Raw genomic sequence first — 288,358 nt, 5'->3', positions numbered from 1 at the left:
AGAATTCTGTCCACTAATTTCACACGTACATGTTTATACACTCGTCCAATCAGACTTTGTTTAGACGGCAACGGAGTAACGCGAGTGAAGACTGTGTTGATTTTTTTTCATGTATCACCAAAATAACCTCTGTTTTTTTTGACGTGATAACGTCTTATAATTCGATTTAACAGGCTGCACGCACGAAAAAATGTGTCGTTACCTTGCTCATTAGTGTTACCTTGCTCTTTAGTGTTACCTTGCTCATTAGTGTTACCTTGCTCTTTAGTGTTACCTTGCCCATATGTAGTTACCTTGCTCTTTAGTGTTACCTTGCTCTTTAGTGTTACCTTGCTCTTTAGTGCTACCTTGCTCATTAGTGTTACCTTGCTCTTTAGTGTTACCTTGCTCAATAGTGTTACCTTGCTCTTTAGTGTTACCTTGCTCATTAGTGTTACCTTGCTCTTTAGTGTTACCTTGCTCATTAGTGTTACCTTGCTCATTAGTGTTACCTTGCTCATTTGTCGTTACCTTGCTCATTGCATTGCATGAACTGCAAGCGAAAGCGCGGAACGAACGACAAAGCAAACAAGGCAAACGAACGGCAACGTTCGACATCTTGCTCTCTCCTACTTAAGTGAGCGTATATATGTATGTATATGCGCCTATGTACATATATAAATTCACGTATTTGTATTTGCATATGCCTTCTTATTGATTATTATTAATTTGATTCACTTGAAGAATTTAAAATAAAACCAAGTTTGTTAATAATACCTGTTGTTTTAGTGTTATAATTATTAATTTTTCATGCCGCTCCGTGACTGGGGTCTCGAGATATAGAACAAAACGTGGACCCGGGTAACCTTTGGTTGTGTATGTACAATATGGGTATCAAATGAAAGCTGTTGATAAGTGCTTTAATACGGGGTAATTTTCATACCTATTGATGACTAGGGTCTGGAAATATATGCCAAAACGTGGACCCGCCGTGTCTTTGCACCGAATTAAACCAAACTTACACACATTGTTAAAGAGGTATTGAAGATGGTTTCCGTATAGTTTGGATACCTATTGGTAGATAGGGTCTCGAGATATAGGTCAAAACGTGGACCCGGGTAACCTTCGGATGTGTATGTACAATATGGGTATCAAATGGAAGCTGTTGGTGAATGCTTTAGTTCAGAGTATTTCCATCCGCTCCGTGACTAGGGTCTCGAGATAGAGACCAAAACGTGGACCCTAGAATGTGTTTGTACAATATGGATATCAAATGAAAGCTGTTGATAAGTGCTTTAATACGGGGTAATTTTCATACCTATTGATGACTAGGGTCTCGAAATATATGCCAAAACGTGGACCCGCCGTGTCTTTGAACCGAATTAAACCAAACTTACACACATTGATAAGTAGGTATTGAAGATGATTTCCGTATAGTTTGAATACCTATTGGTAGATAGGGTCTCGAGATATAGGTCAAAACGTGGACCCGGGTAACCTTCGGACGTGTATGTACAATATGGGTATCAAATGAAAGCAGTTGGTGAATGCTTTATGATATGTTATGTTATGTTATGTTATGTTATGTTATGTTATGTTATGTTATGTTATGTTATGTTATGTTATGTTATGTTATGTTATGTTATGATATGTTATGTTATGTTATGTTATGTTATGTTATGTTATGTTATGTTATGTTATGTTATGTTATGTTATGTTATGTTATGTTATGTTATGTTATGTTATGTTATGTTATGTTATGTTATGTTATGTTATGTTATGTTATGTTATGTTATGTTATGTTATGTTATGTTATGTTATGTTATGTTATGTTATGTTATGTTATGTTATGTTATGTTATGTTATGTTATGTTATGTTATGTTATGTTATGTTATGTTATGTTATGTTATGTTATGTTATGTTATGTTATGTTATGTTATGTTATGTTATGTTATGTTATGTTATGTTATGTTATGTTATGTTATGTTATGTTATGTTATGTTATATTATGTTATGTTAATGTTATCTATCAAACAAATAAAATTAAAATTTTCTTTTGAAAAATGCAACCATTCAATCAGTGTTTTCTTATGACGTTATCACGTTAAACTATCGTCAGTAAACCGACTTTACAGACAACCTCTTTTTTTTGATAAGCAAACCACCGTCATGAGCCGTGTGACGTTATCCAATCAGCTGATTCCTTCAATAGCGCTGAGAGCCGGTTAATGGTCTGATCTAGGGCAAACCTCTATAAATACTTTCACCACGAGTTGAAACAATTGTGCACACTGAACTTCGTCTTTCCATTGCATTAGTGGACGGCTCGATTTTCTGCCTCTCCATGGGCACTGAATCGAAGAGACTTATCATAAAAGCCACTCAAATAGTTTTATAATTTGCAATGTCTTTGTCGGGTGCCGTAGCTGATTGGCTAGTACTTGGATTCGAACACAATTTTGCGTATGAAACACCAAAATGAGCGAAAAAAGTTTTTTCTGATAGCGGCCGTCTCTCGGCAGGCAGGTGTATTTGAGCCATGAGAAAGTTTCTTATTAAAAAAAACCATCCAGCGTTCGTAGGTGTCATAAAACTGTAGATGGCTCTATTTGGGGGAAAAACGTGAAGACGCTCTCAACAAAGTAAAGGAGGAGTTCGATCAAGTACACAACAAAGGGTACAATTCATTACTCCATTCATCGACACTTACACCCAGGATACTCTCTCAAAGATATGGTGTAGTATAGTTCTCCGAATGCTTCTAGGGCCTTCTCATCTCGACATCGTGAGCGTGGCAGCCAAATGTGAAACGGACGAATATGATGAGAGAATTGTGGAGTGCGAGTTTTGAATCATATTTTCTTTTGAGTTTCGCATAAAGAAAATACGCTGCCTGTAGTTCCATGCTGCGATCGGTCTAACGCGAGCTGTGTAGGATCGCTACTGGGAGTTGAAAAAGAAAGAAAATGCCGATAGGAAAATGCCTGAAAATTCAATAAAAAAGTTCGGGAACTTGCAGAAGATTTCATGACCAGTGCTTCTACTTGAAAGATCACAGACTCCAAGAATACGCAACATGCAATACTTGGAGAAATACCCCTGAAAGAAGAATCGAAAGAAACAGGGTGACTCGCTGTCGTGTGACTTCTTTAACCTGATATTGACATCATCGGCCTTAACAACCGCGCGGTTAGTTCTGCCTTTTCCAGACTGAATAAAGGAGCTAAGCGAATAGGTCTAGTAGTGAACGAGGACAAAACGAAGTACCTCTTGTATCCAAACAAACAGTCGACGTACCTGCAGATCGATACCCACGTCACTATTGCCAGTTATGATTTCGAGGTTGTAAAAGACTTCGTTTATTTAGGAACCAGCATTAACACCGATAACAATGTCAGCCTTCGAATACAACGGAGAATCTGTCTTGCCAACGAGTGAATAGTAAAGTCCTCTCTCCACGAATAAAACTAACACTATGTTATATAAGGTTCTCATCATGCCCGTCCTAACGTATGGCGCAGAAGCTTGGACGCTGATAATATACGATGAAGCGTCCTTTGCAGTGTTTGAGAGAAAGATTCTGTGGAAGTTGTTTGCACTTTCCAAAGTTGGCGATAGCGACTGTCACAGGCGTCGGAACAATGAGCTTTACGACTACATAGACATAGTGCAGCGAAGAAGATCCAGCGGTTTTGTTGGTTGGGTCATGTCGTGCAAATGGATGCAAACGCTCCGGCTCTGAAAGTATTAGATGAGGTACCAGTTCGTGGTAGCAGAGGAAGATTGACTACCTCCTTTGCGTTGGAAAGATCAGACGCAGAAGAACTTGATTTCATTTAATGTAGCCAACCGAAGTGAAAAAACGACCGAAAATCGCTTAAGTGGTTATCGTGCCAATCAAGAAGGTTCTAAATGACGTATTTTTAAAGAATTTAGTGAATTTTCTTGAGTTAGCGCCGATATACAACCCAATGTGTAGAAATTTGGCACAACGAATCAAATTCGATCGCTTTGACTAAGACTTACCTCAAACTTATCTAGATTTGCCACAATGTTTGCCAATAAAATTTAGCAGTTATTACTTCTCCTAAATGTTAGGTGATTTTTATGCCTAACAAACATTATCAACTCTTATGCCCACCATTGGCAATGAGAGGCCGATGAAATCATGCCAGTTTAACACTACATTAAAAAGTAATCGCGCCAGGTAATAGGGGCAATTAAGAGAACAAAGTGTATTTGTGTATGCGTGTGTGCGTATATACGTATTCCCGACCATCTTCAGTTGTGTGGGGAATTTAGAGCGAACATTGCTGAACTATCTGCTGTGAATGGGAAAACTCAACATTCAGCGCTCTAATTTCAGCTCAGCGCCAACGCTAATACCAACGACAAATTGTCGCTGTTAGCGATTATTTGCAGTTTTATTTGAAGGGCGAGCAAAAAACCAAAAATAGCAAAAAACGCAAAATGCAGTATGCTGAGGGAGCGTGTTTTTGTTGCTAACCTATTTCAAACATATTTACCGCTTGTGCTCGTACAAAAGTTGATCGCATTGTGCCCAAAAATACTCCGCCTTATGTGCGAGGTGAGCAATTGAGTGCCAATGCTGCTGTCGCGCCCAAAGGCATTGCCACGTATGCAACACACTGTTGCATCTGTAATACATAGCATACTTAAAATGTGTTGCCTCGAAAGTGCTGCAGGTGTAAAGGGGCGAGAAGTGAGTGAATTTGCACTACTACATATTTGTGTGTGTGTGTGTGAAGTGCAGTAAAAGTGAAATATGCACCCGAAAATTACATGTGCCACACACATTTTTTGCTTGGCTTCCAACTATGTTTGCCTGAGTTGACAAAAATGTTAATGCTGTAAGCGCAAACAAATGCCGGCACACACACGCACACATGCATGTAAATGCTGAAAAAATGAAATAAAATATTGCTCGCTTGCCACTATTGCTCGTAAAGTGACTAGCTGGCAACACTGGTAAGAGATGATAAAGCAAATAGCGCCAGTGTGTCATACAACGTGCCACAATGTGTTTTCTTTCATTCGTACATGCATTTGTACCTATGTATATAGTATGTACATGTATGCATGTATGAGTGTGTGCCCTCGCTTGAGCATTTTTGCGCACTTAGTCACGTTTCTAATCATTTTTATTTGAAAATTGTGGCTCGTTAAAAAAATATTTGCAAAGTGTAAAATTTTGTTTGCATCTCGTTTTGCCACTACACACTCATTCACCACTCTAGCCACTCTCACCATACACCACACCGCCCCCAGCTCGTTTGAACGCTCTTTTGCGGTACCTTTTGGAGGGGAAGGCAAAACATGTGAGTATCAAAATACACGAGTACTTTTTTTCCCTCTCCCACACTAATTTTGTTGCTATTTTTTGCGCAGGAAAATGTGTCGTTTCAGCAGCACTTCACCTATACACTCATACACATAAAATCTCTAAATTGCTCTCCGCCTTACTCTATCTCATTTACCTGCAGCACGTTTAGTTTTGTTTACATTTTGTTATAGAAATTTTCTTCTTCACAATCCGAAATGTGTGTAGCGGCAAGAAAAATGTGCAAGGTAAAGTAAATCAACCACTTTTGAGTTCTAGTCTTCACACACATCATTTATTTGAAGTATCTCTAGTATAAATATTGAGCTTTCACATTTATTTTCAAATTAGGCAGGTGGATTTTGGCAGCTTAAGGGCGATTTATTTGTAGTTAGTTGAAGAAAATATTTTTCTTATTAAATTGAAATAGCAAAAAAAAGTGTAGTTAACAAATGCATACCCGTGTTTGATGGCAGGCAGTACAGCCTTTAATGCAGCCTATCAAATAATATGAGTACAGTACTAAATTTAAAGCTGCTTAATGCAAATGCATGGTGTAAAGATTTTTAGAGGTGTACTTCTTAGCAGACCGTTATTTGGCTCTAAGCGAATTTGACAGATATGCCGACAAAATTTAGCTTTAGCTTAGTGAATCACAAAACGAATGACGTAGAATCCAAAGTTCCCCTCAAAAATTTTCTTTTCAGCATACCCAACGAGCAATCCTGATTGGCTGACGTAACCGGAGTCATGATAGCGGCTTTTTTTTTACGAAAAAACTGAGATTGTGTTAGGGATATACGAAAAACTATTAACATAATATTTCCTCATGTTGCTTCTTTGCTGTCTGAACAACGAGTGATTGTACGAGTGTGTGGATGCGTGTGAAGTGAGAGGGCAGAATTATGTTGTCGAGTGCCTGGAGACGTGGTAGCCGAAGTTACTTGCTCAATTTCGTTTTTTAACGTGGCCGATAACACACCGTTAAACAGGACTCAGCGAATTTAGATGGATCAAGTGATTGGCTGACGTAACCGGGCCCATGACAGGGGTTTATTTACAAATTGATTGTGTTAGTCATATACGAAAAACACCAACATCCTGCATACAGCAGCTACATTTTATATCCTGCTTAAAATCTGATGGAGAAGAAATATTAGTTATGGAGAAATAAATTTGTGGCAAGTGGTAAGAGATAGCTTATTAACCCACATACCAATTCGTTCACGAACCATTCATATTTATAGGCCGAGCTAATGAATCGATAGGCAGGCTAGATAAATGAAACGGCTAACTATTATTTATTTAAAAATTGGCTTTATGGCTTATGGACCACAAAATATGTATGTTTGGCGAACGTCCTGCTCTTTGTGGATAGAGCTTGCTATAGGTAATCCTACGTATGGTGAAAAAAATGTGCAGAAGGTGTGGCCAATATCAGACCGTTAGCCGGCTCTCACCAAATTTGAAATAATCAGCTGATTGGCTGACCTAACCGGAGTAATAACAACGCTATATTTACGAAAAAACTGAGAGTACGAGACACTGAGATACGAAATAAATCAACACAGTTCACGCTCATGTTGCTTCGTTGCCATCTGAACAACGACTGATTGAACTGGTGTGGTGAATACATGTGAAATGATCGTGCAGAATTCGGCAGACGAGTCCCCTTGACGTGGCAGACGAAGTTACTCTCTGAATTTCCAAAGCCGATGGCCAAACTTGATAATCTATCATCCTTGGTTCACATCTCAATAGTTCGAAGAGAGAAATGTGGTCATAAAACAAAGTTCAAATTGAAATTTTACTCTCTTTTCATCTCCTTAAATAGAGAGCGAAATCTTTGGGGCACCTCATGGGATACCGTATAACCAAAAATCTAAATGTTTTCCCACATCCAAGTTCTTTAGAAATATCGAATTTAGAGTGCTTCAAAGAACACCAAACAGAGGGAGCGGTGTCTATGCCGAGTAAAGTTGTCGCGGATTGGTTGAAACAAATAAAAAGTTTTAACCTTTTTCAGCTAATGAGCCAATCGTAAGATTTATAAATCATATTAAGGAATTTTGTGCTTCAATTTAAAGGCCACTATAATCTGAAAAAGAAGTTTTCTGATAATTTTGTGTTAGAATATTCTAAATTTCATGTAAAAAATAAAAATAAATCTGATACATTTTTTTTTCAACACTGCGCCCAAGATGAAATGTCGGAACTGGTTTCCAAAAAAATGTATGCCTTTTAAGGATTCAGTCGAGTGGTGGGAGCCACCGTAGTTTAGTGAATAGGTGTGGGATTATCATTCGAAAGGGAACGGATTGAAAATCCCGGATACGAAACACAAATGACAGAAAAAATGTTTTCTAAGAGCGGCCGCTCCTCGGCAGGCAATGGCAAATCTCCAAGTGTATCTTTGCCATGAAAACGCTCTTCATAAAAAATACATAACCCACTACCCAACCCAAATCTTATTTATTTATTATTTATTATATGGTAGGAGAGCTTCTCAAACAATATTCATGGAATTGTTTTGAGGTAAGTTGTTGCACAAAAATAAATATCTGAATCCCGGGACTAATTTCGGGATCCCAAAATTGTAATAATTAAATCCCGAAATCCCAGGCTCGTAAAAATCTATAGTTTTGGTATTCCTTATTTATAAAAGTATACCCAAAGGAGCTTTTAGTATTCACTTGTGAGTGTGAATGCCTAAAAAAATTAAACTCAAAAACTATTGCCTTTATAAAACGACGTCAAAAAAAAAAAAAGAAATAAGAAGCTATTATCCCTTCTTTAAACGAACTGGATTTTTCTTTTTCTAGTTTTTCACACAAAATTGCTGAAAAAACGCAAAAAAATGCAGCCGACATATAAGGCAACATTGTCAAGAGAAAAATAGCGCCTAACAACTTCAGGTGCTGTTGTTTGCCTCATTCACACTCTGCACACCATTGACTTCCACATGGAAGGGCTGTAAGTTATTTTAGTGCAAAACATAACCTAGAATTGCCAGATATTAGGGTCAAGTATTTATTTTCTTTATTTTTATAGCTGATGATCGAATAGAACTACACTCAAATTATGACCGCAGGAAATTTGCAATTTTTTCAGTACCAATCAAATGTGTACAAAAATCTTGAGGTTTTTATTTGTTAGTGTACGACTGCTCAAAATGTCAAGTAAAATTTCCTTCACCCACTTTTCTGGCAAATGCCATTCGCGTGACTGTCTGTCAACTTTCTCACTCTGATAGCTGGTTGTGCGAACATTTGCATTTCTTCGTATGGGGCATTCTTTAGAAAGCAGAAAAATTAGAAAAGTTTTTAACGGGTTCTACACGCAAAAAGGGAGGGTTTTACATATCTAAAAAAACAGAAGGTGCTGAAAATTTTAAGAATTTCGTGATTTTTGGTTTGAAGACTCAATTAAAAAAACTCATGCTGTGCTATTAGAGCTCGGGACTTCTGTTTCTATTCAAGTTTGAATGAGTTTTCACACAAAAAAATATTTTTAATGAGAATTCAAGAAAAAAAAATTTTGTTATTTTAAATAACTGAAATTTTTACATTGATTTTTCAACTCTTGCCCTCAGCTCGTAATGAGTTTTGCGTAGAAGCATAAAAGTTCTCGTCCGAGTTGCCTTTAAAAACTAATTTTTAAGTAAAGGAAAAGATTTTATTACTAAGGGAAAAACATTCCATTCCATTCCAAAAACATCCATTCGAAAACCTGATGGTTCGTACACCATTTCCAAATCGAAAACATTTAATGCTGTACTCGAAACCCATTTTCCGGGTAGTAGAACTCTCTCTGAAGTAGAGAGTTGCATGAATAATAACCGTAGCAACGGTGGAACCTCTAGGTACAGCTGGTATATTGCTGGTCGGATAGTGACAAAAGAATCGATAAGGTTTTCCTTGTCTTCCTTTGAGAACTTTAAGTCCCCTGGACCTGACGGAATATATCCAGCAATGCTTAAAACAGGAGGAGACAGGCTGATTGAGGCCCTGAAAAGCATCTTCACAGCCTGTCTTGCATTTGGTTGTATGCCATCCCAATGGCGACGCGTAAGAGTAGTATTTATTCCGAAACCAGGAAAAGATGACTATTCCCTAGCAAAAAGTTTTAGACCAATCAGTTTGACATCGTTCATTTTGAAAAGTCTGGAACGAGTGGTGGAGAAACATATGCGAGTGGGGGTATTGCCGAGAAGTCCGCGTAGTAGAAATCAACACGCTTACCAGAGTGGAAAATCATGTGAATCAGCCTTCTACGATCTTGTCAGCAAGATTGAAGCCGAGCTGGAAGCTGACGAATACACAATGGGCGTGTTCGTGGACATTGAGGAGCTTTTGATAATGCCACTCTCGGCTCGATATGTTCTTCTGCCGAACGACTCGGAGTTAACCAAACCACTGTAAAATGGATATATTCGATGCTCTCTGAGAGGCTGTTAACCGCTGGTGGGAGCGGTGACGAACAAATTACAGTCAGGGCCAGGCAAGGATGTCCCCAAAGGGGTGTTCTTTCTCCGCTGCTGTGGTGCTTCGTCGTAGACTCTCTACTGGTGGAGATGCAGGAACTCGGTTTTCATGTCCAAGCCTTTGCGGACGATGTCTGTGCGCTAACATCGGATAAATCCCTAAGGAGGCTTTGCACGAAAGTGCAGAGGATTCTTGACAAAATCGTTGACTGGTGCATGAGATAAGGTCTTTCCGTTAATCCGAAGATCTGAAACATGTAACCACTGTTTTTGGCACCTAAAGACGGCCTGATACTCACAGTTTCATTTGGAAGGAAATTTGATGCCACAGCAATGGAGCAATCCAGGATGCATGCAGGGAGGTTTGACGGATATTTTCTTTACCGATGGGTCCAAGAATGAAATAGGGCCTGGAGCCGGATGGTACTTAAACGATAGTAACAGGTATCACTATGCTATGAGAGAAGCCGCAATTGTTTTCCAAACAGAAGTTTTTGCCATCCTGAAAGTAGCCGATTGGATAGTCGAGAGGAGATGGAGCGGGAAACATATTGGAGTTTTCAGTGACAGTCAGGCTGCACTGAAGGTCCTGGAGAACGTGAAGCAAACCTCAAAGATTTTTCAAGAATGTAAGAAGAAGCTTAATTCTGTCGCAAGACAAAACAAGCTTGTACTTTCATATATGGGTTCCAGGATACTCCAGTGTTCAAGGAAACGAAATTGCCGATGAATTGGCCAACCGTGGATCAGCGGTGCTCCCACAGGGGCCAGAGCCAATAATCGGAATCAGTTCCGCAGGAATCATGAAGTGGATCAGCGATTATGTAGGCAATCTACTATACATAAAGAGCGATGGTCCGGTCTAGAACGCTGCAGAACTGCAAAGTGTTTTGTGACAACTCCGAACAGAAAACTGTCAAACTTTCTACTAAAACTTAGAAGGAAAGATATTCGGTTGATGGTCGGCATCATTACAGGACACAACCCATGGGGCCAGCATATGACCACCATTGGAATCATCGAGGACCCGGTATGCCTGTCATGCTTGGAGGAGGCGGATAGCACTGAGCACTTTCTCTGTGAGTGTCCTGCCTTTGCTAGAGCGCGACTACGAGTATTGGGTTCCGATGTCATGAGAATGAGTAATATTCGTTCTCTAAAACTGGAGGATATTTACAGATTTGCTAAAAAATTTGGAAAGTTCTCACATGACTAACTATCTCTATCTCTACCTCTGTCTCCATTCTTTCCTATCTCTTTCTCTGATACTTTTCTCCTTCCCTCCTTGACTATCTACCCTTTTTCCCGAGTGTTTTAGGAGCCACCAAATCTCCTGGTGCTCCTTGGCTTGACCTTTTCAAATTTGAAAAATGTGAAGGGAAAAACATAATTTATCCAAGCCGAATCAAAAATGTGGCCGCCAGAGAGAATTTTGGTTTGCAAAAGAATTACCCAAATACATACGAATTTCCTGAAGCTGTTGTTTTTCTCAGTTGCCAACATTTTTACTGTTATTTGACTTAAAGTTGGACACGAATCTGTGTATTTTTGTTTGTTTTTTGCTTTTGCTCTCGACTTTTTTTCTCTGCCTTAGTAATTCAACTTTTTTGTATTTTCACATTGGAGTGCTTATGCTGGCATTGCTATTGCTTTGTTGTTATTGCTGTTTTTGTTGCATGTGCTTATACGCGTTGTCGCAGTTCACTTATGCTTCGCAAGGCATTGCGAACAAAACATCAAAAATATGCATAGTTAGAAAAAAAGTATGCAAAACTCACTAGGCACAACTCGACAAACAGCTCAACAACAGCAATCCAAGCACTTAGAGTGCAACAACAAAGGCAAAAACAACATGAAGACAAAGAAAATTGCAGACATACAAAATTGCCGCGGGCCACTTTGCTGCTGCTGCTGCTGGAGCTGGTGCTGGTGCCGCTGCCGTCACTTTTGTACTTGGCTTGGTTTTTCGTTCTCATTTGTGTTTTTGTTGTTGTTGTTCTAAGCGTGCAACTGCATGTGCAGTTATTGTGGTTGCAGTGAGTTTTTGATCCATTTATTGTTGTTGCTTGCACTAAGCCCGCTGCAATATTTTTGCTGCAGTTCTCAGGCTACTCATTCCTTTTTCACTTTCAATTGCGTACAACAAAAGCAATAAAAAAGCACATTGCAACAAAAAATTAGCTCTAAAGAGATACATAAGAATGGGTGAAAAAAACTTTCAAGGAGTTTGCGGCATATTCGCTCTTATGTATACGGCATTGTCTTGCTGTTAACATGCTTTTGTATGCTGTTGTTGTTGTTTTGTATGCAACTTTTCTCTTTTTTATTTCGCCGTCTTTGTGTTCATTTGCGTACGCATTTAGAGCCACAACTACAAGCGAATTTTCTGTTCTTACATTTCATGAGATCTTCAAGTGTTTAACAAGCCACTTTAGCGCAAGAAAATAGCGGGCCTACAACAACAACAAAAGGAAAAAAAACAAAAAGGAAAGCAAACAAAAAAAAAAAACACAATGAACATTAGAAACTGGGAAGCTTGAGTGGAACACAGTCGAAAATGCGGGGCTGCTTGAGCAGATCTATTGTTGGGGCGACTTTAAGGAAATCTTAAGAAACATTTTTGGTTTGGTATTTTATTGTTGTTTTTATATTTGACGCATTTGCAGTATTGTAGATCAGAAGTTTATGAATAACTGGAAAACAAAAATGATCTACGACGTCTGGTTACCTTTAATTAAGGAGGACGAGTCTGAAAAAAAAAATTTCTCTATACAAATAAAAAATAAATGCAATGAAATGTGCAACAAATTACTGCTCATAGTTTATTATGGGTTATCGTGAGACATTTACTCAAACATTCGTTGCAAGGTTACTCATACGCCTCAGCGACTAGTCTACTGGAATTCACCACCAAGCGTACATAAACGGATTTTATTGAAATAAGTATTGAAAACTGCTCATTTAAAAAGCTTGTTTGGAGTAAATGTGTAAACATACCATAGAACAAAAACAACAACACAAGAGAAGAAAAGGTTAACAAAAAATTTAACCTGGGCGTATGGGCTTATAGGAAAAGACCAGATTTGTGGTGATGCTCAACAAGCAGATCGCCTCTAAGTCAACACACGGAAACTTTGATATTTTTATTTATTTATTTATTTTATTTTTATTAATCTACAGGACAAAGTGCCGTGCAAACTAGACAAAAAATGTAAAGAAAAACCAGCCAAATTTTATAGCTAAAATATAAAAAATAGCAATCGATATAAATAAAACATTAAGCAAGTAAATCAAAATTTTTTACAAAATTAGATTTGGAATTGCTGCAGCAAATGGGTTGCCATATTTACTCAATTTATCAATAACTTCTTCAATTATTATGTTTTTGTTGTCTTTTCCACCCAAAAAATTCTAAACAATGTTTTTTTAATATCTAGAAAAAAATTTAAATAAAAAAATCAAAATAAAAAAAAAAAATTTATATTATAAAAAAAAATTGTTATAAATAATTTTTTTTTTAATCTGTTGTAGTTGTGTTACACATTAATACATTAGATGCCAGTCGCATTTGGTGCTGCTTGGCGTTCAAAAAAATTTTTTTTTAATTAAAAAAAATATTAAAAAATTAAAAAAAAAAAATTTAAAAAAAAAAAAATTAAATAAAAAAATTTTAAAAATTGTTATAAAACAATGTTTTTTTTTAATCTGTTGTAATGGTGTTACACGTTAATACATTAGATGCCAGTCATATTTGGTGCTGCTTGACGTTAAAAAAAAAAATTTTTAATTAAAAAAATTATTTAAAAACATATAAAAAAAATTCCAAAAAAAATTTAAGTTAAACAGCGTGATTTCTCATCTGTTTGTGGTACACCTACTCATATTTCGTGCTGTGTGGCATTGTTTTTGTTTTAACATATACTTACTTATAATACCGTAATCAAAAATTGTTATTTTTTTATCCTTTAACTATTTAATTTGCATGTGAAGCTCTGAATTTTATATAGTAATGTTGCGAGCTCAGTTTTTCATTTTTTCATTTTCCTATAAATTTAATATTACTTTATTTTTTATTTTTCCTTTAACTCCTATTCGAGCATAGGGCATTAATATTATTTCCTTAATAATACTAAATATTTAAAACAGAGGAAACCTTCAAGCAGCTTCGCTAGGAAGATGGTGATGAAGTACTTTTACTTCAACCTCTAGGCAGCTAACGCAAAAGGAGCTCGACTGGTTTACACGCAGCTTGAATGAGAGTTCATTGGAGTTATTTCTGCAGTAGAGATCACAGATACAAGGTGGCAAAATTAGTCACCCATTTAGGTTTTTGATTCACTTTTTTACTAAATAAAACATTTACTTTGAGTAATGAGTAAGTCTTTGCTTTTCGGTTTGTACACTTCAGCTGCCTAGTTCACACAATTGCCAAATATGATTAACGAACGACAATCTGAAAATATTTAATATCACATAGGCACTTGACCGCATTATCAAGCATTGTATCTATAAGCTCTAAGATTTCTACCCGGAAAGTACGAGTATTATCAGGTGGCAGCCAGTAGAGAGAAGTTGTAGATCCTAGGTACATCCATTAACAAATTTGAAAACTCCTTACAACTTAGAATCAACTCACTGTTGAGTTCCCCCACTTGTGTTAGTCATTCACTTGAATTGTGGCTTGAAGACTCGTCTTTTCGCACCGCAAACATGCGAACGCTTTGACTTTTCATTTTATTTTTATTGCATTTCACGTAACAAAATATGTCACTGACTGAACTCAGAAAGATAGTTAAGAATATTTCACAACAAATGACAAATATAAGAATTAATTGTCACGCAACCGCCCATTCAGTTTGTCTAATTCTTCTACTTTCTTAACTTTGCTTTGATCCATCAAAATATTTAATTTGTTGGGCTCCCTCTGGCCTTTTCGCTTCTCTTCTGTGCCTTGCCAATTTTTGATGACACAATAAATATTACGAATAATTTAGTCAAACAACTAAGCAAAGTCAGCGCAGTTGTCATCAACTACAAATGACATTTCTGCTTCGCAAGTCTATGAGTCCCTTGGGGGCAGTGCAACCGCACGAATTCCAAGTCAAATCCAGGTAAAATTGTTCACCTACTCGCACACACACACATACACACATTCTCGTATGTGGCATGAACACATGTGTACTTACATAACTGTATTTGGTTTTGCGTGTGGTTGCATGCAAAGCAATTTGCTAGTCAAAAATAATAACAAATCGTTAGAGGTAGTCAACGAGAGAATAGAAAGAAGAAAAAAACAAAAAACGTAAAAGGCAAAAGGCAAAAAATTAAAAAAGTAAACTAAATTTGTTATTTCTAAACGTAATGACTTTTTGTCATGCCATAGTTCATGTCCATAATTTTGCTATTGACATGAACGATGTTGACGATGTCGATGACTATAATAAATGGTTGTAAATTGTAAATTGCTTTCTATTTTTTCTCCAAAAATGCTAAATTATAGAGAATTTAGATTTAGCATGAATGACTATTATTAATGTGAGTTCGTGAAGAAGATCAATGAACTTTTGCTAATGTGGCATGCAAAGAAATGTTGTATGTGAAAATATGAAGGATTACGAATTTAAAGCAAATAATATATTTGCAATTATGTAGAACCAAGAAAAAGATGTAAAATTGAAAGAAAAATAAAATAAAAATATTTAGAAAAAATGAAGAAAAAATAAAATAAAGAAATAAAAAAAAAAAATATTTTTTTGCGCAACTAAGTTCTCGTTGTGTTTTTTATGAAGATACAACTTTATTCTGAAAAAATAGTTACAAGTGAATTATTGAAAGTATTGCCCCTCATTGGCTACTACTTTTTCCCATCTTTCTCGTAGATCTCGTATACCGCCGCGGTAAAACTGTTCATCTTTTGAGGCTATCCACGGATCAAGTTATTTTTTCATGTCTTCATATGAATGGAACTGCTGGTCAGCTAGACCATTTGACATCGATCGGAACGGGTGATAATCGGACGTCGCAATATCTGGAGATTATGGCAGGTGGGGTAGGATTTCCCATTTCAGTGTTTCCTGGTGGGTTTTAACGGGTTTGGCAACGTGAGACCGAGCGTTTTCATGCTGTATAATCACTTTTTCATGCCTCTCCACGTATTGCGGCCGCTTTTCGCGCAGTGCTAGGCTCCATCGCATCAATTGGAGTCGATACCGATCCCCAGTGATTGTTTCGCTTGGTTTTAACAGTACATAATAAATAACACCAACTTGGTCCCACCAAATACATAGCATAACCTTCGCAGCGTGAATATTCGGGCGAGGCGACGACGTAGAAGCATAACCGGGCAGTCCCAATGACTTTCTTTTCTTTGGATTGCTGTAATAAACCCATTTTTCATCACAAGTCACGATGCGATAAAGAAAACCCTTCCGTTTGTGCCGCTGGAGCAGTTGTTCACAGGCGAAAAAACGCCGTTCAACATCCTTTGGTGTTAACTCATAAGCAACCCAAGTCTCCTGTTTCTGCATCATTCCCAAAGCATGCAATTGCTAGGAAATGGATTGGAGGGAAACTCCTAATACTGAAGCAAGCTCTTCTTGCGTTTGACACGGATCCTCATTGAGCAATGCCTCCAATTCAGCGTCTTGAAGCTTTTTGGCCTTCCTTCACGTGGACGGAAGTCAACATTAAAATCACCGTCTTTGAAGCAATGGAACCAATCTCGTCACGTTGTTTTACTTAAAGCAGCATCTCCATAAACTTTTTGTAGCTCTCGATGCGCTTCAGCCGCCGTTTTTTTCGAATTAAAGAGGAAAGTCAACACTTCCCGCAAATGACGATTAATCGGCACAAAATCAGAAATTTTCACAAAACCAAAAGTGTGTGATACCAAATCAAAATCACTAATGTGTCGAAGCCGTTTATTTACCATATGTCTAAGCTTGGTTTGGGACGTTTAGGTTATGTTAGAATCGACTAGCACACACTACTGGCGGCATCTATTGACACACAGCGGGAACTTAGTTGCGCACCTAATATTGTCACACGAATCTATTCTTTTATTACAGTATTTAAAAAAAAACCGCTAAATAAATAATAACTGAATATCTACAATTATAAGCAGTTCGAAAAATCGGAATTTATCATGAAGTGGACACTGAAATATCGCACTTTCAGTGATCTGCACAAAAAAAAAAGTTATGTGAAACTGTTTAAGCTTGTCTATTTTATTACTTAACTGATTAGTATTTTGTTGAGTATCCATAGTTTTTCGAAATTGCTTCACAACTGCGAGGTATGTAGACTTTCTATTTTTTGTATCTCTCCAAACGAACAGAGTTCTAGACTTCATGCAGTCCTTGTCATAGTTCATTCGCATTTTTAAATCTTTTTGCTCAACCTTAAACTTATTATCGTTTCACAAATTTTCAATGGGGTTAAGGTCGAGGCGTTGGTTAAGCTAATACAGAACAGCAATTTTTTCGTTGGAAAGCCAATTTTTCATCACTTTTACTGTAGGCTTCATAACCGCTCCTAGCTCCCTAGTCGTTATCATGCGTGAACAACCAGTTAAGTGGCACGAATTCGAAGGAATATGGCTCGGGCGCATTTTTGAAAACATGAAGACAGGCAAATTTTCCCAAATTGCGATTTATTCTCTCTTATGGTCCCATTCCATTCCAAGAATATGTTCGCAAAACATTCAAGTTAACCCCACCTTGAATAACAGTCTTTGCTCCTTACCGAGAATGGAACTCTGGGCTTTTTTTCATGATGAAAAAAGAAAAACTCTGGTTCCTTTTCTTCCCAGCGGAACCAATCATATTAATTATAGTTTCGTCCGCAAAAGGAACACTTTTCCAGAATTTTACGTTTTTGCTTCTAAATGAATTTGCGAAAGCCAAATGTGCCTTGATATTTTTTTGCGACAGTTATGGTTTTTTCTGCTGACACGCCCATAGAATTTAATTTTCATATAGGCTTCTTTACACAACTCTGCTTGACATATTCCAGCGTTATCGCTAGAGAGGACTTAAAAGAGTCACACTTTCTTTCCTTAACGATGGCCTTATCCTGCTGAATTCTAGTCTTTTGCACGCCTTGACTTGTTGAAAACTATTTTCAAGGAAGGAGTCAGAACAGGACAACTTTTAAATAAATTCGCCGAAAGATCAACAAGTTCAGTTACTGTGGGCAAAAAGTAAGGTGAATTTATTTGTCAAACTTCGCGGGATTAAAATTTCGCTCTAGTTATTTTTTTCATGAGTTGGCAGCAGTGTTAATAACATCTGGGCCAACTTTCATGTGAATGTCATTATCAGTAAAATATTTACGCTTGTGTTTACCAAACGAACAAGAGTGCATTTTTCGATTTTTACAATGTCTGATTTGATTGAGCAGAGAAGTGCCATCAAATTTTGTTTGCGGAATGAAATTTTGGCTGCGGAAGCGTTTAGCATGTTGCAGAAGGCATTTGGTGATTCGACCATATCGCAGAAAAATGTTTATAAGTGGTACAAAGACTTCAAAGAGGGTCGAGAATGTGTTGATGATTTAGAGCGCGACGACCATCGACGTCAACAGATGACCAACACGTCAATAAAGTGAAGGAGTTAGTGCTCAAAAATCGTCGGTTGACTGTTAAAGACCTTACTGATATGATCGGAATATCATTTTGAAAGACCATTTGGGCCTACGAAAAGTCAAATCTCGTTTGGTACCGAAAACTCTCAATTTCTTGGAAAAAAGTCGTCGCGTTGATGTATGTGAAACAATGCTTTCAGACTATCAGGAGAAGCTCAAATGCATCATTACGAGAGATGAGGCTTGGATTTATGCTTACGACCCTGAAACAACCGGCCAATAAAGCGAATATCGTGCTAAATGCGACAAATATCATCGAACAACCACCGTATTCACCGGATTTAGCCCCCTGTGACTTTTCCCGTAACTTAGATTACCACTCCGCGGATGCCGCTTTGAGTCGATAGAGGCCATTAAGGAGAATTCGCTGAAGGAGCTGAAGAAGATCTCTTCAAACGCGTTTAAGAGGTGCCTTGATGAGAGACTAATCGTTGGCATACGTGTATTGCTTCAAATGGAGCCTATTTTGAAGGCTATAAAAAATTTTGATGATTAACTATTATTCTCCCTTTTGATGAACGGTACTCTTTTGACAGAATGCATTTTCTTTTGCCTACTCCTTTGCACAAATTAACTCTCATTCTAAAACTATTTGCATATATTTATTTTATACTCTGCCACTTTTCTGCAAATCTTAGTAATAATCGCAAATGAAAAACCCAACCGCCAATTAAAAGTAAAACCTGCAGATTATTCAATACTTTGTAAATATATCAAAAAGCTCACTAAGTAGAAGCAAATTGACGAGAGTAAACAGAAGGCACAAAATTGCCACAAAAATGTGCCTACAAAAACTGAAAAAGTGTTACATAAAAAAATTTGCAAGATAAAATCTAAACAAATATTTAAATCCTGAGCAAACGAAAGAGTCAAATAAAAAATCCTGCTGAGTAACACCGTAGCTTATCAGCAAAGTGCAGACTGACATGTCAGCGGCTCAGACACCGATCCGAAGGCACTAAGCTAAAGCCTTCAGCTTCGCAAGTAGGTATGTATGTGTGTATGTATGTATGTATGTATGGATGTATGTACGTATTTATTGCATTAAATGACAATCTGCAGCAGTTCTCATATAATATGTACCTATTTACACAGACATACATATGTACATACATCGAAGGGTATATTTGTATGCTAACATTTTGGAAATGCAGTGACAGCTTTAGCTCATCACTTTGTTAGTTTGTCAGTTCATCAGTGTTGTGGTGACTGGCAGCGCCTGCATAGCCAGTTAGTTTGTTGGCTAGTTAGTTAGTGAGTTAGTGAGCGTGTAGTAGATGCCATACGTAGTCAGAATGAAGCGCATTAACAGCAAACGAGCTGAACGCTTAAGTACTCAAAAGTACCTAAGCGCTGGCTTTTCGAGCGTCAAAAATAAGAGAGCCGCTGTGGTACACAAATACAAGCATCCCTGTTGGCCTATTCTAAACTGACTATAAAACCACTTTTATGTAAGCTGCACGGAGTGCTCCGCTGGACGGTTAGCTTTGGACTCTGAAGTTTAGATTTAATGATCTCAGCGAGTGAAGTGAGGAGCGACCGCATTGCCTTGGATTGTGGCACAGCGCTAAGACTTCACGGCAAAAGAAGTAGTTTAGAAGTTTGTAGCGAACCGACTACACGCTTAGCATCTTAGGAACAGAGTGAACGCTCTGAGAAGACTCAATACAAATATTTCCACTAAATGCCCTAAGATGGAAAATGCACGTGTGCTAATATCTCATTTGCAGAGAAGACTTTTGGATCCATCCAATGAAGTCGCAGTTGTTAAGTATTTGGTTAGCCAATAGCAGGTCACCGCCATATTCAAAATAGCGAATTATTTAATTGGAAAGAAAAAGAGTCGAAGAAAAAGAGCCGGGCATACTGGACAAGTGCCTGCTGTAAGGGAAGGGCTTGAATCATTCAAGTGCACCTGGTTATCCAGAAATGATTCATGAAAACAAGTTTGAGAAAAGTTTAGTTGCAGAGTATTAAATGTTTAATCTTTTTGTGGGTACCCAAGCAGCAAAGGCTTCAAGCTAATGATATGATTAATCAGGGCAAACTGCGGACATGCGTAGTTGAACAGTGGATACTACCAGGCATATTAAAAAGAGCTTATAGCGAGATGTCGTGAAAGTCATTGATATGATATAATAGAGACATCAGCAAAATAGATACGCGCTTCCAAAGAAATCAGGCCGAGCGAGGTTGGACAAGTAACGAGTACAGCATTCGGCTACCATGAGCGACATTGATAGGGGGCAATACATTATTTGTATATAAAATGAATTGTAATGTTAAACGAAAAAAGAAACTCCAAAAGTGTACCCTGCATTGGTATACAGAAGTTTCGAAAACACCCGAGGGCATAAGAGCTGTGATTTATGGACTAAGTCTGCCACTTTTTCCAAACGGTATGCCATATGTTCATGTGCAGAGTTCAACTTAGATAGGAGCCACTGAAATGAGCGATTTGCCATTCTGAGCGACAGTCAGGCTGCACATAACGCCTTATCATCTTTTGAGGTTAAGTCTTTACTAGCCCTTGAGTGAATGAACAACTAAATTTATGTGAAGTGCACAATCACATCAGGCTTATAGTGGTCCCAGGATGCATTGAAATAAAAAAAGAATAAACAAAATAAATAAATAAACAATTGGCGTCTGCACTTGTTAGGTGTTTGGCCGAACTCCTCCTCCTTTTTGTGGCGTGAGTCTTAATATTATTCCACAAATGGATTGATCTACAGTTTTAAGCCGACTCCGAACGGCAAATGGTTTTTTTTCATAACAAAAATGCACTCGGAGTCTTGCCATTGCCTGTCAAGGGACGACCACTATTAGAAAAAACGTTTTCTATAGTTGGGCTGTTTCATGCACGGAGATTTGAATCTATTTACGGCAATACTTGGAAATAAACCGGCAGATTGGCTATCACCGGCTCGGGATATGGTTCACCGACTCTGGTCGTTTTTGTGACAAATACCCAGACACTCTAATACACCTCCAAGCTCCATACTATGCTTATTTGAGCGAACTAAGTTCGGATGAGGTGTTGTGATGGGTGGAGTGCACAAAAGATCTTTACGTTGTAATGGAAACCTTTCATTCTTATAATTCTAATTCTAAATGTATGTAGAAGCAGAATAATAGAAAATATAGTATTAACGGCCTTTCGCACGATTAATTTGCCCCAATTTTAGAGCAGATTATGTCAGAGAGGATAAATTATAACCTTTATGCTACGATAGACTGCTTTGGCTTGCTGGGGCGTTTGATTTGAAGAGTAGTAATGAAGTTAGCTCATCTTTAAACTTAGTTCTTTCATTCCATTCATCTTTTTTCTAGGCTTCAAATATACTGATACGCCATTGATTGCCATGGTAGCCATATACAGACCACAAGCGTTATGCTCTGTGATTACAATTACCAGTAGTCTCAGGTTCTTCCTACTAAGTTTTAGGAGAAAGGTCAAATGATGATAGTGACATTAGTTATGAACTAGTTCAATATCGAACTAGTTTACATTTACCTGTGACGTATTATTGTGTACGTATTAGTGGGTTATAATTTCGGATGTAAGTTGTAGTAGGGAACTAGTTACAAACTAGTTGCATATCGCCTTAGTTTCCACTTACCGTGCAGGACACAGTTTAGAATATGTTAAGCGGCAAAAATTGAGTTGTAGTAATGAACTAGTTACGAACTAGTTGCGAACTGGTAGCGTGTCGGTCTAGTTTTTCATGCTTGACAGGGTGTTTGTTTAGAGTGTGATATTATTGAGTGATGAAATTCAGACTACATTAACCCTGCAGTCCATAGTTTTGCATGTTCTATAGGGTATTTGTTTGAGTGGCATAGTGAGACTAGTTACGAACTAGTTACATTTCATACTATTTACATTACCCACCGAAGTCATTGGATTTGCATATTTTGGTATTTGTTTAGATACAATGATACAATTGAGTGGTGATAGTGCGACTAGTTACGAACTAGTTACATTTCATACTATTTACATTACCCCCCAAGTCATTGGATTTGCATATTTTGGTGTTTGTTTAGAGTGTGAGTGGTGATAGTGAGACTAGTTACAAACTAGTTTCACATCGTCCCAAACTACACTTTCCCTGCAGGGCGTATGCAGATAGTTGTGATTGTGTTAGTGGGTGATAGTTTAGGATTTTGTTGCCATTTTGTTAGTTTGCATTTTCGGCAGTTTTTACCCGCACTGCGGTTATTACATGCACTCTTATTGCTGTTGTTGTTGTTTTAGACTTGCTGGCATTGTTATTATTTTACTGTTGCTGTTCATGTTAGACCACTGGTGACGAGTGAAAAATGCATGTTTTGTAATACCAGCACATACATAAGTATATGCAGACATACATAAGGATATGCAGACATACATATGCATGTATGTATTGTATGTTAGTTAAGTAAACCGAGTTGCTGGTTGAGTTTATAAATTCAGCTGTCACTATGTTTTGGCAAAGGCAACAAATATTAGGATATACAGGCATTTTTAAAAATGCCAGCTAAGCAAGCAAACACATATAGGTGTGCATGTGTATGTGTAAGTGCAATACATGAACAACACTCTATATACTTTCGTCCACAGTACCAACACAAATTTGTAATTTTTGACTTTATCCCATATTTTCGTTCGCCTACCTCTCATAGCCAAAAGCCAACAATTCCACTAAGCTTGGCAAGTACTAGCAAATAGTTAGTGTCAAAGTGACTCAAGTGTCAACATGTCACTCACAATGAAAATTAATAATCATAAATATGTGAACATGTGTGGTTGGCCATACAGAACACAAACAAAAACAAGTCGCAGTAGTGGTAGTAGTAGTAAGACAAACTGTTATGAAAAATACCCACCAGATTAAAGTTGAGCGTTTTGGTAAAAAGTGTTTTTGAGTGAAAGAGATAAGAGATAAGTAAGTAAAGAGTTGGGCTTAGCAAAAGCCGTTTGCAAAGCTTAGGTTACTTGTTGCAAAAAAGGAAACAAAAGCAATATGAGCTTAGAAATTAATTTGAGGGGATTGTTGCATAACTGGCCGAAGTAGAAGAGAGGAGATAGGCAAGTAAAAGATGATGCACAAATACGAAGACCGTTGAGGACATAAAAATATGGGCAGATAAAAAGCATGCATTTGAGGTGTCAAAGGGTCCATCTCAGCGGGAATTTTATTTTGTCATAACATGAAATTCTGAAAGAGACAAGCCATATGGTGAGACCGATGAGATGATCAGTATCGCACGGGTCTTCTTCACATTGTGGGCTATGTTTCGAGATGGATCTAACGTGGCGAACAAACCGAAACATCTATAGATCTTTATTACACTGGCACTGCTCACTTAAATACCTGCAAAACAGCTAATAAATAAAGTAAAATTGCGGAAACTTTGGCGCAACAACTAAGTCAGCAACGTCCGGAGTCTATATAGTCCTGCCTGAGTAGAGTTTGCACGTTTGTCTTTCTAGACTTCTCAACTTTTTCGCTTCTAGTCGACGCTATTACACTTCCTGAGTACTAGGCTTCATTACTCTGCTTTCGCGCTTGTCGTCGTTATTGCTTTTGTTCGTATGCATTACCTACTGATATTATTATGCTTAAAGGCGTTCGAGTAAAAATTTGCAAAAATTCTCTTAGGAAGCAGAAAATCATGTCCAGAGAAATTAATGTATCGACCAGATCCATGTCAAGACTAGTTAGAGATGATCTCCACATAAAAAGCCTTCCGTCGCTCAACTAGTCATCGTTTGACAACGCGCATGAAGACAATTAATGTTCGAGATCTTCAGCCACACTGCCATCACAGTAACCACAGTAAATGCTCAAGTCTGTGCAGATATGCCTTAAAACCCCCAGGCCGCTTTATAAGATCAGATTTGTGCGGGGTTGAACAAGTCGAAGACCATTGCACTACACCTGGATAGATTACAGAGGAACAGAGAGGCAGGATAAGTGCAGTAGTGATGGTAAGAAGGAAAAATTGGTTTGAGGTCATTCTTTCGCGAATCTTAAACGATCCGAAAGAGGAAGAGTATAAACTTTATCCATACTCAATACACGATGTACTAATGTGCCGAAACCTGATTCTAGAAAACGCCGAACAGCTACAGAGAGAGAGTGCTCAGCAGTCTCGTCATTCTCACGACAGGATAGGCATATTGATTGTGTCGTCAATGTTTCCTATGGTAGCAACATGATGACCGGTGGCGTTGTGCTTTGTGATTACATTCCATAGTACTGGGCTGCCATATTCGACGGACCCATGTGTTTTTTTTTAATCAAGGAAAAACACAATTTTTTTGATGTTGACGATAATAATCATTTGATCTGGTTCAAGTAGATTTGTTGGCATCACTTTTTCAATATGATATGTCTCAAATGGCCGCCTTGAGCCTGTACGGCGTATTGTAGCCGTTTTGCAGCATTTTCCATAGTTTTAGCTGACATTTCGTTTCGCTATTTCCTCACGGATGTTGTTCTTGAGCTCTTCTATGGTCTTTGGCTTATTAATATAAACCTTTCATTTTAAATATCCCCACAAGAAGAAGTCAGGTGGCGTTAAATCGGGCGAACGCGGTGGCCAGTCAAAATCGCCATTTTTCGACATCAAACGTCGAGGAAACAATTTCTTCAAAAAATCGATTGTGGTGCGAGCTGTGTGTGGTGGAGCGCCGTTTTGTTGAAACCAGAACTGCCTCATACGCTTTCGACGAATAATTGGCATCACAATTTTCTTATTTTCTTCTTCGTCTTCTTTTCACAATTGACTTCGTTTGTTGAATGTAAATTTCAACAATTTGGGAGCGCTCGCGTGGCGTGTACTGTTCCATGGTAAAAATCTGCTTGGACTGACGCTTCCAACGCGGTATGTCATTAAGCGATCTGACGTCTCTGTCAAAAGATACAGGTGCTTCTTACTGAGTTTTAGGAGAAAGGTCGATACTTTTTGGTTTGGTTCTTTTACAAAGCACTTGGCTACTCTGCAAGAGCCCAACGCGAAGTCTTCTATGGATAGATCTGACGTGTTGATGAAGACTTCAATCCAAAGTTGAAATGATGCAAAATTGACAGCTAGAGAGGGTTTGGGGCCTAGTGGCGCGGTTGCAGATAGTTCAGTAGCCAGTTTATCAGCCAACTCCTTCTCTGTAAAACTACAAAATCAGGTACCCAAGCTTTGTTGTGTTTTGAGTTAAGAATAACATAGCCATCTGTCCTGGAGCGTAGGAGTACTTACTGTCTTCGTCTAAGTACCATCCAGATCCGCTACCCTCACTGGCTTTGGATCCATCGGGGTAAAAAGTGTGCTGAAATTCCATTAATAGGATTTCTGGACTTAATCATTGATCTCTGTCTGGGATCAAAATATCGTACTTCCTACGGACAGCAACGTAAAGTCCGCTGGCAACGAGAACAGTCTGCACTGCTCCGACAACTGATGGAATATCCGACAGAGGCCAGTGTTACGAAAAGTCTGGCAGCACGGTCAGGATAGATCCCACTGTGGCTCAAAAGCAACACTGAAATACGTGTCGATCGGTGATTGGTCGATGAAAAAAGAAGAACACGAGAGAAACATAAAAAATCGAAAGCCGTGTAGGAAAAAAGGCAGTACGCGAACAGACAGCAGGGCAGACAGAGCAACCAAATTTTTTAATTCATTTTGTAGAGCTTATTTAAATAAAGTTATTGAATTGTAAATAAAGTTATTGAATTGCAAAAAAATTTTGCTAACAGCCAGTGTTTGCTTCGTTTCTCCGAACTTCGTTCAGCTTGAGCCTGAACGCCACCTTCATCGCTTAGAAATTGCGACGTGTGAAAATCTGCTTCGTCATATGACCTACGAGGCTAAACACGAAAATTTGCCGTTGCTGCTGCTATAAGAAAAACTGTTTGCTATCACTTTAGTTTTGCTTGTCTAGTCGGCATAACTTACTTTGTAAATCTATTCCATACATTTCTAGCGCTGCATTTGCTCCATGGCTGCTTTTTATCAACTTCTTATATGCCTCACATGCGTAGCCTTAATCACAGCAATAACTCTCACATGCCATTTTAACTGACAACACCAACTCGTACACTTTTTCACATCCTTTATGTAGAACAAGGGAATATTTACTCATAACTTCAACTAACTGCCAGCTGTCGACACTTTAGTTAGATTTCCAAGAGTGCCACACAAATTTAACGGTTGAGCTTAATTTTTCCAAGGCTATCAACAAATCCATACCTACCAATCCTTTGTGCGTGTGTGTATGTAGTGTTTATGTATGTGTGAGAAGAGCGCATAAGTCGACGATGGTTGACTTTCAACTAAAGCTGTTGCATAATTCCAGGCGTTAGTTGCTGAGGTGTGAGTTTGACAAAAATTGCTGTATGTATGTATTGTGCACTCACAACTGCCTTTTTGTATGTATGTATGTATGTGTGTATGTGTTTGTAATCTAATGCTATTTGGCATACTGGCTGCTGTCATTGCTCTAACTGTAAAACTATTTTATTTTTGGGCATAAACTGCAATGTTGCATATTTGCGGGCGCATAAGCTAACATTTACCTACACACACACACACACACGCACGCAAACATACCTACATGAAATGCCGTTAAATATTGTTTGCGCTTCGCAAAGTGTTAAATGTCAATGAACGCCTTTACGTTTCCCTCACGTCTCACTTGAAATTGACTTGGCTCCTTATTTCTGGCTTCACAGTTAGACCAGCCGTTAGTTGTTGTTCAGTTTGTTGTTATTGCTACTGCATTTGTTATTTCCTGTCAGGCTAATTTCCTTTGGGGCGTCAAGCAGCTACTCACGCCAATGAATGAATATAGTCAGCTCTGAACTAAAGGTAGACACCGGAACAACAACAACAACAACAACAACACCAAAAATGTAGACAGCCATTCCCCAGCCTCACTCACTTCGGTGCCAACGCGGCAGACAAGTTGTCGTTGATTGAGGTTTGAATTCATAGTAGTGTGCGTACATATTCACATGTGCGCGTGTGTGTGTGTGTGAGTGCTATATATGAGCGCTAGCTGTATGCATTCGTATGCTATGGGGGCATTGTGTAATATGCAAAATATGCAATCATTGCATATTTCATAGTATATTGACTGCAGTCTGTCAATGGTTCGCTTAAATGTGTGAGATGTGTGCGCTCAAGGGGTACGCTTCGTTGGATTTGTTGCTTTGCTTTCGTGCTCTTTATATGCACAAGGATTTGTCTCAAGGGTCGTAGCTTCTATCACTGTATCATTAGTTCATTGGGAGCGAAGTAATAGAGCAGAGATTATAAAAATGCATAGAAAAAGAAAACAGAATACTTGGGGCGGTGCATACGCATCGATGTGAAAGAGGTATTATAGAGTAAAAGAGGGGAAACAGTTAAAAAAGTCTAAGATTTATCGCAAACCAATTGACAGATGCATACTGCATGGAAAACTGTGCATGTCTCAACAATGCTCAGATGCTGTAAACACATGACTAAGACAACTCCCAGCTGACCGTTGTTGGAACTCCATGAAGAAAGCTTTCCTCGATTAAGCCGAAAAATCTATAGGACACCTCGGAAATGAACGGAAAGAGTGGGTCTCAGACGAAAAATGGTAAAAGAAAGTTGAACGGAAAATTGCTAAAACGGCATTTAACAACGCCAGAACACAATCAATCATAAGGCAATTGCAAGCGAAGTACAACAAATTATTGGTAGGGGAATAAGTTCATAGCGTTTTTATTAGGTGCGCAACTAAGTTCTCGCTGTTTTTTTGATGAAAATACAACTTTATTCTGAAAAAATAGTTACAAGTGAATCATTGAAAGTATTGCCCATCACTACTGCCTACTACTTTTTTCCATCTTTCTGGTAGATCTCGTATACCGTCACGGTAAAACTGTTCATCCATCCATGGATCAAGTCATTTTTTGATGAATGGATTTTTTTCATATGAAAGGAACTGCTGGTCAGCTAGATCATGTGCCATCGATCGGAACAGGTGATAATCGGGCGGCGCAATATCTGGAGAATATGGTGGGTGGGGTAGGATTTCCCATTTCAGTGTTTCCTGGTGGGTTTTAACGGGTTTGGCAACGTGAGGCCGAGCGCTATCATGCTGTAGAATCACTTTTTCATGTTTCTCCGCGTATTGCGGCCACTTCTCGCGCAGTGCTCAGCTCAATCGCATCAATTGAAGTCGATACCGATCCCCAGTGATGGTTTCTCTTGGTTTTAACAGTTCATAATAAATAACACCACTTGGTCCCACCAAATACATAGCATAACCTTCGCAGCGTGAATATTCGGCCAAGGCGACGACGTAGAACCATGACCGGGCAGTCCCCACGACTTTCTTTTCTTTGGATTGTTGTAATGAATCCATTTCTTATCACCTGTCACGATGCGATGAACAAAACCCTTCCTTTTTTGCCGCTGGAGCAGTTGTTCACAGGCGAAACGTCGAAAAAATGACGTTCAACATCCCTTGGTGATAATTCATAAGGAACCCAAGTCCCCTGTTTCTGCATCATTCCCAAAGCATGCAATCGCTTGGAAATGGATTGACGGGTAACTCCTAATACTGAAGCAAGCTCTTTTTCCGATTGACACGGATCCTAATTGAACAATGCCTCCAATTCAGCGTCTTCGAAGGTTGTTGGCCTTCCTTCACGCGGACGGTCATCAACATTAAAATCATCGTCTTTGAAGCGACAGAACCAATCTCGGCACGTTGTTTCACTTAAAGCAGCATCTCTGTAAACTTTTTGAAGCTCTCGATGCGCTTCAGCCGCCGTTTTTTTTTTTTCGAATGAAAGAGGAAAATCAACACTTCCCACAAAATCAGACATTTTCACAAAACCAAAAGGATACGTATACCAAAACAAAATTTCTATTGAACTTGGTTGCGCACCTAATATATTTTCTTTTATTTTACAATGATTTGTTTGCTGTTCGCCAAAGGGTATTCATTCGACAGAACTCTTTCCGCTCTACAAAATTATGTTAATTGTCTTTTTGAGTTTTTTAATTTTTTTATTAGTTTTGAGGCTTAGAAATGGAATACCCAGAAGGCAAAAATCAACATTTTCGACACCTGCTCTTCTTTGCTTTTCATTGAGGTTAAAAAGCTGCCGAAGCAGCCCGGGACCTTTGCGACGTGTATGGAGAAGGTGTCATAGGCGAGTCTACAGCACGGAAATGGTTTGACAAGTTCAATAATAGCTACTTTGACGTCAATGACACGTCTCTCAGCGGAAGGCCTTCTGAGTCGGATGAAGCACGACTCAAATCACTTTTGAAGGAGAACCGGCGTCAAATCAGACGCGAGTTAGCGGAAAGAATGAATTACAATCATAAAACGATTCTCAATCATCTCCATTCAATGGGATTTACCGAAAAGTGCCTGGGTGCCTCACGAGCTCAATGGAAAATCAAAGAAAGTCACCTTCAAATTGCTTCACAGGGTCTCGCCCGCTATCGAACAACAGCGCTTTTTGTATCGAATCGTCACGGGAGATGAGAAATGGTGCCCATAGGTACATCAATATGAAGCAAAGAAAGGAGTGGGCGGCTCCAGGATGTACACCAAAGCTGAGAGTCAGGCCGGAATGCGATAGTCAACAGGGAGCCCAGCTACACCGCGTGAATGGGCTTATTCGACACGGTCAAACCATATTCCTTCACGATAATCCCAGCCCCATATTCCACAAGTCGTCAAAGCCTCAGTCCAAGAGCTCGAATGAGAGGTCTTTCAGCATTCCCTTATTCTCCGGACCTTGCTCCAGCCGATTACCGTCTTTCCCGCTCCCTGCCAAACCATATGATGGGCGTTACCTTCGACAACAAAGAGGTCCTTTAAAACTGGCTCAACAACTTCTTTCACACCAGATCAGGCAATTTTTGGCGGAACGAACTTATTCCCCAACCTAATAGATCGTGTGATGAAACATAGCGCAAGGCGCGACAAGCGAAACTGAGCGAAGACTAGCGCCAAAGCACCACAAACAGTAGCCAAAACAAACCGCACAAGTGATCTCCAACCGGCAAAACGTCTGACAAGCAGCAGAAAGGTTTCTTCCAAGCCAATAAAAGAAGATTACGATAAGCTGGTAATCTCTACAGACACTCAAGCCCACAGTTCTGGACTGAGTTCTATGATACATAAAAATGCTGGAGACCCAACGAGGGGAGTCCGAATCAATATCTGACTGCAGTGTTCACCTTGAAAATCCAAATGTCAATACAGATTGCCCAAGTAATTCTGAAATCTACAATGCAATAAATTGCCTGAAAAATAATATATCATCTGGGGCCAATAACATCGCTCCTGAACTATTACGCGCTGACCCCATAACAAGCTTAGCCAATCATCGCAAAAGTTTTGAAAACAGAGGCACTTCCAGATGAGCTCGCAGAAGGCATAATTGTCAAATTTCCCAAAAAAGGCCACTTGTCCGAGCGAAAAAATGGCGAGGCATCACATCTATGAAATTATATCACATATCCTGAACAGGTGTTCAGCCGCAGTGATATTGCCTAATATGAGGAAAGAGCAAGCCGGGTTCCGACCACACAAATTATGTGTGAATTACGTCAATAGCTGACGCATCATCGTCAAGCAATCAGTAGAGTGGAGATATCCGCTTTACATGGTATTTATCGACTTTGAAAAGGCCTTCGACACCTTAGACCACGACGTCATTTGGAAAGTGTTGGCGTGCAAACGAATGCCAAAGAAGATTAAATCGTTTGCCGCAATGTGAAAGAAGGCTGCATTTTATCACCATTGCTTTTCACTACGGAATGTTGCTTAAAGCAACTAAGCAAAGGAGAGGCATTCCATGGGGCCTAACTGAAGGGCTCCAGGATTGAGACTACACTGACTACTCCTGCCTTTTAAGCGCACAGCTGCAGACATGAAAGCAAAAATCGAATTGGAGGTGAATTTTGCAACGAAAGTAGGATTGCGGATAAACGTTGACAAAACGAAAACTTTCCGAATTAGCACCAAATGTAACGAGCACTTTTTTATCTACAATAAGTTGTTGGAAAATGTAGTCCGTTTATGTCACTTAGGCGCCATCCTTGACAAATGTGACGACTTTTCAGCAGATGTCGAGCCCGAGGTATCCTTTTTCCATTCATATTCCTTTAAGAGAGGGAGAGAGAGAGTTGATGGTGCAGTACTCTACGAGAAACTTCACATCAAGCCGAAAGTTGGGCTACCGAACTCTTCTAGTGTTTTCTAAGTGGATGTAGCCGCAATTAAGGAAGCAGTGGATTAGTTGCTTACTTTTGTATTTACTGTAAGGGAGAGAGAGGTAAATATCTACTCCGACAGTCAAGTGGTAGTTAGAGTTCTGTCCCCTTTGTTTGTGTAATCGAAATTAGTTGGGGAATGCCTGATGCTTCTCTTGACAGCAGCCGCATACTTCGATATTTGACTTATTTGGGTTCCTGGTCACAGTGGTATAACGGAAAACTCCTAGGCTGTTGCGCTGGCAAGAAGGGGTACCCTCGAGATTGTGTCACTGCCAAATGAGAAGATTGGGGTACCCTTGAACATCTGTGGCCTGGTCTTAGAATTATGGGTCTCACGACAACTACTAGCGCTAGGTGAGGGCGCAAACATGCAAAGTCGCGAGATCTTTCTGCCCAACGGTAGATCGGAGGCGATAGAGGAAACTTCTGACGCTAACAAAGCCGCGGCTTCGGCCTATAAATGGGGTGGACGCTTCTTCCGTGACTAATTTATCTGCGATTTAGTTATTTAGTTCCCAGTAATTGTTATGTGTGCTGGAATCCATGGGATATGATCCTGGTCATTCCTGCCAGCACTAAGTTTGTTGTTATCTGGAAAGAGTTGAGAGCCTTGGTTGTTGCCCAGCTAACAGTAAGGAAAGCAATGCTTGTGCTGTTATAGTTGCGATCATGGTTAAAATGAGCACATCTTCCTATATCGTAGACTTCGGCTTGAACAAATTTTTATTCTAACCTAGGGCTTCGTGCCTACTTGGAAAACTTTCCCTCGCACGACCCTCAAACTCTAGTTCGTGTAAAGAAGATCTATCCGAAGTTGAAATAAATGCAGTGTTAACTACTTAAAAAGCCCCCTTGTTCCTTTAGAGATTGCTTCCAGAGGCCAACCTTCTTTAATCTGATTGCACTTTAAGCAGCGATGGAAATAACGTGAAAGTCGATGGGAAGTAAGTGCAAAACGACATTCAGGGCAGCACTGGGACACGTTCTACATGCTTCGGTGATGCGAACGCAAACTGTCCTTTGCACCCTCTCCAGTTTAGTGAGATAGTACTTCCGAAAAGCTTCCCACCAAACAGGCGTCCTACAGGTATGTTAAATTTGGCAGACTTACTATGTTGTACATCCAAAGAACGACCCGTGGCTTGAGTTTTAACCCAGAAACTCTCTAAACTATGACGTATTAGGCTTATTCGGTGCTCAAACTCACATTCGTTACATGAGAAGTCTTCGACCTTCGGAAAAGTGCAATCCGAAACTTAGATCAAAATTTGTGTAGTCTTCTGTTATCGACACAAATGTCGGCTATGTAGCTAGAAATCCACGCAGTGATATTTAAAGAGTTCATACATTTGGGCGGGGCTGTTATTGTTTTGTTGTTGTAGCAAAGGTCTATCATTCTGGATAGTTAGAAATCAAATTTCTTCTATAAGCTTGGACCTGACTGCCGTGGCAATTGGACGGAGTGGTCGCCATCACTGGTGGAATTTAAAGAGGTATTAAGACAATCAGAATTATCAACTCGGGGAAATAACGACAACATTGACACTCGTATGAATGCATGCGAAACTTTAAGGAAGAAAAAGTTGAGCACGAAACTGGTATAAATATTAAAAGTGAAGCAAAAATACGGCAAAGCGCATAAAAGCTTCGAATGCCAATAGTGCGGCAGGATTGTGAGTCAACAGAAATGACACCATTTCTGAAGTTGTGTCAATATGTATTGGAAATATAATATATGTACATATGTATGCCAGTCTTCGATGACTTTGTTGTTTTAGCTATTTGCTATCGTATATATATACATATATGTTTGTATGTACGTACACATATTTCCTGTTTGAACTTTTCAAATCAAAAATCATCGTTTGCCATGCAAACTGGGAGGGAAAAAAGTTAAAAAAAAAATGGATTGCATATTTGTAGTGCAACTTTGATTTGCCATGTCGTTGTGCTGTTTATTTGTGTGTGTATGTGTATGTTTTAGTTTATAAATAAATATGCTTGCAGATATAGTATATATGTATGTATGTGTGTTTGTGTGCACATCAACTTAATATTGTTTGCTCAGATACAGCGCGCGAAAAAACTATAGTACCATGACTTTTTCTAGTTTTCTAGTTTTCTATCTTTCATTTGTTTTTGTTTTTTTAACCTTCATGCATCAAAAAAAAAAAAAATTTCCTCATTCTACATAGAATTTCATACCAATAAAAGTTTCAAACTTTATAGGAATTTCAAAATTTATAGGAATTAAACAAATTTTAGTAAAAATTTTGAATATTTTATGAAAAAAATAAAAAATTGAGTACGCAGTCTTATAGTCCATTAAATTCTAGTATAATAAAGTGCAAGTTTGCAGTGGCTTAAAATATTAGCAGATTTTTAATAATTTTTTTCTCTGCCGATGTTGTGCATTTTCTCCATATGAAAAAAATTACTTGCGCTCGTTTAAGTAGCAAACGGGCATTACCGCCAGCGAAAAAAATTGTCAAAAATTAACGCGATTTTTGAGCGACTTCTACTTTGCACTTTTTTAGACTAGAATTCAATGGGCTATAAAACTGCGTACCCAGTTTTTTTTTTTAATTATGGTTCTTATTTTATTTTATTATTTTTTTTATTGAAAAGCTAGCATTTTTACGGAAATTCGGCGAATTTTTATAAATTTTGTACAATATTTGAAGCCTTGGTTTGTATGAAATTTGTTGAAGAATGAAACACAGTTTTACAAAAAATTTATGAGAATCATATGAAACAGAATAAAAGTAGTCAAACCCCGTTAAAATATCGTGGAGCTACACTTTTTCGCTGGCTGGATGTAAAGGAATGCATGCATGCGTGTGTGTATGTATGCATATGTGCTGATATGATGAAGGAAGTAGTTGAAATAAAACACAGATGCATATACATACACATACATACAAACACACATGTATACATACAACCCTGCAAGTAAGGAAAAATGCGAAAAATAAAATTGTAAACATATTGCAAAACATTTGGCCTCTGCTGTGACGCTTTGTAAACTTTAGTGTTGGCAAATGGCTTACACAAATACATATGCACCCATAGGTAAACACTAGTACATATCTAAAACATAAGCATACACAAGTTCATACAGATATGCACTTGTGTATGGTTGGGTATTTCCGCATTTGCAATCAGTGCCCCGCATACTGGCATGCGCTGGAAATACCAATGCATTTGGAGAAACCAAGGGAATGCCATGGATTATTTATTTTTGTTTATTAAGTTTCTTGTTCGCTCTTCAATTAAAGTTTTTTCGGATTTCTTTGTAATTTACATTTTGTGCTGATATTTCCGCTTTTAAATAAATGCGTATTTATAAGTTTCTTTTTCCTTGGGTGCATTGACGTTTCCACCTCATTGAAGTCATACTGTAATGGTTGTTTAAGATATCTCTTGTGAAAAATTCCTATCACAAAATAGATGTACGATTATTCCGGGCTTCAAAACAAAGTTACCGAATCGGAATAAATGAGTTAAAATGTTGCCTGTCAGTCAATACGATACCTCTGCTGAAAGAAAAGAGTCAGGTGACGCTCGAGCAGCGCTTCAAAAATGTTGCAGACTTATTTCTAAGGAAATTGTGGTACGACATATCTCCTGTCATCGAAGAAATGTGACCTCATACACTTCACAGCACTCGACCTCCTGTTGAAAATTATACATTTTGAAGTGCTAGAGGACTTCTTCTAACTTGAGAACAATCAACATCCAACTGATAGTCTTTCTGCATGAATACCACAGTAATGTAGCTCCTTTTAATAGCTCATGGAGCTCATTCTAATAGATCTAATGCGCTTTACCAAACAACGCATCACCCGTTTGAGAGTCAAAGACTCTGGAAATCGTGGAAGGAACCATTGTGGGTCTCTTACAACCTTCAAGTAGCGGTAGAGGCCAGCGAAAAGGCTTAATTTGTATTGCTGGCTTACTTAATTGGCAGTAACAATTCGTTACCGAGCTGCAGCCTGCCGAATAATGTCTCGGCAGGTGTCTCTGTTTTCCGCACACCTTTTACAGTATTTTAAGCCAAGAGCCGCCAGGTCATCTTCAATTTGGTTCTTCCACTGGACACAAGGATGTTCTCTCCCCCGTTGACCGTCAATTACCGTTTCAAACACCTTCTTCTCCGTAACAGTTCTTTCCGTACGAACGACAAGACCCAGCCACCTTAGTCAATGCTGGCTGACTCGTTGGACTATGTCAGTGTCTCCGTAAAGCTCATACAGCTCGTGGTTCATTCGAATGCTGCAACCGCCAACTACGCTTCAGCGCCATAGAGTGGGATGATGAGCGTCTTATAGGGTTTTGCTTTCGTTCGCCGAAAAAGGACTTTACTACTCAATTGCGCTCTGAACAGAAAAGAAGCACTTCTGAGCAAGAGTTTTTCTGCGCCTGATTTCAAGGCTGACATCTTTGCTGCTGGTAATAGTGGAGCCAAGATAAATGAAGTCCCTGACCATATCGAGTTCAAAGTTGTTAATTTCGATCTGTGGTCTAAAACCTCGCGACTCCCTGCAGGACTCCAGCGTATACTTGGTTTTGCCCTTGTTTGCCATCAGACCCAATCGTGTGGACTCATTTTAAACTCCCGTAAAAGTGGCGGCGACATCTCGCTTGGTATGACCGATGATGCCGATGTCATTAGCCTGTGCAAAGAGCTGGACGCTTTCATAGAAAAACGTTCCATTTCCATCTACCTTCGCCCTGTGAACCACACTCTCCATAACAATGTAGAAGAGATCGCTTGATAGTGGGTCACTTTGCGAACTTTTGTCCTCGAATGGTATCAAAAGGCTCGGAGAGGTTTTTTCTGCTCTACGTCATTCTGCACAGCCGTATCAGCTTATCATAGATACCGAAATCAGACACTATGCGATATAGGTGGTCGCGAATCGGGTTATCAAAGGCTGTCTGGTAGTCAACAAATAGGTGGTGCATGTCAATTTAGTCCTCGTGCGTCTTCTCCAGGATCTGCCGTAATGTGAATAGGTATTTGGTCGATGTTGAAGCGACCAGGTCTTAAACCACACTGGCAAGTCCCAATTAGGGATTGGGCGAAGGGTTTCTGCTTATCACATAGCAGGCAGGATAGAATCTTATATGTGATGGAGTTGAGGATAATCCCTCGATAGGGGGCGCAGTTCGACCTTTCCTCACGCGTTTTCCAATTAGATGACGCTCCTAAGTAGGCAACGGCAAATCTCTGAGTGTATTTCTGTCGTGAAAAAGTTGCTCACAAGAAAAAACACCAACTGCCGTTGGGAGGCGGCATAAAACTGTGGGTTCTCATCTTTGGATAAAATCAAAAAGCATAGCACGGACTGAAAGAGGGACTCTGCCAAACATTTTTATTATTATTGTGAGGCGATTTAGCACTGCGCCCTGAAATATCTATTGCGTTACCTTCATTGATCGCAGTATATTTCCCTGTACACAACTTCCTTAATTTAGTTAAGTTTTTAGGCTTTATTGCATATTTGATTTAGCTACTGAATGAACTTGTTCGGACCGCCTTGTCCCAAGTACTAAGTCGAATTTTAAATACAGAATATAGCAACATAAAAATTTTTCAATAAAAGGTGGCGCAAAATTAATCATCCAATATTGTTTTCGAATAATTTTTTTTACTAAATAAAAAACAATGATTTTAAGTGCTGGAAATTTGTATTTTAATCTTGACGCGCCCCATTGCTTGTCCGTTTGCATACTGCAGTTGTCTATTTCGCAAGTTTAAAAACTGATTGACACCTTTAGCAAAAATTACAGATTTTTCGATAGGGTGATTAATTTTGCGCCACCTTGCAGAGAGGTTATTCTCGAAAGTTAAAAATTTGTGCGCTCTATTTATTATTATTAGCAGTAATGAGCTGCTCTACCAATAATGCAGTACCAAGTAAGCAGATATGCTCATCAATGGGGTGATTAATTTTGCGCCACCATGTATATAATTTTTTAGCTATAATCTTTTAAAACAAACTTTTTAAACAGTTGGTTTAAACAGCTGACGCACGTTTCGCGTTTTGTTTCACTGTAAAACATCTTCAGTTTGGTCTGTAATTTAATCATGAATCGTCTTACAAACGAACAACGCTTGCAAATCATTGAATTTTATTATAAAAATGCGTGTTCTGTTAAGAAAGTTTATCGCGCGCTTCTTCCATTTTATGGTCAGTTTAATCGACCCACTGGTGACTATGGTGACTAAATTTGGAACCAAATTTACATTATTGGACATCAAACCACCAACATGCTTACGTCGAGCGCGAACTGAAGAAAATATCGCAGCTGTATCGGCCAGTGTTAATGATGACCATCAATTATCGATTCGTCGCCGTTCGCAGCAATTGGGCCTCTGTTACTCAACAACGTGGAAAATTTTGCGAAAGGATTTAGGTGTGAAGCCTTTCAAAATACAGCTGGTACAAGAATTGAAGCCGAACGACCAACCGCAACGCAGAATTTTTGGTGAATGAGCTCTTGGAAAGTTGGCCGAAGATTCACTTTTTTATCGAAAAATTGTGTTCAGCGTCGAAGCTAATTTTTGGATAAATGGGTACGTAAATAAGCAGAATTGTCGATTTTGGAGTGAAGATCAGCCAGAAGAATTGCAAGAGCTACCAATGTATCCAGAAAAGGTCACAGTTTGGTGTTGGTGCGGTTTATGGGCTGGAGGTATCATTGGACGGTACTTCTTCAAAGATGCTGCGAATCGTAACGTAACTGTGAATGGTGAGCGCTACCGTGAAATGATATCCAACTTTTTTTGCCCAAAATGTAAGAGCTTGACTTGCATGACATGTGGTTTCAGCAAGACGGTGCCACATGCCACACAGACCGCGTAACAATGGACTTGTTGAGAGGCGAGTTCGGTGAACATTTTATTTCACGTTCGGGACCTGTCAATTGACCACCCAGATCGTGCGATATAACGCCTTAAGATTATTTTTTGTGGGGCTATGTTAAAGCTCATGTCTTTTCAGACAAGCCTGCTTCAATTAACGCATTGGAAGACAACATTAAAGCATTTATATGTGAGATACTGGCCGAAACATTGGAAAGAGTATGCCAAAATTGGACTAAGCGGATGGACCATTTGAAGCGCAGTCGCGGTCAACATTTGCATGAAATAATCTTGAAATAATCAAACATTAAATTGTATGGCCTGTACTATCGATTTAAATAAAAATTCCATGCAGTTTTCTGAATTCTACGGGTTTTTTTGAAAAACTTTCCCATAGCTCTTAAAAAATCACCCTTTACATATATTCTACTATATATTAAACTAAAATCTATTTATACACATTTGATATGTTGAAACCGATTAATCGGTTATTTTTTTTTAATTCTCTTTTTATGCTTTAGCCTGTACCCATAAGTTTGCGTGAGTCGTCCACTTCCAATTTTATTTGCTTCAATATTTTTTTACATTTCTTCTTTCATATTATATCTCATTCATAACTCAACCGCATTGGTAACATTCGCAGAAGCATTCATAGTCGCAATTCTTTTCGTTTAAAAAAGTTTGCAAATTTTTATTGCATATTTATAGGAGTGGCGACATGCATGTGCTTGATTTGTTTTGAAGTATTTATTTGCGATTTATTGCATTGCAGCATGCACACACACACACACACACAAGCACATGTACATATATAGACGCGCACATACACTCTTATACATTCACACAAGCGTATCATCAACTAGCAATGCGCATAACACCAAGTCTTTTGCAAAGGGGCAGAAGGGGCAGCAGGGATCGCTGATAAGGTGCTCCTACATTTGTGTTTTTTTTTCGCTTTTGGCAATATAGAAACAGTTGAAGTAATCAAAGTTGTGCTCATCGAAGCATAGCACCATTCAGTTGAAGAGTTGTAGAGCTGCATTGACGAGTGAATTGACAAGCGAATTGCTACAATCACCCACACACTTACACAAATAAAGAAATGTAAATGTTCTTGTATAGAGATTTCTATTTATAGAGATATCCCTCGCAGTAAAACTTGTTAATGCTATGCAAGTGTATATGTGTGTGTGTGTATGTGTGTGTTAGTAAACAAAATTTACTTATTTTGTATGCGAAAACACCCTGCAGAAATACAAGTATAGTGTAACTGTATCAGTGATTATTTATTCGCACTGATTTGTTTTATATTGCAAATCTTGATTTTGATTTGTCACAGATTTTGATTTTGATTTCGTTGTCATTGGGATATATTCAGTCATACACCCAACGCTTTGCTCTACCAACTACTGTGCAACTTATTCGCACACAAACACACACATACATATATACATATAAATATGTATATTGAGCAAATTGTTATTGAATTTTAGTGCAGCTGACACAAATTCATATACTCGTGCAAGTAAAATCATCCAAATGATGCTCATAACGCTTGATTTGATTTGTTGCAGTGCAACTTAATATTCACTTCATTTCATCGCTTAATTAATTGAGATAGATGCAATTTTGAGTAGAAGAAATTTCGATGTAATTTAAGTAGAAGAAATTTCGATGTAATTTCATTACATTTTTAAGTAACATTTTTTTTTTAAATTCTCAGCAGTTTATTAAATTAGTCTCAATAAATCATGTAAGAAGATTAAATATTAAAAAGACTCCCAATATACCCCATTGAATTCAGAATTAGAGGCAAAAAATTCTTCCTTTTGCCAGATCATTCATTGTACGAGCAGGGCCCTTTCTTACGCTAAATAAATATAAGAAAAATGAAATAAAAGGCGCTATTGGACTAACGGCGTTAGGGGTAGTCAGAATTTTCCAAAAATTTAATTTTTTTTTTGAATTTTCTTAAAGTACGAGGGGTGCCTTTTATATTTCGGGATTAGAGAACAAAAACAAATTTTAATCATCGAAAATCACTTTATTGTTTTTCAAAATATTCTCCATGAAGATCTATACACTTTTGCATGCGTTTGAACCAATTGTCGAAGCACTTTTGCCACTCTGAATGAGGTACCTCCAAACACGCTTCTTCAGGTGTCGAATAACGTTGACCTCTCAGTTTGTTTTTTACGTACGGGAATAAAAAGAAGTCATTCGGTGCCAAGTCAGGACTATACGGCGGATAACCCATTAATTCGATGGTTTGGGTGCTCAAAAATGCAGTTGTTTGAGCCGATGTGGGAGAGCTCGCATTGTCCTGGTGAAGAGTGATCCGTCTTTGGCGATTGGTTTTCCTAATTTGTTGGAAGACAACTGGCAAACAAATAGTTGTGTACCACTCAGAATTTACTGTTCTGCGATGTTCTAGTGGTACGGTTGCGACATGTCCAGTTTTTCCGAAAAAACAGGCCACCATTTGCTTGGAATTGCTTCGTGCGCGAACAACTTTTGTTGAATTTGGCTCATCTTGAAACACCCATACAGTCGACTGCTGTTTACTTTCGGGCTCATACGCGTAAATCCATGATTCATCACCTGTCACGATGTCATAGACGTGTTTCGAAGCCCCGCGATCGTATTTCTTGAGCATTTCCTTCGAACAATCGAGACAAGCCTTTTTTTGAGCGATTGACAAATTGTGTGGGATCCAACGCGAACAAATTTTTTTGACAGTCAAATGTTTATGCAATATTGAATGTATGCTGGTCCCACTAATGCCTAAGAATGTCTCAATCTCACGAAAGGTCACATGACGATCTTGCAATATCAGTTCGCGCACAGCATCAATGGTTTTCGGAACAACAACTGATTTTGGACGACCTTCACGAAATTCGTCTTGGAGTGAACTACGACCACGATTGAATTCACCATACCATCGATAAACACTGGTCCTTAATGGATCTTCATCGCCAAAAAATGAATTAAGTTGTAAAAAATAATCGCACGAAAATCTTCACGATTTAATTCCATTTGTGGACCGAGATGAATCTTTTAAGTTACTGTAAACAACACAAATAGCGCTGGTATTTCAAAACATTCTGAGTACGTAAAAGCCAAAAAATGTCAAAACTTTTGCTACAGCTGTCAGTTGTCAGATTGCAACACCAGGATTGCCAAATCCCGACATATAAAAGGTACCCCGATAGCAAAACTTTAAATGCGTTTTTCTCAAAACTATGTTTTCTGAACTGGTGATCCCGTAACTTACAAAACCGCTTGGCAGATTTCAATAAAATTTATACTTCTTTTGAAAAACATAAAAAACTCGTCCCTGATCGAAGGATTTTTTTTTCAAAAATTTCGATTTTTCTTAAACAATTAATTGTCGGTTTTTTTCTCGTAAAACGGAAAAATATTTCCTGAGGCCGCCATATTGTTATTTTTGGAAAAAAAACTTCGATCAGGCACAAAATTATCTATTAATGAAACTAATTTCTCTGGTCCGATTTAATTTAGATGAATCTCCAAGGATTTGTGATGATCACTGCAAGGGAATTCTGGAGAAACGGGCTTCAAACAAGCAGCGATAACTTTTACAATTATTAATTTTTTTTTTGAAATTTTGCTAAAGTCGAGTCGAATTTCGATGTTTTCATTTTTGTAAAATAAAGTAATTGACTAACAAAAAAGATTATTAAAAATCATATTTTTTTTATTTTATTTTTTATTTTTTTTTATTTAAAAATTAGAAAAGTAATGAACTACAATCACAATGAATTAAAAAGCATTAGCGGCTAGGCCATCAGCTTTAAATGGCTGCAATAAAAATCATAATTTTTTCGGGCCTCTGACTAACCCTAACCCTAAAGGGTAGCTGATTATAGGAATGACTCGACTAGGTCTCACCACGTTAATAGAGGTTATGATCTTCTCCCAGCGACAAATGATATCACATCAAAATTTTATCACAAATCATTAGGGACTCCACTTTCTGGGCGATACAATTGAGAAACCACTTCACTATATAAAGGGTGGTTAAATTTCAAGGGCCGATGTTGAATGTGAACCACCTAAACGTCAACGACACCGTTGGACTTCTTTCTTTGGGGTTATTTAAAAGAAAAGGTGTACGTCGATAAGTCAGCAACAATTCAAGAGCTAAAGGATGAGATAATTCGGCACATTAACGGCATAGAACCTCAATTATGCCTCAGTGGCATCGAAAATTTGGAGGTGTGCGGATGGAGGTGTGCCAGCGAAGCCGCGGCGATCATTTGGCCAATACTTTATTCCATGCGTAATTGAGCCATACCAATATTATCATAATAAAGAGAAGTGATAATAGTTTCCTTAAAAAATTGTATTTTATTCAAAATCAATACCGGCCCTTAAAACTTAACCACCCTTTATATTCTGGCTGCCGTTTAAACATCAAGTGCGCATGCATTAACACATCTCCAGAAGGAACAACAACATCGCTTACGGTGATGGGAGTAAACAGTTCGCTAGTCTCATTTGCAGAACGAATGCTAACCGGGCATACGATAAAATTTAAATTTGAAAAGGTTAAGCCAAGGGGCACCAGGAGATTTCGTGGCTCCTAAAACACTCAGGCTAAAAAGCCCATTGTATTTAAAGCTCTGGAAAGAGGGTAGATAGTCAAGGAGGGAAGGAGAAAAGTATCAGAGAAAGAGATAGGAAAGAATAGAGACAGAGACAAAGGTAGTTAGTAATGTGAGAATTTTCTAATTCTTCGGCAAATTTGTAAATATCCTCCTCCGAATATTACTCATTCTCACGACATTGGAATCCAAAACTCGTAGCCGTGCTCTAGCAAAGGCAGGGCACTCATAAAAAAAGTGCTCAGTGTTATTCGCTTCTTCCAAGCATGACAGGCACATTGGGTCCTCAATGATTTCCATGGTGGTCATATGCTGATCCCATGGGTTGTGCCTCGCAATAATACCGACCATCAACCGAACGTCTTTCCTTCCAAGTTTTAGTAGAAAGTTCCGACAGTTTTCTGTTCGGACTTGTCAGAAAACGCTCTTTATGTAGATTGCATACATAATCACTAATCCAATTCATTCTTCCTGCGGAACTGATTCCGATTAATGGCTCTGACCGTTGTGGGGGAACCGCTGATCCACGGTTGGCCAATTCATTTGCAATTTCGTTGGTTGGTTCCGGTCATACGATAGGTTCCGAAAGAAATTTCCGGTCAGGGGTACGCCTCAGGGTGCGGTAGTCTCACCACTGTTGTGGAACTGTGCAAGCAATACTCGCCTCTAGGAACTTGAAGATATTGGGGAAAAGGTAATTGCATTCGCCGAAAATTTTGTATTGGCAATCTCGATTCATGATGACTTGCCAAATCTTTCTACTGGTTTGGGGAATAAGTTCATAGCATTTTTATATATTTTTTTTTATTTTACAACGATTTGTTTGCTGTTTCGCAAAGAGTACGTATTCATTCGATAGAACACTTTCTGCCCTACAAAACTATTTTAATTGTCTTTCTGAGTTATTTAATTTTTATTGGTTTTGAGACATAGAAGTGGAACATCCAGGAGGCAAAAGTCAACGTTTTCGATACCATCTCTTCTTTGCTTTTCATCGAGGTTAAAAAGCTGCCGAAGCAGCCCGGGACATTTGCGACGTGTATGGAGAAGGTGTCATAGGCGAGTCTACAGCAAGGAAATGGTTTGACAAGTTCAATAATAGCTACTTTGACGTCAATGACACGTCTCGCAGCGGAAGGGCTTCTGAGTTCGATGAAACACGTCTCAAATCACTTTTGAAGGGAAACTGTCGCCAAACCAGTCATGAATTGGCGGGCAAAATGAACTGCGATCATAAAATGAGTCTCAATTACCTTCATTCAATAGGATTTACCGGTTTTACTGAAAAATTGGGAGCCTGGGTGCCTCACGAGCTCAACAAAAAAAAAAAAAATAAAGAAAGTCGCCTTCAAATTGCTTCTCAACATCTCGCCCGCCATCGAACAACACGCGGTCATAAACAGCGCTTCTTGTACCGAATGGTCACGGGAGATGAGAAATGGTGCCTATACTCGTACATCAATATGAACCAAGGAAAGGAGTGGGTGGCTGCAGAAGATACGCCAAAGCCTACAAAGCCAGCTCCCATATTGCACAATTCGTCAAAGCTGCAGCCAAGAGCTCGAACAGGAGGTTCTTCAGCAGCCGCTGAATAAAGGCAATAAAGAAATCCTTGGTCGAGGGGTGGGAGGAGGTTGTAAGCAGCAACGATTGCAAATCGTGCAAATTTTTTATGAAAATAATCGTTCTTTTGCTGCTACTTTAAGAGCATTACGGCCATTTTACTGTCCATTTAACAAGCCGTCCCGTTTTGGGGTTATGTGAAGTCATTGGTCTACAGTAACAAGCCGGCGACGATTTGTGAGCTCAGAGCTAATATTGAACGCGAAATTGCTGGAATTTCGGCCGATTTATGCAAAAGAGTGGTCGAAAATTGGGTTCAACGATTGGACTTCGTAAAACGTGCACGCGGTGATCATGCAAAAGAAATCGAATTTCATACTTAAATGTGTATGTTCAAACTCGATAATAAAAAAAAAACTTAGTTAAAAAAGTCAAACCGTTTGTGTTTTATTCAAAAAAGTTCAAAAGTTGAAGCGCTCTTACTGAAAAACCCCATATATGTGACGAAGGCTTCAGAGAAAGCATCCTCTTGAAAATGTCATCAGAAGAGATGAGCAAATTGTCAGAGGACCCCTCATCGGTCGAGACATAATTTGGTATAAAGAAGTCTGTAAATAAGTCAGCTGCTTCCGCAGGTGCACTTGCAAATTTATCCAAGCAGGTTTACTCGAACTCGACCTTTTAGATTTGACGGAATTCTATATTAAAACGACTTAATTTTTGAAAAGACGATTATGTATTTAAGGACTTAAATTTATTTTGAGAATACCGGCCGATTTAGTGTGTGAATCACTTTTTTAAAAAGTAAAATAATGATTTTGAATGATGGAAACCTTCATTTTGATATCAAGAGTACACTACAAATAGCACTTACGCGCCGTTTTGATACCATAATGTGGACCCCTACTTGCGAAAAATTTTGGGAAGAGAAACTATCTACAGCCATACAGTGCTGTTGATGTAGTAGAGGAGATAAAAGGGATCTAGGCGTGAGAATTTCCTCAGGCTATCTCCAAAGGTCACGCTAAGAAATCTCAAACGCTTAGCCGCCGGAGCCGACCACCTTGTTTTTCCCTCAATTTGTTTAATTTCAATTTGCACGACTTTAAAGATTCGCACGAATGCGCCAACTAACACATTGAAGCAAATTAAAGGTTGATGTATAAGCAAGTAAAAGGTTGATTAAGAAGAAAAACAGCGCTCCGGCTCGTCGCAGAAAATTCTTTAAAATGAAGTTAAACTAAAAATGCTATCGTAATGTTTTAATTTCCCTAAGGGCTTAAGGCGAACGCGCACAAGGCGGATGAGCCAGCAACTAAAACTACTTACCGCCAAAAACTATAAAGAAGAAACTAAAATTTATACACCCGAAGGACACAATTTCGCCAACGAAATATTACAGTCCAGCTGGAGAGGGGCGTCGAGCGAATTGTGTCTTGCCAAGGCGTGTGGTCTGGCCAGCTGGAAACGGGTGTGAGATATATCCAATAGTTTATTGTGTGATGTAGCGCCGCCACGAAAAGGGAAGGGACGTCTACTAAGAGACGAAATGTAGCTTGCAAAACGGACGACAAAGCAAAAGTATGCGGCAGTACAAGAAGACTGAGTGCTGGAGCGTAGACTGCAAAAAGCAAATCGCTCTTCCTTGGCTGTTGGTTGTTTGGCTAGTGCGGCGGCTGATTGTTGGGTTTGGTGGGAAATCCTGCGGAATGTTGCTGGGAGTGCGCGTAATGTCATTGAAGTAGCAACGAAGCGCCTGCGGTAGGACAATTTAGAAGTCTATAAACAAAACAACTAAATATATTTTCCAAGTCTATTCGCGTTGTCAGCGAGTTTGTTGTTGGTATGCGTTTTATTTTATTGTGTTTTTGCTTTATTTTGCTTTTGCAGACACTATCATCAGAAATTGTCAGGCAACAGAGGAAAAACACACTTCTGGTATATATGTGTGTGTGTGCGTGTGTGCACCACTACCAATGAAGGCAGGAAGATGAAGTGAATTGGTAGCAAAAATAAATTTTATTTTGTTATAAAATTGCGTGACAAAACGGCAAAAGCGAAAATGCGACGACAACATTAACAGAAAAAAAACAAAAATAAAAATTAGAAATAAAATAAAAATAAATACGCTGAAATAAATACGGACGACTTTCGCAGAAGTGTCGCACTTGCAAAAACAATGTCAAGTGGGAGTGGGGGAGGAAGAAGCGTGTTGCAATATAAAGCGCGCGTATTGAATGGGGAAGGTGTAGTTGAAGAAGCAGTGAGTAGAAATGAGCGCACAAATGCAACTTCACTAAATGGCTTTGCTAACGCCTGACGCGCGGCTGGCATCATAGCCGCAAGTCAAATGACGTGAAATACATTTTGAAAATGCATTTGCAGCGCATTTCGACACGTCTATTTCATTTCGAACAAAAACTAATAGTAAAAATTGTCAAATAAGAAACTTAGATAAATATAAGCGAGTTTTAGTAATCGCATGCCGTAGCGATAGTGGCGGCAAATAGTAAAAATAGAAGAAGAGCCATAAATTCAGAAAAAGTTTCATATACATACATTTTTTTACTACTATGTATAAGGGCTAAGAAGTTTAAAAAATATTGCTCAAAGAAATCCATATAGATTTGCACTTCGACCTCATGATTTGCCCTCTACTCATCACAGTACCTCATCTAGAATCAGCTCCCTTATTGAACTCAGGTTAGAGCTGGGTTGGATTGAGCGTATGTGCCTTTCCTCTGGCTGCACTTGGCCAAGATGTCTCAACCTTCTCCGCGCTATTGCGCTGTACTCCAGGAGAAGGTGTATTGGAGTCTCCAGAGATTGGTCGCAGAAACGACAAAAGTTCGTAGAGCAAATCCCGAACATGTGCAGATAACTTCGTAGTCTGAAATGGCCTGTAAGAATGACCGCGAGTCTTCTCAGTTTAATCTTGGGGAGGGTATTGAGCTTTTTAAACCTCTTTTGGTTGTACCCTCCCAGTTGGAATTTGGCCTGGCGCAGCCCTATAGTTTGGTGCCAGCAAATGTTATTTAGCTCTAGCTTTTCGCTCCTAAGGGCTCAGGTCCTATTAAAGGCAAGACCGCAGCCTCTCTCGCCAATGCGTCCGCTACTTCATTCCCAGTTATACCCTTGCGTTCTGGTACCCAAATTAACCGTATACACTTGTGCGTTCCTAGTAAATTAAGTTTTTCGATACATTCAAGGCTCCGTGAGTATTTAATCTCGCAGGACGATACGCCCATGAGTGTCTCCTGACTGTCCCTCAAAATGGCAATTCCCTCATTCCGGAAATTTCTGTCTAAGCTTCTCTCTGCACATAGACAAATGGCATACTTCTTCGCTAGGACGACGCTTAGAAAACTGCCCATTGACGCAGAGCGCTTAGTGCTGGCGCCGTAAAGTCCAGCGCCTATGCCTTCAGGGGTCTTCGAGCCAGCTGTGTACCAGTGCAGGGTACATTCTTGGAGTTTCTGTTCGAATATAGGTCTACTCCAGTTTAACTTATTGTTCAGTTCAATTCTGAACTTCTTTTTGAATTTCATCACATTAGTGATATCATCTCTGGGTAGCTGCGTAAGTGGAGCTGCAGCCTTACCACATCCATGTTTTTAGATGACTTCGCTTTTTCTCTCCAAAAGCCTGGCCTAGTAATATTCAGCAGGGCACGCTTGGCTGATTGCTGAATAACTATATGAAGCGGGGTCAGCTCGAGCATCACCTCCATCGCAGCTGCAGGGCAGGTCCGCATTGCTCCCGTGATGCGTACGTATGCTAATCGCTGGCCACCAATGGTCTTATTATCAGGATGAACATCCATCTCAGGATTCTTGGGCTACAGCCCCAAGATTTTCCTGCTAGACGGTTGCTGATCATGAGAACCTTTAATGCTTTGGATAGGGTTGCGTCACCATGCCTCTTCTAGTTAAGCTTGACATCCAGGACAAGGCCAAGATACTTAACTTCGCTGACCAAACAATAGGAAACCCGTCTATGCTGATCCCTTTCATTCCTGGTAAGGCTCTTTTTCTGGTGAAAGGGAAAATGGCTGTTTTGACCAAGTTTATATTCGGACCCACCCCAGCACACCATATTTTTGTTAGGCTTAAAGATTTATGCAGTATTGAGGTCGAGGCAGAGGTTGAATAGCAAGTAAAATTACTATATTTATTTCCTCTGTGCACCTCTAATAACCGATGGATATATATTTATCGGCCAGAATAAGTTTTAGAAATATTTTCCAGGGATAGGCATCCATCGAAATATGGTTCCTAGATATTGCTCTGAACAGCTTTCAAATCGTAAAGATTTCTAAAACTATTGGAGATTAATTTGCTTTTCTTTGTTTATATTTGAGAGGCAAATTAACTAAGCCGTATCGGCGTGAAAGCTTGAAGAAATATTGAGTTCAACAGCATGGCTTACTATCGGATTTGGATTCCGATTAACACACTTACTTTGTTATGTCCAACAGATTCCTCGGGCACCTGAACACGCTGCGACTTATCGTGCTGATCAAGGTTTTCGCCCAGCTCTCGCCGAAATATTTTGATGCCCACCTGATCAGGAGAAAGAGAAGAGTAAACAAGTAGCCAAAGGAACTTCCACCCTTGTTGTTTACGGAGAAGGCATCTCAAGAGGACCCTGCTTTGCCAGATCACCGACCATGTGCCTTCCTGTATACCTCTCTTAATCTCTTAAATGTAGAAGACAACCTTCATAGCCACGCAATGCCGCACATCTTTTAACGTGACGCTTGAATCATATCGCCCAAATGTAGCTTTCGCTAAAATGCAATAGACCATTGCAATGTCGAGGGGACTTGACAGGTGGAAGAACCTGAACTCGGTACAAAGTTTTCTAACAAGAACATAGACAACGACACAGGTATACCCTGCCAAACATACTCGAGAAATTTATAAGAATTGCGAACGAAGAATGGCATAACGAATCCAATTGCCGCTGACTTTCAGTACTAAACGCACAAAGTCTCAGGTGAGCTAACCGTCTTATAGGCGCACAGCCTTTGCGAACCGTCTTATAGGCAGACAAGCGTAGGGTCTCATGACTTCTTCTTTATATCTTCTGTGCCACCGTCCTGCTTTATACAAACATAACGAATCCAATTGCCGCTGGTAGACAATTCTTTAATGAGTTTACAGATCTCAGCATTGTGGAAATTAGGCGTCTTCTAAAGTTTCTGAAGAGCTCACATTGGTTTTAGGGAGATCAGGACAAGTACCACAGCACATCACAAAGGCAATAGTCAAGCTGCCATAATACCCCTACAGTGAAATAATACCCCTTTCCAAAGTAGCAATTGCATGTAAAGCTATAATCAATGAGCCGGCTTAGCGGCGAACCGCAAACGATGCGTGGGATGCGGGAACTGAATTTAAATCAGTAAATTCCGCCCAATATTTGAGCATCCGTTTATCCTCAAGCAAGCTCTGGATCAGGTCGGTCGACATCGCGCATGCAAACAGTAGATGGACTACGGAGCCCACTTGTGAGATAACTAGACAGCTTTTGTCTGTAAGTAATGAGGAGAAAACTAAGTTCCTCATCAGTCTCGACCGACCTTCCATTAATGCAGTGGTTGGTGTCATCCCCGGGCACTGTCTAATGTGAACATAAGGGAAACGTATGCGGATTTCCTCAAATGACTCCTGTCGCAGCTGCAGGAGCGTGAAGGAGATGGAGAGGATTAAATACTACCTCTGCGACTTCCTCTGACACTACCACTGCCCCACTTTTGACAGAAAGCGAAATCCTATCTGAACTCTTACTTCTTTGGATGTCTAACAGGCTTAAAATCGGCAGCCATCCACAGTGTTTCATCCTCTAATCGAGAGACTTCACTGCATTGGGCACTAGGGGGGAAGCTTAAGTCCCAACAAGTGGTATCACAATGGATCTAAATGGCTAAGTGGACCTCCTTTTACAATCTTATGCAGAGTGGCAACCGCCGCAACCTGACTTAACCTATCACAATGGGCTATGAGCCTGAGTGTGTCCCATGTGAACAATCACTACAACCTAACCTTAAGCTTTATTGCGTCCAAGATGCGCGATGTACTCAAAATACCAAAATTTTTTTTCCAATTATTTCGTCGAATGATGCAAAAGGATATTGTTCGGTATGCGTGGTCGTGGTGGTCATTTGCCTGATATTATTTTCCATTATTAACGGCATATTTATAATTGGTGCGTACACCCTTTTTGGGTGTTTGGCCGAGCTCTTCCTCCTATTTGTGGTGCGCGTGTTGATGTTGTTCCACAAATGGAGGGACCTACAGTTTCAAGCCGACTCCGAACGGCAGATATTTTTTGAGGAGCTTTTTCATGGCAGAAATACACTCGGAGGTTTGCCATTGCCTGCCGAGGGGCGACCGCTATTAGCAAAATGTTTTTCTTACTTTTGGTGTTCCACTGAGATTCGAACCTACGTTCTCTCTGTGAATTCCGAATGGTAGTCACGCTCCAACCCATTCGGCTACGGCGGCCGCCAAATGGCATACCATCCTCTTTATAATGAAATAAACATCCGATCATTAAAAAATAGCATTTTTCTTTGAATATCAAAGTAACACCTCTTATTAAAACCCCTTTATTTGGATGCCACCGAAAAGTATGTCAGACATTTCCAATTAGTTTCGATCGCACTATCGGTGCGCCTGAGTTCTTGCTTCCAGCTTCACTATCAGAATAAGTATTTATGCCTCTAAAAGGTGTTACATTTCTGATCAGCTTAACGTTGAAATTTAACTAAACTTAGTATTCTATTTGGATTTTTTTTTTCGATTTCTCAATTTTTTGTTATTTGTTATTTCACATTCGTGTTGCGTTTGGTATCTGCCCTTTGTTTTCTGTTCAACTTTTCAATTTCTATATTTTGCCTATCCTTTTAGTAGCCTCGCATGCTCACTCACATGCGTGCACACATTTGTTTCTGTGTAAATTCCTTGTGGCAACAGTTTGCTATTAATCCCTTTGCTCTATTCTTTTTACATTTTTAATGTGTTTTACTCTACAATTTTTACGCTTTTTATTAAAATTTCTTTTTTTTTCATTTATTTTCACTTTTTCTTGCCGTTTTTACGCAAAGTTTGTTACAGATTATTATTTTACAGCGAACTTTTCTTACTCATACTTCTCACTGGAATTTGGCAAAAACCAATAGCGGTCTCTAGTGGTACGTGTGCGTGCGCGCGCCTAAAAGACGGCTGCGTTAAATTTACAGTTCATTGATTTTTGTGCAAATTCTTTGCTTTTTTAAATTTTTTTTTGCTTTTGATTTTCAACGAAGTGTGAAAACACAAAAAAGGAGAAGAAACATAAACGAGCAGACATGCAAATGAAGTGAAATCGAACTTATTTTGTTGAGTTGCCTTCGAGCAGTTAAGCGCTCTTTGCCTTTTTGGAGTTTTTTTTTTCTGATTTTTCTATTTCGTTTTTGTTTCTTGAAGTGAGTGGCAAACTTTTCTTAAGCGGAAATAATTTGTATTGAGCAGTACGCAAATGGACGGGTGCATGTGTGATGTATGCTTCGGAATATACGCGTATGTGTGCGAGAAATTTGAATGATGGGCTTTTTGAAATAATAAGGCTTCGGTAAATTGATTTTCCTTCTTCATTGGAGCGAATATATGGGCAAGCGCTTTAAATTGGGTTTATTTAAATTTTACCAGATATTTTTCTATGGAATATTGCGCGCCATATGGGGAAATGGTCATTAGTAAGAGAGTGTGGATAGAAACAAAAAAAAAATATACCTATATGGAAAAATAAAATATAAAAAATAAATTAAAAATGAAATAAAATACACCAGATTTAGGTTAGGTTAGGTTATGGTGGTAGTCGGTCCGTATGACCAACTCACTTAGACCTTACAGTTCCATTGTGAAACCAATGTGCGACACGGGAACCTTGTTTATTTATTTATTTTCATGAAACCATTTTGAGGCTCTTATGAAGTGCAGGATTGGTCTACTCCCCGCGCCAAATAGTTCTGTAAGAGAATTAGAAAAGTATTTAGCTAGACAACCTGCTATGATTTTAGCTAATGCCGGACAATTGCAAAGGAATTGCTCAGCTGTTTCTTCCTCTTCCTCTTCCGCATCCCTACAACTTCTACAATATTCATGGGAGAATACTCCTAGTCTCACGGAATGCCTGCCAAATAGCCGGTGACATAAGCCACGCCCTTCGAGATATCTTCTCTTGAGAGTCTAGGCAATTCCTTTGACCTTTTCTTGTTTATTTGCGGCCATAGTAGCCTGGCTGTTACGCATGTATCTTCAACTTCCCATGACCTATTGGCCACTTGGGTAATATTGTTTTCAATTATTGATTTACTCGTGGCCAAAGGTATTTCAATGGTACATTTATCACGGAACAGTTGAAGAGCAGTACCTTTTCTGGCTAGCGCATCAGCTCTACAGTTTCCCTCAATATCTCTGTGTCTCGGCACCCAAATAAGGCTGACCTTGAATACGACGCTAATATCATTTAGTGCTGCTTGGCATTCCTGTGCAACGTTTGATCTTAGTATAGCCGCATTCATTGATTTAATGGCCGCTTGGCTACCCAAATAAGGCTGACCTTGAATACGTCACTAATATTATTTAGGGCTGCCCGGCATTCCTGTGTAGCCTTCGACCTTAGTTTAGCCGCATTCCTTGATTTGATGGTCGCCTGGCTATTCGAGAATATATTTATACTCGTTTTAGTTACGGCATGCGTATTTAGGTATGTAGCCACTTCTTTTATGGCTGGAACCTCTGCCTGATAAAGGCTCCAGTAGTCTGGTAGTCGAACGGATATTTCCAGTCCTAATTCCTTCGAGAAAACTCCATAGCCAACCTTATCGTGTAGCTTAGAACCATCTGTATAAAAATTTAATTCCCCCCTTCTCCATCGCCTTGGTGTCTGCCACTCCCTTCTTGACGGTATACTTGTCTTGAAGAGCTTGTCGAAGGTAAGTCTAGGAATAGAATAGTCTATTTCTTGTTTGTGACTGTTCAAAGTGTGCAAAATACAGGCGTGGCCAAACCGCCGTTCTTTCCATAGCTTCATACTTTTGAGCCTAAGCCCCGAGGCGGCGGCCACGTTTTCCCCTACGAGATTTTAGGAAAACAAATTGATTAGCACTTCTAGCGCTTTGTTTGGGGTAGTCCTTAAAGGACCAGAGATGCATAGAAGAGCTGTTCTTTGGACCGTACTCATGATTTTAACTTGCTTCTCTCAAGACTTCAAACTATTGAATTATAATCTGTAGAAAATTTTCCAGTACTCATTGAATTTTGATGCAATAAAGTGCAAGCTTAAATTGGCTTCGTAATTGATTTTTGTAATTTCTTTTTCTTTTTGGTAGTCTTGCGCATTTTCTCTATATAAAAAAATGTGAAGCATTCGTGTTATGGAAGAAAATGCATACAAAAATTAAATCGGAAACTACAAAAAATTAGCTTGAACTTAAAACCAACTTTGAGTTGGTTTAATATTTTTAAAAACTTTGAATAAAATATATATATAATTTTTTTTAAAATTTATTAAATTTTTTTCTACAAATTTTGAAACTTCGATTCATTCGGAGTTCATTGTGGTATGAAAGATTTTTTGTGAAAAATTAAAACTACCATATTAAAAAAGAAATACAAAATTAAATAGATAAATCGTCAATACGCTGAAAGATGTCACTTACGAGTGACGTAACGGGCTAAGATGAGGGCAGTGAATTAGATTTCCTGACTAAATATATCGGCAATAAATCAGCGTATGATGACGGCCAGATAGACAGCTGCAAACCAACTAAGTGTTTTCTCAAAAGGCCTGACATGGTGATCATGAAATCCCGTCTCAGACAGGGAAGGACTGAACTATGAGCGCTCATCATCATCATCATCAAGTAGCGATTACAGCTCAGGGTGAGCTTAATCTTCCTCTTCCAATCTGCACGGTTCATAGCAATAGACTTCCAGCTCCTAACTAGTAGCTTTTTTAGGTCAGTAGTAGCTTGGTCAAGCCCGGTTAATCTTGGATGTCCTCGCGCACGGGTCGTTAGAGAATTTGTTGTTAAAAGGTATTTTTGAGGGTGGTTGTCCTCCATGCGCAGAGTGTGTCCTTACCATCGAAGGCTTTGAGATTTATTTATTTTACTTATTTATTTATTAAAAGAGTAACAATTATAAATAATTCTTCCACTTAATATAATTATTCCACTTAAAGAGCTAAAGCACTGGCTACTATGGCCTTCGGCTATGCTTTGAGATTTAATAACGACTTCTTCTACCCGGCATAAGTTCAGCAACTCATCCTTGTAGCGTATTCGGTACGTTCCACCGTTGCAGCCTATGGGCCCAAACACCTTTCGGAGCACTCTTCGCTCGAACACTCTTAAGCTTCCTTTGTCTTTGCTTGCCATTGACCAGCACCCTAGCTGCATAACAGCACCAGCAGTATTTTTGACTGGTAGAGGCGTAGTTTACAATCCCTTGTTAGCAGTTTAGAGTTCAGCAATTTTGTGTGGGCGTAATATGTTTTGTTGCTGCCAATATTCTGTCTTGTATGTCGTCGTGATTACTGTTTGTAATTTTTATTTACACTCCAAAATAATTGAAGATAATATAAATGTCCCGGTTTCGATATTTTCAGGCCTTCGTCGCTCTTCGCTCCGCGAGATCTTCAGATATTTAGTTTTGCCATTTACTTTAAGGCCAACTGCTTTTGCGTGGCTCTCAATGTTGCAAAAGGTTTCAAATATATACCTTTGGGTTCTTGTCACTATTGCGATATCGTCCGCAAGTGCGATTGTCATTCTACGAGCTCTGATAAGAATAATTACGGGTCGCAATCCACGAGGACAGCATATAGTCGCTATGGGTTTCTTGCTCCGGGAGGACACCCGTGAAGAGCGAACTCTCATGCGTACTGCTATACCGGCATAGCAGTATGAACGACTTGTAGCCTCACAGCTACACCAACGTACTAAACACCTCTCCACGATCTACCACTCTCCCCGCGGAACTGTCTAAGAAGGAATTACCTCAAGGAGCTGGTTACCTCATAGGCTGCTAGTTATTTCGACTACAAACCTCGCTCCATTTTAGCATAAAATCTATAATATTTTCTCCGTTTAATATACCACAAATTTCGGGAGCATAGCGTAGGCATTGAAACAACACATGATCAGCGTCTTCTTCCCTATCCGTGTAGATTGATTTTTCAATCTGTTGAGCGGCATTTCCTGAAGCCAGACTGGTATGTGGATAGAATACCTTTGTCTTCGGCGAAAGACGACAACCTGTCGCAAATAATTCTGTTCAGAATTTTCCCCATTGTGTCTAGTAGAATATTGGTCGGTAAGACTCGGGTTCGCCAGGCTTTTTGTTGTCCTTGGGTACAGGTGTTTGCTTCTTCCACCTCTTTGGGAAAGTGCTTTCGTTAAAGCAGGTTTGGTATCATACCATAGGTATCATCGCAGATCCGCTGTGTATCTGGTGGTTGGGGGATAAGAATATTACAGAACATTTTCTTTGTCGCTTTTTCTTCGGTCTTTGCTAGATTTAAATGCTACATTTTTCGGTCGAATATGTTGAGAATGGGCGATTGAAATTTTATTTCCCTCGGTAAACTGCTTAAACTCATAACAGAGTTTGATAAATTTGCAGAGAAGTCATAAGCCCTCACTCGATCTCTCTTTCGCTATTCTTTAAATCTTCACTGTAGGTCGTATTTGCGATGGGAAATTTTATTTGAACGATTGAAACGACAACTCCATTCAATTCTACTTGATGCTATTACGTGCGGAAACAAAATATCGTTCAAATGTCGGAAATTTACCTGAGACGCACAATTTTCAATGAGACTGCTGCATATGATAGTTTCGGCTGAATAAGAGAAATCTTCTTCTTGATTGACGTGAAGATGGATGATGGCTTCGTATTTAGAAGTCCACACAAATCGGGAAAGTCCCTGATTGCCATTCATTTGGGAGTGGCCAGGACGATTCGTTTGCATGCGATCCAAATAGCTCAAGTATCTTCTGCGTAGCTCCGTTTGAGAGCGAGCTAATGTGATAAGGCGGATATCTGGTTGGGCGCTGGGTTTGAGACCCACCCCGTAAATATCTCCTTGGGAAAACGCCTTGAAATTAGAGAAATGGCCTGGATTTTGGCTATTAACTTTGATAGCATCAATCGATTGGAGTTTAGTGTCACCCATAGACAAGTGTTTTCAGGAAATCCCACAAAAACTCTACTTTACTCCCATATGTTCGAACACCATGCATCTTTAACTTTCTATCATTAGCATCCATATTCGTCGAGCTTGGACCAAAATAACTTGGTCACCAAAGGCGAGTGCTACAGCGCGATCCGTTGACAGAGATGACACCACCAGCGGCGGTTTCGAGGAGGTTGGAACCAATGATGCAACGGAACCAAAATGTGTGTTGTGGATGCTTTGGGGACGGAGAGCTACCAGTGTAGCGTTCCATATAGAAATGGTTGAACGGAGAGGTCGGGCAGACGAAACAAACGCTGAATTGATGAGGTCACAGCCGACTTGCGGAAAATGGGGATCACAAACTGGAAAGGCGACCAGAGGATCGATAGGAGTGCAGAACCGTAGTTGTGGAAGGTCTTTGAAGATGGACGAATGGTCTGCAAAAGACTTTAGTGCTATTAATGATTGATGCATTGCCAATTGGGAAGCATCGTCTGGATTTGAGTAATTTCATATAAGACAATTTGTCTTGTTAACAGAGCGATTCATCCTAAAGCCCGCGTCTGCCCTTAAATGGGATTAAGTTTTCACCAACGAATTCATATTTTTATAGTACTTTCTCAATGGTTTATGGGGCCATGGTGATTTGGCATAAGTTCCTCTATTAGAAACCGCAGAATTGAGAGGCGCCGCCAACACACGAAAGCAGCTACAGTCAGCTAAATTCGACGATAAATGCCTTTTATTATTCCGAGTTCAAGTTTAACTGGTAGAAATTCAATTCAAATACTTGAATATAGCGACTCGATGGACATCCTAACAAACTTATAACTGCATGCATTAATACTTGTTTTTAGGACGCAAATTCTTCCAAATTTCGTCTTATCTTCAAATTACGTTTTAAGAATTCCCAACATATTTCAACTTTTCTCGAAGGTTACAAAATAAAGTATTTATTGTACTGAGTAATGCCTCTATCCAAAAAAAAAAAAACAAAAGAAGCAAAAACGAAAACAACAAAAAGGTGAAGTTGAGTTGTTCCAAAAAACTTGCCACATCATCGTGCTTATCAGCAATTTCAGTACGAATTTAATTTCCGCACAAAAACCGGTGCACACGCACGCACCAACACACAGACGCAGTCGTATTAATACAGCTGATATATTTAGCGATTGAAATTTACAAAGTGCAAATACTTTACTTGTAGTTAGCTTCAAACGATTTTACACCGCAAAAATTAAGTTTTCACACAAAGTTTGTGGAAGCCGTCGTTGTACAGTGGTATAAAACGCGTAAGAGCTGACCGAAAGTGCTAAATAGAAAAAATTTAAGTTAAATAAATGTAGCGGGAAAATGATATCTCTTACCATGAAAAAGATATTTCAAATGTTGAAAGCCAAGTTTTCGGGAGTTTACAAAGCAGTTGCAATGAAACTGAGATCTGAGCGTAATATTTCTAAGCAAGCAGAAAACGTGAATACAACCAGGTAAGGAGCAGGGAGAGGCACAGGAATGGGTCTTTAGGGTATATAGACCCACATCAATGAGTCATTTTGCTTATTTGGGAAGCGAAGGGTGGAGTGAGTATCGTTGTGGTATGCATGGGATATGCGATTCAAATTTTTTATTTCATAAGCCATTTGAGTAGTGCCAGCTTATGCTCAACTCAGATGAATGAAATTCGAAACAGTAGGCTCAATTTGTTGCACATTTATAGGGGGAGAGCTCTTTTCTCTCACTTAAACAAATAAGACAAAATTGCATGTGATGTAAGCCGAGAATGGCATGTCATTAATAGAAAAAAAATATTTTTGTTTTTAATGTAGGACAGCGACTGACTCGCTTTTGTGGTGTTTTGAGGTATGACAATAATTTTCTTTGCTGAATCAGGGGACTTGAAATGTGAGTATCCCTAATAATATGAGTTGAATATTTAAGAATTTGTTTGCCATTTTGAGTTTTAAATTCTAATTTTTGAAAATCTGAACAAATTATTCTAATATCGGCGACGAAGGAAATTTGACTATACCGAGTTTCAAAAAGACTGGAACACTGCTTTTTGTATATTTGTTCTATTTAGAATTTCGAAAATATAGATTAGTTATTTTTATTAAACCCTTTATTAAACAATCAAATGAAATTGTATCGAGTTTCAAAAAAAATTTGTTTTTCAAAAATAGTTCCCTATATCAAACTATCACTTTGAATTTTAAAAACAGAACTCAGAATTGGTGTTAGCGAAGCTCGATGTGTTATTGAACTGATTGTCATAAAAGATCGAAAGGCTGTTTTCAAAAATCATCCATTATTTCGAAACCGTCCGTTGAATTTTGAAAATTTTCATTCAGTACTCTTATCAGCCGCCGCAAAACCTTAATACGTGGAGTTTTTGAAAGAGTAAATATTTTCGTTCCCAGCGAAAATTACATAAAAGAGCAAAATATTCTCTCCAAAAATCATAAACCATTTCGAAACCGAAGATTGAAAACAAAATTATGCGCCAAATCGGAACAGCTCTTTTCCGGACTAGGTAGGTAGGTGGGTTAGATGGCAAGAGTACCACAGGTACACTATCAGTGTCACTAGATATAATGGTACTATAATTCAGACCTCTTTTTGCAAAAAACGATACAACTTAACGGAAGAAAACCCATATACAGCCCACCAGTGCTGCTGATGTAATGGAGGAGAGGAAAGGGATCTAGACTGAAGAACTGCCTCTTGCTATCCCCGAAATGCATACTAAGAAACCTCAAGCGTCTTGGCGCCAGACCCGGACATTTGCAATGAAAAGCTTCAACTGTCTGCTTGTCTTTCGGATCCCCACAGCTTCTGCAATGAGGGTTGTATGGAAGTTCAAGCTTCTCCGCATGAGTTCAGATCACCCAGTGCCGTACTGCGGCCAAAGTGTTTTAGCACACGCTGAGATAGAACTCCATTTGTTGTGCGCTTTTTCAAGAAAGAAATTGTGCAGTTTCTCTTTAACTGTCAAGAGGTCACCGATGTCTGAGATGGGGACAACTGAAACCGGTTCAGTGGACCCTTTCCTGGTAAGCTAATCGCCAATTTCATTTCCCTCCATCTGCCTATGCCTTCCAGAACAGAAATGTTTCCTGCTCATTCGAGATGTTTTATCTCCTCTTTACAGGCGTTGATCAGAAGAGATCTGCAACATGGCGGTGACACGATCGTGATCGCAGTTTAACCATCGGAAAAGATATTTATGTCTCCCTCCCAACAGCGTTCCCTAAGCATTTTGCAAGCCAGTAGAATGAAGATGACTTCTGCTTGAAAAGCACTACTAGTTTTTGGTAGCTTAGAGAAGTCTGAGATATTGGCAGATCGAGAGAAAACCCCCGCTCCAACTTCAGATTTCATCTTGAATCCGTCAGTGAAAACAGACGCACCTACATATATCCGTGCAGACTCTACCCTCCTTCTAATTCAGCCTGCTTGGAAAGATAGCCCCAGCACAGCCCTCTGAACCGAGTTTGTAGATGGATAAACCAAGTTCCTTCAACCTATTAGCGCTCTGAACGGCAATAGATTGAACTTGAAGATCAACGAGAAGTAAGTGTAGAATGCCGTTAAGGGCGGCTACTTTTCTCTGAATTTGTGTCCGCCTCTTTGAATTCGCTGTTGTGAAATATTGAATCTTATTGAATATTTTTCGCAAAATTTCTCAGCTGTTTTGAATCCTCCATCATGAACTTGGAAATTTTAACTTCGCATCAGAATCAGCGAACTAAAAATCCGAAAAACCGGATTTCAAAGAGACTGGAAATATATTATTATTGTATTGTATATTTTCCCAAATTCACACTTTGAATTTTGAATTTTGAACATCTGTATTTGATTGCATTATCGCGCGAACCTTTTAAAAATTATTTTTTCCACTAATTTTTTCATATTTTATTTTGACTAACGCGTTCTTGCATTGCGAACCACTGTGCGTCGTCGTTCCCAGCGATTACTGAATCTACACTGTCTCTGTTTTGTAGTCACACAAACACATACATATCAGCTTGTGTATTTGTGTGCGTTTTTGTAAAACTGCAAATTTGAAAAGTTTTCAATATAAGTGGGATTTTGAAATGCCGAAACTCAAAACATTCAACCACAAAATGGTTTTTGGTGAATAGCATCGAATCGTCAACTCTAACATTTGCTTTCAGCTTCATTTGCTTCGGTTCGGAGGAAGAGAATTGAGTGAGTACAAAATTTTACAGACAAGTTGGGGGGAGATGTACATCTAATGTCAATATACAGTTACATACATATATACAAGTATATGGCCGAGAAATGTATATGTTTACTGTTGCCACTTACCTTGTTGCCAGATCGCGATGCACGAAATTCATCTGCTCCAAATGTTTCATGCCCGATGCAATTTGTGTGGCTATATACACCAGGCAGCCGTAACTGTATTTACATACATATCCATTTTTATAAATATTCAGGAATATATAAGTAACGGTATTTTCCATTTTTATTCGTTTTTTTCCATTTCATTCAAAGTCGTTGATGGAGATATTTTAGCGACGTGTTTGCCGAGAATGTGCAAAGTTTTTGGCCATCAAACCCACACAAAGTGCAGATAGGAAGTATGCAATGATAACAACAAAAACATACACGTCGTACGATGGCCATTGAAGTTGAGTTGAAGAAAAAGTTGTAAACGTCGTCATTGGCGCCGTTGTTGTAATGATGATGATGATGATGATGATGGTGGATGGTGTATGGTGTATCATTGGTGGAAGTCATTTTGGTGTAGGGCATAGTTGGTGAAAATTATCGGCACGAGACCGGAAGTGTGACAGGACAAACATTAGTTTGGGTGAGCAAAGCGTTAGGAAAATCATTAATAATGTAGATGGTTTGTTGGTAGTTATGAATTTTTTTTTTTTTTTTTGTGGGTGAAGACCGAAAACATTTTCATCATTAGGTGAATATCCATGTTGTCGTTGCAGTTGATTTTCGTTGTACGTGTGTTTTTTTTTCAGACGCCGCCGCCAAACGGTGTAGTCGATGTCGTCATTGTCGCCGTCATCAGCCAAACGGAAGTCGGAAACAAGATAAAGAGCAAAGGATGTAAAAGAAGAAATGGAATGAAAAGTTTGTTAGCTTTTTGTTGTGGCTATCATACACGCATACATATACACATTTGTTGGAATAAGCTTGTGACTAAAATATTTTGTGACTCAAATCCCACTGTTAGGGGATACTATTTTTCTTGGTATGGGTATGGGATAAATTTTCAAAAAAAAAAATTTTAATTAAAAAATAAAAAAATAAAATAAAATAATAGGTTTATAAAAATAATAATAGAAAGAATAAAAGAAAAAAAAAAATAGTTATAAAAAAAAATTAATAATAAAAATTAAAATAAAAGTTTAAATTTAAAAATAAGAAGTAAATTTAAAAAGTATATTAAATAAAAACAAAATACAAAAAAAAAAAAATTATAAAAACTAAAAAAACAAATAATAAAAAGAAACTAAAAAATAAAAGAATAATATGGGATAAATTTTCAAAAAACAAAAAATTAAATTAAAAAATAAAAAAATAAAATAAAATAATAGGTTTAAAAAAAAAAAAATAATAGAAAGAATAAAAGAAAAAAAATAGTTATAAAAAAAATTAATAATAAAAATTAAAATAAAAGTTTAAATTTAAAAATAAAAATTAAATTTACAAAATAAATAAAAACAAAATACAAAAAAAATTTATAAAAACTAAAAAAAAATAATAGAAAAAAAACTAAAAAATAAAAGAATAATAAAAAATTAAAACTAATTAAAGGATAAAATAATAAAAAAATTAAAGCGAATATGATAGTTATTTCGCATACGGATTTTCTATGTTCGCGAAAACGAATGCGTTTATATACAATAGTTTTTTGTAGTGTATAAATAAAATAAAAAATATGCGGAAAACATCCCAACGTGACTGAGTCAAATACGCACCAGAGCCTGGTCTGGTTTCTTGAAACAACAAATAATAATAATTTTTATTTCTTTTAACTGAGCAGATTTGTAAGAAATTTTGCACGCAGAAAGCTTAGGACTTGAGTTGAAAAATGTGCTACTTTTTTAAGAGAGTTGCCACCTGCTAAAAAAGTTAAACGAAATTAAATAAATAAGTTCAATAAAATATAACAAGAGAGTTTGATTACGAAAATATTTTTGAAGAGAGTTACCACATGTTTGAAAAATTAAGTTCAAATATAAAAAAATTAAAAAATATAAATAAAAGAAAGGAAAGAGGTTTGAAATATTTTAATTTGAATAATATATTTAAATAGGGTTGCCAGCGGTTTAAAAAGTTATATTCAGTAAATTAAATAAATATTAATAAATAATTACTGTAAATAATTAAGTATAGGAGAGACATTTAAGAAAACTTCTTTTGAAAAATATTTTTGGAGTTAGCTGCCACCTACTTGAATTAATCCTATTCAATTTAATAACCTTAACTTAAATTAAATTTATGAGTTCAACCAAATTTTACAATGCAGGTGTTAAATGAAAAATGGTTTAAGAGAGTTTAACCTCGTAAATATTTTTAAAGAGGGTTGCCATATATTTGAAAAATTAAGTTGAAATATAAAAAAATTAAATAGAAGATTTATAACAAAATGGGTGTCAAAGGAAGGAGGTTTCAAGTGTCTTAATTTGAATAACAGATTTAAAAAGGGTTACCGGCTGTTTATAAAAATATATTCAGTAAATAAAATAAATATTAATAAATAATTACTGTAGTAGAGTGTAAGTAATTTAAGAAAAATTAGTTTGAAAAATATTTTTGGAGATGGTTGCCACCTGTTTGAATTTGCCCTATTCAATATAATAGATAAGTTAAGGTTATGTTGAATTATTGAGTTCTATCAAATTTTAGATTGCAGGTGTCAAATAAAAAATTGTTTAAGAAAGTTTATTCTAGAAAGTACAATATTCTCGAAAAGGGTTGCCAGCTATTTCAAATATTAAGGCCAAATCTATATAATAAAATAGAAAAAGTATAACAAAGTGGTTGTCAAGTAAAAGATGTTGCGTATGTTTTACTTTCAATAATATTTTTAAATAGGGTTACCAACTGTTTACTGAAAATTCAATAATTAAGTGATTAGTAATAAAGTATTCAACTAGTACTGTATGGATTCCAAGGAAAAAATTAAGATAATTTATTTTGGAAAATAATTTTGGAGATCGTTGCCACCTATTCAAATTAAAAAAAAAATCAATTATAAGTAATAAAATACAAGAAATATACTAACAAAATGGTTGTCAAAAGAAAGAAGTTAGAAATTTAAAAAATATTTCAAATAGGGTTACCAGCTGTTACCAAAAGTTAAATTCAGGAAATTATTTAATATATGATTAAATTAAAACAGAATACTAAATGCAAGAAATTTAAGAATTTAATTTGGAAAATAATTTTTGTAGATGGTTACCACCTGTTAATTTCTCTGAACTAATATTATATGAGTATAAAATGATGGACGTGTATGCTATGAAAATATATTTAATAATTTAAATAGAAAAATAAATTGATTTTTTTTAAACAAAAAAGTAAAAAAAAAATAAATCAAAAAGATTAAAAAAAAAAATTAAGAATTTTTAATTTTTGGAATTAAACAAATTTTTTTCGAAACGAAGCACTTTTAAAAAAAAAACAAGTTTAACAAATTTTTTTTTTTTAAAATATAAATATGAATATATCTATTTACATATTTAAAAACAAAATTTTTTTTGAAAAATAATTTTTAATAAAAAATAAGGTATTCAAATATTAAAAAATTTCAAAAGTTTTCAATATTAAATTTCAAAGCTATAGTTTGTTTTGCGCTTTACTTCTTATTGTACTCAAGCCTACAAATATACCATATTTAAGAAAAATTTACGACAATGGCAGAAAGATATGACAAAATACTGAGATCGCTTGACATGGAATCGCTTAGAGGACATACCCAATTGGTGTATGAAATACATTCGATTAACCCTACCGAGGTGGGCGAAAGATTGGCATTGAACTTCAAAAGTTGGTCTGCACTTGACAGGGATGCATGTCGAACGAATATTCATAAATCATTCATAAACTACGGAAGGTTAAACCAAATATAATTTTCTACAAATAGTCCCGCTTTTGACGCCATATATCACTGAAACTTTATACTACCTAATTTTTTGGGGGCCCGAATTTTTTTGAATTCTTTCTTATCACTATGCCCTAACGGTGGCGAATTCGGTAGCAGTATGTCTACCACCCAACGGAAAAATCCAATCCAGTCGCATGCCACTCATACCTCTTGTGTATTAGCAATAATTACAAGCTTGTCTGCATATTTTGATAATTATCCCACTTTCTTATTTCGTACTCTACTCTCACTCACCTCAAGCTCTTATTCGTCATAATACCCGCTTGCAAACTATGCGTCGTTTCAGCCACATGCTCCTGCAGGAATTGATTTAAGTCACCCAAACATTCCGAATAATCGAACACCATACAGATGGGCTCATCGCGCAGGCAGGCGCCAAGTAAATGCGCCACATTCGGATCGCTGACGCGAGCCAGCTGTTTCGCCTTGCTGCGAAACTCTTTGCGCATGTGATCGGGAGCACCGGGTCGTAGAGTCGCTACAGCTACCAAATTGGCGCTAAGGGAGAAAAGACGAAGAAAAAAAATTAGAAAAATTAAATATTACAAGAGTTAAATATTTTTATTGAACTTGGAAATTTAAATAAAAAGGTTTTATAATTGCTTGAAAATTTCTGCACAGAAAGCCGAGGGTGAAAGTATTTTAGATAGATATTTTTATATTTTATATGTAGATATTTTTATTCTAGTTTAGCAACTTTAAGTTCATAATAAATTTCGAAATAAAGGTTATGGACTTATGAAATCTTTAGTTTGTTGCATATAACGGAGTCTACATTTAAAATACCGTCAGCCCAGGAAGGTTGTGTGAAAGAATTTTGTGCATTTGAATATATAAATGAATTTTTAAATGGAAATAAATAAATACATCTGTAAGTAGTACGGGTGGGCCATATAGCGTTTGCTTTTCGAACCACCTATTTTTTTGAGAATGGTAACACAAATGACATGTCAAATGTGTTCATAATTTACTTAAAGGTTTGACATTTACGAAATGGGACGCTATACGAGCATTTTTACCGAAAAATCATCTCTTCTGATGAAGCTCATTTTCACATCGGTGGCTACGTCAATAAGCAAAATTGTCGGACTTGGGGCTCAGAAAACGAGTCACTGTTTGGTGCGGTTTTTGGTCTGGCGGCATCATCGGGCCATTTTTTTTCGAAAATGAGCGAGGAGCCGCGGTTACAGTAAATGGCGTGCGTTACCGTGACCGAGTTGTTTCCAAAAATTGAAGAGGATGACATGGACGACATTTGGTTTCAACAGGACGGTGCAACTTGTCACACTGCCAAAGTTACACTCGAACTTTTGGCTACCGTTTTTGAAAACCGAATAATCAGCCAAAATTCCGATATCAATTGGCCGCCTCGGAGCTGTGATTGAAGCCCGTTGGACTATTTTTTGTGGGGAGCCGTTAAGGACAAATGCTATGCGAACCATCCAGAGACGATTGATGCTTTAAAGCACGAAATCGAAGTTGCCATTCATGAAATTGGAGCCCAAACAATCGAAAATGTCCTTCAAAATTGGGTTGATCAAATGGCCTACTGTAAAGCCAGTCGTGGCAGTCATTTGAACGATATTATTTTTCATTCATAAATGACAATGTTCAATCTTCAAAATAGAAAAAAGTTTGAAAAAATATTGATTATTTTTTTTTTATAGCCGATTCAAAAGGCAAATTTCACATGGCCCACCCTATAGAGGCAAGGTAACGTTTTTGCCAATGAAGCTGGACACACCATTGCTGCAGCATTGGTCTTGATGAAGCTTGTGGTAGAGGCTCAACTTCGAACTAAAAAAATTAAAATGTTTTTTTGTGCCATGTATTTTTTTATTTAACTATTATTTTTTTATTTAATTGAAATTAATTTTATTTTCATTTATTTAATTTTATTGCTTTTAATTTTAACTTTATTTTTTATTTAATTTTAGTTTATTTGATTATAATTTGATGTATTATGTTTGGATTTAATTTTTTTATTAAATGCAATTTAATTTTATTTTAATTCTGATTTAGTTTTTTTAAATTAATTTAATTTTATTTCATTTTATTTTATTGCATTTTTCTTTATTTTGTTTAAATTTTTAAATTTCATGGAATTTAATTTTATTTTTAGTTTTCTTTATTTTACTTAAATGTGTTTTTTTGTTCTTTGTCTTTTTTTAATATAATTTATAGGCTAACTTAAACTTATAAACATTTTTTTATTTAATTTAATTTTTTTATTTTAATATACTTTATTCGAATTTAATTAATCTTTTTATTTAACTTATTCTGTTAATTTAGCGTAGATTAAAGTATTATTTTATTTTATTCTTCTATAACAATAACCGCTTAGTTTTAATCAGTATAATTTTTTACATTTCATTTCATCCCACTTAAATAAATTAACAATTTTTCTATTAAAAAGACGACTGAAAGCCTCGTAGCTAGTGTCGCTTTTCTTAATTTATACTGTAATTTATTATTGTATAATTCGTTATAAATAAATAAAATAAATAAATAACTTATTCTGTTTTATTTTAATTTATTTTACTTTCTTGATTTGATTTTATTTTAATTAATTTTTAATATTTTATTGCACTTTTTTATTTTGTGTTGTATTTTGTTTTCCAATTTTTTAAATTATTTTATTTTATTTAGTTCAATTTTAGTTTAATTTATTTTTTTTTTATTTTACCCTATTCTCATTTTATTTAAATTTAATTAAAATTTTAGTTTTACTTTATTTGACTTAAATTTGTTTTATATTTTTTTTGTCATTATTTTTCAAATTGAATTTCAACTTAGTTCGTTTTATTATTTTATTTTATTACTTTAATTTATCAGAATTTAATTAATTTTTTGTTTAATTTACATCATATTGTTTCATTTTAGTTAATATAATCATCTTTTATTTATACTCCATTTCATTTTATTTTTAGTTTTTTTTTTAAATTTAATTTTACATTAATTGATTTTACTTCATGTTATTTTGATTCGTTTTATAATTTTTTTATTCGTTCTACTTTATTTTGTTTCACATCATTTTAATTTAATTTTGTTTTATTTGTTTAATTTTGTTTTATTTATATTTTTAATTTTAATGTATTTTTTAACTTTTATTCACTTCACTTTTTATTTCAATTTAATTTAATTTCATTCTATTTTATTCCTCTTCTTCTTACTTTAACAAAGCGCGCCAGTCGTTTCTTTCTCGTGCTAACCGGCGCCAGTTCGGCACACCAAGTGAAGCCAAGTCCTTCTCCACCAGATCTTTCCAACGCAGAGGAGGCCTTCCTCTTCCTCTGCTACCACCAGCTAGTTCAGCATCGAATACTTTCAAAGCCGAAGCGTTTGTGTCCATTCGGACGATATGATCCAGCCAACGTAGCCGCTGGATCTTTATTCGCTGCGCTATGTCTATGTCGTCGTAAAGCTCATACAGCTCATCGTTACATCGCCTGCGATATTCGCCCTTGCCAACTTGCAAAGGTCCAAAAATCTTGCGCAGAATCTTTCTCTCAAAAACTCCAAGCGTCGCCTCATCGGATGTTGCCATCGGCGAAGCTTCTGCGCCATACGTTAGGACGGGCATGATGAAAGCCATGTAGAGCGTTAGTTTTGTTCGTCGAGAGAGGGGTTTACTGCTCAATTGCCTACATAGTCCAAAGTAGCACTTGTTGATGTACTTCGTTTTGTCCTCGTTCACCACCAGACCCATTCGTTTTGCCTCTTTACCCAGTTTGGAAAAGGCAGAACTAACAGCGGGGTTGTTAAGGCCGATGCTGTTAATATCATCGGCATACGCCAACAATTGTACGCTCTTATACAAAATTGGGCCTGAGCGATTAAGTTCTACGGTTCGTACGATCCTCTCCAAAATGAGGTTAAAGAAGTCACACGACAACGGGTCACCCTGTCTGAGATCTCGTTTGATATCAAACGACTCGGAGAGGTCCTTCCCAATTTTGACGGCGCTGCTGGTGTTGAACAACGCCATCTTGCAAAGCCGTATTAGTTTTGTGGGGATACCAAATTCAGACATCACGGCATACAGATAACTCCTTTACGTACTGTCGAATGCAGCTTTGAAATCGACGAAAAGATGGTGTGTGTTGATTCTCCTTTCATGGGTCTTTTCCAAGATTTGGCGTATTATAAATATTTGGTCGATGGTGGACTTTCCAGGTCTAAAGCCACACTGATAAGGTCCAATCAGTTGGTAGACGGTGGGCTTCAGCCTTTCACACAACACGCTCGCTAGAACCTTAAAGGCGATATTTAGAATACTAATCCCGCGGTAATTGGCACAGATTACAGGATCGCCCTTCTTATGGATTGGGCAGAGCACACTTCAATTCCAATCGGCAGGCATGCTTTCATCCGACCATATTTTGCATAGAAACTGATGCATGCATCTTACCAGCTCCTTGCCGCCATGTTTGAATAGCTCAGCCCGCAGTCCGTCGGTACCCGCGACTTTGTTGTTCTTTAGCCGCGTTATCGCTATTCTCACCTCGTCATGGTCGGGTAGCGGAACGACAATTCCGTCGTCAACGATTGGGGTATCGGGATCTCTGTGCGCAGCTATCACTATTTCAATCTGCGGCCGCATGACATTCCTCGTCGCACCAGCTGTTTTGTCGGGCTCGCCGGAATCTGATTTCTTCTTCGGCGGCGGTACGTGTAGAACGAGAAATGTTGCTCCATTGTTCGTGCATGCCGGTTTGGTGAGCGGTACTCTCTGAGAGCAGGAGTGAGAGTCGAGTGGCATTATTGCATTTTATTTTATTTTTTATTTTGTTAGATTTTTGTTTTATTTACTTTGTAAGAGACCGTAATTTGCTATATTTTATTTTAATTTAAACTTATTTTGTTTTATTCCATTTTACTTTATTATAATTTAATTTAATTTATTGTATTGTGTTTTGTTGCGTTGTATTTTATTTAAATTTATTTGTTCCTTTACTGTATTTATTGATCGCATTTTAATTTAGTGTTAATTCTCTTTTATTTATTTCTTTTTTATTCAATTTTATGTAATTTTATTTTATTTAAGTTTATTTATTTATTTATTATGATTAGGTACAATAATACAATTATTATACTTAATAACTAACAAGAGTGCTAGCAGCCAAGGCCTTCGACTCTCTTTTAAAATTGCGTTTTTGTTAATCCTGTAAAATGTACATATACATGTATTGTGTTTAATATCTAAGTACAAAGTTTTAAATTATTTAGATTTTATGTAGTATATTACAAGCTTTAAGATAGTTTATAAATTTGGACATGTTTTCAAGGTTTATAGTAGTTAGAAGTGTGCAGGATGAAATAGTTCGAAAAATTTTAGTCGAAAGACATTTAGTTGACTGCAGTCGTTTAAAATATGCTCTGTGGACAGTGTGCTGTTGCAAAAGGGGCACGCTGTACGTTGTGAATTTTGTAATAAGTGTTCATGTGTGAGGTGAGTATGGCCAATACGAAGGCGAATGAATGTTTGTGTTTGCTGTCGAGTAGATGTGCTTGGGAAAATAGCTTTTTCTCCATATTTATTAATCAATGTGTACTTATTATTATAATTAAGCCATTTAGTTTGTTTATCAAGGGCTAATGTTCTGTAAATTGCGTTTAAAATGTCATTGTTGCTTGTTGTGTGAAACGTGAAGCAAGGTGTTAAATGTGTATCGTCTGCAGCGCGGTCTGCGAGCTCATTTCCTTCTAAACCTTTGTGCCCTGGTACCCACATGATTCGGATTTTATTGCTGTTTTTAATACATGTCGTTCTGATTTCGTATACGATATTGTTAGCGTTGCCTATGTTGCGTATTGCATTGATTGCGGATTTACTATCGGAACAAATTACAAATGTCCCCCTTATTTTTTTTTGCGTAATCGGTAGCTAATTTTAAGGCTAAAGCTTCGGCTGTAAATATTGAGCAATGTTGGTCAATGATTCCTCGGGTAATTAGCGTGCCACTACTTCTTAAAACTGCAAACGAAGTGCTATAATCGGTTTTCGAACCGTCAGTGAATAAAAAATTCCACCCTTTCTTCCGGTATGGTTCAATTATATTAAGGAAGGATTGTTTAAAGGTGGCACTGGTAGTACTTTCTTTAGGAAATTTCTCTAATTCCAAAATAAATGATGATTGGTTTAAGTTCCAGTGTGGTTCGTTTTCCGGTTTGATCAGTTGAGGTCGAAGGATGATTTTTAATGTTTTAGCAAAGCGTACACATCGCCGAATCGTTGACTCGACCTTGTAATATTTTTTGCTTTTAATTGTTGACAAAACATCCTTGTAGAGGAGCTCATTGTGGGCGTTATAAAGTTTGGGGATAAGCTTGTATGTAGATTTAGTTACTAGCTCCAAAATACTTGGTAGTCCTGCTTCAGCAAGGATGGCAAATGTGGGCGAAGTTGGGAAGGCATGGATGCTTCTTCTCACTGCGGTGTGGTAAGGTTTGTAAATAAGTTTCAAATTACTGACAGCGCACCATCCGTATACGGGCAGAGCGTATTCGATTTTTGACAGTATTAATGCTTTCGTAACGTTAATTAGGCTGCTAACATGAATTAAACTATGTTTTTACAATATTTAGTCTGGCTGCTAGGCTATTTCTTAAATTTATACATTGTTGTTTAAAACTAAAATTTTTTTCGAAAATTATTCCTAAAATTTTAATATGATTAACAAATTCAATATTTATGCTGTCAAGGTACAAATTAAATTTCTTACAGTTAATTTTTCTACAAATGTGAAGCATTTTACATTTATTAATTGATAAATTAGCTCCGGACGAATTGCCCCATGTTTTTATGTCACTTAAAATATTTGTAAATAGTGATTTTATTATATCCATGTCAGTTATGTTTGTGAACAGTATAGCCATCGTCAGCATAAATTGAATGTTCTATTTTTTTGTACTTGGATATTATTTTGCTCAGTTGTTCAAAAGCAATTATAAACAGAATCACCGTTAATGGCGATCCCTGGGGCATACCGTTGTGAAGAGGGAAGGTATTTGAATACTGAGAGTTAATTGTAACCCGAAACTTGCGGCAGGTCAAAAAAGCTTTAACTACATTAAAGACTTTTGGACCAGTGCCCCAAGCTACGAGCTGCTGAAGGACCACATGCACACCGATACGGTCGAAAGCTCTTTCGAAATCCGTTGCCAATATGGTAACGTGATTTCTGCATGAAAGTGCATTGGACACGTAATGTTGCAGGTGCAGCAGCACGTCGGTTGTACTCTGTTTACCTCTGAAAGCAGTTTGGTTGGGGCTAATTAAGTTGTTTCTGGTAACAAACCACATTATCCTTTTGGCAATAATTTTTTCGAATGTTTTGGCAACGCACGATAAAAGTGAAATAGGTCTGTATCCGGAAATTTCCGATGTAGGTTTATTTGGCTTGGGGATTGGAACAGCCACTGCCGTTCTCCAGTCTTGAGGGTAAATGCCTCTATCAAAAATGTTATTAAATAAATGAATCATTCGGCTTTTAACTGTCGGAGGAAGGTTAGCTATCATGGGGGTAGTTGATGCGGTCGAAACCTGAGGTTTGCCCCTTTGATCTTTTTAGTGTTTGCTCTAATTCTACAGAAGTTATATTAGTTTCTATTTTCTTTGCAAGATTTCAGATGCTGGATGGTCTGTAGTTGTTGTGTAGTGTTGCGTTTTTCTGCCTAATAAACTCTGCATGGAAGTTTTTGTCTTCGGAACAGAGAGACCAATTTGTACCGAAAAAATTTGCAATTTCTGAAGCGCTTGTTATGGTTTTTGAACCGGTGTTTACTAGTTTAATAGAAGTATTAGTTCTGTTACCTGTCAGAATTTTTATGTCATTCCAGATCTTTTTAATAGGGGAATTTGGGTTAATTTTTGAGGTAAGGTTTTCTAGGCTCAAGTTTTTGGCGTCTTTGACCGCCTTTTTAAGTTGTATTTGGCTTTTTTGTATAAGATGAGGTTTTCCTCGCTTCTAGATCTTCTATAGTTTTTCCAAAGGGTTTGTTTCTCTTGTCTGAGCTTCTCAATGTTTGAGTTCCACCAGGGTATAACTGATTTTGCGCGGAAGGGTTTAGATTGTGGAATTGACATATTTCCTGCAGAACGAATTATTTTGTTTAATTTAGCCGCTTCTTTATTTATGTTGTGTGAGTGATTAGTTTGAGAGGAAAAATGAGAGCAAAGATTTTGGTACAAAAGGCCAGTTTGCCATGTCGGTTTTAAGTTTATTTGGTTTTATTTTATTGTAAAGAATTTTAATTTTAGTTTAACTTCATTTACTTTATTTTTTACCTTTACTGCTACTTTTATTTTTTTAAATTATGTTTTTATTTTTATTATTATTATTATTTATTTCAATTTTATATATTTTAATTATTTTATTTTAGTTAAATTTCTTCTATTTTGTTTTATTTCAACTTATTTTATTTTCTTCTTATTTTAATGCGATTTGTTTTATTCTATTTCTATTTTATTGGATTGGTTGTTTGTTCTTTAATTTATTTCATTGTTTTTTATTTTATTATAATTAAATTTCTTTATTTATTTATTGTATTTACTTAATTGCATTTCGATTTAATTTTAGGTTAGCTTAAATTTACTTACTCATATTTTTTATTCGAACGATTTTCAATTTTATTTTAATTCATGTTACTTTATTTCATTCCTTTTCATTTCATTTCTTCACCATACAAATTAAATATGTATTTATACACTTCATTTTTATTGCTGACCTGAGCCTTGCCAGCTGTCGGTTGCATTAAAATTATTAAATTGTCAAATATTTTTTGCTTTTTTTCATAGTTTTTCCACAAATTTCATAATCATAATGAAAATGCATTTCACTGCATTTTTTGATGATGATTTAATACCAAATGTTGTCTGTTCACAAACCAACCTGTCATAATACGAAATAAAATATGTATGTACACACACACACATATGCCACCCACTCGCACATATATATGGACAAAAAGATCCAATCTCACATGCAATGTAGGCAAAGCCTGAGGGAGCAAAGAGAAGCAAGAGAAGTATGTGAAAAGGACATTTATGGAATGATAGCAATTTTGCAGCTGCCAAATGGCTTGCAATATTGTAGGAACAAGAACTACAGGATTGCAAACACACACACACACACACATGCATATGGTATGCACATAAGTGCTGGAGCACACCGAATTCGTTCGTCTGCCTCTGGTTTGGTCGGCCGATGGGTCGACGGTTGTTGTGTGTCACATTGCGGCAGCATATGCACTCGAACGAAAAATCTCACTTTGACCCATTTAGAGTGCTCCAATCGAGTCCAAATGTATGACCGATCCCCACTAACTTTGAACGGCCGATCCACCCATGCCTCCTGGAACTCCCCTGGGGGTTCCCTATACAATCATTTCAAAATATCACCATTTTTGGCCTTTACATGAGAAAAGAAACTAAAAAGTTCGACCCGAATTGGGGGACATCAGAATTCGTTTTAGAGATATGGTTCCTTCGGCAAAGTTTCTTATTTTGATCCCTAGAATATGATTTTCACAGAGCAATGGGCGATTTTTTTGCCTCCCCACAAATCGACCCGGCCTAATATATGTGTTATGTTTATATATGTTGTTTTTTTGTTTACCTTAATTCGAGCTTAAGAATAATAATTATGGTTTTCTATTCGAACTATATATGTATCACCTTTTACTTAAATTTTTTTAAAAACTTTCATTTCAAATTTCATTTGAAGCGACAAATATAAACAAAAATAGTAAACAAAATATTCATGTATATTTTTTTATATGAAGCCTTCTTGTGTAAATATCGTTTGAAACCACTTTTACTTAAAAAATTATTAAAAGTTCTGGTCTGTAATTTTATTTCCAGCGGCAACCAGATTCAAATATATTTTTATATGAAGCCTACTTAAGTAAATATCGTTTGAAACCAATATTTATATTTATTAAAACGGGTTTTTTTTACTTGAGTGGCAAACTTGTTAAAATATTTTGATACACTAAAACTTTTTTAAACACCTTCTCTTTGATACTCGAATTGTAATGCATTTGTAAATTTTTATTTTTTGAAAATTATGTGGCAACCCTGTTTTAAAGTTTTTTGGATTTAACTGCAATATCGCTGTAAATATACTAAAATGTACATATATTTAAATGAATTTGACAAAAAAAATATTTAATATACAATTAGAATATGTGAAGTTGAGAATTAAGTGGCTCCAAATAATGCTAAATAAAACTGTGCTTAAAGATCTTCCGTTTCATATTTACATTGCTATTTGTATCTGTTTTACATACTTTTACTTGTGAGCTAAGTAGCAAATCTTATCTAAATATCCCTGAATATATTGTTATCAAATACTTAACTTTTTCTATAGTTTAATTTCGAAATTAAAAATGAACCTTTGTTTAATAGTCGTATTATACTCTTTTACTTAATTTCTTAATTATGATTTTTCCGACACACTATACTCTTTTCCAACGGACACCTCTCTTAAGCGGACAACTCAGATTTTTTTCAGTACATGCCACAAATCCATAAAAAAAAATTTAAATTTTTTTCTCTTGAGCGAGCAGGCTTCCCATAAATATTGTATATCAGATCAGTCCATGCGATTGAAGTCCACAGAAAAGGTGATAATCACAAGGTGCAATATCCGGAGAGTATGGTGGATGCGGCATTAGCTCCCATCCGAGCTCGTTCAGCTTGCCTAATGTTTGCCTTGCGGTATGAGGTTTTGCGTTGTCGTGGGGAAACAAAACTTTGCGTCTATTCACTAAAAACGGTCGATGTTTGTTAAGTGCCTCATTCAGGTTTGATAGCTGATGGGAATAATAATCAGCAGTTATCGTTTGGTTTGGTTCCAGAAGTTCATAATAAACAACGATGAATTTAACCTCTGAGCTATCATATCGACTGTCAAATTTGGCTCAGCTTCCACGAGCTCGAACAAGGCGTCGTAGTTAAAGACTTCAGGACGACCAGCGCGCGGGGCACCCTCCACGTCGCAGTTACCATTTCGGAATTTTGAAAACCAATTGTGCACAGTCCTTACACTTACGGTATCCTCTCTGTGAACAGTGTTTATTTTTTGCAGCAGAAGTTGTTGCATTTTTACCACTTTTATAAAAAAATACAAAATATGCCTCTTATGCGCGTTCGAAGATTCCATTTTATTTTTTAATATATCAAGTATTTATATCACAATATATCAAAGAAAATATAAGTAGTTCCGTTACATTCCGTGAATCATTTTTTGATTCAAAAATCGTACAAAAGTGAAATTATTGGTAAAATACGCACGAACTTATAGACTGACTGACCATTTCCTTCATAAGCAGACAAATTTTTCAGTCCCTTAGTTGTCTATGACTTCCCTTAGACTGTATATGGTAAATCTGCTCAAAGTATTTTTGCTTGATTACCATATTTAAACATTTTTTGTTTTAGTTCTGTTTTAAAGTTTAAGTGATTACCTTATTCCAATATATTTCTGAATTAAAGTCTTGTGGCACACTTCTCATTTCATGCCTAATTTTAATACATACATTTATACATTTTAAAAGATTTAATTTTAAGATGAAGTGGTAAACCTATTTCAAAATAAGAGCTCTAAATATTTGTAAATGCAATATTTTGTTTGAAGTCCTTATTTTAAAAATTTTCTTACCTTCTGTATCTAATTTATAGTAGAGATGGGAACCGTATTCAAAAATATGTCCATTTTTAAGCCTTTTGAGAGCCCTATCGTTTTACTTCCACTTACTCCTACTTTTAAGTGGCAATCCTATACTATTAAAAAATAAGTTTGGATTGCAGGGTTCTTATACTTCTATGTCCATTTGCCAATCATATGGTAATATTTTACTCTACTTCTTTAATTAACATTTACTAGATATATGGTACCCCTGTTTTCAATTTTAGTTTAAAAATTGAGTGGCAACTCTAGTCAAAAATATGTATGGATTAAACTTCTGCTGATACCTGCAAAGGCTGAGATTGTCGAGGATACCTTCCGACCTCTCGCTTGTTGCTAAGTGGTTGAATATTTCAACTGCAATAATCCGAATTAGTGAGCAGCACTGTTTTACTACCACTGTTCTCGTGTGATGATGCCTTTTTTTGGTTTTTTTGTTTTGTTTCCAAGTCAGATCCATTTAGTGAGGTCCCAATATAAGAGCAAGTACTTTATCTCGATGTCTAATATCTCATTAATTTGCTGTAAGAAAGTCTTGCCGAAGGAGCGAAGTCGTGCCCTAACTAGCCCTGGACATTCACATAAATAGTGGAAAAGACTTTCCTTCGCCCCTTCCGCTTGACAGCTCCTGCAGATGGGATTTAAGGGGAGGTTGAGTCTGGCTGCTAGCTCCCCTACTTTCCGATGAGCTGTAAGGGTTGCAGTGATGCGTGAAATGTTTGGGCGAGAACATCCTAACAGGTGATTCGTCCTTTGGATTCTGTATGACGGCCATGTGTTTTTTGTTGTAATACATGTAGTTAATTGCTTCCATCTTCTTTCGGCTAAAGCATGATAATGTGAAGCAATGGATGCTTTTATTGTATTCAGTGGGGTGGAGACTGCCACCGCCTCTGCTAAGTCTAGTGTCGAACCTTTTCTTGCTAGCTCAGCCGCTATCTCATTACCCCGTATATTCCTATAACCATGAGCCCATATCACAGTAGTTTCAAGCCAATGACTAAGCAATTCCTCTTTACACTGCAATGTAGTTGGAGTCAAAAGGCCTTGATAGCTGCTTGACTGTCTGAGAAGATAGCTACTCTTGCACCAACTTCCTTGTAGACTTTTAGTGATTTGCATCTTCCAATCACCTTCCCTTTGCTCCATTCGGCTCTACGTCTCAAAAGCGGATCTCCCAGCTCGGCTTAGATTCGCTAAAAGCGTTGACATTCTACCTCATGTCTACTTTCAGTATTCATAGAGGTCGGCCTCCATCTGGTATCGCTAGGGACCAAAAGGTCTATGCGTGGCTTAATGACAACCAGGCCAACCAACCTTTTCTCTAGCACCTTTCATTGTATGTCAATATTGCAATATTACAATTCGTCGGAAAGTGTGCATGCATTTAGGAGATATATCTTTATATTTTCCAGCCAAAACGGGGAGGTTCACAATAAAATTACTTTGTTTTTTAAACTGATACGACGCAACTAATTTAAGCAAATTTCTTCACGTGGACATGGTTCCCATGGTTTAGATACGGTTGTTTTACTATTATATTCAGGCCTTGGTTGTGGCGGACTGTCAATAGCAGTGCTACCAATTTCTCGTTTTCCCTATGGGACAAACTTAGTGATTGGAGTTTTCGACTAAAATAGCGCAACTATAGCAACTTGGCTCCCTGAGAAATTATTTCTCTTTTATCGATTAAGAAGCTGCAAGATAGCCAAAACGAAAGGAATTACTATACTTTCGTTCGTGAGGAATGAAATGATCTCGATTATGAATGCAGTATAAAAGCCCGTTAGAGATAGAGGGCAAATATTTATAAAAAAGATTAGAGTGTGTGACCCACAACGAACGTTAACGTTTTTCGACAAGTACCAAATAGAGTTTCATTATTAGTTAGAAAGAAGCTATGAGAGATGTCTAAGGAATAAGAAAAGGATATTTGAATAGTAATTATTTAAGATTCATTAGAAATAACCTATACAAATTTCCGCGGTCGCCCAATCTTAGTTTCGCGATTGCTCGTTCGCAATATCATGCTCCAAGTAGCTGCCGCAATAGGGTCTAATGATGTTGAGTCTCACAGCATGGATGCCTATTTAACTAATGCTTCTAAGAATATTGAGCTGCGGTTTGGTTAACCAGAGACATTTTTTTTGTACGCTTTTATTCAGTAGTGGTTAGAAGAGTCTATCAAATTTTCATGCCAAAGTCTTCGTCTAGTTCTGGTTAAGCTAACTTCAGACCACCTATTGAAAAATAGAATGCGTGAAGCTAAAGGAATTTCTACCTTTCCTTCATTCTGAAAATCCAATGCTCTGCTTAACTGTTTAATCAGCTATTAAATTTTCTGTTATTTTACTATAACTTGATATCTATACTACGTCAATATTATTAGAATGCACCCAGAAGGGGCTGGAGTGGAAGGCAAGCATTGACGAACAATTTCGATTTCGATTGCTTTTATCTTCTTAGAAATGTGGAGAGATGTTTATCCGACTCGTCTGGTTTTTTAAGTGTCTTCTTCTTCTTGATTGACGCGAAAACCGCTTAAGCGATTTTGACCGAGTTTAATAAAGCGCGCCAATCATTTCTTTCTCATGCTAACCGTAGCCAGATGGAAATTCCGAGTGAAGCCAAGTTCTTCTCCACCTGATCTTTCTAAAGCAGAGGATGTGTTCCTCATCCCTCTGCTATCATCAGCTGGTATCGCATCGATACTTTCAGAGCTTTTCTCTGAAATACTCCTAAGAACGTTTGATCGGATATTGTCACCGTCCAAGCTTCTGCACCATACAATAGGACTGGTATGATCAGAGCCTTATTACAGTGTTAGTTTTGTCCGTCGAGAGAGGACTTTACTCCTCAATTGCCTACTTAGTTCAAAGCAGCATTTGGTCGTAGGAGAGATTCTCCCTTGGATTTGAAGGTTGACGTTAATATTGGTGTTAAGGCTGGTTCCTAGATAAACGCCGATAAAACCTCGAAATCGTAACTGTTAACAGTGACGTGGGTAGTCGAGTGCGCCGATTTTTTGTTTGATGACAGGAGGTACTTCGTTTTCTCCTCATTCACCATCAAACCCATTCGCTTTGCTTCTTTATCCAGTTTAGAAAAATCTGAACTAAAAACGAAGTTGATAGCTCTGATATATTCAAAAATTTTGATGAACTAACAAATAACTCTAACTTTAAAATATTCATCGATAGAAGAGACATAATAAAGCTCGATATTCAGAATTTTGCTAATTCAAAAGAGGTGTGCTGAAAAAATGAGGTGAATTTTCATTTTTCACAAACAAATTTTATTCATAAATTTTTATTTTATCTCCTTCAAAGTACTCGTAGTCCCTCTCAATTAAAATACACTTGAGCCAGCGTTTTTCCCAATCGTCGAAGCAGTTCTGATATGCACTTTTTGGTATGTCCTTGAGCTTTCTTAGCTATTCGGTTTTTATATATTATCTTCAATCGTCGCAAAACTCCGTCCTCTCATGAGTCTCTGCAATCTTGGGAACAAAAAAAAGCCGGAGGGGGCCAAATCTTCTGAACACTGAATATCTCACAAGTAGAGATGAGTGAGCAGGTGCATTTACTCGTATTGCTTCACGCGAACGGTTCTGATTCATAAGTTCATAACTCCTTGTTTACCGTACAACTTTGTGGTAAGAATTCCTGATGCATTGCGCCATCGTAATCAAAGAAAACAGTGAGCAAAACCTTGACATTTTATCGAGCTTGGACTATGTTTTTTCTTCGACGAGGATCGGCAGTATTACATATCTCCAGTACAGTTCAGAATCAACAAATGATATCTCTCGTGTGGGCTAGCATTAGACAGAACCAAAAATATTTAAATTTGAGTCTGCGACTTAAGTAAGTTGACTAGATTTGTGCGTAACTTCAACTTCAGTCATGAGATATCTTCAAAAAGCGGACGCTCTTCGAAATGCAGTGTATTTCTGACAGGTAGAAACTCTTATAAAAAACCAGCTGCTGTTCCAATGCAGCACAAAGTACTACTTTCATCGAAGTACAACCAAAAGAGTCATCTTCTAAGTTGGAGGCCAATCACCAAACGAAGGGCTTACATGCATATAATTTATGACAAAATTTAATTAAACTCACAAGCTCCCTATTTTGAGCAGGATAGTGACATGAAATCAATTCATATCCATAAGAATATCCTATTCATTTATGTACTCGTCTGTATGTACGAAGTAACAATCACACGGCAAAGAGAAAATTAAAATAATCCAATTCACTTGCTGTTCGGTACAGGTAAAATTGAATATGAGCAAATACCGACATTTGTGGTTATGCAGCCGCAAAAAATAGTAATAATACCTTGAGAGGAAGTATCTGTAGGAGCCACTTGGCATTCGTCGGGGAAAAGAGCAAAAAGTCAGTTATGATGTGTGGCAGACTGATAAAATATTGATGGACATTTGGATAGACACATGCAATGGACAAAGCTATAAAATACATATACATGCACGTGCATGTGTATGTGTGTGTGTGTGCACGTGTGTATGAAGAATATAGTGGGAAAGACCAGCACAGATGGTGACTTTATTATTGTTGCCTAGATGAATGATAAAAATGGAAAATTAACATGGGCACATTGCAGAGACACGTAAATATGAATGGACAAGTTAGAGAGCGAGTAAAGCTGTGCTGTCTAGCAATGCATAGGATAAGGTACGACAGTACAAGGCAGGAAATAACAAGGTTGAGCGGTATAAAACTTGACAGGATACGATATGCGACCAAGCGCTGGAGTTGGGTTTGACAGTTACTGCGCGAGGGAAAGGAGTTACTTACTGGAAATGCAAAATAAAAAAAAGAAACATTTTTATAGGAGCACCTGGTGCGCAGATATGAGAAAATGCACATAGTCGTATAAGCTTCAAGCTCTGCTGCTGTCGTCCAATGAGTAGATATCGCAATGGCCGGATAACTGCAGTGAAAAGTTACAGGTGTTGGCGTTTTGAAGTATTTTCCTTTGTGCATAGGCTTTGAATATCGGGTTGCGAAGCCTGACAAATAGCTCGGTGGAAAAATCCAATAGCTTGAAGGCAATAAAGGAAAGCGGAAGATAATGAAAGACACCTATGAAGGGGTATGGATGAGTTAATTGAAAACAAATACGAGTACATGGAAAGGCGGCTGCCACAGACGTTTGCGATTGTGCATGGCACTTTGGTTGTTAAGCTGATGGATGGATGTAGATTCGGTTTCAAACTTTGGAACACGAAAAATTGGAAATGTTTCTGAAATTTTTTTTATTTACGAGAGAAACCCGTTCGCAGGCAGTAGTAATGCTTTGAGAGAACGCAATCCACGAAAAAGCTTCGGCTTACGACGACCAAACTTTGTACTGTTGTTGTTTTGTTTTACTAAAGGAAATCGATTAGATCGGTGTGAAATAGAATGGAATGAACTGAAAATGGAATAAAGTAAGACGTATTAAAAAGGAATGAAGTGGAACGAAATCTACTTGCACGGAATGGAGAGGAATGGCAGAAAAGGAGTGAATGGGAAAAACAGTATGAAACAAAATTAAGCGAGTTTATGTAAATTAAAAAATTAAAATTATTTATTTGATCGTTTTTTCTCGATCGTTGATGAATTTTTTTTTAACTAATTTTTTTTTCTACCACAATTTTCGAAAATTAGATGTAAAGAAAATTTAATTTTACAATTACAAAACAACCTAGTTTTTGTATACTAATACTTTCGCTTATAGGTACTGGTATAGTGGTTTGGAATGGAATAAAATGGAGAGTAAGGCAATGGAACGGAATGGAACCGAGAGAAATGAATAAAACGAAGAAGGGTATAGTGAAGAATTATTCAGATATAATAGATAAATTTAGGGAGATATTTTACTGAAATTCAAAAGTATGCAATGCAATGAAAATGAGATGGAACAGAGCATAATTTAAAGGAATGGACCGGAAATGAAAGGAAACAATTGAATCGAAGGTTATAAATTGAAGGTTTAAAATGAAGCGAAATGGAATATAGGTAATAGGATAATTGGCAAAAATGAAAAGCAATGCATTGATATATTTTAGGGTTAAATAAAATGGAATGAGATGAAATGAATACGTTGAAATGTAATGCAATAGAACAAGAAGGATCAAAATGGAAGGGATTGGAAGGAGATGTGATAGAATAGAATGACAAGCAATGAAAGGATGCAACGGAATGAAACTGAATGAAACGAAATGGAATAGAATGGAGTGGAATGGAATGGAATAGAGTGAAATGTAATGGAATGGAATAGAATGAAATCAGAAGAAATAGAACAAAAAGGACTAAAATCGAAAGGATTGGAAAGAGAAGGGATGTTGTGGAATCAAAACAAATTGCATGAAACAAAATGGAATTTTAAGGAACGGAATGGAACAGAATGAAATGGAATGGAATAACATTAAATAGAGTGGAACGGAATAAAATTAAATGCATGAAACGAAATGGAATATAAAGGAATGGAATGGAACAGACTGAAATGAAGTGGAATGGAATAAAATGAAATGAAAAGGAATAAAATTAAATGGAATGGAAAAAAATGAAATTAAAGGGAATAAAATTAAATAGAGTGGAGCGGAATGGAATAGAGTGAAATGAAATGGAATGGAATAAAGGAGAATGACATCAGACGAAATGGAGGAAGGCGGCATAGGATTGAATGAAAGAGAATGGAATAAAGTGAAATCGAGTAGATAAAATGGAACAGAACAAAAAGGATTAAAACCAAAAGAACTTGAAAGAGATGGGATGTTGTGGAACCAAAATAAATTAAATTGCATGAAATGAAATGGAACAGAATGAAATGAAATGGAATAAAATGAGGTGGAATGGAATAAAATGAAATGGAATGGAATAAAACTAAATGAAATGGAATAAAATTAAATGGAATGGAATAAATTGAAATGAAATGGAATATATGTCACGGGATAATTGGCAAAAATGGAAAGCAACACATTTAAATATTATACTAAAAATGAGGAATATAATAGAAAGGACTTAAATGAAAAGGATTGGAACTAAATGAAAGTAATGGAACGTAATGAAATGAAATGAAATGAAATGGAATAGAATAGAATGGAATCGAAAGTAATGGAATAGACTCAATAGAAATAGAATATAAGGACATGAAATGGAAGCAAATGCAATGGAATGGTATTGAACGAAATGCAGTGGAATCGACTGGAATGAAATGAAATATAATATTATGAAAAGGAAAGGAGGTAGGCCCAATAGAATGGAATGAAATATAAGGGAATAGAGTGAAATCGAATGGGACGCAATTGAATTATAAAAAAAATTAAAAGAAATATAATCGAATGGAATGACATTAGATGAGACTAAATGGAATGGGGTGAGGTTTGAGTAAAGAAAAGTAAAGGTATGGAAGTGGAACATATTTGAGTGAAATGGAAGAGTGTGAAATGTGTTTGGATAAAATGGGACAGATTGGAATGAAATGGAGTGAGTACGAATGGATTAAAATGAAATGGAAACGATCAGAATGCTATGAAACTGGATGGAATGGATTAATATGAAATGAAAAGGAATGGAATAAAGTAGGGGGAGAAGGAATGCAATGATATGAAATGAGAATGAATTAAAAAAGAAGATATTGCCATGAAATAAGATGTGATGAAATAGAACGAAGTGAAAAGGAAACGAAAGAAATGTAACGAAGTGAATAGGAATGAAATGAAATGAATTAAAAAAGATGGGAATGCCATGATATAAGGTGAGATGTAATAGAACGAAGTGAAAACGAAACGTAAGGTATGTAATGGAGGGTGAAGGAAGAAAGTGCAATGAAAGGAAAAAGCAAAAAATGTCATGAACTGAGATAGAATTGAAAAGAGTGAAATTGAAATAAAACTAATGAAAATAAGTGGAACACAATGGAAAATTTGCTCAACTGCAATAGACTAAAATGGAATGGAATGCGAAGAAATAGAACAAACAAGAACGCAATAAAATAAAATACGACCATTAATAAATTTTAGGAAGTATGTTAAGAAAAAAAAAGTTTTTACAATAATTTTTTCACAATAGAACTATTGCACTATATTATGAAAATTTCACAATATACTAAAATTGTACAGTATCGTTCAAAACCAAGCAGTAAAAAAAATGGAAACAATTTAAACTGCATACTGCAGCCAAATATAACAAAATTTTGAAGAAATTCAAATAATTCACTTTCACATTCCAAAGCGCCGCAGGACATGTCTTGCCAAAATGCTGCAATATGAAATAGCAAACAGAAAATTCAGCCAAACCAAGTTTAGTGGACACTGAAAATATGCACATGAGCACACTATTGCATGCACACACACACACATATGCACATATGAAATATCCTTTATCTTGGCCGTCAGTTGCATTGTATTACATGAATTTGTTGCTCGTCCGATACTTGTTGTTGTTTTTGTTCTCAACAATGTCATAATAAAAGCTTCAATTAAAACTTCTACGAAATCAAAGGTAGACAAATGGCGTTGTGGTCGCTTGGACAGACGGTAAAACAATAAAGTCGCATGAAAGGCAGGTATACGCAGACGAAGGAAGCTGCAGTCGAAGGATATGCGCATAAATATAGGTGTGTGTGTGTGTGTATGAATGCAGCGTTGTGCCGGTTTTATTAACTGTCAGTGGTGATGGCAAACTGCCAATGGCTTTGCGAACACAACAATAATGGAATTTGTGATGAGCTTAACGCTGTTCGAGGATCAGGGAGGGAAATAAAGTTTGTGAGCTGAAGCAGAATTATGAATGCAGGATGAGCAGAGGGCAGTAGTGAGAAAACATGAAAGGGAATTGAAAGAACTGAATGGAATTAAAACAGATAGAACGACAAGAAATGATTGGGAATGAAATGACTTGAGGTGAAATAAAACGAAAAGAAACGAAATGAAATGAAATAAAAATAGTGGAAATGAAATGAAGAGAAATTTTGTGAAACATAGAATGGAAATGAAACCCAACGGAAAGAAATTCTAATATAAGGAGCGACTGAAACGAAATGAGTAGACAATTTCAATAGAGTGAAATTTGAGAAAGTCGAGACAAAATGAAATGAAACAAACTTAATAGAAATTTATTAGGAATCGCATTTAAGATAATCGAAGTTGATTGCATTGAGATGAGACAGAAACGCGATGTGGAGTAAAATGAGATCAAATTTAGTGCATTGAAGTGCATGAAAGTTATCCAGATGAAATGAATTTGAATTAAAAGTAATGCGTAGAAATGGAACACAAAAGGGAGTGAAACGAAATTGAGTGAATGCAAGCAGTCACACGACTAGCTTCGGGCAACTAACTTTATCACCTAAAAGTTATAGTAATTAGAATCAATTTAAAATCATTTGAATTTCTATGTGGCGAAGTTTCCACATTTTATTTTTCCATTTTTTTAGAGGCACGAAAAGGTTTTCGGCTTTTGTTTTTTATATCTTTTGAGGTTAAAGTAAAATTATTCAAATTGAAAGAAACCCCTCTGAAATGGAACGAATGAAATTAAAAAATTAATAAAATAAAATAAAAGAATATAAAAAAAATGGGAAACAAAAAATAAATGAGAAGGGAATTAAATTAAATTAAATAAATTGAACCAAATAAAATTAGTTTAGATAAAATAAAAATTAAAGAAAAAGTAAAATACAAAAAAGTTTGAAGATATAAAAACATAAGTAAATATTATTTAAAAAAACTTAACAATCTAAAAAAAATTGTAATGTATAAAATAAAGTAAAAACTCAATAAAAGTAAAGAGGTAAAATAAAACAAAATAAATTATTAAGGGGTTAGGGGTGGTCAGAATTTTCAAAAAATTGGATTTTTTTTGCATTTTCTTAAAGTTTAATATCTTAAAAGTATTGTGTGAAAAATGAATCCAATAAATACTTTTCGAGTTATTCAACAATTAACAAAGGGCGCTCGGGTGCTCCGGAGGAGATACCAAAACTTTAAAACTTTGGCCTCGCTCTGGCTTCTTCTTTACTGATGAACCGAATCTCCGATTGGAGGGTGCTAAATGCTCACTCCATCTCGGACCATAGGTCTATTCAGTTCTCTCTTGCTGAAACTCGTCCAATAAGATTCCCCTACGTTGGCCGATGAGCAGCGAGGAGTCAGTAAAGTTACTTCTTGACGCCCATTTTCGGACGAGCCCAGCACCTAACAGCACCGGCCCGGAGAGCAGTTCAACTTGCATTCGGGACCGAGGCTGGTTGCTGGATAAGCGCTGCCTGGCTTGGGCCATTGGCTCCTTTAGACCCTTCCAGTCGCCTGGCCCTCACAACTGCAGAAATCTGTGGAGGTATCATGCCGTTGGTTGAGCCCTATCTATGCGAGCTGCGTAGCCAGGGGCTATATACCGCTGAAAACCCTTGACAGACTGATTGACCTACACATAAGAAGCGAAATTCCTCGGGTTCGGTTGTCATATACCCAACATGCTTATTGCAGGGGCAGATCGGTGGAATCTGCCCTGCACACAATTGTGAAAGAGATTGAGGAGTCTCTTTTACAGAAGGAGCTTGCAGTAGGCGCTTTCCTCGACATTGAGGGGACTTTTAACAACGTCCTCCCGGAGGCAATCACCAGGTCTCTTGGTAAACTGGAGGTCGAAACTGACCTTATCAGATCTATCTATAAAACGATTAGCGACAGAACTGTCGCGGCAGAGTGGGGCGGTATTTCCATCCACCGGCATGTGAGTAAAGACACTCCGCAAGGAGGTGTTCTCTCGCCTTTCCACTGGGTTGTTGTCGTAAATGACTTGCTGGAGGAGCTGGTGAAGGGGGGCTGCAGGGTGGTTGCCTTCGCGGATGACGTGGCATTAATCGCGGATACTCTGTACAACTTGATGCAGGGATATCTGAACGTAGTTGTTAGATGGACAACGGATTGTGGCCTGTCGGTGAATCCTCTTAAGACGGATCTCGTGCTATTTACAAGGAAATATAAAATACCGAGAGCTCAACTTCCCTCACTAGGGGCGCTCGTCTGATGCTTTCTGACAAGGTGAAGTACCTAGGTATTATCCTTGGCAGCAAGCTTACATGGAAGCCCAATATTGAGGGAAAGAGTGAGGAAGGCAACAATCGCCTTGTATAGGTGAAAGGGCGCAATTGCCAAGAGATGGGGCCTTTCGCCTAGAGCTGTTTTCTGGCTATACAATACTATTGTAAAGCCTATCTTGTTATATGGAATCATAGTCTGGTGGAACTCACAAGAGAAGACGACATTGGTGAAGAAGCTGGAGAGAGTTCAGAGGTCGGCACTCATTGGAATGAGTGGGGCGCTTCGAACGACTCCTACTCTCGCGCTCAACGCAATGTTAAATGTGGTACCCGTAGACATCGCAGGCAGAATTGTCGTTACATGTACCGCAATCAGACTGAGGGGCTTAAACTATAAGCTCAACCTCACTTATGGGCCCTCAAGCATCTTTAGAACCTTCGAGTTCATCCCTCTGTCAACGTATCAGTGTATACCCTCATTTAGTCCAACCGGAACCTTCTCCACTCATATTCCGTCAAGGAAAGAGTGGACGGAGGGCTACACTTGGGGGCAGGGCCTGGTGAACTTGTTCACGGATGGATCGAAGTTGAAAGGAAGTATGGCGGAGAAGTCTTTTGCGAGTAGCTCCCCATCAGACTCAAATTCAGGTTACCGGACCACTGCAGTGTGTTCCAGGCAGCGGGAGCCGCAATCAAGGAGGCAGCTGATTGGCTGCTCACATGCGTACTAACAGTCAAGAGAGTAAATATTTACTCTGACAGCCAAGCCGCAATAAGGACCCTCGGGTCTATGACGGTGCATTCGAAACTGGTCAAGGAATGTTTGACCTCACTTTCGACTGCGTCCGAATTCTTTGACATCAGCCTCATCTGAGTTCCTGGTCACAGCGATATTGTGGGAAACTGTGAGGTGGATGAGCTGGCCAGACAAGGGACAGGTGAGGAGATTTTCCCGGGAAAGAAGAGAATTGGGATCCCCCTAACTACCTGCGGTCTGCTCCTGGAAAGATGGGCATCGCGCCAACTCAGCGAGCGCTGGGCAAGTACACAAACGTATAAGGTCCCGAAATCCTTCTGGCCACGTGTGGACCGGAGGCGCTCGGGCGAGCTTCTGAGGTTGACAAAATATCAGTTCTCGAATCTCGTGGGTTTTCTCACAGGACACAATGCGCGAGGAATGCATGCTGTGAGACTTGGAATCCCCTCGGGTTTCTTTTTGCGCTGGATGTATGGAGGATGAGGTGGAATCATCTTAGCACCTTCTCCTTAGCTGCCCTGCTCTGGCGGGGCTAAGATCCAGACATCTTGGCTCTTACTTCTTTGCTACGCCTGCTGATATAGCTGGCGCTGCTATTAAAAATCTGATGAATTTCATCAGCAGCACAAAGCGGTTGTCAAACGCATAGTCATCGTTCGTAATCCGCACGCTCCTAACCATCCCAGCCCCACTTCTCCCCGTCCTCTCCCTGCATCCCATCGGTCTTTCTCTTTCACTTCACCTCCTTCATAATGGTGTCACAAAGGACGAATCCATTTTTCCTCGTCCAAGTGTGCTCATTCCTTGAGCAACCATACCAATCTAACCTAACCTAAGAGGATAGATACCATATTTTCCCTGATTTTCATTAAAATTATTTAAAATGAAGAAGTCAATATATTTTTTTTTAAATTGGCATACAGTTTATTTATACATTAAAATAATATATATTTACAATTTTTTTTTTTTATTTTAATCATTCAAAATGGCGGATCTACACTCAATTCTTCCACGAAGGTCGGAGCGGGGCTTCTCAATCGGTGGGCGTTGTAGCATCTCTGGCTCAGGGAAAATCTCATAAGTGTGAGCAAGAGGTGAGATGAGATGTTCCGTTTTTACTCTCAGCCTTACATATATATTTCATTATTATTTATAAATTAATATAAAAAATATTATCTCTGCGTGAAAAATGAACAACTACAACAGTAAAAATGAATAGAAGAATATCAAACAATACATTTAAAACTTCGAGCCTAAGCCAACTGCGTTTATTACAAACACACTATCAGGTATAAGGAGAAATCGCAAGATATTAATGAATGTGTTTTTGAATGTGAATTTGAATTCTAAAATCGGAGAAAGGAACGCAAAAACACCTTTTCTTGTTTCAGCTATTCCTCAAACCGAAACTAGTTCAATTTTACCCGAATCACATTCATCCACTGTTTTTGCGGATGGTGAAACAATCGATTCAACCACTTTGGATGTAAATGTAGTATTGAATGTTACTACTGATACGGAGGTAGTAGGTAAATGATGAATAAATGTTTTTTCTTGATAGTTCTTAGTGGGATTAAAAGAAAATTCATAATTTTATAGATGTTAGTGCTGATGCTAAAGTTGTATCAAATGATCTTACCGACATCACTCCGTATGGTATTTTGAAGGATATTGGGCCTCAAGAGCTAGATTTACGCATTGGACACCAATTTCCGATGATAGACAAAAGAAAATTTAATCAAAAATGGTTGAATGATTACATTTGGTTGGAATATTCCGTATTGAAAAATGCTGTTTTCTGTTACGCGTGCCGCCAATTTTCTCCAAGTCATGAAAGGGACAACGTATTCAAGTGCACTGGTTTTTCATATTGGTAAAGTGCTCTTGAATCAAAGAAAGGCATCAGAGTTGTGGAATTCATTTGAATAGCATGGCGAAATGGGCTGAAGTAATTGATCGACAGAAAACCAATACATCTGTTATAGAAATGGCATCAGGAAATATATTGCAATGCCGTCGAAATTATGTGAAAAAAATTATTGAGGTATTGTATATCCAATATCCATACATAGAAGGCTTTTAACATTTCCAACATTTATTATTTATAAACAAATACCTAATGAGCTGGCTTTTCGCGGCACGTATGACATCGAAAAATATATGGATGAAGGTTTATTCGAAAAATTATTCTCATATTGTAAATTCTCTATGGCGCTCACTATAGCAGTTTATAAAACGATCGAAAAAATGAAAACAGAAGTTTGTTTCAATAAATATTACTCTGAAGCGACAAATCTTTTGAAGAAATCACATCCTACAGAAACGGCTCTTTCAAGCTTCAAGTGGCCCATTTCGAAATCGACGCCAGTCAAAAATGCTAAAGGATATTTGTTACTGAAGAAACACTGGGACAACGAAGTGAATCGAGCATCATTGTGAAATCGGTATTTTATGAAACTATCGATATTGTATTAACCGAAATGACAAATTGTTTGGTAAAAAATGATGCTGTTCTCACAGCTATTGATTCCGCAAATGAGATGGATTTGGAAAAACTTCAGATTTTGACCGAGTTTGGCATCGAATTGCCAAAGGAAATTGAGCTAACAAAAACCAAAGAGTACATAGAAGAAATTCGGTCAATGAGAATGAGAAATTGAACTGTTTGAAGACCAGAAGATAAAAAAAAAATACCAGTCTAACGGTTAGACGCGATAGAAGTAAAACCTTCCGTAAAACAAACTGAGAGAGAATGAGACGAAAGCAGCATTAGGAGCGGGATAATTATATTCATTATAATATTGGTATAAAGTTCATATTTTATTTTCTTCATTTTATTATTATTCATCCTCAATGCGTTCAATTTCAACAAATGATACGAGTGGCTTATGATAGCTAAAATATGATACAAATGCTTTGGTTTCGATGTTGTCAACATATCTTTGAAATACCGCGTCAATTGTTGTTTTTGCTCGTGTTGTCGATTCAGTGCGATTGTTACACATTTTTAAATTGAATGTTGTATTGAGAAAGTCAATTAAAGGAACCGCTGTGTCCAATGCAAAATTTACGTTAAAATCGCCACTTAAAATCATTGGAACTTTATCGTAATCTTTTCTAAGTATCCGCGACACTTCTGGTGTATACTTTTTTTCTGTCGATGTTCTCGACACTTTTCTGCATTATTTTTCGGCATAATTGCGGTAAATATTTAAAAATGAAAATATTTACGAATATAAAAACACGGACGCAATACAGCACACGCGGTTGCTATTATGAGCGTCGTAACGCGTATACTACACACACGTACTAACATACACACAAACATTCGTAGGACGCTTGGTCTAAGCAAGTATTAGGTAGTGTAGTATAGGTATACATAATGCCTTCTCGCTCACCGTGGCTCCGTAATATGCAGGCGCGCACACATACGTACTAGCATACATACAAACATACATACGTATGACGCTTGAACTAAACACCAAAGCAAGTAATAGGCAGTGTAGTATACATACTACAATACTCACTATACTAGCGTGGCTCAGCAGTACGCAGCCACACACATATACGTATATCAACATATAACGCTTCGTAGTGTCGCTTTTTCGTTTCATCGAGTCTCAAATCACTCCCAACGATTCTAAAGAAGTTTTCACTTCAAAAATCAAGACTACGGTTCTAATAGAGCTATACTCGTATAAAGGGCGCCAAGGAATGGAAAAAGTGTACAACCTTTTTGCTGCAATCGAAACTTTCCCATCTGGAACGGCAGTATGCGAATCATCATTTTCGGCCTTGACACGAATCATGCGGCCTTAACGTATTAGCATGTCGACTGATAGATTAAATAATTTATCGTTTCCTGCATTCGAACACAAGCGGCTGGATTCTTTAGACCAGGAAGCGGTTCTTTTATGATTCAATGAACAAAAAAATCGCAAAATGCAATTATTTAAAAAACAAAATAATAAATGTTATTGTTGAAAACATACTGTAAACGCAGTATAAACTATTCAAAGAGTTTTTTTAATTACTTTTGTTTTCGACTGTTCTTTAATTTGTCTTCCTTTTTATCTAGTATACATTTTTTTTCAATGCCAACGCAGGGGCAATGCCTGGCTTGCCATGGCTCTGCAGTACACTTCAATTTTTCGTACCGTTTGCATCATTTATACGCAATTTTATGCGAGTATGCACTACTTGGGGAGTGCCAGTCTGGTACTTCAACTATTACAACTACCTTCTTTGAATACTTGGGAAAGAGAAAGAGACATTTTATTTTCTGAATTTACTTTAATGGATTGAACTTTTAAGCTGACTCAAAATATCCGGAGATTTCAAAAATAAAAAATAAAATTGTCAAAAATTGCATACAAATATTTGTTTCTATTATATTTTTCAATAGTGTGTATGCAAATAAGGTTACCTGGAAAGCTGCTCTGCAAATGTTATCAGAATCGTCTGGCATGTTTCATGGTCAAAAAATTCCTCGCCACAGGCTTGAACAGCCCATTATTGATGTTTATATTTCGCCTTGGTTCTAGGACATGCAATAAGCTCTATGACTGGCTATTAGCGGTGCATCATCTGTACATTGCTTTCAAATTTTCAAAGTGTACTTGAGCCATCTCCACGCTGATTTACAGCTCTATATTTGCTTAAACCGGCATCGACCCCACCCTACATATTAGCTCATCGCTCTATTTTCGGCCAGAAATTTTGTTGGTTATACTCAACACGCCTTTCATTTGTGCAGGTTTTCGAAACTAACTCATCAGTTTATCGAAATAAACGCCACCTCAAATTAAATTAATTTCATACGAATATTTTCAGATACACTTTCCGCTCAGTTGCTCCTCTAACCAAATATACGCTGCAATAATATTTTTTGTTAACACACAGAATTACAGTTTTCCCCCCCCCTACATACACACACACACACACACACACATACTCGTAGATATAATATTTTAGTCCGACTGTGGTTTTGGCTAAAAAATACATTTAAATGTGGCAGGCGTTACATTCATGTAAATAATCGATAAAATTGCAAATTCCAACCGCATTGACCACAAAGCAACAAATTAAATAGAACTAAACCGAAAAATTTCAAACAGAAAACCAATAGAGTAGCACTAAAAGTGGAGAAAATGTAAAATATTGCAAAATATTGAAAGTAATTTGAACAAAAAACGAAAAAAAGTGGAAATTGCAATGTGCACAAAAAAAGAACACAGTTGGAATGCCAATATACCGAAATGCTATAAAGCACCGCAAAGTTTTCAAAATGAATATGGAAGCGCACGCACACACATACAGGTGGATATATTTGGTGGGGAATGCCAGTTTGCGCTAACAAATGAACGGTGAGTTTTTTGTACGGCAAATGGAATGAAGCTATTTAATAATACATTTGATAGTTTATTCCACTTAGCCTAATTTAATTTTTTGTTATTGGATTACTCCATTTATATAGTATTTTATTCTTCTTTTTTTCAAGGCATTACATTTGAAATTACTGAGATTTTATTTTCCTTTTATTTTGTTTCGTTTTTTTCCTCCCTTTTTATTTTTTTATTTAAATTTTTTTTGCTTATTAATTATTTTATGTTGTTTTATATTTTTTGCCTTTTTTTGTTTTTTTATAGTTTTTTCTATTTATTTATTTATTTTTCCTTTTGATTTTACTTTTGCTTTTATTTCTTTTCATTTAACTTTTTTTATTTATTTATTACTTTTATTTGATTTTTCTTCTATTTTTTTATATTCGTTTATTACTTTTAATATACTTCTTTTAAATCCTTTTTTTTATATTTTTGTATTTTGTTCTGTATTTTTGTTTCATTTTATTTGTCTTAATTTAACTTTATTAATTTACTTTTTTTTTAATTTAATTTTGGTATTTATTTCTTTTCACTTAACTTTTTTTATTTATTTATTTCTTTTATTACATTTTTTTCTTTTTATTTATTTTCATTTTCTTATTTGCTTATTAATTTTAATTTAATTTTTATTTCAAAAATACTTTTTTTAGTATTTTTTATTTTCTTCTGTTGTATATTTTAAAACCGTTTTTTATTTTTTTCTTTAATTTAACTTTTTTTAATATTTTTTTCTGTGTTCTGTTTTGACTTTTTAAAAGCTTTTTGCTTTTAGTTTTTTGAATTTAACTTTTCAATTTCGTTTTTCTATTTAGTTTAAGTTAAGTATTTATTTCTTTTCATTTCACTTTTTCATTAAATTATTTCTTTTATTTTTTTTTCTATTTATTGTATTTTTTATTTGTTTATTAATTTAAATTCAATTTTCATTTTAAATACTTTTTTTAGTAATTTTTATTTTGTTCTGTTCCATTTTTAATTTGTTTGTTTTTATTTCTTTTAATTTATTTTTGGTATTTATTTCTTTTCATTTCACATTTTTTATTTATTTCTTTTATTAAATTTTTTTTCTATTTATTTATTTTTATTTTCTTATTTGTTTATAAATTTTAATTTAATTTTGCTTTCAAATACTTTTTTTTATATTTTTTATTTTCTTTTGATGTATATTTTAAAACCCTTTTTTTATTGTTTTCTTTAATTTAACTTTTTTTAATATTTTTTCTTGTGTTCTGTTTTGATTTTTTAAATGCGTTTTGTTTTTATTTTCTTTAATTTAACTTTTTAATTCAGTTTTTTTTATAATTTAAGTTTAGTATTTATTTCTTTTCATTTCACTTTTTCATTAATTTATTTATTTTATTAAATTTTTTTCTATTTATTTTTTATTTGTTTATTAATTTTAATAAAATTTTTAATATATTTTAAATACTTTTTTTAATAATTTTTATTTTGTTCTGTTTTATTTTTAATTTGTTTGTTTTTATTGCTTTTAATTTAACTTTCCTTATTTATTATTTTTTTTTATTTAATTTTTGTATTTATTTCTTTTATTACATTTTTTCTCTATTTATTTATTTCAATTTTGTTATTCGTTTAATAATTTTAATTTATTATTTATTCTAAATACTTTTTTTTGATATTTTTTATTTTGTTCTGTTCTATTTTTTTTAAATTCTTTTTGCTTTTATTTAACTTTTTCGTAAAGCCTTTTTTTTAAGTTTGGCATTTATTTCTTTTCATTTCACTGTTTTTATTTATTTATTTATTTTATAAATTTTTTTTTATCTATTTATTTATTTTTATTTTTTTATTTGTTTATTCATTTTAGTTAAATTTTTATTTTAAATACTTTTTTTAATATTTTTTACTTTGTTCTGTTTTTTTTTTTTAATTTTTTCTCTTTTTATTGGCCTCTGGCGGCAATCTCTCAAGGGACATGGTAGCATTTTCGGCCAGTTAACACAGTATTTCTGCGAACCTCGAACAGATCTCTCGATCCGCAAACTAGAGTTCGAGGGTCGTGCTAGGGCAATCTTTCCAAATAGGCAGGATTGGAACGAGGGGAAAATCTCCACCGAAGCTTGCACCTCTGTCTTCAGTTACGGTTCCAAAATGGAATCAGGAGTCGAAGCAGGGGTTTGCTCCCAATCAGCCAATTTATCTATCTCCTTTAAACTGCCGAGCACTGCTAGTGTTTTTCAAGCAGAAGTCTTTTCGATCCTGCAAGCATGTAAAATGCTTAGGAGAACGCGGGAGCGAGGGAGATATTAACATTTTCTCCGACAGTCAAGCCGCGATTAAGGCTCTGACGACGGCATGGTGCAGAACGCAATTAGTAAACTCCTGTAAGAAGGAGATCAACTCTCTTGGGTGTGCAGGTAACATTTCTCTGATCTGGATTCCAGGACATAGAAACATAGAGGGAAATGAAATTGCTGATGAGCTTGCCATGAAGGGGACTGAATTGGCCTCAGAGACCTCCTACCCGGTCATCGGCATCCCCCTAACAGTTGTTAAAGGGGAACTGCATAAATTATTTCTCAGGAAAGCGCAGAAAAGGTGGAGCTCCATTTCTTCATGTGCTTTTTCGAAAACCCTTTGGCCCCAATAGGATATACGTAGGACTTAGAAATTCCTTTGGACTCCTCGCCATTGAATTTCTAAACTCGTAGCTGTGTCTACCGGTCACTGAGCGATCAGCACTTACGCGGAAACGCTAGGGTTACCATTTAATATCCATTGCAGAAGCTGTGGAGACCTTTCAGAGAAAGAGACTGTAGTGCATTTTCTCTGTAAATGTCCGGGCTTGGCAGCTAGACGTCTAAGGTCACTGGGCGCTCCTTTCTTCGACAGCCCGGGGCAGTGCGCCCACCTAAATCCAATCAATCTTCTCTATTATATCAACAGCTCTGGCTAGCTGTAGATATCTGCCTGTTGGAGGTCTCATAATGGTATCAAAACGTCGCTTTAGTGCTAGTTGAGGAGTGCCAGACCGCCACTTCAACCATTCCATCTACCTATCTCTTTTTATTCCTTTTAATTTAACTTTTATACATATACAGGGTTGCCCATGTTCGACGGGCCCATGTATATTATTTTTTTTTTAAATCAAAGAAAAACACAATTTTTTAATTAATCATTTTATATGGTTTAAGTAGATTTGTTGGCATCACTTTTTGAATATGATATCTCTTAAATGGCCACCTTGAGCCTGTACGGCGTACAGCATTTTCCATAGTTTTAGCTAACATTTTGGCTGTAATAGCGGCTATTTCCTCACGGATGTTGTTCTTGAGCTCTTCTATGGTCTTTGGCTTATTAATATAAACCTTTGATTTTAAATATCCCCACAAGAAGAAGTCAGGTGGCGTTAAATCGGGCGAACGCGGTGGCCAGTCATAATCGCTATTTTTCGACATCAAACGGCGAGCAAACAATTTCTTTAAAAAATCGATTGTGGTGCGAGCTATGTGTGGTGGAGCGCCGACTTGTTGAAACCATACGCTTTCGACGAATAATAGGCATCACAAAAGTGGTTATCATATCGCGATAACACTCCTGATTGACGGTAACAGCTTGACCATCTTCATTTTCGTAGAAAAACGGCCCAATAATCGTTTTAGCACTAACGCCACACCAAACAATGACTTTTTCGTCGTTAAGAGGTACCTCTTGAATTTCGGTGGCGTAAATACGGGAATTTTGCTTGTTTACCGTCGCATTCAATAAGAAATGAGCCTCATCGGACATGATGATTTTGTTCCAAAATTGCTCGTCATCTTCAGCCATTTCGATGACTCTTTGGGCCCATTCCAATCGACGAGGCTTGTCCATAGGCAACAATCTTTGCGCCAATTGAATCTTATACGGGAATAAATGCAAATCAATGCGGAGAATTCGTTGTAAAGTGGTCCGAGCAATGCCCAACTGCTGAGAACGGCGATTTTGGGATGTCCTTGGTGAGGTCTCAACACTGGCCCGTACAAGAGCAATATTCTCATCCGATCGCCTTGGTCGGTTTTGATTTGAGAGCACGTTGAGTTTTCACAATTGACTTCTTTTGTTGAATGTGAATTTCAACAATTTGGGAGCGCTCGTGTGGCGTGTACTGTTCCATGGTAAAACTCTGCTTGGACTGACGCTGCCAACGCGGTATGTCGTTACGCTATCTGACGTCTCTGTCAAAAGATACGGGTTTGTCAGATGGGTCCGTCGAATATGGGCATTATGTATTTTGTTTTGCTTTATTTGAATGCGTTACAGTTTATGTTCTTTTATATTTTGTAATTTTCAATTGGTTTTTTTTTTTTGGCTTTACTTATTTATTTATTTATCTATAATACCAACTTATAATTAGTTATTTATGCCAATTAGTTAAAGTGCCATGTTTTATTTTATTTTAGTTAACATTATTTCAATTTATTTTGTTCTTTTTTATTTCAATATACATTTTTATTATTATTTTTTAATATTTACTTATTTTCTCCATTTTCCCCTTTTTTAATGCATTTTTAATTACTTTATTTTACTTCATTATTTTTTATTTAATATAATATTATTGTATTAATTTTTTTTTTTTTTTTTGACCGCTGTTTTTTAACCCTCCGTTGGGCATCCATGACTGGCTACACCTTTTTTGACTTTGGACGTGAATTTCACATATTTTTCATATTTTTTCACATTTTCTATAAATTTATGGATATAATATTTTAAAAATGATCCTCAAAAAGGATGAAAAGAAGCATTTAAAAAGTTACACCTTCGTTTGGGAACCTCGGGTCTGGCTAAACCCCTATATAGTTACATGAATTTGTATGGGAATATGTGGTAAATGCGCCATGTGCGATTTTCGATGTTTCCAAGGACCTCTTCTTTCCCTTGCAATGGTATCACAAAGGATGCATCCAAGAGGGCCCACCTTCTGGGCAACCATTACAACCTAACTAAACCTAAGCACCAATGTGCTCGATAAAGTCGTCAAAAAATTTCTTCTTCAGTATCAGTTACACAAGTGTCAAGCTTTATTTTTGAAAAAATGAAATGCAACCGTGAATTTTTTCTAAATTCCATCACTACACAATTTTTACATAGTTCACACCCTCTGCTTCCTCCAATGCAGCTCTAAAATTCTAACTACCATCACTTACCTCATTCCCTTCGTCTCGCACAAGTGTAGCTCACCAAAAACACCACAACCCAATTTCTCGACTATCACCAATGATTGTCGCGGAAACTCCTGTACTTGAAAATTGGCCTGCTCCTCATTGACATCAGCGCCACCACTGCTGGCGCCAGTGCCGCTCATGTCCAAATTATAATGATGCGGTTTGATGGCAGCTAAAGTAGCGGCTGAGCTCGAATAACCATAGCCACCCGTAGGCGTTGTAGAACTTGATGCAAGACTGGCTGTGGTCGAGGCTAGACTGCCACTACCACCACCAATGCTACCGTTTGGCAGTGTATTGCAAGCGCCTGCACTGGCACCGCCACCAACGACACCACTGCCAACAACAAGCGGTGCATTTGCTTTGCAAATCGCTGTGGTTGCATAGAATTTCTCGTTACTGGTGGTGCCCAATAATGGCGGTAGGGGCGGTATTGGTGGTGGGCAGTGTGTGGCTATTGTTGCAGAATTCGGAGCCGGTGGTGGTGGTGGTGGTGGTGTTGAGTTTGACTGATATGGATGCTGATGTTGTAGCTGCTGCAACTTTTGGCTAGCAGTCGATAATTTCGATTGAAACATGCTGTTGAGGGTGTTACGGGCGCTGGTGCTGTAGTTGCTGCTGCTGCCACCACCACCACCACCACTTGCGCCATATATGGAGTTGGACTTTTGTGCGCTAGGTAGTAGATCTTGCATATGCGGCACTGCATACTCCTGACAAACAATATCGGGGACATCTGGAAGTACGAAAGGAGAGAAGTTGTAAAAAATTATGAGTGTTAGTAAAATGAGAAATCTTCATTATTATTAAACATTTCAGAGTCTATTATACATATTTTCCAATGTAACGGAATAAGGTGGACTATATAAGTCGAAGATATTACACAAAGTTCTATATCCATAAGTCGCTAGTGTTTATAGAACAACAAGATGTCCGGAGGGGATATGTCTGGGCTGTAGGATGGGTGGGTAAGCACCGGAACTCCCATCTTGGCCAATGCAGAGGTGTAGAGGATCGTGGTGTGCGTCGACGCATTGTCGTGATGAAGGGTCCAATTGTTCACGAGGTCGGGCCGAACCCGGGCGTCGCGGTTTTTCAGCCGAAGGAGCACTTCTTTGTAAAATCCCGCGTTACAGTGCTTCCTGGGGGTACAAACTCCTTGTGAACGATGCCTTGAGAGTCGAAAAAGATGGTCAGTATGGCATGCAAAATCCTAATACATTTTTAAAACAGCTTTCACGCGCGGAGCGATGTTGACTGCACCGCTGTTGCCCACGAACTGGGACCGGTTTCTAGTGGAAGGGGAAGGTCCAACGATCATTTTCTCCCACTAGCCGATTCGGTTGATCGCTTGGCAGACGCTCCGTGCGGGAAGGCTCATTACTTCTCAATCAAACACTTTAGGATAGGAATCCCTAGTTGGAGCGTAGGGCGTCGAGAACTCCTCTTCGCCATGGCAAGAGCTCAAAACTCATTCTAAGTCGTACTCAAGGACCTCATTTCCGCCTTCGACAAACGGCGCCAGGTAGTTCGTGGTCTGCCTAGATTTCTTCCTGTCTGTTGGCAGGGGTTCCATCGCCTGTTTAGCGATATTGTCGTCACTTTTACTCGGGGTGTGACCGATCCATTGCCACTTCCTTCAGCGGATTTCAGTCGCCACATCGGATTGATTAATCTTTTTCCATAATTCGGTGTTGGGCATAGTTCGAAGCCAGAAAATTCGCATAATGCGGCGCAAGCAGCTAACTGGAGCAAAGTTCTAAATGCGCTGGAGAATTTCCGAGCTCCCAGAATGCATTCGGAAAATTCTTGCAAGCTACTTCTCTAATACAAAACTTGCAATACAAAAGCGATAAAGTTGCAGTGTAACTAGAGGAATACCACAGGGCTGGGCCCACTTCTCAGGAATATAAGGTATGATGGAGTCTACTTCCAGGATCCGAAATACTCCTTAACCAGGCTGAAACAATCTGCAATCAAATTACAAAAAATTGGATTGCAAACCATAAAACGGAAGCAATTCTTATCAGTAGCGGAAAATAGTTGAGACAGCAAATCTCACAGTAGGTGACCACGTACTCGAGTTTAAGGTGTACATCAAATAGGTTGGCGTAATTATCGACCACAGGTTGAGCCTGAATCCGCACATAACATACGCCAGTGATAAATCAGCGAAGGCTGTAACAACATTAACCCGGATTATGACGAATACGAGAGGCTCTAAGCAGGCTTCTAGGAAGCTACTTAGTAGTGTGATATCATCCATCTTGCTATATGTTGTACCGGCCTGGGTCACAGCAACAAACTGCAGCTCATACATGAAAGGCATTAAATCGATATACCGGCTATGTGCCCTGAGGGTGTGCTGCGCATTCCGTACAGTATCGGAGGATGCTGTATTAGTCTTCGCGGGTATGCTATCGGTCAAGCTGACCGCTTTCGATTTCGCCGAAATCCGAAAACCGAGCGGATCCAGCTCACCTGACTAACCGAAAGACTGAACAGGAGCGAAGCATCAGTGCGTGTCAGGAGGAATGGAGGAATTCCATGAACGGACGATGGACGTATCGTTTGATTTCGAATATCTCCAAATGGATAAACCGATTTCGAATATCTCCAAATGGATAAACCGAAAGCATGGATAGATAGATTTCTACATGACCCAAACACTTATCTGTATAGATTTAAGTGTAGAGACGACCCGTGCTGGACTTTCAGTGACAATTTAGTTGAAGATGCCGAGCATCTTTTCTTTGTCTGCCTTCGTCTTGGGCTGGACGAAGAAGGATTGAGTGACAGGGTTGGGAAGCCAAAAATGGTTTATAACCTAGTAGTAGATATTATGCTGGATTCAGAAAAATAGTGGTTCGCTGTGAGTAGTATGACAACAATAGTAATTGCCAAACTGCGTCACGCTGAACAATTGCGTAGATCTTCTACTTAAAACCCTTGCAGTGCAGAGATGAGTTATATTGAGTAGATAGCCAACTCCCGCTGGTGGTTTGGGAGGTTCGCGATATTAAAGCTTAACAGTAATGGAGAGAGAACACTACCTTTTAGGGCGCGGTGTTTAATTTATCTTTGAACTCACGAGAAATCTCCGCTGATCCCGAAAATTTAGTAATGATCCCGAAACTTGAACAAAAAAAAAATTACTGTCGGTAACTAAAAGTTACTAATGTCTTTGGAAAAGTATTGATAATCCCGAAAATTACTAATGAGCCCGAAAAAGTACTAACAATACCGAAAAGTTAGTAAAATTCCGAAAAAATGTTAATCACTTCGGAAGCTTATTGATGACTATGAAAAATTTCTAATGATCTCGCAAAAAATTTTGATGCGCCCGAAACGGTGTTGATGATTGTGGACTACGTAGATACTTCGTCACTCATCATTTCAGGTCGCGGTAGGAGAGTGAAGGGGCGAAGTTTTCTAGTACAGTTGAGCAGTTGATAGCCTCCAAGTCTAACTCGGTCTGCGTAGAGTTCACATATTTCATAGTGGGGGTTTCGATAAAGTTCCCGACTTACATTGACTTACCACTGAACTTTTTAATGAGGAAGAGAGAGATTGGGGTTGAGTTCGCGTACTCATGTCACAATGGTGAATTTAATAAAAATAATAAAGATCGTTTGGAGGCTCACAGTAAGAAGAGGTTAGTAGAAATACAATTACTCACACTGATCACGTTTGTTGATCAGATTACTCGGTCTGATCATGTTTGTTGTCTAGGCTGAAATATTTATAAACATCGTACTTATGCTCTGATTTGAATCATACTAAAAAAAAAACATTTGCACAAATTCCAGTACAAAACTAAAAGAAAAGTATTGGGTTGGGGAATAAGTTCGTAGCGTTTTTACCGAAGACTTTTATTTAAACAAAAACCAATATTTGTAACCAATAAGTTAATCGATTATAACCAATAAGTTAATCAATTATATATCCGCCTTTGTTGGTTACAACCTCTTCCTGACTCTCGACTAATTTGTTGATACCGTTCCACCAAAAATCGCCTGATCTGGTGTCAAAGAAGTTTTCATATGGTTTGACAGGGAGCGGGAAAGATGGTAATCGGTTGGTGCAAGGACCGGAGAATACGGCGGATGCCGAAGGGCCTCCCATTCGAACTTTTGGCGTGCGACTTTGACGACATGTGCAGCGTGGGGCTTAGCGATGTCGGGAAGGAGGATGGTTTGACCATGTCGATTGGGACTTTCAGTCGAATAGCGTCATTTACGCGGCGAAGCTGGGCAATGTAGAGCTTCTTGTTGACCGTATCATTCTTTTCGAGCATTTCCCAGCACATCATGCCCACCCCCACCAAACACATATCATCATCTTCTTTGGATGAAGATGCGGTTTGCCTTTCGGCTTTGGCGTATCTCCTGGAATCAGCCACTCCCTTTTTTGCTTCATATTGATGCATGGGCACCATTTCTCATCTTCCGTGACGAGTTGGTACAAAAGGCGCTGTTTATGACCGCATGTTGCTCGATGGCGGGTGAGATGCTGAGAAGAAATTTGAAGGTGACTTTCTTTGTTTTTTTTTCGTTGAGCTCCTGAGGCACCTAGGCTTTCAATTTTTCGGTTAATCTCAATGCATGAAGGTGATTGGAAATCGTTTTATGATTGCAATTCATTTTTCCGTCAATTCTCGACTCTTTCCAAAGTGATTTGAGATGTTCTTCATCGAATTCAGAAGGCCATCCACTGCGGGATGTGTCAGCGACGTCATTTTTGAACTTTACAAACCATTTCCGTGCTATAGACTCACCCATGACATCTGCACCATAAACGCTGCAAATGTCCGGGGATGTTTCGGTAGCTTTTTGTCTTCGATGAGAAGAAAAATGTCAAAAACTAATAAAATATTAAATAACTAAAAAAAACGAAATTTTTTATAATATGAAACTTCATTAAGGGTCTAGAAATTTCAAAAAAACGATGTTTTGTTTTTTCGATATTTCGAAAGTATGGTATCTTAGGAATATACTGTGAAATTTTCATGCGGAAATTCCCAATATTATGGCCATTAACTAGGTACAGAGCGGTCCGCGCGCTCTGGTGTTGTCAAAAAAAACAAAAAACAATTATTCAACCGAATCGTTATACTGATTCATAATTTTGTTGGTTTTTCTATTTCAGATAAATGGAAAAGAAAAAATGGACAACACTGGCCAGGTCCAATTTTTCGGGAGGGTCAACTTCAGCCCCATTTTTTAAATTATTAAAATTAAATTTTTTTTTTTATTTTTGTCTGTAAAAGAAGTTAAATAAAAGGCCAAAAAAGTTTAAATATCCTTTTTAAATTCAAAAAAAAAAAAAAATCCTGAAAATACCCCAAATTTTCGAGCTCTAGACCAGCGGAGCCCCTTAAGATCAAAAGAATAGACAAAGAGACATTCTAGCAGCTAAAAATGTCATCGTTTAGGATATGAACGAGTAGCTGCCACCTTCGTGGATCAAAGAAATCATCGTCAAACATCTGAAGAAAAGTGACCTACTAGAGTGTGGTAACTGCATAGGCATGACGGTACTCATCACTATCTACAAAATACTAGGAAGACTGAAGCACTTCCAAAGCTCTTTAAGAGATTAGAGAGCGGAATTCCGCGCCCAGCGCAGCTGAGGCGATCAAGCAAACACACCACGCGTTATTGTCGAGCAATCAGCTGATTGCGCTCGCCGCTGCATTTCCTGTTCATTGACTTCAAGAAGTCATTCGACACCATTACATGCAGCGCGAATTTGGCAAGCATTGAGTGGACGAGGGACAACAATAATAAAATTTATCGCCCTTACTCTAACAATGTAAATTTTTCTGCTGAATGAGTTAGATCAAACACAAATTGAGTAAAGTGAAAGAAACTTGGTCAAATTTAAATGGAAGGTGCCAGGGTATGTCTTTGAGGCCTTATGTAATGAGATGGTGCTGTGCATTTTACGAATTGTATGTTGTTGCTTAGCCGAACTCAAATTTTAGGTCATATCGTACTAAATTGTTCAGCGCTGTGCAAAATTAGACGGTAATAGCTGGGTCGAGCCAAATCAGTTTGCGGATGTCGAACTCAAGTGGCTGTTGAGATTCGTAACGGATAGTGGATGATAGAACAAGGCAGAAGGATGACTCTAAACTGAATTTGGTTGAATGTGAAACTGTGATATATCAAAGGATTAATTGCTCGCAATGGTAATTTATACCTTCCACCAACCTGCTTTGTGTTGTGCTCCACCTAAGTTGAAAAGCTCGATTTGGTTTAGTTTTAATGAGATTCTCAGTTGCTTGCTAGGAAGTTGCTTAGGGTTTTCAAATATTCGTGATTTTAGTTTTTCTATGCTTTTCGTAGATGGCTTTAGTAGCTGGCTATGCCACAAATTCAAGCTGTTGCTGCTGAAAGTACGAATCCATTCCTTTGATTTCAGCCATAATTCCCGTTGAGGAGGCGCATACCGAGGTTTCAAAATGAATTTGTAAAATTGCACTATTTTGCAGCAACTTTTTTAGCTCAAGCCATTGGTACTGAATACTCAATGTTTGCTTAGAGAAAAAATAACAGTAATTTCCATATAAATAATGTCACCGCTCCATATATTTTGATGTATCCGGTATAAAGAAAAATACTTTATTTTTCCTACACAAAACCACTTAATGTCTAGTCCATTTAATATTTTCATTTCCAGTTAAACCGCTAAAATGTGTTGTGCGCTCGTTTTTATGAATAAAATGAAGTTTACAAAATTTACAGAAAAAAAGCAAGATATAAATAAAAATTCCATGAAAACTATAAGCAAAAAAAGCAAGAAAAAAAAACATCATCGCTTTGCATGTCGGCCAATAGAGCTTAGAGTGCAATTTAAATTCCATTTCAGCTGACATTTTCAGGATTTGCATCTACACGCAAACATAAACAAGAATGCGTGCAAATGCATGCACAATAAAATGCAAGAAGGATATTATTCATGCACATGCATACATATAAATTCATACCTCACACACACTCACACACACACACGCACGCAATTTGCAAACAAATCAGCATACAAACATAAAAATCAAAACTTTTCACAACACCAACAACAGCAAATGAGCATGTGTGCATATGCAGTCTACTCAGTTTACGTTTATATGCGCATACAACTGTAATACACACACACACACATCAATGCTCGCTATTCGTGTGCGTGAGTATGTTCGGGCGAAATTTTGTACGCGTGAGCGCTACAAAATCCTTAAATTCAATTACCATTCGAAACTTGGCGCCACAAAAACATGCAATGCAAAAATAAAATCACTTGCATTTACATGCAGCACAACAATAACAAAAACAATAATAGCAAACAACAACAACAACAGCAGCGGCAGCAGCAGCAGTAACAATAATGCCAACACACCATCACTTTCTCACTCTCTGGTGAAATTCAATTTCTTGTAGCATTCCCCGCATCCCCGCCGCCCCCCCCTCAACCAGTTTTGCTGGTACACTTTTACTCATATGCATGCAAGTTGCGAAGTATGTATAAGTGGACTAGTTGAACGCTTGTTTGTTGCTCATACGACATGGCGCACCATTGACTTGCAAGCAGTAAACTGGATCTTTGGCTGATCAAACTTTTGGCTGCAGAGAAAAGCGAATGCACAGAAGATAATGCAAATGTTTGAAATATTTCAAAAAGTATTACTACGGATAGTCAATTCAGTGATATTGAATTTTGTTGAATGCCTAAATATTTGTAGAGCTGGTCATAACAACTGGTGGAGAAGGACTTAGCTTCACTTGGTGTGTCCAACTGGCGCCGGTTAGCACGAGAAATAAACGACTGTAGTAGACTTGAAGAATTCGATAAACTATATACCTACGGCGGCCGACGTGGCCGAATGGGTTGGTGCGTGACTACCATTCGGAATTCAGAGAGAGAACGTCGGTTCGAATCTCGGTGAAAGATCAAAAATTAAGAAAAAGTTTTTTCTAATAGTGGTCGCCCCTCGAAAGGCAATGGCAAACCTCCGGGTGTATTTCTGCCATGGAAAAGCTTCTCATAAAAAAATATCTGCCGTTTGAAGTCGGCTTGAAACTGTAGGTCCCTCCATTTGTGGAACATCATCAAGACGCACACCACAAATAGGAGGAGGAGCTCGGCCAAACACGCAAAAGAAGAGTGTACGCGCCAATAAAAAAAAAAAATATATACCTATATTACATATATACCATATAGTGCATTCAAACCCATATTTTCACTGAAAGATTTGAATGAAAAACGAGGACAAAAACTTAAGAGCTTGAAAATTGAAATTTGAAAAGATCGAGCCAAAGAGCACCAGGACATTTGGTGGCTCCTAAGATACTCAGGCTAAAAAGCCCATTGTATTTAAAGCTCTGGAAAGAGGGTAGATAGTCAAAGACGGAAGGAAAAAAGTATCAGAGAAAGAGATAGGAAAGAATAAAGACAGAAATAGAGATAATTAGTCCTGTGAGAATTTTCCAGATTTTTTGGCAAATCTGTAAATATCCTCCAGTTTTAGAGAACGAATATTACTAATTCTCACGACATCGGAACCCAAAACTCGTAGCCGTGCTCTAGCAAAGGCAGGACACTCACAGAGAAAATGCTCAGTGCTATCCACCTCCGCCAAGTATGACAGACAGATTGGGTCCTCAGTGATTCCAATGGTGGTCATATGCTGACCTCAAGGGCTGTGTCCTGTAATAATACCGACCATCAACCGAATGTCTTTCCTTTCAAGTTTTAACTTTAGAGCTTAGTTTTTAGGTGTTTTACCAGAGAGTAACTATGAAACAAATTTTTGGATTTATGTATACTATCCTCTTTCATTTGATGTCGACATATCTATACATACAGGGTGCACCATCTTTTATGCCAGTATGTAAACGCTAAATAACTTTGTCATTTACCAACCCATCGACTTCAACATACATGCTTTCGATACGTCAACTCAGTACAATTTCAAACATGGATCGGTTTACACCGAAAAAAAGCGCTGAAGCAGTGACGCTATACATTGAAAATAGTCGTTCTATTGTTCTAACTCAAAGCGCACATCGCAAAAAGTATCTCGGCAAACTGGCAGCGTCTGACAATAGTATTCGTCATTTGGCGTCGAATTTTTTTGAGGACTGAACAGTAGGAGATCGTCAACATGTCATTCGTCAACAACCAAGACGTTCCAATGAAACAGTGTTGAAGCAGTGAGGGAGCGCGTTGCCCAGAAGCCAGCAGTGTCGTATCGTCATCGCGCTCAGCATTTTGCCGTCAGTGAAACCACAAAGCGGCGCATTTTAAAGGAAGATTTAAATTTGTTTCCCTTTAAAGTGCAATTGACACAAAAAATATTGCCGACAGGCCATTCACGTCATTTGGAACATTTACAAATAGTGCCGGTCAAACATACGAATTGCAAATATGTATATTATATATACAAGGTGGTGCAAAATTAATCATCCAACTTCTTTTTTTTGAGTAATCCAATTTTTGATTTCTTTTTTACGCACTCCATTGCTTGTCTGGTTGTAACATATACTGCAGCTGTCGAATTCACAAGTGTCCAATATGATTGACGTACGACGCCATTTGCAAAAATTATAAATTTTCCGATGGGGTGATTCATTTTTCATACAAATACGAGCTCTCCAGAAAAAGCTTCTTTGGGCTTTTGTGACATATTTATGATCAGTTTTACGGTTAGAGAGATGTCGCCCGTGAGAGTGAAAGTTATTTCAAGGGATTGATTCATGGGACTTACTTGTACATTTTTTTAGCTACTGAATTATTACTTCGGGTTTTCTCAGAGTTTGAGCGAAAATTTTTATTTTACTTGGTAAAAATCAGAACTATTTCTGTCATTTCTACAAAGAATCGGTCCAAACAAAGCTCTGTTTGTGCTAAATTTGGCGCTGTGGTTTGATCATGAAGAAGACTTTACCACTTACATCTTGCGTTGGTCGTTGTGCTGTCTATCAAACACAACCTTTGCGAAACCGGGAACCTTGCAGCCTCTAATCTCCAAACGTTGCAATCGTTTCCTCCGCAATATTTACACCGACAGCCAATCGGCAATAAGACATAAGCCTCATCTGGGTTCCTGGTCACAGCGACACTGCAGGAAACTGTGAGGCGGATGAGCTGGCCAGACAAGGGACATGTGAGGTGATTTCCCCGCGAAGGGAGAGAATTGGGATCCCCCTGACTACCTGCGGTCTGCTCCTGGAAAGATGGGCATCGCGCCAACTCAGCGAGTGCTGGGCAAGTACACAAACGTGTAAGGTAGCGAAATCCTTCTGGTCATGGTGGCATTCGGGCGAGCTTCTGAGGTTGACAAAACATCAGCTCTCGAATCTCGTGGGTTTTCTCACATGTCACTAGGCGCAAGGAATGCATGCTGTGAGACCTGGAATCACCTCGGGTTCCTTTTTGCGCTGGATATATGGAAGATGAGGTGGAATCATCTCAACACCTTCTCCTTAGCTGCCCTGCTCTGGTGGGGCTAAGATCCCGACATCTTGGCTCTTACTTCTTTGCCACGCCTGCTGATATAGCTGGGGCTGATAATAAAAATCTGATGAATTTCATCAGCAGCACAAAACGGTTGACGCAAACGCTGTATATTCATCGTTCGTAATCCACACGCTCCTAACCATCTCAGCACCACCTCTGCCCGCCCTCTTCCTGTATCCCATCGGTCTTTCTCTTTCCTCTCACCTCCTTCATAATGGTATCACAAAGGGCGAATCAATTTTTTTCTCCGTCCAAGTGTGCTCATTCCTTGGGACGCCATACCAATCTAACCTAACCTATCTCCGCAAAATATTGACAATTTTCTGTCCTTAAAATTATCTCAAACACTGATCAGAATCCTGAAAAGAAAATGGGGCTAGCTCGGTCACGTGTTAAGAAGAGACTGGAACCCTCAAGGCAGCCGTCGAAGAGTCAGACCAGCCCTGACCTGGAGGAGGAATCAAGAAGCTGACGTATTCAAAACCAACAAAACTTGAAGTTAAATCAAGAGGTTGATGCATGACAGAGGGAATCCGAGGAACCTTATCGCGGCCCTATCTGGATCAGATGGTTTTCAAATGTATTGGCATGGAAGAAGAAGAAGAAGAAGATAATGGCTCGTAATTTTGGAGGAGGTTCTGTTATGGTTTGAACAGCCGTTAATGTTCAAAGGTTCTCTGAGAGGCTGTTAACCGCTGGTGAGAACAGTGACCAATTAATCACCCTCTGCGCCAAGCAAGGATGCCCCCAAGCAGGTGTTCTTTCTCCGATGCTGTGGTGCTTAGTCGTGGACTCTCAACTAGCGGAGATGCAGGAACTCAGTGTTCATGTTCAAGCATATGCGGACGATGTCTGTGCGCTAACATCGGAGGCTTTGCACGAAAGGATTCTGGACAAAATCGATGACTGGTACATGAGACTAGGTCTTTCCGTTAATCTAAACAAAACAACCATAGTCTTGTTTACGAGAAAACGGAAATTAGATAGACTCAGTCTTACAACACTGAAAGGTGTGACACTTGGTCTTTCCGATGAAGTTAAATATCTAGGAGTGATCTTGGATAAGAAGCTGACTTGGGAGACACACGTTTCACTGAAGGTGAATCGCGCACATTAAGGACTTTTCAGCAATGCGGCAGAGCCTTTGGCAAAACCTGGGGTCTGAAACATGCTGTGGTCTTATGGATATACACAGCACTTATCAGACCAATCATCACTTACGCCTCAGTGGTCTGGTGGCGACGGAGCATGGTTAAGCCCAGAATCATCTTTTCAGAGCTTTAAATACAATAGGCTTCTTAGCCTGAGTGTTTCAGGAGCCACCAAATCCAATTAATAAGCACCGGCTCGACCTTTTCAAATTTCAATTTCAATGTCAAAGGTAAAACGCCCTTAGTTTCATATCCATATGAATAGTGTGAAGTACATAGAACACCTAGATTTCGATGATAATTTCAAGAAGAAGTGGATTTTCCAGCATTACAAAGCAGCCGTTCATGCCTCAAAAGCAACGAAAGCATTTTTGGTTGCGAAAAAGTACCAAATTTAGAATGGCTTGGCTGCAGCCCTGACCTTAACTCAATCGAAAATGTATGGGTAATACTTTCTCAATCGGTTTTCAAAAATCGACATCAGTTCGAGAGCGCTAAATGCTTTTGAAGTTCGATTCCTGTCGAATGGTCGAAAATTCATCAACAATTTTTAATAAAAAACTTAAACAAATCGATAATTCGACAACTTCAACAAATTGTAATCAAAGGGAGATCCAACACAAATTTAGCTGCAAGTTATAAACTAACCCCAAGAAAACTATTTGTTTATTTTAAATACAACAACTTCGGTCTCATGTGGTTGTTGTTGTTGTTCAAGTGGTTGAGTATTTCCACGTTTTACTACCACCGTCCTCGTATAATGATGTTTTTTTTCGCTTTTTTTTGTTTTTTGTTCTAAGTCAAATCCATTTAGTGATGTCCAAGTATAGCCGCAAATTCTTTATCTCGATGTCTGAGATCTCATTAATTTGCTGCAGGAAAGGCTTACCAAAGGAGCGGATTCGTGCCCTAGCTAGCCCTGGACATTCACATAAGTAGTGGAAAAGAGTTTCCTTCGCATCTTCCGCTTGACAACTCCTGCAGATAGGATTGAAGGGTAGATGATTGAGTCTAGCTGCATGATCCCCTACTTTCCAATGGCCTGTAAGGGTTGCAGTGATGCGTGAGATGTTTGGCCTAGAGCATCCTAACAGATAATTCGTCCTATGGATTTTGTATGACGGCCATGTGTTTTTTGGTGTAATACATGTAGTTAGTTGCTTCCATCTTCTTTCGACCAAAGCATGATAGTGTGAAGCAATGGATGCTTTTAATGTGTTGAGTGGGGTGCAGACTGCCACCGCCTCTGCTAAGTCTAGTGTCGAACCTTTTCTTGCTAGCTCATCGGCTATCTCATTACCCCGTATGTTCCTGTGACCGGGAACCCATATCAGAGTGGTTTTAAGCCAATGACTAAGCATTTCCAGCTCTTCTCTACACTGTAAGACTAGTTTGGATGAACTGGAGTTGGATTCCAAGGCGTTTATAGCTGCTTGACTGTCTGAGAGGATAGCTACTCTTGCACCAACTTCCTTGTAGAGTTTTAGTGATTTGCATGCTTTTCTGACCGCTAACAGTTCTGCCTGGAACACGCTGGCATAGTCAGGAAGACGAATTGATTGGGACAGGTTGAGCGGCTCCGAATGGAAGCCAGCTCCCACACCACAGTTCATCTTAGAACCGTCGGTATAGATTTTACTTTTCTTAGTAATTAATTTGAATTTCGAAAATAAATTTAGTTTTCGTGCTTATTTTTGCATATTTTTAAAAAATGTGTTATTAAAAGTGTTAAAATTAAAAGCGCAAATTGTTAGCCCTAAACTGATATATTAAAAATGTAAGAAATTTAGTTGACAATATATTTTTCTTACGGTGTAATCTACATATCAATAATCCCTCTACCAGTTTTTCCCCCACTTCCAATGCTGGGTAAACTCGTCTCTGTATTGATATATTTGTGCGTGTGTCTACATGTGTTTGTGCTTCAAATCTGCATGCATTTGTTCGACTGCCATCAAACTCTAAGATATTAGATATTCGTTGTTTTTCTATTTAATACTCTCCTGCTTGAGCATATTTTCATCTTTTTCTGCTGCTTCTTCTTCTTGGCAATCTTCTTCTTCTCCTTTAAACTACTGCTGACTGAAAAACTTTTCCCATTTACTTAGTTTTCTGAACTAAAAACAAACAAAAAAAATTAAATTAATTGCAACCCAGAAAATACACATTTGTGACTGTCCTCTGCCAGCAACAGCTTACCTTTGGAATGACTTTATAAGCACGGCTATTTGTGTATACACAGATATGCACATTTGGTTTTATAAATATACATACATAAAGTAGATTTCTCTTATATTTTTACAAACATTAGGGTGGTGCTTAAAAAAATTGGTCATAATTTTTTCGCAAATTTTGATATAAAATTGCTGAAAGTTAATAGTTTTCAGTGAGCAAATTATATTTCTCTTCAGAAATTATAAAACTATGAAAGCACAGCTTAACGAATTTAGATCTGTCGATTGGAACAAGAAATCGAGTATATAAGACTGCAAGTACAACATGAGTTGACCATTTTTGTAGCACAAATTAATAATCGAGCACATCTCAGCTTCTTTCACAGTGGTCCAAAATTTCCTACTTTAGGTGAAAGAAATCGTGTAAAAAGTGTTATAAGTTGAATTCTGATAGAAATTTGCTTAACAAATATTCTGTAGTAGAATTTCATGGGCATCATTTTTGCGGAATATATAAACCTCCTAGTGCCCCTTTTTACGGGTCAATTTGATCCCATTTTTTATTACGTGCGCAACTAAGTTCCCGCTGTTTGTCAATAGATGCCGCTAGTCGATTCTAACATAACTTAAACGTCATAGACATATGGTAAACAAACATTAGTGATTTTGTTTTGGTATATACTTTTGGTTTTGTGAAAATGTCTGATTTTGTGCCGAATAATCGTCATTTGCGGGAAGTGTTAATTCTCCTCTTTCATTCGAAAAAAAACGACGGCTGAAGCGCGTTGAGAGCTACAAAAAGTTAATGGAGATGCTGCTTTAAGTGAAACAACGTGTCGAGATTGGTTCCGTCGTTTCAAAGACGGTGATTTTAATGTTGATGACCGTCCGCGTGAGGAAAGACCAAAAACCTTCGAAGACGTTGAATTGGAGGCATTGCTCAATGAGGATCTGTGTCAAGCGCCAGAAGAGCTTGCTTTAGTATTAGAAGTTACCCGCCAATCCATTTCCAAGCGATTGCATGCTTTGGGAATGATTCAGAAACAGGGGACTTGGGTTCCTTATGAGTTAAAACCAAAGGATGTTGAACGTGGTTTTTTCACCTGTGAACAACTGCTCCAGCGGCAAAAAAGGAGGAGTTTTCTTCATCGCATCGTGACGGGTGATGAAAAATGGATTCATTACAGTAATCCAAAGAAAAGAAAGTTATGCGGACTGTCCGGTCATGCTTCTACGTCGTCGCGTCGGCCGAATATTCACGCTGCGCAGGTTATGCTATGTATTTGGTGGGACCAAGTGGGTGTTATTTATTATGAACAGTCAAAACCAAGCGAAACCCTCACTGGGGTTCGGTAGCAACTTTAATTGATGCGATTGATCCGAGCACTGCGCGAGAAGCGGCCGCAATACGCGGAGAGGTATGAAAAAGTGATTCTACAGCATGACAACGCTCGGCCTCACGTTGCCAAACCCGTTAGAACCTACCTGGAAACACTGAAATGGGGAATCCTGCTCCACCCGCCATATTCTCCAGATATTGCGACGTCCGATTATCACCTGTTCCGATCGATGGCACATAGTCTAGTTGACCAGCAGTTCCATTCCTATGAAGACATCAAAAAATGGCTTGATCTATGGATAGCCCCAAAATATGAACAGTTTTACCGTGACGGTATACGAGATCTACCAGAAAGATGGGAAAAAGTAGTAGCCAGCGATGGGCAATACTATGAATGATTCACCTGTAACCATTTTTTCAGAAAAAGTTTTATTAGAAAAGCCAAAAAAGTCCTCTCAAATAACAATTTTGAGTACGAAAAAGCACAAGATGTCACACACTGCTTAGACGCCCAAACCAGCCAAACGCGCGTTTAACGAGGTGGCACGAGATCAGCTGCAAACTGCGTTGGTGGAAGAACTAACGAACCGCGGCAAATCTGCGTAGGAGAAGTGGTTCGAAATCGAGGCACGGCTGTCTCGTATTGTCGTCAATCACGTCATGGCGAGTCCGGAGGGTGAAGTGCCAGGATTTGATACAATGAAGGTGGTGCGTGGATACAGGGGATCAAGTGTGACGATAAATTCTCTGTTGATTTTCTTCAAAACACTATTAGTAAAATCCAGAGCGACTGGGAAGGTTTGAGGTTAAAACTAATTCCAATCAGCGAGATTCTACGACGGCTAAGGGCTCGTATCCGATGGATGACTGGAGCATCATAAAAGCGGAGGCTCCGCAAAAGAAAAGCATGTCTTTCTTCTCCAAATCTCGGAGGAGAGAATTGAGCCACTGAAGAAAGAGGACAACAAACTTCCGTTCGCCGAAAGGAAGAAATCGCAGTTGAAGTTATTCCGCTCTGAATATCTGGAGGATGAGCATGACAAGGTTGATGACGCTCCCGAGTTGCTCACGTGTACGCAACTGAAAGACTCCGGTTCTAGCCAAATTGATGGCGCTAAGGAGCAGTATAAGGGCATGCAACTTGATGCCGAAACCACTAAAAACGACCAATAAGTATGACTCTCAAGGTTGTTCTGATCAATCTGCAGCACTCTAGGACTGCACTCCTATCGGAGCAGGAGGTAGACATCGCACTGAGGCAAGCGGTTTCTCTCTCAAGCACTACAACTTGTACTACAAGCGGACCCAGGGTAACCTCAGTGCATGTATTGTAACAAAGTAACATCTAAACATACTTTTAATCCCATGATCTGGTCGCCCATCAACGTCTTCAATGGATGAAAACGTTAACAAAGTCAAGGAAATGGTGTTCCAAAACCATCATTTAAGTGTAAGGGAGGTAGCTTGTGACCTTAGCGTGTCTCACGAATCAATTCGCAATATTTTACACCATCAATTGGGCATGAGACGTGTGGCTGCTCGACTCGTTCCGAGAGAATTGAATATCTTTCAAAAACTTCAGCGGAAGAAAGTGGCTGAAGACATGCTTGAGCAAGTGAATTCGGACCGAACGTTTTTCGAGCGCATCATAACAGGTGATGAGACGTGAATATAGGAGTTTGACATGCAAATCAGTCAACAGACAGCTGAATGGCGCTATCCACATGAGTCGAAACCTCAAAAAAAAACACGACAAAGTCGGTCATGAAAGTCATACTACTAATTTTCTTGGATCACACGGTGTTCGGTGCACTCGGAAATCGATTCAAATTGTTCTACGTAAATAGAGAATAGATATTATTTGGAGCTTATGCGACGTTCGAGAGAGACTGTACGTAGAAAATGGCCTAATGGATCTTGCACAATGATAACTCACTGTCTTTCAAGGCTCATATTATGAACACTTTTTTGACCAAAAACTCGTCAAATATCATCGAACAACCACCGTATTTACCGGATTTAGTCCGCTGTGATTTTTCCTTTTTCCAAAACTTAAATTCCCACTCCGCGGACGCCGCTTTGAGTCGATAGAGACCATTAAGGAAAATTCGCTGAAGGAGCTGAAGAAGATCTCTTCAAATGCGTTTAAGAGCTGCTTTGATGACTGGACTAGTCGTTGGCATATGTGTATTGCTTCGAATAGAGCCTATTTTGAAGGTGACAAAATAAATGTTGACGATTAAACAATTATTTTGCGTTTTATTGAAAAATTCACGGTACTTTTTTGACAGAATGTAATTTTAAAATTTAAATTTCAAGATATAAAATTCATCAATACAAGCGTATACTGAACCTGTCTGAAATCTTAAAGAAATTTTCCATTTGTACCAAAATACATGCAATATTTCAACAGCCAATAAAAAAGAACAAACAATTTAAAAACAAAAAATATTGTATATTATATCCTTTTTCCAGATGAAATTTTTGTGCACCACCCTAATATACATACATATATACATAGGCATCTTTTCCTATTTTCCATTTTGTCAGTGTCTGCTTTCATTGCATTAAATTCACCCAAAACAAAATCTGCATTTTCTTATGCTGCTTCCTCTGCTCACTCGCCTACAGCCTTAGGTTCAGCCTAGTAGCGGTAAGAAGTTTGCCCTGCGCACGAATTCGGTTTTAAGCCTTTAAACTTTTTAATTTTAAGCTAAAACTTATGCTGCTGCAGATTGCTTTTTCTACTCTAAGTATTTTATAGTCATTTGGTTTTTGTTTTTTGGTTTCTTTCAGTTCTCGGCGCGGTTTCTTATGTATTTTTGCTATTCTTGTTTTTCAAGCTGTGCAAGTTTCTCAGGTTGTAAGGCTTTTCAGTTTTTTTCCATTTTTGTTTTCAAATTTTTATGTATCAGAAGTCAATCGTCTACTAACTAGTAGCAAATATTTTAAAAGCTTGATCCTCATTAGATAAATCAAAGCATCGAAGAAATGGTGGTGAGTGTTCTCAATAAGGCCATCCATCAGCATGATTTTTTGCGAACGTGTGTTAGAGTGGTCATACTGGCGGAGGTGCGATGAGATGATATTAAATGTTAGGCCCAGTTTATCAGTAGAAATGATTAATTAAGCGAATAAGGGAAGTTTTTTCTATGAATTTTAGCTCATTCTTTAATTGCTTAGCGCCACTTATATAGGAAATTTTTAGGGCATCAAAAAAAAAAAAAAATAATAATAATAAAAATAAAAATAAAAAAATTTAAAATTACTTAATATTTTTTGAAAGTATAGCTATAGTAATAAAACTCTCAATTCATTTGCAAACGTTAACACGAATTCTTTTTCACCGCCTACGAAAAATCTTCATGTCCTGCCCTGTATTGTTTTCACGAAGGTGGCGAAAATGGTTAAAATATATGTTTCAGTGGAATGAAAAGTCAAAACGTATGGCGTAAAATTTCACGAGAAATATTTTGGTAGAACACTTTAACCCATTAGCAGCCACCTAAAAGGGACCTTTTGACTTTTACCTCAAAAATCCACTCAAAAAACAATTTTATAAAGTCGTTAGAGGGTTAAAATCTTTGAAAAATTATTCTTCGGAAAATTTTACTAAGGATCTTCTCAGGCACCATCTCAATATCACCAACAGAAAAATCCTTAGAGATGCTAAACTAAAATTACCTTCAATACCTAAAAGGAAGAAAGTAGAAAGAGTAAGAAAAGATATAAATATTTCAGTAAAATTTTTATTAAATTATTTTCAGTTTATGGGTCTTTAGATAATTTACTGCGCTTTTGAAAAAGTATTTGTGGTTTTGATAATAAAATAAAGTAATACAACTATTAACAAAGGCCCTGTTCATCGCGCTACAACTAGACATAACTCCTTTCTCATTTTTACCGAAGATATTTTCTCCCAAATTTGTTTTATCTTTTATCGCAAATCATAGGACATTCAGGGGATATTCTGGTCTACAAACTTGAAAAAATCGATTTTTGGCTTGCATATTTTCAAAGTTTAGACCCTCAAAAACATGCCCTTCAACGGATTTTTGAAAATTCGAATTATTTTCGGACATTTTGTGACGTGGGGTCTAAGCCGGCCGAGTCGCGCGAATCGCACAATGAACGGCAGATGTTACCGGAAGACTTGAGGACTCGTTCTTTCCAGGAAGTCTTTTGTATATATATACTTTATACTTCTATAATATTATATATCCATGGAAATACATATATCGTCGATTAATTCAGAGTGAGTAGTAAATATTATGATCTAAGTTATTCTGTTTGAATTTTTGCTCAAACTTCAAACGCGATTTTCTCAAAACTACTTTTTTTGAGATGGTCGTCATGATATTTCAAGTTCTACTTGACCGATCGCTTTGAAGTTTGATTAGAATTTTTTATTATACATCTGTCTATCGCGCCTGCATCGGATTTTGAGAAATTTAAGTTTGAAGTATTTTTAAAAAATTTGAAAAGGAATAAGAAAGAGGGTAAACATTTTTTTTGCAAGTTGACACCATTTTGTGAATATTTTTTTTTTTTTGATTTGGCGAAATTCGATAGCGACATCCTAACTAATGAAGATTTTTTTAAATTGGTTTGTTTTAGATCACTACAAGGGTTGGAATCATGTCAACCATGGAACACTGTTTTTCATGAAGCCCCCACTCCGCCAGCCTGTAATTCCACAATTTTTTTTTTTTTTGTTTTTATACTTTTCCAATATTAATAAAAACCATAAAAAAATGGATAGTAAAAATATTTTTCATTTTTTTTTATCTTAATTTTAAAAATGCCTAAAATTAAGGCTTCTAGACCAGAATACCCCTTAAGTTCGGGGAATATGATGGTAGATGACTTTTTTTAGGCCCAAAAGTTTTTACCAATAATCTTTCCTCTCAAATTTACTTTATTTTTTACTGGAAATTACAGGGCACGGATTTCCTTAGCACCAGAAGAACGCAATAGCCGCTCTTTCGTATGGTTTCTTAACTTTGAGTGGGATTTAAACACACTACTAAACACTTACTTTCTCTATATTTTTTAGAGGAATAACAAATCACTAGCTCCCTGTCGACTTCTGTTGTCTGGTTTTGAAGGGTGAACTAGTACCTTCTGGACTTCATATCAACAACTGTTGCCTGATTTCTGAGTCGACTTGAAGAACGAAGCATCAATGTAAGTGTATAGGTGCTATAACATGCATTTTGAAATTTAAGTTTGAAAAAAAAAATTTTTTAAAAATTATAAAAAATTACAAAAAAAAAAAAAAAAAATTATAATAAAATTATCTCATTGTAACTAAATAGGTCAAAAACTGCTTAATGGATTTCAATAAAAAAATTGTATAATTATTTTCAAGACAACTGGCCCGGACATAGGCTGCAACTCGACAACAGACGGACTCGCTAGGGGGCTGACCACAGGGCGTTGAACAAATCTGATTTGAGAGGATGGTCCCTTCAGTGAGACGTTTTGCAAATTACCCAGGTCTTCAAAGAAATAATCGGCAATATATTTCAGCACCCCCTCTTTCAAGTACAGGATATTCACAGCGGCGGTGTTGTACCGACTCAATTCTTTCTTCATCTCCACAGCTTCTGCAGAGGTCATTGTGAGGTACTCCCATTCTACAGGCTAGGGTGCCAATAGTGCAGTGATCCGTTATACGAGTAACACCTGTGAGGACGCTGGTAGTTAATCTGTCGACATCTTGTTCTTTTAAAATTCAGTTTTGTGCAGAGCGATTTGGAGACCTTACAGTTAGTAATCAAAGGCCACCTTCAATTGGCTTCAGTGATTACGCTTAAGTCAGTCGCAGTGTACAGTTCGTTTAGAGGAATTCTAATATCCTCTACCACTCGCTGAAGGTCCAGCTCAGAGCGTTTCCTTGCACACTCATCCGCTCTTTCATTTCCCTCCACTCCAGAGTGGTTGGGGACCCAACAAACTGTGGTGTTGTGTTGCTGGGTAAACGGAGGCGATCTTCTCTGCGCTGAGGCCAGTGCCTTAATAACTGCTTGCCTATCAATAAAAATAGTAAGGTTTGCTGGAAGCAAGTCCATTAGTCGTATCGTTTTTACCCCTTCGATGCAGTTCAACTCCTCTTTTTTGGACTGGCTTGCTTGGAAACCTCGTGTTCAACTACCGTCGTACTCAAAGCATGCTGCTTCTCGCATTTTCGGATGTTGTGTGCGTGCTTCTTTCTCAGCACGTGTGGATAGAGAATTTGGGTAACGTTTGCTCTGCTGCTCAAGAAACTTGACTGAGCTGTTATAACCCGAGGTCCTTTTTTGTGCCCAGGTTTTGTCCATCGCAGGCCTCTTTGTTGAAGTATCATCCGAATTGGTCTTAGGATCAGCGGAAGGCTTTGCAGTCTAGTGCTTGGACACTGCGTATACCTAAGAGATATCTTCTTCGACCGCGGTTTAGACCACACCACCGACCACTGTTCAATCCGATAGACTACCTTCGGAATCACTCATGATTTTTACCTGCCTAAGGACAAGTTGTTTTACCCCAGTAGCTTGCCGATTGTTCAGACCTGTGGTAGCCATCTGAATATACATACCAATAGTATGACCATCGGTCTCGCCTGAGTCCTGCACACGAACGACTGGGTCTGCGGAGATTTTAAAACCCTCTTCAGCCGTATAATGAGGGCTGGGTCTATTAGGCATTAGACAAGGGGAGGAAGATAGATAGCATTTTATACCTACTGTCAGGAGTAAATAACACTGACGCCCTACTGGGATCAGACGCAGAGCAGGGAACCGCTCATTGTGAGACAGACGCTTCTGAATTTATGGATTTACGGACGTTGCTGACCTACAGTGAAGCTTCTCAGCAAGTGAGGCCAAGCTTCCGGTTTGAAAGCATGGACGAACTTGTACCTGTCTTTGCCTGACATTTCAAGGCTAGCCTCTGTAACATTGGTGATCCTTCTGGAGTACCTAAGCACTCCGTTGCCATAGCCCAGGCTTTCACAGATGCACGCTAGCCCGATGAGGAAGTACGAGGAAGTTACTTAGTTACTTTATAAGGAATATTTTTGCAGCAAGTTTCCGAAAAAACTCAACTGTAGTGCGGCTTAGCCTATGAATTAGAAAAAAAAGTACATCCGAGGCGCATACGACGATGCTATATTTCCGCCGTTAGTGCTCATTTAAGGGCTAGTAATATAATGTTGCGCATCTTAGTGTTTGGAATAATTTATAACCAGCAAATTTTTAATTACCCAATCCTACCTTATGACCCGTAAATGTAATAATAAAATATATATGCATTCACACACACACATGCATACATATAAACTTAAATACATAAATTCGTTTGTGTGTACTTTCTATTGTAATATCACAATTTGACCGAATTCACCTGAATTATGACCGCTGGTGCTCTTTGCAAAGCATAACTCAGCTTCATCTAAATTTCGCTCTATTATTTTCTTCTCTATTTGCCCTACACTATTCCATTAATTCGGCCAGTGTAATAAACGATAATGACTAAACTTTGTTGCTCGCCAAGCATTCAATTTGTTTTGTCTCAAGTTTTAGGCCAAATTCGCTTACATACATACATCGGCAGGCTCGTAAATATAATCAAATATACAAAAGTACAATTTATTCACACAAACACATACACAGACACATATCCGCTGCATGTAAATTTCTTACTAAAGCCAAGTCTCAATGCAGTTAGATTGCAGAATTCAAATTTATTTATCACTCCATTCAAAGGCTCACCCGTTGTGCGCCTAAATGTAGGCAACTTTTAATGTATGCTTGTAGGGCAAATGTATGTGCAGATGAATTTCCAAGCTTTATATATAGACACACAACTGTAGCGCATTGTCTGCTGCCGATTTGTTAGAAACTTTATTTGGTACTTTGCTTGGATTGCTTGGTTGGCTTGGTTGTGGAAGCAGCTCTTCTATTTTTGGAGGGAAATAACTCTTTCAATTCTCTAGTTTCTTTACGAATTTGGCGCGTATATGTATTAGGATGAGGGTATACATATCGGATATGTATAGCAACCCATAAAATTCATATAGAATAAAACATTACTTTTAATATCCGCCAGTCCCTATGGCAGTTGTGCTGCCTTTTTATAATTTCAGAAGTGAGGATTGTGATTTGAGATCACTAGCTGAGTTTCATATTGAAAAATGAAATTTAGTTCAAACAAATGCAAAAAAATATCACCTCTTGAACATCATAGATATTGCAAGTATTAACAGAAGCTTAACAGATAAATTTGGCTACTTAAGATGGTGACGAAAAATGTTTTTATTTGCCGTCCTGATTGAGATTTTCCTCCATTTTTTTCTTAAAATGTCTCAAGCCAACTTAAAAGTCAATTTCTTTCAGCAGAGGTTTCTTTGGCTATGGACCTAAATGCACAAACTGCTAGACTACTTTAATGAATAATTGAACCAGTCTCGTTTTGGTGCTCAAAAAGAGGAATACTCAAATAATGGAACAATTTTAGGGTCACTATCTGACAGAAAGAGCTTTTTCTAATAGCGGAAGCCCCTTCGGCGGGCAATGACAAAACTTCGAGTGTATTTCTGCCCTGCAAAACTTCTCATAAAGATCCATCTGCCGCTCGGAGTCGGCTTTCAACTGTAGGTCCCTCCATTTGTGGAACAACAGCAATACGCACATCACAAATAGGAGGAAGAGCTTGACCAAATACCCAAAAAGGGACCCGCAAAGCCCGAATCCTCTTGTAATCTCAGGTAAATTGTTTTCGCTGTTTAAACTACCGTGGAATAAAACTTATGCCACACTGCCTAAAGATATAGGAAGGAGTCCTCGACGCATGCATTAGAAGTGTCGCTAAGATCACAAACAACCAGTTCAGTTTCATGAGTGGGAAATCGACTGTTGATGCTATCCACGTTCTTCGTACGGTCATAGAAAAAAAACACCGATTAAATAAAGAAAATCTGTTTGGAGTCTTTCTTGACCTCGAAAAGGCGGTCGGCCGGGATTCTAGAGCTCTCATTTAGACGGCGTTAAGAAAGCACCTGGTCCCGGAAACCACCATTAAACATGTCATTGACACCTACCAATGACAATAGACAAAATGTGCGAGTGGGCTGGCCCAAAGCCTTAATGTTAATGTAGGCGTACATCAAGGCTCAGCTTGAAGTCCTCTCCTCTTTCATCTCGTGATGAGCTTCCTTACGCATACAATTCACGGCAACCTCCTTTGGGCACTGCGGTAGGCTGACTACAGGGCTACATCCCTCTCCCGTACGCTACAAAGCTATCCTCCAAGAAAAGTTTTACCGTCCTTGAATCGAATGGGCTACTAGTGAGCCTCACAAAGACCGAAGTAATCGAGTTTCATTTTGTCACAGCGAGTTGTGAGTTGTCCAGCTCTTTCAACAAACTAAGCCCCCCTCAAAAGAGTTGATAGCTTTAAATACCTGGGCTCGCATGCCAGCGAAGATGGCACCTTCGAGCCAGAAATTGCTCTGCGAATTCAATGTGGATGGCAAAGCTGGAGAGCAGACTCCGGTGTCCGGTGCGACAAGAAAATTCCAGAAAAATTAAAAGGAAAACTCTACAAAAACCATGATCATGCCAGCAATGACATATAGATCCTAGTGCTGGGCTCTACCACGTAAACTAGAGCTGAAACTGCTCGCGACAGAAATGCGGATGCTGAGGGGAGCCAGCGGCGTTACACTGCTGGACAAGATTCAAAATATCTTTATTGTTCCAGGAAAACCTTCTACGCTTGTACCGTCATGTAATGAGAGGACCAGAGGATCACAGTAAGACAAGTGTTGCAGATGGAAGTAGTGAGAAGAGAGCCACGAAGACTACCAAAAACTTGGAAAAATACCACTCAAAACGGCATGCGATGCAGAAACGTCAGCGAAAAGACGACTCAGGACTGCGTAATTTGGAGATGGAGAGACGACTCGAAATAGGATAAGGCTAGATTAAAGAAGAAGGTTGAAGAAAATGGTTAATTTCTGAGAAGTGTACCTGAGGGCACTTTTGGAAAAGTTGAAAAAATGCTGAAATACTTGTCTGTGCAAATAACCTTCTTTGGACATATGTATTGGAATTTCACAAGAAATATTTTTCTTGAATATTTTAACCCATTATCTGCCTTCAAATATGGCCATTTTGACCCTTTTTCGAACAAATTTGAAAAAAAACGTATTTGTGTGGTCACTAGAGGGTTAAAATGCTCTAGGGAAATATGCCTCGAAAAATTCTACTGTGGGTCTTCTCAAACGAAATTTGCATAAAAAGAACGTAAAGGTATACTGCGACTAAAATATCAAGTATAGTATCATAGTTCCCCAGTACCCCTGAAGATATGCAGCACTCCTTCTTTCATGGGCATTTATGTTGCGAGGGCGCAACTGTTACATGCATTGTCCATTTTCTGGGGCCTTCAAAAAGCGTATGATATCATTGCCACTGTCACCAACTGCCTTTTCTGCCTGTTAAATTACACACAAATCGACAAAATTTGATTGACCGCCAGAACTAAGAAGGTAACTACAATTTTCCGCAGATTCTTGAAGTGCTGGATTCGCATTCGAAAACGAAGATTTTCCTTTGGGACAAAAAAGGTAATCAGATATAAAAAGTCTCCCATATAGGTAAAAGAAACAAACTTTTCCACTGCTGTCACTGGCGCCTGTGCTAATCAGTCATCAGCGACCACACACAGGCAAATAAGACGGTTAATTGAGCAAAACACGAACATGTCCTGGCGCTCTGGCGATATGCTACTAACACATGCACACATGCAAGCATAATGAATAAGCAACGACAGCACACAAGAAAAAAACTACAGTGGCTTTTATGCATCGGGTAATGCATTCAAAAGCGAATGCGGAATTTATGGCTGCCAAAGCCGTTTTGGAATATGATTTTTGCGCGAATTTCAGCTGTCACATTGCAAACAGGACGCGTTTATGAGCCGCGAGGGAAATATTGACTTCAATTGAGGGACAGAGACAGAGAGAGAGAGATAGAGACAGCGAAGGAGGGAGTGAAGGAGAGAGAAAGCGAGCACGAGTGAGCTAAGCGAAAAACAGAAATTGTGGCCACTACGATAAGAGTTCGAACATTAGAATTCATTAACGCCAACGAGCCAAGTGACAATAGAGCCATCCAACTGGGAAAGGTGCATCGTGAGCAAGCAATGAGGGGAATTGAAACTCGCGGAAAATTGGTTTTTGGCGCCAGTGGCTGGGAAGCAAAACGCGCACAGGAAGCACAATGAAAAGTTGGTAGCAGGAGAATGGAGAAAAAAAAGGCTAAGGCAAAGCTAGGCGCTCGTACGCAAGTGGCGCGGAAAGAGGGACGCTAACGCTTGACAGTGGCAAGTTGTTCAATTAAGCGCTTACATGTTGCATGTTGCAAATGCAAAATGAAAACTACAATAAAAGTGTCAACAACCTGCTGACTTGTTTTTCAAGTGTGTTTGTGTGTGTGTTTGTGCCCATGTGCAGCTGGTCACTTGTTTGTTAGAGTGCGCTCTTCCCTTGCCCTCTTCGCTTAGTCGTTGCAGCCGGCCATCGCGCCCTCTGCTCTCTTGATGTTAACCGTTGATGACAAAAATGACAGCGCTAATGTTTTTGCCATTTTTGTTATTGTTATTGTGATTGTTGTTGCGTTTGCGTTTTTATTATATCATCTGCTGTCGGCATATGCAGAGCATGGCCAAGCATAGTGAAATGCCGAGAGAGAGGAGGTGGAGGGGGCATGAGGCAGGTTGCCTTAAATTACAAGGTACATAAAATTGCTCCCGTGTGACCGGCACTGCATTTTTCGCAGGAAATGTGTGTGTGTTTGTTTACCTGCCATGCTTGCTTGTGTTAGTTTTGGCATGCATGTATGCGTGTGTGTGTGTGTGTGTGTGTGTCCGCTTTACATGTTCTGTCAGCGGCACTGGTGTCATGTGATGATAAATGAAATCCACCGAAAAACTGTTTGAGATGGGAATGACAACAACAACAACAATGAGGACAAAAATACCAAAAAACAAAACCAAAAGAAATAACAGCCATGTGGACAACAACACGCACACTTTGGTAACTTCATCGGTTTTTACTTGTTGTTACCTTTAAATTACTTTTGTACTTTGTACTACACGAACATTCAGACACACACACATACACGAGCACACACCACGGGTACATAGAGCAAATTAAAATGTTAGCTTAGCAAAAATAAAAAAATATAAAAAAAGAGATATGAAATAATATTTTACTGCTTTTTCCGTTTTTTTTTTTTGAATTTTCATTTATTGTCGGTGCTGACAAATTACCTAACAGTTGTAATATTTTCAACTTCATTGCATTTGAAAGTGGTTTTTGCCATTGATTAGGTGCACAGAAGTCCCCTGCATTACTGATGAGTTTGTGTTTTTGCTTTTTCTTTTTTTGTGATGAGAATGCGAATAAAAAGTTCGAATGAATTATAAATTTCTTGACATACCTATATCAACTTAGATCAAAAAGTCTAGAGATCTCGTTTGGATTAAGAAAGCACCTGATCCTAGAAACTATCATTAAAGACGTCACTGACGCGTACCTTAAACTAAATACCCAACCAAAATGTCCGAGCGTGCTGGCCCAAGGTTTCAACGTTCATGTAGGCGTACATCAATGCCCAGCTTTAAGCCCTCTTCTCTTTAATCTGCTGATGGACTTTTTTATGCGTGAAATCTGGGCAACCTCCCTTGGGCCTCCTTCTCGCACGCGGCATAGCCGTCCTCCAAGACAATTTGAACACAGCGAGTTGTGAGTTGTCCATTTTTTACAATAAATAATGCCCCCCTCAGAATAGTTGATAGTTTTAAATACCTAGGCTCGCATGTCAGCGAAGATGACACCTTCGAGCTAGAAATTCCTCACCGAATTCAATACGGATGGCAAAGCTGGAGAACAGACTCCGGTGTCCGGTGTGACAAGAAAACTAGAGCTGAAACTAGGGTGGGCCAGCGGCGTTACAGTGCTGGACAAGATCAGCGCTAAGCTCCAGGAAAACTGTCTACGCTGGTACGGTTATGTAATGAGAAGACCAGAGGATCACAGTGAGACAAGTGTTGCAAATGGAAGTAGTGAGATGTGGGTCAGACAGATCACCAAAAACCACCATTCAAAACGTCTTGCGATGCAGAAACGTCAACGAAGAGACGACTCAGGACTGCATGATCTGGAGTTGCCGCATACGAAGAGCCGACTCGAAATAGGATAAGGCTGGGTTAAAGAAGAAGGTTGAAAAAAATAGTTAATTCCTGAAAAAGGTACCTGAGCATAGTTGAATGGCAGAAGTTGCAAAAAAGTGTGAAAAATTTTTCTCTGCAAAATAACTTATTTGGACATATATATTATATTAGAATTTCACAAGAAATATTTTTCTTAAATATTTTAATCCATACCACCTTCGATCAAAAAGTTCACTTTTCAATTTCTACTTTCTTTTCTTAGCGTCACAGTCCTTGGTGAGCCATTGCTTCTTTCACAGCTTCTTGCCAACGATCTCGATTTACAGCCACGTCCCTCCAACGTTCCACGCGCATTTTCCTAAGATCAGCTTCCACATCTACCACCCACCTTTTCCTCGGACGTCCCCTTTTTCTTTCTCCAATTGGGCGAGGATCTAGTGCCTTTCTCGTTGATCACTCCCTTGGCATTCTAGCCATATATCCCAGCCTTATCAAGTCCTTGAGACTTAATACATCTTATTATAACGGGTGATTTTTTAGCTATTATCTTTTTAAACAACTGACGCACGTTTCGTGTTTTGTTTCACTGTCAAACATCTTCAGTTTGGTTTATAATTTAACCATGAATCGTCTTACAACCGAACAACGTTTACAAAGCATTGAATTTTATTATAAAAATGCGTCTTCTTTTAAGAAAGTTTATCGCGCGCTTCTTCCATTTTATGGTCAGTTTAATCGACCCACTGACGCGGCTATTCGAGCTATGGTGACTAAATTTGGAACCAAATTTACATTATTCGACATCAAACCACCAACACGCTTACGTAGAGTGCGAACTGAAGAAAAGATCGCAGCTGTATCGGCCAGTGTTAATGATGACCATCGATTCGTCGCCGTTCGCAGGATTTAGGTGTGAAGCCTTTCAAAATACCGCTGGTGCAAGAATTGAACCCGAACGACCTACCGCAACGCAGAATTTTTGGTAAATGGGCTCTTCTGCTACGTAAATAAGCAGAATTCTCGATTTTGGAGTGAAGATCAGCCAGAAGAATTGCAAGAGCTACCAATTTATCCAGAAAAGGTCACAGTTCAGTGCGGTTTATGTGCTGGAGGTATCATTGGACCGTACTTCTTCAAATATGCTGCGAATCGTAACGTAACTGTGAATGGTGAGAGCTACCGTGAAATGATATCCAACTTTTTTTTGCCCAAAATGCACGAGCTTGACTTGCATGACATGTGGTTTCAGCAAGACGGTGCCACATGCCATACAGCACGCGTAACAATGGACTTGTTGAGAGGCGAGTTCGGTGAACATTTTATTTCACGTTCGGGACCTGTCAATTGGCCAACCAGATCGTGCGATATAACGCCTTTAGGCAAGCCTGCTTCAATTAACGCTTTGGAGGACAACATTAATGCATTTATATGTGAGATACTGGCTGAAACATTGGAAAGAGTATGCCAAAATTGGACTAAGCGGATAGACCATTTCATAATTCATTATGGACCATTAATATTCAAACATTAAATTATATGGACTGTACTACCGATTTAAATAAAAAAATCATGCATTTTTCTGAATTTTATGTGTGTTTTGAAAAATTTTCTTTCTTAACTAAGTCTCCCAGTTCGGCAAGTGGACTATAGATCTTTCGGAACACTTTTCTTTCAAAGCACATTAGCTGTTTTGTCTCTTTACCGTCCTTAGTTCACAGCCATATTGCTCACGCGATAATATTTTAGATCTAATCAGTTTTAGAGTAGAATTATATGCTTTGTTGGCTTTCTTAGCCATTCGAATTTTGTCATCGCCAAACCTTATTATTCATTTGCCTTCATTCACCGTTTTGCTTCTGAATTTAGGGATCCATACACTTCAAGGTTTATTGAGGCATTCAAAAGAAATTTCTTTGTTTTGCACTCTGATCTCTGCCGATGTTTGTTGATCCTATTCCCTAATTCAACGCAAGGTGTAGAAGAGGAAATAGATGAACTATAAAGTAGAAGAAGTATACTTTCACTTTGATTTCTCTTTCTTGATATTATAAAAGGGACAGCTGACTCGCCATTACCCTTAGAATTCATTTTCAAATACCTCAAACAAAAAAAAAATAGTCGGACCAATGACTTATTCTTCCTTGAGCTTATTAGAACTGTTTATATCTCGTAAGCAGCTTTTTTAGATGGGTTTTACCAGATTTTAAGTTCTTTGGTTTTTGACTTATCTAAATATAATTTTCACTCAATGAATTTTTTCAATAGTTGTGAGATATATACATATAATTCTTGCTGTTTGTTCTATCAGGTCTGTAAGAAACCAGATTTACCAAATGAATTAAGGAATATTTTATCAGCTGATCCTTTTATTTTTATTTATTATTTTATTTTTTTTTATTATTGTATTTTATTGATTTTTATTATTTTATTGATTTTTAATTATTATTTTATTTTTATTATTAATTTGTTTTTATGAGAAGATTTAGAACCGCGACCTGCAAAGCCTATTGCCCTCCTTCATGGCTTAAGAGTATTTCTCTGTGCCTGAGTTGTTTAATACCAAACGAGATTTCAGGTAGATGCTGTGCTGCTTTTACTTTGACTATCCGGTATATGCGGGTACTCGATTTATTTATGCTCTCGTTGGTTAGATATTTTCTCAGGGAATATTGTAAATTTATTTTTTTACCACCTTTCCAATTTGATTGGTAGAAAATATGTTTTCATAATTTTAACAATTCTTTGCTATCAAAATTTACATACGAGTATCGACATATTTTTTACAGCTATGCTCACAATAGTAGCAGCGCGATGAATTTCATAGTCTTAAGGGGTAACACCACTGTAGAAATTTCAAAAAATTGATTTTTTTTTTATAAGCTTAAAAAATTCTTTGAACCGTTTAAAATACAGAACAAAAAGTTTTATACGTTACCGAAGTTTATTTCATAAATATTTTAAGCTTTTAACCAAGCGTTAGTGACTGCTACCTAACGATTTCTCCAAATTTCCAAACTTTAAACGCGTTTTTCTCAAAACACGTTTTCTGAAATTGGCACGCAGCATAACTCAAACAATTTTAAATATTTTTAATCAGGTTTTTCACTACGTTTGTATAATAACCTTCTTAAGAGAATAGCTTAGGGGATTTTCGATAGATTAATTTAAACGATTGTTATAATTATTTTAGTGCCGTTTTTTTAGTCCAAAATAGAGTATTTTCCTTCAAATGCTTGCTAATTCCACAAAAATAAATATTTTTTAAATCCCCTACGTGTTTCTCTAGCTATTCTTATCTAGATTAAGAAAAAAAAATTTCCTTGTTCCAGATTAAAATTTGCACCCTCTGTGCTGCGTGCCGCGGAGCTCCTTCAAGAGAAACCACATTACAAAAATGTCTCCAATGCCGCCATTTTGTAAAATTTTTCGATCAAACTTTGTAGTTTTGTATTTTAGTATATAAGTAATAACTTCCCAAATCAGAGTGATTGTTTTCCTTTTCTTTCTACACAAAAAAATTCTTTAAAAATCATGTTTATTTTACGCGTGTAGAGTGGTGTTACCCCTTAAGGCCCTCGCCTCATTCGAAATGGTGTGTTTTGAGTGTTTCTTTGAAAGCGTGTAAAACGGAAATGAAAAAAAGATTTTTTTATTGTTGTTTCCAGTATTTTATTTTTCTATTCAATGTTAAAAAATAAAAAAAAATTTATGACCGTACGAGGTTTGTTCAAAAAGTTGTCCGCCTTCAAAAAAAGGTCTTCACATAAACAATGGATAAAGATATAGCCGGTTCTATTGAACCGAGTTTGATGAAATAAAACTAAATGACATAGAATTGATGGCGTTATTATGAGAACTGCGGTCATTCGGAAAAAAAAAATTTTTAGTAGTTTTTTCGGATCTTTAAACTCAAAAACAAAGGTCAAAAAACGGGTTTTCTTCTTTGAACGTCCGCCATTTTGTTAAATTTTATTTTTTTTAAAGACCGTAGCTCACACGATAACGAAATTGATACAAAATAAGAACCCTTTTGTCTTTTTGAATTCAGACACCTGTGAGTTCCGGAATCCGTGTCGCCAGCGACATACCGTTTTTTGGATGGCAATTTTTGAAAGCTGACAACTTTTTGAAGGAACCTTGTATGTCTAAACAGAAATTTTTATTTTTTTGAAATAGATGAAAAAATAAAATATTTAAAACAAAAATAAAAAATCGTTTTTAGTTTCTGTTTCACACGCTTTTAAAGAAACACCCAAAAACACCATTTCAAATGAGGAGAGGGCCTTAACAAATATTTTTTATCATAAACATTTTTTATAAAAAAAGTAAACAGATAAAAATATAAAAGAAGTTTAATAAAAATATATATGTTATGGATAAAAAATACGAAAACAAAAATCATATAAGTCAAAGTTTCAAGCATAGATCAAAATTTGAAAAATTAAAAAAAATCAACAAATTTTCATTAAAATTTGAAATTTTTAAGTCAGTATTTTTAGAAATCCAAGTACGCAGTATTTTAGCTCATTTAATTTTGGTGTAATATTCTGTCAGTTTAAGTGAATTAAACTTTACGCTGATTTTTGAAAAAATATTTTAGTTGACGGTGTCATGCATTTCCTTCTCAATAACAAACGCAAACTTTCATTAAAATTTGAAATATTTACGTCAGAAGTTTTTTGAAATCCAAGTACGCAGTATATTAGCCCATTTAATTCTGATGTAATATTGTGCCAGTTTAGGTGAATTAAAATTTGCGCTGATTTTTGACAATTTTTTTTGTTGACGGTGTCATGCATTTCCTTCCCAGTAACGAGCGCTTGCAATTTTTTATACTGAGAAAATGCACCAGACCGCCAGCAAAACAAAAAAGAAAATCTCAGAAATCAATGCGCTTGTGGAGTTAATTTAAACTTGCACTTTATTAGACTAAAATTAATTGGGCCATAAAATTGCATACTCAAAATTTTTTTAAAAATTCTTAAGAGGGGAGCCTGGTTTATGAGGTCTAAAAATTTCATCTCTTTGCAATTTTTTTTTAAGGAAAAAATTAATTTAGCACTACAAAGTTTTTTCTATCTTTTAATGAACATTTAAAAAGTATAAACAATTTTTGTACTGGTTAAAATAAGTTGAAAAAAATGTTTAACATAGAAATTAGTAGAGCGCTGCAACGCTGGAGTTTCCAACTGGCGTACAAGATACAGCTCGTAATTATTATCTAAAGCAAAAAATTCAAATGGATTTCTAATTATCATGATTTTTTATTCTAGATGAAATTTAAACTTTTTGGAGGTTTTTAAAGAAAAAAATGCCTTTCTATAACAAAAAAATTCACTTCAACTTGGTATAAAAATCTTGAAATTTGTTTTTATCTATTTTGTTAGTTCAAATAGAAGAGAATTTAATAATGAAGGGAGCAAGCTATGATTCATTTCAAAAGGTTTATTAGTTTTTTTTTCATTCATGTACGCCAATTCAAAGAAATCATAAAAATAAAAAGTCGAGAAAAGAAGATAAAGTTTGTACTATAGCTGTCCGGTCACAGCGTAACTACCTAACACTCGCCTACCTTTGGCTTTGTATCTACGGAAATATTGAGAATTAGGCTCTGTAACTTTGTGTGAATATTCTGAAATATATTACGAATCGCTTCAAACGAAAAAAAAATTTGATTTTTTTGACCTTATAAACCAGGCTCCCCTTTAAAGATTATCTAAAGATAAAATGTTTAAAATTTTAACAAAATTTTTTTAATTTTTTTTTAAATTTCCGCAAAGCTTGAATCTGAAAATTATATGGCATTTGTTGTAGTACAAACTATGTTTTTGCAAAAAAAAAAAAATTGGTTAATTAAAAGGTAAATAAACAGCAAAAAAATTGCACCAAGTTGCGCTGCTATTACTGTGAATCCAGATGTAATTACTATCCATGTTCAAGCGTGTATTTAAATATGCACACATACAGGTACATAATAAGTAATTTGCATACCTGTGTAGTCCGGTGTGACATGTTGCCGTTGCATGTCATTCATGGAGCAACCGCTCGCTGCACTCGTGTACATGTTCACATTGAATGGCTCATGGTAGAGGCTACTCTTGTCTATCGACTCTGAGTCATTGTCCATAGTGACGGCCTGCAAACACAAAAGGAAAAAAAGAAAACAAAAACAAGGCGGTTAAGGTGATTGGGATGTGTTGTTATTTGAAAATTTATTGGGAAAAATAACAACCTGAAATCATTTTCATAGCTATGTATGTGTTAGTGCTCATGCATAATAACTCTACTCACCTTCATGCCATTGCAGTTGAGCCGTTTATCAGCGCCGCCAAGCGTATCCGGATTGAAGTTGTGCTGGAATGCATCGAGCACATTGCCACCGCGGCCACGTTTATTTCGTATGACAATTAAGAGTATGACGATGACCAGCACCAAAATGATGGCCACCAATATAGCGAATATGAAGCCAATCAAACTGCTTTCTGGCTCTGGATGGTCTATGGGTTTGGGCGAAATTACTGAAAAAAAAGAGAAAAGAAAAAAACTTTGGGGTTGAAAGGAAAGATTTCATACTGTAAGAAGTGTGATTAAATAATAATTCAGCCGAAGTTAAACTGTTAAATAAACTACTACCCTTACAAAAAGAAAGAAAAAAACTTTGTATCTTACACCCTTTTTATCTTTTTCCTTAAAACTGTCGAACACTGCTAGTACTTTTCTGGCAGAATTCTATGTGATGCTGCAGGCATGCAGAATGCTTAGGGAACGCGGGAGCGAGGCAGATATTAACATTTCTTGCGATAGGCAAGCTGGGATCAAAACTGTAATCAAACTGGTAAACTACTGCAAGGAGGAGATCAAATTTCCTGGGAGTGCATGTAACATTTCTGTGAGCTGGGTTCCAGGACATAGAAACATAGAGTGAAATGAAATTGTTGACGAGCTTGCCATGAAGGAGTCGACAGAATTGGTCGCAGAGGGTCTCCCTAACTTTTGCTAAAGGGGAGTTGCACAACTTAGTCCTCAAAAAAGATGTAGCTCCATTTCTTCGTCAGCTATTTCGAAAACTTTGTGGCTCCAAAGTAATAGGCGCAGGAAGCAGAAAGTTCTGGGAACTCAACGCCATTCAATTTCCAAACTCGTAGCTGTATTGACCGGTCATTAGAGGATCGACACACACGCGGAAATATGCGGGTTTGGCAGCTAGACGACTAAGGTCTCTGGGTGTTCCTTTCTTCGACAACGTGGGGTGCTCCAACTTCCTAAATCCCATCAACCTTGTATAGAGGATCAACAGCTCTAGTTTGCTGTAGATATCATCAGATCTCGTTATGATATTTAGTGCTACTTAGGAAATGCCAGACTGGTACTTAAACCATTTCACATACCTACCTACACCCTTTTTTAGACGCTCGATGGAGTTTCTATTCCAATTTCTTGATGTTCATTTCATCAAATCATTTGTTTCCTAAATTTGCAGTGGGAACTTTAAAAGAGTAAGCAAACAATTTTGCTAATTTTTTAATTTTTTTGTTGCCTGTTTTCTCTGAAGAATTTGATTCAATTAATTTTTCGTGCTACCAAGAAAAAACGAAAAATAGGTGCAGCCAAACTTAGAAAGTTTACTGAGTTTGTGTAACAAATACCCTCTTTTTGTCGGGATGACGTCTATGAAGAGGAAACTCTCATGAGAATTGTTCTACTATGTAACCTTACAGCTACCCCAAACAGTAGTAAATACCTCTCCACTATCTACCACACTCCTCTCGGATCTGTTAAAACGGTGTAGTATTATCTACACCGTTGGTGGCCGCTTCCAAGTCTGCCAGACGTAAGGGCTTAGACACCGATATCGCTATTCTGGCAAGAGCGGGACTGCGATTGTGTTTCAACGCTCTCCACCTTTTCCTCATTCCTACAGCTGCGACAGATATTATTAGAGGGTATGGGGGTTTCCTATGTGCTCCCATTAGGCAATGCCCGGTGATGATGCCAACCATCGTACTAATGGAAATGCGGTGTAGATTGAGTGAAGTTCTGAAAATATATTTCTTGGACAATTTTACTATGGGTCTTTCCTCACAAAAAAACTTCAAGCAATTAATACAAATTTCAATGAAATGAGCAACGTGTTTTCACCTGCCTCTAAGCTTGACCTCCAATTAGTTTCCCAGTGATACTGGATATTACCGAAATTGGCCTGAAGAATGGTGCATGCCCACAGTGCGTGTGGGAAGAAGAAGGTTAGAATTATAAGCTGGCCTGAGCGTGCGATGGAAACTTTTCAGAGAGCGTCGATTTTCGTAATACAATTGTACAATTTGTAAACGTTTGTCTTTCCATGATGAAATGTCAATGAATAATGGAAAAAGTTATGTATTTAGTTTGACGGTAGTCACGCGAGATCTCTCAAAAAACCTCTATTGAAAAAAGTACCTCCAATCTGATCATCATTTATAAATCCGACTCATTCCGGCAACATAGAATAAATTGTTTTGGGGCATATTCTTCCTTGAAAGAGTAAATTTAAGTTACCACAACGGGTGGAAAATTCCGTCACTCGGGCATAATTTCTAAGGCGTGCATTCCTTGAACAACTTTCTACATACATATGCAGCTGACCTGTGAACTTTAGGGAGCTCGAGGAAAGTGGTTGGTTAAAGTAATATCCCATTTCACTGTCGGTTATTCGATAATTGAGTAATGTGGGAGGTAAAGAGTATCTTCGCACGATCGGTCAATTTTCCATTCTCAGCAAGAGCAAAAAGTATCAGTAGGTATTCACATGACTTGAGCGCTAAACACTTCAATGCAACACTAGTTTACAGGGCCATCTACCAAAGTGGTCCTAGCTGCCTTGCAAATAATATATTCTCAGATCTGTCTATCATCGCCAGCTGGTCTATTTGAGCATAAGTTTCATTAGCTATTTTAAGGTTTCTACGTTAAACATCTTTCTGGCTCTCACTCTCTGCACTTCTTTCAGCACTTCTTTCTCTGTATGAGAAATATGCCTGGTAAGAATTGCTTGTGAAGAAAGGAATTATCCAATCACAACTAATGTCATTAATGTCGCGAGTTTGTTCTAGCAAAATGGTCTCGTTCTTCTCTTCAAAAATCTCAGAGCAGAGGCCAGTGTCGGAAATTTATTCTAGACAAATAGTATCGTTCCTCTCTTCAAAAATCTAAAGGCAGGGGTTAGTTAAGGATTATTCTCAGTAGCATATGCTTTAGAGATCTCTACGCCCGTCTTTCGCTGCATCCGCTCCGGCGTCAGGGGATACATAATAGGTCTATTTATAAGTTCGTGCGGTTTTACAACAGATGGCGTAACTTGATTATTATTCCATCGATCCACATTTCCAAACATTCATTGGAGAGCTACTGTCGTAAGGCACAAACGTCAGTATAAGTTTTTTATTTGAAGCGTAAACAACAATATTTTTACCACACTTGAAAATGTCGAATTTCGTGCCAAATAATGTGTTTTTGCGGGGAATTCTTCTTCATTATTTTAATATGAAGAAAAAAGCAGTCGAAAGTCATCGTATCTTGGTGGAAGTTTATGGTGAGCATGCTCTATCTGAGCGAACGTGCCAGAAGTGGTTTGCACGCTTTAAAAGTGGTGATTTTGGCTTGGAAGACGAAGAACGCGAGGGTGCGCCGCCAAAGTTCATGGATACCGAATTGGAGGAATTGCTCGATCAAGATCCGGCTCAAACGCAAGAAGAGGTTGCAAAAACTTTGGGAGTTGATCAATCAACCATTTCCAAACGTTTAAAAGCCATGGGAATGATCCGAAAGGTAGGCCATTGGGTGCCGTATGAATTGAAGCCAAGAGACGTTGAACGCCGTTTTATGGCATGCGAACAACTGCTTCAACGGCACAAAAGAAAGGGTTTTTTGCATCGAATTGTGACTGGCGATGAACAGTGGGTCCATTACGACAATCCAAAACGTCGGGCAACGTATGGATACCCTGGCCATGCTTCAACATCGACGTCGGAGCAGAATATTCATGGCCTGAAGGTTATGCTGTGTATCTGGTGGGACCAGCTGGGTGTTGTGTATTATGAGCTACTGAAACCGAATGAAACGATTACGGGGGATGTCTACCGACGACAATTGATGCGTTTGAGCCGAGCACTGCGAGAAAAACGGCCGCAATACGCCGATAGACACGACAAAGTTATTTTGCAACATGACAATGCTCGGCCACATGTTGCACAAGTGGTCAAAACATACTTAGAAACGCTCAAATGGGATGTCCTACCCCACCCGCTGTATAGTCCAGACCTTGCGCCATCCGATTACTATCTCTTCCGATCGATGCAACATGGCCTGGCTGACCAGCACTTCCGTAATTACGATGAAGTCAAAAAATGGATCGATTCGTGGATTGCGGCAAAACCGACCGAATTTTTCACAAAGGGAATCCGTGAATTGCCAGAAAGATGGGAAAAAGTAGTAGTAAGCGATGGACAATATTTTGAATATTAAATTTGTAACCATTTTACGTCAATAAAGTTTCAAATTTCGAAAAAAAACCGCACGAACTTATTCATAGTCCTATTATGACAAAAGCCGAACTATTATTTTTCTTCTTAATAGCCGAAGTAACCGCCATTCACGCATATGACTTTGAGAACCTTTGCGCTTTAGAACTGTGACCGGCTCTCCTTGACTGTTTCTCTCTCTTAAGTTGTTGATACTGGAGAGTCAAAGAGCACAAAATTAGTGACTAACGAGCAAGCGAACAAAATATTTACTTCAAAATTTATTAATTTGCAGCTTTAGAGCTTACGAATAAATATTGGCCCAAAATTATGCAACAATTATTGACAACTTTTCACAAACTTAAATGTATGACATCCCGTATCGTATTTCTTCTTCTTCTTCTTCTTCCTATATAATTTGAAGAAGAAATATATTACGCTGAAAAAAAATTTTACTTTTTTGCAATATTTTTTTCAACATTTAACAACCATTTCCACTGCATGGCCACATACCTACATTCATCTTTTCTACCATACTTTCGCGTGAAAAATGGAAAATGCTCATACCATTTTTTCCCGATTCATTGTTGAGTCCATAGTCGCGCAGCTAAATATGCAACGGCACGTTTTGAAAATGATGGAAATGCAATTTCATACAAAAGAGTAGACACAAAAGGGAAGTGTAAGTGTGAAGCAGAAAAATGGAAGAGATTTGGGCACATTTTTAATAATCGCTTAGGCGCTGGGTGAATGTGACGGGCGTTAGACATTTGAAAGTGCTTCCGATGCCTAAAAGTAGGCACAATTTTGCTGTAAGCTAAAGTAGGAAGCAAAGTCGTCGTTAAAGGGGGGGTTGATATTTAAATAAAATTAATTGAGGGCAGATATTTGTTCCGACAAATTTGCCGATTAAAGTGAAGAAAGGCAATTACCTAAAATGATCTTGTTTACGATAGTTGATTTATTGAAGCAGACTGAAAAAGAGTGAACATTTGAGGTGCATATGAAAAACGAAATAGAACGAAGAGGAGATGAGGATAACGCAAACAGTTATGGGAAGTGTTGCCACGTATTTAGATTTCCAATAAATCCCATAGACCTTATGCAGCTTTTAAAGATATACGATTTTATTTCTACTCCTTACAGATCAACGAGTCTTTTAGCGATCTGAACTCTGTGTATTCAACCTTATTTTCATTTGCACCGCCATCGATACCTGATCAATGCCGATGACTTCAGGTTCCTAGAGGAAAATCAGCTTAATATCACTTGCAAAATTTATGAATTTGAAAATGATTAATTGAAAGCGACCCAACAAAAACTTTTTTTTAAGTCTGCCAACCATACATATCCCCATTGAATTTACTCTATGGAGCTAGGAAAAAATAGTTGATTTATGGTATACTATGTAGTTTTTGGAAATCCATCCGTAAAAACCCCTCATCGTATGTGATAGAGAAACTCAATAAGGATTATTTTGGTCCAACCAATAAATTGAGTTTTACTAATCGAGCCGATAACCTATTCCTAATGTAAAACACTCTTTAACTCTTATAGTTTTTCCAATTGCCGGACAAAGGTTATTTGACTAATTCCAAAAGTACTGCAAGGTTTGAGTAAATATCCACTATTTTCTCACCTCATTTTATTAACCAAGGTGAGTAATGCTAGTGAAAAAAACCATCTACTTCTTATTTGTATTACCTTAATTAATTTTGGAGTTAATCGGCCAGAAGGTTTTTCAGGTTTCTCATGGAAAGAAAATGCATTTAAGGGCGAGATAAAATGAATTGTATATTAATTAAGAGGTTAGTTGAGAAAACGATCCTCTTTCTTTCCGTGTTCCGCTAACTACATTACACTGCCTCAAGGTTGCATGGTGAAAAAATTCAGAGGTGCGGCCTCCATCAGAAAGTTAATCAACTCTCAGCTATCTTAAGGTTGTAAGTTGATTGGCTGACGTAACAGGGGTCATAGTAACGCTTTGTTTACAAAAAAACTGAGATTGTGATGGTGATATAGGAAAAAAATCAACGCAGCCTATCCACAAATTACTTCGTTCCCATCTGGACAAGGACTAATTGGAAGCGTCTGTGAATACATGTGAAATGAGTGCACAAAATTCTGCTACCGAGTGCCCAGTGACGTGGCAGTGGAAGTCATGGAGAAAAGATTTTTAGAGGTGTGCTACGTAGCAGACTGTTAATCAACTCTGAGTGAATTTGGCAGAATCAGTTGATGGGCTGATGACTCCTAGGTCACGAAACGGTTTTTTGTGAATAAAACTGCGCTTGTGTTAGTGATATACGAAAAAAATCAACCAGTGACAACATTTCGTTGCCTTCTGAACAACGACTCGTTGGACGAGTGTGTGAATACATATGACGTAGTAGCCAAAGTTCCCCTCACAATTTTTATTTCACCATAGCTAAATAGCAAACCTGGCAATCTACCACCCTTGAATGGAAGTAGCTCTCACAATTTTGTATTTCACCGCCCTCTGCTTCGACTAGGAACGACACTAAATTCTAACGTTATATTAATTTTTTTTTTGTATTCAATTTAATGTCCAGAAAATAAAAGAATTAAAAAATATGCAAGTTTTCTCTAAATCTGATGCCGGGATATCAATTCAATATTTAAGAAAGTACGGAAAATTTGGCTGTCTTGAAAGGTTTCGTGAAATAGTGCAAGGTTTTATCTACATAAGTGACTTGGACAGTCAAAAGAGACGTTTCGTTCGAAAAAATTGTTTCACACTCTTTTAGCGTTTCTGATGGAAATGAATTTTAAAGTAAAACTGCGAATACAAGTGCGCTGAAACAAGGAGGAATGTCCTTTGTAACCTAGTAATACTTTTCTAACTCTAAGCGATTTTTATTCTAGCTTTGCGTCTATTACCAAAGGCCTTTATAGTTTAACTACATAGAAGTTTATGTGCTTCAAGCTCTAAGATGTGACAAAAAATATACTCGAAAGCATAATCACTCTCAAACAGCAAACTCAGCAAACTGGCCAATAGATAGACTTAATCGGTGCACCAGCAATTTCAACAATAAATACATTATACATTTTTTTTTCGTCTACATACATTTTGCAAAATAAAACAATTTCAACTACTTTTGTGCAATTGTTCTTACATGAAGTCGTTCGTGTAAATAATGACAATCATTTTGAACCCAGAATCATTAAAATCGGTTCATTTTTGACTAAGTTATGAGCATTTAAAAAAAAATGTTCTTATATAATGAAAAAAAAAAAATCGATTATGAGCCGAAGAACAAAATTGCCGATAAATCTTGAAAAAAATTTTTTTCGGGCGAACAAAAAAATACGTATCTCATTATTTTGACCAGAGAGCAACATATTTGAGTTACATCGAAGTTATGGGACTAAGTTATGGACATTTAAAAAAAAATTTTCTTATATAATTTAAAAAAAAAATCGATTTTGAGCCGAAGAACAAAATTGCCGATAAATCTTGAAAAAAATTTTTTTCGGGCGAACAAAAAAATACGTATCTCATTATTTTGACCAGAGAGCAACATATTTGAGTTACATCGAAGTTATGGGACTAAGTTATGGGCATTTAAAAAAAAATTTTCTTATATAATTAAAAAAAAAAATCGATTTTGAGCCGAAGAACAAAATTGCCGATAAATCTTGAAAAAAAAATTTTTCGGGCGAACAAAAAAATACGTATCTCATTATTTTGACCAGAGAGCAACATATTTGAGTTACATCGAAGTTATGGGACTAAGTTATGGGCATTTAAAAAAAAATTTTCTTATATAATTAAAAAAAAAATCGATTTTGAGCCGAAGAACAAAATTACCGATAAATCTTGAAAAAAAAATTTTTCGGGCGAACAAAAAAATACGTGTCTCATTATTTTGACCAGAGAGCAACATATTTCAGTTACATCGAAATCGAAGAACATGACCCGAATAGCCCGGTTGAATTGAAATGGAAAGCATCTAGAGATAATTTAAAGGTTATTTAAAAAGATTAAACTACACCTGTTTTTACCATTAGTTTTACCACAACTAACAGCGAAATTACAACATTTCTATGAAGAGCAGATTAAAACCCCTTTCGCCCCGCGTGGCAAAAATTTCATTGGCGCTACTGTACTGTTAAATGCATAACCGCACTTACATACATACCTACACTTACACATACACATACAAGACGAATAGTATTGTTGCCATATAAAAGATGAAAAGTATTAGAAGCGCACTCTTAAGTGAAACTCTCATCAAGACGTCTAAAATGTGGTAGTGATTTTCATTTTGAATTCGTATTTCAGGCGAATAAAGCCGTGCGCTGAATGAAGTTGCATTTTCTGACAGCTCACTCAAATTTCAGTTACGGATACAAGTGCCGAGTATAATAAAATCAAATTAAGTATTATAAAATGGATGAAATCACTTACCCAGTGGCGTTTGTGGCTGACTGCGTTCACCAAATTTTCCATTAATGACGCGCTCTACTTCATCGCGCTGCAATGGATACTCGGCATTCTCTTGTGGTGTTGCACCCACGGCGATGGCGCCACCAGCGAAATCTTCGTCGGTGAAATTGCCAACAACTGAAGCTGGAAATAGAAGAGATTAGTAGCGATAATTTAATACAGAAATTTAAAATGAAATTAAAACTGAGATGTGATAATTTATTTGGTAGAAATCTCGTCTGGTTTGGGTGAGATTTAAATGTGGATGCTATTTTAGGTCCCACACGAGTATTTCCTCCCTGGAAAAAATTTTTTTATACAACTTTTGGAGAGCATTTAAAACCCTTCACTGCTCTTTCTGAGAACTTTCAAAAGGAAGGGTCGAAAAGACCTACTAAGTTGGAAATTAAAGTAGTTAATATGTTCCGCTCTATGCCCGACTAGCAGCGATTGTTTTTATAGTAGCCCGTTAGTTCTTCCTAGGAATGTCATTTACCAGTATATACTCGTGTTATAAAGGAATAAAAAAAAAACCAAATTAAAAACATAAAAATAAAAACAAAAATAGAATGAAAAAAAAAAATTCCATTAAAGGAAAAAAGGCGCCTAAATTTTATTCTAAGTCTTTAAACATAGAAATTACGTTCGAAAATAATTTATGTATAATATTTAGAGTATTCGAGACTACTGTAAAAAAAATGTTGATGAGGTGTAAAAAAATCGTTTTAGATTCTGACTGAAATGCGTTGATTTTTACTTAATACAACTTTTACCAACAAAAATTTTCGTACAGGGTTGCCATATATTTTTTTAATACACAATTTTTTAATATAAAAAAAATTACTTAATAAGTTGAAGTTGAAAAAATTATATTGAATTAAAATTATATTTTTATATAAATTATAAAAATTAGAAAAATTCGGAATCATTAGAAAGTTAAAAAAAAAAAAATTAAGCCTTATGAGTTTCAACAAGTATCTCTTGCTACTATAATTCAGATGAAATTTTGTATTCGATAGCCTCATTGATATTTTTATTCATATTCATAAATATTTACAAGGTGGCGCAAAATTAATCACCTCTAGCTCTTCCTAAAAATCTCATCTAACAGTATCAAGGAATAAAAAGAAAAAAAAATAAACACAATTTTCTATCAAAGAAAAAATGCGTGCTATATTTCACTCCAAGTCTTTAAAGATAGAAATTACATTCGCAAACAAATTTTGTATAATATTTCATGTACTCGAAACCACTGTAAACATTTTTTTGCTGAAGAGTACGAAATTATTTTTAGATTCTAATTTAAATGCGTTAATTTTTATTTAATAAAACTTGTATAAAGAAATATTTGTGTATAGGGTTGCCATATCATTTTATTTAATGTACAAGTTTTTTAACATACTCCATGAGGTAGAATTGGAAGAGGCAAAACTGCTTTTACGAGGCAAAGCGTCTGATTTATTCAGAGTTGAAACAGGAGTAAAGACGGGAGAGACGCGTCGTCTACGCTTGTGTTAAACCAGATTCTAGACTATTGTAATTAAAGACGTTGAACCATCAGAGACTATATTTAACAAAGCTTCACAAATATGTTTCTTTGCTGATGACCTGGCACTCTAAATAAAAGTATAATTCTCTAAATTAAAGCAATCCGAAAAACCTTGCAAGACTTAACCAGTTGAGGAAAATGCCAGACCTTACCATTAGATATCATTAATTTGCATGCGTGGATCAAATGAAACGACTGCTTGGTAAAACGGGGGATACAACGATTACTATCCCAGACCGTGTGCAGGCTGTAAACAGAATATATTTTGCCCAAGATCAATTATCAAAAGGCAAGATCTTGAGCAACAAAAACCATATATATCTAAATTTAAATTTATAAATATAAAAATTTTTTAAAATAATCTACAAACTTTCCGCCAGATTACAAATTTTAAAATAATCTGCAAACTTTTCGTCACAGTGACATCGTTTTTAATTACAATTCGTAAACAATATTTTGCTATGCAGCTGTTGTTGTCCAAGTAGTTGAGCATTTCCTGTGTCCGGACACCCCTATTGGAGTAATTTGAAGCCAATGACCAAGCAACTCCAGTTCCTCTCTACCATGTGAAACTAACTAGTTTGGATAAAATGTAATTGGAATCAAAGGCCTTGATAGCTGCGTGACTGTCTGAAAATATAGCTACTCTTGCACCAATTTCTTCGTAGTGTTTCAGTGATTTGCAAGCTTCCCTGATTGCTAACAGTTCTGCCTAGAACTCGCTGGCATAATCAGAAAGCAGAATTGATTTGGATAAGTTCAGCGGTTCCGAATAGAGGACAGCTCCCACACCACAGTTCATCTTCGGACCGTCAGTGTAGATTTCAGTGTAGAATCTACGAATTACCTTCCCTTTCCTACATTCGGCTCTCGGTGGAAAACGTACCGTAAAATCGTTCCTGAAGTTGAGGTCGGGGATTGTGAAGTTTGATTTGTTTTTGAGCAGTGAGGGTCCTTGTAGAAGGATGTTGCTGTGACCGTACAATCTGAAGTAACTAGATGCTGCGGAGTGGAATGGTAAACGAGTTTTCGACTCCTTCCACATAGCGTAAACAATATTAAGGGGGGCCTCTACTGTAAAACTTAAAAAAAATCGATTTTTTACTTTTTGTTGAAACATACTCAGAAACAACTCCAGAATGTTCCATGAAAATCTTAAAAAGAAATCTTGAATAGTTTTCAAGTTATAAAAGTTTTAGCAAAGCAGGTATAAACTGAGCGCTCGAGCGGTTTACGGTCATATGCGCTTGATAATGCGCTTGTTTAAGCGTGTTTTTCTCGAAACCACGTTTTCAAAATTGCCCACATCACAGCTCCGTGAAAAATTAACATATCAAGCTCAAACTTTGATAGTATATTTTTAACAATATTTACTAGTTTTTAAAGCTATGGTGGGAAAAAATTTATTATTTATAACCCCTTTTTTAATAACAAAATGACAACAAAAAAATGTCGATTTTTTAAAAAACTTCAAAAATTTTACAAAAAAATTTTTTTTTTGCAAGTAATAGGCTTAACAACTAAAAATAATGATATATAATAAAAAAAAATTGGTTTTTTTCATTTCAGATTTTTTTTAAATGCGCGACAGTGTGGGCAGATTTCAAAAGGCGTTTCGGGGGAGCGGCTGTACAGCTGCCATTTTGAAATGAAAATAAATTTAAAAATTTTTTTGTATACTCAAGACCTGTGTTTATGTAACCCTAAACTTTTTTTTACTAATTAATATAAATTAATACAAGTATGAAAACAAAATCCATGAAAATTTGATTTTTACAGTAGAATCCCCCTTTAATGCCCGTAAGAAACAGAAGCGTAGTGAATTCCATTTGCACAAGTGCTATGTAAACCTAATTATGCCACTACTGCAACAGCTTGTGAAAATTCGTGTAAAAATAGCTAGCATTTCGATTGTGGAATTATTTGGCACTCAGATCTTTTTACCCCTTCCGTTTTCATCTTTCATTTTCATGTCGGCTGTCGGTAGGTCAACAACAAAAAACAAAAAAAAAAAAACAACAAAAAAAAACAAAACGAATTCAATCATTTTCTTGAATATTCAATTCAATTTGCAATTTCAATCCAAATTGAACAAAAACTGCATTGCCAAACATCTTTCGAGATTGAATTCTTTGGCTCTTTGCCTCGCAAGTCCTCAACCTGATATTTGTTGATTTTTCATATTTTCAGCTGCACAGCACATTGAAATGCACTGAATTTGGCATTTGGCAAAACTTTTCATTCACACAAGCCCAATACACGCATACATACATGCACACACACTTTCCCCTTTAATCCTTGCCTAATCCCTTCTAATTGAAATGCATCGTTTTTGTTCGACTGCATATCGTTTTGATGGATTTTTAGTTTAATTTTATTTTCAAAAATCTTTACTGTATTTTTTCGCTCGCTCTCTCACTGTAATTCACATTTCATTTCAATGAATGCTGTTTGAATGAGTTTCCGTTTATATGCACGTAATATTGCCAGTGCCTTTGTAAAAGGCGTAAATTTTGCAATTAAAAGCAGATCAATCGAAATGAGCACAGTCAGTTTGCTGTTTTCTTATGCAAAGCCAACAACAGGAAAAAAGGCTTGAGCTGATCAAATTGAGAAAGTGTATAAAATGAAAAAAGTGAGCAGAGTAAATGTGCATTTTACTTGTATGTACTTGTGGATATTAATGCTGGCGGCCTTGAGCACTTAATGCATGCCGAGCACCGGCGTACTTGGGCGGAGTAATTTAATGGCAGTGTGCACTTGCAGAATTGCTAAATTTTGCACTCACAGTGAAAGTACAATTAAAATTCTACTCATTAACTCGATACAAAAAAAAAAAAAATTAATGTACACACATACCAGCATACAATCGAATGAGATTGTGCAACAAGATGTTGTTTAAAAAATTGAAATGACATTTCACTTCAAATTTTATATGGAATACAGAAATAAATAAAATAAGGTAGATCAGAATAAAATAAAAAATTATAATAAAAATAAAAAAAGGAAAATAAAAAAAGGACAATAAAACAATAAAGTAAGACAAACTGAAATTAAACTGAAACTAAACTTAAAATAAAATTAATTAAATTAAAAGCAAAAAAATAGACTAAAGAAAATAGAATGATATTAAATAAAACCTATTAAAGAAGAAAAAGAATAAATAAAAAAATTTATTAATTCAAAAAAAGATAAAAAAATTAAAAAAAAAACTTTTTTAATAAAAAACAAGCTTAAATTAATAAAATAAAAGAAAATAAAAATGTATTAAAGAAAATAAATTAATAAAAAAAAACAGAATAATGTGAATAAAATCTAATCAAAAATAATAAATAAATAATCAAAATCATTAAATACAATAAAAAATCAATTAAAGAAAAAAAAAATAATAAAAAAAAAAAATAGAATAATGTGAACTAAATTCTAATACAGCAAACCTAAAAAAATATGAATAAAAAGTAAATTAACTCAAATTAACTAAATAAAAAATAAAAATAAATTCAAGAAAATAAATATGTAAAAAATTATTGAAACATAGAGTTATATTTAATAAATTCTAATAAAATAAAATAAATGAAAAAATAAAAATAAAAAATGAAAAATATAATAAATCAAAAAGTATAAAAAATTAAAAAGATTAATCTTTTTTATCAAAATCAAAAATAAAATACAATATAAATGAATTACAGAAAGTATAATAAATTAATACAATAAAAAAAGAATAATGTGAAATAAGATTTAATAAAGAAAACAATATTATAAAATAAATAAAAAATAGAAATAAAACATAAAAAAAATAGATTAATTAAAAAAGAAATAAGCTTGAATGGGCATTTCTGTTCTTCGTATGTCGTGAATGATAAACACGCGCACCCTAGCCAAAAATCTATCTGCGGCTACCTGGTAGGCGTCTGTTCCTCAGTGCGGTGGCTTTCTCTCGAAAACTGTCTGGAGAGACAAAATTTTCATTTACCGGTTAAAAAAATAAGAAAAAAAAAATACCAGTCTAACGGTTAGACGCGATAGAAGTGAAACCTTCCGTAAAACAAACAGGCGCGCACACATACGTACTAGCATGCATACAAACATACATACGTATGACGCTTGAACTAAATACCAAAGCAAGTAATAGGCAGTGTAGTATACATACTACAATGCTCACTATACTAGCGTGGCTCAGCAGTACGCAGCCACACACATATACGTATGTCAACATATACCGCTTCGTAGCCAAGAGGGGGGAGGCTACGAAGCACCGCACAAAGAGGAGACGGAGAATAGGGAACGCTGTATAACTGTGTTCTATCTCATTCTCTCGCAGGCTATATACATACTATAAGATCTATATGTATGTCTCTTTTTAGTGTCGCTTTTTCGTTTCGACGAGTCTCAAATCACTTCCAACGATTCTAAAGAAGTTTTCACTTCAAAAACAGAGAATCATAGAGGTTGTGGAGGCAAAGAAAAATTTAAACCGAGCGGGGATATTTGCTCAACCGTCTGCAGCAGCTGCGTTGGCTTTACTCAAAGAAGAGAGGAGTCGCCAGCAGCGATAAAATAAACTGGTGGCAATATGAACAAAAATAAAATATTCATTTGATCATTAAAATAGAAATAGATGCGACACAAAAAGAACTTAGTGGTTTTATTAAAAATGCTGATTACGTTATCGAAGTTAAATCAATAACCACTTTGTTTTCCACGATTTGCAATGACTTTTTGTATTCGATTACAATTGATAGTGCTACTGCAGATTTCTGTGGTAGTGGAATGGCATAGTTCTTTGATTTTCTGCCGTAAATCCATATAATTTTTCAATGTTTCCGTCCCGATTCGCTTCTTTAAATCTCCGCAAAAGTTTGCAATGTCGTTTAGGTCCGGTGACTGGCTTGGCCAATCAACAACTTTAATATTATTTTATAAAAACCATTCACGTACTAATATTGAGGAGTTCTTTGTGGCATTATCTTGCATAAAAAACCACCGAAGTGACATATTCTCTTTAGCAAATGGTAGCATCACATCTTGAAGTATGCCCTTGTAAATAAATTTGTCCATTTTATTGGTTATGAGGGAATACGTCGTATTCCATACCAAGAGGAGCAATCCCAAATCATTATGTTACCGCCACCATGTTTGACTGACTGTTTTTTTTTTTGAGAATTGCAGTGAGAGCTCTAGGGCTTTTGGACGTCTGTCATATCGCTCAGCATAATTTGCCAATAAATTTATTTTTGTTTCATCGCTCCAAAATATGTTATACCATTTTTTCATACTCTCTGTTCCACATCGTGCCTTGTGCCGTTGAGCAAAGCTTTTCCACTTCCTTAAATTTGCTGTTTTCAACAGAGGAACTTTATGAGTTTACCGGCCTGGTAGGTTCTCGTTGTCAATCGACGCCCTACAGTTCTCGCTGATGCTACGTGGTTGAATTCAGTTGTAATAGCTGAATTGGCAAGAAACTTAATTAAATTATCAGCAGTAGTTTTCTTTTTGCCACCACGTCGCCCAATGGGGATTTTTCGATCAATTTGGTTCAACAATCCTAGAGAAGGCAACTTTCGACCGATTTTAATAGTTGTTTTTTAATGCTCGTAAATGATTTTGGAAGAGGTTTTATCGCTGCTTGGCTGTCTGCATAAATGGCGGCATTCCTAGTGGATAGTACTCTCGTGTGTATCGCTCTAAGTCAAGCATAATCAAGTCAAGTATAAATCAGATAACTAATTATTTTTTATTACTATTAAAAAGTTTAAAAGAAAAGAAAGATCTTTTCAAAAAATTGCTGGAATAGGCAGACAGAGCTCTGATTTTTATATCGCCTTACTTGTTATATTGCCATATCGGTAGAGCAGCTCATTGCTGGTAATAGTAATAAAAATAGCTCACTGATTTTTAACTTTCGAGTATAACCTTTCACAAAATCTTTCTTTTTTATTTAATAAAAAGGTTATTTCAAAACAAAATTGCATGATTAATTTTGCGCCACCTTGTACAATTATTTCCTCTCTCTCTTCAAATACTTATAGACACATGTAGGTATCAAACTTCTTGTACTTACTTGATATGAAGGTGATTTCGCTCAGCATTATCCAACGCGCCGCAAAATACAAATGAATTTGTAAGTATTTGCCGAGGCGATGATGTAATTTGATTGTCACATCCCGGGCATGATCTAGCACCGTGTCGGGCATATACGAGAATTGCACCGGTTCACCGGCATACTGACGTCCTCCAATGCTGAAGAAGACCTTTGCGTGCACGAAAACCTGTAACGAAATTAAGATATGGTAAAAATTCATAGAAAAATGCGCCAATTAAACTAAGGGTATTATAGTTTTAAGCCAGGTTTATGTGGTCTATTTAAAGGTAATTTGAAGGTAAAGGTATCGGAATTTACTGTAATAAAATAGTAGAAGCAAGGAGATCGAGTGATATCCGATATAGCCAGAACTTATTACCTGGGGCTTTAAAAAAATCGCGCTTATAAATATTTTCAAGATTTCGCTGTGGCTTATTTATTTTTTTACTTCCTACAACTGCAATGAAGTGAAAAAATGCAAGAAAAACCTTTTCCACTTTTCCATTTTTTTGGCTTTTTCTTTCCATTTCCTATTCAGTTTTCTACAAAAGCTTTTCATTTCACAAAATTTTACGTAAACAGATATGGGTTTTCAGTACAATCCACTGATCATTGTTATTCTCATTTTGGAGTAGAAAATGCACTGAGCTGTTTTGATACATAAAATCACAATGAAATAAATACAAGTCATGCCAACCCAAGAATGATAGATTACATGGTTTTGCTATTTGAAGCAGAAGTATGAGAGTAACTTCGGCTGTCACGTCATCGAGGATTCGGCTGCAGAATTCTGCCCACTCATTTCCCAAGTATTCTTACGCTCTTCCAATCAGTCGGTGTTCAGACAGCAGCGAAGTAATTTGAGTATAGGCTGCGCTGACTTTTTTCTTATATTACGAACATAATCTCAGTTTTGTCGTAAACAAGCCATTGTCATAACCACCCTGGTTACGTCAGCCAATCAGCTGATATCTTCAACCACACTTTTTGAATTATCCCCACAGAGATTCAAACCATTAAAAATATGGTAGTGCCATTTCAAAATAAATAAATCAAGTAATAAAATAAATTATATTTTTATTTAGTAGTGCTAGTAGTACGTGGGAGGCAATTTGAAAGCCGCTGACTGACGATTTCTGCCGAAGAATTCGGGGGAAAACAGAGTAATTACAAAAAAGTGCGTGTACCCATAACAGAAGTAAAACTTTCAAGGCAGACAAAGAAAGAGGGAGAGACCCGAGAGAGAATGAGAGAGAGAGAGAGAAAGAATATATATATAAATAAATTCCCAACATTTGCAGAGAATACAATTAGACAAAATTTACAAAAAACCGAGAAGGGTCGATCGGTGTAGGTAAACGCCGGACACAAACCGCGGCAACAACGCGCACTACTCCGAGCGTTTATCACCCGCACAAACGTAGCGATTCCAGGACCGCAGCAACGGCACAAATTACCGCAATGCAATGCCAATAAATCCGATGCCGGAATGGATAGACTTTATAGTATGCACAAGCACTAGCCAGGAAACGGAAATAAGCGCTAAAAAGTAGGCACAAAAAAAACACCCAAACAACTGGGACCAAAAAGCGCCTCAAACAGTAGGCACCAAGGAAATATAACGCCAAAAAGTAGGCACCAAAAATATATTTCCTACAAGTTTACACCAACAAATAAGCGCCAAAAAGTAGGCAGTGTTATTTCTCACTGGAAGTTAGCAACCACAAGAAAAAACTCAGAAAAAATAGCCTAAAGTGTATCTAAGATATATATAGTATAAGGTATAGCTCTCTCTCTACCTTTCCACTACGTTATATCCTTTTTCTCTCTCGCGGAACGAAAATGCCATAAACGTTGCATGGCCTTGAAATTTTACTCTCCATTCTCGCTCGTCCATCGACGCCTAAGAAATTTCACTTCAAAAAAAAATATTGGCGCATACACTTTTGGTAGGTGTTTGGCCGAGCTCCTGCTCCTATTTGTGGCGTGTGTCTAATGTTGTTCAACAAATGGAGACACCTAAAGTTTTGAACCGACTCCGAACGGCAAATGGTTTTATATGAAGAGTTGTTTAAGGCAGAAATACACTCGGAGGTTTGCCATTGCCTGTCGAGGGGGAAACTGACCAGATTTAAAAGTTATTATTATATTTAGTGTCAGCTCATAGTTTCAGAGCGATATTGAGAAGGCGGAGATGCTCGCCACACAATTAAAGAAAACATTTCAAATACAACAAAATATACAAAACATCAACTCAACTATATCATATCAAGAATCTGTTGAAACAGAACATTTCACTGTAGAAGAAATTGCAGTTGAAATATCAAAATTAACTAACAAACTACTGAGAAAAGCTCTAAACAAAATTACTTCAATCATGAACGCGTGCATCGAGTTCCAGTACATTCCATGGCAATGGAAAGTTTTGGAGGTAATAATGATACCCAAGCCTGACAAAAGCGCCAACGAAGTGCCTTCTCACCAATTAGCGGCAGGCGTTCCGCAAGGCAGTATACTCGGACCAATTCTATTCCTATTGTACTCATCCGACCTTTCCGTACCAAATACATGTAAAGTAGCTACGTTTGCTGACGAGATGTGTATATAAACCGTTGCTTCAACCGAATACGAGTCCAATGCAAAGTTGGAAGATTCTCTCGACGATTTTGTCAGGTGGGCTGAGAAATGGGGAATAAAATTAAATGACTCAAAATCTGTTTATGTGGATTTCACAAGCAAAAAAATATCACAAATACCCGCCAAATACCTGGGAATGTCCCTGGATGGTAATCTCAGGTGGAAAGAACATGTTAAAATAAAAGCTGCAGAGTTGAATCTGAAATTTTACAAACTTTATTGGCTAATTGGCAGAAATCAAACCTGTCAATACAAACCAAAGTTCTTAGGCCCGGCACTCGAAGTGTAACCAACTTCAGATCGCTTGCGTAGCTAATCAACAGTCTGTTAGTTGGCTAAATGACAGTCCGAAAAAAGAAAATCAATAATGGATTTCAAACGTAAAAGTGTGATTGCATTATCTTTGGCTGGAAAATCACAACCAGCGATTGTTCGTGAGCTCGAGTGCCTTGAAGTAAATACATTTTTTGTTTGTCACACCACTACTCGTTACAATGATACTGGTAGTATCGCGAAACGTAATGGAGGTGGTCATCAAAAGACTGTAACGTCACATAAAATGGTTCAAAAAGTGTAGAAGCGACTTGAACCACGGTATACTGAAAAATTATCTCACAGTCAAGCCTTACAAGATTCATAATCTCACACCAAAGCAGCAACAAGTAAGACTCGAGAAAAAAAAAGGAGTTGATTCACTTGACCGGAAGCGGTCAATTTACGCACTTGGTTTTTTCTAACGAAAAATTTTTCAAATTGAGCAAATTGTTAAGCCCCAAAACGATAGGGTTTATTTGACCGACCGTTCATACGTGAATTTGAGAAATCGATTGGCCACCAGCAGGCAACACCCGCCACAGGTAGATGTTTGGGCCGCTGTAACCGCAGATGGGCTCTCTTTAATCGTTTTCATCGAGTCTGGCGTCAAGGCAAATGCGAAAATGTGAAATATTATCGGGAAAATATTCTGGAGGTTGCTTTGAAGCCGTGGGCAGACAAACATTTCGGTTGCAGACCATGGACGTTTTAACAGTACTCGACACCATCTCGAGTGAACCAAGAATGGCTAAAAAACAACGTTTCGAACTTCATAACGTCCACACAATGGCTCTCAAATTCACCAGACGCGAATCCGATGGATTATTCTCTTTGGGCCATTTTGTAGAGCAAGGTCCGAACTAAAAGATTCACTAGTCTCGTGTCGCTGAAAAAAGCAAAACGAATAGTCCGCGAGTGAGCCAAAATACCTGCAAGTCACATTCAGGCAGCTTGCGATTCGTTTCTGGACCATCTCAAGGCCATAGTCAAGGCAAAATGGGGCCATATCGAGCAAAAGTAAATTGATTCTTAATTTTGGTTTGAATTGTATAAAAGAAATTTTCTAAATTAAATTTATGGCCTTGGTTTAATGAGTGTGTAATCAAGCACTAAAAACTATTTGGGCATACCGCTTTCAGCTATGGGGTTGAACCACCAAAACAAACATTGATATCATACAACGATTCCAGAACAAGGTTATCAAAACCATTTTAAATAAGCTCTGGAACATACGCAACGAGGATTTGCTTAGAGACCGAGAGTAAAAATGGTTTCCGAAACAATTGGTCTATATGCTTCTAATTTAAACAATTTTTGAACGCATACTACAAGGTGGCACAAAATTAATCACCCAATCAGAAGATTTATAATTTTTGCAAATGGCGTCGTACCTCAATCATATTTGACACTTGTGAGCTAAACAGCAGCAGTATACAAGCAGACAAGCAATGGTGGTGCGTACAGGTCCAAGTAAAGATTTTCAACATTTAAAATAACTTTTTTTTAAATTTGTTAGTTATTCAGAAACAAAATGGATGATTAATTTTGTGCCACCTTGTATATTTATTTTAGTGCCATAGGCTTTATGAATTATATTGCATTTTTATTATTTAGGTATTTCACTTACATTATTTGGGTGAAGACGATTTTTACGCCTAAGTGTATGAAATGCCTATTTGGACTGACGTTGGTTCCTCCCCAACTCTAAATCATTAATCAATTATTATTTTTCTGGAAGTATCTCTATTGGTGTGTAAGGCACTTTGCTGTTGTTGACCAATTTTTGCTCGAAATAAAATAATAAACAAATAACCTGGCTTACTCAAGAGTGAAAAAGCAACGCCCTTCACATAGGAATTAAGTGAATATAATGAAGCTAAATATTTTTGGAAAATTTTACAAAATAACAAAATTTATTACAAACAAAAATAAAACAAATTAAGATCATCTAAGCTGCAAGCCAGTCTTAAATTTCGGCATAATCACAATATACTCAGTATTTGTCATAGTTTCTTATGCTTCATTTAAAGGGTTTTCCAAAAAGAGCGAGTCAGAGATGAAATTAAATAAAATGAGCTCTGTGTGAGGTATTAACAAAATTATGTTTTTATTTGAAATGTGAATATATGCCATTCTATGTAGGATATGTCATCGTTTGGCTACATTTTCTAAGACTCTACTGTGTAGATCCGGCAGAATTTGAGCAATGCAGTGGGTTATCTTCACTTTAAGCGCTTCGGGCCACATACAATTTATTTATAAGCTGATATAGTTCTGCTCAAAAAACTCCACGAAAAAGGTCTAGCGGGGCACAATCACATGATTTTGGTGACTAATTCACGTCATAGCCGCACGAGATAAACATAACGTCGAGTCGCTCATGCAGAGTTTCCATAGTGGCATTCGTTGTGTGACACTACTCACCGTCCTGTGGGAATCACATGTCGTCCACGTCCATAACATTTCATTGGCATTAAAATAAATTGTTCATTATCCACCTGTACCTGTCGTTCTTGACACTGTTGGCCGAACCAACTTACTTTTTGAAGAATTAGCTTTTGGTGAACGTCGCATAGGTGGGAGTCTTCATAGCCACTCAGCTGGAGATGCACCTAGTCGCTAATTCCGATTTTTAGGGTCCTTGTTAAAGCATTCGTGGCTGAATAATAACCAACAAATACTACTCAAAACATCTTTGCCGCCACAGCCTATCAGCCTCGATCGGTCCTTATGAGAAGACCCTATACAAGCAAGCAAATATCGGCAACTATAATACAATTAAGCGAGCATAACACAAATATTCACATATGCATTAGTATGCGTGAATACGTGCTGTGTGGCGCATGAGGTAATTACTATGCAATTAACATAAATTTATACTTATCGGCGTGCTGATATCTTTATTAAGTTATTATGCAAAGGTATGACTGCGGCGAAACGTGCATACAGAATATTTGGGAAGTTGATTTAAACGAGGCTCCATACCCATAAGTAAATAGTGAAACTGTGTCAGAAACTGCTGTATTAATGGTGGTATGTATGCACTGTTTTTACTTTCGAATAACAATTTAAGGGGTTAGGTATTGACAGCGGCTGAAAAAATATACATATTTTGGTAATTTTGTTTAGCAATGAAACAAGTACATAAAAAATCAAAAGGGTCGTTTTTGTACCTTTCGTGTAAAAAAAATGGCGGCTGCAAAGTTTTCTTCGGCAGAGTGGCGTGCAAGCCCAACAATTTTTAATCTTTGAGGATAAAAAATTTTATTATCGATTACGTATGCGAATAGCTATAGGAATATAAAATAAATACTTTAATATTTTAAGAAAAAAATAAAAATGCAAAATTTTCAAAAAAAAAAAAAAAAATTGTCCAAAAATGTTTTATAACAAAACTATGTTTTATCGAAAAAATTCAAAGTTTTTAGAAATTTGTTTTTAACAAAACGATGTTATATAATGAAAAAAATTTAAGGTTATATAAGAAAAATTTTAAAATTAAAAAAACCATGATCCGAAAATTGTTTATAACAAAAGTATGAAATATACCGAGAAAATTCAAAATTTTCGCACAAAAAAATAGTCCGAAATTTTTTTGAAACAAAACTACAGATCAGTCCATAAGTTCGTGCGTATTTTACCCATTATTTAACTTTTGTACGATTTTTGCATACAAAAAATTATTCGCGGAATATAAAGGAACTATTTATATTTTCTTTGATATACATATTGTGCATTGAACAAGTGATTTTAATCGCAGATAGAAGCACGTTTGTTAAAAAATTAAATGGAATCCTCCAAAGCGTAAAAGAGGCATATTTTGTATTTTTTTAATAAAAGTGGTAAAAATGTAACAACTGTTCCTGCAGAAATAAACACTGTTCATGGAGAGGATACCGTGAGTGTAAGGACTGCGCAAAAGTGGTTTTCAAAATTCCGAAGTGGTAACTGCGACGTGGAGGATGCCCCGCGCGCTGTTCGTCCTGAAGTCTTTAACTCCGACGCCTTGCTCGAACTCGTGGAAACTGGCCAAATTCCATTGTCGATAAGATAGCTCAGAGGTTAAATTCATCGCATGGAACAGTTCACAGGCACCTGGTTCAGTTGGGAAAGGTTTCAAAGCTGGGAAATTGGGTTCCGCATAGACTTTCCGTCGCCAACCTTCAGCAGAGAGTGAATGTGTGTTCTCAGCTGCTGCAACGGCTTGAAAATGGAAGTTTTTTGAACCGCATCGTTACTGGTAATGAAAAATGAGTCCTTTACAATAATTCTCTCCGGATATTGCACCTTGTGATGATCACCTTTTCCGTGGACTTCAATCCCATATGAGTAACAAGAACTACTCCTCAAAACAAAAGAAGCTACAAAAAGGTATATCGAAGCGTATTTTGGCTCCAAGGGCAAACAATTTTTTGAGCAGGGAATTAAAAATTTGCCTAAACGTTGGGAAGACATTGTAAATAATGAAGGAAAATATATTATCGATTAATAAATACTACAAACATCTTTTTTATTAATTTTAAAACCACCTTTAAAAAACGCACGAACTTATGGACTTAATCGAAAGAAAATCAAAGTTTCCAAAAAAAAAGTCTGAAATTTTTTTATAATAAAACTATGTAAGATACCAAAAACTTTCAAAATTTTCAAAAAAAAAAACACAATCGTTCAAAGTTGTATCGAAAAAATTAAAATAAAAAAACAATGGTCCGAACATTTTTTATATCGAAACTACGCAATATATTGGAAAAAGTTAATATTAAAGAAATAATCTGAAATTTTTGTACAACAAAATTAATTTAAAAGGAATTAGCCCGAAATGTTTTATAACAAAACTGTGTATCGAAAAAAATTAAAAATAAAAAAAATATTAAAATTATAACATAAATCCAAATAAAATTAACAATTTTCTAAAAATCGAAAATATTCGAAAATTTTTTATAACCAAAACTCTGGAATATATCGAAAAAAATTGAATGTTCCAAAAAGAAAATCGTAAATCGTCTGAAAATTTGTTTTAAAAGAACAAACTAATTTTAATTAAAATAAGTCGTCCAAAAAATCCTGTAAAAAATATCTAATATATCGAAAAAATTCAAAATTTTCAATAACAAAATAGTCTGAAAAATTTTTGTAACAAAACTCTCTAATCGCACAAAGATAGTCTGAAGTGCTTTTTAACTATGAAATATCGGAAACATAAAAATGTTTAAAAAATAAAATACAACCTACTCCGAAAATTGTTTATAGCAAAACTGTACCACTTCGATAAAATTAAAAATTTTCAAAAAAAGTCTAGAAAATTATTTGTAAACAAAATTTGTAATATTACGAATAAATTCACAGTTTTCAAGCAAAAAAATATTCAGCAAATTGTTTATACCGAAACTATGTGATATAATGGAAGAATTCAAGATTTTGAAAAAAACAAAAAAAGTAGTCCGAAAATTGTAACAAATTGCATACAATTACATAAATTGCATATTTATCAACAGAAAAACTCAAAACCTTCAAAAAAATGTATCGAAAAACATTAAAATTTACAAAAAAATAGTCCGAATTTTATTTATAACAAATATACGTGAAACCTGAAATTTGAATTTTCACGAACTTTGTAGGAAAGTGAAATGTATTTTCATAGAAAAATTATATATTTACATATATGAATATATAATTGGCACTTACACTCTTTCTGGGTGTTTGACTGAGGTCATCCACCTATTTGTGGTGTGTTTTTTTGATTAGTAGCTTTTTTGCAGATGATTTTTTATTAGTAGCTTTTTCAAAGCAGAAATAGACTCAGAGGTTTGCCATTGTCTCCCGACGAGCGACCGCCATTGGAAAAAAAGTTGTTCCATTATGTGATGTTTTGTGCCCGAGTACCTCCATAGTCTTGCACCAACCCATTCGGCTACGAAGGCCGATCAAAAAAATTATTGAAATTAAATCGGAAACAAATAAATTGTCAAAACAAATTATCCGAATTTGAGTTATGAGTCTTGCCGACTTGAGGAATTTAATTACGACTTGTGTGAGAATTTAAAACTTAAATTATGCGAATTACATAAATTAGTAAATTGCATCGAAAACGAAAAAAAAATTTATAACGATTTTTTAAAGAATTTTGTGCTTTCAGTCTTTTCATTCCTTTCATTGACCCAATCTAATTTCTCATGTTTGTTTACAAAAGCGGACCATGTTGACATTCTTTTCTTGGTTCTCTCTGGTATGCAACTCGTCTATAAGTAATATATCGGAAAAAAATCTAAATTTTCCAAAAGAAAAAAAAAAATTCGGAAATTTTTTATAACAATACCATGAAAATAATTAATTATAACCATAAATAAAAAAAACACAAGTTGTGCGAAAATTAAAAAAAAAAACTATGTAGTATTCGAACAAAAGTCAAAAATTTCAAAAATTAAAAAATAAGGTCACTTAAAAATCATATAACAAGTATGTAAATATGTATCGAAAAAAATTAAAATTTTCAAAACCAAAAAAAAACGTTTGTATGAAAATTTTCTATAAAAACATACCGAATTTATAGAAAAAAATTGCAAAATATTCATAAACATAATTGTCCCAAAATTAAAAAAAACACATATCTAAAGGCACATATCAAAAGATTGGAATTTTGAAAAACACAATCTTCTGAAATTAAAACTAAAAAACTGCAATGTATCGAAAAAAATTCAAAATTAAAAAAAGAAAACAAAAATCGTATAACACTTAGTCCGAAATTAAAAAAAAACACTCTGTAATATAGCGAAAAAATTTGGAATTTTCAAACACGCAATCATCTGAAATAAAAAATAAACTGCAATGTTTCCAAAAAAATTCAAAACTTTCAAAAACCGAAATCGAACAAAAATCGCAAGTTTTTTAAAACAATTAGTCCGAAAATTTTCATAAAAAAATTTTAAATTTTTAAAAACCAAATCATCCGGAAATTTTTTATAACAAAACTTTGTAATATATCAACAAAAATTCTAAATTTCCAAAAAAAATGTGTTCAAAAATTTTATATAAAAACATATCTAAGTATCGAAATTTAAAAAAAGAAACCCAATCTGAAATAAAAAAAATCTGCAATGTATCGAAAAAATTCAAAATTTTCAAAACTAAAAAAAAAAAGAAAATTGCCTCGAAACTTTATATAAAATCAAATCTAATGTATGCAAAATTTTCAAAATCAAAAAACAAAAATCGCAAATTTTGTATAACAATTACTCCGAAATTTTTCAAAAATACACTTTGTAATTAGTATATTCAAAAAATTTAAAACTTTCAAAAACACAGTCGTGCGAAAAATTTTTATAACAAATCTTTAAATTTTGAAATATATCGAAGAAAATTCAAAATTTTCAAAAACGAAAAATGTATTTGTTCAAAAATTTTATATGAGATCATATCTAAGGTTCGAAACAGTTTGGAATTTTCAAAAACACAATCATCTGAAATTAAAAAAAAACACTGGAATGTTTGGAATGGAAAATTTTCAAAAAACTAAAACAAAATCGCAAGTTTTTTAAAATAATTAGTGCGAAATTTTTCATAAAACACTATGTAATATATCAAAAAAATTTAAAATTTCAAAAACAAAAAAAGTGCCCGAAAATTGTATATGAAACCATATCTGAGTATCGAAAAAAATCGAAATTTTCAAAAATCAAAAACACAATCGTTTGTAATTAAAAAAAACGGCAATGCATCGAAAAAATTCAAAAGATTCGAAACCAAAAAAAAAAACAAAAAATTCCCGGAAACTTTCTATAAAAACAAATCTAATGTATCGAAAAAATTTCAAAATTTTCAAAAACAAAGTCGTCCGAAAATTCTTTATAACAAAACTTTATATTATACCGTAAAAAATTAAAAATTAAAAAAAAAACAAAAATTGCCTGGAAACTTTATATAAAAATATTCAAAGTTAAAAAAAAAAATAATCGTTGAAAAATTTTTTATAAAAAAATATCTAGATTGGACAAAAATCGGATTGACGGGCTTGCATAGAGTACGAAAGAATTTGAAGATATCTCAAAATGTAACTAATAATTTTTTTTTTTCTAATAACGTTCGCACATCGACCGGCAATAGCATAGTCTCACAGTTCATTTCTGTCATGGAAAATTTATTAGTAGACATTAGTTATAACTATAAGATCGAATAATTCATTATTTACAACTTTGTTTTGTTATTTACAGTTATCACTTATGAACTTCTATTGGATTACCCAATCGAGATTTACAATCTGGCTGCAGTTTCCAAGAGAAAAGCTAATAAATCCTTCACATTTCCTAAACAAAAAAGTAGAATGAAATAAAAATTGACAATACTGTCAATGAAACACTTGAGACTGACAGCGGGCAATTAGGAATTTGACACTCTATTGGAAGTAGACATCAACGCACATAAATACGTCACAAAGTTGAGGCACGTGTAACGGTTGACATATCTTATATCAATTAGCTATGCGCGAGCAGGCTTTTTATTGGTTACAAATCAATCAGTGGAATGTGAAGAGTGCAAAAGGGGTTGCTAGAGCAAAGCGCTTATTATTGAAATGAGACTGTTGATACACACACACAAATGTGTGTGTGCTGCGATAAAGGTACAGCAAGCGTTATGTAGATATGTCCTTTGTGGCACGAAATAGAGGCAAGAATATATATTTACGTAAATATAAAGGTAGGTATGTGTTTAGCTATCTATACTGACATACATATATTTGTGAGTGATTGTGGGGTTAATTTGTTTTTGTGACTTTTGTGAGGCAAATTAAAGCCTTTGAAGGGGCTAATCAAATGTACCTATGACATACATAAATGATATCTGTATACATACAAACTCGTGTAAATAAAATAAAAAATGTGGGAAAAGCACAGAAAAAAGCAAATAATTGCTTTGATATCTCGATGGATAAGCAATGGCACAATATGTATATGATTATTTATGGAATTTAGGTCGCGCTCAACCAAATAAAGCAGTTACAAAGTAGAAAGAAAAAAAGAAAAAAACAAATTCTCGCCGCTTATTAGATGCTGACAAGAGAGGCCATACTTTGAGGTCTGAACTGCTTATGTGCATATGTAGATGTATATATAATACACATACATGCACAGCATAATTAAACTGGGAGGAATGCATCCATCTTTTGCAAGCGTTTTTGCATTATTGCCTTTTTTGCTGTTCTCTTTGATGGCCTGGCTTGGGGACTAAGTATGCAACAACAAAGGACATAGAGTAGTCATCAATATCGCCTTGAAGTACTTGACATTATGCAGTCAGGATTTTATTAAAAAAAGAGGGGCTAATTTAGTTGCTGCTCCGATTTCGATGAAAATACAGCCCACAGCTAAGTTTGAAATCATTTTTTTCAACGCTCTAGGTGAAGGATTTCAGTAAAGCCGGTAAACGGCGGGGTACAAATAAGATCCGTCTGTGAATTTGAATGACTCAAAATAAATTTTTTGTCTTGCCTGATGTTACCCCCAAAATTTCTGCTATTGTCAAAAAAATTAGGCTCCTATAATTTTGCTTATTTAATTTTTTTAATTTAACATTTAGCCTATCCACTAACGCTTACAAAATCACCATTAATTTTTTTAATTTTTAGATCGGAAAAATGCACTCTTTCTTAAACTGGTATAAAATGTTTTATCCCGTCTTTTAATATCCCTTGAAAAATAAAAATGAAAAAAAAAAAAAATTATTAAACTAAAACGTCTCAAATTGAAAAACTATTTAAAATTAACAAAAAGCAGCAGTCATATTTTTCTTGATTTTTATTTTTCGAACAAAAAATAAAAAAAAAAAACCAATTATAGAAATATTTTTCTGAGCCAAAAGCTTGCTACAGAGCATAATTCAATGATAAAAGGTTTGTCCAGTAAGCGCAGTTTTCTCCTTCTCTCTTAACAAATCGGCTCCCTTAGCAAGACTCTGGGTTGCTAGCTCGAAAAATTTTTAGTAAAAGTGGAAGAAAATTAAAATTTGGTCTGCTTACGAGCAACAACTCGCTAAAGAGTTTTCATCGGTATGTTCAGGACCATGGTAGTATGACATGAAATACAAACCGCTTAAGTCAGAACATAATAGAGTATTTGACGCAATCCGAGATCGATGAGTGGAGAATTTACAAAACTTATTTCTTATGCTGTGATGATTTAGACGGAAAACATGTTTTGCAAAGAGCTAGCATTTCGCAAAGAGTTACGACAGGGAGAATAATTGGATAGTCCCGTCGCGATCGATAACATTTCAGACCTCATTATAAAAAAGTTGCGATTGACGGAACTTGTTTCCAATGAGCCCACCTTCCCATGGATGGATGAAGTGTCCAGAGGATGCTTAGCAAAGCACAGTACCAGCATGAAAAAGCTTCTCATAAAAAACCATCTGCCGGAATCGGCTTAAAACTATAGGTTCTTCCATTTGTGGAACGCGCGCTACAAATAGGAGAAGGATCTCGGCCAAATACCTAACATAATTATACGTGCCAATTATTTATTTATTTTTAGCAAAATAGTTTCATATTGGCGAAACTTCGCCATCCGTTTTAAATTTAAAAATTAATTCACAAAATAAAATCTTGGTTTAAGTGAAATAATTTCTTGTTTTAATATTAGACATGGCAATTTCCGCTAATAATTATTCTTTTCTTTCGAAATTTATGCACTTCAAAGAAATGGCGCGCATTGTTTTCGAGATTCCAGGTAATAACTGCACTATTCCCAAAAAACAGGTGTTTTGGGAATATCTCGGAAACCGTTCTTTGAAAAAAAAAAAATTAAATTCATTTTTGGTTTCAGCGACCTCAAATTAGTCTAAAAAACACGTTTTGGTCGAGGACCATTTTTGAAAGTGAAAATTCGTAAACTAGTATAAGTTCTATTAGTATCATTCTTTACATTCAAACATTAATTAAAATTTATTTTTTAACCGTTCGCAGTTTCTTTCCATTTACGTAAGAAAATACTTTTCTGCGACCATTTTTACCAAAAAGGATTTAATATTTTCCACATTATTCACCTTCTCCAATACAACCTTTTTTAAGGGAGGGTCAAAAATTGAATGTCACTAGTGAGAGCAAACCTTTCATAATTGAATTATGGCTACAGAGTATTTTTGCCTTTCACTGAGAGATATACTTTATTTCTATTGAACACAATGAGAAACATTCTGTGACTATTTCATGTTTCTGTTGAAAATAAATTTCATTGAATAACTGAAAAACAGAAAATCCCAAACAGCAAAGGTCCTAAACAAAAAAAATAAATAATTTGTGTCGTTTTGATGTTGTTCCACAAATGGAGGGACCTACAGTTTCAATCCGACTCCGAACTGCAAATGGTTTTTATGAGGACTTTTTTCATGGCAGAAATGCGCTCGAAGGTTTGCCATTGGCTGCCGAAGATTATCCCTATTAAAAAAAAAGAGAAGGTCCTACTAAGCCAAAGTTATTTTGATCTTCAAATTTTACTTTTTTTCTTCGTATCCCCGGAAAGTGTTGCCACAGAAAAGCGATAGGCAACTACATTTACAAACCTTTTAAAGTGTTCTGCAGTCGTCGCGCTTAGGTGAAGTGCATCATCAACCAGCAGCACAAAAAAATATCCAACTCACGGTTTGTAAACTGAAAATTCCAAGCGGTGAGCTTGCTGAGAAATGAAATGAAAAGCAGACTCACGAAAAAAAGCATATTTACCCAATCTCAAAAGTATTTCACATTATTTTTTTCATTTTTTTCATTTCACATTATTGCTTAGCCGTGGCAACCATCCCAATTTGAAAGTAGATCTTAAAAAAAAATTGTTTTAGACTGATGGCAGGTCTCTTTAAATCGGAATTAATGGAACTACACCTCCCAGAGGCGATCAAAGCACTACAAATTCAACAAAGGCACAAACAAATGAACTCTTTCAACTTATTAACCCAAATACCCATTCCAAGCATCGTCAAAGGTATAGATCTCACTCTGTAACTGAAACACACCTTAGAGGAATAGTGGTGGTAGTGTAAATCCAAGCAATCAAGAAACAGGTTTTGTCGAGGATGCCAAAATCTTCCTAGCCTCTTGATATATACCAAAAAAGATACCGATACCAATTTAGCATGATGTAGCACTGGCAAGTATTGGTGTAGGTGTCGAAAGGCCAGACAAAGATAGTACGAATAAACACGAGGCAGAATTTTATTCAGTAGCGCAAAGAAGGGTATCAATTGTGTCGCCACATAGCAAACGAATACTGGGTATATGGAAATAAAAGTATTGATATTAAGATTGTAACAGGTAAATCGTATCAGATTATATTCGAACATTTCTGGTCGTTCTATTTCGAAAATACGGGATACCACCTCAGGTAAGAATGATCAAATGAAAAGCAAATGCATTAACGACAATCAAATAGCCTGCTGGATTTTATAACATAAGCGAAATTCTCTCTGGGATATCGTTTCAAGCAAACTGATGGTAGAGAAGACCATAGGGTGCAGTTTTTATTGCCAGTTAGTCTATTAAAATTTTTAAATAAATATATAAATAAATCTTACAGATCGGACTATGCTAGGCAAACATAAAAGCTGAAAATATTCATATTTAGCGAAATCGGGAAAGACTCAGCAATTTGGTTTGTTTCATGGTTTTGTAAGATTGTGGAGCGCAATAAAAAACATTTTAGTATATTAAATTCTTAATTTTTACGTCACATCCGTCAAGCGGAACGTCTTCAAATTATTACAGCTATAAAAAATAATATGAACACTAAGACAAAAAAAATATATATATATATAAATAAATAAACTCCAGCTTGAAAGACCCCGAATTCTATATAAAAAATTTCAATAAATGATTTCTTATGTAACTCACCTGCACGTCCTTGGAGAACATATTGTTCGTATGCAATATGACAGCACTGAAATTTCGTATACCTTCGAACTCAAAAGTAATCTCCACTGGATGCCCCAGTAGGTTTGGGGTGTCATTGCGCCAGCCAATCCATTCAAAGCCTGTGAATACGCAAATTAAAAAATGTATTTAATTAAAAAAAATGCATAAACAAAAAACTTAAAAAATATATATAAAAAACTTTTTTTTGTAAATCTTAAAACAAATTTTGAAAACTTTAAAATTTTTTTTTCGTTAATTTAAATAAGCACCACAGTAAAAGGGATGTAAGCGGCCTTTAGAAATCTGAGAAAGCAAAGATCTCTATAACCTCAATTCCCACTCTCACCTTCTCGTGGTACACCCTGATAACCTGAGTTGACAACCATAGTTGAAGACGAAGTATCCAATCCGCGTGGGAGCAGTGGCCAAGGCTAACGAGAGTAGAAGCTTCGGAAGGACTCTTTGACACATAAAATTTGAAAGGCTTCCCGAAGCTCACTGGTCTGTCTCGGAGCGAGCTTCTGCAAAAAGCTTCTGCCCTTCAGGTTAGAAGCGACTTCATGCTATTGAGTATCTAACGGGTGATTTTTTAGCTATTATCTTTCTAAACCGTTGGTTTAAACAGCTGACGCACGTTTCGTGTTTTGTTTCACTGTCAACATCTTCAGCTTGGTCTATAATTTAACCATGCAAACGCATGCAAATCATTGAATTTTATTATAAAAATGCGTGTTCTGTTAAGAAAGTTTAATATCCACTTTTTTTATCGAAAAATTGTGTTCAACGACGGAGCTCATTTTTGGATCAATGGGTACGTAAATAAGCAGAATTGTCGATTTTGGAGTGAAGATCAGCCAGAAGAACTTCAAGAGCTACCAATGTATCCAGAAAAGGTCACAGTTTGGTGTTGGTGCGGTTTATGGTCTGGAGGTATCATTGGACCGTACTTCTTCAAAGATGCTGCGAATCGTAACGTAACTGTGAATGGTGAGCGCTACCGTGAAATGATATCCAACTTTTTTTTGCACAAAAAGCAAGAGCTTGACTTGCATGACATGTGGTTTCAGCAAGACGGTGCCACATGCCACACAGCACGCGTAACAATGGACTTGTTGAGAGGCGAGTTCGATGAACATTTTATTTCACGTTCGGGACCTGTCAGTTGGCCACCCAGATCGTGCGATATAACGCCTTAAGATTATTTTTTGTGGGGCTATGTTAAAGCTCATGTCTTTTCAGACAAGCCTGCTTCAATTAACGCATTGGAAGACAACATTAAAGCATTTATATGTGAGATACCGGCCGAAACATTGGAAAGAGTATGCCAAAATTGGACTAAGCGGATGGACCATTTGAAGCGCAGTCGCGGTCAACATTTGCCTGAAATAATCTTCATACATTTAATTATATGGACTGTACTATCGATTTAAATAAAAATTTCATGCATTTTTCTGAATTTTACGTGTGTTTTTTTGAAAAACTTTCCCATAGCTCTAAAAAAATCACCCACTTTATCCGTGCAGCTCACCAGATCTTCTTTCGGCTTATAACTTACAGATGTACTTCACGTTTCGTGCTGCAGATATAAAAACATGAATTTCAACCCGCGAGGACTACAGTCCCCAAATGGCACCCACAGAAATGTGAAAAATCCACTGCCGTTGCGTATTCACGTCGGGTTCGGAGGCGCAGAATTTGTGTGTATATGGAAAAAGTTCTACGACTGAGACATTCGGTAAAAAAGGAATAGATTCTGATGATGACCACAGTATAAAAACTGACTTAGCACTTTTTTATATTTCTACCCGACGCCTATGAATTTTCCATTTACCATTACTTAGATAGAACTGTTCTACTTAGTAATTTTTTATATTTTAAGTATTTATTGTTGCAAATTCGGTTTTTAGAAACCAAAAATAAATTTTAAAAATTTTCAAACAAATTTTTTTTAGTTTACATTTTTTGGTTTTATATTTCATTTGTTCCAAATTTTTTTTAATTAAAATTTTTTTTCCACAAAACTTAATTTGTTTGCCAAAATAAATTCTTTTTTAACATTTTAAAAATTTTTTTTTGTTTTTTTTTTTTTGTTTTTTTTTTAAATGTGTTTCATATTTTTTTTTGTTTTTTAATGAAAATATTTTTGTTTACTTATTTTAATTAATTTGTTAGGCAAATAAATTTTGTTTGTAAAATTTCTTTAATGTTTTTAAAATTTTTAATTAAACAATTTATTTTTTACTGCTTTCAATTAATTTTTTTGCTCTTAAAAAACAAAACAAATATATTAAAAAATTTTACAAAAAGAAATTAATTTGGCAAACAAATTCAGTTTTATGGGAACAAAATTTTAATTCACCAAATTTTAGCCGATTGCACTTTAAGTGCTGCTTTAAGGAAAGAGTTTTGAAGAAATGAAAGGAAAACAACATATTATTTTTCTTGTCGATTGACATATGTATAAGTCAACATTATCCGTCCAACGGGTTGTAAAGTATAGAAAAACCTGTTAAGCCCTTTAAAATTAAAATAAAATTTTAAAAAAATTTTATGAAAAAAATATATATAAAAAAATAATTTTATTTTTAACTCAAATTTAAAAAAAATTGTATTATAAAGAAATATATTTCAATAATAAAAAAAAATAGTTAAACAGAAATATATATAAATAAAAAAAAAAAATTTATGAAAAAAAAAATTATTTCAAAAATTCTTAAGAAAAAGTGTTACCGTCGCAAATAAATTTTTTGTTTCATTTTCCTGTTTTGGCGATCGAACTAAATAATAAATACCAAAAAGTGGCAGTTCGGGTTTGAACATTTTTTTTTAATTTTTGCATAGTGAAATAAATAAAAAAATTATCTTCATATAGTTAACGTTTTTTAAGAAAAATAACTTGTTTTTCCAAATTATTAAATCAATCCTTCCCAAAAGAGAAAATTATAATTTTATGATGCTTCGACATCATTCACTTTGCATTTCAAAATATTTATCTTTTCTCTTAACATTAAGAATATCAGAACTCTTCATTAAACTCACCTTTTCCAAATCCATGTATATCCGTACGAAAGTTGTCCTTGCCCTTTTGGCCGTCAACTAGTTGTCCCAGTCCATCGATGTAACGATCGCCTTCTTCGTGGCCATCATATGTTTTATCTGATAAATCAATTTCCATGCCACGTTGAACGCCTTTGGGTATGCTATACGAAACGATGCCATCTGTGGAAGGTTCGAAGAAAAATATTACCGTATAGAAGCTATTTATTTTACAAAATAATTTTCTTTTCAAAATATTTCGACTTTAAACAAGTTTTACTGTAAACTATTTTGGCTGAGAAACATTAAACCGAAAGAAATTTCGGATAGGGAAAACTCTAATAGAAAGGCTTGATATATAAAATTTTTCAAATTCAAATTTGTTATTTGAATATATTTCGCGACTACACCATTTTTGAGTGTTTGGGTGAGCTACTCCTTCCCTTCATTGTGTGCTTCTTGATATTTTCTCATAAATGGAGGTACCTACAGATTTACGCCACTTCCGAATGGTAGATGGATTTTTGTGGGGACCTTGAAGGCAGAAATACACTCGGAGGTTTGCCATTATCTGACGAGCAGCGACCGCCATTAGAAAATAAAGTTTTCTATCAATTGGTGTTTCGTGCTCGGGGTTTCTAACCTGTGCACTTCCGAAAGGTAGTAACGTACCAAATCATTCTGGTACGGTGGGCTTTATTTTTTAGTTTTTTAGACCTCTTAGCTATTTTTCAATCCGAGACATGGCGACAAAGCTGCAAAGCAGGATGGACCTCATTCTTTCACAACTTAGTTGCTTTGTAAATAGTCAGGCGGTCACCTCTGGCTTCACTCTTAAATTGGTAAAAACTAACTTGAAGTTTATTCTGGAAGTCCCACAATCTCTTCAGCAGTACAGCGCCAAGCGGAGTCTTCAAACTTGTAATGTTTCCGTAAAAGGAATTAGACTACTGCACTAACGAAGGATCTAGCACAGGACTTGGAGATATCGGCTAATCCCACAAGCCCCGTTGGGTTTCTTGTCTTCCCAAGATGAGGGGAAGATTAGAGCAGCAACTAACAGCAGATGATACTGGATACCTGCAGAATATCGCCCTCACTTTAACCAACACCCTATGAAATTAATTAAGATCTCGAAATTAATGTACCGTGTTGACGAAAATACTAACGGGAGACATGACTATTGGACGTATTACCGACGGGTTAGAAATCCTGCATAGCGATTTCTGTAGGAGCTGTAGAAATGAGGAGTGTTTCACAAAGGGCAGTAATGTGCAACTTGAATATTTATCTGGCCACCTGATGTATCTCACCTCTTACTGCCAATCATCTCATTTGAATCCCATTAGCAGTGAAACTGCTATCCCCAACCAAAGACTGCGTAGTTCACAAAGAAGGAAGCTCCAGTAAAAGGAAAGGAAACAAAAGAAGTGGGTGATATGGCTCTCCTAGAGGAGACTGGCCCTAAGGCTGACAAGTTTATACCAGTATTCTTTGTCGTGAATCTACAACAACAGTCTCAGATCATTGATACCATCAAAAGATACCAAACAACGAATCAGGGAGTGCGAAAAAAAAGTGGAAGCAATGGTCCGCATAAGACTGTAGTGCAAATGATGATGATGATGTAGAATTGAGAAAGAGACAAAGTGCGAATATCTTGCATTTCGAAAACTCTAGTTGGACTACTTCTTTGAGACCAGAAGATTTGAGATATAGCCTTGTCGGAAAGTCTATTTAGATTCGCTAAGACTCGGAATGTTTTAAGAAACTATGAGAATGAGAGTCCAGAATTCTTTTTTGCGTACCAAAAAAGGACGCTTTCACCAGCGGATACACTCTATTTTTTAAATGGGCCGAAAAAATTAAGCTAATCTAAACGACGTGGATAGGTATCGGAAAATAGTAAGCTAGTACGGAGGTAGCTTCGTAAGGTTCCGGGAGATTTATTAATTTTATCCCTTTTAAATCTTACATAGAGCCCGTGAAGTAATTCTAATCAATTTGCAAATTAAATATTTTCGAATCCTTCCGCAGCGGAAGGCCCTCTAAATTCGATGAAGAATGTCTCAAATCATTTTTGAAGGAGAACAGTCGGCAAGCCAGTCATAAATTGGCGGAGAAAATGAACTGCAATCATAAAACGATTCTCAATCACCTTCATTCAATGGGATTTAGCGGAATTACCGATAAATTGAGAGCCTGGGTGCCTCAAAAAGAAAGTCGCCTTCAAATTGCCTCTCAGCATCTCGCCCACCATCGAGCAACACGCGGTCATAAACAGCGCTTTTTGTACCGAATCGCCATGCGAGTTGAGAAATGGACCCTTACTGAAATATGAAGACAAGAAATGAGTGGGTGGCTCCAGAATATGCGCCAATGCCGACATTCAAGCAGTATCTTCATCCAAATAAGATGATGATATGTGTTTAATGGGTTTGGGAAATGTTCGAAAAGAATGCCACGGGAAACAAGGAGATCTACAGGTACATTGTCCAGCTACACCGCGTGAACGAGGTAGAAAAGACCAGATCGACAAACGTGCGGCGGTGGTCTTAGATAGAGACACATGGCACAAGGTTCCGAATGAAGCAATGGTTCACAAAGAATGTGATGCTAAGAAGAAGAATAAGAAGATAACTCTGATTCTGTGATTGAAATTTATTAATAAATTTCAAAAACTTCCATATTAACAATAAAGTTGATGATATATCCTACACTGCCTTAGTCAGGAGTCGTCTGGTATTCATTTTCATGAACCCACACTCAACTATATTTCAAAGGCAAACTCAGTTCTTAGCATAGCTAAGATTTGCGGAGAAGTTCGTTGAAAAACTTAGGGATGAACACTAACTAAGACTATAACTAAGTCTTTTTATCCATCACGCAAAAACTTTCTCGGCAAAGCACATTAGCTACTTAGTTATGAATTCAGACAAACGAACTCTCCTCGCTAAAGGTTTTCACAGTCTACAGTCTACATTTGCTTAAAAATTGTATCATTTTCCAAAGAAAGACCGGAGGTCTTTTAATATTTTCCAAAAGGCTCTCAAATGCAATAGCAGTGGAACCCGCTGATGGTGGCAGAGGATAAATGAGAGCTCCTCCCAGTTGAAAAGACAAGAAAACAACGCTACTCCTGTTCTACTCCTGGAAGACTCGTTACTTATACTGAAAGAACTAAGATTTCCAGTTGGTAATGGTAATGGTTGTACGGGTTAGGCTAAGGCCTTTATACACTGCGACCAGGGCGCACAATATCCTAAGACCTTAGTTTTAATTGTTTAGTTTGTTTAGGGAGGAATGGAATCAGTTCCTTTGAAGGGGTTTACATATGAATCTTCATTCTCTAGTACGTACGACCCCAGTATGTGTCTCCTGTGCCCCACTGCTTCACAATTGGTGATTAAATGTTCCTTGACCTTCTCCTCATCACAGCAGGACCTGCATAAACTAGTGTTAGATAGTCCTATTGAAATGTTGTTTGCATTGAAATGTTTATTGCAGGTAAAGCGGCGTGTAAGTGCTCCACAGAGTAATCGAGGCCCTTTTTGTCTAGGGTTAGAGCAGATTTTGCTCTGTTAGCATTAAAGTTCACAAACTTTTTGGAGTGATCAAAGCCGTTTGTGCGTTTTGGATCCATTTTTAGGTTTTCTGTCTGAGGTTGATTTTTTAAAAGGTCCTCCCTCCTCTTTTGCCATATAAATCCGTCTTTTTGTCTGTTTATTTCGCGTCCCTCATGTCCCGGTACCCAGATGAGGGAAACCTAATTAAGAGTGGTCAGTTTGTTGAGTACATTGTTACCCTCTTTAAGAACTTTTGAATTGAACGTAAAGCTATTTAAGATTTTGAAGACTGATTGACTGACCGAAGGTATTTTAACCGAACCCTCCTTTGGATACGATTTCTACTGTTTCCATTATGGCGAAGAGCTGCGCATGGAAAATCGAGGTATCTGTACTTAGTGTTAGGATTTTGTGTGCCACTTTTCCTACTCCTACCTCCTAGAGCGTTTTGGATCCATCTCTATACCATTTCTGAGAGTCACCATTTAGCCATGTTGGGTAGTGTTCCCCTCTTCTCTAGACGGGAAGATTACCTTGTATCTTTTACAAATTCAGTGCGGGTTCCGTGTGGTCATTCGCCTGGGTCATGCAGGTGTCCAGTCAGATCACATGGTTTAAATCTTTCTTTCATATGAAAGGAGAGCGCTTGCATAGCAGCTTCCTCTTTTGTTGCTTAGTGTAGCGATGATAGATTTAAAATCGCTTTCATCCCAGCAGTTGGGGTAGTTCTCATAGCCCCCATACTTAGGCACGCCATCCTTCTTCAGTTCTAATAATCATTGAAGCCTGTAGCGCCGCCTATGGCTGCCAACGATTCACCTCTGATACATGAACTAACTAAGTGTAGCGGAATGAAAAGCGATCTCCTGACATAACACATTTTTTCTATCTGTCACTATCCATTTCGAGTGAAACATTTGATGTTTGTTTATTTATTCGAAAACTTTTAACACCAAAAAGAGGAGCAGTGTAAAAGAGTACAACGAGCTTCAATGCTACACAATCTTGACACTTCAATTCTCTATATACCTCTACATTGCATGTGTGTGTGCTTGCTTAGCTATTCAAACGCATACAAACAATATTCGTACACTTAAAACGCTAATCAATATTTCACTCTGTGACATCAAATGTGTGACACATCAAAAACGATTCATAGTCACCAGTGCGACTCCTCTGGGTTCCCCTGTCGCCATTTGCCATTTACAACAAATGTGCATTGACAGCAAAATGTTGCATTTGCATGCGATTGCTTTGGCAGGGTTGAAAAGCTAAATATTTTTTCTTGACTCTGTGCTGCAAAAGTGTTGCATGCACTGACAGATTTACAGCTGCAAAATGCTTGTGGATAGGTGAACATCTGTTTAGGTGTAGGTGAATGGTTGCATGTGAAACTTTAAGGTATTTTGTTAGTCAAATGCAGAACGACAAGTTGATGTGTTTTTATGGAAATCATGAGATTTGTATGTATGCATGTGTGAGTGTGCAAATAAATGCATTTGTATCAATAAATGAATCGTAATAGTGAATGGGAAAACTGTAGTTGAAAAGCATTTAAGGAAATATGAATAATTTAGGTTTTTCACTCTCAAAAATTTTAAATTTTCAGGCTGATCAAATATTTAGAAAAAATTTGAAGATATTTGTATGCAATTTTTACTAAATGAAGTGAAGGTGCAAAGGTCCAGAAATCTTCAAAGGAAAAGAATCCTTCTAATCGTCTCAAAAATATTGCTTTAGAGGTGTATAATATTGAACTTTATCTCATCTTTTTCATTCATTGCGCGATTTTTTATAAAATAGGAAAGTTTTACTAGTCCTCGAAAATTGTATACGACTGGCTAAATTAAGAGTGTAATTATGTTCGAGGTTGGTTAGGATCCTGAAAAGGGACCCAACTGCAAAGCTGGGGTCACTTAGGAAATCTGATGGCTCCTTCACGGAGCGGCAAAATGAGACACTCAGCTTGCTGATGGAATCTCACTTTCCTGGTAATCAGATAAGCGTCAGCCAGCAACATCCCTCATTGATGGAGGTGGTTGTCAGAGCTGTTACACCTTCTTGGACTGGTTCGTTGCCAGATCTGTGGTGAATGAGGCCGCCAATCGATTTGCCATCAAATCTTTTGGCTACAAATCCCCCGGACCAGAGGATATATATCCTGCCATGCCGAAGGAAGGCGCAGAGTCCGTGACAGCAGTCCTGAAGAAAATTTTCTCGGCATGTCTGGCACTCGCCTACATACCACGCTCTTCTAGGATGGTGAGGGTCGCTTTCATCCCAAAGCTTGGAAGAGACGACTACACCACCAGCCCCAAAAGCTGTAGACCCATCAGCATGACTTCTTTCATGCTGAAAAAACTCGAACGACTGGTGGAATTGCGCGTACGTCAGAAGTCGCTGAAGGCTCATCCTCTGTCTCCATTTCAGCATGCCTATCAAAGTGGAAAATCCTGCGAGTTGGCACTGCAAAACCTTCTTGCTATGGTAGAGCTGGTCATCGAGAGGAGGGACTACGCTATGGTCATCTTTTTAGACATAGAGGGGACGTTTGATAATGCCACTTTTGACAGTATGTGTGCTAGTAAATTGGATTCGTTCGAGAGGAAGATCGATCCTCTACTCACCACCGATGGTAATCGATCCTCTACTCACCACCTTAAACGATTCGCGAGTCTACGCACAAGCATATCCGGACGATGTCACCTGTTTGGTAACACGCCTTTCGCTTGTGAACATCTGCAGGAAAGTGCAGAAAACTCTGGATCAGATTGGCACTTGGTGTTGTGCGAATGGGCTATCGGCAAATCCGGCCAAGACTGGTATTGTCCTCTTCACCAGAAGGAGGAAGCTTGATTGACTCGTTCTGCCTTAACTAAGTCACAATCCACCTATCCAAGGAAATTAAATATCCTCGATAGTAAGCTCCTATGGAAATCACACATTGAAACAAAGACATCCAAGGCACTGACAGCTTTCTGGCTGTGGGGTCTACGTGGAGTTCAGCGGGACATAACTGCCCTTTGCTCTTGGAATGCATGCATCTGTGTTTCAAGCGGAGGTGTATGCTATTCAAGAACCGATGGAGAGGCTGCGCTTTTGACCTTAGACAGCTTCCCAACCACATCAGGGGTAGTCAAGTCCTGTAAATCCAGGCTGAACTATGCTAAACAAATTTTATGGATCTAAAGAAAAATTCCACAATTACTATATTCATCGGTCTGAGACAGTTAAATATACATACATGCAATGGTTAAAAAATTGACAGGGAAACAGGATCTGTCGTGTTTTTCCAGCAATTTTAATTCACTAATGGAAGATTGCATTTTTCAAAACTCATCTTCTTTTGATGTTGGGAGCGAGACCCCAAACTCTGATAATAATACCTAAGAATCTAGCGCATCTTTTGACAGCACAACCGTTATCCCAATATGTTTCGGTAAATGAAGAAGCAAGCAATTGAGCGAGGAAAGATTTTGAGGTAGTTTGTATGTTTGACTCTTAGTTTTTGTTGGTATTGATGAAAATTTACGCATTTGACTTTAAACAGTGTGAGCTTAACGAAAAGAGAGTACTAACTAAGCATAAACTCTTTGTTGTTTAGTGGGGTAAAGAAAATGTGTGTGTAGTGTTAGATGTTGCCATCTTCGGCTCTTTTACGCTATACGAAATTACATTTCGTGTGCGGAGACACGCAAAGCATATAGGTACATATGTAGTAGTATATAAACAAATATATATTCACTCACCTTCCCAAAGGCAGCCGACTACCTCGGCTCTCAAGCAGACAGTCCGATCGTATTGACTATATGGATAGATTCGCACTTTTGAGGCGAAAATGACCGGCTGTAAGACATTCTCCACTTCACTGTAAGTATTAATATTGCCGGGGAGTATCTGCAAGAGAGAAAAAAAAAGAAAGGGGAAATTAAACAAAATATTAGTGCACTCTCCTACATAGAACAGCAATAAATATATAATACTTAATGAATGGTATATAGGTACAAATTGAATTATTCTGGTCAATCGTCGGGACTATGTTGGCTTAGAGTACATCGACTGTTTGCGGCTTATTGTCATAGATCTTCAGGAAACCTTACAAAAAAAGGCTACCCGAGTCAAATCACATGATCTTGTAGACCAAGTCACATCGCCTCCGCAAGAAATGATCATACCCTCAAATATTTCATAAAGAAAAGGGCAAAGGAAATTGGTTACCATCGACCTATAGTGCTCGATGATGGCCATATCAAACTCATTTTCGAATGAATACGGATAAATTATGCAGCCGTCCGAAATGCTGCAGTAAATACCAAAAAATAAAAATAGTGTCCCCTAATGCACGAGTATTTCGGGTCATCCCATATGCGCTAATTTTACTTACTAACGTAGTCATTTATCAAAAAAATCTCCTAAGGATTGCTTTCGACCAAAGTCGATATTCTCTTCCAAATGCTCCAAAACCCAGTTCGCGAGTAAATACTGGCTACCAACTTTGAGTCTCTGTTTCGGTTGCATTTTGTACTAGTGACATCCAAGTCGCGACGCGAATTTCCTCAAGTTGAAGTCTGCGAAAAGCAGAACTCTAATGAAGTGCGAGAAATTTACTGCTATGTCATAGAAAACCTGCAGAGAGTGGCATGTTTTTAGCCCATCGGGCATTCTTTTGGCATATTGATGTGGACTGATTGCTTACCAAACCGACCGTGTAAAATTTTCTCCGGGATTTCATGGACAAACTTGCGGAGAGAAGGATGTTCTCAGCCAATCTAGCATTCCTTTAAAATATGGGTGTTCATTGATTTTCTACCGAACCGGTACTTAGAATTTGGTCATCAAGCGTTGAAGAGTCGACTTTGCAGAGCAATTAAGTGCAACTGGAAGACCCTGCAAATGCCAAAAATGAGCTATTCCCTCCACAATTTACGATATTTAAAGACAGAGTGGATAAGGAATGGATTTAGGTTTAAGAAATGGCCATCTAACACTTGGGTAAGGATTATTGAGACGGAAATGGAAAAGCATGGAGTGAAGTTAAAATTCTAGCTCAAAATCGGGACTAGTGGAAAAAAATTGTTGGGGCCCTATTTTCCATACACGAATAAAGGATCAACTTTATCCCGGAAACAAGACAGAACATAAATAAACTCGGTATTTTCGAATATCTCGATACCAGCAGCATTTAAGTGGGATAGATTGTGGAAAGAATTTTTCTTTACGGCAATTTTATACGAGATGTGGTAATTAAGTTGCGGAAAATTAGTCAAAACTCAGGAAATGGCAAGACTGCGTCATTTGCCTGAAAAGTTGGGATCTTCCTTTAGTCACTTTCACCATTTGAAGTTGTTATCACGTTCCATGGGATATGCTTTTTGCATCTTTTTCGAAAGTAACATTTTATGAAGGCGCGAAAATGTATGCGAGAATTTGATGTCCCGCTTTGGGATGAAAGATGAGACCTGGATATTTGATTGTAATCGCGAGATCCGAAATCGAACACTGCAGCTATTGGAAGGGGATTGGGAACAGACAACGAAAGCAAGGATGTCGAACACCCAAGTGAAAGTAATGTTGATAATTTCTTTCAAAATTGCTAGACATTCAGTTATTGAACAGTTCTAACTTAGCGTTTTGGAGAGGCTGTGAGCTCACTTTCTTGCACCATACAACGTGCCCCCTTATCCCTTCATCATAGTGCAAGAAAAAAAAAAATGGGGAACGTATATTCTGTAGCCACGACATCGCCATCGGGTAGTATCTCTCAATGCCTAAGATCAAGTCGCAATAAAACTCATTTTGATGTTGCGTAGGGGATCAAAGATCAGCATTTTAAGTATTTGGGAGTTATATTCGCATGTAGCGGTGATTCAACTTCTGTAGTAAGGGAACGCGTCAACGCCGCCAAAAGTACTATGTCCACCTTAATTTGTTCTAGTCCCGGCTCTTGTCTAAAGATACAAAACTAACTATGTACAAGACCCTTATCCGACCAATCAAGGTATGGATGTGAGGTATGGACTCTGAAAGTTGCTGACTGTGCGATGATTGCTTGCATGGAAAGAAAAATTTTAAAAAAGATGTTTGAACCAATAAGAATGGATGATTGTACCTATAGAATCCGGTACAACTCCGAACTAAACGATCTCACTCAGAACGAGACAGCTGCGCGTTTTTGTTATCGCAGCGCAAAAGATGGCTAGGTTATGTTACCCGTATGCCCGCTGACTTTGCCGCGAAGAAAGCCATTACAGGAAAGCTAATGGACGTAAAGGCCGAAGACAGACCAAGGAACCGATGGATAAATGCAGTGGACATGACAATACGTCACTACGAAGCAAAAGCTCAAGATCGAAGAGCATTGTGAAGGAAGCTTTGACGCACTCCGCGTTGCAATTCTGTGAAAGAAGAATAAAGAGATCAAAAAGCTGTAATTAAGAGAGTTACTTTCTTAGAAATAAACAGTGGATCATGCGGTTTGAAGTTGGAAAGCTTCATTCTCAGTTTTGAATGGCTTTGAGAGAAGTGTTCGGAAGGAAGAAGTTATTGCAAAACAACTTAAACATAGAAAAGTAGCAATTCGGAATGGGCATTGCATGGATTTGTAAAAATCTGTAACATACCCCGAAATGAGTCCATCGATTTTAAATAACATAAATATGAAGTATTTTTAGCACCAAATCAAGACTAAGAGTTGAATAAAAAAACTCTTTTTACTTTTATAACTATTTTTAACGACTCAGGCTATTTTTCATTTACTATTTTATTGGGTGTAGCTCCCATAATTTTTCCCGCAACACCTACGCAATTGTGCCGCACGCACGCAAAAGCAGCAAAGGTCAAATAAACAAACTAAAAATATGAAAAATAGTTATTACGGGCGGAGCAAGAAATCACCAGCACAAGGCAAATAATTCAAGAAAGGCGGACCAGGCAGCAGGCCACGCAGTCCGGGCAGGATGGGTAAATGCCAAAGATAGTTTTCGCAAGTGATTGTTATCGAAGTGATTAATGTGTGAATATAGGCGAGTGTACGGGTGATTGTCGCAGCACTGAATAACGTGGCCTCGAGCTAAAACAATAACAAAGGCGGGTAAGGCACGAGTAAATATATTTCACACATATATGTTTGTATGCGTGTATATATGTATGTACGTATATAGCTTGTAGTTGTAATAACAAACAAATTTGCTGGAGTTGGGATAGAAATGAATGTAAGGAGGAATGTAGGAGGAGCCAGAAAAGTGTGGGAGACTGTGGTACAGTAAAGACGACCTGTGCAACTATGCAAGGGGCTAGGACGCCCGTATTAAGAGGTTCGCATACATATTAATATTGCTAAATATACATATATATGTATGTAAACATATATTAATGCACTTGCAGATGCGGGACTCAATCTGCGTCTATTATTAAACATTTTCGTTAGCGGATTGCAAAAGAATGTTAACAAAAAAAGAATTATTTATAAAAAAACTAAATGTACAGATTATACTGGTTTACACGTAAAATGAGCTTTGCTGACAAAATAAATAAGGGATATTTTGGGACGCAGAACACGAATACGATGACTTTTTTCAAAAAAGCGTTTACACTAGTGAACATTAAAAATTGACATTTGCGAAAAACTGATTTAATTTTGAGTCGCTAAAAACGAAAATTATGTCCTTTATTTAAAGAAGAATTTACACTAGTTAACACGAAAAATTCGCCATAGTGAAAAAATGGGTTTTGGGGTAATTTTGAAAAATTGGTTTCTTTATAAAGAAGTATTTACACCAGTTAACACGAAAAATGGACCTTGGTGAAAAACTGATTTCATTTTGAGTCGCTAAAAGTGAAAATAATATCCTTCTTTAAAGAAGAGTTTACACTAGTTAACACAAAAAATTTACCTTGATGAAAAACTAATTATATTTGAGGCGCTAAAAGCAAAAATGTTCTCCTGTGTTTAAAGAAGAGTTTACACTTGTTAACAAAAAAAATTCACCTATGTAAAAATTTATTTGTGAGGTAAAATTAAAAAAGTGGTTTCTATAGACATTTTGGGTCCCTAAACACGAAAAGGATGCACTTTTTAAGAAGTCTTTACACCAGTTAACACGAAAAATTGACCTTGGTGAAAAAATGATTTTTGTGTAAAATTGAAAAAGTGATATCTATAGACATTTTGTGTCCCTAAAAACGAAAGTTATGCATTTTCTAAAGAAGTATTTACACCAGTTAACACGAAGAATGGACCTTGGTGAAAAATTGATTTCATTTTGAGTCGAAAAAATGATTCTTAGGGTAAATTTGAAAAAAAAAATGGTTCCTGTGGAAATTATGGATCACGAAACATTAAAAATGAAGTATATTTTTTCACCGAATCATTTACACTAGATAACACGAAATATTAACCTTGGCGAAAAAATGATTCTTAGGATAAATTAAAATGGTTCCTATGAGCATTATGGATCACTAAACACTGAAAATGTGTTTTTTTTTAAAGTGCTTACACTAGTTAGCACGAAAACAGAGCCTTCGTGAAACAATTATTTTTATGGCAATTTTGAGTCGCTAAACACGAAAACGATGCATTTCTTCAAGGAATCGTTTACACTAGTTAACAGGACAAATTCACTTTGGAGAAAATTTGATTTTTAATGTAAAATTAAAAAAAAATATTTCTATAGACATTTTGGACCCCTAAACACTGAAACCATGCATTTTCGCCCGAAAGAATCATTTACACTAGATAACACGAAATATTAACCTTGGCGAAAAAATGATTCTTAGGATAAATTAAAATGGTTCCTATGAGCATTATGGATCACTAAACACTGAAAATGTGTTTTTTTTTAAAGTGCTTACACTAGTTAGCACGAAAACAGAGCCTTCGTGAAACAATTATTTTTATGGCAATTTTGAGTCGCTAAACACGAAAACGATGCATTTCTTCAAGGAATCGTTTACACTAGTTAACAGGACAAATTCACTTTGGAGAAAATTTGATTTTTAATGTAAAATTAAAAAAAAATATTTCTATAGACATTTTGGACCCCTAAACACTGAAACCATGCATTTTCGCCCGAAAGAATCATTTACACTAGTTAACACAAAAAATTTACTTATATTAAAAAGTTAAATTTAAGTGTAATTTCGGTTGCTAAACACGCAAATGATGTTCATTTTGTTCACAGAAGCATTTACACTAGTTAACACTAAAAATTCACCTAGATGAAAAAGTGATTTTTATAGTAATTAGGGGCCGCAAAAAATGCAATGACTCCCATTTTTCCACACATTCCCGGAAAACCAAAATTTTTCAGGTTTTTTTGTATTTAATGGAGCAACATAACCTGTATATCGCTGGATCAACATAATCTCCCAGGTGTTGGAAAGATATTGCCCTGCACATTGCAAAGGCATAGTAAGACATATTAATTAATAATATATTAATTAATTTACAAACGATGCAGTTGGAAAAAATGAAGATTTTCGTCTGTTTTCAAAAATTCCAAATTTGAATTGTTTCGTTTTGCTTTTCTTTGGTTGTTGGAAAAAAACGGTAAATTGCTAATATAATATTTCGAAAACGTGTTCTCAACAAAAAAAAAAGAAGAAATTTGGCAATTTTTGTTATCAGTGGGTTTCTGCAAAGTGGCATCCGGTGCTCAAAAAAAAAAACGAAATTTGTAAACTAGTGTATATTCACTTGATTGCATATGCGCTAAACAAATAAATTGTGCTTTCATATTTCTACCAACCTCTTTGCCTTGAATGGTCTTCCAGCGTAGCCACTTCTCGAAACCCGGACGCCAATACTCCAGCACATAGGCCTCCGTATACTCTTGACCCTGACCCTTGCCAAAGCGTCCTTGTGTGCGTATGGCCGTGATAACATGAACTTGCAACAAATCCACTTGCAGATACTCCTTGAGGCCACGCGAAACCATATGTTTTGGACACCAAGCGCCGCCATTATTGTCGACCTTCAGTCTGAAAGTAATAGAATTTATGAGAAAGTATTAGTGAAAGTGGTTGAAAATTCGAATGTGGAAAATTAAATAAGTTGGAATATGAAATATTTATGCATGGAATATAATTAGGAATTGAAAAAATATATTCGCAGCAAAAGTTTAATTAAAAATTGCGCATTCAAGCCACACGCCGCCATAGAGTAGCTCTGGCATGCCTGCAAATTATAATTATGAATGCTTATACAAACATATTTACGCACTTGTATGGTGTGCCACTATAATTAACATATTATAATTTTTTTTGTTTTTGTTTTTCTGCTGTTTTTGTGCATTCATTATTCGGGTAACTCATTTGTAATTGATACTCTACTCCATACGTTACTATTAATTTTAATAATGAAAATAAATGCTGCTTTTGTTTTTTTTTGCTTTGTCAGGATTACGCCGATAGCCTATCGATTGCTACTGTAATTAATAACTTTTTGCCCCTTTTATAAAATATAAAAAAAATATGGCGAATAAAAAGCGATCGAAATGAGTACAAACAACTAATTGCAATCGCATTTAATTTAAGCGCCCATTAAAGTGCGATTATCGACTTTGATAATTTAACTTAGTGGAGCAGTAGCTGCAGCAGCAACAACAACAACTATGCTGATAAGTAGAACACTACAAAAAAGTCGGTAAATCGGTGCGTGTAACGGTAATTATTGAAATATGCACAAATGCGAAAATAGTTAATTTATTTGTTGGGGAATTTCCTTTTTTTTTTTTTTTTTTTGATTTATTCAAACTGGAAACTGTGCACCTAATTATTTTGGATGGATTAACTATAAATTACTTTAAAATCAGCAGATTATATTTAAATTATAAAACTTTAAATAATTCAAGGCAATTTATTACGTGCAAAATTATTACAAATCTGAGCCCTCTCGTACTATATTTCGTTATTTGGTGGAGATGGTACCATTTTTTATTTATTTATTTACTTATTTATTTATTAAGCTGGCTGTTAGTCTTAATATATTTCATATCAACACTGTTTAATTAACTATTCAACGGTAATAAATGTAACCAGGGCCTCATATTATCGAAGAAAGACTATGGCTTTCCCATTTATGGCAACTGTGCGAAAAGTACCATAAAACTACTTTACTCAGCTTACCACATGGCAGTAAGCAGAAGCTTCCTAAATCAACAACAAAATTTTTACTGACGGAAGCCGGCCTTCAAACTATTGAAAAGAGATTCGCGACGAATACGAAGAAACTTATACGAGGGGTGCCTTTTATATGTCAGTATTTGACAACCCTGGTGTTGCAATCTGGCAACTGACAGCTGTATTGCAAAGTTTGACATTTTTTGGCTTTTACGTACTCAGAATGTTTTGAAATACCAGCGCTATTTGTGTTGTTTATAGTAACTTAAAAGATTCATCTCGGTCCAAAAATGGAATTAAATCGTGAACATTTTCGTGCGGTTATTTTTTACAACTTTCGATGTTGATTAACTCAGCAACATTGCATGCATGAACTTAATTCATTTTTTGGCGATGAAGCTCCATCAAGGACCTGTGTTTATCGATGGTATGGTGAATTCAATCGTGGTCGTAGTTCACTCCAAGACGAATTTCGTGAAGGTCGTCCAAAATCAGTTGTTCCGAAAACCATTGATGCTGTGCGCGAACTGATATTGCAAGATGGTCATGTGACCTCTAGTGAGATTGAGACAATCTTAAGCATTAGTGGGACCAGCATACATTCAATATTGCATAAACATTTGACTGTCAAAAAAATTTGTTCGCGTTGGATCCCACACAATTTGTCAATCGCTCAAAAAAAGGCTCGTGTCGATTGGTCGAAGGAAATTCTCAAAAAATACGATCGCGGGGCTTCGAAACATGTCTATGATATCGTACAGGTGATGAATAATGGATTTACGCGTATATGCCCGAAAGTAAACAGCAGTCGACTGTATGGGTGTTTAAAGATGAGCCAAATCCAACAAAAGTTGTTCGCGCACGAAGCACTTCCAAGCAAATGGTCGCCTGTTTTTTCGGAAAAACTGGACATGTCGCCACCGTACCACTAGAACAACGCAGAACAGTAAATTCTGAGTGGTACACAACCATTTGTTTGCTAGTTGCGTTCCAAGAAATTAGGAAAACCAATCGCCAAAGGCGGATCACTCTTCACCAGGACAATGCGAGCTCTCATTCTCACACATCGGCTCAAACAACTGCATTTTTGAGCACCCAAAACATCGAATTCATGGGTCATCCGTATAGTTCTGACTTGGCACCGAATGACTTCTTTTTATTCCCGTACGTAAAAAACAAACTGAGAGGTCAACGTTTTTCGACACCTGAAGAAGCGGTTGTGGCATTCAGAATGCATATTTTGGAGGTACCTCATTCAGAGTGGCAAAAGTGAAGCAGTGGTAGGCGAACTTCAACGAAGTAAGACTTCACGTCGCATATCGTCAATTGCACAGTGCATCGCCAGAGAGATTGGTACCACTTCCGATTCACTGGTTGATGAAAGAATCTAGTTTTATATTAAACTTAGCGAAATATGTTAAAAATTACACTGGCGTCATTGTTTACCAACGACTTTTGGCAGAAATCACAACTCTCTCTCTGCTTTCCGCATGAGCTTAATTTTAATCGTTTGCAGTTGTCAACTCGAAAGGAGAAACAATCACGGCCGGCCTCTTCTCTAGCTATGCCTTTGCTTATACTCGTATAACCAAAGCAGCAGCGAATGGCATTACCTTCGCTGAAAACTTTTTACCGAAAGCAGTAATTTGCACGGATAGCAAATCAGTCATTTACTCTATAAAGAACACAATGAACAAAATGCACATCACCTCCTGTATCCCGTAGGCTGGGGGTCGGAGACGACCTTTCCAGGATTATCTACAGAATGCTCAGCGACAAAACGGTCGTGGCAGAGTGGGGCGGCGTCTCTCTCCGCCGGCAGGTGAGCAGAGGCACGCCGCAAGGCGGGGTTCTCTCACCATTCTTCTTGATCATTGTTATCAATGACTTGCTGGAGGAGCTGGTGAGGAGGGGCTGTAGGGTGATTGCCTACGCGGATGATCTGGCACTAATTGTTAGAGGAAAGTTTATAGATACCCTGTATGATTTAATGCACGGATATCTGAACGTAGTTGTTCGATGGGCAGCAGATTGCGGCTTATCGGTGAATCCTCTTAAGACGGAGCTTGTCCTTTTCACGAGGAAATATAAAATACCCAGAGCTCAATTCCCCTCGATGGGGGGCGCTCCGCTGGTGCTTTCTGACAAGGTGAAGTACCTAGGTCTAATCCTTGACAGTAAGCTGACGTGGAAGCCCAACATTGAGGAGAGAGTAAGGAAGGCAACAATCGCCTTGTATGGGTGCAAAGGCGCAATTGGCAAAAGGTGGGGCCTCTCGCCCAGAGTTGTATTCTGGCTCTACAATACCATAATAAAGCCAATTCTGTTATATGGAGTCACTGTCTGGTGGAACTCACTGGAGAGGACGACATCAGTTAAAAAGCTAGAGAGAGTCCAGAGGTCTGCACTCATTGAAATCAGTGGGGCGCTTCGAACTACTCCTACCCTGGCGCTTAATGTAATGTTAAATGTGATACCTATAGACATCGCTGGCAGAATTGCCGCTGCTCGTACCGCAATCAGACTGAGAGGCTTCGGCTATAAGCTCAATCTCACATATGGGCACTCAAGCATCCTCAGAAACTTTGAGTTCATCCCCTCGTCGACGGACCAGTGTGTGCCTTCGCTAAGTCCAAGCGGAACTTTCTCCACCCATATTCCACCAAGGGAGGAGTGGACCGGGGGCAACACCTGGCGACAGGGCCTCGTTAACCTGTTCACGGATAGCTCGAAGTTGGACGGTAGGGTTGGAGGAGGAGTATTCTGCAAAGAGCTCCCCATCAAACTCAAATTCAGGCTACCGGATCACTGCAATGTGTTCCAAGCCGAGGTGGCCGCAATTAAAGAAGCAGCTGACTGGCTACTTAATTGCGTAATAACTGTTAAGAAGGTAAATATTTACTCCGATAGCCAAGCGGCCATTAGGGCTCTAGGCTCTATTATGGTGCATTCGAAGCTGGTCAGGGAATGCCTGGTCTCACTCTCGATTGCATCAGAATTCTTCAACATAAAGATAATTTGGGTACCCCGTCACAGTGACATTGCGGAAAACTGCGAAGCCGACGAGCTGGCCAGACAAGGGACCTGTGAGGCGATGTGCTCGCGAAAGGAGAGGATCGGGATCCCCTTGACAACCTGCGCTCTACTCCTGGAAGGATGGGCTATGCACCAACTCAGCGAACGCTTGGCAAGTACACGAACGTATAGGGTCGCGAAGTCCCTCTGGCCACGTTTGGATAGGAGGCGTTCGAGGGATATCCTGGGGATGACAAAATGTCATCTCTTAAATTTCGTGGGCATCATCACGGGGCACTGTTCGCGAGGTACACATGCCGTGAGACTCGGAATTACTTCGAGTCCTTTTTGCGTCAGCTGTATGGAGGATGAGGTGGAATCATCTCAGCACCTGCTCCTTAGCTGCCCAGCCTTCGCGGGACTAAGATTCAAGTATCTTGGTTCTCACTTCTTTTCTGCGCCTGCTGATATAGCAGGTGCTGATAACAAAAATCTGATGAACTACATAAGCAGCATAATGAGGTTAACACAATCGCGGACTAGTCACCGTTCGTAGTCCACAAACACTCACCACTCCCCCATCCATTCCCTTCCTCCCCCTTTTCTGTCCTTAAATGGTATCACAAAGGACGAACCAAACTATTTCGTCCAGGTGGGCCCTACTCTCTGGGAAACCATCATGACCTAACCTAACCTAACCTGTATCCGGAGCAAATTATTAGAAAATAGCGACCGCATAAAACTAATGTGGGTTCCACGCCATGCAGGCATAAAAGGGAAGAATCTAGCGAACGAACAGGCTAAACGCGCTGGGAAAGAAACCAAAATTAATAAAATCGTTTTTCTAATAGCGGTCGCCCCTCGGCAGGCAATGGCAAACCTCTGAGTGTATTTCTGCCATGAAAAAGCTCCTCATAAAAATATCTGCCGTTCGGAGTCGGCTTGAAACTGTAGGTCCCTCCATTTGTGGAACAACATCAGGACGCACACCACAAATAGGAGGAGGAGCTCGCGCCAATTATATATATATATATAATTAAGTTTTCTATTCTCACTTATACATGTAATTCTGCATTCTATCAGACAGCCAAGCTGCCCTACGGGCTCTGGATGCTTTCTATATAACAACAAGGACGGACTGTCTTACATTGTCGCCAATCTCTTAATGAGATGGCTAAACAGTATCGTATTATCTTATGCTGGGTCGCAGGCTACAGAGATATACCAGAAAACTGTGGGGCTGATCAACATGCAAAAGAAGGTACCTGTATGCCAAACATAAGTAATTTTATGGATTTTATAATTTTTAAGGACGCACTTATCAGTTCTGTAAATCAAAAATGGATTAGCGTCGATACGAATTGAGTAGACTTCAAATTAGGACCTTAGTAGGGGCCCTCACAGAACATTTTCTCATAGGAAATCATGCAAGGAGATTAGGCGTTTACATGCATTTCTGTATATTTCGTAGCTGCAGAAATGAGGAGGAATTGGAAACAATTCAACTCCTTTTTTAGACATGCCCGGTTTAAGATCCACAAATATTTAAGATTCTAATTCTGAATATAGGTAATCTATACACTTTAGGTATCAACAACCTTTTACGTTTTGTCCAAAGCTGAGGATGGTTCAATCTGGAAGGGGAAATGTAGCCCAGCCCAACCCCTGCGGCTTACAACAGACCTAATTCGAGGTCTAAGTGGCATTGCTGTCCCTATGTGCGATGCGGCTGCCAAACCTAAACCAAGGAAAGCAGCACGGGTGACTAGCAAAGCATTTAGAACACTATTCTCAAGTGGCGTTCAGCATATCACAGCATATAAAAACTGAAACGCAGTGAGCGAATTTGAGGGTCTCTATCTGAACAACTGGGCTTCCACCTCAGTAAATTCTTCAAGAGATGTCACTTTAATTAGGGGCGAGAGCTATCCATACTGTAATTATTATGGATGCGACGTAGAAAAAGTTGTATGCTAAACATTTTTCGAGTTCTCGTGGTTCACTTATAGATAGATGGAATTCCAACAAGACACATACCACAAATTGGAGGAGGAACTCTGCCAAACACACAACACAGAATCTATATGGTATCTAGTATATGAAGATACGAATTCTAAGATAAAATTGTTGGGAAGTTTGTGCAGTAATATTTAATTTCACAAACGTCAAAAGCTGTCAATGAATGGACAGTACAAAGCGACCAACTAGTATCGATTTTGAAAGAACACAGAGCACTGCGAGAAATCGCAGATAGTTAGGCGGTTGGCCACTATCCACTGCATGAAGAAATTCCATAGGTCATGAAATCCCAATGTTTAAGGCAAAAACTCTCTAGCCTTCAATGATTAGGTTGGATCGGTTTCCATTTTTAAATGCCTCTTAAGCTTGCCGAGAGCTTATTTACCCTACTAGTTTCAAATTCAATATTTCACTGCTTAGGCTTAAATAACGCATAATTTATTTATACACTTCTTAGTCTTTCGCCTGCCAAGCCATTGCATTTGTCACAATTTTACTCTCAACTTAAATTACGCATTTTCTTAGCTTCCATATTTTTACTTTTTTTTTCTTTCTCCATTTATTTTTTTTTTTCTGTTTCTTGCTCAGAACTGACTGTGTGCCTGAGTGGCTAGAGCATTGATATCCCCCGACGACCCATATTTCAACATTAATAATAAAAGAAGTAAGAGTTACATATGGAGAGATCAAATGGCAGCCCCGGATACTCGGATGTGCAAGTGTATAGATGTGAACACATATACATATATATGTATATACCCATATGTGTATGCAAATGTCAATGAAAAGAGAAGAAGAAAGATATGTTTATACAAATGAACGTCTCATTGGATTTATGACGGCAAAAATTGATATTAATGCCAAGCGACGTCAGGCGGACGACAAAAATTCATAGTTTGCTGTAAGCGTAGATATTTATTTATATGAGTGTGTTTACGTATGCGTTTATGCATATGCGAGAGTATGTGTATAACGCATATGAAGTGATATTCTCTGCTGCCAATTCAGTTCATACGTTTCCAGATTTTTGCACGCATATAGTTGGGGACATTGAAAAGCGTTCAACAAACAAAAAAAAAAAAAAAAAATTCAGACGTACATGTCAAGGATGACAATATTGGAGGAAAATTTCGATTTCGAGATTTCGGGAATTCAGCAAATTTGGCGACTACTTTCCGTTCCTATTGCAGCCGGTTCTACGTTACCGGAATTACTTGGGTTTTTCCCGACCAAGGGCTGCCGATCCAGTAAACTAGCTCTGTTTAGTGTACCTGTACCGTATCCCACTACTTTCTATCTTTTCAGTTGTATTTTTCTGAATTTTCTATTTTCGCAGTGTGCCCAATTTTGCAACGCTATTACATAAATTTCGTTAGATTTATTGTGGATTTATTTGTGTGTCTGGTCAACATCGAATGTAGTCAGCGTGGCAGTAATTTATACGTACAAAATAACACAAAATACAAATAGAATTTATGAAAGTAAAAAGTAGACGGAGTAGAAAAGTCAAATACACTAAAAATAGTTTGCTAAAATAAAGAAAACAATGCTGAGTAGCTAAAAAACTACTGGATTAAAGTCAGGAATATAAATCTCTGTTTACACAGGGTGGCTCAAGTAAGACCAATCAATGTCAATGCGAAGAGCTTTTTTATTTTCTAATATACAATATTTTTTTTATTGAAACTGGAGATTCTCGTATCGAAATTTAGAGCGCAGCACTGTGATTAAATTTTTTGTTTAAAAAAGAAATGCGCTGGAACAAATGTTTGAAGAATCGTCATCGGTCTTCCAAATGAAGAGACGAGAGCTGTGAAGAGATCAGTGAGTGTAGTGACTGAAAATAATGTCCAAAAACTCTGAAAATTACTGCTGGCTAATCGAAGAATTAAATTGTGACAGATAACAAAGGGACTACAGATTATTAAGGAATTAATAGGAGGGATTTTACACCGTCGATTGCATATGAAAGGTGAGGTTTGGGTACCGTTTACGCTTACATGGCTCGATAAGCAGCGACGATTGGAGCTCCACAGCTGACTTTAAAGATTTTTTTGGTAGTTGAATCAGAGTAGTTTGCACGAAATTAGTAACTGCAGATGAAATCTGGATTCGTAAGTATGATCCAAAAATCTGTCTAAAGGGTCAATACAAGGGATGAAGGAAAAAAGTCACCAAAGAAATTCATAGTGAAAAAGTCCGCATCAAAGGTATTAAAAAAACAAAATAAATAAATAAATAACTTCTGTTAGTTGTTTGGCCGAGCTCCTCTTCCTATTTTAGCAGTGCGTCTTAATTTTTTGCACAAATTGCGGAACCTCCACGTTTTGATTTTTATGAGAAGTTTTTTCATGGTTTGAATTTTATGAGAAGCTTTTTCATGGTAGAAATAAACTGGGAGGTTTGAAATTGTCTGCCGAGGAGCGATCGCTATTAGACAAAACTTTTTCTATCATTTGCCTATTTCATGCACAGATATTCGAACCTCGCACTTCCTCATGGTAGTCACGCATCAACCCATTCTGCTATGATGGCCGCATCGTAGATATTCGCTACCATTTTATTAAAGTAATTGTTTACTTGCCTAAAGTGACTACAGAGACTACAGTGAATGGCCAGTACTACTTTAATTAACTGTCAGGTCAGGCGCATGCGGCAGTCGTGTAGAAGAAGCGTGACTAGTCGACGTGCGAGCACAACTTCTACAAGAAAAGCTTCCAATTGAACTATTCGGGTTGCGAAGATTGCCATGAAAGCTGTAGAATTCCCAGTTTCGATATGAGTTTTATTGATCTGATTTTTTATTTAAAAAAGAAGTTACGGGATAAAGTGAGTTGAAAGCGACCAGATACGAAGCCATTTTGAAGGTAATTTAGAGAGTATTTTTTAGGGACACGTGGGTGATCCATTTATGCTGCAAGGAGATCTTCCTTCCATTTCACTGGAAGGAGGTCACACTGAAAATTAAAAAAAGTATAGTCAATACCTAAGATTCATTCATTATGCAACTTAGAACGCGAAGTTATCAGTCGTCCCTCGTACATACACTATAAGTTAGTTGTTGTACCACATTTCAACTATCTGAGGCAGCATAAAACATATTGGTAGACATTCTAGAACTGGGAGGCTTCCTAGGCCCCTATATTTGTGTGAAAAACACGCAAGCCACAAGTTGGATAATGAGTTCGTCTAAGTATCTAAGATAGTAATTAACGCCCCAATTATCTGTATACAAGGTGGTCCCCATAGTTTTTTCTTTTAAAAAACTAAAAAAATGAACGAAAACATGTGACAGCTTTGGCTGGCTATGTAGTAGCCCATCCTCTTAAGTAGTGCATCCATTTTCCCAAGCCTTGGTGATAGTTTCTGGCCCTTTCTTCGAATGGCTTGATTGGCTTCGAATCGCCTTAAGGACCTGAATCAAAGTCAAATCGAAGCTTCGAAGTAGCCAATTGATAACACCGAAACAGCTCATAATATGGATATCAAAGTTGGAGCGGAAAAGTTGGGATGTGTGGTGATATGTGAGATGTGCTTTCCTGCTGAAACCAAATCTCGTCCAAGTCTATGTCGTCAAATTATGCCTCTCTAGAGCTCACCCTTGATCGAAATAAAAATCCTTAAAAAATGCTAAAATTATTAAAAAAAAGTAAAAAAAAAACTTTTAATAAAATATATAAAAATTTAGTTAAGGAAATAATAAAATAAAAAGTAAGAAAATTTAAGTTGTTCGCCTCTACTAAGAATAAAACTGGTGGTACGTGAATGCATGATTTCATCGAAAATTGCAACACCGGCAGGAGCACTAGCTGCTAAATGGTCTTTGTTTTGTTTATTCTTTAATGAAGTTGGTCGAAATTAACACTGATTCGGAAACACCAAAAAAGTAAAGAACGTACTAGTTCCCAACTGTTCCATTCAGTACTAGTTTCGAACTATCGAAAAGCCACTTGTAGACATAGAAAGACAAATGTATTTAAATTTATAAAAAAAAAAAATAAGTATCACATATTTATTAAAAAAAATATAAAAAATATAAAAATAATTGTGTGATAATAAAAAACAATTTTATGATATAAAAAATAAATAAATAAAAAAAATTTATAATATAAAAAAAATCAATAAAAAAATTTGTATAATAATAATGTAACAAAAATTATAAATTTGATAATGTTTTCTTTAATTAATATGCGGATAGGATATCCATTAATTTGTTCAGCAATCAATTTTTTTCTTCATCCGAAGGGAACCTGTTATACAAAATTGAAATTAGAGCAAGGCGCGCCAAGAAGCACCGAAAGATTTGGTAACTTCTTAAAACACTCAGGCCCATTGTACCCAAAGCTTTGGACATTAAGAAGGTTGATTGTCAAGGAGGAAAGCAGAGAAATGACAGAGAGAAAGAGATAGGATAGAATAGAGACATAGATAGAGACAGAGATAGTAAGTCCTGTGAGAATCTTCCACTGAAAATATCCTTCAGTTTGAGAGAACGAATATTACACATTAAAACATAAAATTCGTAGCCTTGCCCTAGCAAAGGTGGGACACTCACAGACAAAATACTCAGCGCTGTCCGCTTCCTCTAAGAAAGACAAACAAATCGGGCACTCCATGATTCCAATGGTAGTCATATGCTGACCCCATGGGTTGTGTCTCGTAATTATACCGACCAGCAACCGAACGTCTTTTCCACGAAGTTTTAGAAGAAAGTTCGACAGTTTTTGGTTGGGTCTTGTCATACAACGCTTTGTAGTTTTGCAGCGTTCTAGACCGGACCAAGGCTTTTTATGTAAATTGCATACATAATCGTTGATGCACTTCTTGATTCCTGTAGAGCTGATTCCGATTATTGGCTCTGACTCATGTGGGATAACCGCTGATCTGCAGTTGGCCAATTCATCGGCAATTGTCCATCCCGCAGTGTCCTGGAACCCATATAAGTACGGGCTTATTCTATCTTGCAACATAGTTAAGCTTCTTCTTACAGTCTTGAACAATCTTTGGGGTTTGCTTTGCGTTCTCCATGGCCTTGAGTGCAGCCCTACTGTCACTAAAGACTCCAATCTGTTTCCCGCTTCATCTCCTCTCATTTATGCATTCTTCCACTTTCAGAATGGTAAAAAATTATTTTAGGAAAACAGTGGCTATTCCTCCCATAGTGTAGTGATACTTATGTTATACTAGTATGAGCTTCCTCCGCCACCACAACCGAGTGAAATACGTTTTGTGGAAAAATTACAATTTATGCCAGTTTTTAAGTAAAATCCTTAAATTTAGGAGTTATGCCCAATTAAAGGACAACACTGTGATACAATCAAATTTGTTCGGGAAGAACTTCACATGCACGTAAAAGTGCAGATTTTATGTAGGCACTAATGCTGCATACTCCGATTTTCATTTCATCATCGAATCAATTTTTACAGGGGGACAAAAATTACTGTATACAAACTTCTCTGTGCAATTAGATGAATGTAAATTTTTTTTAGCGAATGCTCCTATTTTGTGATAGTTGTGTGTGTTCTGAAATACAAAAAAAAGTATTCGTTTCTGTTCCAGCTCTTTTAAATACTTTGTGTAACGATGCCAAGTAGTCGCTCAGATATTATAGCTCTGCATCAGCTAAGAGCACGCAACTGGGAGATAGCACGGAAGCTTGGAATTGCACGTTCATTGGTTTCTCGTGCAATCAAACGATTTAAAGAGTTTGGTAATGAAGGTGACCGTCCTGGAAGAGGAAGAAAACGAACTGTTAACACTTCCAACAACCGAAAAATCATCAAAAACAAAGAGTTCAACGAAATTCCATGGTCTCGATGAGGAAAATTGCTCCTGAGACAGGCATCAATCGAGAATCAGTTCGCCTTATAGCAAAAAACAAAACTTGGACTTAAGTCTTATAAACTACAAAAATACCAGCTGCTCACGGATGAAAACAAGAAAGTACGACTCGAAAGATGTGGCTCACTCCAACGTCGGGCCGCAGGTACGGGCTGGGAAAAAATCGTTTTTACGGATGAGAAGCTGTTTACCGTTGAACAAGTTCACAATCGTCAAAACCACAGAACTTGGCCTACAGAAGCCCATGAACCTTTGTCCATTGTTGAACATCGTCAAAATCCAGCCCACAGAGCAAAAACAACCCAAGAGTGGTGGTGCAAAGCCAATTTTCCCTCTTTCATTACTTCCCAAGAATGCCCACCCTACTCACCGGATCTGAATCCGCTAGATTACAGAATATGGTCGATTTTGGAAGCAAGGGCCTGTGCAAAACACCACAAAACTTTGGAGCCCCTGAAGCAAGCGTTGCGTCGAGAGTGGGATCGCATAACGGTAGACGAACTACGGCCTATAGCCCAAAATTTTTTGAAACGTTTGAGCTTGGGTATTGGTGTTAAAGGTAGCCACTTCGGAACTGGCTGAATATAATGTTACTCAAACATTGTCTATTAAAATTGTATAATTTGTTTTGAGCTACTATCAATGATACATTTTTTTCATTAAAAAATGTTGTGTTATTTTTTGTCACCCTGTAAAAGAACCTTAAGTTTTCGATGTACTAAATTTTCAAAAACTGGTTATAAGTACTTACACCCACTCTAAGATATCAGCACGGATATCAAATGGAAGAAGATATATCTAGAAATCGAAAAAAGAAACTTTCTTACTTTTCACTAGAACAAATACAGCTCATTAATGTCCTTTAAAAAATGCATTCCTTAATATTTTTGAAATTTTTAATAAATTAATTTAAAAAAACTGGCATATATGTGTATGTAGTAATACATAACTCAACTAAGTTCTTCTTGCTGATTTATAAAAACGTGAAAAAATAATGTAGCTTTCTACCTATGAAGTAAAGTATACGCAATGGATACCTCTTTGTAAACCAGCGACTGACATCAGCAGAATGTCCCTAGACTGGATTCAGTAAGGCTCTAGCCGAAGAAGGCGGGCGAAAGGAACATGGAGACGAAGCCTTTTCGGCGAATTCACGATATCTAACGACACGCTCAGTAGGCCACAGTTAAAGTCAAAAGCAGGAAATAGAGAATTATGGAATTTATTTGTATCGGCACTTGCCAGCCGACACCATAGCAAATAATGATTATAATAATGGATACCTCTGTATACGAGCATATTTTTTCCTTTAAAAGTTGAAAGGCTTGAAAGAAAGTATGCAGAATTCCTGTAAGAAAAATATTTAGTTTCCCATCCATATGAAATTTTGTTCTATAAATTTTTGTTGTATTGAATTCTGTTGAAGCAAAAATTTGGACCTAGTTGCCGAGCTCTTTGCATTGAGGCTGAGAGTAGCATCCCCATTGCTCTAATGCCGTTTCGGTCACCGGAATATACAACGAATTGCAAATCAGCTGTAATAACGACTTGAGCTCAACTTCAAAAAGGGGCCACAAGTGATAATAGAAAAAAAGGATTAAAGGAAATTGAATTGAAGTGCTTCCACCTTCCCACCTAAACAACTCGTTCACAATGTCACCGCCAGAGCCAAGTCAACTTTTGTTCAACCTTTGTGGACTTTAATTTGCCCCACCCTGTAATTGTGCATTTCAATAGAACATTTTTTTTTTTGCATAGAAATAAGGACACTACTGATAAACACATGAAATAAAAATGTTATATGCGCATGAAAAAAAAAGAAAAAAATTATGTGTGCATATCTGTTAGTGGAAGCTTACTTACCCATACATATGAATGTAAAACAGCTTGTAAATCATACCAGTACACGATTGCGTATACACATAAACACACATACACACACACTCGCATAACTAAGCGCGTAAGGATAATGTAGGTCATGGTAGTGGCGTGGCTCTTAGCGAGGCGTGAAAATGTACACAAACACATAAAACAAAAAATAAATAAAAATATTTTACATTCGCACTGGCAATAAGTCATGTGAGAATATGTGAGCCAATGCGAGAAAAAAATACAACTGTACGCATGCATGTACGCTTATCGTTTGCAATTCATGAGCTGACTTGTAAATATAAAAAGAGCAACTTAGCATTTAATGACTCGGCTTAACGACATCGAGGCCTAGACTCTGCTGTATAAATATATAGAAGTAGTTATGTGCAATAAAAATGTTGCAAGTTGTGCTTTTTTTATGTGCCATATGGAAATGGAAATAAGAAGAAAAAAAAACAACAAACAAAAAATTGCCAATAGTGACCTTGCTTATGTAAAGGTGCAGTCAGACATGGCACGGAAAGTGTCATGGAATTAATTTTTTGCTTCGAAAATGTTGACTTTTGCTGTCGACTTTTCAGCAATCAATTTCGAAAAGTAAACTTGCTTGGTTCAATTTAAATTTGTAAATTAAATCCAGTATTAAATAAATTTGGAAAGTTACTTCCACTTTGCTAGCCTGGTACTGCCAAGTTGTCCTTTTTATGGGAAAGAAACTGGTAGTTGCAATATTTTAGTATCAAACTATAGATATTCAGCTACCTCAAGCATGTTTTTCGTTAGAACTGTGCAGTTGAGGAGATTTTTGAAATAATGACTAGCACCAACTTCACAGCCGCGAAATTTCGCCAGCAGCGAACATTTAGACTGCCGTAAAATTTCGCCAGCAACATTGATTGTCAAATGAAAAGAAACGCAAAGTTTATGAACATCGCTCCAGGCGCAATTGAAAAATGTTGGTAGGAAACGTGTAAAAGTAAAAAAAAATAAAAAATGTAATATATTTAGATTTATTCTATTGGATCTATTGCCTATCCCTAAACAACATAGAACACATTATAGAAAAATATCATTGTTTTAACCAACAAAAGTTGACTACCCAATACAAAGCCAATGGAATTCCATACGAAGCCAACTCTAGACACAAAAACTTACACCCCTTGAGAAGACGTTTCACTTAAAAGTGCTATATTTTCGAAATTTTGAAACTTAGGCACTTCATTCGCAAGCAAACTGTTAGTTTTCGCACAATTTTAAATGGCGTGAGCTGAGTACTACTTTGCCGCAAGATACATAGGAAATTTCACGCATGTTTCACGGCAATACAATTTGTATGGATTTTGATAGCTATTTCACGTGAAACGCAAACTTAGTTCTATGCTTTATAAATTAAAATTTAGAAGAAACCCGAAGCATCTAAAAATTGGCTATTTATTCTATTTTCTCACTCTAAGTTTTAAAAATATTAAATATAAAAAAAAAAGTTATTACGGACTAAAATGGCGTGCCGAAACTTTAGTTTATGGATTCTAAGAATAAAATGAATTCGGCAATGTAGTGAAAAATGTTGTCTGTGAAAACAAAAATCAAATCAAAATCAACTTTTTTTTCTTTGTTGGAAGCCATCCGTGAAAATGCGAAAACAGTGTTTTCCGGGCTCATTTTATGAGTTTGACCAGAACTGAGCCGCTGGCAGCACTACACTGTATCTCTTTTCAAGTATGACTCTTGATGGCATGGAGTCAAGGGGCATGGAGAGAATCGTTGAATCGAAGTCCTTGCATTCTCTATTTTCCAATGCCGGACAGGGGCCGTACAAGTTTCCATTGTGTTTCAGCCTGCAGATGGCCTTCATGGCCTCTCCTTGGAAGAAAGCATCAAGTGGTGGTAAACCAATCAGAGCATCTAATGCCGGGCCTGAAGTAGTCGGAAAAGCTCCGGTGCAACAGATGGCCACAGAGCGTTGTAGTCTCGATAAGGTCCTCCTGACTCCCACGAGAGAGAGTAGATCCATAGGACGTTGCTAGGAGAAAGACCCCACGTTTTCCCAAAGACACCTTTGCACTGCCAGAAAGCTGTCAGTGCATTTGATGTCTTTGTTTCAACGTGTTATTTCCATAGAAGCTTACTATCGAGGATTACTCCAAGATATTTAATTTCCTTGGATAGCTGGATTGTGACTCCTTTTAGCTTAGGTAAAACGAGTTCATCAAGCTCCTTCCTTCCGGTGAAGAGGACAATACTTGTCTTGGTGGGATTTGCCGATAGCCCATTCGCACAGCACCAAAACCAACTATAATCTGCAATCTGCTTAAATTCGCATAGTGAACTTGCTAATGGAGCATTCAGACAGTAATTTCTATTAAGTTTTAAAAGCTGTAGTTAGAGCGAAGAATTCTAGAAGAAATAACGAAGGTAATTCTAATGAATAGAAAAGCAAAAGCAATCTTTAATCGAGCTGAACAGAAAAGAAGGAGAAAGTATTTATAAGTACTTTCTATATACTTTCAAGAGAGTTTAAGTTGATTAGAAGCAGGATTGGACATTTTGCACTACCAAAATTTTTTAGTGGCAGTTCAAATAAGGGTTTCACTTTCACTAAATCTTTAGTTCTCCAGTGTTTTAACTATCCGCTTATTGCGTTAATCATTTAGTTCAGTATGCCCAACCCTGATTAGGGGCGGACGAACACAATAGAAACGGATAGGTTCAGTAACATCTAAGTAATTAAGTGCAAGTTTGTCTTCCCTCAATTTTGTCTATAGATTTTTAAAATCGATGATGGGCTCTCCACGTAAATGTCGCATATTCAGGGTTGGAACGTAAAAAATAGTAATTTGAGGGTGGAAGCTTCTGTGAGTTTGGAGTTATTTCGTCTGCCAAAACCTAAATCAGCATATGAGATGGAAATATCAAGTTAAAGTGGTCATTAAATGACAAATGGGAATCAAGTATTACACGCAAGTCTTTTAGCCCAAGAATTGACTGCAGGTGGCGCGGGCGTCGAAATGCATGTGAACGATTCCATATAGAGTGATCGAAAATTTGAAAATGGTCTTAAATTTCACCGAAAATTGGCTTATTTGTAAGTTTCAGTGTAATAAAAAGTAAGCAGAAAAATGTGGAAAAACATTGTAAAATTTTGCGATTTATTAAATATTGAAAATTATGGTACAGAATTTTTTCAAGAAAATATCTTCCGTACTTTTAGCATTTTTGTATTTTTTATTCTTTACGATAAGAAAAATTAAAACAAAACATTTTTTTAATCTATCGTTTATTAAAAATTTTTGGGGGAAATAATAAATTATTTCTTTTGATATTTTTGAAAAACCTCCACTTAAGTGTAATGAGCAGTAATAAAAAAAAATGTTTTCCCCAAAATTTTCACTAAAGTTGAATACAAAATTTTAATAAAAAAATTTTTTTTTACAAATTTTTGCGAAAATATTTTTTTTGTCATATAATATGTGAAAACTCCTTCACTCGAGTGTAATGAGCAGTATTAACCAAAAAAAAAGAGGTTGTCTGTAAAGTCGGTTTATTGACGATAGTTTAACGTGATAACGTCATAAGAAAATACTGATTGAATGGTTGCATTTTTCAAAAGAAAATTTTAATTTTATTTGTTTGATAGATATTTTGTATGGATATAGAGAATGAGTTAACATTAACATAACATAATATAACATAATATAACATAACATATCATAAAGCATTCACTAACAGCTTTCATTTGATACCCATATTGTACATACACGTCCGAAGGTTACCCGGGTCCACGTTTTGTTCTATATCTCGAGACCCTAGTCACGGAGCGGCATGAAAAATACTCTGTACTAAAGCATTCCCCAACAGCTTCAATTTGATATCCATATTGTACAAACACATTCTAGGGTCCACGTTTTGGTCTCTATCTCGAGACCCTAGTCACGGAGCGGCATGAAAAATACTCTGGACTAAAGCATTCACCAACAGCTTCCATTTGATGCCCATATTGTGCATACACATCCGAAGGTTACCCGGGTCCACGTTTTGACCTATATCTCGAGCCCTATTTCCAAAATAAAATATAATCCATGTTACTCGTGGATGATGTAGCTTTCGAATGGTGAAAGAATTTTTAAAATCGGTCCAGTAGTTTTGAGCCTATTCATTACAAACAAACAAAGTTTTCCTCTTTATAATATTAGTATAGACAACATATCTTATAAGGTATATGGTAAATATTAAAATTCATTTTTCCTTCATATATAATAAAAAAATTAATAATTATAACATTAAAACAACAGGTATTATTAACAAACTTGGATTTATTTTAAATTCTTCAAGTGAATCAAATTAATAATAATCAATAAGAAGGCATATGCAAATACAAATACGTGAATTTATATATGTACATATGCGCTTTCGCTTGCAGTTCATGCAATGCAATGAGCAAGGTAACGACAAATGAGCAAGGTAACACTAATGAGCAAGGTAACACTAAAGAGCAAGGTAACACTAATGAGCAAGGTAACGACACATTTTTTCGTGCGTGCAGCCTGTTAAATCGAATTATAAGACGTTATCACGTCAAAATGTTTTCCCCAAAATTTTAAAAACAGTATTTTCAAAAAAGTTGAATAAAATTTATTTGTTTATTACAATTTTTTAGACAGAATCATTTTTTTGTGATTTTTATAAAATTCCCACTCAAATGATATAGCTGTTATAGAAAAAGTTCTCCGCCAATTTTTAACAAAGTTAAATAAAAATGGTAAATAATTTTTTTTTGTTTTACAACAAATTTTTGGGAAAACAGTTTTTTCTGTAATTTTTGGAGAATCCATCAATCAAAATTATGTTTTCCTCAAAATTTTTAGTAAAATTGAATAAAAAAATTTTTTGTGTTTTAATTTTATTATTTTATTAAAAGGTTTTGGGAAAATATATTTTTTTTGTCAGTTTTAAAAAATCCTTCACTCGAGTTTAATGAGCAATAATACAAAAAAAGTTTTCCTCAAAATTTTCATTAAAATTGAATAAAAAAAAAATATTTTGTGTTTTAATTTTATTATTTTATTAAAAAAATTTGTGAAAATAATTTTTTTTTTGCCATTTTTGAAAGATTCTTCACCCGAGTGTAGTGAGCAATAATACATAAAAAGTCTTTCCCAAATTTTTTGGTAAAATTCAATAAAAATTTATTTTTATTTATTACTTAGTTTTTTTCGTTTGGGAAAATAAGATTTTTTATCATTTTTTTAATTTATTTTTTTGTATTAAAGTTTTTCAGGCAAAATCATTTTTCTGTCATTTTTGAAAAATTAAATAAAAAGGCAAAATAATTTGTTTGTCATTTTATTTGATTTATTTTTGTATTAAAATTTTTTGGAAAAATATATTTTTTTGTAATGACTAGCATTTTGAAATAAATTATTTTTGAAAATTGACGTCCAGATGTCAGTAGTGAATAATTCCTATACGGTTTTTTTATGTCAACATTTGTCCTGTAGACAGATGTTAAATTCTACACAATAGAACAACGAGTGAGTATTACTGAAACTTATTGTGAAAATGGTCGATCTTTGAGAACAATAAAGGTAAATATAAAATAAATGAAAATAATCGTCCAAATGAGTTGCCAATTCAAAGGTTGATGAAAAAATTTCAAGCAACTTGTTCTGTCGAGGTTATACAAAGGGTTGAAAGACCAAACACTGGACGTTCTATTGAGAATATTATTGTACCGCTGTAGACAGCTGCAATATACAAACAGTCAAGCAATGTAGTGAATTAAGGTCAAAATAAAATTTTCAGACAAACAAAATTGGATGATTAAATTTGCGCCACTTTGCATAGATATTAAATTTGGTTACTAAGCTCGTGCGGTCACTTAGAACTTAGAAATAGTTTATAAATTAATTCATTAACCACACAAAAGCCTCAGAAATGTTCGATAACACGATCGAACCATGGCTGGTGTTACGATTTTTTTGTGTTGAGATTTTAGGTAAAGTTTCGCAGTTGAAAGGAGCTTTCGAATTACATAATAGAGCCCATTAAATCTTGGCTCTTCAACTTGTGTTTACAACTTACTTAGAAAGGAAACCACGAGTGGATGGGATATGGGCAAGGGAGTTTCTTAAGCTAATTTCACGGTTATTTCGATATTCTTCTGGATCTTAACTGAGCACTGTTCCTTGAGAATTCATGCTGTTATACTCAACATAATTTAAAGCCATTAATCCGGTAGCTATTGTAAAGGATATACATAAAGTGGTATCATTTTACAACCTTCTCGACTGTTGCCTTAATTTCGTGAGGTTAAAAATCAGTAATTTGGGCTCTCACCTGATTCACACACTTTTCTTTTCATATTTGCAAAAGATATGCATTTTCCTCTTCTTACTTATCTTCCATCCAGTGGAATGTTGTTTTCCGCTTATCTACATGCACGCCATTTGGGTAAGCGACCTTAAATTGATCTAGAGAAGAGTCTATTGTACCCTTTAGGATTTTCCAAAGAACAGCAAATTAGTTGTGTTCTTACGTTTATTTCGTCTAAATTTCATCATTAGAGCACATTTTAGATGCATTGAAAATGTGGACGCCCAACAAAAACTAAAACGCACTTCAAATAAGGGGCGACAAAGAAAGTAGAGATTCTCTAATCACATCTTCTGTTTACTATTCCACGTGCCATTTCTATCTACTTCCATACTTTAGGTGCACCATCACGAGGTTAGTTTCTTCCGCTGCGCTCAGAAACTGCAATGCGTTAGAATTTTATGGTTGTCGGTAAAATGAAATGATGTCGAGGAAATGTGCTTGCATTTAAATACATATTTACATATATAAATAAACCTGTCCGTATGTGTTGAAAAAGCAGTGCAGGTATGCCTTGAAATTAGCTACATTTTGCACTGCTGCTTCTGCAATTGCATACTTTGTTGAAAATAGACACATAGCGCATTACCGCAGGACTAACGAACAGTAAAAAGGATGTGCTACATTAGCGTATGTGCTTGGTGTTGCAGGTAAATGTGGTGTAGTAAAGCAAATTAAAGGGACCCCTAGAAAACCAAAACAAAAATAACAAAAAAAAAAAAAAAACAGAAGCAAATGCATCTACATATGTTTGCCGGTTAAATAGAGGGCAATCTTCGTACATTACGTTGACCAGCGGGGGAGCGCTGGAATAGTTGCAATATGATATTGGATGTGTTGCAGAGTCAAGATAATAAGCAAGAGCGGTAAGCAGGCGAAAAATAACACAACTGATTTGGTAAAATGAACAGCTAGCAGTGGCTGTTATGTGGATATGCGAGTGTGCTTTGAAAATTAGACGCTTTTTAGGGATTGAAGGTAATTGAAGTAAAATAATTGAGCCGTAAGCCCTGGCAGCTAGTGCTCCTTTTTTTTTAATTGTAAAATAATAATTTATTGTTATTTTCCATATATTAAATTAATTAAATTAATAATAAAAACGGATGTGAACATGGAGATGGGGATAGGGACACGGAGAGAGATGGAGATGGAGATGTAGATAGAGATTGAAATGGAAATAGAGATGGAGATAGAGATAGAGAGAGAGGTAGAGGTAGAGGTAGAGGTAGAGGTAGAGGTAGAGGTAGAGGTAGAGGTAGAGGTAGAGGTAGAGGTAGAGATAGAGGTAGAGGTAGAGATAGAGGTAGAGATAGAGATAGAGATGGAGATAGAGATAGAGAGAGATAGAGACAGAGAGAGAGAGATGGAGGTAGAGATAGAGAGAGATAGAGGTAGAGATAGAGATATAGATAGAGATAGAGATAGAGATAGGGATAGAGATAGAAATACAGATAGAGATAGAGATAGAAATACAGATAGAGATATAGATAGAGATAGAGACAGAGAGAGAGAGAGAGAGAGCCGGAGGTAGAGATAGAGATAGAGGGAGATAGAGGTAGAGATAAAGGTAGAGGTACAGATAGAGATAGAGATAGAGGTAGAGATAGAGATAGAAATAGAGATAGGGATAGAGATAGAGATAGAAATACAGATAGAGATAGGGATAGAGATGGAGATGGAGATGGATATAGTGATAGAGTTTGAGATGGAAATAGAGATAGAGATAGGTATAGAGATAGAGATGGAGATAGAGGAAGAAATAGAGATAGAGATAGGGATAGAGATAGAATACAGATAGAGATAGAGATGGAAATAGAGATAATGATAGAGGTTGAGATAGAAATAGAGACAGAGATGGAGATAGAGATAAAGATAAAGATAGAGATAGGGATAGAGATAGAGATAGAGATAGGGATATAGATTGATATATAAATAGAGATAGAGATGGAGATAAAAATAGAGAGAGAGAGAGAGATAGGGATAGGGATAGGAGAGCAAGGAGGATCGGCTCGAAAGGCCTCACATACCTAGAAAACCTCTAACAGAAATCTTCGCTTCTCCGGCAGCGGTCGAGTAAGTTGGAATTTAAGCTACCGTAAGGGACGGCAGGTTGCGGGTAGCCAGACGGCCTGTAGTAACAGGTTAGTTGTGAATGAGTTTTTAACAAATAGGCAACCACCGACAAAGAGCGGCATAAACAGAGGGCGCGGTGTAAAAACCAGTGTGCCCTATTAGGTTTCCGTGTCAAAGATGAACAGAGCTTTGTAAACTATACAAAACTCCAAGCGCGACGGACTCATATTGGGCGGCTATCTGGTCAGCGTCTGTTACCTATGTAAGAGGCAGCTGTATTCTATGATAATGGACCAAAAAAACAATGCTTTGGAAGTGATGATCACGGGCTGACAACTGTTGTGTACGGCTACCTTAGTAAGCGTGAGTGATATCTCGTTGAAACGGCTGGTCGGCTAATGCCTCAGTTGCCTCCGTCCTGATAAAACTGTGGCAGAACCTCAGGCATATCGACACCCATCGCCACTTATCTGGCCGTGCATCTTCGGTTGACTTTGTCCCAATTAACACCGGCCTGGCTCTGTATGCGTGTACTCATAAGGTACGGCATCAACCCTAGCGTGGCCTCACTGCTGTGCATAGATAACCACGGGGCTAATGAGTAACTGCATAAAATGGATGAAGATAGCGATCCTGAGGGGCGACACAACAGCAAAAAATTAATACAATAAAAACAACAACACCAACAGCAGCAACAACAAAAACAACAGGATAGGAAGCGGAGATGATTATCAGCAACCCATTCGAATTGTACCCGCTTACCCGATCCCTCGAGAATACACGAAGGGCTAATGACGCCATGAGCAGCGCAGCTTTTAAGCGTCGAGCGAATAAAGTAGCAGCGCTAGCAAACTCCCTGAGCATTATTGACATAGCCAAGACACCGACGTACCACCTATGCAAGTCGACGCAACAAGAAAAAATGAAAGAGCAAGGGGTTTAGTATTGAAGCTATGTTAGAGTTTTGAAAGGATAAGCTGAATGTGTACCACGCCATCAAAAATATGCGCTCCGACATAAAGCAGGGAGGCAAGGAGGCGATGATTCTGCTTGAGCAAAAGCGCAGTGAACAGCGTAAGAGCGAACATAACGACCATCAGCAGCAAGGATGCGGAGTCGCCAAAAGGTACATCGTCCCAAATAAGACAGTCCAGGAACGCGGTTAGCAGCAAGACGAATGCATCCAGCGAAATGTGTATACCTAACTTAGTTTCCTTACCTTTTATTCTTTCATTGTGACGGGCGGACCAATACATGTCCGTCATATCTACATATCTATACCTATATCTTCAGGTTGAGCTGAGGCCGTTGACGGTGTGATTGTTTGATAGTGGATGCTCTGGAGATTTGCACAGATCAAGCACAAATCCAAGAGAGATAAAAATGGAGTGACAGATGAAAAGTGTTTCAGTAACTTCTGTACATATTCAAATCTCTTGAAGCAAGAGCCAGTCAGCGCCGCATTAAAGCCAATATGTCTGGCTCCCTATTTAAACAATAGCCTAGATTACCCTCCGACTACGCAGGTAAAGTTTTTGCCTCATCGCTGGAAAGCTCCCAAAAAAAACATATATTTGTGCAAGAAATGGGACACTTTTATGACAGATAAGGAGTTAAGCTAACAACTGAAGAGAAAGCTGCAGAATGTCTGCATTCGTTAGAAAAATGGCAAAGCAAATGGAACTCGTCTGATAACAGACGTTGAACCTATAGACTTATACCCATAATTAGCCAATGGGTGACCAGAAGACGCGGATACTATTTAACCCAAATATTGAGCGGTCATGGATGTTTTTCATCCTCCATCGATTTACTGTGGAGAACGACTGTTGGAACGCAGTTAAAAGTTTTGCAGAGATGAAAATGCTGCGCCTACAATGCGTGGAGTAGCAGCGCAAATCGCTGAGAAGAAATCAGCCCACGACAGGAGGTGGACTGTCGGCAAACTGACGACTAATCACAGACGCTCGAGTCAAGTGTTCAGGTACAATATTATCGCAACATTTCGAATGCCTCTGATTGCAGATTTGCAAAATAAACTATCGATAGCGTGCAACCTTCAGCCGCCTATGTGAGAGGAATCTAGGAGCATGTCCCACATACCATTGGTATGACAGCACAGAGACCTTAGAAGACGAACCTATAGCATGAAGCTGGCTACAAATAAGGTGAGCCCAGAGATGGGTGAATAGTATTGGTGCATTTCATGGACGTCATGCTGGGCCCGCCCGAAGTACCATAATGCATAAAGTATGTTCCGGGAAGGGAGCTGTGGAGACTCCTGGGGAGGAGGAGGGATTGTTTTAGTGACCACACCATTCGATGCAGTTCATAACTCACCAAAAAACAAGGTTAGCTCTATACGAATGCCTTTTTGTGTTAGAAGAGGTATGAAATATTTGAAACAAATTTACTTCGTCAGAGGTTATTTTATTATTGATTAATTTCGCTTGTTGGTCCCATTTTTCCGTGCACAAAATGTTGCCCATTACAAACTCCTAAGAATCAAATAATATAAATAGCAATACGAACTACTCAAATTTTGGATACAGTAACAGAAGTGCTTACTTTTTGTTGCATATTTTTCGGTGTACTAAAGCAGTAAAAGTGTGCCAGTATATATATAGAGCAATGGCGTAATAATCCACATACTACGTGGCTACATATAATATTTTTAAACGCAAATAACTACAAAAATGCGCCAATCCTATTTTTTGTTTGTTTGTTATTCTATTTATGAAATCCACTTACAGACACTTCGCATATGTGAAAAATTGTATGCGCCCCTTTCAGGAATCGTGCCGCTTTTGGAGCAGTTTAAAGTGCCTGCAAGTAGAATGCGCCATTACTGCAAGGAGCACACTCGAAAGTGAAAGCAGTTGGTGGTCATAAGGCACTGCGCTTATTTTCAAAACTATTGCGAACTTTTCGGTTACATTTAGCTGGAACTTTTAGTTTACTTTTTGTAGTCAAAATAAATAATGGCATAAAAAATGTTGACAAAAAAGGGGCAGCAAAGCACTTGCACACACCCCGCATTTGGCAATGCAACGCAACATCTTTGTGTGCGCCTAAAGCTATGCATAATTGGTGAAGGAGCCGCATGTGCATGTGCATAATTTCGCCATTGCCGCTTATAATTCACATTTAATGATTTCTAAATAAAATTTACATAACATTCACTGTACGTTTTCTGCTGTTATTTTCCCTCTTATTCCCTATCGCCTGCAACTGACTGCCTTTTCATGCCTACGGCACATTTGCGGGCAATATGCGACATAAATTATAGCTAAACAGCCTTCAAGTATGCTTGCTTGTCTTTTTTGTGTGCAAAATTGCGAAATGTTCCTATAATTTCCCTCACTTGTACATACGTATGTGTGCATATGTAGGCAGATATGCAAGTAGAAAATGTTTACGTTGTAAATGGTGAATTATTAGCGAAACACGGAAGTGTGTCAGCCCAAAGAGTAGCACTTTATGCAGTGTTACGCCACAAAGTAGGCTACAGAAAACGGGTTGTAAAATGAATATTCTTTTGAAAATATGCTACACAAATATGTGAAAGAGTTTAACAAGAAAATGTGTTCGTGCAGTTAAAGATGGGCATTGGTTGGTTAAAGTGGTGATTCTTCCAGAATCCAACTAGCGCTTCTGCACCATTTTGTTACCACATTCTCGTTACCCACTTGCTTAACGGTTATTTACAGCATGGCTATACCAAGTTTGTGTGGTTTAAGAACCTTATTAGGTTGTTGGCATCTAAGCCAGACAGTTGGTCGAGATTCTCAAACAGCGGTTGGCCCAGGGTTAACATCCTGTCTTTCAATAGGGCAGGACATTCACAGAGGAAATGCAAGATTGTTTCCTTTTTCTCCGGTTGTTTACAACTGTGACAGTATGTATTGTGAGGGATACCCATTTTGGCTGCTTGTTCTCTGATAGACCAACAGCCAATTATGACTGCTGTTAGTCTCCAGGCGTCCCGCTGTTTCATGCTTATTACTGCCGTCGATTGCTTGAGGTTGTAGGTGTGCCATAACGTTCTGCTAATTTTGCATTTCGTCTGGTCTCTCCACCTACAATCCGGGACTCGGAGGTATTTTTGGGAAATTGTACTCTTGACTGCACCTAATGCTGTGAATACCGATTCTGCAAAAGCGTTATTCACGGCAAATCCCGCTCTTGCCAGTTCATCGGCTTTTTCGTTACCTTCGATGTTCCGATGTCCTGGGACCCAGATTAAAGTAACTTCATGGTTTTTACTCAAGATGGTGAAGCTATTCCTACTTTGCTCTACCACCTTAGAGGTTGTAGTAGCCGAGTCCAGTGCTTGGATTGCAGCTTGGCTATCCGAGAGAATAGTGATATTGCCCTTAAATGTGAAATCTGTTATTAGTAGCCTACAAGCGTCCCCAATTGCCAGTACTTCCGCCTGGAAGACACTGCAGGTATTAGGTAGACGCACAGATTTCTCAATTTGAAGTCTGTGAGGATATATACCAGCTCCAACACCACAATCCATTTTACTGCCATCCGAATAGACTGTAGTGTCGAAGTTGTTTAGAGAGAATCCCTTACTCCATTCTTTTTTAGATGGAAAGAGAGTGGCAAAATTCCTATTGAACGTTACCATCGGGACGATGTAGTCAGTCCTCACCGAGGTTAATTGAGTTTGTCGCGATAACAGACTAGCGTGACCATAAGTTTTTCCTTTCCAGCGACCCGCTTCATTTAACCTAAATGCACTGATGGTTGCCGTCTTCTTAATATGTAGGTCTATTGGAATAATATCTGTCAGTGCATTGAGAGCCTCTATAGGACATTATCTGATTGCACCGACCGTTATTGCATAGGCTGATCTTTGTATTCTGTCGAGTAATTTTACATGCATATAAAGCAATTTCTGCCTTCCTTACCCATTCTTCAACATTTAATTTCCAGCATAGTTTGGAGTCAAGAATTACCCCTAAGTACTTTGCGCTGGGTGATAGTGCGAGAGTTTGTCCGTTAATATTTGGTACTTTTACCCTACCTTATATCTGGTACTTATATCTGGTGGTGAAAAGCATAAGTTCTGTTTTACGCGGGTTTAAACTAAGACCACAGCCTGTGTCCCAAGAATTAAGCTCGCCTAATGCCCTTTGGATGATCCCACTGAAGGTATTAGGACACAGTCCTGACGCCATTAACACCACATCATCAGCGTACGCCACCGCTTTTACCCCACCTCTATTAAGTTTTGTTAAGACTTTGCTAATAACGCATAACCAGAGAAGTGGAGATAATACTCACCCCTGTGGAGTGCCCCTGTGGACCTTCTTGGTTATGCTGATATTACCCTTATTTACTTCGATGATCCTGGTTTCTAGCATAGAGATTACCCAATTACTAATGCAATTGTCTACCTTAAGTCTATCAACGCCCGTTGAATGGCATCTGTACTAACATTGTTAAAGGCGCCTTCTATATCCAAAAGTGCAAGTATGCGTTGTCGTCTTAGGGCGTCTCATGCCAAACAAATGAACGGTATAAACGGCCTTGGTCAAAAGTATTAGGCACGAGATTAGTTACTACATTTTTTGTTTTACAAATTCAAGTAATTATCTTTTATTAATAAATCAGCACAAATGAAAGGAATTAGTGATAAAAACATTAATATTTCGTAGGTCCACCCTTTTCTTTGATAACAGCAACAATCCTCTGGGGCATGCTGCCTACAAGCTTTGTAGATTAGGCTGTACTTATGGTGCTTCACTCCTGAATTTAAGCATTTTTCAGGGCTGTCTGCGATGTTATGCTGTATTCCTTTATATCACGTCTTAAAATTGCCTACGTGTGCTGTATGGGGCTTTGATCTGGACACCGTCCGATGGCTAATTTAACAAATCAATGCGATTGTGCCTAAACCAATGCATCGTAGCCACTGATTTCTGACAAGGAGCATTATGTTGTTAGAATCGAACTCTATCGAACGCGTATACCCTATTTCGGTGTTTGGCCGAGCTCCTCCTATTTGTGGTGTGCGTCTTGATGTTGTTCCACAAATGGAGGGACCTACAGTTTCAAGCCGACTCCGAACGCCAGATATTTTTATGAGGAGCTTTTTCATGGCAGAAATACACTCGGAGGTTTGCCATTGCCTGCCGAGGGGCGACCGCTATTAGAAAAATGTTTTTATTAATTTTGCTTTCACCGAGATTCGAACCAACGACCTCTTTTTGAATTCCGAATGGTAATCACGCACCAACCCATTTGGCTACGGCGGCCGCCCGTATTTCTCTTTAGGTTAATTTAATTTCAACTTCAATTTTTTTTGCTTTCGTCTGTATATCCATGTTTTTCTTTCATAATTTTTCCACGTTACTTTCTCGCCTTTAAAGCAGTGAGTGAGTTTATGCCTGCCTATCATTCAGTTGACCGGAGTTCAGTGACCGGTGCGCACTTGACACATGAAATCAAGCGGAAAGTTTTGTTTTTAATAACGGTCGCAAAACGGTAGGCACTGGTAAATCTGCGAGAGCATTTCCGTCATAAAAATCTTCTCATAAAAACTAACTGCAATTCGCAGACAACATAAAGAGTAGGGACCTTTTTTGTAGGACATAAAAGCGCACGCCGTAAATTGTAGCAGAAGCTTGGGCAAATATTTAGCAAGCATAATTCTATGAGTGTAACTAATAAAAATCTGCGTTTAATTATATATTATATTTACCAGTACTCCAAATATAATATATATTTAGCTCTACTCGTGCTATATACATCCGAAACCACTCATTTTTTTCCTTTACATACCATCAATTCCCTGCCTAACGACCGGCTTGAAAATAATTAAAAATTTGTTTATGCAAATATTTTTTTAATTTTTACGATGACCCATAAATAGATCTTTTGTAGTAATCTACTAGAATTCATTTACCTCTTTCACCCAATATTTTCATCTCTTTCCGCGAAGTGCTACCTAAAGCCGTTATACCTATAACCCTTTAATGGTTTCATACTTGACGCTCATTCGAACTTCTTCGACTAACTACTTTAAACACTTTCAAGACTCCACAACAACCACTTACATGCGGGTATTCGATTTAGAAGGCCAAAATTTCCTGCTAACATTTCCTTACTCCCTTCTTTATACCTTTTATTATTATTATTGCTTCATTGGTATTGCTTTTATTTCATGCTACTTTGTGTTTGTTCAGCTCCTACGCTCCGAAATTAAAAAGACGTGAAAATAATAAACGAAAAATTTACAATAGCTGCTGTCGTCAGTTAAATGGCGGCGGGTTTTTTAATTAAAATTTTCAGTTTGTATGCGTATGGCTTTGGTGCCATTCATGTGTGTGTATATGTGTTAGTGGTGAGTGTGTGTGTGTGTGTGCATGAATATGCTTTTATTGATTCTGTGGGAGTGTGCGTGTATGCTGGTGCAATGAGGTGTTTCATGCCAGCGACGCGGATGGCTTATGCCGGCATCCTCTTAATATTGAAAATTTTGTGGCGCCATTTGGCATCAATGGTTTCTTTCCCCTTTCGCTTAGCGCTAAGCATCAATTCTTTTACACATTTCGCGCACTTAAAGGGTTAAGATGGCAGACATAACCCATTTGTTCTACGCACAGCTGCTTGAGATGTCAAATTTTGTGCTGTAATGCTTGAACGAAATATTGTAATTCAAAGGGCGGAAGCAAGGTTGAGTTATTATAAGAAATAGCAGTAAAATATTTTTGTATTTAATTTAATATAATTTAGGTTTTTAAAGCATATAAAATTTACTGAATAATCTTTGAAGAGAGAAATGGAAGTTAGACGACTATGTAACTAGGAAGGCACGTAAGGATTTTCATCTGCACGTGCTTTTAGGAAGAAAATAATAGAAAATAGGATCAGGAAATCAAGACGAATTATTTAGAAAATGCACGAAGTAGAACAGAAAGTAGCATAAATTGCTTACATTTTGAATATTTCTCGCAAAAAAGTATGCCACGCATTTTATTCATTAAAGGAGATTCCCGATGTGTTGATCAGAGACAAAATCTGGAAGCCAATTCCTCGGAAAGACAGATGCACAAATGCATGTTGCTATTGGGCGAATGCCAAAAAATATCCATTCAAGTCATCGCGGCAGATAGCATCCGATATGAGTCAATCATTGCGCTTAAAAATATCCAGCAGACTTGTCAATCATTGGACTTAAAAATAGCCTCAGCAGAGGATTAAAACAAGCAAACTTGTATGGGCGCATTTCCAGAAATTGGCTGTCTAAGTGAAATACCTACTTTTTTTGAAAAACGTGTTGTGCAGAGAAGAAACGATCACCAACAAGATAGAACCGCATGGCAGATGATATTAAAAAAAAAAAATACTTCGATATATAATTTGCTTTCACACCCTTTATTACGTGTTTTGCGGAGTTCCTCCTCCTATTTGTGGCGTGCCCTTTGATCTTGTTACACAAATGGAGGGACCTACATTTTTAAGCCCACTCTGAACGGCAGATGATTCTTTTTTATGAGAAGCTTTTTCATGGCAGAAATACACTCAAAGGTTTGCCATTGCCTGTCGAGAGGCGCCCGCTATTAGCAACAAATTTTTCTATCATTCGGTGTTTCATGCACGGTTTAACCTGCGTACTTCGTAATAGTCGTTACGCATCAATCAATTTGACTATGGCAGCCGGCTGATGACAAAAACGCCAAGAATATAATCCAAGGTTCACCGAGCAGACAGTTAAGCACGGAGCCGCAAGCATCATGATGCTTTTTCTTGGCATACCTTCGGAAATTTTGAAATGCCATATGGAACTAGTTATATGCCTTCGATAACATGACAAACAAATATAAATTTATGCAAGATAACGATCCCAAATACTTCTCCAAACTAATTAAGAATAGTGGCTTAGTTGGAGAAAGGCCAATGTTTTAGCCCAAGGAGCCGTGAGTTCGGACTTAAATGCTATTAAATACCTTTGGAGTGAAGTCAAGATTGAACTCGCAAAGAAGCATTATAAAAATGTAAATGCTATATTATTTGAACTCCTGGTTCAGGAAGTCTGGTATGTCATTCCTAAAGTCAAGTATCAAAACTCGTTGATAGTACAAGTCGTAGGTAGCTAAGAAGTAGTCATTGAAAATCAAAGCTGCAGCAAAAAATGTAAGGATTAAATTGCTGGTACAGATTTTTCCACTTTCTTTTAGATTGCTCCTTTCATGTGTTCATTTTCTTTCTGTACTTCGTCCATATTTTCATACGATTTTCTACCTCGGATTTGTATTATTATTAGATGTGAGGAATAACCAAGCAGTTCCGCCGAAGTAGAACCGACTGCCGTAAGAACATTGGGATCTGAATCTTCAGATGCAGTTACTGGAAAGAACTTCCCTCACTTACATGCTTCGATTTCTCTGTAACCTGAACAGATCTATTGCGCGAACCCCGCTAAGGTATCCTATATTTGAACGCTTTTTAAAAAACTTTAGCACATTTTGGGGACTATTGTCCATTGTACCGCCAAAGATTGTGTTCTGAAAATTCAGTGTCCATTTCACAGAATCGGCCGACGATGGTCTCAGAGAGTCCAAATTTGTTTAAGTGGCATCTCAGGCTTTAGTGGCCAGTAAAGTAGCCAATTAAAACACTTAGTCTACTCAGCTGAGTGAAAGCAGCTTATCAGAAATTCCTCTATTTGCCGTTGGGAATTGTTTCGCTGATCGCAGCGTTCAACGAATTTCTTCTCTCACTATCTAAGAAATTCGTTAATGAAGCGTTTGGGAAATCCACAGACACGCTCAGGACCAATTAGAGGCTTCTTTGACCCTTTTCTAACTAGATGATCAGCCATTTATTTTTGTCATGTCTCTCATGTCCACGAACCCAACCTAATAATACTGGATTGAAGTTCCCTAACGAGCTAAGAAGGTTCAGACAGTCATGCAAATTTTTCGATGTGATTACAGTTGATAGAAGAGCTTTCAAAGCCGCTTGACAATGTGATAGTTTGTAAATGTAGGCCTCTTTCGTTTTCTTATGTTAGTTTCTCTCTCTGAGGCCTATCCACCTTTATCAACTCTCGGTTTACTGCAATTTGAGCCTAAAGGGAGCTTAGCTTTGGACACTCTATGATACTGCGGCAAACTTCGCGAGTTGCACTGTGCTACCCAACGCTTTAAAAACAGGTTCGCCTCCGAGGGGTGCGAATGGTAAAACTTCACAGTTTTTCTGCTGAACCTTCATCTTCATCTCCCGGAGCGCTGCAATGGCTTTAAAGCTGATGTAACAGCAACTAGAGAGACATCCCCCTGATGCGTGGAAGCTCCCATTTCAGCGCAGTCAATCGTAGTTTACAAACCTACAAGTAAATACTTACAATGCAGTAGAACCATCGAGAAGGTCGATAATAAGTAAATAAGCTCAGTAAACGATCTGACTATAAAGCAAGTAATGAAAATAGTGTGGATCCCCGGATCCAGGAACACCCTTGCAAGCTGCGCCGCAAGCGAGCTGCCAAGAAGGATAACCAAGCTTCAGATGGTAAACTCTGCACAAAATTCAGGTATTCCTCCATCTCCATATAAGCTTCGATTATATCTGTGTTCATTGAACAGACAAATAGGAAGCTAGCAGATAATATTAAACAAATAAAAGCAAGAAGAAGCATTGAACGACATGACAGATCTGACTAAAAATCGGCTGAAGAAGATCTAAATCGCATATCTCTCTCAACCGTTTTTCATTGTTCGTGCTGCGGTGAACATTTCCTTATGGGAACGCCCTACAAGCGAATAGGCTTGCCGCAGATTATTCTTGTCGCTGTTTTTGAGATGAGAAGGACGTGAAAATGGACATGGAGATCAGTGAATACTACCTCTGCTACTGTCCTATGGTGGCAAAAATACTAAATCTTCAGTTTAATGTTTCTTTGAATATATAAAATGTCTTAAAGTTAATTGATATTCAGCGCATCCTGTGCTTCTCAAAACAAATGCTTTGGTTACACTACCTGAGGAATTAACGGATCGCAATTAGAATTTGATGACGTATCATCATGGAGAACCGCTTGGTTTTGATACCTCTTTTCGCCCAATGGAGAGGAGTAGCCATTAAAACCGAATCTAACCTACCAGATTAGTTCTTAAAATAACTTCAACTTGAGCTTCAACTCAAAAGTTTATTGCGCTATTTTAAATATAGCGAAGTACTGAGCACAGGCTAAGAAGCTATTATTTAAAAATAAATAAAACGTCGAAATCTGAAAAAAATTAAAAAAATTTCTTTAAATCTCAATACACATTTAGTTCAAGAACTTATTTTTGATGAAAAGGCCATATGCGCTCGAAAGAGACTAGACTGACACCAGTTGCTAAATAACCAGTTGCAAAACAAAAAACCAAAAGCTCATTAAACATTCTAGTTAAAGAACTGTTATTTCATGAAGAAGTCATACTAGATCAAAAGACACTAGACTTGAAAAAGTCATACTCGATCGAAAGATACTAGACTGACACCAGTTGCAAAACAACCAATTGCAAAACAAAAACCCAGCAGCTCAGCGAGAATTCTATAACTGCTATTTGATGAAAAAGTCATACTAATTCGAAAGAGACTAGACTCGAACCAGTTGCTAAATATTAATATTAAGTTGCAAGCTAAAAGCTTAACTGCTCTGTAACCATTCTAGTTCGGGAACTGCTATTTGATGAAGAAGTCATACTAGTTCGAAATAGACTAGGCTTGTACGAGCTTCTAAATAACCAGTTGCAAAAACAGAGCTCGGCCGCTCAGTAGACATTTTAGTTCAGGAACTGATATTTGATGAAAAAGTCAAACTAGTTTGAAAGAGACTAGACTGAAACCAGTTGAAAAATGAAATTTCCCCAAAATTTTATTGTAAATAATATATTTTATACTAAAATTAAATATTTCACTTCAAATTCCATCCAAAATTATCAACATGGAATAAGTCTCAACATTTTTAGGAGATTTTTTAAATACTGTATTCTGTTATAAATGTAAAAATGTTTTAAAAAGTTAAAAAGTAATTAATAAAAAAATTGAAAATATTTATTTCACTTAAAAATCAAACCAAAATTTTCGACATTGAACAAATCTCAAAATTATTTACTTTTTTTTCTTAATTTCTTCAGTTTACCACTTTTTAAGGTCAAATTAACCGATTTTAAGGAGATTTTTTGTAAAGTATATTAAGAAAAAAGTTATATTATAAGTATACTAAAAAACCTAAAATATTTCATTTTAAACAGCTCAACTAAAATTTTCAACATTAAACGATTCTCAAAATTATAAATTTTTTTTCAAATTTTTACCAGTTTACTTCTCATTGAGTTAGGCCTTGAGTTTAGTTTGCAAATTAACCAATTTTTACAAGAATTGCTGATAATATCTAAAATACGTAGATCACTTGACATGGAATCGCGTTCATATGTATGAAATACATGGCGAACTTCATGCGATTTGGGGCAATATTAAATACCAATCAATTTGAATTAAAAAATACGCCTACCCTCTTTCAATATTGAACAATATTGGCGGCTGTCGCAACAAATATGCCGTACTTCGACATTTTGTGGACCACCCTAAAGTGGAATACTTAAATTTTACTTCGCATTCATCTAACTTTTAAACGTTTTCGTTGTCCTTCAAAATTCTCAATAGAAAGTTAGACCAATTAGCTGTATAAATACGCTTGAAAAGACATTAAAGCATATTTTAAGGCGCTTAAACAAGGCATTAATACTAACGAACACTTTTTTCTTTACTTACAAACAAATGCCGGCATTCATAAATCCCCGACATCTGTTTATGGAAAAACAATGAGCGGCGACAAATAATCTGGAGCAAGCAAGTAAGCGCGTTTTCAGTTGCCAGTTAAAAACAAAAACAAATACAAAAATACTTTCAAGTCTTTGGCTGGCGTGGCGCTGCTGGCTGCCTCGGTTATATGCAGAGTAGTGAAAGCTTCAAAATATTAAACCAATACTTTGTTTTGAGCGGATATTATTTTAAAATAAATTCTACGCTTTTGTCCACACGCTGTGCCACTTCAAAAATTGGATAACGAAACAGAAAAAAAACGAACACGAGAATTAAGATGCCAAACAAAGACAAAAGAGACGCATGGAAATGTAGACTTATTTGTTGTCATCATACCTCACACTGGCATACATACATACGTATGTACATGTATGTGTGTGCATGTATGTATGCATGTGTATATAGTTGAGACAGTATAAGTAAGTATAAAACAATTTAATCCGCTTAAAATGCAGACAAACAAGGCGAAAAAAGCAGTGCATGCGAACGAACGAATGAAAGTACTTGAATGAGTTTTCGAAAGAAAATGGAACGGATGGGCAAAAATCCTAAAATCATCGTACAAAGTATGAGTGTATGGATTTTGAAGTATTTATATGCACACATGTGTATGTATGCGTGGATGTGATTACGTATGTAAAAGCGGGTTTAGTACTCCTTCATCAACCATAACTGTTGCTCCACATTTTATTCCGCGTTGGCGGCGCTAAGCCGTAAGATGTAGAGCAAATACTCGTATGCCGCGACGCGTAAATGCTCAGCACTCAGCTGCGCCTCTCTCCCTCGACCTCTGTCCCTATCATCATATCTGCCACCGTCCAGAAAGAAACAGCAGCAGCAACCGATTGCAATGCCGCAGTTTGACGCAGTTTGGGGTCTTGTGCTGTCTGTTTAGGTCCAGAGCTTCTGGTGAGACTGATTTAGTAGAGTGTATGTGGAATGAGAAGAATTTGTGGTGCTCTATCATGCAGTGAATATATTTGTATATTTGTGTGCATGCACAACTGCGTTCACAATAAATGCAGCGCGATATAATGCAAAGTTTTGACTATTTAGTTTCCTTTACTTAAATTTTATTTCTTTAGTTTTTATGAAATATAGTTTATGCAAACAAAAATCCTGTAACTTGCAGTCTCATAGAGTGTTTAAAATTAAAAAAAATCTTAAATAAAAAAAAACTTAAGTAAAAATATGTTTGTATGAAACTTCAAGTTATATGATTTTTGTTTAAGCAAAAACTATTTAAAATTAAAAAAAAAAATTGTAATGAAAAAAAATGCTTAATTTAAATTTTAAACTTTTGAATTTTTTTTAATAAAAAAAATAATTTAATGTAATTTAAAAACTTAAACTTAAATTAATTTTTTTTATTAAATTTTTTTTGTAATTTTAAACAGTTTTTGCTTAGACAAAAATCATTAATTCAAAAAAAAATTTATCTAATTTAATTTAGAAATTTAAATTTAAATTAAAAATTTTTAATTTTTTTTTAATTTAATTAATTGAATAATAAAAAAAAAAATTTAATTTAAATATTTTATTTTTGTTTTATATAATTTGCTTTTTATTAATTGACAAACATATATTTTTTTTAATTAAAAAAAAAATTCAGAATTTTGTTTTTTTAATTTCAGTTTAATTTCATTTTTTCATTACCTTTTTTTTTAATTTTAAACAGTTTTTGCTTAGACAAAAATAATTAATTCAAAAAATCCTTAATTCTAAAAAAAATTTATTTAATTTAATTTAAAAATTTAAATTTACATTAACAATTTTTAATTTTTTTATAATTTAATTAAAAAAAATTTATTTCATTTAATTAAATTAATTAGAATTTTAAATTTAAATAAAAAATTTAAATATTTAAATTAATTAGAATTTAAATTTTTAAAATTTTAAATTTTTTTTTAATTTTAAAATTAAACTAAACCTAATTTTTTTGTAATTACATTTTTTTTTTAATTTTTTATATACATTTTTTTTTTATAAAAAAATTGACAAACATTTGTTTTTTTAATTAAAAAAAAAAATTTAAAACCTTTTTTTATTACTTTTTTTAAATATAAATTTTTTTAATTTCTAAATATAATTATCATCATCATTAACTTAAATCCCCAGCGGGACATAGGGCACCAACAACACCTACGCACTATCTCGTCCGATACCTGGATAACACCTTCACCTTCTTCCAGCTTAACCCGACTTGAGCCGTCTTGCGATCCTCAGTTCATTTCCAGGTTTCCCTGACGCTCTTCCTCTCGCTGGGAGTGGGCTCCATTCCATGGCCTTCTTCGCTATGTTGCCCTCTTTCTTGCGTAAAGTGTGACCAATTCATATCCATCTCTGGCTTCTAATCCAAATATCTAACGGCTCCATGTTTGCTTTTTCGAGCAATTTCTTATTTGGCGTTATTTTTGGCCAGAAAATTCGGAATATATTCCTTCGACAACAGTTGAGAAAAGCTTGTAAGCGACTGATTATGGCGGTTTTGATTTTGCAGGTAAAGCTACTGTACAGTAGTCTTAACCTTAACTTGAAGATCTTAACCTTTAAACTGGAACTCAGGTTGTTGTTTCGTCATACAGGATACAATATCCCGAATGCCCCTCTGGCTTTTTCGATTCGGGAGCGTATGTCTAGATCCGTGACACCATCCGCGGCAACTTTACTGTCGAGCTAAGTAAATTGCTCTACTATTTCGATAGGCTTACCTACTAGCTCCACACACCCACCCATCTTATTTCCCAGACTCATCAACTTCATCTTGTCAAAATTAATTTAAAGGCCGGCAGATCTAGGCTGGCTGTGAAGCGCGGAACCCATTTCCTTAAATTTGATTAGACACTGGGTGAAAAATACTGGGTATGCAGTATTCTCGCCTATTAAATTTTGGTATACCAACTGCAAATTTTAAGTAGCTCAAAAATCTCATAGACTTTTGGCATTTTTTTCTTTTAGCTGACAGCCTTGTGCATTTTCTCCACATATAAAAATTTCGAGCATTTGTTAGACTCGCATGGACGAAAATGCATGAAACCTCCAAAGCCTTCAAAAAAAAAAATTGTAAAAACTCAATTGAGACACTCAAAATTGAAGCAATATTGTATTACCAAAATTTAATGAACTATGAAACTGCATATCGCAGAACACCGACGGCAAGAGAAGCAAACAAAGGCTGCGGAAAATGTGGCTGGATTCTGTCGTAAATGATCTAAGGCCAATGAGCTTTGCCAATTGGAAGGAGCTGACTAATGATAGAGTTAAATGAAGGAATGTAGCTGCAGAAGCTATGGTCTGCCAAAGTTTATGAAGCTAATGATGATGATGAAACTGCATACCTAGATTCGACTACAAAATTTCTGTCTATAGGAATTTTGATAAAAATTTGTTGAATTTTTTTAAATCTTCTAGAAAGTTTAAAACTATGAGTTATATATAATGCAAAAAAGGGACTTAATGTTTTAGTGCGCACGACAGACATAATTCTTATCTGGGTACCTAGCTATAGGTGACATAGAAAGAATTGAGAAAGCTGGTAAACTGGCAAGACAGGAGACATCCTATAACAAATCCGAAGCGGTGGAAATAGGCAGTCCCCAACGAGTACACAAAAGGGAGACCGTCTCGCTATTCCAGATGCAAGCCGTTGACAGATAGACTAATACGGATACCTGCAAAATTACTAAACAAACGAGTTGTTAAGAGAGCCACGAGCAGACATATTCAGAATTAGGTAAAAAATAACCAGCCACTGGCCTTTGGCAGACTATACCAGGAAGGTGTCGATGGATGTAGAAGCTGCAATCAAGGAGAATCTAAGGAAACAGTCAGCGTGAGTGCCCAAGTTTGGGTACTCTACGCCAAAGAATGCTGGGAGTATTCTCGATGGTTAACTTGAAAGAAATTGCAGAAAAGAAAATAGATGGCATAGGCAGGTTCAATTTAAGAGGGTTCGACTACTAAAACGCAGTGGTGGTTCAACAAGTGGCGTATTAAAATGGCATCTTTTGTACTAATTGGGTCTGAGCTGTATCACTCAGACAATACCTCCATCTCCACCACCACGAGTTATATGGTTTTTATTGTAAAGGGTGGTTAAGTTTCAAGGGCCGGTGTTGATTTTGAATGAAATACAAATTTTTTTAGCAAATTATTGTCATTTCTTTATGCCTTTAAGGGGTTAGGGGTAGTCAGAGGCCCGAAAAAATGATGATTTTCACGAATTTTTTTTTGCTACTTAATTAATTTATTTAACAAAAATAAAAACATAGCATAAAAACATCATGTTTTAACTTGACTTCACCAAAATTTCAAAAAAAAAAAAATTAATAATTGCAAAAGTTATCGCTGTTTGTGTGAAGCCCGTTTCTCCAGAAGTCCCTTGCGGTGAACATCACAAGTCCTTGCAGATTCATCTAAAACCAATCGGATGAGAAAAATTATTTTTATTGATAGATAATCTCGAGCCGGATCGAAGCTTTTTTTTTTTTTTTCAAAATGAACAAAATGGCGGCCTCAGGAAATATTTTTCAGATTTTCGGGAAAAAACCAACAGTTAATTGTTAAAAAAAAATCGAAATTTTTGAAAAAAAAAAAATCCTTCGATCAGGCACAAGTTTTTTATGTTTTTCAAAAGCTGTATAAATTTTATTGAAATCTACGTAGCGGTTTTTAAGTTACAGTGTTCACCAGTTTGAAAAACATAGTTTTGAGAAAAACGCATTTAAAGTTTTGCTATCGGCTCCGGAGCGGCCGAGCGCCCTTTGTTAATTGTTGAATAACTTGAAAAGTATTTGTCGGATTCACTTCAAATTTTTACACAATATTTTTAAAACATTATACTTTAAGAAAATGCAAAAAAAAACTCGATTTTTTGAAAATTCTGACTACCCCTAACCCCTTAATGCGGCGAATTGACTCATCCCTTAGCTCTTGAATTGTTGCTGGCTTATCGACGTACACCTTTTCTTTCAAATAATCCCAAAGAAAGAAGTCCAACGGTGTCGTTGACGTTTAGGTGTGGTTCATATCCAACATCGGCTATATGAATTATACAAGGTGGCGCAAAATTAATCATCCAATTTGTTTTTGAATAACTTTTTTACTAAATAAAAAACAACGATTTTGAGTGATGGAAATCTTTATTTTGAACTTTAAGCGATCCATTGCTTACATGTTTCTATACTGCAGCTGTCAAATTCAAGTGTCAAATGTGATTGACGTACAACGCCATTTGCAAAACGTATACATATTCCAGAAGGATGATTAATTTTGTGCCGCCTTTTATTTTTATAAAAAAATTAAAAAAAAAAGAAGAATACAAAAAATTAAAAAAATTAAAAATTAAATAATAATTAAAAAATCCAAAAAAAAAATACAATAAATAAAAGATAAAAAAAACTAAATAAAAATACAAAAAATTAAAAAAATTAAAAATTAAATAAAAATCAAAAGATACAAAAAAAAGAAGAATAAAAAATTAAAAAAAAATATATATAATATATATATGAAAAAAACAACAAAAAAAATTAAAAAATTAAAGAAAAAAATAAAAATTGTAAAACCTTAAAACACGTCACTCAGCTTTTATTATGAACACAAATGTACCTACGAGTGCCGTTGACAGCTTATGTTTTATATTTACTGGAAGAATTGGGGCACACATGCTTATCTGCACACATATACGAACATATGTATGTATGAGTACATTTAAATATTTCTATAAGTCTAACACTCAAACGCTGTAGCAGCAACAACAGCAGCCGCAAAATACTACAGCTGCGGTCCCAACAAATATAGGTTAGTTGAGCTGTGTTTTGCGTCTTTTCAATTGCGTCAGATAAAGTGGAATTTAATTTTTGTTTTTGTAAATATTTTATGTTTGTGTGCTTCCTTCTCTAAATACATAGGTATATGTGTATGTGTTTGCGTATGTCGTTTTCGCTCTACTTACATTTTCATAAGCATACTCTAAGGGGTTTCTTTAAAGTTCTAATACCACGTCGAGTTCATTGCGTGGAAAAAATCCCGTATTGACTGCAATTGGGATGAAGAAAAGCTGAGCTGATGAATGCGGTATTGAGGAGAGAAGGAAGCAGATATTTTTGGAATAAGACTAGAAAAATATGAACATTTTGTATATAATAATTACTACTAAGTACTGGCACTCCGCAACTGCATGGCAGGTTGGCAAATTACATCCCACTTCTATTCAAGCGTTATAAAAATATTTCTGCTTAACAACCGAAGCCTCAATTGCATCTGGTATCTACAGAGATTTGGGGCAGGCTTCTATGTAGCTGCATACATATTTTTGTGCATAATGCATAGATATTTCCAGAAAGTAACGGGTAAGTTGCTAGCACGAGTGAATAGTACTGGTTGCTGCAAATTTAATATTTGTTGTTTCAAAAATTTCTAAACTGTCCACTAAAACTAAACTATTTATAAGAGTGGGCTAAAAAGTTCGTGGAATAGAGAGTGAGAGGTATTAAAAATATTTTTCATTAACTCGACAATTTTTAAGTCAAACTAAGTCAGAGAAAAGTATTTAAATTTTCTCCCTAACCTCTCAGATTATGAACGGGGACGACACTGCGTTACCTTTTTTTATTCCTGCGGGATATTTAGTCACGATGCCGCGGTGGGCGGGTGAACACCGCGCGCTAGCAATCGAAGCATATTTCAGGACCACTGATTCGTGTAAACTGCTCGTCGTAGATTTTATTCTTCTTCTTCTTAACTGGTGCTATAACCGCTTACGCGATTTTGGCCGAGTTTAACAAAGCGCGCCAGTCGTTTCTTTCTCGTGCAAACCGGCACCAATTGGATACACCAAGTGAAACCAAGTCCTTCTCCACCTGATCTTTCCAACGCAGAGGAGGCCTTTCTCTTCCTCTGCTATCACCAGCTGGTACCGCATCGAACACTTTCAGAGCCAGAGCGTTTGTTTCGATTCGGATGACATGACCCAGAAGCCACCCTTCATTTGCTGTGCTATGTCTATGCCGTCGTAAAGCTCATACTGCTCATCGTTCCATACAGCTTGCGATATTCGCCGTTGCCAACGTGCAAAGGTCCAAAAATCTTGTGCAGAAACTTTCTCTCAAACATTCCAAGCGTCGCTTCATCGTATGTTGTCGTCGTCTAAGCGTCTGAGACACACGTTAGGACCGGCATGATGAGAGCCTTGTAGAGTGTTAGTTTTGTTCGTCGAGAGAGGACTTTACCGCTCAGTTGCATACTTAGTCCAAAGTAGCAAGAGAGATTCTACCTTGGATTTTATTCACATCAAAATATTCGACGTCTACTTATTTACCCAACTGAAAATTTGATTCGTTCATGGGTGCGAAGGTTTCGTACAACAAGTTCGGTGGCAAACAGCTCACACCTGGGGACAGCCCAGTCGGACATTGAGAATTAACGAAAATATTGAAGTCATCGCTAGGAATTTGTACGATAGTCCGTTTGCACGTCAGTCCATGCACAAGAGAGTTGGCTGGGACCGCCAAAAATTCTTGTGCATGAAATATTGAGGAAAGATTTTAGACTTGAAGTCTTCAAAACTCAAATCGTACAAGCGCTTAAGCCTAACGAATTACAATTTGCATGACAATGTCAGCGAGATAACATCAGAGCTATTGGGAATACTATTGTTTGGAGTGATGAAGTACATTTTCATTTAAATGGAAGTTTCAATAAACAAAATTGCCATTATTGGTCACTTAATGGGCAGGACCCTCTATTAGAACATCAAAAGCCGCTTCGCGGCCCAAAGTGACGGTTTAGTATGCACTGTCAAGCAGTGGAATAATTGGATTCTTTTTTTTGAGAATTCAAGAATCAGCGCATGCTGAATGATTATTTTCTGTCCATAATGACGACCACACCACACGCAACCAAAGAGACCATGACGAAACTGTGAGATTTTTTCCCTAACAAAGAGAGTGATAAGTGAAATTGATAAGCCGCTTCGGTGATCCTGGCTACCCACATCGTCCGATCTTACCCCAATTTATTATTTCTATGGGAGTGCCATCTCAGCACTACACGAATTCATATAAGACTATATGGAAGGTCCAGTACATAAGCAAACAAACAATTTATTCTTTCCTCCATAAGAACGTCAAGTAGATTCCTAAATCTTGGTAGAAGCGCCTCACGAACTCTCATTGGTTGCTCAAGCTCAGTAGACCACACCAGAGTTCGTACTGCACTATGGTCCAATAAAACAAAAATTAAACTAAACTCGATTAGCCACCACTACTACTCGCCTCCTTCTTGGTATGGAGATTGTAGGTATACTCCTCTCAGCCCAAAAACTGCGTGGTGCAAGTAGCATTAAATTTATCCAACGCGAGATGGGATGATAGTGTGACATGCAACGCTATAAAAAGAATTTGGCCAATATGGGACATCAAGCGCTCAAAGGCGCTACTTAATTGGTCAAGGAAAATCGTTTCTATGTTAGCTGCTGTGATCACAGGCCACTGTCACCTAGGTAGACATGCTCAAAGATTGAACGTACCATTTCGACTATTGCAGAAGCTGCCAGAAAGAGGAGGAGGAAGAGTTCGTCAGACGTCTTCTTTGTCTCTGTCTCGCGTGGCATGCCACTAGGTTTAGATACTCTGGCTCTTTGTTCTTGAACGACACTAATGACCTTAGGAATATAAGTGCCATATTAATGGGTTTGCACTTAGAAAAAAAAATGGTTTAATGAGGAGTAGCATAAACTGCTACTGAGGTATCACAATGGATAGGCAATGGTCTAAGTGAATTGGTTTAGACGCCGACTGCCACTTTTACCCACCTAGAATAGTCAGAGACTTACTTACTGATCATTAACGAGTAAAGAAAATCTTGGACATTTTTGGAGTACCAAATTCCTTCCAGTAGATTTCGGAACGAGGTACAGAAAACAATTGTGTATATAATAGGTTATAGTGAACTGTTACCAGAGCCAGACTTCGCTGTCTTGGACGACTGTACCTGGAAACAAACGATCTAAATAAAATCTCTGCAAAGAAGAAGAAGGTTCTTAAAAAATGCGTTGATCCGTAAGGACCTCTAGCGGAATAGAGATTTGTCGCAATAGATCAATTCTGGGTTCAGTGACTGAGTTATTTTCGTTCTCTATTGAAACTTATCCAATTTAGTCTGAAATAATTGAATCGCATCGAAATCTAATCTAAACTAATCTTATCTAAACTAATCTAAACTAATTTAATTTAATTTAATTAATTTTATCTAATTAATTCAATCTTATTATCAACCACTTAATGGTAGTCAACCGAAATTTTGAGAAAAAAAATCTAAAAATTTAATTCCGAAATTCATAAATACCTCCATGCAAATCTCTGTACATACCCCGATGGATTTTCTCTCTTCTCTAGCCATCACTTTAAAAAGCCCGCAAAACTTACAGGCGTGACTGTATTTATTAGAAAATGCGCCATAACCAATAAGAGAAGAGAAGTGCTAAGTTATGTTTATGGATTTATGCAGATGCCTCCAAAGCGAATAGCAAACGAACGAATGCAAGTAACCTCAAAGCTAAGAAAAAACTGATAGGGAGTGTTGCGTCGAGCAGTGAAGAAAAATCACAACAAATTATAATCACAATGGCTCTGTGAAAAGCGATAAAGCAAAAGCGAGTGTTGCTGAAGGATGCATGGCTGGGGAGAAACTGGGAGAAAGGAGAGCGAAAGTAAATACGAAAGAGGAAAGATAACTACTCTAAAAGAAGAAGGGTGGAGAATAAAGGATGAACCACACTAAGATTGTAAAAAAACCTTGCACATACAGTTGCGGGCGAAAAACTCGGGACGCCAAAAAGCAGTATATTTATGGCCAAATGTTTTGACAAAATAACACTGTGCAATCACCGAAACCAGCACGGAATTTGTTGAAGGCCTACCTATCCAGTAATAAAGTACTCAATAGATTTTCTGCAGTTAGCTCGAATTCCTTTTACGGCAAACTAAAGTTTTCATGTCCCGACCTAAGTTCTTTGCAAAAACGGGGGGAAAATGCTTAAAATATATGTCTGAACAAAATGGACGGTTAAGTCATAGACAGTAAAATTACACAAGAAAAGGTTCTTTTGACCTTCAGTTTTAGAAAACCCGGAAAAAAACATTTGGAGAGTCGTTAGAGGGTAAAAATATCCTAGAAAATTATTATTCGGAAAATTTCACAAGGGCTCCGCTCAGGCCAAATCTTCATGCCGCTATTGAAAAAGTCTCTAAAAAAGTTAAAAGATAAATCTGGGATGGACGTCTTGACATATTTGACCCCGTCTAACTTTACTTAAACTCATGCTCTCCAGTCGGCGATCTTCCCTCGAGATAGGCTTTCTGATGTATCCTAAGCCGGTTCGGCGCAAAAACTGAGCAGTAAATGTAGGAGGAGCGGGACCCTCAAAACTTCGGTTGGAGGGCATGACATCGCATCCCAAGCATGGTTAAAGTATCTTGAAGTCCACATCGATGAGAATCTAACATTCAAGGGGCATCTAAACACAACCAGCTATAGGGCAATGAGAGTAAACCAGGCACTCATGTGTATGCTATCGTTGGAGTACCTCAAGAAGGTAGAAGAAAAATGCTTTCAACTGTTACTGACTCTATTCTCCTAAACGCCACCCCAGTACGGTCAGGAGGATGAACGAGATTGAACGTCTCGTGGTACAGCAAGCTAACAGACTTAGAGAGCTCAGAGTAGCATGTACGTACAGAACAGTCTCTGGTGACGCAATATGTGTTATAGCGAGTAAAGTTCTCTTTGATATATGAGCAGAGGAACTTAAGCGACTGTATCACTTACGTGCATCCAAACCGACACCTGAAGACAAGATAACCGAGAGCAGACGTACGATGGCACAGTGGCAAAGCATATGGGATCGCTCCTCCAAAGCTCGATGGACATAAAACTTGATCCCTAAACTAGATGAATGGGTAAGCAAAAAGCACGGCGAAGCATATTACTATCTAACCCAAATTCTCAGCGGACATAGTGGCTTTCTTGCGTACCTCCGCCGTTTTAATCTAGCAGATAATTCCACCTGCGTACCACAGCGCAGTTGAGAGTGCTGAACACGTGGCTTTTCATTGCGTCAGATTTTATGAAGAGCGCTTCGAGCTCGCAAATATCCTCAGCGTCACCTCTACACCAGATAATCTTGTAACGCAAGTGCTGAACTCGAAAGAGAAAAGGGGAAGAAGTAAAAAAGTTTGCAGCAAAGATAGCAATAAAACTCCGAAACTTAGAATGGGAGGGCAAAGCGGAAGCAAAGCGAATACGACCAATATAGAACACCCAACACACGAGTCATCCAAAGAAGACATTATGAAACAGATCTCCTTTTTGGGTGACTGTATTCATGAACAGACGACAAGCACGAACGCTAGAACTAAAGTCTCAAGACGAACCCAAACAGATGAGAAGTCGATATCGGGTAAGGATATTGCAATTTTCCAATGCCCCCTTGGTCACAAAGCAATGGAAGCTATCGATAACGTATAACCTCAATCCACAATTAGGAAAGGAACCTGCACGCAGGTACCTGGTGTATCTAAAAGGCATAAACACGACTCCACCTTGATGAAATGCTTTTGGCAGTCTTAGGGTGGAGTCACCGAGAGGGGAGGAATGTTATAGAGTTAGTGTTACACATACCACTGGTGTGACAGCGTCTTTGATGATGTTTCTGACATTTTCGATTTTACCCTTCTCTGAAAGAAAAGCCAGTTCGGATCTTCGCACATTTGTTACCTGCATAGTTTTGCAAAAAAATATACCACGATGGATTTGAGACATTTTATTTTTTTACGTATCATACTTTCTGTATAATTTCATCCAAGACGCAAGCGGTTTACTATCCCCAAAGTCGCTAACTCTTCTGTCATCTAGAGCCTGTATTTCTCTGAATCCAATTCCACTACCTGTCCTTATTTTTATGTACGCCACTACGTGTATCAACAAGCCCATAATAAGTAGTGTGCTCACTGGATATGGTTGTATGCCATCATGTCTTCTTTGTATATTTTTAAAAGTTAGTTTATAGGCACCATTTCCCTCGTCTCGCCTTTGCCTGGCTGCGATTTGTTAGCGTTAACAATTTATAGCTGCGCCTTTGCCGGCATAAAATCGAAAATGACATGCAAAGGACATTTTTGCAGCTCAGGTTCACCTGCCTGTTCCTGTTATTGTTGCCGTTGTTGCTGCAGCTCTTTGTTATTTGCATTCCCTTTTGTTGCCTGCGCTGTGTTGACGTTGGTGTATTGACATTACTACGTTTGCACTGAATTTATGTGTTATTGTGTCAAGTGGGTGGCTATGCAAAACGGCTTTAAAAGCTGGCCAAATAGGGAAGGGAGGAGGGACGTTAAAAGTGTGCTAAAAGCAGCAAAGAAAGAAGTACGCACATACACACACACACACACTGGTACATACGACGACATTCACCGGTGCTTCGAGAATAATGATGTTTGCAAATCGGGTGACAGGAAGAAATATGCCTCAAAGGTATAAACTTTAATGTGAAAGCTTAAAGCCTCGAGATGCAACGATTAGGGAGGAAGATGAAAGCGTGTTAGACGAATGTGAAAGAGAGGTACATTCATATGTACATATGTAAGTATGCAGGAGGAAAACTGTAGCTTGAAGCAGGTTGGCTGTAATCGACGCTAAATGTGCATAGCACTAACACACATACAAATCTTTGTAGTGTGTATGTATATGAATATCTTGCAGTGAAAAGACGAACTACATAACAAACATTCTATGCAATTCATGAACTAGTATTTGATCAACTAAGTCATACTAGTCCCAGAGGGACCAGAATTGTACCAGTTGCAAAATTACCAATTAGAGCTGTATGACAAAGAGCGTTTCCATGTCAAGTGATACAAGTATTTTGAATATTATCGTCAGTTTGTCTAAAAATTGGTTTATTTATAGGATTGAGTGTAATAAATAGTAAACTGAAAAGAAACTGAAACTTTTTTTAATTTTGAGATTTTTTCAATGTTGGAAATTTTGGGATGGAGGTTTTTAAAGATAGGATAAAATATATTTTAAATATAGATTTCGTTTATCCTTTTTTCAAAATTTTTGGGATATTTTAATATTTTTATTTTTGAAAAACACTTAGATATTTTTCGTATGTTTTAGCATTAACTGAGACTATGCTCAACAGTTTCAGCGAGGATTCCCATAACTTTGCGAGTTATATTGAAATGCGTACAGCAAACCAGTGAAGAATCTGTGGTATGGCATATTCATTTCGTTTGCAAATCGAAGGAAGCGCCACTACCTAAAGTACATTAAAATTGAAATTTACTGGGGAGTACATTTTTTTCCGACAAAAAAATATCTGTTTTCCAAAAACAATTTTTTAACAAAAAAAAAAAAAACAAATTAATTCAAAAATAAAAAAAAACATTTTTTAGTGTTTTTTTAATATTGTAAACCTCTTTTTAATTTCTTTGTATTTTTTTAATTAAAACATTTGTTCTAATTTTCTTTTAATTAATTTTGAACGAAATAGCAAAAAACAAATGTATTCAAAATTAAAAAAAAACAGTTATTGCTTTTCTTAAGGTTAATTAATTAAAAAAAAAAAAAAAAAAAAATAAAGGGTGTCTTTTTTAGAGGTTAGGTTTTCAAGATGAAATAAAACGTATAATATTTAATGTTATGGCCAAGAATTTAGCTTTATTACAAAGATAAGGGTTTGCCATTATGTTTTAAAATGATTTCGGGCAAGTGGCCGCCGCGGCTGGCTCGAATAAATTCCAGCCGAGAGGCCCAATTTTCGACCACTTTTTGCAGCAATTGGAGCCGTATGTCAGCAATAACGCGCCGAATATTCTTTTCCAAGACGTCAATCGTCTCGGGCTTATCTGCGTAGACAAGCGACTTCACATAGCCCCACAAGAAATAGTCCAGCGGTGTTATATTGCACGATCTTGGAGGCCACGCCACAGGTCCACGGCGCGAGATAATGCGCTCACCAAAAGTTTCCTTCAATAAATCGATTGTTGCGTTGGCTGTATGGCATGTAGCGCCGTCTTGTTGGAACCAAAGGTCGTCCACATCAACATCGTCCAATTCAGGCACGAAAAAGTCATTAATCATGGCTCTATGGCGCTCTCCATTGACTGTACCATTATGGCCGGCTTCATTTTTAATGAAATATGGACCAATGATTCCCTCTGCCCATAGAGCACACCAAACAGTGACTTTTTGAGGATGTAACGGCGTCTCAGCAATGGCTTGTGGATTATGTTCACTCCAAATGCGACAATTTTGCTTATTGACATACCCATTCAACCAAAAGTGAGCTTCATCGCTGAACAAAATTTTCTTGTGAAAATCGGGATCGGTGGCCATCTCGTGTTGGGCCCATTCACCGAACGTGCGACGCGCTTGATCAGGTGTAAGTCTATTCATTATCAAATGGCAAACCAAACTGAGCATAAATCAAGTGACAGCTGTCAAAAAGACCATCTACGAAAAAAGTAGTGCCAACTTGAAAACCAAACTTTTTAAAAAAAACAGTTATTAAAAAAACAAAAAAATTTAGAAGCACTTTTCATTAAGACCTGAGACGACACTCAGTTATCTCTGCATATTTCTTCGTGACGTTCCCATATCAAAAAAAAACCAAAAAGAAATTTAATTTAAAATTAGAAAAGTATTTTTATGCTTTTTTAATGTTTATACCTTTTTTTAAATCTATTATTTTTTTAATTAAAAAATTTGTTTTGTTTGTTTGTTATTTTTTTTAAGTTTTTTATTTTTATATTTTATGGCTGAGATTAAGTTCAGTTAATTAATATAATAATATATATATTTTTTATTGATGGAACTTTATAAAGCTATTACTCATATGAGTAACAATAAGGCTCCTGGGGAAAATGGCTTTCCCATTGAGCTGCTGAAGTACCTCGACGGCAACGGACGGAATATGGCACCGAGGCAGCATTCCGGAAGCATGGCGTGTAGGGTTGGTAACTTCTATTCACAAAAAGGGAGACAAATTAAACTGTGAAAACTACCGTGGAATCCCTCTCCTAAATTCCACATATAAAATCTTTTCTCGAATCCTCGCATCCCGGCTAACTGCGGAAGCAGAAAAAATCTTGGGCGAATACCAAGGCGGATTTCGCCCAGGTCGATCAACAACAGATCAAATCTTTATGTTAAAGCAAAATCTTGCTTTGCAAAATATGCTATGAATGCAACTTAGACGTACACCTCCTGTTCGTCGATTTCAAACAAGACTTTGATAGTATCCTCCGAGACAAAATCCCAGAAGCGCTCTCCAGCTGGGGTATCAGCGACAAACTTATTCAGCTGGTCATGGCAACACTAACTAACACCACTGGAAAAGTAGTTCTACAACAAGCAGTGACAAAGCCCCTCGAAGTCTCCTGTGGCGTAAAACAATCTCCTTCTTCACTATGCGATAAAAAACGAAGTGAAGTTTGTAAACCTTTTAGTCGCTCAGGAATAACAATCGCGTACGCGGATGATATCGCAATAGTGGCTAGGAACAAAAAAAATCTCATTGAAACCTTCTGTAATATTAAATTTCGTGCAAAATCAGTAGGCCTTGGAATAAATGAAGGCAAAACTAAATATCTGAATGTCTCCCGCAGCGAAGAAAGACGAAGTCCTGAAATCATCCAAATCGGGACATTAACCTTTGAAGGTGTTCAACACTTCAAATATTTGGGAGTGTTAATAAAAAATGACAACAGTAGTTACGACACAATACAAGACAGAATAATAGCAGCAAACAAAGCATATTACGCCCACACAAAATTGCTCAAGTCCAAACTGCTCACACGTGAATGTAAACTCCTCCTCTACCAGTCAATAATACTACCGGTGCTGGACATTGACAAGCAAAGACAAAGGAAGCTTAAGAGTTTTCGAACGAAAAGTACTCCGAAGGGTGTTTGGACCCATACGCTGCCACGATGGAACGTACCGAATACGCTACAACGATGAGTTGCTTAACTTATGTCAGGGAGAAGACATCGTGAAATACATTAAATCCCATAGGCTTCGATGGTTAGGGTACACTGGGCGCATGGAAGACAGCCGCCCCCAAACATCTTTTTTATCAACGAATTGTCTAATGACCCGAGCCCGAGGACGCCCAAGGTTAACCTGGCTTGACCAAGCCATAGCCGACCTGAAAAAGCTACGAGTTTGGAGCTGGAGATCTGTTGCTATGAACCGTGCAGATTGGAAGAGGATTATGGATGAAGCTAAAGCTCAACCTGAGCTGTAATCGCTACTTGATGATGATGATGATAGTTTTTATTGATTTTTTATAATTTTTTTATTTTAATTTTTTTTATTGTTTTTTATTTTTCTATCGATTTAAAATTTTTTTTATTAATAAAACATAAGAAAATTTAAAATTTTTTAAAGTTTTTAATTGAAAATAAATTTTCCAAAAAAAAAAAAAATGTATAGGCATTGTTTGAACCTAAGACATTTAAAATGAAAAACTGTATAAAAAATGTTCAACTTCGTAAAGTTAATTTTTAACAAAATTTGTTTCCAAAAAAATTTAAATTTCGAATAAAAAAAAATTATTTTATATAATTATATTTCTTTAGTTTTTGTTTTAACTATATTATTTTTTTTAAATACAATTTTTTTGTTCTTTAGAATTTTAAATTTTGTTTCCTTTATTAAAACAAATATTTTTTTTAGTTTGTTAATTAAAAGAAAAATATATTAAATAAATGATATTCTCAGAAAAGAGTTTTATATGCATTGTTTTAATATAATAATATAATTTAAAAATAAATAAATTCACTTCCAAAGTCGAAAAAGCCAGTCTGGTTATACGCGGGTGCCCAGCGGAGGGCTAAAGATGCACGCGAAACGTATAAGACGAATGTCTGTAAATGTTCATTTAGTCAGTTAACTACTTGTTTGTAAATTTTCTGCTTGTTTGCTAATTACAAACTAGTTTGTTAGCTAGTCCACTATGAACTAGTACATTAACTGACCCACAATGAACTAGTTAATTAACATGCTGAAGTAGAGGCTGACTACTTCAGTAACTGGTGTAATGCTGATACAGAGGCTGGCAGTTGATATTTCATCAGGAAGTGCCTCGTTAGAAATCCCAACAGCGCTCATTGAATGACCACAAAAGACGAGCCACTACAGCTGCAAAGCAAACTAGTAGAAAATAGCTGTGCACTATAGCTGATAGGTTTGGCTGCAGGTTACCTTTGATGTCTATGTTAATAAACTAACACATAAGCAAGCGCCTAGATGCGAGTATATAAAAAAAACTATTTTTTGAAGAAAAAAATCTGCTACGCCATATATAAGTAAGCCTGAAAGGAAAACAAAAGACAAATGACAAAGTGTGAAACGACAAAATTAGAACAAAAGTGAAATAAGAGCAGAGCACATAATGCGCGAAAGCAAAAGTGAAAACTTATAAAGGCGAAAGGTTTCACTCGCAATTATTTTGTATGTATGTACGTGTAATCGGTTAAAGAGAATTCCAAGCCAGTAAGTCATAAAATGTTTGTCCTTATAAAACAAAGCAAAGCAAAGGAAAATCGTAAAAGGCTTGCGCAAAACAGTTTAAAGCCATTAAATTAATAGCCCATAAAAAGCGACGGCATTTCTCATGAAGCTAACTGTATATTATAATGCGCATTACATGGAATGATTTATACATAAATACAAAATTAAAGCTTTAGGATGAGCTGCTACGTGAAAATTACGCTGCTTAAGAGATCTCATAATATTTGCTGGCGAAAAAAGTGATGGAGAAATGATGTTTTGCATGTTCGATTACTAATTTTTATTACTTGGCGGATATTTGGTTGGCTCACGTAGACCAAAAAGCAAAGAATTGTATTAAAAATTTTAGTTCATCAAGTCCTATGTACTGGATATCAGCGCATAGATAAATAGATATGCTGGCCAAAATCGCTCCCGACTTATCTTTGGTCTACGTACCACACATTCGCCCCACTCTTAGCTATCAAAAAAAGTTAGACGTGGTAGTGATATGCAGGACAAAAAGCTTGTGGAATACATAAACGCCCTACAAGACTGCCAAAATCATGCTGTCCACATACAATTAAAAAAAAAAAACTACCTGTAAGCACTCTAAAGAGTAGATTGTGGACTAGTGGTTAGGATATTCACAGTCCTATGTCTCACAAGATCTCGGGCGGAACAAGGAGGATTGGTAAAGAGTGAACCATGTCTACCTTGTAACGAAGTAAGTATTATGATCTCTGCGCATATAACTAACTGCCTATAGTAGATCACAGATCGTAGGTGCTGTTCTCAAATTCTTAAGTGTCGGCAAATATAATCCTTCAAGTTTTAGTTATTTGTTTAGTAATATGAATAAAATTGAAGTGCCAGTCTGTGAAGTCAAAATTAAAGAAAAACCTAAGCAAGAGTCTTTAAACAAATGTTTTGCCTGCCGAGGTGTTGTCTGCCGCCACCTGGGGACCAGTGCTTAAAAATATCTACTTCCGGTATGTAAACACATCCTCAGAAACACTAGAGCTTCTTCTAAAAACTCACTTCCCAGATTGTAAAAGTCATGACTTATCAATCGACAATAGTCTAGACATGGTAACTCACCATCAACGGAGATCGATCGGTCTCATTTGTCAAGGAAATCATAAATTTCGAAAGGGTAGAGTGGGCAATTAACTCCTTTAAACCCTTTAAATCACCAGGCCCGGATGGAATATTCCCAGCACTTCTATCCAAAGGCACTGTGGAACTGATCCGAGTCATGGTGAAAATCTTCAGAGCTAGTCTAATATTGGAGTACATTCCAAAGATATGGAGAAAAGTGAAGGTAATATTTATTCCTGAGGGAGGTAACAAACCCCCTGATTCTCCAAAATCTTACGGACCACGCAGTCTATCATTGTTTATGTTAAAGACAATGGAGGATGGTTCCATGTGTAGAAGTCCACGCAAGTGGGGAAAGTTACTGATCGCCATTCACTGGAGGATGGTTCCATGTGTGGAAGCCCACTCAAGTGGGAAAATTACTGATCGCCATTCACTTGGGAATGACCAGGACGATTCTTCTGCATATGGTTCAAGCAGCTCACAACGGCCGGGATTAGCCCACGTATCCTCTGGGTAGCTTCCGAACACCCGCTCGGGAGGGAACTAACGTGAGAAGGTGAAACATTCCAGGATAGCTGGTTGTGCGCTGGGTTTGGGACCCGTCACTTAAAATTCCCCCCCAATGAAAAGTTTAAAAGAGCCTCGGATGAGACCTCCCTACACTGATGACGACCACTGCAAACGAAATAAGGACTACGATTTGAGGGCATGCACCTGGAATGTCCGGTCTCTCAATGCGGAAGATGCCACTGCCCGGCTGGTTGATGTCCTCGTGAGAGTAAAGGCTGACATCACTGCCATTCAAGGGATGCGATGGACGGGACAAGGCAAGAAAAGAGTAGGACCTTGTGACGTTTGCTACAGCTGTCATGTAAAGGAGCGCAAATTCGGTGTTGGATTTGTTGTGGGAGAGAGACTTCGTTGCCAAGTACTGTCGTTCACTCCGGTGGACGAGCGTCTCGCAACAATCCGCATCAAATCCCGTTTTTTCAACATATCGCTAATTTGCGCCCACGCCCAGACGGAAGAGAAGGACGATGCGACCAAAAATTCCTTCTATGAGCGCTTGGAACGTTCCTATGAGCGCTGCCCCTGCCACGACATAACAATCGTGCGTGGCGACTTTAACGCCAGGGTGGGCAAGGAGCGAATTTTTGATCCATGTGTCGAAAACTTGCACTGGTATGGTCCCTACTAGTTGATGACTTGGTGCAGCACCTAAACAATAAGGGACTTATAGCCATTGGTTATGCAATTGACATATCTGTTATAATAAAAGGCAATCATGAAAGGACACTAACAGACTTAATGCAAAATGCCTTGAATGCAACATGGGAGAGGTGTAAAAAGGAGGGCTGTCGATCAACCCTAACAAAACCACATATATTCCCTTCACAAGAAAAAGAAAGGTGTAATTTCCTATATTGAAAATAAATGAAACAGTGATATAACTAAAGGAAGAGGTCAAGTATCTAGGTTTAACCTTAGATAAAAACTCACTTGAGAGTCACATATAAATAATATAACAAAAAAAGCCACGAAATCTTTGTGGACAACCAAACAACTACTAGGGAGATCCTGTGGCCTCAGCCCTAGTATGGCCCTCTGGATATACACCCAAACGGTTTGACCTATCATACTGTATGGGGCACTAGTATGGTGGAGCAAATCTATTTAAAAAAACAGCGGTAACCAAACTGGGAAAAGTACAAAGGCTTGCTTTCCTAAGCATCACAGGGGCTATGAGAACTACCCCAACAGCTGGCATGCAAGCACTCCTTAATCGCCCACCACTTCATATAGCAATCCAAGAGGAAGCAGCTACGCAAGCACTCATGCTACACATGAAAGAAAATTTCAAATTTGGCAACCTCACCGGTCACCTAAGTATCCTAAATAAAGTCAAAAACACCATAAGCATGGCTCAAGTTTCAGACCACATTGACCCAACCCTCTGTTTCACAAAAGGATACACAGTTACCTTTCCTGCGAGGAACGAGTGGCAAATAAACCCAAAATGGATGAATGATGATTCACAAAAATGGTACACTGATGGATCAAAAACACCTTATGGTGTAGAAGCAGGAGTAGTGGGGCCCAGACTCCACAAATCATTCACTCTCACCAGGGACACCACCATCTTCCAGGCGGAATTATACGCAATAATGGAAGCAGCAAACATCATGCAATGTAGAAACCACAAGAGAGTAAAGATTAGAATACTCTCGGACAGCCAATCAGTTCTAAAAGCTTTAGATAGCTATACCTACAACTCAAAAACCCTCTTAGAATGCCACAAGGCACTCAATAACCTGGCATCCAAAAACAATGTCTCATTTATTTGTGTACCAGGACATGAGGGATATGACGACAATGAAAAGGCAGACTTTCAAGCCAAAAATGGGGCAAATGTAAACTTCATCGGACCTAGTCCCATGTTTGGATTTAACAAAAACAGCCTAAGACAAAAAGTAAAATACTGGCCCAAAACTCTAATAAATCAGCATTGGAACAACGTAGAGGGTCTCAGACGTTCCAAAAAGTTCTTAAGTTTCAATGCAAAAAAAGCTAACATGGCCCTCACGTTAAACAAAAAGAGCATTGCGCCAACTGGTAATGATGGCACGAGTCTGCAAGAGGAGTTACCTGATGTCTGACAAAAGTCTTTCCTGATTCAAATCTCCAGATATTGATGATACCATGCCAGTGATGCTTCAGAGGACTAAAACTTTGGCAGGACCACCTTTATAAGAAGAAAATAGTGCCTATCCTTCCCTAATTTACTATAAAATCTTGTACACTCCACTTGTGTGTAATTAACTGGAGAAATATATGGCGGAATAAAGTTCAATGTAGTCGAAACAAATCAGGCTTTCGAACTCAAAACAACTGAATAATTCGAAGGAATAAACATTGCCGTTAATTACGGAAAACGAAATGGGTCGTTTCGCACTACACATCTAATTTTCCAATCGATCTTTAGAAGATCTCGCTTTGACGAAGAGGGGGATCAAATTGAGACATTTTGGTTCTCACTTTTTTGCTATGCGTGCTGATATATTAAAAATCCTATCTTAAGCCTTAATATTGAAAATCTGATTAACTTCGTCACCAACATAAAGCCGTTAACATAACTGCAACTCAGGCATCGTTCGAAATCCACAAATTCTCAACCCCACCCTTCAACTACCTCCCTCTTCTCTATCGACGGATAAAAGGATCTTATTGGTTTCCTTCACTTTACTTCCTTTGCAGTGGTATCACAAAGGATGAATTTGATTTCTTCGCCCAAGTGTGTCGACTCTCTGGGCAACCAGTTTAACCTAACCTAACCTGGACTCTAATTCACGAATATCTTGTTCGATATTCGCCTTACAGGGTTTGATTGAAAAGTAATGAGCCTTCCCGCGTGGAGCGTCTGCCAAGCGATCAACCGAATCGTCTGGTGGGAGATCTTGGACCTTACCCTTCCACTAGAAACCGGTCCCAGTGCGCTGGCAACAGCGGTGGAGTCAATATCGCTCCGCGCGTGAAAGCTGTTTTAAAAGTGTGTGTAAAAGCATTTTGCAGTGGCGAAAATGCAGCGATCGTTGGAGCAACGTTACTCGATCAAGTTTTGCGTAAAGCTGGACAAAACAAGTACCGAAACCATTGGGCTACTCAAGGAGGCTTACGGGGACCAATCTCTGTCCAGTGCTTAGGTAAAATGGTGGCACAAGTCGTTCAAGGAAGACCGGGAGGACGTCGAAAACGAACAGCGATTTGGAAGGCCTTCAACGACGCAAACAGACGAAGATGTGAACCGGGTTCGTGAACTTTTGAACATTAACTTATTACAATGTGCGGGAAATCGTGACCGAAAAACTTGAAATGCGCAAAGCGTCAACAAATGGACCCTTCACCACGACAATGCGCCGGTGCACATCGCCTTCCTCTGCATTGGCCAAGATGGGGGTTCCGGTGCTTCCCCACCCTCCCTACAGCCCAGACCTGTCCCTTCCGAACTTCCTCTTATTTCCGCGCCTGAAAAGAAATCTGAAGGGGAGGCGTTTCGACTCCATCGAGGCGATCCAAAAAACTGGCAGCCGAATTGAACGCGATTCCGGCGGATGAGTTTAAAAAATGTTTCCTGCAGTGGAAGGACCGCTACCAGCGGTGTATTGACGCTCAAGGGTCCTATTTTGAAGAATATTAGTTGTATAAGCCAAAGGGTTTAATAAAACTGCTTAAAAAAATAAGGCTCATTACTTTTCAATCAAACCCTGTATATACCTGAACTCTTAATAAAGTATTCGCAAAATATCGGCACTTCAAGGTACTCTTGAAAGAAAGTCTAATTGCATCAAATCGTAGATCCAAGGTGACCAATTGGCACCTTTGAAACAGCTGCTAACACGACTGCCAAACTTGGCGCGCAAAAGATCGATTGTGACATGGGTTGAGTGGCATGATGCGCTGTGCTGCTGAAATCAAAGATTGACCAAGTCCATGCTTTCGATTTCAAGTTATTAAAGATCCTTTGTCGTGCCTCTGTACCACTCATCGCTGACCAAAATAACGTTTCAAAAAGTATTTTGAAAGAAAGAAAGGTCAATGATGCCACCGCTCCAAAATGCGCATCAGACTCCCACTCTCTGAGGGTGAATTCTCTTCTTGATGATCAGGTGCGGTTTCTTCGATCTACAGATACAGCAGATTTGCTTGTTAACATAGCCGCCGAGATGAAGAAGCGCTTCGTTAGTAAAAATGATTTGAACTTATTTTCAATAAAAGAACTGCTTGAGCTACACGGCATCGACTTTGGAAATAATTTTCTCAATGTTATTCAAGCGTAAAGCGATTACTTTCGTTCTGCGGAAATAAGATACTGACTTTCGCCCTGTACAACCTTAACTCACTGGAAAAATATGAATGAGAAAATCGCTTGAAAAGTTCTCCATTCACAACAATATTTACAAAGTCAACTGAAAGTAATACTCATCTAGGCCCAGCAGCAGACAAACAAGTCATCGCGGTGGTCACACGCGCATTACCTATGCTGCGACTTATTGAGTAAAGTTTGCGCATGCGCATAACTGATTGGCAAACGACAATAATGCGCGCTTCACATATATTTTTTTCCTAGAAAAACGCATGTATGTATGGGTGTGTTTTTATGAAATTTTAGCTATTGTTGACAGAGTGAATATTTCAAATTGAAAGTGCAAACGCGCTGCAGCAAAATTTGGACTCACCAGAATGGATGGGTAATGGGACATGAGGATTTGGTTGGTACTGCTGTTGTCGCCATTGTTTGCACAGCATAATTGAAAGGCAAACAACACGTTGAAGTGGCTGCAACTGCAACCGCCGGTGCAATATGGTACACACACATATACATACATAAATGTGTAAGTATATAACTGCAAACAGTAGCAGTGCGAAAGGTTATGCGGCACTATTGTTGTTGCTATTACTTGCATACCTTACGGCTGGAACGAATATATCTGTGTGTGTGTGTGAGAGTATTTATTATGTGTTTTGTTGCAATTTTGCAATGTTGCAATGTTGACAGGCCGGTTGACAAACCGCAATATAACAAACAAACGGCAAAAGTGATGGATAGCTGGTGACAGCAGTGTTGCACCAACTTTATGCAATAATATTGTTGGGTCGGCTGCTGCCGCAGTATGCCACTGGAGCTGTTTGTGTGGCCATGAAAGCAGAAAAACGATTTAAATTATTCATATAGAACTTTCGTTATTTTGTTTGCTTTTTTGTAGTTGTTGTTGTTGTCACCGCGGCACCTACATGCAAGTATTTGCTTTCGGCCCCTGCTAAAATTATGCAAAAGTGATTATTACCGTTCATACGAACAACTCTGGCTGCTTAGGGCAAGCGCTGGGTTTTTGCAGATTTTCTGTAGTCAAACCGATTACTTCTGAATTAATTACATTGCTACCAGTTTGCATTCAATTCAAGTCATTTGTTTTATACCTTTTTCAGGTGGTTTCTAACTTAGCGGTGACATCGTCATAGTTCCTCGAGCTCCGGCCAAAGGGCCAAAGCAAAATTTTTCCACTCCATTCTGTCCCATGCTATTGCTAGATGGCAATCCGATCGCGAGGATAGGAACCTCTGGCCAACAACTTATTTACTATCTCCGAATTTGACTTGTTGTGGAAACCAAAAGCAAAATTAGAAACTTCGCTGTGTCCTTCGAATAAGCAACTAGCAGTCTCTGCAGCACCTTATACCAGTTAGTTAACACACAGAAAGTTCTGGTCTAATTTGTAGTGAAAATTAGCAGTTTTAGACGACTTGAGAAAGGATATAAAAATTGATAAATAGAAAATTAAAAAATATTTTAAATACAAATCAAAATATTCAACATAATTTCGTCTTGTAAAAAACTTTTTTATTCCACTTAATTTGGCTTAGGTAGGCTGGTAGGTACGTTGGAAGGCCTGGATTGCATACACTTATTACTTGCATAATTTGCTGTGAGTCGGAGGGTGTACAGACCCAAACTCGTGCCCTCGGTCGAGACGGGATATCTTTTTTGTCTACTATCACGAGCTTCGCTCCCAGGTAGACTTCCCCGATCTTCGCTATTGCTGCTTTATATAGATCTACCGACCTTTCGTCGTCGCACGCTATAATTTTAATTTGGACTTGATACCAGTCAGTACATGATGGTCGCGGACCTTGATTGCTTAGTAGCACTTCTAGCGTAACATTAGTTAGAGCAGCCTGCACCCATTGGGCCCTGGGAATTCTTCCTTCGGGATCACCCTCTTCCAGGAAGCCAATGATGATGCGATTGCGAGCCACTTCTGCAAACGTTTTATTAGGCGCTTTGCGTCGATTTTTCGGTCTTTTCGCTGACGGTTTGACCTCTTCAGTAGACCTCTGTCTTTTGGTGGCAGCTGTCGATGTGGTTGGCCTTTCGAGGGTGAAGTTAGGTAGTACCTTCTTCGCCCACTCTATCGACTCGTTTACCTCCTTTGTCAGCTCCTCCGTTGTTGTTGGTGTTTCGTGCAGCCATTTAAGTATCTTGACATCATTGCGCCGCTCCAAGTACCCTGCTTTGGTTGGATCAGTGAACCTTACTGTCGGCCATTTTCCGGCGGGAGCATTGGCCTCCGCGCTACCTGTGGCAGTATCTTCTCCAGCTCTCCGCATAGCCACAGGAAGTCAACTACTTGGTTTAGTTCCGACGACTGTCACAGGACGTGCCGATGTACTGGAGCTAGGCTTAACCTCAGTCCCAGTGCCAGCGCTTACCGCCGGTCAACTCTGACTAAGTTTGACTTCAGTCATCGTGGTGGCTCGTTTTAAACGCTGCTCGTTTCTCGGAGCTTGTTGCCCCTTCAAGTTTGTTTGTTTGTCTTAGTTTTTGTTTTTTGTTATTGTTTAGGTTCATAGTTGGCCCCACGAGTGTCGGAGAAGAGATGCCGTCCACCTGTCCATAGCTCCGAACTACACAGGCAAGCCTAGTTATTATGGAGGGCGCCAGGTATCTGTAAGCTCACGTTAACGACTGGGCTATTTTTGAAGAAGGGCCACCGCCAGGCTGATCCGCGGCACGGCTCGCATGACACCTTGATCCGATCCTTTACCTCACACCATAGTAAAACTCCACTACAAATGCTGTATTCTTATGGAGTAACGAACACTTGTCCGTGAAGTCTTACCTTAGCTAGTTACTCCTCAACTGTGTGCAGAATGAGAACTGTGGTACCTAGTACCAGTCGGCACCCTCGGGGAGGGTTCATTCAAGGGGTTTTTTCCAACCCATACATACATAACTACTCTGACACTAAATAGAAGAAACTTCATATAAAAAAATTAATAATTACTTTATTTTATAAATTATATGAATTAAAGTATTAAACACAAAATTTTCTTGTGCTTAATTTTTTTGTTGGTCTTAATTTTTAAAAAACTGCATTTTTATTATTATTTTGAAATGCTTATGAATTATATGAATTAATGTATTACACACCAAATTTTCTTTTCTTTCACTTTTTTGTTCGTTCTAATTTAGCTTAATTTTTAAAATTTGTATTTTTTAAATTTTTATACATAATTACTCTGATACTAAATGCAAGTATGTATATGTATTTGAGTTTTTATTTTGCAATTGGTTATTTTGCAACTAGTGTCAGTCTAGTTCCTTTCAAACTAGTATGACTTCTTCCTCAGATAGCAGTTTTTTATCTAGAATGCTTACTAAGCAGCGGGGTTTTTGTTTTGAAATTGGTTATTTTGTAACTAGTATCAGTCTAGTCTCTTTCGAACTAGTATGGCTTATTCATCAATTAACACTTCTTTAACTAGAATGTTTACTGAGCTGTTAAGCTTTTGTTTTGCAATTGGTTATTTTGCAACTGGTGACAGTGTAGTTCTCTTCGAACCTGTATGACTTTGCCATACAAGTTTTTGAACCGAGTATTTGGGATTTTGTTTTTCAATTGGTTAGTTTGCAACTGATATTACTCAAGTCTCGTTCGAGCTAGTATTTGTAGCTGTTTCATCATTTTTTAACTAAAGGGTGGTTAAATTTCTAGGGCCGATGTTGAATGTGAACCACACCTAAACGTCAACGACACCGTTGGACTTCTTGTTTTGGGGTTATTTGAGAGAAACGGTGTACGTCAATAAGCCAGCAACAATTCAAGAGCTAAAGGATGAGATCATTTGGTACATTAACGGCATAGAACCTTAATTATGCCTCAGCGTCATCAAAAATTTCGACCTTCGGATGGAGGTGCCGCCGAGGCCATTTGGCCAATATTTTGTTCCATACGTAATTGAGCCATACCAATATTATCATAATAAAGAGAAATGACAATAATTTCCCAAAAAGTTTGTATTTTATTCAAAATTAACACCGGCCCTTGAAACTTAACCTCCCTTTAGAATGCTAACTGAACTGTAGTTTTGCAGTTGGCTATTTTGCAACTGGTGCAAGTCTAGTCTCTTTCGAACTAGTATAATTTCTTCAACAAATAGCAGTTCGTGAACCAGAATATTTACTGAGTATTTGGGTTTTTATTTTGCAATTGGGTATTTTGCAACTGGTACCAGTCTAGTCCCTTTCGAACTAGTGTGACTTCATCATCAAATAGCAGTTCTTTAACTAAATTGTTTACTGAGCTGTTAAGCTTTTATTTTCCTATTGGGTATTTTGCAACTGATGCAAGTCTAGTTTCTTTCGAACTAGCATAGCCAGCAATGTCTTGGTGCTCATCTGAACGAAATTAGTTTCACACATAAAGGCATGATTTAGAATTTGAATGTGGGAATACGCCCCCTTAAGGGAAACTCTTTATACAGTAATGCTTATCAGCCTATTAAAATTAGTGAACTATAGAAATTCAGATTGCGTAAGGTATAACAATTTCAAGTGTGGTAACAGTATCAATATGTGCTCACTTGCACCGCCGCATATACATACGGGTATATGAATCTACATACCTACAAATATGAATATATTATCATGAATAACAAATACTCGTATACTTGGGTATGCGTGCTGTGCGTTGAGGTTTGAATGGCAAGTATGCTTCTGCTACTTGAAGAAAGAAATCCACTTCACTCCTGTGAATTTTATATTGTACTTCACTTAATTTAATATAATTTCCAACTTTATTTACTAATTTAATTCATTTAGATAAAAATGTTTTTCTTTTCCCTACCGTCAAGTTCACCTAACCCCCTACCTCTATTGTTGCTGCTTGTTTTTCACATCCTTTGCCCATGCATAGCGCCGTGCTCAGTATGTTGTTACATGTATTTGCATGCGTGTGTGGCATAACAAGCTTTATTATTCTAATTTTATTTATTAAAAAGCATAGCAAGTAACTGCTGCAAGTAAACAAGGACATATTTAGGCGGAAAAGGGATTTACTGTCAGCATCAGAAGTGAGTATACTCGACACATTAACAAATTCTGACTATTTATATATTTAAAAAAAAAATTTTTTTTTTTACTTTTTAGAAAAATACACTTCATACTACACCAAAAAAACATATAACACGAACGTTCAAACTTTGCAAAATTAAAAAAAAAACTTAAAATTTTCATCAAGATTTGTAAAAATTTAACAAAATTTTATTTACAATTTTTAGAAAAAATCTCGGTACGCAGTTTTATTACCCATTCAATTTTATTTATTATTTTGTTACATATGTTACTCGTATCAAAAAATATAATTCCTTATATGGAGAAAATACGCAACATCTCAGCGAAAAAAATATCAAAAATTAACACGAGTTTTTAGCCGCTTGAAGCTCGCACTCTATTGAATTCAAATTTAATGGACTTTAAAATTTTTATGTAACAATATACATTTTTTATATTTTTCTTAATTTAGACTAAGAAGTTCGCAATTTTTATGAAAATTTTTGACGAATATTCATACAAAACTTTAAACTTTCCGTTATATGCATTTGTTTTAGCAAAACTAGATTTTTAATATATAAAAAAAAAAAAAAATTATTGGAAAATAATGGTCAGAATTGGCACTTTCATGCGTGGCTATTTCGGCACTTTGTTGAAAAGTAAAGACCTCTGGTAGGTAGATAGGCTAGTTGTTGGAAAGAGACACTTAGACCTGTCGTAGATCTTTTGTGATACTATTGGAACTTACATACTTTATATTAGATGCCTTATATCCGCTGCATCTGTTAAGAATGCAGTACCAAGAGTGCAAAGCCGCCTTCTCACTCACATAGGAGGTGTCTGATTGTTTCCTCTTTTTCTGTGTTAAGACAGATTCTACAAAAATCGTAGTATGGGAGCATTAAAAATCTGGCGTGGTTGTTTATTTAACAATGACCAGTTAAAACACCTTTCATGTTTCTTGTAACTTCTCTGTTAAATCTCAACAGGCTTTTTGAGCGACCGCTCCAAAGACCTCAAGTGTTCGCTTGTATACCTCAAGCACTCTTTTATATACATCAATGTGCAGAAGACGAGTGAATTCGTATATGAATACGACTCGGTTGGCCCTGGCTCACTTTAGACATGATGACAACTCAAGCTTTCGAGTAAATTGGTCTCAAGGGTCCCTTTATCAGTCGGTATATATCTAAATATATTTATATGTACGAGGATATAAATATACTTATATACGAGCATATGAATATATATATATACGTTTCCGGCCTCGTAAAAGAGGTGATGCTGCTGATACTATTTTTGGGTTCGCTCTAGTAATATACTGATGATTTGAAGGTGTGTATGTAAGGTCTCGATCGCAGTAGTTGACATTCGTTTGAGGCATAAAGATCCTGTTTTATCTGACATCAAAAATGTCTACGTTCGGCCCGAAAAAACAGCATTTGCGGGAAGTCATGCTTCATTATTATCTTTTAAAGTAGTCACATTAATAATTTTGTTTTTTTCAAATGATTTTGAAAAAGAAATGTTTTTCAATCACAAGCGCTACAGAGTCACAATTATCGACATTTAGTTCGGTGAAGTTGATTGCCTTTGATTTCAGCAGGACAGAGCTAGCTTTGCCACAGAGCTAGTCAAATAGATTTCTGCCGTGATTAAGCGGGAAGTATCTTTTTTTAGTTTTTTTCGTTCTTATGAGGCTGGTTTTAGCGGGCGTCTTTTTCATACGCCATATAGGCAGAGTCTGGCTAAAAGCCGGTTTTCCCTAGCTCAATGCGTGCCGCCACCAAGTCGCCGCTACTGGGCTGTAGAAGCAAGCAAATATTGATTCTATTTCTAGCTAGGATGCAGCTACGAATCTTACCTGTGTGTTGTACGGCAATTAGTTTGAAGCTCTTCCCTACGAGTCAGCAGATTATGTTGCCGCATATCCATGGCTCTTGAATGTGGGCTCCGTCAAGTCCACCGGCTGCCAAGTGGGCGGAAAGGAGCGCGAACACAAGTTTAGAGTGGTGAAGATTAATTTGGATCAGCTTGATGTTAATCTGTCCGTTTTATCTCCACCATCGTGACATCAACGTCCTCCTCCGAGATCTGCCCACACTCAGTGTCAGCGAGGAGATCCTCTTCGTTGAGGAGCGGCCCTACACCGCTCAGCCTCTCAGAATCGGTTGAGCTTTGGCTGCAGACCAACTCTTCTTCCGTATCGCTACGCAAGCCGGCTTTGTCACTCTATTGTCGCTACGATAGATTCGAATGGTTGCGTTGACAAACCCGAGCCTTACAACATTATTTTTCTGCGCCATTGGGGCAAGCGGTTCTCCATTTAGGATAAACATCACCTGCGTTCTTCCCTCTACTGGCTCGTCTACTTTTTTCACCTTCCGGTTGTCAGGTGGCAGGTCGCTATTGAATGTCTTTAAAATTTCTTCAATTTTGTTCGGTTCTGCTGGTTTGGACGGAATCTAAACTCGAGCTCGAGGACTGCTAGGAATTTCTTCCTTACTAACCGCTTCGAGTTTGGCTCCCGGCCAACCTGTAGAGCGTGGCTACCCTAACGTCTTCGCAGGCGACGAGCTAGTCTAAACAAGACTCTACTGGCCGCCTTTTTTCGTAGTCGCTTTGCTTGGAGGGACGGATATGTCGTATTTCGTATGGCACAAGAATGTATTGAATTTTTTCCTTTTACCTTTATTTTGGAACGCGGTAACACACACGATAGGGCATCAATATTTGACCGCTTTTGAACAGATTTTGACAACTTTTTTTTTTAATTTTCATTATTATTTTTTTCTCATTGAAATTTCATAATATATTTTTATAAATATGCTATACATTCTCTAACAAAAACCATATAAATTCAATTGTCAATTTGTTTATAAAAATTTTACAAACTTTACCTCCCAATTCTACGTTGCAGTTGTTTTTTATAATGTAGTGCAATTTTGATGTTCCTAAAAAATTTCATTGATTTTTAATAATTTTTTTCACTAACAAACGTACAACATTTTTTGTTATTAGAGAAAATGCGCAACACCGACAACAGAAAAAATTAAAAAAAAAATTACAAGATTTTCTTGCAACTTCAAATTTGCACTTTACTATACTAAAATTTCATGTAGTAAAAAACTGCATACCAAAACTCTTTCTCTCTCTTTCTTTCTCTACTTAAAAACCGGGAAATTGGGAGCAAAATTTTTGGAAATTTTCCTAATTTTTTTTTATTAAATTTCACAACTGAATTTATATGGTTTTTGTCCAGACAAAGTGTAACTTATTTATAAAAAAATAATAATAAAAATTCACCAAAAAACAAAAAAAAGAGATAAAAAATAATGAAAATTAAAGAACAAAAGAAAAAGTGTCAAAACCGGTTCAAAACTAGACAAAAATTGTATATGAACTTTTGTTTTGTCGTGGGGTGTACACCGCATTCAAGCTCAACCAACTTCTTCAAGGCAATAGAACACCATGTAAAAAGCGTATTTTCCGCAGGTAATTGTGTACTTTCTCAGCTCGCTTTTTTCCACACACCTTCTTTCTATTCCTTCTCCACGCAGGTATTTGTTTAGCTGTCGCGCCATATTTTCCACGCAACCATATCGAAAATTAAATTGCGTAGGTGCACGACGCCCATCAACTTGATTACTCACTCACACACATTCACAGCGCTCTTTCAACTCCTTTTCTTCTATGTACTATCTGCTTTTCTACATCCTTTACATACATCCTTTTGTTTGCTTTTGTGTTTGTTGTAGTTGTTGTCTTGTGTGCAAAGACAGCAATTTGCTGGAAAATTCACTTGAATGGGAATTAAAATTTGCTTGCTTGATTTCATTGTTTGGCATTTGGTATTTTCGGTTGGTTTTGTTGTAGTTCTTTTCTTTTTTCTTTTTATATTATCATCAGTGTATTCTTATTGTTGTACTTGATTTCGCATTGTGTCTTAATGGTTGAATGAATGTTTTGGTAAATTCTGTACAATAATTTCATTTCGTTTCATTGAATTTTCATTTCATTTGAAGTTTGCGTTTCTGTTTTTTTTTTATTTAATTTTTTTCTTCGTTTTTTTCATGGTTGGAGTGTGTTTTTCTTATTAAAAGCCATAAAGTGTTTAGTTGGTCGAGAATGGGTTAAGTCAGTGTTTGTGTATTTCATCGGAAATATGGTATTAAGAATTATCATGGCATTGTATTGTCGGTAGCTTTGTGATATCAGTGGTTTTCGAATGAATGGAACAGATTCTAAAGATGAAATTCATTTTCATTTAGATGATTCAATTTGCAAACTGAATTTTTATTCAGTTATTAAATTTAACAGCATTTTTTTCTTTAAATGAGTCAGGTGAGAGTTAAAGGCGAATATAAATTTATTCTATTTAAGACGCGAATTGTTCTGAAAAGATGATATAAAGCCTTGCGGTGTCTTATATATAGCAGTTGCTAATCAGAGTGTCCGGACTGGGTTTTTTTTTATTTTTGCGCATACAAATTATGAAAAATCTCCTTGGCTGATTTTGGACGATTTTTTCCGTTAAAATCCATTTTTTGTGCACCACTTGTGACTGAAGAGTAGGTTGTGAAGCTTGAGATTTAGTTTTTATGCGGCTACCTATCGATTGTATTGTATATTAGCATAACGAACATTTGAAAATATCGAACGACCCAAACCAAAGATGTCAAATATTCGTTATGGGTCGAAAATGTATAAGACCGCGAGCAAAAAAGAAATATTCCAAAATTCACCGGGATTTTTGAGCCGTTTCTTCCTGATAGACCCGATAACCGCTTATGCGATTCTAGCCGAGTGTGACAAAGCGCGCCAGTCGTTTCTTTTTCGTGCTGACCGGCAACAGTTGGGCATACCAAGTGAAGCCAAGTCCTTCTCCACCTGATCTTTCCAACGCTGAGGAGGCCTTCCTCTTCCTCTACTACCACCAGGTGGTACCGCATCGAATACTTTCAGAGCAGACACGACATGACCTAGCCAACGAAGCCTTTGGATCCTTATTCGCTGAACTATGTCTACGTCGTCGTAAGATTATCCCAGTATTATCGGCATACGTCCACAATTGTAAGCTCTAATAAAACTTCTTTCCGTGATGACGAATGCAGCTTTGAAATCGATTAAAAGGCGGTGTGTGTCGATTCTCCTTTCATGGCAGATGGTAGATTTTCATGGTCGAAGGCCGCACTGATAAGATCCAATCAGTTGGTTGATGGTGGGCTTTAGTCTTTCACACACTAGAGCGTCTTATACGCGATATTTAGAAGGCTAATACCTATACTAATAATCCAAGTGTTTTAATTTACACAAAGTTTAAACCTCTTAAATATTTGGTTTTTGTAAAAGAATGAGCTTTATTTTCAAACAAAAACTTATTAAAATTAAAAACGAAAAAATAAATGTCAAAAAAGGTCTATAACTCGCTTTGCTATAGTCATTTCATGTAGTGTATATTATTTCCCAGACGGTATGACATTATTTTCTTCTTTTAAAAACTGTACTTAACTAATATTGCATTGGTAAAATGAACAAATCTTGCATGTTGATTTCATGAATTTTATTTATAAAAAAGAAGACAGAAATTGGCCTATTTTGCGTGTTTTTTTAGAAATTGTTTTTTTTTTTTTTGTAATAATTTGGATACCCTACTGCTATATACTTATAGAAGTACAGTGGAACGTCCATTGGGCGATTTACCAGTCACCTTTAGTCCACTAAAGAAGCGGCTATTAGTTGCAATACTTAAGATTTGTTTTAGGAAAAAATGTCAGCCCAAGGGAAGTGTTTGTCAAATAGATGTAACCGTCAGGTGAGGTTACACTGTATTTTTATAACCAAAAGAAATTTATTTAGAAGTATCAATACTTTGAAGACCAGATTTGACAGGCGTTATTTGCTATTGTGAGCTGATTTTGTCTTTAAAAAATTAGCGACTCCTTATAAAATTTACGAAGCATCAGCGCAAATCAACAACTCAACATAGAACGCAATATAACAGAGGAAATATATGAACGTTTTAAAGGAAATTGTTTTGCAATTGATACATTTCTTTGATACTTCGATTCCTGAAGTTTGTGGAGTTACTGAAATCAAATCTGTAATTAGAATAATATTTAAATAAAATCATTACTGACATTATATATATATATATAATTGGCGCGTACACCCTTTTTGGGTGTTTGGCTGAGCTCCTCCTCCTATTTGTGGTGTGCTTCTTGATGTTGTTGCACAAATGGAGGGACCTACAGTTTCAAGCCGACTCCGAACTGCAGATATTTTTATGAGGAGCTTTTTCATGGCAGAAATACACTCGGAGGTTTGCCATTGCCTGCCGAGGGGACATTTAGAATTATAAAAATCGAATCTTAGCTTCGTAATTTGCGATTCGAATAACTTATGAATAGCAATTTTCCTCAAATTAAGATTATAGAGTGTGAGAGGTAACGGACCCCTCTATTAGACCTCTATCACCTTGAGCAGACATTTTTTTCTATACCAAATCTTATGTGCCAGAAGAAGTTACCCTCTTTTGAGCGGATACCTCTCTTGGACGGACAAAAGCTGACTGCCAGTGAGCTCAAGGGAGGTTTTACTGTATTTCTTTGACAATAATCCATTATTCATTAGTTTCAATTTTTTAAGTTAAATTTCAGATTCATAATCAGCGATACCTAAAATCTTTTCATTTCATTGATTTCATTGAGATTGGCTCCATCTAGACTTATATCCGCATTTTTGAATCCACCATTTCGAATTTTAATTTTCGTATTATTCTCATATCCACTAACAGTGATAGCTAAAGCCTTTGAATCCAATATTCACTAATATTGGTTCCTTTTCAATGATTTCCGTTCTCCATATTAATCCACTTTTTTGTGCCTTGAAATTTTAATCTCTAATTTGAGTTTAGCGAAATCTATCATATAAGCTTCAGCAATTGCAGTGTCAAAAGAATCTGGTGACTACAAAAAATTTATATTGATAGAGCCTAAAACCACTATGCGCATTTTGAAAAATTCCTCGATAACGGCACCATCAGTAGAAACAATAATTAAGGGGGTAGTATGGTTAATTCGGTGTAAAACAAGCATATTTTTCAAAATTTTTTTTGTCGACACAGTTGATTTATTCAAAATTTTAAAATTACTTCATTATAAAGTCATATTTAAAGAATATAGTGTGAAATTTTCATTGATTTTTATGAAGAAATGAGTTGGTGGCAGCGAATCTTCGCGGACGTCTCATAAAAAAGTTTTATTGCGGTGTCCCTCAGAACTCATTACTGGATCAACTAAAATCAAAAAACCAAATTGATTTCATCAGCTAATAAAGTTTCGCAGGTAACAACGTCGAATTTTTTTTTTTTTTTTTTTTTTAAATTTTTTAAAGCGCTTTGAAGTCAAAGCACCGATTTTTCATAAAAAAAACTTGAAAACTTTGTTGTTTTAAAATATGACAAAATTTAAAAAAAAAAAGACTCGACGTCATTACCTCGTGAATAAAGTAAAGAAACAAAAAAACCAAATTTGAAAAGAATCGGTGCAGTAGATATGAATCTACAGTGGACACCGACCGTAAAAAAGGCAAGTGTGAGAAAAACGCGTTTATAGATTTGTGATGCGTGAAATCCGTTTGGAGAGGTAGATACTTAATCCTTTGTGTCTTTGTCAATTTTACTCTAATGCACTTCAAACTTTCACACAATAATCTTAAGATGTTATAGAATAATTTAAAAAAAAAAAAAAAAAAAAAAATGAAAAAAAAAAAAATACCATACTACCCCCTTAAGCTAAGTACATACATACATCGGAAAAATATCGAACAGACCCTGGTAGAAAACTTAACTTGGTAGAAAACTATATAGGTACCAGAGGCCAATCGCTGAAAGGTTAGTTCCATTCCTGGACCTGATTCTCCTTATTTATCAACGGTATAGTGATAAGTAGACCAATTCTTTAGAATAAATTAGCCGCTTACACACTTTATAAAGGTATAGGTTGCTCTGGAATACGACGGTCTACCTACCTAAGCAATGTACTTGATTCGGAAAATTCCACAAACGGCTCGAAGGTACTGGGAGACGTAGTTGCTGGGATCTTTGCTCACAAAGCAAGGCTGCTCGTATCGGTGAGCAGGCTTACGACTTTCTCCTTATAATTTATTTTATAATTTTTGAGTTCACGGAGACTAAATAAACTCTTGTACTCAGGTCCTATGGCTTCCGGATCATAAGGACACAGACGAAAATGAAAGGCTCTAACATTCAGGTTCTTTCGGCATAAACTTAGCCACATAATAAAGCTTTAAAGTTTCTATTCTCGATAACAAAACACCCTGTATATACTTATGTGCCAAAAAAAATACTCGTACATACAAATTAAGCCATGCTCGTGCATTCATAAGTCGCTTTAGCTGCCTTAAAAACAGTAGACATCTATTTATGAATAAAAATCCCCAAAATAAAATCATATAAAACCATTAACAACAAAAAATATTCCAAACCGATTTCTTCTGCGCGATTTACGTATAAATAATATACATCCCCCATACACAAACACATGCATAAAAATAAGGTCTTTAATTTTTTGTAAACCTCTTAAACGATTACCTTAACTTTTCCAAGCCATTATGCAAACAAATTTTCTTTTTCCGATTAATCACAAATACCAGCCATATTTATATTACCCACACATGCATACATACATATGTATATCAAGAGGTGCGTATGTACATAGAATATATGTATGTATGTGTGTCTGTGCACAATTTACCAAACACGTGCGCCCATGAGGCATAATAAATTCTGCTCGCGGCCAAAACGAATTAAATATATCTTGATTTGCTGTTATTTTTTCTGCCATTGCACGGTGGTTCAACGACCAAAAGAGCTGGATGAAAGTAAAACCAAAAATTTGTTTTGAAACAATTACTTAAAGAAAAGTAAAACCAATGCTCTTACCAACATGAACTAACCTCGTTGAGTAACAGGTGAACTTGCCTAAGCTTTTTCGCAGCGATTAAAAATTTGGCGGCCCCAAAATATATGCCTGTCTTATGGGGACTCTGATAAAAGTAAATTGATGAGTAATCAGGTACATCACAGCGCAAAGGATTCGATGGTACGTTCACATTTTACGAATGAGTAGCTATAGAACTCTAAAAAAGACCTAGAAACAAATCCACAAGGCGACAGAAGAAGAGGCTGGCCGAAAAAATTATGGAGAGATGACATTGAAGGCAACTTTGGAGCTATGGACATAGCTGATATCAAACGAAAAGCTGATGACCGAGACGAATTTACTTGATTTTATTTGATTTTATTTTATTTTAATTGATTTTATTTGATTCTACTTGATTTTATTTGATTTTATTTCTTTTTACTTGATTTAACTTGATTTTATTTGATTTTACTTGATTTTATTTGATTTTACTTGATTTTATTTGTTTTTATTTGATTTTATTTGATTTTATTTTATTTTACTTGATTTTATTTGATTTCATTTGATTTAATTTGATTTTATTTGATTTTATTTGATTTTATTTCTTTTTTCTTGATTTAACTTGAGTTTATTTGATTTTACTTGATTTTATTTGATTTTATTTGATTTTATTTGATTTCATTTGATTCGATTTTATTTTATTTGATTTTATTTGGTTTTACTTGATTTTATTTGATTCTACTTGATTTTATTTGATTTTATTTCTTTTTACTTGATTTAACTTGATTTTATTTGATTTTACTTGATTTTATTTGATTTGATTTGATTTTACTTGATTTTATTTGATTTTATTTGATTTTATTTGATTTTATTTGATTTTATGTGATTTGATTTGATTGTATTTGATTTAACTTGATTTTACTTGATTTTATTTGTTTGTTTGTTTGATTTTATTTTATTTTATTTGATTTGATTGTATTCGATTTTACTTGATTTTATTTGATTTCATTTGATTTATTTGATTTTATTTGATTTTACTTGATTTTATGACGTGGAAGCGAAATGTAACGGACGCAATAGTTCAGCCCGAACTGTGATACTATGATGATGATGATGATGACTAGGGATATAAAGTCAACCCTGAAATGTACAAGATACTTTTCGGTTATATTTTCGTGATTTGCGAAATTTTTCAAGGCCCGAAAAAATTATCTTTCAAGCTACTTTTAAAACTTTTGTGAGGCTGTAAAAGTTTCGAGATTTTTGTGCATTTAGAAACTCATTCAAGTTTAAGAGGGCACCTCTGTTAACTAAATTTTTGGAATTTTATGCTGCAAAATTTATACATAAAGGGTTCACTTTGTTTTTTGTTTTTGTTTTCGTTTATAAGTCGACAATTCAAGGGTTGGGGAAAAAATATTTGAAGAAACTGGTTCAGTGAAAGATAGAAAAAGGGCTGGCAGACCAAAAACTGGTAGTTCTTGGGAATATCACTGCCGTGGCGCAAAGTGCTGCTGAACAACCTTGAACATTTATGTGTCGACGCTCTCAGCAATTCGGCATTCGTGAATCGACTGTTTTGCAAAATTTGCCTGTAGAGATACCTATGGTAGAGATATGGTAGACATATAATTGTTAAGAACCGTATTTTGAATAAAAATGGAAAAACCCGAAAAAATCCAAATTTTTATGTTTTCTAGAAAGCAACAACTAGGCATGTTTTTTGAAAGACCCTTCCTACGGCGACCAATAAACATTGCAGTTCTTCAGCTTCAGTTTAGATTAAACAAAAAATTCTAAAATATTCGCTACAAAATTCATTTCCCTTATAAACCGAAAAAAGCAATCTGTCAAACGAAAAAAAAAAAATCGAAAAAATATTTCTAAAACCCAAACAGATAAAGGCCAGATAAAATTGTATTACTTTTTCGGAGCTTTTCATCAATTTTCAGCTTACCACTTTGATTTTTGCATTGAAAATGCAATATTTAAAAATATAAACAGCCGAATTTCGGAAAAATTCCAATTAAAAAAATTTTTTTTTTTTTAATTTGTCCACCATTTTTAGTCCACTCTTTTGAGTTTTAAAAATTCAAGCTCAGTGTTTTCATAAGCGATGTGTCATAATCTCACGATGCAAGAATTGGAAGATCTGAATTCAATGATAAAAATTTCTCGGAAACTTCAATTTTTTTTTCAAAATTATTTTTCCAATATAAACTTTGAAAATTTAACTTTTTTGATTTTTAATTTGCCTCTTAGAATTTTGAAGACCTGAACTCATTCTTGAAAAATATAAGTATACCCAGTTTCAAAAAGTTCGAAAAATGTTTCTACCATTATCAACTTTGATGTTTTTTTGTTTGTCCTAATTATGAATTCATCATTTTGAAATTTGAATTAAATTTAGAAATATAGTGGGTTCCAGAAAAAAAAAATAATAAATTCAAAGATTGTCCGAGATTTGGAAATTAGAAAAAAAATAATTTTCGGAGTTTGCTCTGCATTATGAGTTCGAGGCATTGAGTTTTAAAAATCTAAGTTGAACATCGATATGTATAAGTGTGCCGAGTTTTGAAAAAATTCTAAAAATTTTTCACAAACAATTTCTCTCAAAAATTTTCCGCTATTATGAATTTTAAAAATTTTATTTTTTCCATTTTGATTTTGCCCTTTTGAATTTTACAAGCATAAATTTTATATATATAAATATACGGAATCTCAAAAAAATTCCAAAACTATTTTTCGAAATTTGTTTTTTTAAGTTTAATTTGTTTTAACATTTAGAACTTTTCCTTCAAAAATTTGTATCATTAAAATGCGCTATTTTAAAATTTAGAGAGAAATATTTTATTTTTCGGCGTTTGATCTGCTTTATAAATTCGATGCTTTGAATTTAAAAAATCGGAATTTAACATCGATATATATAAAAATACCGAGTTTCGAAAAAATTTTCCGCTATAACGAATTTGGAATATTTAATTTTTTTTCCATTTTGATTTCAATACTTTGAATTTTAAATATATAAATATATTTTAAATATATAAATGAACGGAGTATCAAAAAAACTCCAAAACTATTTGTTTGATATTCTGAATTTTGAAAAACGGGCACTTTCGGAGTTCCTCCGTTTTAATTCAAAACTTCAAATTATGAGAATTTGATTTAAATATCGAAATATATAAATTTACTGAAGCTGGAAAAAATTTTCAAGAATGCATTTCGAAATGTACGCCATTTTGAAATTTGAAAATTTGACTTTTTCGGAGTTCTTCTTGCATCACGAATTCGTTACTTCGAATTTTGAAAAAAGGCACAAGTATACCAAAATTAGGAAAAATCCATGAACTTTTTTCGAAAATTGCGCCTTTTTGTAATTTAAAAATTTACTCTTTCAAAGTTTGTCCTCCAGTCGGAATTCTCTATTTTTCAATTCAATGTTCGAAAATATAAGTACACTATAAATTGTTTGTCAACAAAGTTGCCATTTTGAAATTCGAAAATTCTAATTTTCCGAAGCTCTTACCCATATTGAATTTGTTACTTTAAGTTTACACCCCATTTCTATGTCTAAATTAAGTGTCGCAACCAGTATCCTTTGTAGTGACAATACACTTAGAAAAAAAATTTCTTTCGAAAACTGTGCGCCAATTTTACCTTTTTCTAAATATGTACAAATAAAAAAAAAAAAAATAAAAACTAAAAGATAGCAAAAAATTTCCCTGAAAACCTTGAATTTCAAAGATTTCAATTTTCAAAATCTGAAATTAGTATCAAAAGCTGTACTCCCAACTACTTGGGGAATCATCGCATTTCGCTACTTCTTTTTATATTTTGTTCCAGCTTTATCTATTTTTGAACCACTGTACTTTCGCAAATTTCAAATATGTTTTACTAATACAAATGTATTCATGTAAAAACAAATGTGCGCCTGTGTATGTACGAATGTGTGCTAAAGCAGTTATGCTGCAACTGATTGCGCCTAATCGAAACTAATCACTGCAAGGACAAACAGAACAGGACCAAAGCACAGGCGGTCACATAAAGTAAGATACAACAATAAACAAAAAAAAACTTATGAATACATTTACAAGTTTACATGTATTTGTGTATACATCTTACATCAAATGGCCAGCACATTAAAACCACAGCATCGACTACATCGTCGATGTCGACCAATTGACCCATTTGGTAGTTGTAGTGGAAATAAAATAGTCAGGCCAAATACGCCACATAGACCAACAGTTGATTTGTGGTAATGATATTAGTCTCAGCAGAAAATCGAAATAGAAATAGAAAAAAAAACAACAAGAGAAAGAAAATTGTATATAAAATAGGCCGAAGAGCGAACAAATGCACAAATAAATATAATCGAATTGCGATAGTCGCAAGGTTAATGGCGTAAAACGAAAAAGAAAAAATAAATCACAAGGAGCTGTGGAAATCTTCAAGTCACTTAGTTGCTCCTTGCACTCTCACACCGCCCATTGTTTAGTGATTACATCAGTCATCGAAGTTGGCGCGGTCACCGTACACAGGGCCTTCTCGTCGTTGGGGTCACACACGACTAATAAAAATTGGAATGGCGGCGAGGCAGACAAAGCTTCATCATTCACAAGCATCAGCCGCAGTCGTCTGTCTGGTAGGTCGATTGTAATGGCCACAGTAATGGCTAGAATTATTGAGCCACAAATAATTTGTGCTAAAGGTGTATTGTTGGCGTGCACAGAGAGCAGAGGAAAATGGCGAAAAGAGGAGCGCAGAAAATTAGATGGAGCGCTGATCAAGCATGGAATCGATTGTTGATTGAAATTGCAGGACAATTATTTGCTCACAAGCCATATGTATAAGATAGTAAGAAGATTTTCGTTTATGCAGTCATGTGCCCAAGGAGGAAAATCTGCCAGAGTTAAAATTCGTATAGCCAAGCGAAATGGTTCACAATTGCTCTAAGCTTGACTTGTCGTAGAGCCCGACCAAAGGAAATTAAAAAAAATCGGGAGTATCGCCACGCTTTTAAGGAGCTGTATTAGTTATAATTGCCAAGCACAGACATGTACCCCTAAGTTGGTGCCTCTATTGGATTTGCGAGAGCTCTTGCTTTCATTTTTCTTTCAACAGCTTTCGTCATGCAAATGATGTGGCAACTTGAAGTTCTAAAACTCATATAAGTAGTTCACATCTTATCTCATTTGGCTCACATAGCTTAGAAGGACAGATCCGTACATGTTGCGTAGAATAGTTCTCTTGATTGCTCCTAACACCTTCTCATCTATGCTCAACTTCGTCCATATTTCTTAGTCATATAAAGTAATTTAGATCAGATTACTTCGATGTTTGCACTTTTATCTTATGGTCTTTTGTGCCCTCTACTCATCACAGTACCTCATCCAGACCCAGTTCCCTTATTAATCCTATCCCTAGATAACGCTGGGTTGGGCTGAGTGTATATGCCTTCTTGTTGGCTGCACTTGGCCGAGATGTATCAACCTTCTCTTCGCTAAATTCAAGAAAAAGATGCATTGGAATCTCTTGGGATTGGTCGCAGAAACGACAAGACGTAGTGGACTACATACCGATCGTATGCAGATGCCTGTAGAGCCTGTATTGGTCTGTGAGAATTCTCGTGAGCATTCTCAGTTTATCCTTTGGAAGGCTTATGAGTTTTCTAAACTTCTTTTGGTTGTATATAAAGTAATGCTCATGATGAGAAGACTGTGGAGTGTGATTTTTGTGGGCCAAGAGAGATCACTGAATACACTGGTCGACAAAAAATGATTATTTTTCTGATTCAAGCATCGGACCCGGCCTATCTTATAGATTTTTCATCGCTGAATACGAATCTGACCTTAAAAAGTTTCCATCACGTCAAGATTTTGAAAAAAATTAGTTCAAAAAGTCAAAAAAACGTGTTTTTGAACATTTTTGACCAAATGTAGTGGATGAACCTGAGGTGATGGAAGCTTCTACCTAGCCTTAAACTGAAGCCTGAACCTTCAGTTATAAGATCCAAATCGAAAATACCCTGAATCAATTGTAAATTTTGATGTAGCACAATTTTTTTAACTGCTCGCGCACGATTTTCATAGGTGCAGCCATGCAGGCTAGTTAGCCTTATCATAGTGGTGCGCTGACTTGTACCTTTTACCTATCATGTTTTTAGTTATTGGGTTTGCTTAGCACGGTTCGGAAGTTGTAATTTCAAAATTGAAAGTGTCGGATTCAAGATGGCGAAAATAAAAATTTAATAAAATCAAATAAAAATTTGATTTTGCAGCTTGTCTTAGAATTAAAGGAAAGGCAAAAATTGTATGTAGAATTTCGTTTGTCTAGAAATTTAGTTGTTACAGTTAGAAATATTTCTAGCTATTAGCTATATTTCTACCAAAGACACATATTTCTAACTGTTACACCTTAATTTCAAGCTAATCGCAATTCAGCTATACGGTTAGCTGGGTCAGCTAAAAATTTCTTTCAATGTTTGGTTTTATGATGCGCTGAAGACAAATATGACATCATAATTTAAAAAGGCAAAACCAATATGGTGATCTAAATTACTTTTTACTTCACGAACAACTATTGAAAGATGAATTTATATAGTTATATTAGACTAATTTTTGACAGTAGTAATAAAGTTTTATAATCTGACATTAGCTGGTGAACCAATATTTTAGTGCATAATAAATTTATTAAATTCACGACCCCAGAATGTGCCACGAGGAGGCTGTCAGTATTTTACACTCCACTTTTGTTTTTTTTTGTTCTTTTTTATTTTTAAAAATTTTTTTTGTTTGTTTTTTTTTTCCTTTTTGTTTTTTTTTTTGTTTATTAATATTCTCGCATTTGTGGTAATTTTTTGTTATTCCTTAGAAAGGAATTTCTTCCTTCTTGGTTTGAATTTTTTGAATCCACAATTTGTTCTTCAAATACAAGTTTCACGGATGCTTCTAATCTTTGTAAGTTTTCTCAAGGTTTTAAGGAATAAGAAGAAACACACAAAGGATAAAGAATTTAGTTTTGAGTACTTTCATTTTCTAAAATTTGATTTTTATTCGGCAGACTTGGGAAGGTTAATCTTTGTGACTTTCTAGAGTAATTGCAATCATCATCTTTTAATAAGCCCCAGCAGTAATCAGCAAGCATGCTAGGATTCCATTTTCCTTGATATCTTTTCTCCATAGTTTTTATATCTTGATGAAATCTCTCACCATGCTCATCGCTAACGTCTCCACAATTTTGTGGGAAAAAATCAAACATATTTGCAACTAACGTTTTGTACTTGTCAGATCGTCTGCTACCCAGAAAATTCGCGCATACTTCCTTGAATGATATCCAGGCAGCTTTTTCCTTAGCAGTGAGCTTTTTTTGAAATTCTTCATCCTTTAACACTTGGCGAATTTCTGGACCAACAAAAATGCCCTCTTTCAACTTAGCATCACTCAGATATTTAAATTTTTCTTTTAAATGTAGAAATCCTTTACCAGTTTTATCCATGGCTTTTACAAAATTTTTCATCAGGCCAAGTTTGATATGAAGTGGTGGTAAAATGATGTCATTTGAATCAACAAGAGGTTTACTTGAGGCATTTTTGGCTCCTGGAATAAATTCCTTTCTCTTAGGCCACGCTTTAACTTTGTAATGCTTATCTCTTGCTCTACTGTCCCATTCGCAAAGAAAACAGCAGAACTTCGTATATCCAGTTTGCAAGCCAAGTACAATTGCTACAACTTTTAAGTCTGCACAAATTTGCCATTTGTAGTTTGAATAGTTAATACAATCTAGAAGCACTTTCATATTTTCATATGTCTCTTTCATTTTAGCAGCGTAAGCAACAGCGACAGATGGATATAAATTTCCATTAAACAGAAGAACTGCCTTTAAACTGTCTTTGGATGCGTCTATGAATAAACGCCATTCACATGGCTTATGTTCTCTTCCTAATTCCATCATAAGGCCGTCAACATCATTACAGTAGACAAGTTCACCACTCATAGAGAAATACGATTCCAAATTTCTCTGTCGCTTTCTAACGTGAGTTATAAAAGTTCCGGGTTCAAGCATGTTCCATTCTTTTAGCCGAGAACCAAGTAACTCACTCTGAAGTTTTGATAATTTCAGATCTCTAAATAAATCATTTAGTTTTGACTGATTTATAAGAATTGGTTGATCAGAAATGGTATCAAAACACTCAGAATCGGACATTTTTTCGGGTTCTTTACAACCATCCACTGATTGTAAATAAGTACATTTATCTGTCACTAAATCGTCTTCTTGAGCAAGTTTTGGTAGTTTTGGTACAGGTAAGAGTTCACTGTGATTTTGCGGGTAAGTCACTGAAGATACATTTGGATATTCGATTTTACATTTATTCTTCCCAGAATAACCAGAAGTATTTATACTACAAAAGTAACAATTAGTAAAATGATCTATTGGTTATTTCCATATCATTGGAGTACCAAAAGACATGGAAGGACGCTGTCCTCGTCTCCATAAAAACAAATTTGATGTACAATGATTACAGCAAAAGTTTGGAGTCCAACTTTTATCAAAATTTATTATTTTTAAACTAAAATAATATTCATATGACTCTTTAGTAGCAGGAGTTAAAGTGCGTCTCTGCTTTCTTGTCATAAACTGTCCACAAATGTAACAGAATAAATTTGGATCCGTTTTACAAACTCTAGGCATAGTAAAACCTGAGGAATCAGTTAAAGTATAAAAACCAAAAAACTTATATATTTGAAAAATATCTGATGTAGGTAAAGGTCAGATTCTAATATTAAGAAATTGAGATGTAGTCCTGAAAAAAACTGATGATAAAGAAACTTCGAAGATATTGATTGACCAATTTATGTTGAAGTGTCAATTAAAAATGAACTTTTTATCACAAAAGATATGTAAAGTGCAGTTCTGATAACATATATATCCAATATAAAAAAAAGCACATATAAAAAAAAAAATTTGAATCCGACACTTTCAATTTTGAAATTACAACTTCCGAATCGTGCTAAGCAAACCCAATAACTAAAAACATGATAGGTAAAAGGTACAAGTCAGCGCACCACTATGATAAGGCTAACTAGCCTGCATGGCTGCACCTATGAAAATCGTGCGCGAGCAGTTAAAAAAATTGTGCTACATCAAAATTTACAATTGATTCAGGGTATTTTCGATTTGGATCTTATAACTGAAGGTTCAGGCTTCAGTTTAAGGCTAGGTAGAAGCTTCCATCACCTCAGGTTCATCCACTACATTTGGTCAAAAATGGTCAAAAACACGTTTTTTTGACTTTTTGAACTAATTTTTTTCAAAATCTTGACGTGATGGAAACTTTTTAAGGTCAGATTAGTATTCAGCGATGAAAAATCTATAAGATAGGCCGGGTCCGATGCTTGAATCATTTTCAGTGTCGACCTGTGATATCAGTTACGTACCAAACCCAAATAACCCCTGTTGACTATAATTATTCTTCGCTTGGTATCGACGTCGACAATGTTAGCCCTAAACAACATCTTGTAAAGAAAAAGTTCTTCAAAATATTCAAGTTATGACTGCCAACTTAGGGGTCGACATGAGGACTGTTTATGCAATGCAAGGACATATTTTATTTTGTTCTCGTTCACCGCTAAGCTAAGCTCTTTTGTCGCTTTTTTTTAAGCTGCGAATGGGGGCTGCTGAGTGCTTTTGTGACCTTTCCTTTAAATTTTTGAACTCTGAGACCCGGCTGATGAGCTCGTATTTACTTTCTGCTCTAAGCCAGTGAAAGGCGCTTGATGGTCTTGGTGGCGCATTCCAGCAGGTCCGGAATTTTTTTGTTCAAGTCGGCGCCTTGATGTGGATGTCATTCCTAGCATACGTCTATTACGCTTTCCAACATCAAAATGAAGACCTTGGGCGGAAATGGATCACTTTGTCTGAAATCTTATTCAGTTTCGAGCGCTTCTAGAGGAACTTGCCAAATTGGAAGGGTTTAAAGGTTGTATCTAAGCTGATATTACACAGCGTAGAGTTAACAAATGTGGGCACAGCGTCAAATAAACATCTTCCCCTCGAGCTTTCCATAGTGGTCTTAAAATCGATTCTGTTAAAAAAACTTCACGATTGCATTGTCTAGAATCTAAACAGGTTTTTGACAATTTGCTTGTCTAAAGCTAAATTGATCTGATCTAAGCTCGACGGAAGAAGATCTAAATTCCTAAATATCTTAACTGCTGCCTAATTCATGACGTTGTGGGTACCACCATCACTGGACCTTTAGGAATGTACGCAAATCGAATGGACCTCCTCACAACTGACTTTACTCGTAGCTGCAGGGATAACAAGAAGTTGCACAGTATCGGACAATAACCCCGCCGCTGCCACGCTCTAACAAAAATGCGATTTCGCAATCTAAGAAACTATTCCTTTGAATACCTCGCAGAACAGGAGTCAATAGAGATACTCCAGCGTTTTTTAAAGGAACATCATTGGTGATAACATATGGAGAAATTCAAGGCGCGGATCCTTTGGCTTAGAAGAGCCACTCTGCATACCCTACAAAATGGCAGTCCCCACCACACCATAGCGCTGATCGCGCTGCGCTTTCGGTCCGGTTTTTGTTAAGCGAATATTATAAAGTAAAAAACTACACACATTGCCAGTGACAGTAAAGTTTCGGTTCGACTTCGTTCCATTCATTATGAGCCTTAAAGGAACAACATCAAACTTAAATTGGCGCTGTCCCTAGTGTGAAGTGAATGGTATATGGTATACAAGACTGATTGGTGAACTGAGTCTGACCAGTTAATGTGAATATAATATCATTTTACTAGACTGAGAATGAAGCGAGAATCCACCAGGATCGATAAAATAGTGTGGAACGGTCCGAGCTTGTCCTAATCTAAAGCACTCCGATAGTTCACAATGGACGTGAATCTTTCACAGAGCAGGTGTCTAGGGATAGAGTTGATGTTGAGAAAGTTTGTCCCGGTATAATTTGCAGAAGCAACAGAATCTCCCTTCAAATGGATTAACCAAAATACACTTAGATTTTGATGATTGGGGATGATAGCAGCTGGTAAATGCGCATCCATGTTTGAACAACTTTGCCTGCGTCGACTACTAGGCCTTGTTTGTGTTCAGGTCTCATCTTAGCTAGGTTAAGCGAGTGGAAAGTAGATGCCAATGCTTGCAGAAAAGGGCCAAAATAATTATTGAAAAACGTCGTTATATGGAACAAAATGCGCATTGTCGTCAAAAAAAAGGATCCAAATTCATCGAGTCATTTCAAACTTGAACTTTTTTATATGAAAATTACATGCCCAATTTTTTTTATGAAAATTTCAGAGTTTAATATAAGATTATAACAGGTGGGCCATAAAGTGTTGATTTTTGAACCACCTATTTTTTTGAGAATGGTAACTCAAATGACATGTCAAATGTGTGGTTTGACATTTACGAAATGGGACGCTATACGCTTGAACAAAATTGGGAAATATTGAAAACCTATTCCCAAAGTGGTGAGTCTTCTTTTTCTTCCGCGGTTACAGTAAATGGTGAGCGATGACATGGACGACATTTGGTTTCAAGAGGACGGTGCAACTTGTCACACCGCCAAAGTTACACGCGAACTTTTGGCTACCGTTTTTGAAAACCGAATAATCAGCCGAAGTTCCGATATCAATTGGCCGTCTCGGAGCTGTGACTTAAGCCCGTTGGACTATTTTTTGTGGGGAGCCATTAAGGACAAATGCTATGCGAACCATCCAGAGGCGATTGATGCTTTAAAACACGAAATCGAAGTTGCCATTCAAGATAGTTGCCATTGTAGATATAAGATAGCGAGTTTTCAGTTCCCATCTACAGATAACAGTAACACGAACCCTATCGAACGAAGCCAAGTACCTAATTATGAACTCAAAACTTTTTTGGAAAAGGAGCACCGAGGAAAAATTTGAAGAAAGCTTGCAATGCCTTCTTTATCTGTAAAAGGAAGTTTGGCAAAAAATGGGTACTGAAATCGCATATCAATTATTGAGCGTACAATACGATCGTTAGATCCATTTTGATTTATGGAGCTTGCATATGGTGAGTGGCGATGCAGACAGAATCCTAAATAAAAAAATCTCATAAAAGTCCAACGATTGGCTCGTGTAGAAATAACAGGAGCGCTCCGATCGATGCCTCAAGCGGCGCTGGAAAGGATCCCATTGATATAAACGTATGTTAAAGGGATAACGGCCAAATCTGCTTCCAGGATCAAAGCAGCAGGCATGCTAAAAGAAAACAGTTCTACTATCTGTGGCACACTTGCTAGAGGCACCAAAAACATACTATCTAGTTCCTAAGATAAATCTGAACAAAGACTATCAAATAAGAATACCCGACAGAAAGGATTGGCAAACCAGAGGCATATCAGGTGATAGTCGTCACCATATTTATGCAGACGGCTTAAAGATACGCATTGGCACTAGATCGGGAGTGTACTCGAAACAATTATTCGTAAATTGCTTCAGTGCACTCCCAGATCAGTGTAGCGTCTTCCAAGTTCTGGCTTATCCCACAATACAACACTTCGTTGGGCTCCCGGTCACGCTGGAGTGGAGGGAAATGAATTATCGGATAAGTGTACAAGAAAATGCTCTGAGCTTGTTCTCCAGCGAGTGGTAGAGGACATAAGCATTCGTCTAAGCGAACTATACACTGAGATTGGCTTGAGCTTAATCGTGGAAGTCAATAGAAGGTGGTCCCTGATTACTAGCTCGGGGGTCTCCAATCTGGTCAAAACTGAGTCTTAAAAAGGCAAAATGCCTGCTTGGATTCAACAGATCAACCACCAGCGTCCTTACAGGTGTAATAACGAATCACTGCACTATTGGCACTCTAGCCACTAGAATGGGTGTAACTCACTGCAGAAGTTGTGGAAGTGAAGTAGAAATTGAGTCGGTACAACACCTCCACTGCGAATGTCTTGCACTTCAAAGAAGCCGTGTCAAATATCTTGAAGATTATTTCTTCGAAGTCCTGGGAAATTTGCAAAATATCTCACTGGAGAGACTAGTTATCTTCTTAAAAAGATCTAAGTGGTTTTAGAAACTTAGTTAGAGGATGGAAATCATTGCCTTGGGGCCGAGTAACTTGTCTTAGACAAGCAGCCTGGCTCACCTAATTTAACCTTCTCATCTTATATATAAAATAAAGTCAACTTTTTGTGTGTGTTCGCTAACCGGCCGTGTCTTTGCACCGAATTAAACCAAACTTACACACATTGTTAAGTAGGTATTGAAGATGGTTTACGTATAGTTTGGATGCCTATTGGTGGAGAGGGCTCGAGATGTAGGTGAAAACGTGGACCCGGGTAACCTTCGGATGTGTATGTACAGTATGGGTATCAGATGGAAGCTGTTGGTGAATGCTTTAGTTCAGAGTATTTTTCATGCCGCTCCGTGACTAGGGTCTCGAGATAGAGACCAAAACGTGGAGCCTAGAATGTGTTTGTACAATATGGATATCAACTGGAAGCTGTTGGTGAATGCTTTAGTACAGAGTATTTTTCATGCTGCTCCGTGACTAGGGTCTCCAGATAGAGACCAAAACGTGGATCCTAGAATGTGTTTGTACAATATGGATATCAGATGGAAGCTGTTGGTGAATGCTTTAGTTCAGAGTATTTTTCATGCCGCTCCGTGACTAGGGTCTCGATATAGAGACCAAAACGTGGAACCTAGAATGTGTTTGTTCAATATGGATATCAAATTGAAGCTGTTGGCGAATGCTTTAGTACAGAGTATTTTTCATGCCGCTCCGTGACTGGGGTCTCGATATAGAGACCAAAAACGTGGAACCTAGAATGTGTTTGTACAATATGGATATCAAATTGAAGCTGTTGGCGAATGCTTTAGTACAGAGTATTTTTCATGCCGCTCCGTGACTGGAGTCTAGAGATATAGGTCAAAACGTGGACCCGGGTAACCTTTGGTTGTGTATGTACAATATGGGCATCAAATGAAAGCTGTCGATAAGTGCTTTAATACGGGGTAATTTTCATACCTATTGATGACTAGGGTCTCGAAATATATGCTAAAACGTGGACCCGCCGTGTCTTTGCGCCGATTTAAACCAAACTTACACACATTGTTAACACTTGATGATCATGAAAAAAGAAGATTTTTTTTAAATTTCAAATCAACGCAAATGAATAACTAAGAAACAATCGTCGAAAAGAAAAAAGAAATTTATTATTTTTTCAATTAACAATCGCTCACGTGCTTATATTTTTCTTATACATTTAGGAATTTTCACGTGGTAAATTGGAATTAATTAATGTAAGTTTTCATCAAATTTAGTGGATTTATTTTTTCGGTTCATATGCGATAAACTACGTTGCACCATGAGTGAATCAAATAAAAAAACAAAAAATATAATCCACAAAATTTCAGAATACCATAATTACAATAATGTTTATTACAGTACAAGTGCCAAGACAATCGCGTATTCATATTAGTCGCTCGACAAATAATAATAGGCGCATGAGAAATGCTCGGAATAACGCGATATCAGAAGAACGTCAAGAAGAAAATGATGCAAATCGGCAACGAATAGCACGGTCCAGATCAAATCGACCAAGAGACATCAATTTGAACAAAGCTGCTATGTAACGGAACTAGACTTGTAGTCAAACGATTGATGAATAATGTTATCGAAGCAACTATTTTAATTGGCAAATTCAAGAATGAAGACGTTCTAATACCGAGAATTCCAATGATTCCACCTGAATTGCCATTTGAATTCAAGCGTTTGCAACTGCCCATTCGTTTAGCATTTGCAATAACTATCAATAAATCACAAGGGCAAACTTTAGAAATATGCGGGATGAATTTAGAAGAACCAGTATTCACCCATGGTCAGCTATACGTTGACTGTTCACGTGTTGGGAAGCCAACAGCATTATATATTTACTCAAAAACAAATAGAAAAACAAAAAATATTGTTTATGCCAAAGCGCTTGAATAAAGAAATAAATAATATGAAAACCATATATTTTCTGTTCTCAACCATATCTATTCTATTTTAGTGTGCCCAGCGAAGCGGGCGGGGTTTGCTAGTTATCTATAAATTTTTTTACGAAGTTTCAAACTTTGGCTTGTATGATAGAATTGTTACTGAAGAATAACTGTATTTTTATAAAAAAACAAATTTGGTAAATTCTAAAAACAAAAATTGGCAAAAAAAAGTTGTGGTGTTTAATTTTTTCGCGGGCTCTAGTGGTTAAGTAAGGTTGGAGGTTACGGGTTGAGAAGGCTGTTTTTAGCGTAATGAGACTTGCGATTGGTCTCTTTGTTGTATCATAAGGATACAAAACCCCTGCTTCTTCTTAAAGCAGTTCATTGATTAAACGAGCTTAAGCGGCTGCCGTATTTTGAACTCTGCCGGTCCTAGGCCGTCAACAGCTTCTTGCGTTGCGGCTGGTTCGGTCTGAAAGACACTTCCATACAGAGTTGTTCAACAGAGATGCCTCCGGCGATTCTGCCCTCTAATTCAGACCAATCAAAGTGGATCTGACAGGAGTCAATGGCTCCTGAAATTTGATCCATTTTTACAAAAATCTGTTTTTCTCATCAGCGCGTATGCTCACCTTCAAGAAGCAGCCTAAAACGACATTCAATAAACTTTTTATTTGAATTTATTTTCCAACTGAAAAAAGAAATGTTTCCCGGCCTTTAACTGCTAACAACTGTTATTACATAGCTCCGAAGCACTACTCTCCTCTCCCCAAACCAACCGAAAAAAACGATAAAGAATCGTTACAGTAGCTAATTAGTGCTTTGTGCTGCCACACGCGCTGCCCAGCTGACCTCACACGCGTAGTTTATATTCCCCTCAGAGCCGCAATAGCAAAAGCCGCAACCGCAAACATAGAAAACAAATAAGCAACTCACAGCTAAAGCGTGGAAAACAAACAAAGTAAGTAACTAAAAGCAATCGATAAAAGCGCGCAATGCAGCAGAGTCATCAGCAATCAAATGCCAATGTCAGCGGTTATCGTGTGCAATATGTGCGCAAGTGTGTGTGCTTGTTTTTTTTGTGTGTGCAAGTAAATGTGGCGTAAGTGGCCAATTTCGAAAAAACAAAGCAGCAGAGCCAATTCACTCTAGAAGTACAAAGCGTTGCCTACTTTGCGGCGCCTAAGCATGTTAGCGCGCTTACTGACGTCTAATATGTGTGGAAAATTACAAAAACTAATCGAATCGCCATTGTAATGTGGAGCACATTTCGATGGAAAGTGAAAGCAAACAAAGTTAGAGCAGAAAAAAGCATTAAAAAAAAACAAGAAAAAAAATCGAAAAACTTCCGGCCACTTTTCCAACTTACAGTGTGTAAAATGCCACTTAAACTTGGCAAGCGTCGAGATTTTGGCGGAATTTTAAGCAGCTGTTGTACAAAGTTCGCGACTCGAGATTGTTGTAGGAACTCTGAGCAACAAAAGTTTCGAAACAACTCACTTGAATAAAAGTAGTTGAAGAAACAAGAAATAAACAAAACAAAACAAAAACACATTTCGTTGGTTTAATTTTTAATTTTCGATTTACTTTCGTAAACTACTTTCCTTTTCAATTTCATGTTGGCCAAATAAATTTTGCATGCCTCCATAGGCGCAAATATTGATTGGAAATGATTTTTGTATTTGCACTTTTTCACTTAATTGGCACTACATCCCCTTTTAGACCTCAATTATTTCTACTTTCTCCCTCTGCATTTGCCTCCATTATATATTTACTTGTATGAACGTTCAAATCACTTGTGGATTTGTGTTATTGCATTAGTATTTGATTTCTTCCTTTGCTATTACTTTTCCAAGCGGGTTGCGAATGGCCTGCTACTTATCCTTGCCTTGCCATCCTTCTGCGCATACTTGATACACTCACAACAATATTTTCTTAACTTCTCGCTTTTACTACTCCAGCACCGCCTTTGGGTGTGAGTTTTCTGAAAAGGTCGTCGTGGTAATTTTCTCGGTATGCCTTTTTTTTCTTTCATCCCAAAAAAAAAGAGTAAATGTGCGAAATATGTTGGAGGCGCAAGAGTGAAAATAGGCACAAGGTTTTGGTGTGGCGTAATGTGTTAATGCGCTTTCTATGTTACAAATGAGTCAATTTTTATGATTTAATGTTTTTGCGTTTTTGCCTTGCACTTCCGCCCACACCTGGCGTGGCTAACATAAAGTCAGAGAAAATTTCAATTCATTGGCAGTTTGCTTGCGAATTTCATTAGATGTTTGTGGAATACTTTTTTGTGCGCTTTTCAATATTTTTCGAATTTATTAGGCGCGCTATAATATTTTGCCTTTGTAGACATCGATGTATATATACATTAGGGCGGGTCGATTTAGTTAAATAATAATAAGTTTAAATAATAATAAATTTAAATAATTTAGCTGACTTTGTTTCGGCGACTGAAGTACTCTACTAGCAATTCGGAATACAAAACACATAGCTCTTAAATGAGTTTTGAAGTATTTTGAATTTTAGTCATTAAACAAAAACTTGTATTCTTTTTTTTGTTAAATATTGGAAAGAAAATTTGGAAGAAAATCCGTGTATGTTACTTTTGGGTACCAGAAACTAATTTTCTGTGTTTTTTTTTTTGGTTAAAGTTATAAAGAAAACTTGGTGGTGGTTGAACTCCGATGACGTCATTCAAGGGTCGGGAGCTTAAGAAGGTGGTAAGAGTACCCCGATAAATGTCGTTAATTGTCTGTCTGTGCACTTTCCGATCCAGTAATTGTCGGTCTGTTTGGTCCTGTATCTCTTCCGCGTAGTTAAGGAGGATCCCCCTGACATGCCTCGAAGGTACTCAAGCTCAAGCAGGTGTCTGCATGGGTGGGACCAGCGGTAACACCCTAGCAGGAACTGCTTGCTGAGCAGTTTATTATGCTCCATCACAGGGAGCATATGGGCCTCGTCTTGTAGATGCTGTATTGGGGACATCAGTAGACATCCTGTTGCAGTGATTAAGGCAGTGTTTTAACAGGTCTGTAGTTTCGCCTGCTGCGAATCACTGGTTCCAGGCGACCAGACTGGCGCAGCATAGCTTACAACCGGCCGGCCTATTGCCTTAAATGTCGATAGCAACATTTTTTTGTCTTTGTCCCAAGTGCTTCTGGCAAGCGATTTGAGGACCTTGTTGCAATTTTGGACTTTAGTGGCAATGGCGGTTGCATGCGCTGAGAAGGAGAGCATACTGTCGGAGGTAACTCCCAAGATTCTGAGGTTGTTAACAGTCGGAATTGGTGTGCCATAGACTTTTACCTTCAGTTACAGTTTGACCTCTTTGTCGCATGGTAGCCGGTTCTACGTTAACGGAATGACTCGGGTTTTTCTCGAGCAAGGGCATCCGCCCCAATAAAGTAGCCCTGTCTAGTGCACCGTACCTTAAAAATAAGTGCTCGCCCCGCGTGGTTGGAACCAGTGAAATTATTAAAGGCGTTCGAGAAAGAATTTGCAGAAATTCTCTTAGAAAGCAGAAAATCATGTCCAGGGAAATGAATGTATATATCAGATCCATTCAAGACTAATTAGAGATGATCTCCACATGAAAGCCTTCCATCGCTCAACTGGCCATTTTTTTACAACGCGCTTGAAGAAAATTAGACTCGACAGATGCAAGCAGGTTCTTTAGTGGCACGCGGCCAACAGCTATGAAAATATTCTTTTCACAGATGAGAAACTTTCCACTGTTGAAGAAGTTTTTAATAAGCAAATCGACAAAATCTATGCTAAAACTTCTAGAAATGCAAGAAATGTTGTTCCAAAGGTTCAGCGTGGCCACCATCCAGCCTCCGTAATTTGGTGTGAAGTGTCTTGTAAAAACGTTACACCTCTCCACTTCTTCTTAAGACCGGCGCAAAAGTGTACCAGGAGAATGTCTTAGAAGGCGTGGTCAAGCAGTTGAGCAGAACTCTCTTCAATGGAGAGCGTTGGATCTTCCGGCAAGATTCAGCTCAAGCCCATAAGGCAAAAACCTCCCAGCAGTGGCTAAAAAACAACACTCCTGGGTTCATAGCCGCAGAAGATTGGACATTTGGAAGTCCAGATCTGAATCCATTGGGCTACAGTTTGTGGACAGAATAAGAAAGCATGGTCTGTCCAAGAATTCACAGAAATTTGGAGAGCCTCAAACAATCTTTGATTCGAGCAGCGACGTCAACATCCGTAGAAACCGTGCGCGCTGCAATAGCTGAATGGCCTAATCGTTTGAAAGCTTGTGTGAAAAGAAATGGGGACCAAGATTAAACCTTTATTTTTTAATATTTATGTGATTAAATAAAACTAAGTTCATTAGAAAAAGTTTATAATTTCATATGTCTAACGGACTTAACTTTTAACAGAACTTATGGCAGGACTAGGCATAAAATATTAATATTTAATGGAATATCCCAGCAATTGCGTTTTAAATGACTTTAACAAATAAGTGTACATATAATTTTATTTACAGATAAATAACTTTAAGTTCAGTTCACAACAAATTATAAATTATTAAAATCCGCTAATGCTCGAGAAAGCCATTTTAACCGTTCGTTTCGTTCAAAAAAGTATACTATAAGTATTCTGAAAAAAATGCGAGAAAGTAGCCTAACCTGAAATACTTTATATCAGCAAAATATATTCTAAAAATTCAAAATACAAGTTTATGCCTCGTAAGTGATATTATCGCCTTCAAAGTGCCCCCATCAACTGCAACACACTTATGTCAGCGTTTGAGCAACCTCTCGAAGTATTTCTGGTACTCTATTTTCGGTATAGTCACCAGAGCCGTCTTTGATTTTTCCATTACTTCCTTTGGACTGTTAAATCGCCTTGACGATAGCGGTTTTTGATTCGATCAACCAGAAAAACGTCACAGGGAGTCAATAGCAGGTGAGTTTGATGACTCTTGGATGGTATTCATTTCGTTCTTGGTGAAAAATTAACAGAAAATAGTGCGTGTAGCGTAGTACACATAACAGAAGTGAAACTTTCAAGGCAGACAAAGAAAGAGGGAGAGACCCGAAAGAGAAAGAGAGAGAGAGAAAAAATATATATCTAAATAAATTTACAACATTTGCAGAGAATAGAAGTAGACAAAATTTACAAAAAACGGAGAAGATCGATCGGTGTAGGTAAACACCGGACACAAACTGTGGCAACAACGAGCGTTTATCACCTGCACAAACGCAGCGATTCCAGTACCGCAGCAACGGCGCAAATTACCACAAGGCAATACCAATAAATCCGACGGTGGAATGGATAACACTTTATAGTATGCACAAGCACTAGCCAGGAAGTACGCACCAAAAAAAAAAAAACGCCAAAAAAATTGGGAGCAAAAGCGCCCCAAACAGTAGGCACCAAGGAAATATAACGCCAAAAAGTAGGCACCAAAAATATATTTCCGACAAGTTTGCACCAACAAACAAGCGGTAAAAAGTAGGCAGCGTTATTTCTCCCTAGAAATTAGCCACCACAACGAAAAACTCAGGAAAAGTAGCCTAAAGTGTATCAAAGATATTTATAAAGTATAGCTCTCTCTCTCTCCTTTTCCTCTACGTTATATCTTTTTTCTTTCTCGCGGAACGAAAATGTCCAAAACGTTGCACGGCTTTGAAATTTTAGTCTCCATTCTCGCTCGTCCATCCACGCCTAAGAAGTTTCACATCAATAATGGCACTGCGCGACGGTGCGTTATTATAGTGCAATACCCACGAGTTGTTTTCCCACAAATCCTTTCTTTTTTGGCAAATTGCTTCACGTAAACGTCCATTGGGTTGTATTCAGTCTTGGAAATCATCAAAACTTTGCAGAAACACGACACACCCAAATCATCAATGCCAATGTGCGGAACGGGTCTATAAGTAATGTTCAAGTCCGCTGCCAGCTATCTGATTGTTAATTTAATTAACTTTTCACTTTATAGACGTGTCGATGAGTTTTCGAAGTCGATGGCCTGCCACTATGTTCTGAAGCGTTCATGCCACTCGTAAACGGCTGTTGCCTTTCGAAAAAAGGCCCGTCCATGGAGGAGATAAGGGGGTTTAAAAATCTCACAGAAATATTCTTAGTCATGTTTTGCATAGAGCGGCTGAACATACCATATATCTAATATGTATGTAAGGAGAACCGAGTTATCATAGAAATGCACGAATGGCGGAAAACATAAACTTTCAAATCGCCGATAAACGTACGTGCCCATCTACGACAATCTAATGTTTTTTTTTGTATGAGGAGGAAGCATCGAAAGCCTTACCCCGTCAGTGTGGGACTTTAATCCAAACTAAACCTCCTACCGTCAAAATACCGATCCCCTCGGTACAACCGTCAAGTATTTCGTCGGGAGGCGGTTTGAGCGTTGCACTCAACGTCAGTTACTGTTCTGATGCAACATGTCACAAGCTGAATCTGCCTATTACCACCACTGTTAAGTCATATTTAAAGAAAACCACCCCTGTCGGATCTGTATGCCCCCTTCCCCCATGTCCCTGCTCGTTACCATAGAAAAGTTAGTTTCTAATAGTGCTATCGTCACTTTACCTGTGTTTTCATCTCTGGATAGGTTTGCTGCTTCACGGTGTTATTTGGCGTTCCCGCATCCTCCTTGCTTGCTCGCTATATCGGAGTTGCTGCATTATTTCAGTAGCCCTGGGCTGGGCTTTGCTCCAATTGTCCGGGCTCTTCAGCATCAGTGGCACTAAGTTCTCAGGCGTGATGCTGCTGCTAAGGCTGTCTTCCAGTTTAGATCTTGCTCTTCTGAAGCGGGGACACGTCAGAAGCACATGTTCTGCGTCCTTCTCAATTGCTGGTGTGCACTGTTCGCAGTATGGACTTTCTTCGTGGCCAAAGCGGTGAAGGTACGCTTTAAAGCAGCCATGACCACTTAGGATTTGGCAGAGATAGAAGTCTACTTGTCCGTGCTTTCTCTGAAGCCAAGCTTCAACGTTGGGGATGAAACGGTGGGTCCACCTGCCTTTATTTGCACTGTCCCATCGCGTCTGCCACTGGTCCATGCAGCGGTGGTTTATTGATTTTCTCAGTGCCAGCTGGTCGCATTGGGCTTGATTGTTCCTCATACGTCTCATTTCGCACATCTCCTGCGCTATCAGGTCAACGGGGCATAGACCAGCTATGATGAGCGCCGCATCTTCTGAGACTGTCCTGAAGGCAGAGCAGACTCTAACTGTCGCGCCATATAAGAGGATATACCTCACTACTCCAGCCAGGACCTGTCTTGCCGGCTGTCTTGGTCCTCCAATATTCGCCATTATTCTAGCCAGCGCTGCTGTCACGGCCGCGGCTTTGTTGCTAGCGTACTCCAAGTGGTCTCGAAAGCTAATTCGATGGTCTATCAAGACGCCTAAGAATCTAATGCTGGATTATTTGTATGTCACACAGTGCAATTAGAAAATTCGAAATACAGTTAAAATGTAATTAATTTGGTTGCTGTAATTTCATGTATAGAATGAATTAGAAAAATCTAAAAAAAATTTATCCGCCCTAATGTGCATATATGTATAAAATTTATGTTTTTTCCGCACATATGTTTTTCTTTCTGTTTATTTCAGTGATTTGTTTGGCGATTATTGAATTTGGTTGGCTTGCGCTTTGCTGGCTGACTGCCTATAAAGGCTGATGACAACCCAGAAGGAAATTCTCTACATTTGATGAGAGTGCCAAATAATGCATTAAATCTTTAAAAATTTGCTCATCAACAATGAATTTTCCCCATCCGCTGCCAAACTATGCTGCTTGCTGTCAACTAATAAACCTACAGTCATTAGAAAGAAGAAAAACTATTCAGTAGCTGATGTTTCTCTTCTATCTGTTTCTGTTCTATCAATTTTTTGGACCGTTTTTTAAATTTAATACCATCTCAAGGATAATTGATGCTGAATTTTTATCATCAAGATCAGTATTCAAATTTGGTTAAGCTGTTTTATTCTTATGTAAAGTTATCACGTTTCTCTGATCTTTTTTTCTGATCTAGTCTTTAAATAATACGCAAAGTTACTTATAAAGAAATTCTATAATGTAGTCAGCAAAATGAATTGAAATGAAAACTATGCTAGTCTGAATAGGAAATAGTAGCAGTAGTAATAAGTGGGTCATATAGACTTACACTCTTATTATGTTGACACATTCTAAATATTACTTATTTATCAAGATTTCGGTATTCTCTGCCTCTTGAAGGCTCAGTAAATAAGATTCGCGGCCTCGATAAACTAGCGTAAGTGCACTAGCCTGACCTCCCAGAGGTTGTGGGTTCGAATCCCATGTAAAGCACTGTCCTCGCACTCTTCCAAATTTACCTACTTTCCTAGTTTCTAAAAAAAAAAAAAAAACTAAAGCAAAAACAAAGAAAAACACACAGTTACACAATGCATCAGTGGCGCCACCAAGAGAAAGCGGGCAATCGCAATAATAGCGCAGACACACCAAATCTAGCGAAGTCCTCAATCATCTGTGCGATCCTTCTGCCAGAAAAATTTGACACACAGATGGCGTACCAAGCAGTAAGAAGACGTTGTTCCTAAGCAACAACAGATGAGCATTCCCACTACTTAGTACTGATAGCGGCAGGCTAATCACCTACCCTGTCAGAAATCAAATATTTAGATTAACGAAACCAATGCAAAATAAGTCTTGTCGAAGCCCTATGCTCCCGAGAGGAGTGAACAAGGAAAAAAAAAAAAGATTGGATAGCAAATCGCACTACTCGGGGGGTATAGAGGTTGATGTACATAAAGTCGTAGTCAGTTTCTAAAAATTCAAAAATTCAAGAATACATATATATATATATATAATTTAAGCAAATGCTGGAAAGTCTTTTATATATATTAGAAGAAAATCCTAATCACCAAATTTACACTTTATTACCCTATTTATGGAATTGGATATGCTATACAACTTCATACACAGAATTTTTCCAGGAATTCTGAATAAAAAGTTTAGACCAAATTTCAAAACTGCGACCAAAAAGAATAAATTGTTCAAATACTTATGAGGAGGTACCTGATATTTTAAGGCCTTTTAAAATTGTTTATTACATTCCGAGGTTTATTGCTCTACAATTTATACGAATGCACGCCAATACCACCGAAGAGGTGTAGTCTTTTTCTGCCTAGTACAGGGCATTCACAAAGGATGTGTTCTGAATTTTCAGTGTACATTTCATAGAATCGCCAGATGATGGTTTGAGAGGGGCCAATTTTGTTGAAGTGATATTTCCGCCTACTCCCAGTCTACAGTGGCCTGTAAAGTAGCCAGTTAAAAGTCTTAAGTCTACTCTGCAGAGTGAAAGTAGCTTATTCAAAATTCCTCTGTCTAACGTTAGGAATTGTTTCGCTTTTCGTTGACCGCTAGAATTTCGTCAGTATTCAACGAATTTTTTCTCCTGTCACTTTCTGAGAAATTCATTAATGTGGCCGGCCACTTTTTTAGCTAAATTATCAGCCATTTCATTTCCGATATATAGACTTATACCCCCATTTATACAAGTGAATAGGATGACTTACTATAGGTAACAAAATAAGAAAACTTTTGAATTTACTTATTGGTTTTAGAAAAACATATACGAAAAATAAGAGAAAGAAAGCAAATTTTACAGCAGACCTGAATTACTAAAATGTACGAAAAAATTATGCTATTGAGAATGAAATAGTCAGAAGTTTATAGTTTAGTTTTTTAACTAATTGCGCAGCTTCAATCAAATTCGAAAAACTTATTACCGATAATTTTGAACGAAAACGAGTGCGCTCGATTGAAACTCTTAACTACTGTGTAGCCACTGATTTTTAAGTTTCGTCTACTTGTCAGAGAATATTGAAACAATAGTCTAGTTTACATCCCAATTGAAGATTTAAGACGGTCCATACAGTGATTTTTTTATTACACAACTATAGTGTACAACTAATTAATTTCGTATTTGTTACTAATATTTTGTAGTCAATATTTTGACAGTGACAGCTATTCTATGTTAAAGCACGCCAAAAATTAAATAAATTTGATATGTCACATTGAATATTATTATTATTATTAGAAGGCCAATACGCACTGCGACCAGAGCTGATCTATTGTGAAAGGCATATTTTTGTAACCCTAGAGTTTTAGGCTTTTTAAAAATTTTAGCACCAAAGATTGCATGGAGATACTGCGATACCACCAAGGTGGTGAAGTCTTTGTCTGCCCAACAGGGGACATTCACAAAGCGCATGTTCTGAGCTTTCTATGTCCATTTCGCAAAAGCGGCAGACATTGGTCTCGGATAGACCAATATTATTTAGATGGTACCTCAGGCTGCAGTGACCTGTAAGGTATCCGGTTAAAAGACGCAGATCTACTCTGTTTAGTGAGAGAAGTTTGTCAGATATTCCTTTGTTGGGACTTAGGAATAGTTTGGCTTGACGCTGACCGGCACAGTTTAGCCAGTGTGCGGCAAGTTTGCTTTCTTCCCATTTCCTAAGGCATTCATTAATGTGGCCTTTTGTTAGTCCACAGAAAGGCTCAGGACCAGTAAGTTGCATATTTGCTCCTTGTTTTGCAAGGTCATCAGCCATTTCATTTCCCTCATGTCCTTCATGTCCCGGAATCCAACATAGTGTTACTATGTTGAGGTTTCCTAACGTGTTGAGAAGGTTTAGGCAATCATTTACCAATTTAGAGGTGATAGTTGTTGATAGAAGGGCTTTTAGAGCCGCTTGGCTATCTGAAAGTATGTAGATGTGAGTACCTCTCAATAGACGAATATTAGTAAACACACACTTTTTTTTTTATTACAGTCAAAATGTCAAGTGACGTTCCAACAAAACAGCATTTGCGGGGAGGTTTGCTTTTGTTCTTAAATTTAAAGAAAAGTGCAACAGAAGCACATCGTTTACTCTCAGAAGCTTATCCTGAATATGCTCCAGAGGTTAGAGTATATCATCAGTGGTTTGCACGATTTAAAAGTGGTGATTTTGACAAAGAAGACACAAAAGACCTGATCGCTGGTCCATCAAAAAAGTTTGAAGACGAAGAATTGGAGGCATTACTCCATCAAGAGCCATGTCTAACTCAAGAAGAACTTGGAAAAACATTATAAGTCACTCAACTAGCCATTTCTAAACGTTTAAAAGCAGCCGGATACATTCACAAACAAGAAAATTGGGTGCCACATGAATTGAAGCCGAGAGACGTTGAGAGACGATTTTGCATGTCTGAAATGCTGCTTAATCGCCACAAAAAGAAATCGTTTTTGCATCGTATTGTCACTGGTGACGAAAAGTGGATTCATTACGACAGCCCAAAGCGTAAAAGATCATACAGGTATGTGAAGCCAGGCCAACCAGCCAAATCGACACCAAAGCCGTATATTCATGGTTTGAAGCTAATGTTCTGTATTTGGTGGGATCAGTAGAGTGTGCTGTACTATGAGCTGTTCAAATCGGGCCAGACGATCACGGGATGGCAACCAATTGATACGTTTGAAGCAAGCAATAGCCGAAAAACGGCCAGAATGGGCGACCAGACACGAGAAATTGATTTTCCATCATGACAATGCTTGGCCACATGTTGCAGTACCGGTTATAAATGATTTGGTATATGCAGGATGGGAAATTCTACCTCACCCGCCTTATATCTCCTTCTGATTATCACTTATTTCGTGTTCTGAGAATCACCTTTCTGGAATACGGTTCACCCATGTTGAAGGTATTAAAAAATGGCTTGATGACTTTCTCGGCGCAAAAGATAAGAAGTTTTTTTGGGATGGAATGCATAAATTGCCTGAAAGATGGGAATAAGTTGCCGCTTCCGATTGACAATATTTTGAATAAAATACAATATTTTTTCACTTTTATACTTAAGTAAATGGTTTTTTTTAACAAAAAAATACGAAATTAATTAGTTGTACAGCCAATACATGCGACAGTAGTGGCTCTTTCCCTATGAAAAGATTATAAAGTAGCGATAAAGTTAATTTTTTTCATTCCTATGCCAGTAAGAGAACTCAACGAACGGAGTACCCAATAAGTTGCATCCCAAAAAGAATCCAGTTCAAAATGAGACGCATGTAGATTTGCAATTTATCTCTCAGGAGAAGTTCTCCGCGCAACGAAATGAATTACTTTATGCTTGAATAATATTGGGAAAATTAAGGCCTTACAGTAGCTTGAAATAGACAACAATTTTGATCGAAAAAAAAAATGTTTTCTTAGAAAGCGCATTTTCGTCTCGGAGGCTGTCTTAACATACAAAACTACTGGGTATCGAAAACCCTGCACGATATACTCGAGAAGCCAATGCATTCTCAGTGTGTGACAGGTTGTTGCGTATTTTGTGGTGGCAAACTCTTCTGAAAAACACCAGGTGAGCGCTACATAGACATGTTGAAGGCTTTTTGTTTTTTTTGGCCAGTAATGTAAGCCATGTACTTTAATGACCCTTGGTCATTCGACAGGATGGTGCGCTATGCCCCACAACTTGAGCAGCTTCACGCGGTTGGACTGTTTTTGTGGCGTAACGTGAATGAGCGATATTATGCAACAAACTATTAACGATGGTGAGTATCCTTATTCTTAAGTTGATTACCGAGCAAGCCATTTGTAAGGTAAAGCCAGAAACCTTCGCCAAGAACTTGGAAAACTTTGTTAACAGGATGTCGAGGTAGACATATGAATGAAAGAGTGCTCCATAAATAATGGCGACGGGTGCTCTTTCGAATAAAAAATTAAACGAAGTCGATTTTTGTACAGTATTTTGAATTTTTTATATCCATGAACCATACTGAAGATGTTGTTCATAAAAATTTCAATAGCTGCAATTTTCATGAAGTCGATAACTTTTCATTCATTGCAATGAGCCTTGCCATTGACTAAAGAAGATCACTTCCAGCTGGGTACACGAAAATACACTGCTCCACGCAAATATACACACACATTCACACATGCTACACAATTTATACAGATTTGACTCCATTTAGAATGCACTTACATTCATCACTATTCAATTGCTCTGAGCCTCCCTGCGTTTTTGTGTGGATTTATGTACGTATGTATGCAGTATTAGGTCGCCCTCTGGCAATATTTCATTTCTCGCATAAATTGCCTGTTATTGAATTATTTATTTGTGTATTTGATTGCTGTGTTTCGTTTTTTCTATCTTTTTTGGCTTATACTGCTTTGCAGGCACACACACACACACACATACATTGTCATTCAAAGGAAATACAAAAATGGGTACGTTTATGTTTCATTTTGATTTGTTCTGCCTATTTGCTGTTGCTCTATTTATTTCGTTTGTGGCCATTTGTTTGGATTATTAAATATGGTTTTTAGTAATTGGTTGCTTTTCTCGTTCTTATTTGGTATTCCAAAAAGGAAAAAAAGAAACGAAACACAGAAGAAAGAAATAATAATAATAAATTAGTTTGATGTGGATATTAAGTTTTATTGAGACGTGTAGCAAATATCTGGAACTCTTTAAGGAATTCATGTGCTTGGCGGTACGAAATTAATTAAAAGATGTGCGGTTACAGAAATTTGTTAAAAATTAAATATTCGTGTAATGAAATAATTATTATTTATTATTTCTTTAAGAAATGAGGCTATATCTGTTAGAGTTTTTTGTCTTTTATGAGGCATAATTGTTGCCCTATGGACCAGTGAACTTCAAACGTGGCCAAAATCGAAATCAGATCGGATCTACTTGAAATTTGGTACTTTGGGTTTTTCGAGGTCACTAATTACGAATCTGAAGCCGTATTTTAAAAAGTCAAAATGACAGACCCCGGACAATCTTTAAAAATCTTTAATATTGCCGTCAAACCTTGAATGTAAAAACTTTTTTTAATTCCAAATCGCAGTTTTAGATTTTAAAACTTTTGGATCTTACTTTAGGATTTGCTGCATTTATTTAAGCGCTCAAGATGTGACCACAAAAAGGCCCTGTTTTGTTTTTATTTTTTTTTTTGTTTTTTTGTTTTCTTGTTGTTTGACATTTTTTTATTTATGTTTTTGGTCCACGGAAGGAAACGCTCAGACGCATAGCCCATTGTGATGCCACGTGAAGAACTTTTCCTCTGCCTCTCTAAAAAACCAGTTTACCGTTTCCAAAAATTTTAGGATATCCCCGATTTTCACTGTACTGAGATCTCAAATTCATTAAAAAAATTCTAGGATGGTAAATTTACGTCTGAATAAAGCAGAACAATGGCACAGGAGGTGGGAGATCGTGTCTTTCTCTTTCTCATCTAGACAGCTTTTGCAAAAGTGATGTGTTTGCATGCTCATCCTCTGGACGTGACTGCCTACTAGGCAGTGTCCCATTATAATGGATAACAGTGTGCTAAGACTGTGCTTATATTGGCTTGTGCGTTTAGGATTGAGAGTCGGTCACAATTGTCCGCAGAAGGTTACATTACGCCATGTTTCATTCGCTGCTCTTACAATTTCGTCAAAGATATTTAGTTATATCTGTTAACTTTAACCAAGTCTCGCTAATTCAATGGCCCTGCAGGTACCCTCAATGTCACTATAACCGAGTTCATGCTACCTTTAGGCGAAATGACTCAGTCAAATCGTTAAGAGATGTGCGGCATTTTGCAGCTACCTTGGAGGTTGTCGACTACTTTGTTGGGGATTTTATCGCAGTCTGGCTATCAGTGAAAATGTTGATATCATCTCCCGGTATCGCATCACACTGTACCAGTGTCATGGTTTTAATCATTGCCATCAGTTCAGCTTGTATTTGTTGATAGTTGTGTGGAATATGCACCTCCGTCCATGCTGTCCTCGAGCTCTGGGCCATGTGGGTATAAGAGGGACTCGCCCTATCTTGCATCGTCCCGTTCCCATTAAGTAGGAGGGTCGTGAACGTTGTAATGACAGTTGTAGGCAGTAGTGCATAGTCCACCAGTCTGGGAAGCTCCCGGTAGGATTTTACCGTGGCCATAGTCTGTGTTTGACCACTTGCTTAAGATGCTCAACTTGCCTCAAGATCTACCGGGAGGAAGTTTAATGTCGCTTGTAATGCGTTCAACGGTGTACTTGATATTGCGTCGGTTATGAGAACAGATACAAATCTCTGAACCTTGTCAACTTTTTTAGTCTTCACATCCGTCTCAATGGTCTTCCACCATATTACAATACCATAGCAGAGAATTGGTCTAACTACCGCTATGTAGAGCCAATGTCTTATTTGAGTTCCAAACCCCATTTTTCCCCAATCGGACTCCCGCAGGAGTACAACGCTGGCATTACTTTGTATACTCTGTCTGCAATCTGGATCTCCCAATTTAGCTTCCTATCCAGTACAAGACCTAGATATTTAGCCCTTTCTGTTTTGCGCCTGGTATAACGAGAAAAAAACGACCGACGTACTTTACGAAGGTCTCCTGAAATCGCTGAAGGGGTAATAGCGTTACTCAAGAAGAAGAAGAAGAAAAGAAGAAGGGGATGAAGAAGAGATTGTGGTACCTAAGCGAAGTCATGTTAACGCACATTTACTGATAAGCATCTTATGGAAAAGTTGCACCCTATGGAGGTGTAAAACTTGTAACTGCGACAGCGAGTTTGGTATGGAAGTTAACATTCACCGGTCGCATTCGGTGCGTCACACCCAAGGTTGCCCGTTATATGTGTCGCAGTGTGAGCATATTCTAGCTGCAGCATATAGCGCAATGTAAGGAATTTCCGACCGCATTCGATAACGCACTCGTGGGAAGTCAAAACCATTGCCAGTCTCAAACGACGGGCTGTTAGGCAGTCGAGTTCGGGACGGGTTGCTGAGCTGTGTAATTAGTGTTAACCTTTTGATTTATTTTTTTGTTGGGACAGACTAGCAAGTACAGCACTCAGACACATTAAATCCATTGTACTACACTCAGGTTGCCTTTTTTAATTTCCTTTAAATCTGTGTTACCTGACCTCCGAAGAAATCTGGGTAGATCTTGTGGTGCCAAGGAGCCAAGTTGGTCGCTTCTTAACACATCTGTGCCAAAGATCTCACGTCTGACCGCCGAAGAAGTCTGAGTAGATCTTGTAGTGCCAAGACGGTCATTCTGAATACATGAGTGCCAAAGTCCTCAAGCCTGATTCAGACATAGAAGGTGGTCCGCCATCGTATCTTCTTATTCACATACTGGGCAGAGTGCACTGTCTGAGATGCCTACGTTTTCCATGTGGGTCGCCAATAAAAAGTGGACCGTCATCAGTCCACCAGTCCCTTCTGCTTAATGACAAGAGGATCCGCGACACCTGGTCGGACATGACAGGTAACATCAGTTTTGTCCATCTGCAGCTTCTCTCAGACTGCCAAGCTCGCTTGTGGGTTGGAGCAACCCGTTTGCTAACCGTGGGTCTGATGGTTGCAGAAGGGAGTGGCAGAAGTTGGCCTCAGAGCCCCTCCTTGCTAAAGAATCAGAGGTTTCGTTAGCCGCGTTACCCACGTCGTGTGTCGGGACCCATGTTAGCATCAGGATATTATGTCTTCCAACATAGTTCAGCCTGGACTTACAGGACTCAACTATCTTTGAAGTGGTTGGAGTGTTAATATTTGGATCCAATTAGTTATAAAAAATGCAATGCCAGTAAAGTTAAGTGAATCCTTGATTGACTTGTATTTTTTTTTGTGCGATTGGCTCATTAATTTTTTTAAGTGCAACGGATTGAAAACTCGTAACTTGCATTTGGAGCCGACTGTTGCTAATTCCAACTTATTAGTTTTATCTACAATATGTCTAGCCAATTTGTATGCCACAAATTTCGGAAAGAATCGCCAAACCGTAGTCGCAGGAAAATCAATTTCACCTCTCAATTATTTTAATATTCTCGTAATTACTATAATTAATAACACACCTGAAAGTTCGTTTCTATACAACTTTTATTACAGGCCCACAAGTGAAAAAATATATAAAAAAAAGTAATATTTCACAACCTCATCATACTTTTTGGCGTCAACAAAAGAGGGCACGCAAGTGAGATACGAGCAAAATGTTGCGCACCAAATCAGCTTCAAACTTCTACTACTTTTCTTTATGATTATTTATTTACGACATGCTCACATATACATACATATAGTATATTTGTATGTTACTATGCATGTATGCTTGTATGTTTGTATGTATGTATGTATGTTTGTATGTATGTCGCATGGCTGATGTCACATGGAAAAGTTTTTATGCTGCTTTCTGCGAAGTTTTTATAAGTCTTTGAAATGAATTTCAGCTACATATGCACGTTCGCGTGTGTGTGTGTGTGTGTGTATGGGTACAAGCCTAATACCTAAAATATGCATATGGGCGTACATCTACCTACATATTTGCATAATAATTTATTTATTATATTGTTCGTGTACGTATAATCCCTAGCGTATTAGCTGGGAAAAAGTAAGAAAAATTCCAAATAGCCATCATTAAAATATGAAAGGATAACGAAAGTTGAAAGTATGCACAAAGATAAAGGATGAGCTGGAAGGTAAGAAAAAGTAAAATAAAACTTGGGTATGGTAATAAAGCTTTTTATGACCTAACGTACATAGTAAAACGTATTGTCAATGTGTATTAATGCTTTTACGCACTCCCACACATATACCCACACACACAAACGCGCACTCGCACACCCACGGATACCAAGTGGTTGTCATTTTTACAACCTTTATACGCCTACTCGCTATCCATGTTCCAATTGTTCACAAAGCACGCAGACTAAACTCTTTAGTGACAAAAATGTAAAAAACTAAAAATAAAAGATTAACAAAAAATACAAAACAAAAAAAAAAAAAAATAATAATAATAAAAAAAAAATTCAGAAAAATATATAAAAAATTTTCATACAAAAAAACTTAAAAAAAAATATCAAACGACTTAGAGTTACTCCTTCCTTCTATCACTGCTTAACTTGGCGCCCGTTTGGCACGCGCCCTGCATACCATTTCCAATTTTTTTTACTTTTCGTAAAATTTTATGGATTTTTCCTCATGTGTGCATGTGCACGTGCACGTGTGTGTGTGTGGGTGTGTGTGTGTGGGTGTGTGTGTGTGTGCCTACATCGCCCACACATATGTGTTGTAGTAACATTTGAATGCCCTTCGATGTCAACGAAGAGCAT

General features: G+C 37.1%; 1 protein-coding gene across 1 annotated transcript; it reads right to left on the bottom strand.

Moving 5' to 3' along the window:
• Positions 1-61,176: 61,176 nt before the first annotated feature.
• Positions 61,177-243,597, bottom strand: LOC128864622 (uncharacterized). Its single transcript, XM_054104382.1, has 12 exons — positions 243,053-243,597; positions 182,382-182,613; positions 176,385-176,532; positions 169,073-169,252; positions 166,013-166,152; positions 150,169-150,376; positions 142,541-142,702; positions 133,901-134,127; positions 133,601-133,745; positions 99,192-99,945; positions 65,396-65,659; positions 61,177-61,425 (listed from the first exon to the last, which is right to left on the bottom strand). The coding sequence occupies exons 1-12, from the start codon at positions 243,595-243,597 to the stop codon at positions 61,329-61,331; spliced, it is 3,102 nt and encodes a 1,033-aa protein (XP_053960357.1). The 3' UTR covers positions 61,177-61,328.
• Positions 243,598-288,358: the final 44,761 nt, after the last annotated feature.

The sequence above is a fragment of the Anastrepha ludens genome, chromosome 5 (assembly GCF_028408465.1).
Source record: "Anastrepha ludens isolate Willacy chromosome 5, idAnaLude1.1, whole genome shotgun sequence".
In the NCBI taxonomy this organism is placed as follows: Eukaryota; Metazoa; Arthropoda; class Insecta; order Diptera; family Tephritidae; genus Anastrepha; species Anastrepha ludens.
This window is presented reverse-complemented; position numbering and strand designations above follow the sequence as displayed.

Coding starts and splice junctions, on each gene's coding strand:
- LOC128864622 (XM_054104382.1), bottom strand. CDS start 243,597: ATGCGGAGAGCTGGAGAAGATACTGCCACAGGTAGCGCGGAGGCCAAT. Junction 176,533..182,381: donor AGACCATTCAAGGCAAAGAG/GTTGGTAGAAAT, acceptor TCTCTCTTGCAG/ATACTCCCCGGCAATATTAA. Junction 142,703..150,168: donor CGAAATCACCTTCATATCAA/GTAAGTACAAGA, acceptor TTCTATTTCCAG/CTTCAGTTGTTGGCAATTTC.